The following is a 206,261-nucleotide window of genomic DNA, read 5'->3' on the forward strand; positions in this document are numbered from 1 at the left end:
CACTTCATCTCTTCAGCAACACCATCCTTAACGCCTTGACACTTACCAGCTTTGACTTGTCTCTAGTCATTTGGCCTTACCAGACAACAGTGTTAAAGTTTTACCAAGCAGTCAACAAAGTACTACTAAAACAATGTTTCCTCTCATGAGAGCACTGAAGCTGTCTTGACGAACTTGAAAGTGATAAAAATAGAAATTCCGTGCAGGGATCATTGTAGCAACTTCTGAAGCCATTGGAAGATTATAAGCTCGGCAGTGATCATTTCTTGGATGGCCCGGCATGGCCAGGCGTGTTAAAGCGTTCGACTCGTAATCCGAGGGTCGCGAGTTCGAATCTCGATTGCACCAAACATGCTCGCCCTTTCAGCCGTGGGGACGTTATAATGTGACGGTCAATCCCACTATTCGTTGGTAAAAGAGAAGCCCAAGAGTTGGCAGTGGATGGTGTTGACTAGCTGCCTTCCTTTTAGTCTTACACTGATAGTCCTCGAGTAGCTTTGCGCGAAATTCAAAAGAAACAGAAACAGCATTTCTTGGTCATACTATTTTGTTTGCATGTAAGATTACATACAAGTTCTGTGAGTATTTAGCTCAATGACTACTTTAAAGCTATGAATATAACTGTTGGAAGGTGTACCTCCTTCTGGAGGTCTTGTAAATTGATAGAATCAAGTTCAACTTGGTTCAGGCGGTTTGGCAGCTCATTGTTTGTGCCACAGAAGTATATATGAGTCAAACTTGGGCTTTGGTCTGGTGATGTATAGGAAGAGGAATCTAATTCTATAATGAAGCTAGCCTTGTATCTTAAGTAGGAGAAAAGCCATGACTTATGACTTCATTGCATCCAATAGAGGTCAAGGCAAGAGTATTGTTGTAGGTTTTTGCACCATGTAAGAAGTTTTAGCCTGAATATTTGATTTCAAAATATTTAATTAACTTTTATGATGGTTTTGGAATTACATTAAGTTTTACTAACTCTTCCTTGCAGCACTGACTTTAGCTCATCTTTCCACCTATATGCTTTGAAATATATCTCTTGAAAGATTTTTTTTCAGCAAAGTGCTTCTTCAGAATATGTTTCTCCCCTTCTATAACTGTGCAGCATTTGGCAAGGTTTCTTGTGTAAACTGATCATTTGTCTTTTTGTGCTTCAAGTCTTGTTTTTCGCTCATTTGATATTTCAGCATCCCTATTTTGCCTATGGTGGTCAGCCATGTTGACAAAATGTGAACTTCTTAAAGGTTCTTCGGAAGCATTTCATTGTTGCTGCTTAGATACTTTCATACTTAGATGCTACAACACCTGATGTGTATTGAGACATTTTCCTTAGCCTCTCCTGTCTTTGCTATTGCGATTTTGCAGTATTTTCATCTTCACATATTGAGACATATTTCTTGATCTGTCTTTCTCCTGTTTAAGATATTCTTGAGCCTGTCTTTCCTTTTACCTTCTGCTCACTCACTTTTTTCATCATCATCTCTATATTTTTTAGCCTTCCCACTTTGAATGGCTTTCTTTGTATTCTCTTCTTAAGTTCAGAACACATCCTAAGAAACAAAAATGTCTTTAAACAATCAAAAATACGCAAAAAGTCTTTAAGCATCAACATATTGATAATGTTGGAACCCATTTCTCTGGCATAATAAAAATCTCTCAGCTTGGGTTTTTTAAAAGTTGGTATTGAAGAAAACTAATATTCATGTGAGAAATGAAACTTCAAATAAGTTTAATGAGAGGGATGTCAGAGCTTATAAAAATAAAAATTCATGCTTCAGGATGAGCAAAATAATACTTAAAATGTGTAATGGTTTTTTTTTACAGGTGATTCCTATTGTAACTGCACAGAAATCATTCTTTACCTAAGTTTAGTATACAAGTATGACTTGTTTGGGGTCATATTGGAGTTTTAGGGTTTATGTTTTCGTTATAAGTTACACAAAATAATTTTTAAAGTTACAAAATATATCTTTTTGTATATCTTCGAGTAAAAAATGTTGAGGTAGATTTAAAATTACTATTTTTACTTAAATTGTGAAATTTGACACAAATTCCCTTAGTGTTTTTTCGACCTCAGAAAGCTGCCCACTAATCCTAATATAATTAAATATGTTAAGTTTAAGTAAAGGATGATAAACTTGTCAAGCAAAAGACAAAACATTCTGCAATAGAATATCTTGTGATCATGGCACTAACATTTTTTCCTTCCTAATTACACTTTGGTGTTTTCAGATAGTAACGGTTTTCCCAAGAGTAATAAACCTGCAAGATAATAGGAGATTCATCAATATATTTACTGTGAAATAATTCTATAACTGCGTTCGTGAAAAGTAAGAAAAGGCTGAAACTAATGTACAGTAATAAATAGTAATATTTAATAAAAAACACACATAATGTAAATATATGTTACTGAGGAGTTATGTTTGAAGTTGATCTGTAATGCTATAGATTGTAAAGTAGAATAACTGAGGTACTGTTCCAGATCGAATAATTCTCATGTTTATTACTTAATTCATTTCGATCAGGTTTATTCTGAACAAATAGCACTACTCAGGTAACTGATCATTCCTAATGAAATATACGGTTTGGGTTGATCTGAATTTTGCGAGATTACATGAGGCTTATCTGCGTTAGCTGTCCCTAATTTAACAATGTAAGACTTGAGGGAAGGCAGCTAGTCATCACCACCCATCGCCAGCTCTTGAGCTGCTCTTTTACCAAAAAATAGTGGGATTGACCGTCACATTATAACATCCTCACAGCTGAAATGACGAGCATGTGTGATACGACCAGGTTCGAACCCGTGACACTCAGATTACAACTCGAGTGCCTTAACCCACCTGGCCATGCCGGGGCTAAAAGATATGGGAGGTCAATCTCAAGAGATCTTCTGAATGCCAGTAAAAAAGATAACTAACTACAGATGACTTTCTAGTTATGTTTCCTTCATTTTAATGATCTGTAAAAACATGTAGTATGTTTCAAAAAATAAATGAATCGCTTTATTATCCTTATAAGACGTTGTTTGTCAACTTATTGCATCATGTGGAATCTGAAAATAACTTTAAAATGTTTAAAAGCTTGCTGACAGTACAGGGTGAAGTAGTCTTTCCAAAAAGAAGAAAATAAAAGACTTAGGTTAGTAAAATCACTTTCCCCTTCCTCTTATATTGTTTTATCTACATCTATAAAATTACTCAATGTTAATTTCCAGAGTCAAAGAAAACTTGCCTTAATGACAGAGAACGTGCAATCGGAAATAAGGTAATGGTTGAATGTTGCTTTGTTTGTTTATTGCTAAACATAAATCTATACAATGGATTGTTTATGTGCTTCCCTATCATAGGTGTTGTAACTTGTTTATAGTGTTATAAGTCCTTAGACTTAAAGCTCAGCCACCGTGTAACAATAGACGTTACTCAAAAATATCTTTAAGACTTAGTAGGTTTAAAAAATAATACAACTTATTAAGTACTGTTAAAAACATTAAATAACATATTTGTGTGTGGCACATATTTCGCATAATTTGTTTAATACCTAAGGTTGTCGATTCTATATAACGTGGTTGTTATGCAAAAAAATGTTTATTCTATGTGGAAGGCGCAGATAGCCAAGTTGCTTTGCGCCATAAAACACCAAACCAAACTTATGTGGAGTCCTGGTGGATCAATTCTCTGCGATAGATAGGGTGTAGGTAACCCATTAGGTACCTTTGCACAAAAACAACGACATGCATAACGAGATAAAAAAAATGCCGGTATATTCAGGACAATGAATCGATTTGGGGTGATGAGTTGATTCTGCACAATAAGACAATTATGTGTAACGAGCTAAAATTCTGGTTGATTTTGCGTAATGGACTGATTAAGCAAAATGAATGAGTTGATTCTGTACAATAAGTTAACAGTCATTTCACAATATCTTTCCAGTATTCGTTCCGTTCTTTCAGGGGCTCGGCATGGCCAGGTGGGTTAAGGCGTTCGACTCGTAATCTGAGGATCGCGGTTTCGAATCCCCGTCACACCAAACACGCTCACTCTTTCAGCCGTTGTGATGTTATAATGAGACATCCTAGAACTGAAAAAGAAGCAGTGTGTTATTGATCACCCACAGAGAATGGATATTTAGAAAGCTGCGATTAAGGGTACGTAATAGAACAATAGCAGTTGTACTTGGTGGCTAGCTGCAATGGCAAGTGAACAGCTGTGAAATCACTGAAAGAGGCGACATATATGTTACGATGGTTAGAGTTCAGTCATCCTTTTTCCGTTGTCCTACACGTAAAACATGTTGTACGTGTCAACAATGACACCAGTAAATAAATAGCATTTTTATTGTTATACTTTCTGTATGAATATATCTAATGATCTAAGGTTTATCTTCTTTGGAACATTGAATATTTTAATATCTTTATTTTTACATTTCTAGGCACTTGTACTTTCTGTGACGTGTTCATATTTTTGGCTTTTAACATTTTTAGGCCTGTTCACGTATGTGTGCTTCTTCTAAGTTGATGAAGCCTCAACTCATTTTATTTCTAAGTGGTCAAACGCTTCACGGAACTAAGAGTTAGGAAAACATGTTACACAAACTCCAATTTATGTATTTTAATTAATATTAAAACAATATAATATTTGTTTTCATTCACATATTCAACTCATCAAGATGGTAGTTCTGAGTAAAACTAGTTTTCAGAGTTTCTTATTATTATTAGAAACCTGTAATTAATTAAATAATGTTTGGGTGATTATATAGCTTAATGAAGTATGACAGCTATGAACATTGAGACGTGTAAAAACAATAAGTTCTATAGCACCTTTCTTCTTGAGATAGCCTGACATGGCCAGATGGTTAAGGCATTCGACTGGTAATCCGAAGGTCACGCGTTTGTATCCCTGTCACACCAAACATGCTCGCCCTTTTAGTTGTGGAGGCGTTACGATGTCACGGTCAATCCCAATATTCGTTGGTAAAAGAGTAACCCAAGAGTTGGCGGTGGTTGGTGATAACTAGCTGCCTTCCCTCCAGTCTTACACTGCTAAATTAGGGACGGCTAGCGCAGATAGTCCTCGTGTAGCTTTGCACGAAATTCAAAAATAAACAAACAAACAAACCTTTTTATCAGTGCATTGTGCAGAACATCTGGTATGCGGAATCAGGTCGTGTTCTGCAAACCATTCATTATTCGAGTCTTTATTAAAAATTCTAGATTTATAAGGGCTCTAAGAATAATAGTGAATTTGTATAAAGCGCAAAAAGTGCATTCTATATCACTTTGAAATACAGCCCCATATCAAGTATAAAAAATCGTCACTGTAAATTTTAGTTGTTACGTGCATATTAATTTATCGTAAGTAAAAGAATAGTTACATTTGTGGCCAGTGAAACTTATCCTAACAGAACACACAGTTTTCCTTAAATATTTGACTTTTTGGGTAAAATGAACCTTGCCAGACTAACTTCGACATATTATAATTACCTAATCTTTTTTCAAGTGATTTGACTGCAGCAATGCTGTTTTTTTACATCCAGGAGCGGCAAAGATACATAATTGGGCGCATCTTATTATAGCAGTTTCATGAGCATTTGAAATTTAACATACACAAATAATGAAATTACATTTTCAGTAAAGGATTATCCTATTATACTCTAAACTAATATAAGACTATTTATTACTATTTGAAAGCAAAGTAAAGTATATTTGGGTGAACAATTCTTGAACTTATACAATCCTCCCGTTGACACAGAAACTTATACTAAGCTTCATTTGCTGTATGAGTCATTTACTCCTCATTAACAAGGACAATTTGTTCTATTAATAGAAATGTGTGAATAGCGTGAAAACGATTAATAATTGCAACCAGTTAAATTTTCGTATGAATAGTCACAGTTTGGTAGATAGAGAACGTGACGTTTCCTCCTCTTAGTAGATTATTAGCTCTAACATTATGCAGAATTGACTCTTTGTTAACTTGTTATACATAATGAACCAATTATACAAAATAAACTAGTATTTGAACATATTATGCACAATCAAATGATGTAGTACCTCGTTAGATAGAGTCGACCTTTTACGCAGAATACATCCATATTTTAAATCAGTATGGAGACTATCTGTTTTGTATAATTGACTTATGTGGAAACAAATTTATTACGTCAGGATTCACTCACATGTACCAAATTTTGGTAATGATCACTATTTTAAGGAATAATATTTTAAAATCTCGAACAATTTCGTCTTTTGCATGTACGAATGAATAAAGAATATTTTAGCCTCAAGAAAGTAAAATATACTAGTTGTGAAAGTCGTAATCGAAGTTTTTTATTCAATGAATTTATTAATTTCATATACAGTGTGAATGTTCTGTACTAATTAATTACTGAGTCACCTAATTCACATCCCTATTACTGTTGTTTTAAAATGAATATACAGAAAATTTATATTATGATTATTACTCAATGTGGACATTTTTGTCTTTGTTAAAGCTTGTTTTGTTTTTGAATTTCGCGCAAAGCTACTCAAGGGCTATCTGTTCTAGTCGTCCCTAATTTAGCAGTAGTAGGACTAGAGGGAAAGCAGCAAGTCATCACCAACTCTTGGGCTATATTTTACCAACGAATAGTGGGATTGACCATCACATTATAACGTCCCCACCGCTGAAAGGGCGAGCATGTTTGGTGCGACGGGGATGCGAACCCGGGACTCTCATATTACAAGTCGCACGCCTGAACCCATCTGTCAATGCCGGGCCCTTTGTTAAAGCACTGAATTTGTTGCTTATTTACAATCTTCATCACTATAAGATAATTACTCGTCAACTAATGATTGACATGACCATCTTTCGAACTAAAAACGTTTTACTGGTACTAAAGGGAACGTATTCTCATTTGAATGTGTAATAATTTCTAGAAAGAAACATATATTTCTGGAGTATAATCCACACAAGTGTTTGTGAGAGTTATCACCAGTTTAGTTTGTGGAGCTACATAATTTACAAAACTAACATCCATTCTTCAAGGTGTTGATTATAACCAAGTAGACAAAAAATATTTTAGTTAATTCTTTAATAATTAAAAGAATTGTAAAACAGCCTAGTAATATTAAATTGAACGTAATAATGCATACTGAAGTTTTAAAAACAGAGCTCAGAGAATCTTATAATAATATCCGTATTATTTTATTATTATGTTTATTAATAAATTTTCTCTAATATCATTACCATTGAATCCTTCAAATAAAAAAAATATTTGGTTTGTAAAAACTCAGAAGCAATATTTACTTGATTTTATTGAATTAATGTTCTTTATTTGCTCTATATATATATGGATGTATCCCGGCCACTCAATAGCACAGCGGTATGTCACACCGCTAGAAACCGGGGTAGAGTACAGATAGCCGACTGTGTAGCTTTCTTCTTAATTTTAAACAAGCAATCATATGCTTCTATTTTTTCTTTGTAACTTGAATAAATGCGACCCTTGTATTATATTATTTTGTGGAAACTACAACAAATATTTATTGCTGTTACGCTATATCATACACACGTCTTTTCTCAGAACCTGAGATATATTATAAGATGGAAAAAAAAATAACGACAGCGGACGATTTAAATATTGCATAAAAATTTTGATACGCTTACATTTGAGAAGTTTTATAACAATTTCCTGCTTTTTATGCCCCATAGACTGAATTTTTTTCTCCATTTTAAATATATTTGTATTTATAATGTATGAAGTAAGATGTAAACAGCGATGATGAGTAGTTTGGTTCTCACCGCACAATTTCAATGCTCGCCGTGACCGATTGGTATAAAAATAATGTGCGTTATTTATCTAAAGAAAACCAACGTCAAACATGTTACATTCCATTCAAAAAATAACAATAGCTGTGCGTGCCTAACAATCTTCAAACGTCTGTTCCTTAATTCACTTTTAGTTTAGTGGGCTAATATTAATCAAGAATTTGGCATACATGACATGACTATACGTTTGTTTGTTTTCTTTCCTTAGTTTAAATTACGACAACCAACAATCTAGAACATTTAAATAAGACGGATGAAGAAAATATAGAACTAAAATATCCACGTTTTTCATCTTTAAAAATGTCTGGAAGCTATGTTTAAATACATCTTTGATCAGACACAGGTTTTCCGTCTGAATATTTATTATATGTAACTCTTGGAGATCATAAGGAAAATATGATAGGTTGAATTAACAGGAACTGAAGAATGAATTTGAAGATTTATTTATCACAAGGTATAAGTTCACGGTACGATCAGTTCATTTTGTTATCCTGTCTCAAAAACTGTATTATTATGTAATACATCGTACCCCACCAAATACACTTTACTTGAAACCATAGAGCTATACCCTTCGGGAAAACACGCACACGTAACAATCGGGAGGAGAACGTTGGATTCTATCGTCATACCGTTTGCAACCTTAATAAACAAATTTAATGTGTACTTTACCACATACTTTTACATGAAAAGTTATGTACAAATGTCTGTGTTGATTCAATTATTTGTTAGATATTTGCCATTGTAGTATCTACCTGTCTAACTATTTCGTAACTCGATCCACATAAACCTTACCTTTTTACTTTGAATTTTGTTACAGCAAAATGTTTTTTAGTCTAAACTCTTATTTATTCGTAACTAACCTTCACACTGAAACCAAGTTTTGAGAGCAAGTTAGTACTATCGGTCTCGAGTCACATTACCTTTGTTTTATTTTAAATGAAAGTCTAACATTTCTCGCTTCAGGAGACATTACTGCCATGTTCTATTGAAATATATACTTTTTCGTTAAAATGTAAACGGAAGGAACATATGTTGTATTTGGTTGTTATTTCATTTTTATAGCTTTTGCGTAATTCCAATGGGAATTAACTAATCTCAATACAAGTATCACTTGAGCTATTTTTTATGAAAACCCTTAAAATACTTACAGTATGTTGTAGTTTAAGACGTCATGACAGCTTGGTATCAAAGAATTAAGCCATGAGATATTTCAGCGTAGATGTCTGTCTATTTAGTTCCATGAATCATGGAATTTTCCTTCAAATGCTTCACACACGCACTAATATACAGATGAAAGTCTTGCTATATGATACCTGGAAGGATGTTATGAATTCATAATAGAAATGTTCAGGATGAAGAAAAGTAGGAAATAAATTAATAAGAATTTCCAAGTAAATGTAAATATATATATATATATATAATATGTCAATCTTATTGCATATACTATATCCAATTAAGATAAGGCCTATCGACCTATTGTGCAGGGTTAAATAAACGAAGTAAAATACCAAAATTCATTTTACTTGTAACTCTTTACATAATAATTGTAGTATGCTATGTTTATATAAGAAAGAATGAATTTGTCTTCTTATAAATCTGGTTTACCAGTAGATGTTACGTGATTCTTAGCTCGTATGCTTATAGAAACTTTATTTTCTGCAACATCTATATACCACAAAACGTTCCTTTGGCTCTTTCGTTTTCTGAGACATGAACAGCACAAGCAGTATACAACGAGATCGTATACTAACCATTTCATAGCATTTATTACTTTTATGTCCATTTTAAAAGCGGATGTTATTATTCAACTTTCGTGCCGTAACCAGAAGGCTTCTTGGTCTTGGCCCGATTTTATTCTGTAAGCAGCAAATAAAGTGTAGCTTCAGAGTGCACGTTGGCGTACTAACCATCATTAGCACCACTTAGTGGTGACACCCGGCAGACGCAAATCGCGAAAACAAAGGTGGCGGAAATGAAAGAAACAAACTAAGTTAATTGGACGAAAAGCAGCGATGGTATAGCTAAGCCTTTGGGCATGGCGGGGCGGCGTCTTTCATAAACCTTTGGAATTTTGACAATTTCGACCTCCGTCGTTGTTGCGTGCTTTTCGAATGTTGAAAGCTATTAGCTTTAGCATACATAGCAAGTACAAAAGTGGGATCAGGTGAAAATGTGAAAGATAAGGATGATTAGATTGTCTCGAGTGTGAATCATTACTCTTGTATAAGCTAGTGATTCGCCTTAAAATAACTTGATAAAAGACGAACAAAGACAGCATTTCTAATATGCTTAATGCCCAATTTTATCTATAGAAGACGTTTGGTATCGTCAATGAGCTTTTTTATTTTTATGTGGTGCTCAAAAGGAGGTTGAGACACATCGACATCAGTAAACTATTCAATGCAAGCAATTGAATATACAATTAGTCTCTAGAAGTTAAAATAACATTGAACTAGCTTTAACAGAATTTTTCTATCACATTGAACAAAAATAGTTATTATATGGATATTGCGATTAGTATTGTGATTTTTCAAAGTTCATTAGTCGTTAAGAAAATTTAAGTTTTAATTTTTTTTTAAATAGTTTAATTATGTCATTGATTATTTCAAGCAAATATTGATCCCATGCTTTAGCAGGTTGATCAAATACAAATGTCAAACTCTACTGTTTTAATACATTATATTGTGTATATAAAGATATATGAAACAATTTATTGGCTAATATTTTATAATCACTGTCTCTAAGCAGTGTGGTTCAGTACCTACGTTCTTTGATTTGGATTGGCTATCTCGTCTAAATCAACCATCTTATAAGTAATAGTAATGTGATACCAAGCTTAAACACAGAGAACAAAGAATCTAGTCACGCTGCCCTTGATCTATTACACGCAAAATATATCTCTCACCTTAGACTTATATTCTGTTTTGACACATGTAGAAAAAAATATGACATCAAACGTCTGCATAAACTACCAAATGTAAAACGCCTTCTTCCCTCATATGTATATGAAAACCAAGAGTGTTGGCGCGCCCTTCGGATGCGCCCCTTATTTGAGTCGAGTGAACCTTTTGTGGTCATGAGGAAAATACCACGTCGACCTGCAAGGCACTCGTGCGCGAAGACGGACTCATCAGAACCAATTAATTAGCGCCGCCGCTACAGCCGAGCCTTAGGGCTCCTGCAGAGAAACAGTACTCATACACATAGCTCGACCACCACCTTCTTGTTTCGCTTTAGAGAACAAAGTGAGATAAATAACACTGATAGTTGGTATTCAGCGGCCGTTAGATCCTTCCTCAACAATACTATATGCTCTTCTGAACTTAAACTAGACGATATAGCAAGAAAGGAATTTCGACTGATTGGATAGGTCTGATGCATTGCGTGCATACGTATTAAATTTTAAGTGCATTATGTATGGATGATGACATATCCTCGTATGCAGACATGCCAGTGCAGTATCCAAACTAAAGGCTTCCAGAAATGTTGCACTGAAACTGTAATAAACGTTTATGCTACTATTGCATAATATTATATTATAAATAAACATTTTCAAATTCTGTTTCAAAATGAAACACAGTCTGTCAATTTCAAAGTTAAATATAAACAGAATTTGTTTGTTTAATATTAAGCACAAAGCTAAACAATGGGCTGTATGTGCTTTGCCCACCAAGAGTATCAAAACCCGGTTTGTTTTGCGGTGTGAGACTGAAGTCTTACCGCTGAGCCTCTGGTGGATAATATAAATAGGAATGCACCATAAAATGTGAATATTTTTACCTAACACTTATTTCGTTTCTCCATTTGTTTAATTTTGTTTTTTAATTTTCCAAATGCTTTTACTACTAGACTTAGCAGTAAAAATTTACGATCATATCAAAAAATAACAAAGTTTTGTAGATATAATTTATATTCAGAGCGATACCTAACTGCAGTGCTTAGCTATTTACCTTAACGTTTTTAGAAAAAAAAAATATCCGTTATTGGTAAACAGTCACACAGAGACTACTTTTCTTTATTCATTGCTTTGTTTAATATTTTCGAGGGTCGATATCAAGAACGTTTTTCTTTTCCGTGGTTTATAGCAAACTAACTTATATTACAAGGTTTTGCCAATAGATGGCGAAAGCTTAGTTGTGCTTGATTGTGCTCCCAAAGATCTTCAGCAGATGGTTTAACTAAACCGTTAACGACTACATTTCTTGTATCAAATGACCAACTATAACAACGGTCTTCTACAAGATTATGTTTTTGTTTAAATTTATTTTGCATTTACCTAGAATGGTAACTCATTTCTAATCTCTTCTCTTCTCTTTTCTTTTAATGACTCTTGAATTACAACTAACTGAGTAATGGAAAGTGCTTGCCGCAGGTGTACCACGTGTATTCACAGAAATCCAGAGCTAGATCGTGACATCGGTGGACGGTGCTACGGCTGATTAATCAGCTCACGACTGTACCCATGGCAATGTCCATCGGCCGGCCTACAGATACCATCGGCCAGTCAGGGGTGGTGTGGCACGCACAGCTGGGGGCGCTGGTGTCCACGGAATGGTGATGAATGAAGCAGTTCTGGCCTTTCTGATGCATCTTGCTGGTCGATGTCGCCGTGTGGGCTGGCCCAGCTATCCTTTGTATCCGTGATTTTATCACGGGATAATTACACAGTACGGCAAACCATCGAAAACTGGAGGCAAGCATTCATCACGTCAGCGGGCAGGTAAGGGTGGGGGTGTGGCCCCGTGGCCAGGAGACTGGAGATAGACCTTCCCTTTCTGACCATTGGCCTTATCTAAGAACGATAACGTCTAGGACAACAAATTGTTTCACATGCGCGGTGAGATCAAGAAAAGTCTTGTTTTTCAGAGCCCATCGTTTTATGAACTGAATCCGTTGTCTGTTAACAGTTTTGATAAAAGACAAACATTTTCTTAGCTATTTAAACAAATTGAAAGAATATTTCAAAAGAATGAAAATAAAAAATAAAACCAAATTTAGCCTGCTCTTTTTTGCTTTTAACATATTTATGGGATGAACAGGTTAAGTTTCATTTACTAAATGATTTTATTCCGTCTTCAGTTTTATAACACAACTTAAAATATATTGAAATATAGCAGTAGCCTTTAAAATTATTATTTTTTAATTTTAGTATTGCAGTTCGTCAGCTTAGAAAATAAAAGCGTTTCATATATACACTATGTGAGGAAAAACAGAACAAAAAAGCATTCGTACAAAATTGTTAGAAAATTTAAGATACGTTAAGTAACAGTTACATACCCACGTGTGCGTATCTGATTTACATGTACGTATAACATTACTTTAAACATGCACTAAGACCTATAATCTTATCAAGATATCGTTTTACAAGCATGCACGTACAAAGTGCATACTATAAGCATTAGTACCAATAAATGGATCATCGATAAATTGTTAATGATTTATAAGCATTTTATGTACATTAACACATGCCCATTTCGAAACTTAGCACTCTGCATGCTGTACAAATCAAGAGGAAAACCGAAATGTCTAGATGTTTGATTAAATCACTTAGATGCATCTTAAACATTATATGACTACAGATACATAGCATTTCTTACTTTTTATCCACAGAACTAGACTTAGCAACTAATCTAAGCAGAAAATTTGTTTGAGCTCAGCAGAACTTTCAATGAACTCCGATACTATTCATATCAGATCAATAAAATTACGGAATTATTTTCGTGGGATGTTTGGAAGTATAAAAATAACATCCAATATTCCTGTGTAATACAGCTACAGCATTGGATAAGTTTTTATCAGAAGCTGAAAAAGTGATTTACATACCAGTATTTAAAATTGTTTGCGTTGTGTTTCATTTACAACAAACTTAACTAGGCACTAAGCATAGCGTTTCATCCATAAAACTGCCTGTGTGACTGGCAAGAACCACGTGAACGCGTCTATTTGTCGACTTTTTTTGTTTCAACGTGTTTCATGCATTTGTTTTACCAAACTCATTTTGTCAGTAATTAATATTCTTTAGATAAGAACATGCACTTCTCTTGGCTAAAATATTACGTAAAAACGTCCTATCTGAATGCCCTTATATAATTGTTTAGAGAAAATTATTGAACTACTGTTAATATTTTTTTTCGTTTTTTACTTTTTATTCTTTTGATGTCAGCTACAGAAAACGTTACATTTTTCAATTAAGAGTTGATACATATTAATAATGTTTCGAAAACTAAAATGTGGTATATACAATTTTAAGATCTTTATAATAGACTTTTACTTTAGAGTAGGTAAAAAATACCGCAGTAGAGATAATCGGTTATAATAATAACATCTTTTTTTTTTCAGGGACTTGATTCTAGATCCGAATATAATCATTCTAATATGAATGAAACACTTTCTATTGCAACAAATACTTAAAACTGTGTTTGAAAGTTTTATGAAATAAATTTAATACGGTCGCAGATTTTGAAAACTTATATGCTCATGACTTATCTTTCTTGAAAGATAAAACGTTTTATTACAATTTTTATTGCACATCGTTATGCTATTTTAAGATATTGTGATAAATCAGTCAAACTCTATAAAAGTTTATTTCCTGTTTGTTTAATTTTTACCGCACAAATGAATGTTCTCATGTAAACACATTAAGAATCTGTCAAAAAATATCGGGTGGAATCAACCTGGTTCACTTAAACTTCACAAGTCACATATTTCTGGTGACTTCATCACAGATAAAGAAGTAAATAACACTTTATCCGCGTATTTATATCAAAATGTAGAACGTAGTGGTAAGACAGTCAAGAAATAAAAAAGAAATAACATAGAGGCGGATATGATTACCGTGCTAGGCTGTGGATCAGAAGTTTAAAGTTTACGCTGCGATGAGCACCCTCTGCACTTTCAGTTGTGTTATAATAGTGATATTCAATCTCATTATTCATTTCAAAGATAGCAGTCGTTCAAAATTGGTAACAGTAACACCTGAACGTTAGAGATCTCTGACCAGTGTGCTTAAGGTGAAAATACCAATACTAGCTGAAGTTGAGGTTGTTCCCAACGTATTTAATGGCGACATGACAAACTTTGTGTATATTTTATCAAATTTATGTACTGTAGGTATATGTTGTAAATCATTATTTTATAGAAAATTTCTGTGTTTAATATATCTTATATGTATACTTATTTTAGATCGTATGGGGGATGTTGTAGCATCAAATTTTATCTTCTAACTGTTATGTCTACCATGCTTTCAATACATAACCTTCATTTTAAAATACGAACAAAAATGACTTACAATGGATACATTACACAAAGAATAAAAGAGCAAATAATTTTAATAGAAGAAAAATGAATAGCATTTCAAAGCTACTGTTTGCTTTTATATTGTCAGATTCAGTCGTCCTTAGTTTAGATAAATAAATCATTGATACAGACTATTGTGTCGATATAATCTCGTAGCCATTACAGTTTCAATAGATACCGACGAGTCAACCTGAATATGCAGTTTAGTAGGTCTATTGCCATGATAAGGAATGACTGATCGCATTTCGTAAGTTTGGCCATAGTAATCAGTACCTACGTGTTATGAAAGAAAACAAATCACTTGGCGCACTACAGTGATTTCCTCGGTCAAACCCAGAATTTCATTATACTTTCACGTTGACAGAGAGCGTAAGGCCCAAATTAATGTTTAGCGCTTCTTTAAAAAATATGAGCAAAAGTACTTTTAAGAATAAGTCAGTCCTCTCCTGAGGAACACATGCAGTAAGAACTATTTGGTCAGGAATGATTTCACTACTTGGTAGAAAAACTATATTTGTCACTTACTCATGGTCAATATTTAATACTGTTTTTGTATATTTTGGCAAGGAAGGTTACTAGAAAAAAACTAATACGAATATGAGGTAAGTGTAACTTTCAATACCTCTACAAATTTATTTCAAATGTTATAATAGGTCCTATATGGAATAATTTAGCTTTTTATGAATATGTATTTTGTTTGTATCACAACTTATTTGACTGACATTAAAAGACGAATAATTGAGTGTACATACGTAACATAAATCAATACACAATTAAGATATATAAACATAAAATTGTGAATCATTCATCTTAGAATTAAACCAAGCTACTAAAACTTCTCTATATTGAAAAGCGCGATGAAAATTCTTTGGTTTATGTCCTGTCAGTATAAAGAGAACTAAGAAGTGCATTATTCTTAAACTGGATTGAGGTAAAAGACAATTACTTGATCCTAAATATTCCTTAACCGATTTCCTTCTTCGACAAAATTAATGCGAATATTTTGTCTAATAACATATTCGTTTAGAATTGCATACCCCATCTCTCCAACAATGTATTTTGCTATTTGAACTACCCCTATCCACCTGAAAAAAACACAATATTGATATGGTTAAAACACATCGATGTTGAAATTGTTGAATTTCGATAATAATTGTTTTTCTCAGTGAGAATTGCGTGTTGATCCATTTTTGTTATCTTAAACATTGTAGTTTTTACACCACTTCTACTTTTTGATGTTAGATCCTAGATAGAAACATGGTTTTATCAAAGGAGTAGCGTTGAAGAATTTTAAGTATCATAACTGATAACAACCCGTCGTAAAATTTTAACTTGTATTGAAAATAGTAATAATGTCGAAAAATCTTATATTTTATAAACCTAATAATCTTTGGAAAATAATATAGTTTAACAACAGAAGTTGTGTACTCTATTCGATTAAATATAAATGAATATAAAAATGTGAATATGTAAAATTAGATTTAGCAAACGTTACTAAACGTTAAATTATATCTTTAGAGATACTTTTAAGTTACAGTGTGAATAATATGAGGAAATTTCTAAATAGATCTTAAGTATAAAAAATTAGTTTAGGGAAAGACAAATCTAATTATTTCGTCTGATAAAACTGATTCAGAAGTTTTTCCGTAACAAGCGTCTGTGTTTTGAGGTACTACAATAAAAGTTGCTTGGATCCCAAACCAATAAGTACTGAGCTAGGTTGTTATTTATTAAACTTGATGAATTCAAAGGCTTACACAAAAAGTTGAAAACAGCAAACTAGAAATCCATGCATGAGAAATTAATATGTAAGTCTTTAAGCGTCTTATAAAATACTTGTTTTATAGGCTCATATTTACAATAAATATAAAAATTTAAAATATGTATTACGTTTTTACGTAATTTTACTAAGAATTCAAGAATTGCAATGTATAGATATGAACACAAAAATGAACAGTTATATTTGTATCAAGTTTTACAAATAAAATTAGAGGGCTAATACGAGTATTTTCTACCTGTATACACACGACTTACGAGGGCTGTTCAAAAAATACGCGGACTGACGTCATAAAACAAAATGTACTTTATTTAGAAGTTACAGGTCTGGGACCCCTTCAAAGTACTCTTCTCCCCAACGCACACACTTATCCCAACGGTGTTTCCACTTGTTGAAACAGTCCTGGTACGCTTCTTTTGTAATGTCCTCCAGCTCCTTCGTCGCATTTGCCTTAATCTCGGGAATCGTCTCAAATCTTCTTCCTTTCAAGGGTCTTTTGAGTTTGGGGAACAAGAAAAAGTCGCAATGAGCAAGGTCAGGTGAGTAAGAAGGGTGGGGAAGAACAGTGATCGAGTGTTTGGCCAAAAACTCTCGAGTTCTGAGGGCTGAATTTCGCAGCAAGCGAAACAAGATCCAACTGATATCCCACACTCTTCAGCAAGCTCCCTGACAGTCAGACGTCGATTTGCCCGCACCAAGGTGTTGATTTTGTCGACGTGTGGGTCGTCAGTTGACGTGGAAGGACGTCCAGGACGCTCATCATCTTCAATGGACTGTCGACCATCCTTAAAACGTTCATGCCACTTGAAACATGCCGTACGCTTTATAGCAACATTACCGTAAGCCGTGTTAAGCATAGCAAAAGTTTCAGTCGCAGATTTTCCAAGTTTAACACAAAATTTCACAGCAAGTCGTTGCTCCTTCAGGTCATTCATTCTGAAATTCGCCAAACGAAAAAATCGCACTTCACTTAAAACCGCGTAGCTAATACACAAATGAAGATATCTGCAATCGGAAAATGGCATCGTAATCAGCTGATCTGTGCAAACCTAGCGACACCAAGTGGATTTCCCTGGAACCAACTGGAGCCGCGTAATTCAAACAGTCCGCGTATTTTTTGAACAGACCTCGTATGTATAAACCCTTCTATGTCTCATCGCTACCTCCTGTGTTATCTAATATATAAAAACAAATATTTTTTTTATTAAAGGGTAGTTAGGAAACGTAGAACATTTATGCTTTCAATTTGGAAGGCTTTTTTTTATATAAATACCTAAAACGGTTTGGAACATTTCTCTGATACACAGGTTTTGCTGAAAATCATAATAATGAGCGAATACGTAATTCCATTTTGTTCACTTGAAGAAGATGGTCGTTTACAGAATAAACAATACCAAAACTAAACACGAATTCTATCCTATTTTGTGTCTTATATATTAACGCTTTCCATATATAGTGTAAATATCAATTTTTACATTTAAAGTGTGGAGTAAAGGAAAGTATAATGTTTGAATATATCACTAAATCTTACGCGTTGAACTGAAAAAAGTAGAATCAAAATGAAATTAAGAGATGAGAGTGATATATGTTCACAGCATGTGTAATAATGCTCTTTTCTTCTTTCGATGTTGCAGACCATCTGATATGATCACGTGGCTGTCCAAGAATATCGCTGTATGTGAATTTCGTAGGAGTTTGTAATAGTTATTTTCTATAAGGGAGCTAAAGACAGACTGTACAACACTTGTTGGAATTTTATCTTTTTTTCAAAGCTGTTTCCGCAGGATGACTATAAAAAAAGAAACTGATTTCTCCGCAAGAGGTAAAAAATGACATGTTTATTACGGACATTTGTTTCGGTTTTACCCTGTAAGTGTTTTTCTTATAACAAAGCCACATCGGGCTATCTGCTGAGTTCACTGAGGGTAATGGAACCCCTGATTTTAGTGTTGTAAATCTGTAGACTTACCGCTGTATGAGAGGGGGACGTACCCTGTAAGTCTGAAACAACGTACATAATAAAATAAACTATATGTATCTAGTCTTAAAAGAAGTCATTTGGGAATGTATTTATAATCACTAGACAATGAGGAACCTCTGAAAAGAAAATAATATGTTAACTCAGCTCATTTAATTTAGAAGACACGTTATTTTCTTTGACTTTTATTCTTTAACGCTAGAAGTATAACTTATAAGCTTCGAACATTGGAAAGACTTTCTATAAATTTGTTTGTCTTTTATAATTTTTACGCAAAACTAACCAAGGATTATTAGCGCAAATAGAGCCTTCATTTTGAACTGATAGATAGAGGGAATGTAACTAGTTAATAGTACCCCTATGAACTCTTTAATTTTATCTTGGCTTATCGAGTAGTTAAATATGTCCGCCTCTCTTATACTCACGACATCAAAGTGCAAAGCGTGTTTTTTACAGCAGACGGACGCGAACTTGGAATCCTCATATTTTCGTCCGACGATGCTGTCAACTAAACTACACCACGCCCCCTTTAAATAGACTTATGAATCTTCTAGTGGTTATATATATTCCAATATTTTCCTGGAACAATATATGGTGTAGTGAAGAATTATTGATATATTATCACATATTGTTATATGTGACTACAACTTAGAAACGGTTAAATAAATCAGTTGTTGAATTTGTAAACTCTTTCATATTCCTAGTAAGTCGGCAATATTTTCTTTAAGAGAAACTCAGATTATAAAATTAAAATAAAAAGTGAAAGTGGAAAATAAACATCATAGTAAACTTTTGTACTAATCTTATTAATATGTTAACAGTTAATTAGTGGAGTTTGTTTAAGTATATCTGGCGTTCTTAACGTTTCTACAACCTAGAGTAATTACAAGAGTTGTGAATGAATAAATTATTATCCAAAATATGTTTATAATATATTATACATCATTTCAAATAAAATTATCTTACAGAAGTAACATATTGTTTGAATTAAGTTATGTATCGTGATTTTTAAAATTCATTTTAGAATGTTTGAGAATAGCGAAAATCTACTTTTAGGAACGCCATTTCATAGATTTAGTTCTGGGAAAATTACTTCAATGAGAGATTTGTTTTAACATATTTATTGGATCGATACATGATTGTTTATCTTATTAAAATTAAACGTTTGTCCTTGTATGATGGAATAATTTGATTTTTCTTTAACAAATCTAAGAAGTAAAACCAAAGCTAAAAATTTGCATAGAAAAACTTGTATCGGATATGAAAAACTTATGGGAATTGGTAAGTATAGCTGTTTCTGTGAATATGAGATAATACAGCTTCTCCCCCACCGCTTTTCTAAGATAGAAAATTTTAAGTTAAACATGACAGTATGGGTTCGAAAATTAGGTTATAGAATACGTCTCACGAATAGTTAAAATGTTCTTTCATAACTTTTCAGACTTCCGAAGAAAACGAGTGTTTTTAAAGAACCATGCAGTCTACCTCATTAACGGCCCATCGAGGTTCTACATGCACAGTCATTTCTACATTGTTACAGCACATAAGAGATTCTAACACTAGTTAAAACATTTCACACATACAAACTGTGAAAAAGTTTGTTTGTTTTTTGTAAATTAACACAAACTGTGTTCCATAAACACAACCTTGCGCGAATTATACAATAAATTATTGTTGTAGCTGTATAGAAATGTTTTGTTTTTCCAACAACAAAAATAACGTACGGTTTTACAGCTCTGAGTTTATTTAAATACACTGTTTTGTTGTGATGCCACATTTTTATGAAGGTTTCTTGTTGAAGCTACGCATAATTACACATTTTATTACAAATGTAGCATTTTGCAATTTATATTATCTAAAGTAATTCTGAAATATTTCGATGCAGTATTTCACTATTAATTTGTAATGAAATACCTTAATTTACTAACATTACTGAGTATATGTAGATTGTATTAATTCCAACACAAAGCTAGTGCATTATCCAACACATCCAATTTCTGTTTTGATACCTCATTAGGATTTTATTGGTCTTAATTAAAATTGTATTGTAGCTAATCATCAAACAACCACCATGGTGATCTAATTGAAACAAAATCAAGAGTTTCATTTTTTTTTTTAATTTAACCTAGTTCGGGTATTTTATCACAAAATGTGAGCAAGTCCCTTCATAACTTTGACTTGCAGTATAGGTAGTTCGTGTGCTATATTATTGAACATTTTAGTTAATTTATAATTTATTTTCCAAATTATTTTCACGTCCAATGTTCTGAAAATCACGGTCGAGGCTCGATTTATGAAATTTAATGTTTTCTCTACATGCTCACAGCTTAGTTTTTATTATACAACATGTTTTCTAAAACTATAGGAATGTGACGTAACATTTACTGATAATTACTATTGTTCAACGATCTTTGCTAGATATGCTCAGTGACAGACATTCAAAAGATTATATGAGCTGCAATAGAAAACTTAGCAAATATATGCCATAAAGTTATATATCTGCAGTAAACATCACACTTTACTTTTAAATATTGCAATATGATTTCCAATTAATTAATTATGTGGATAGTTTCTGTTTACAAATGAAGAATATTATCGCACCACCTAGTTCGAAGTTCAGAAGTACGTGTACACTAATGTGTTTTCAAATCACAATTGAGAATGTTTTTTGTCTACAGCACATCTTCTGCCAGTCTTTTCTTTTAGTGATTAATTAACTGAGACTGAAAGATACTGAAGTAATAGTTTTCAGTTAGAACCACTAAGAGTCGTGAGCACCTGACATCAAAGATTTAATAGCATTTATGGAATACTTGCTTTCAAAGAAAATGCTCAATAATCAGATTTCACACAGATTTTACATAGTTTGAAAAATGCATAATAACCTATTCTACCACTCGTAAGTTGCACGATTATACTGAGTAAACACCAGTTTAATTTATAACTTTCATAGATTAAAAAGAGTAAAAAATAAAGCAGTTCTTCCATCCTAAATTATGGTAGCAACTGAGTTCAATCCAACTAGTAATATCAAACAATTATTATTTGAAACGTTTTTCTTTATAGTAGAATGGTTAGTTGAATTCAATATCTACTATGTCTTGTTTTTTAGATAGAGGAAAGCAGTTTAATATACAATAGTTTTTTATATAATGCTATATTTAAATACAACTCAACTTCTGGAAGCTTAGCATTAGTATTATCAAATACCATTTCTGGAGCTAATTTATGTTGTATCAGAAACAATCCTTTAAACTTTTTTTTTCAATTTTAAACTTCTGCTATAATACATTACAGATTCAGTATCCGTGAAGTATTTATCTTCCATAAATAAGAGTATTTCAGACTAATATAATTAAAGTATAGCACACAGTAATAAAACAGAAAAAGTTAGGGTGAACATCATAAAAGCCAGTAGAGAGCGCCGTATTATTAAGTTTTTTTATTGGATATTTTCTCTATCTAGTGTAACAGATGTACTATTATGTATTTATTTTAATATCTATGTTTGTTTAAGTTTGATATATATTTAGAATCGCAAGTAAATTACATTGTTAATTGTGTATTGCGAAAATTCTGCCTATTCTTTAAATTTGTAAAAGATCCTCGAGTGTAAGAATGAACAATACGTTTTACATAACCACTAGCCTATATTTGAATATTGTTGCCAATTGAACATTCGATAACTTCACCCTGAAAGTTTATAAATCGATGAATAAAGAGACAGTTTAGTATTGTTGGTTTGCTACAGTTAGTATAATATAAACCTCGATAGCTATAACTATGATAAATGCTTATTAATCGGAAAACTATAGATATCTGATAAGGAATATTTATAAATTTCGAATATACAAAACCGTTTAACTTCAGTGAATTAACTTCAAACGTTACTATTTCTAAGAGGACACTAGGTATCTTCGTCAGGAAAAAGGTCAGGCTCTAAACAGCGTGAGGATAGCCAAAAATATATAACTACTAGCTAAACGAAGTGTAACAATATCAACTTAGAATTAATTCGCTCATCGTGAACCGTCGATGAACAGATAGTATTGTGTACAAGTTTGTAAAACATTTGTATATAAACCATTATTTGTAATAACCGTTATTATCAATTGCATTCTCGTTTGTATATTAAAATATATTTGTGTTAAGAAGGATAATTGTGCGTATCAATCTTGTTGAAAAAGTCATCAATATGATACACATCGACATTCAATTAACTTCTAAATTAAAATTTTCTGCTTTTGAAATCTTAATACGCAACATGCGTAACACTAGAAATGAATCTAAACCCTAATCATAAAACTTAATATTGGTTAAGAGAAGAGTTAATATATCATGACTATATCTAATCTTGCCACACGATGGCGCAACACAAAGAATTGATTAAACCTACTAGTATATATATACTTTATAAAACTACAGATGCAACAAAATTTGTATTACTAGTTGTTCGCTTTGTTTGCACAAGTGATATCACAAAAATGTCTATCGCGCTATTACGAAGATTAAGTTAGTTATGAGCCTAAGATAAGTGAAAACATGCATTTTCGTCATATAACACTCTTATGTAGTTCATCCTAATATGCAAGAAGCTTTCGTTCCTCCTTGAAATTCTGATGAAAATACATGCAACTAAACGTGTTTCATGTCGAGATACCTTAATTTACAGGCTTTAGATCAGCTTGAACCGGAGACAAGAGCATTTACTGTGTTATCTACGATCAAATCCAACATTTAATGGAATTTGATGTACATCGTTCTATTGTTATTCAATTTGGCAAAATCTAGAGTCGTCGAGAGAATTATTATTATTAAGTCAGTAACGGGGTACAATATACTGTAATAACAATGTTTCCTGTTGGTCGTTTTAACAAGCGTCATATCTTTTCAGATCTCAAAAAGATTAAACACAGAATGTGTTTTTTTTTCTTTTTTAACTGGTTAATGAATTTTGATTCAACTTTTATAAACGCTTAATCTGTGTGCAGAACTTTCACAATTTCATTAATTTCTGCCTGCTAAACGTTATTTCCAGTGTGCAAGTAGTAGGTAATATTTAAAAAATGTAGTGTTTTGTAACATGTTGATTTCATGGAAATTATCTTCATTTCAAAACAGTATGAGAACAATGTATAGATGAAAGTAAAACCCATAAAGCACTTGAAAAATCTTTTGGCACATCATTTGTGAAAATGATTCCTATAAAATAATAAATAATCTGAAAAAAAATCTAAAATTTTATTTAAATATGAATCTCGACCTTCTCTGAGAAAACTATTTCAAATGTTCGACATCCGTTTGCATAACAATTAAGCATTTTTCCTACATAATTTCCATTATAGAAAACAAAAGGCTTAACTTTTAATATCACGGTGTATGTTTAAGATAAGTTTTGCTATTGTGGTATTGTAACCTTCCAGTAAAAGACTATAATGGTCTTCAGAAAGGTGTATTTTAATGAAATATTTTAAGTTGTCATTTTCATTACACTTTTGTTGTACTATATTAAAAATATCAGACATGTTTCCCTCAATAAGACGTCCTAGAACTGAAAAAGAAGCAGTGTGTTATTGATCACCCACAGAGAATGGATATTTAGAAAGCTGCGATTAAGGACACGCAATAGAACAATAGCAATTGTACTTGGTGGCTAACTGCGATGGCAAGTGAACAGTTGTGGATTCACTGAAACAGGCGACATATATGTTACGACGGTTAGAGTTCAGTCATCCTTTTTCCGTTGTCTTACACGTAAAATATCTCGTACGTGTCAACAATGACACCAGTAAATAAATAGCATTTTCATTGTTATACTTTCTGTATGAATATATCTAATGATCTAAGGTTTATCTTTTTTGGAACATTGAATATTTTAATATCTTTATTTTTACATTTCTAGGCACTTGTACTTTCTGTGACGTGTTCATATTTTTGGCTTTTAACCTCTACACATTGATTACAACAAAAGAAATATCAAATGTTCCACATTTTTAGGCCTGTTCACGTATGTGTGCTTCTTCTAAGTTGATGAATCCTCAACTCATTTTATTTCTAAGTGGTCAAACGCTTTACGGAACTAAGAGTTAGGAAAACATGTTACACAAACTGCAATTTATGTATTTTAATTAATATTAAAACAATATAATATTTGTTTTCATTCACATATTCAACTCATCAAGATGGTAGTTCTGAGTAAAACTAGTTTTCAGAGTTTCTTATTATTATTAGAAACCTGTAATCAATTAAATAATGTTTGGGTGATTATATAGCTTAATGAAGTATGACAGCTATGAACATTGAGACGTGTAAAAACAATAAGTTCTATAGCACCTTTCTTCTTGAGATAGCCTGACATGGCCAGATGGTTAAGGCATTCGAATGGTAATCCGAAGGTCACGGGTTTGTATCCCTGTCACACCAAACATGCTCGCTCTTTTAGTCGTGGAGACGTTACAAAGTCACGCTCAATCCAAATATTCGTTGGTAAAAGAGTAACCCAACAGTTGGCGGTGGTTGGTGATAACTAGCTGCCTTCCCTCTAGTCTTACACTGCAAAATTACGGACGGCTAACGTAGATAGCCCTCGAGTAGCTTTGTGCGAAATTAAAAACAAAGAAACAATCTTCTTGACATTAGGTGTACATTCTCAGTGATAATAAACGTTATGTTCAAATACAATTATAGTCAAATCCAACGGACTGGAATTACAAATAAGTGTTATTAATCATTATGGATGAAGAATAAGCTCTTGAATGAAAAGAAGTTGCAGAATTAAATTGAAACAATGTAGGTTTCCTTTTAGATACTAAAATGTGTAAAACTGTATAATAAAAACAGACTATATGACTGAATTTAAATTTAGCCTAACTTTAAGTATCAGGTAAAGCTTAAAGCCGCAATAAAAATAGCAACAAAATATTACAATTAAGCTCTGATCTATCTGTAAAAATAGAAGACATTATAATAATCAGATATAACTATAGTTTGAGATACATACCAGAAAATGTATTGTATGAGATAGCTGGATTATTACACTGCTAATACACGAGCAAAGTCTAGTGCTGGTATTTACAGTCGTTACTTTAGCAATGCTTATATTAAAATATAAAAAAAAAATCGTATTTTTCCAATCTATGAATCGGTTAATTGTTTTCTTATTTTGCTGCAGTGTACCACAATCGAAGTCTGTAGAATAATATTTCCGCTTTAAAGTGTATTAGCTTTTGTTTCATAATTTATTTGCTTAATCAACATAAAACATTTATAGCTTTTTTTTCTTGTCGTTGCAAAAGTATTTAAATAAAGTTCTTGATGAAGGTTTTAGATGTTTATTCATTGTAGACTGTATACTGGCTTATGAATCACACGTTTCTAAGGTATAGCCCATTCACAAAGAAGTTTTATTACAAATATGAATAATCGACAAAAAAAAATACAGAAAAGAAAAAACACTTTATTATAACAAAATATTACATTTTAAGATCCAGAATTTCCCAATGATCTAATACAAAATTTGGTCTGATAGTTTGTGAGGCAAAAATATAAAAGGTTAATTTTAGTGCTTTTGGTTGTTCAAAAATAAACGTTGTTGAGTTAATCAGATAATAAATAAAAAAAATAGAATGTTATCCTTTTAAATTTTCGTACAAAACTTTGGGCATTAGAACTTCTCATTTAACCTAAAAATTGATAAAATAAAAATGTCTTTGCTTTTGTTTTTGTCTATATGTTTAGTCTTATGTGTTTTATTTCTCATGTTTGCCTTTTAACGATATTTTTGTACGTCAGTAATGGTAACGTTTGCTCGTTGCTCAATCGCTCCTCGCTGGTACAGCGGTAAGTGTACGGATTTACAATGCCAAAATCAGGGGTTGGATTCTCCTCGGTGGACTCCGCAGATAGCCTGATGTAGCTTTGCTATAAGAAAAAACAAAAACACAAACACGTTCAAGTGACTCAAAGATGGCGCTGTAATCCCATGCTTTTCTTTTTCTTTTTTAAAGATATTTGGGAAAGTCTTGTCAGAATTTTTTTTTTTTTTTGTTTCTGTTAACGACGTCCATAGAAAGATGTAGACTGAAGGTTCTTCTTGTAAAATGTTCGGCGCTAATAATAAATTCTGTATTGTAGAATATCCCGCTTTAAGATAAACTGTTTTTGTGAAAGCGAAACAGCCCACAGAAACAATGACAAATACTGAATTGTGATCGGTTATTTGAATCGATAAACCTAAGCTAGGATTTGCTTATATATAACTATAATTTTTCACGCACACACACACACAAAACAGCTTTCTTCTTTTAGCAGTATTTTTTTAACATCAAAGGTCAAACTTCTCCCACGCCGAGATAACTGGTGTTGAACTCTGGTTTCATTAGCACAAACAGATGAGAGTAGTGATGCATTTCTCCTGGGCAGAATGTCAGTCCATGGCAGTTTAACTTCCAACAACAGATGATATTTATTCTACAATAATATAACGGCCTCAAATAAACACGCATGTACAATCAAAGCTCAAAAACAAAAACAGTTTATTCACAAGAAATCATTTACAAATAACTTCGACACTTACCAAAACACGACTAATAAACAAATGCCTAGCCAGTACTTCATATCAATATTAATAAATACTTTATCATAAATATTAATAAATCAATATCTCAACAATATCTTTCAATAACAATATTGAGTGACAAACAACAATAACTATATCCTTCCATAACTATCTCGTGACTCTCTCTTTCTCTCAGTAAAACTCATGGCAGGGTATTTATTTACAGAGTAGATCAAGAGAGTACATCCTCTTGTGATAAATGTACATACTTTTCTGTTACATGAATAGTATGTGTAAGTTACCGTTATTGAAATGGTGTCAGTTTCATTATACACAAAAAAATACAAATGATTATCTAGAAGGTGAGTTAGTGTTTTAATGCAACCAAAAATTCATAGATAAAACACTAAACGATATAATGAAATAATAAATGAATGAATATATACGCAACCACAATTATAAAGAATTAGCATTTGCTATCTAACAGTAAGGTACACTGAAATAATTGAAGTAAAGATATTTTACAAGGACATAACAACGTGCACGAGCAACATTATTTTTAAAAATATTGGTCACAACTTGCATTATGTTTATAGGTAGTAAAGGCACTTATTAATTACCTAATAAAGCAATTCGCACTATTTTTTGAGCATCCTGAAAAAGTAATCTCTTCTATTACTAACAATGTAAATAAATTAGTTATTGTTCTATAAATTATCATTTATTGTAACTTAAACTAATTATTTTAGTATCTTTGAGAATAATATTTTCAACAAAAGTTTAAAAATGTTCGCCGATTTCTTATAGTTCTTAGGAATGAAACTTTTTATTAATTTACATTAGCTTTTAGTTATTCTAAGATATAACATTTTCTTAAAGTATACGCCTATTTGCTAGATATTCATAATATAAGAAATCACTTCATGACACTTTTTAACCAATACCCTTCCTATAAAATGACTTTTAAACTGATTCACAGGGATAATCTTCTAAAAATATTTTCACTCTTTTTTTTTCCCAGACTTCCCTAATATAGTGTACGCTTTTTTGTAGTTTTCAAGTTTTAGTAAATTACTTTTTAGTTTAAACATGTGATACATTGAATATAATACACATTTTCACCAATGTAATTTTTAGTTTAATGAAATTTCATCTTTTATCAATCAACCGTTTGCTTTTCATATTTTTCTTTATCGAAAATCAGACATTATAATAACTTGTTAGATATTATGAGCTTCGTTTAACTTTTTTTAAACACCTAAATATTCGAGAATTTTAGTTGACCCCAACACTTCCTTAACTAGTAGAAAACGAATTTAATAAAACATAAGCTAAAAAACGACAACATATGGATTTCACGAACGAGAAATCGGCGGATCATAAAAAGTATATTTGTACATCACACCTGCACCAAATGACTCTAAAGCCGTAAGTAACAGTTTTATTCTTCCCTAACATTCTTAACAAAGAATAAAGACTCAACGTTTTCTCTCATATTTGTAAGATAATACAAAAGGATATCTGCTAGTTTATTTTCCGGCTGGTTTGGTTGAGCTATGAGATAACAGTTGGCGTTTCATATATTAACTTTCTTGGAGTTAGATAAGCGGGAAAGCACAAGTAGGAAAATAAACTTTATTGTTCCTACCTCTTACATTCTCTGATTCGTATCACAAGCTTCAAAGCTACAGGTTAGATGGAGAATATACCAAGGATCACGTGATTAAATTTATCCTAGTTTGCATGTCCTGTGTAAAATAAATCGTTCCAAGAACTGACTTTGGACTGACATTAATTTTCTGAAAAAGTTTCTAATTTCTTGATATATTAGTGTATATAAGCAAGATCGTGTGTTTATATACGTATATACATACGTACGTAAAGAAATTTTTCACATCGTCCTTTTACGACAGGATTTATTATCCAATGATAGGCGACATCTGGTGGTGGGAGGAGCCGTACGTTTACCCCTGTGAGGAGTCTTTTTCAGCTCAGTTCGGTATTGGGAAAGGTGCTCCGCTCTTTCTGTGAGAAGCAGACGTGAACTAAACCGTGAGTGCATAGGCTGTTGCAGCGTTATATTTTTCCATATAGAACTCAGGCAAATAACGATCGTGCTGGAACTATATAAAATATCGTTATGATTATCTACTGTAGCTCTTTTTTAACCTGAACAATGTATTTTAACAGACTATTTTTTTGTTGTTTGAAGCGCATTATATAAAGTTGATAATAAATACACAATGTAAGGAATCTGTACGGACTTATAAAAATACTTATATTTGTTTAATTCAGTAAATCGTTCTGTATCCTTAACGTGGTCCGTGAAAGTAAACTTAAAATCTGCATCTGCTTTATAGTTTCTGGCTGTGTTTGAACAGGTTTCTGTCAACTGCAAAGTGCCCATACAGATATCGTAGGTCAAAATTGACCATTAGACTGGATTTGGAAGAAACCATGACCATGTTGGCCCACCCATGGCTTCAATTTCTTGGCACTTCTCAAGTGTTTCCGTTTCCTGTCACTAATGGTAAGAAATTAAATGGTTCCCATATCTCAAATTTGGCATATGGTTAGAACGTATATGTGTTGAATTTATGTGACACGGAAAGAAAAAAAATTGAACTTAAAAATTACACACACACACACTCGTATATATTATTAGTCATTATTTATTTCTAGAGATAGACAATCCAAAGAGTCACTACTTCTTAAACTGTCTCTTTTCTTTGTTACCAGTTTTATTATATAAAGGATAAACTGAAATTTAATTCTATATAATTAAATGTGACTAAAAAGATTTCACAATTTTTTTTATTTCTACAACTAAGAGTTATACCACACATGAAATTAAACCAATATTAAATATAAGCATAAATTGAAACACTACACAGTTTATTTTAATAGAATATGTACTTTTAGTCAAAATAATCAGTCATACGAGGGTTAACTATAGTATATGTTAAGTGTACTTATTTGCTTATATTCCACTTCAATAATTCTCTTTGCTATAAAAAAAAAAACTTTGAAAGTCCCTTTTATTGTTGTCTACAAAGAAATTCAGATTTTATATAAAAATACATTTTTATCCCACCCCCACCCCAGCCCTTTCTTTGACAAACCACCAGAAATGCTTTATAGACTGTTAAAATACTACATTTGTAAGTAGTCGGAAGGGTGCCCCCTGCTAGTACAGCGGTATATCTCCGGATTTACAAAGCTAAAATCAGGGGTTCAATTCCCCTCGGTGGGCTGAACAGATAACTCTTTGTGGCTTTGCTATACGAAAAACACACACAGTCGAAGTGTAATGTTTATCATTACGCAATTGCTACATAAAATTCTATAGCAATGATTATTCTTTCTCCAACTTAGAAAACTAAACAGCTGTGTTAAGTTAGTAAATAACCTTTGTGAATATTAAGACGATGACATATTTTTATTAAAATATATTTTACAAGAAGGTTGTTTTTATTTCTTATCTACAACTAAAACACATGTGTTTGTAAAAACAGACACTGAAAACAATCTCAATCTTACGAAACTTTTCATAATATCATTTTCTGATATACTAATCGTTAGAACATATAAAGTAAAAATATAGCTCCTCCGCTCTTCTCTGAACATCTTATAGCTTGAATTAATGGTTTCTGATGAACATATAATCATTACCATTTAATTGCACAGCAGTAAAATTTAATCTAATACAATTTAAATAGAACGAGATTGATATCATTGGTTTAATTCATTAAAACTGTTGTTCCTCTTCTACAAATTATTAACACGAAAACCCAATCAATTAATCAAACTTGTCTCATGATCTGGTAAATGAACTAAATTATAGAGGATGGTAGCTGGAAAATATATCAAATCTATTATTGAAAAGTCAGAAAATTATAATTGTTTTCTGGAATAGCCATCGACGATACTGCACATAAAATCTAACCTACATTATTTTAAACCAACGTCATAATTTCCTTATAGGTGTTGCTGCTATTGCTACTGTAGTTCGATGGTGGTCTCTCATTCTACATTGTGTTGATGTAATTTGTTCGAAATTTGTCAAAATGTATTCTTTTGTTGTAGGTCGATAGTGACCTGTCAAACTACATTCTGTTGTCGTAGGTCGATAATGACCTGTCAAACTACGTTCTGTTGTTGTAGGTCGATAATGACCTGTCAATCTATATTCTCTTATTGTATATCGATAATTACTTGTCAAATTGTTTTCTACTGTCGTATTTCGATAGTGACTTGTCAGACTATATTCGTTTGTTGTAGGTTGACAGTGATCTGTCAATCTACATTCGTATTTTGTAGTTTTATTGCTTGTATCTTTGTAAAGTAAGGTAATATTCAAATTATAAATAGTCTTTTCTACTCTCACTTTATCCCAAAATTATTTAAAACTATGATTACAAAAAGAAATGATTAAGTTGGGTAAATTATGAATGAGTTAGGGAAAATAAGTTAACACTTATTTACATTTGATAAAACAATACAAATTATTGCTAAATGACCAAAGCAAGCAAACGTATAAAAACGTAGTTAAATTACGTCTAAATGAAACACGTGCTCGATGTCTAGACCGGTTCGATTTAATAACATGCTTTCTGACATTCTAGTTCATAGAATCTTTTATTTAAAATTTTTGAGCTGTATTTGAATATTTAACAGCCACCAACTAAAAAATATATATTTCTAGCTCTGTCAGCTTTATAATTTTTACGGTAGAAAATATATCTTTCTTTGTAAACACAGCTTGTATTATATGAAGTTTAAACGTAATATTATGTTAGTTATCTACGTTTTATACTGAAAATATTTTTAAAAAACAACTTATAAACATACCAATCCAATAAATCTGACTTCACTCACAGCTGCAGCTCTGATTCGTTTCGCAAAATTTTATCAAATAATTGGACGTTATTTCGCTATTCTAAGCAGCACAAAGAAACAAACAATAAATTTTAAAACACAGGCTCTTCTAACTATATGTCTCGCTAGGAAACAATTAATTCATTTATTGCTGTTCCTGTTATGAGACATAAATTACTAAACATAAACAGATATTCACTCAGAATTTGTAGTTTGAAATATGAGATAAACTTTATTACGTGGCAATAATTAGGGTTAAGACAACTGTAATGTTAAACATAAAATGGTATTCACTCAGAGTTCGCGCTTTAAATAAAAGATAAGCTTTGTTACATTGTATTTTCCCAACAGTAATGAGGGTTGGAAAATATTTAATGTTAAGCATAACAAGATGTTATTTTAGAATTAGCTTCTCAAAATATTCAATTTTTAATGTGTTCATACAGTCACTTTTCTAACAATTCGTTTAGAAAACATTAGGAGATATTAACATAACAAGTTATCAATTAAGGAGTGTCCCCAGTATTACAGTGGTATACCTTTGGACTTACAATGCTAGAAACCGCCTTTCGATACTCATGATTGGCAGATTATAGATATTCAAACGTGTAGATTTATCATTAATTACAAACACACAAACGGTTTAACAGCTCATGTTGAAAACACTTAGTAAGTAACAAAATAATCGTACAGTATTTAATAATTTTCAACAAATCAAGGCTTTACTTGAATAATTTATATTTGTTAGTATACTTTTTGCCATATCATAATACTTACTCAACAGTTGATAGGCCCGGCATGGCCAAGCGTGTTAAGGCGTGCGACTCGTAATCTGAGGGTCGCGGGTTCGCATCCCGGTTGCGCCAAACATGCTCGCCCTTTCAGCCGTGGGGGCGTTATAATGTCACGGTCAATCCCACTATTCGTTGGTAAAAGAGTAGCCCAAGAGTTGGCGGGGGGTGGTGATGACTAGCTGCCTTTCCTCTAGTCTTAGACTGCTAAATTAGGGACGACTAACACAGATAGCCCTCGAGTAGTCTTGTGCGAAATTCCAAAACAAACAAACAAACAACAGTTGATAGTGTATAATGTTAAGTTAAAACGTGCCCATTCAATAGTTCGTAATTACTATGTTTACAAGACAGCGTCTATTCAAGAAAAATTATAACTGCATTTAGTAAAAATATGAACAACAGGGTGTTACTTTAGCAGTTTTGTTTCTGGTTCCTCGCTGGGATAACGGTAGGTCTAGAGATTTACACCACTAAAATCAGCCTTTGATTCCCCTCGGTAGACACGGCGGAAGATATCCTAGTGTGGCTTTTCTATAAGAAAACAAACACACGCTTTTTTGTGTGCATTCTGCCAATAAACAATTTATAAAGATATTATATTTCTGTAACTTTAATTTAGGTCACTTACTATAATTTTTTTATTTAATAGAAGCTTAATATACGTTACTTGCTAAAGGTTTAATCTACGTTCTAACTAAAAGTTTAAATTAGGTTAATTATTAGAGTTTAATATAATTTATTTACTTTAAGTTTAATACAGCTTAATTACTGTAAGTTTAATGTATTTTACTCATTATAAGTCTAGTTCTCGTTACTTATTGTGAGTTTAATACGAATATACTGTTATACATTTATTTTAATATTTGCGTTTGTTCCAGTTTGATGCATGTGACGTATATTGCTGGATGTGTATTGCGCAAGTGCCGTCTACTCTATTAATTTGTAGAATATTCTAAAAAATACGAATCAACAACATATGTTTCACGAAATCACTAGCGTATCTTCGAATATTGTTGAACGTACGAGAATCTCACCTAATGAGTGTAAAAGCTAGCTACCACAAAACGCAGATACAGTAATATAATATTGTTTGGTCGTTACAGTCAGTATACTAAAGCTTCGGGAGCTATAATAGTGATAAACGCTTATTAATCGGAAAACTATAGATATTGACCAAAAAGTTTATAGAATGCAAACACACCAAACCGTTTAACTTCTGTGAATCAACTTCGGTCGTTAGCCTTTATACAATGACATTAGATACTGTCGTGGATGAAAAACTTTCTTGCGCTTCAAGCTAGCTAGCCGTAAAGAGAAGTGTACCTGTTTTTCAACATAGAATTAATTCGCTGTCTGTGAACATCGAGAAAAGAGTCAGTTTCAAACAAGAAACACTCAGTACAGTTAGAAGTTTGTAAAACTATTGTATATAAACCAATATTTGTAATAACCGTTACTATGAATTGTATAGTTGTTTGTATGGTAAAATATATTTGTGTTAAGAAAGAAAATTGCATGTATTACTCTAGTTGGCAAATATCATACATTTGATACATATCGAAATTCAAACAACTTCTAAATTACAATTTCTGGCTATTTGAAATCGTAATACGTAAGGTACGTAACATAGTGAATCAGAACTCGTCGGAGATAAACTATAATGCTAAACATAAGTTACTTACTATAAGTTTAATAATTGGTTACTTATGTGAAAGATTATTGTTATACATTTAATTTAATACCTACGTTTCTTTCAGTTTAATTCATGTAACGTATGTTGTTATATGTGTATTAGGCAAATCTTGGTTTTGAGCCAACAGTAAAGCTAGAAAATTTCTTCAAATTTATCACGTTGTTTTGCTTCTGAAATGTTAGCTTGATAGAACAATTGCCTTGTTTGACAGCAGCGATGTAAATCTTCAGCCACTGGATATCTTTCGGGTCGATTTGAGTAACATTTCAACATGAAACCAAATGATGCTTGCGGTATTGCTAGAAATGAGTCTTAAAAATCTTCGTATTAGTCATTGAGCTAAAAATTATGAGGATGAATAAAGTAGCTCAGTTCTCAGTAAGAATCAAAACTGAATCAACTCTGTTGTATATTGAAGTTTTTGGAGAAAAAATAAAAATTTCTGGCTTATCTCAGGTTTTAATATGATTTCCAAGTTCGAAACAACTAGTTACGAGACGTCGGTAGGGGTCTGATACAATTATCAACTTTTTATCAGACTTATTTAGTAATGTTATTGTTCTTCTTTTTGTCGCATATATTTATTTATCGGGCTATATGCACTAAGTTCATTTCGTGGAATCTTAGCGTTTTATTGTATCTTAGCGAAATTTTAGCATTGTATGTCACTAATATTATCGCTGACTCAACAAGTAAAATACAGCAGTGTCGATAACTTTTCATTTCACGCAAAGCTACACGAGGGCTATCTGTGATAATCGTCCTTAATTTAGCAGTGTAAGACTAGTAGGAAGACAGATAGTCACCACCACTCACCGCCAACCCTTGCGCTATTCTTTTAATAACGAATAGTAGAACTGATCGCAACGTTATAGAGCCCTCGAGCCTGTTTAGTGGGACGGGAATTTGAACCTACCAACTTAAGATTGCGAATCAAGCGCCCTAGCTACATGACCATTTAAAAAAAAAAATAAGAAATAACTATTTACCAAGTAAGAGGTATAATTTTTATTTTTTAATATGTACTTATGGTGTACTGCAAAAGTATCAAATGTTTGCAATTATTTTAATAATATACGCCATTTATCAATAATAATAGGCAAGGAAGAATGGCATTGTAAAATAATGTAATAAAATTTCATTAGTGAAGAATGTTTTATTGACATTCAAACTAAATAGATATTATAGAATCACAGATTCCTAGACAGCATTCCTACCTCAGACGTTGTTCACCTCAAGAACCCAAACAACAGCAATAAATGTGATATTTCGTTCCTAACAATTACCTCATCAAGTCGATAATAACAATAACAAATGAGGAACAAGCTTAAAATACAGCATAAGATAACAACAGTACTAGGCAAAGTTTATCAAGGTAAAGCATACATAGCCAAAGGATGTTTATATTGTTAGCTGCTGCATAGTGGCTTACAGAATGGCTTCGAGTTTGTTTTATTTTTCAAGCACAGACTTTTAGCTCACAGCTCCATCATTTCTTGACCGATTCGAGATCTAACTACAGCTTTGGACTCAGGAGATTACACTCTTCAGCTTAATGTATTTCACCATGCTCAAGGTCTTATAGATTAATTTACTCGAATCCTGTCTAGAAAAATGTTAATTTGAGGTTAGGCTAGTAAATGTCCTAATAAGTAACAAAATCAAACTGGGTATACGCGCGGCCCATGTTTGGTATTGCAGACTCACAAAATATAGCTAATAAAAATAAAAGTATCATAGATTAATTTACTCTATCCATACTTCAGACAATTTCAAGTGCCGCGGCTGTTGAGGATTCCCTCTTGTTTTAGCTCTAAGCTAAGCAATAGACTATCTGTGCTTTGTCTACCGTGGGGAATCGAAAGCCGTATTGTAGCGTTGTAAGCCCACAAACTTACCGATGACCCGCGTTTCTCCCTCAAAATAATATACGGTTCAAATAACTTTGACGCCCTCATCATTTCAATTTGTTTCTAATTTTCTTGATGGCAGATAGCATATTTAATATACTTACAAAAACTGGCCCGGCATGGCCAAGCGTGTTAAGGCGTGCGACTCGTAATCTGAGGGTCGCGGGTTCGCATCCCGGTCGCGCCAAACATGCTCGCCCTCCCAGCCGTGGGGGCGTTATAATGTTCGATCAATCCCACTATTCGTTGGTAAAAGAGTAGCCCAAGAGTTGGCGGTGGGTGGTGATGACTAGCTGCTTTCCCTCTAGTCTTACACTGCTAAATTAGGGACGGCTAGCACAGATAGCCCTCGAGTAGCTTTGTACGAAATTCCAAACAAACTTACAAAAATGATAGCAAGCAATATAAAGTTAAACTAGTATTTTTTGAAAGAACATCGTGAAAGATAAACAAAACTAATCTGAGAACTGATTTCTCGTAACAATAATATTAAAAATAACCAGCTAATTAACTGGAAAGAAAATAAAATTCAAAAAATAATGCAACATGAGCAAACTTTAATATATCTTATAAAAAATAAAAGCATTCTCCAAACCTCTCAAGACTATAAAAGCTAATTAATTTTGAAATGTTATAAACATTATTTAAATAAATAGGTATTCAGTAACGTATTTACATTGTGGCAGTCAGAATTCAATTGTTATCGTGGTTAGTAAGCCATTATTTTTCAAACTTTTTTAATCACTAATGTTTAACATCATATGTTTTGGCCAATAATCTGACGTTGTCCCAAAAGGGTTTCTGAGAAAAACTGTTCTGTTGCGGTGGAGACGGGATTCAAAGATAGACCTATAGGATGGAAGGCAATTTTGCTATCAGCCTAGATCAGTAGATTTTTATAGGTGAAAGCCTTTAATTTTCAATAAAAGTTAATTGCTGGAGGAAGCTATTTAGATAAAATAAAACTTAGTGTCATGACACTTTTAAACAACTAAATAAACATTCCAACTAGAGAAGTAAAAGACTAGGTTTGCAACACCATTGAAGAAATGTGTAATTACCTAATGATAGAACAATTGTGTGATCTAAAAGAACAGATCCCGTTCAAATAAATTACTCTTAAATAAAAGTTTACTTCCGTTTACTCAAGTTATGATCTGTATCTCAAAACATAAATGTAACCAGTGAATATTTTTACTGCTACATGAAGCAGTGGCTTCTGAAAGATATCATCGATAACTATTAAACTTTCCTCAAATTTTACTAACTTCCAAGCTTTTCAGACTGACTCTGTACAATGCCCTATACTGATATTTGATTTAGTTCCAAGATTAGTAAATAATTATATGGACTATAACGTTTGGAATAGACACGCTTCTAATTCCTTTCTTTATTAGGCTACTGTAGAGATTTTTTTTATTTTTCGTTTTTCTTTTCCTTCAAAATGCTAATACTTTTTTTTCATAGTTTTGACTCGAATTGTATGTATATAATTTTGTTTTTGTTTTTATTTTCTATTGGCCAAATTCCTAAATATTTACGAACAACAGTCACTCAGGTGTTCTTTCCGGCAATTAGATAATTCAATACTTTTGGTCGTTCTTCAAACAACCCTTAAATCTTTTTTCTAAGAAATGTCTTAGGAATGCCAAATATGAAATAAGTTCTATCAACTTTTACAATTCTTTAGCAAACGATTAATATTCCTTAGCTTATACGTAATATTTTAAATTTATAAACTGTATTTTCAGTTTACACAAAACTACACAATAAGTTATCTGTTCTTTGTCTACCACAGATATCAAAACCTGGTTTCTAGCGTTGGAAGTCAGAGGATATATCAGTGTGGCACTGAGAGGCTTTTTAGTCTTTAACTTGTCTTTTTATAATGTAGATTGTGTCCATAGCTTAAATTATAGACAGTCTTCACAATTGTAGTTAATTCTGTTTCAGAGATAATTTTCCTATCTTTATGTAGCTTTTTTTATTTATAACCTGTCTTTTTTTAGCCTGTAATTAGCTCTTCTGGTTTAAGTATGAGTCTTCTCAGCCTATAGTTAGGCGTAAGATTCTTCTCGAGTGAGTTTGAAGTTTTTCAGCCTGTGATTAGACTCTTCTCGAGTGAGTTTTAATCTTCTCAGGATCTATTTAACTTCTTATTCTATGAATAAGTCCTCTCAGTACGTAGTTACCTTCTCATCATATGAGTTTGAATCTTTTCAGTGTACATTTAGCTTCTTCTTGTGTTAGTTGGTCTTCTTAGCCTGTTGTTAGACTCTTCCTGTATAATTTTATTTTGTCAGTTTTGTTAGCTTACAGCTTTTTCTTGAGGTTGTTAAACTCTTATCAGTCTGTAATTAGCCTTTTTAAAAATAAGTTCGAATATTTTCAGTACTAGATATTCTATTGTGGTTTTTTAACTTTTAAGCCTTTAGTTACATCTGTCATGGTTCAGAATCTTTTCACTCTTGTTGTCAATCTTGCTATCTTGAACAGAGTTTCAGTAGATTCAAAATAGTTTTCTTAATTTGTATATTTTCTTCTCAGTTAATATATAATTACCGATAACTTCTTGAGTCTCTTTTCAAAAGGAGCTAAGGTATTTTTCGACTGCTGTGGACTCTAGTGTTTGTTTGATGAATTTTACGCAAAGCTACACGATGGCTATCTGCGTTAGGTGTCTCTAGTTTAGCAATATAATACTTGGTATACTCTTTTACCAATGAATAGTGGAATTGACTGTTACTTATAACGCTCCATGGCTGAAAGAGTGAGCATGTTTGATATGACGGGATTCGAACCCGCGATCCTCAGATTACGAGTCAGGCGTTTTAACCACCTGAACATTTATTGTCAAAAATATATTTAAACGTTTAGAAATATTCAAACCAATTTTACGAATAAATGTCCTGTTTGTTTTAGGAACTCTTGAGAACTCATTTAAAATTTCGTAAAATAGGCTTCTTTAATTTGTACTGATTTGTGGTGAGAGAGACTTGGAGATCGACAGAAACTGTCGTAAGAACACATCAGAATCATTTTTTACTAATACATAATGTGTAAAGTAACCTCGTGACAAATTATGAATACTGTGTTCGTTATAAGTTTAGCTTCAATATCGAAGTCTGTCGTCTTGGTTGAAACCTTAATTGTAGTTGGGCAATCTAATACATTTTTTATCAGAATTTAAATCTATATGTGATAATAAATATGACGTCATTAGTATTTAGGTAGAAAAATAAATGTTTTGCTTCATATATAAGCGTTATAAGTGATTTCCAACCAAAAACAAACAAAAATAATTCAATAGCCAATATACTTAAAAAAAAAAAAAAATTTTATTCTAATTATACTTTCTAATACAATTTATTTATTTCATGCTTCTTACTTACTGTCTTTTCTATAAGTGTTAGTGACATTTCTCACCATTTCTTACTTCCTACTGACTTTACACAACCAGTTACTTCTATCTATTTAAAGCGACGCAAAAATTCATAATTTTCGAAATTAATCTTTTTTATGTTTTACATTATGTGCTTAAAAAGGAAAATATGAACATATAGTTCTTTCAGAATTATGAAAATTTTCAAAATATATCTGTTGAAAGTTTGCTGGGATATAGTGTTTTGGGGGGTAGGAATCTAGCATTGACTTTTTTAAAAATATATTTAATCCTAAATTATTTGTTCCACCAATATAGAATTCATCATAATCTAAACTTTCTAAAATACCTATTACTTTCTAAGAACTGCAATAAAATGAGTTATTAATGAAAATAAAATTTTCTTTAGTATTGTTCTTTGTTGTTTTGGTAATTTTCATGTAATCTAAATTATAGAGATAACAGTTCTCTCTATCGGAACTGAAAATGCCAGACTCTTTCTTTGGGTTCTTTCCAATAATCTATAACATTTTCTGGGATCTATTTTTGATAAATAATCTTATCTTTGAATACATCTTTCAATTTTGTATCTACTATTTGTTTCACTTGTATATCAACAAATCAAATATCAATGTATATGTTTTGGACAATGAGTTACAACAAAATATGTTATATTCTCTTTACCATTACTGATCTCTTTGTTTAAATGTTTCTTTATTAAAAAGCTATTCTTAACTATTTCAAAATCTTTTAATATAGCTTTTTTCCGGTTATTGACACCGGAAAAAATGTTATTTTTAATAACCAGTTAACTCTCGTTTCTTCAGGGAAACCAAACAATGTAATCTATCTGCAAGAATTATAGAAGCATCTAGTTTTCAAGATCGGGACAATTATTAAAACAAATTATATATTGATATGAATTTGTGTATATATAAAAATGTCAGTTACAATTTCCTTTTCTGGTGAGACACTTACCAACACATGTAAAAAGGATAATACTTTATTTCTTTTGAACATAAAATTAATTTTCTTGTTTATTGAATTTAAAATTCCAACAAACTTACAAACAACTTAAGTATCGTTCCCTGTTACAGAACAGTCGTCTAAAAAATGTTTTCTAAAAGGTTTTTGCTGAGTTAAAAATTATCTTGAAAATACTTAGGAAGCATATTACTTGAATATTTCTGTTGTAGATTCTTGGTAAAGTTATGTCCTGAGAAGTGACCTTTGAAATTACGAAATCGGTTGAAAAAATTAATAAAATGTGAAAAAATGAAACAGTCTGATATTCCAGTGTTTTGTTATAACTGCTGAGCCCGATGTGGCTTTGCTATAAGAAAAATACAAACACACACATTGATGTTTGTATAAGTTAAATTTACACTTATAAATGTAAAAAACTTATATTGTTAAATTTTTATTGCAAAATTCCCGGGTATTCACTAATATTGTAGAAAACTTTCGAATGTAAGAATCAACAATATTTATTTACCTACGTAAACACTAGCGCATCGTCTGTACTGTTGTGCAGGCTGAAATTTCTAGATACTCTTCTCACGCATATAAATGTAACCAACATGACGCGCCAAAAGACAATATAAACCATTGTTCTACCTCAGTTGGCGTGCTATAAACCTCGGACTCTGTAACTTTGATTAATACTGATTAATCGGAAACTTTATATATGTGACCAGAAACGTTTATAATTTTGTTTTAATTATAAGGCATTTAACTTTAGCGGTTTCCCACTAGACATCAATATTTTTACGAATACTTTATGTAGTTTCAGCAGTTTACCTCAGTGTGATGAACCAAGAACGCAGAGGTAGTTAGTTCTCTATTAAGTGAATTGGATTTACATCAACTCAAGAGATTAATTAGCTCATCGTGAACCCTCATAAGATATCATGTAAGTTCCAAACCAAATAGAAGATTCGGTATTGTTTGTAAGTTTCTAAAACTATTGTATATAAATCATTATTTGTAAATTGTAATATTGTTTGCATAATAAAATACATTTGTATTAGAAAAACTGTGTGTATCAATCTTGTTGGCAAATATAATAAACTTGATACATATCAGCATTTATTTAAATTTTAAATCTAAATTATTATTAAAATCATTGTCAAGTTGTTTCAAATTGTAATACACAACTAATAAACTGGGGAATCATGTCCAAGATATGAATCAGAGACAAAATTCGAAATAAATTCAAATCGTAATTCAATTTATATTTATCAGTGCCAACAAGATTTGATTACGTCTCATTACCAAGATTGTCTTGAATCATCTTCTCTCAAAGAACTAGAAAGATATCACAAAGAGAATTGCTAAAGTTTTAGAACTAGAGGTTAAGGAATACAAACAAGTCGAACTAGAACAAGCTCATATCGAAGCCGAAAAATAAAAAGAACAAGTTCGTATCGAAGCTGAAGAGGGAAGTAAATGCCTAGAAAGAAAAGATTTGCAATGAAGCTACAAATACTTAAGCTCAAAGAAATGGAACACAGACTCAACTCGGACCGACCAAGACAAAATTACAACTTTACACTTAATCAGTATATTAAAGTACCACCATTCAAAGAAAATGGAGTAAATAAATATTTCCAACATTTTGAGAAGGTCGCCCAAACCTTGATATAATCCATAGAAAAATAGTAATTATTATTACAGAGTGTTTTAACTGGTAAAGCACAAAAAAACATATTCCACTCTCTCTCTAAAAGACTGTACAGATTATGATAAGGTTAAAGCAGATATTTTCAAGGCATACAAGTTAGTAACCGAGGTTTATGGCCAAACGTTTCGAGGTTAATAATCTTTCAATTATCGAACATAAAAATGAAATTTCAAATAACACAAATCGGTTTCACAGGTAAATATTTAATCGGTATTCCCTTGGATTTCAGTACTGCTTCACATCAATGTGTCATGCTTTCAATGAGTTTATGCAGATATTCCTGTGTGATTGATTGCCTTCTTTCTTTGAATACTTCAAAAGTTCATCTTCCGTGTTTGGTTTGCAATCTTTCGCTAATCGCTTTAACTCAGGCCAGAACTTTTCAATCGAATTGATATCACCTGATTAATCTGGCCATTCCGAGAAACTTGTTTGTTTATTCTGTAGGCTAACTGAAATAATAAGATTTAAGAAACTACAGCAGGTGCACAACACTTTTTATAAGAAAATGTAGCTAAAATCATGAAAAGTTAAGATGTTTACAAAAACCAGTGTTAAACTTAGGATTTGCGATCATATTTGAAGAGATCTCGTCAAGTGCTTTCTAAAAACATATAGTTTTACATATATTTCTGTTATGTAATAAAATATATAACAAATTAACAACATTTACAACGGGGGCCACTTGTTTTGTCCACACCCTGTATATCATATAATTATTTTGTCTATTGATTCGAAATGCATAATAAAGTTTAAATATGAAAAAGTTGTTGGTGATTAAGAAAATGAAAGATAAGCAAAAGTTACTCTTTTCTTTTTTAAGTTATGCCAAAGGTAGGCAGAAAATCTCTTGTTTTTTTACAACGGATACGAAAAAAGTATTGTATTTTCAGATAATGGTAAAATTAGTAAGATAAATGAATAATACTAAAAATAAATACATAGATACAAAATATGTATAATTTTAATCTCATCGTGTTTAAATATAAATTAACCCTTATTTCTCAATGCATAATGATTTCGTTGGAAAATCCACTTTTATTGCACAGCCATGTCATTTGTGAGTTTACTTTTTTTTTCTCAAGTAGAGTGGATATATATGGGACTAATTTTCAAAACGTTCACTGAATCATTAGTTTATATGTTTAAGCAATATTTGACTCAAACTCCTCCTAGTGAAACCTTATTCTTCATGTTTTAACAACATAATTTATAACTGTGTGACTCATAAACCAAATGAACCCTAATTTTCAAAGAGGAACAAAGAGCTTGATTTTTCAGTTATAATAAAATAATGAAACTTAATATACCCTGAACAAACTATATTCTTATCTATAATCACATATCATGGGAAGCAGATCAGTTATATCTATCCTTAAAATGTTGATTTCGCATAAATATGCTTTGTGCTTGCAACCAAAGAACCTTTAAGGATATTCAACCTTACATTTAAGCTGGCAAGTGAACAGTAGTTATTCTACTCACACCTACAAACATTATTGACAAAATAAACAAATGATTCGTCTAAAATACCGCAGCAGAAATATCGTATGTGTATATCAACCGCATTTACCACACTTTAATTACAGTTACGACAGAAAGTGTTCGTACGCCTGCGTTGTGAGTAGTTTTTTCCTTATAACTTAAAAAGTATCACGATTAGGATAATGAAAGTAGGGTATATTATAAATATTATATTAACACACATCCACATAAATTTGTATGTAAATTGAATGACAAATAAACTGTTTATAAACAAATAACCAAACATAAAAAGGGCAGAAAGTGTTCGTGCGTCTACTTTAATGGTCAGTTGTGTAGCCTTTCAGATGAATTACATGGCACAATCTCTCCACATAGCCCTCCAAGATCGTTTGACAGTACTCGACTGGTATTTTCTTCCATTCTTCTTTACAGAAGGCCTCCAACTCTTGCAAGTTTTTCGGATGACGCTGATGAACCCTGGTCTTCAACTCATGCCAAACGTTTTCAATTGGGTTGAGATCGGGTGACTGCGATGGCCACTTCAGAACACTTATATGGTTCCTCTGCAACAGGATTACACATATTTCGATGTGTGCTTAGGGTCATTGTCGTGCTGGAGGATCCAACGACGCCAAAGCCGCAAGTTTCGAGCGTCATTCTTGATATAAGTGCCTAATATATCAACGTACTCTTCTTTTTTCATGATTCCGTTGACGCGGTGAAGGCTGCCTACAACAGAAAAGTTGAAGGAACCCCATAGCATGATCGAGCCACCTTCGTGTTTAACTGTAGGAACGATGTTCTTTGGAAGATTTCGTTTCCCCTTCTTACGGAAAATATTGCGAACATCATTGTGGTCGAAAAGCTCGATTTTAGTCTCGTCTGACCAAAGAATACTCTTCCAATAGGTAAAGGGTTTATCTACATGCTTTCTTGCATACCTCAATCGTGCTTCTAAATGAACAGGCTTTAAATATGAGTTATACGAGGACGTCATGCTTTGAACCAAGAAGAGCGTAACATGTTCGTATCTGTGGAGGTGCTTACGTCAACCCCAGTTTCCCTTACCAGTTTCTGTATGTCATTACATGTTAAACGAGGGTTCCTACTAACTTCTCTGAGAACCTTCCTCTTGGTTCTCTCTGGAATTTTGGTGGGGCGTCCGGAACGAGGGAGGTTAGCAGTTGATCCTGTAAGCTTAAACTTGACACTTATGCTTTGAACAGTAGATTTCGGCACATTAAGTTGTGTAGCAATACCGGAAGGAGACACACGAGACTTGTATTTTACAATAATTCGTTTTTTTAAATCACTGGACAGTTGTTTTCTGTTCGCCATGATGACCAAGCAGATAATGACGGAGACGGCGCTAACTTGCCGGAAGTAAAGTTTTTGCTGGCTAAATTCCAATAATTATGAACCCAGTATCTAGTTCTGGAATGGTATAGTGTAGTTTATTCGCCAAAGTAAACAAAATTTTTACGGGAATATCATTTTTTTCATACGTTCTGAACTATACGAACACTTTCTGCTCCTCCTATTTTTGGTTATTTGTTTATAAGCAGTTTATTTGTTGTTTAATTTACATAAAAATTTACGTAGATGTGTGTTAGTATAATATTTATAATATATTATACTTCTCGTGATACCTTTTAAGTTATGAGCCAAAAACCACTCATAGTCCTTTGTCTAAAGCCGATACCTTTTTATTTAAAAGTTGATGTTCTAAAACATTTCACTGCCATAGTACACTATAGAATATACGGTTCAGCAAAAAGTGAAAAAAATAAGCAGTCTCCGATTCTCTACCCACAAGTATAATTGAAATGAATTTTCAAACCAGCTATTGGAATCAAGCATCTATACAAATTTAAGTGGCATGGAATTTGTAAGATCAACCGTTAGATGTCTCTCTCCGTACGTACAAAAAACATTTATTCTTTGTTTTTGAATTTCGCGCAAAGCTATTGGAGGGCTATCGACGCTAACCGACCCTAATTTAGCAGTGTTCGACTAGACTGAAGGTAGTTATTTATCATCGCCCACCGCCAACTCTTGGGCTACCATTTTAACAACAAATAATAGGATTGCCCGTAACTTATAACGCCCCCACGGGTGAAAGGACAACCATGTTTGAGGTAACGAGGATTCGAACCCGCAACCCTCAGATTACGAGTCGAGCGCCTTGACCACCTGAACATTTATTTTCAAGATATCAAGCATTTTACAACTTGTATCAGCTATTTCTAACGCTGGTATTAACACAAACCAGTTCTGAGGTTATTCAATATAATTAACATTATATAATAGCACAATGAAAGAAAAAATTCTAAATCAATGAGGTTTGGCTGTTTGTTCTTGTTATAATTGAGGTGTAGTTGCCAGGATTTTTATATTTTAGCTTATAAAATTTGAAAAGGGATTAGAAAAGCAATTAATTATGTGAAAGATAAAATGTGTATTAATAAAAATCACGTTAATTTTAAAATGTGAAATGTAATAGTTTTTAAACATTCATAATCGATATTCATGTTTATAAGAAAGTACAATCAAATACAAATTTCAAGTGCTCAGAATATTTTACGCTGTCTAAAAATGTTATGAAATAACATTAAAATTACAATTTGTAAAGAGTTTCCTTCGAAATCAGACAATACAGTAGTAAAATGCAGAATAGCTCTTAAATGCAATTGTAGATCGCTGAACTGTCACATGAGGGCGCTGATGCATCCTTGTGCTACAACGTGTTATTAGATGAATCGCGTTTTAGCAGTCATGCCGGCTGTTTAGTAGAGGCTACAGTTGGGTTACACTAATTACAGAAAATACATTGTACGATACTACTATTAAGTGGAATACGCAGGGGCGTCATGAAAACCCTGTAATCAGAAGTGTTTAGAGTTAAGACCCTACTTTATTCTTACCTCTAACAGAGATTTCATGGCGATTTGAGTCACACGACCTTCTCATGACTGCTAAGTTATTTAAACATAGGGTTGTTTGTGTAAAAGGTTAACCTATAAGATTTACAGTAATGTTCACACACAAACATACAAACTCTTACGTGTTCCTACATATATATGCAAGCGATATCTTAGTAAAAAATATTTTGTTTTTTTATCTTCTCCTAACGAAGATGTGAATGGGAGTGTAGTATACATGATCAAGTAAATACGAAAGCTAGAATATACACTTTTTTAATACATGGCGTAAGGCTTTACTGTCCACTACTCTATTATGTCTTCATGCAGTGTTTAGTAGTCATTATTTGAACAATATCATAAAACAACGTGTACGTTGCTAAACTTTATTTATTTCTAAAAAAATATATTAAATAATTTAAACTTTTTAGTCGGTTATAGATGAAAAACTTTCGTAAAGCAGAAAAAAGAACGTTTTAAGTAAGTATATACCAAATGTCACTTATACCACTTGCTCAGTTCTCTTTGATTAATGTTTTACTTCTTCGAAACAACGACTGAGTTTTGTGAATCCTGAAATAAAAAAGAAGTTACAAAGTATTTTTATGTCGTTTGATGTCATCACATTTACTGTTATACTCATAAATAGCACTATTACCTTGATTTATACATGTAACCTCTTCCTCTTGCACATAAGCACACACTTAGATAATCTAACAGTTATCTATTGATTTTTAAATTTACATTAACCTCAAATGCTGCAAGTAATGCTACTTTACTTGTTCTTCACTTCTTATATTTACATATTATTATAATAACAGGTATAGCAGGGGTTAGATTTCCAGGATGAAAACAGTGTGATATCTTTTAGAATATTGCTCTTATTACCTATATTTTTCCATACATATTTATTTGGTTGATGTGAGAAGGATGATTTAAGTCGACACAAAATTAAATACCATTACAGTCTCATTTATGCAGAGTAATTTTAATAGTTTAATGCTGCTAATTTATTTATAAACTCGTACAATTAATACAATATTGTAAAACAAAGTTTTATTATTTGTCTTTTTTTTGAGGCCCCGGCATGGCCGGGTGGTGAGAGCCATCGACTCCTAAACTGAGGGCCGCACTGGCACACTAAAAATGCTTGCCCTCACCATTCGTTGGTGATGACTGGGTATCTTACATAGCTAAATTAGGGTCGATTAATGCAGATAACCTTCGTGTAGCATTGCGAAATATTCACAGCGGCCAAACTTTTGTTAAAAAATGGATAAAAGCAAGAAATGTACAAAATACAAGAGATATTATGTTACAAATTCAGTTATGAATTTCATCTCCATTATTTTCATGATAAAATTGCAGTATATGTTTGCTTCATATGTAATTAAACTTTTATTGCTATAGTCATTTTTCTTTAAAGGCTATTATAGCAATTTTGGAAAAAAAAATATTTCGGGTTATTTATTGGCTTTGGGAGTAAAAGCACCTTATTAAACTTACACATATACTAAACTAAATCTACAATAGTACTTTTCTACTTTTCATAACTAAGTTTTTCTTAATATTGGATGAAAAATCGAAAATAAGTTGTAAGAAAACAGTCTTCTATATACACGTATTTAAATTCAAAGTTATACATTAAATGGCCAGGTTGCTGGTTCGAATCCCCGTCACACCAAACATGCTTGCCTTTTAACCGTGGAGCGTTATAATGTTACAGTCAATCCCACTTATTCGTTGGTAAAAAGGTAGCCCAAGAGTTGGCGGTGGGTGGTAATGACTAATTGCCTTCCCTCTAGTGTTATACAACTAAATTAGGGACTGCTAGCGCAGATAACCCTCAAGTAGCTTTGTGCGAAATTCAAAACAAACAAATCTACATTAAACTATTATTCTAATAATAGCCTACAACAATTAATGTGGTAAAGATGAAATACTGTATAATTTTTCCATAACTTTCCCTCTCACACTACGTATTTAGCACTTTTAACTACAATCAAGTTATATACCACAAAATCTAAAGAATACCGAAATTATATTTAGGGGTGTAAGAAGCACGAGATATAAGCATGTTGAAAATTGGCGATATATAAACTTCATTCATTTTATAAAGTAAAACGAGCCCCGATGTCTCAGCGACAAGTTTGAAGGCTTACAACGCTTCAATCAGAGATCAATTCCCGCGGTAAACACAGCACAAAGTTAGTTCACTATACAGCTTTCTAACGACAAAAAAAAACAAAAAAAACACTTAAACTCCATTCTCCGTAAGACAACGGTAAGTTTTCAGTTACACCCCTAAAATAAAGGGGTTGGATTCCTCTCGGTGGACACAGCAAACAGCTCTTTGTGGCTTTGCTATGACAAAAAAAAAAAAGAACACACAAATAATGAAACACCAATATTTTTTCTACAAACAATTAAATAATGTGACGTTTTGAACTAAAGAAGAAATTCTTATCGAACAACAAATGCATTTAAAAAAGTATAACTTAAACGTTTAGTCTTAATAGTGGCTTTAGCAAACACATTGACTAAGGTTTCTGAGCTTTTGAATGTTTTCATACAAAAATCGTGAGCTCAAGCTTAAAATTTTCGAATGTCACAATTTCCGGTGTCACTAGCGAATATTGAGAAGGCCGATGATAGTTTAACCCCAATCACAAAAACATATATATCATAGTTAAAAAAAAAAGTAATTAATTTAGATATCTTAATTTATTTATCTTCGGATTCGAATCATCAGTCTATAATGGTTGTAAACACATTGGTAACTACCAAGCGTTGTCAAGCCAGATAAGCCCTAAATATTGTTCGAATTGTAAAACTCCGAAATAACCTCCAAATCAAGATAAGACGTCGCACTTTTTAACGAAGTCACTGTACATCGTTTAATAATACACACTTTCGTTTATATCCTTAAAAAAACACCGAGTAATGAGTGCCAACATAAGGCACGGGCTAACTGGCCGTTACTGTACGGCTCTCATCCAAAGATCCATTGAAATCATAGGAAGTGGATCTGTTATGATTATAACTACAATATCCATATAATATTTTTTTCTTGACCAAAATGCTATTGGTTTTATTCAAAAAAACATCATAGAAGCATTTTATTTCAATATGATAAGCTCTAAGTAAAGATTCACTCCAAAGGGAATTCCTAATAGACCATTACATATGAGTGACATTTACAACATAATATGACAAAAATGTAGTTGCTGCCATTGTTATGGGTTATTATATGACTGTAAGCAACTGGACAGTGTTGTGTTGTTCATAATCAAATTTATTGACCCACAAGACCCTTATTTTAATACAAATTGAATCTTACTGTAACTTCAAGAACCTGTGGTAGTGTCATTTATCTTGGATATTTATGTTCTACATTGAACAAAATTCTGGATGGATCCCAGCCAAAAAAAAAAAAAAAGGATAAATAGAACTTTGACGCTTTATTCAGTCATTAACGACAATACTGAAGAATCATGCTACCCGCCAGATTACATCAACCCGTTCAGTGGTCTAGGATAAAGTTGAGGTATTGTAACACTATAAAATAAGCTGAGATAGCTGTGCGGGACATAGTGCATATATTCCACTGTATAGTTTAGAAATTAACAACAAACAAATAACCACATGACGTATTAAACTTCAGAAACAAAATATATACTGAAAACATTGGGAGTACTCAGATTTACTCACTTAATTGCAATACAAGTATTATACCTGAAGAAGTAAATTCGTATTTTATATAATATTAATCAGTCAATAAATACAATTCATGTTTAGACATCTGTGTCTTATTAACATGAGTTATACTATATATACTTTGATGTTTGCTAACATCCCAATATCATCTCTGTACACGTACTCTTGAATTAAGGATAAAGCATTAACTTAATACTTAAGAGTGTGAAACAAAACCAAGCTTATATTACCTAAATGGACCCACATCAGTTTTTCTATGTTTGACTTTGCAATTAAATGTAAGATATAAAGAATTACTTTATGCAGTTAACTGGATAATAAATCCAATAGAAAACGCAAAATAGCAAGTGCATAGAATAAAAATATTTTGGTATTTCGAATGACTGCTTCACAAAGAAATTTCGATATTTTTATTCTTACTTTCAGACAAGAATGTTTATTTCACACAAAAAAGCTTATAAAATTTAATGAAAATGGCTAATTTTATGACTTTACAGTTAAATTTGGCCGAGTAGTTCAGTTGGCTTATTTGAAGTTTAAATATCATGATAAAAAGGTCTTTTCCCTTGGATTAAAATGGTCCTTGACTCGTGTATAAGTACTAACAACATGTTTTGATTTCAGAACAAATTTCTGTTACTGAGACAGCTAATGTCAAATATAATAGTTCAAGTAAAAGAGGGTCTCTAATTAAGTAATTATAACTTACTAGCTCAATCAATTTTTCATTGAACTCTAAAGTTATAAGTTTATTACGTTGTGTTTTTCTGAGGAATGGATCACGAAAACTACAAAACATTTTCATCAGTTACTGTTCCATTTCATAAACGACTCCATGAACATTCTCAATAACAAAAACTATTGGAATTCATTCTGTATGTTAAAACATACAGTATAGTATAGTCTTTAACAATATTGAACTGTGATTGAAAAAAACATGTAGCTTTATTCAACAACCAATGAACAGTATTAAACCTATAATAATATATTATGCTTTGACTAACAGGAATTTAGTAAACAATTGTGCAAAGCGAATACAAAAGCTTTTACCATACATTTTCCGGTTTTTTAATTCAGGTAAACTTTAATATTGTGTTGATGTTCACATGAAAGTCGTTATAGAGTAGCACATTGATCAGTTCGTTGTTGTTTTAAATTAAGCACAAAGCTACACAATGGGCTATTTGTGCTCTGCCCACCACGGCTACACGATGGGCTGTCTGTGCTCTGCCCACCACGGGTATCGAAACACGGTTTTTAGCGGTGTAAGTCCGCAGACATACCGCTGAGCCACTGGGGGGCTTGATCAGTTCAGTTCATTCAATAAGCTTGTAGAAGTCAAACCTTTGTACTTTTTTTACCCTTGACCTATCTTTGTACACTTTCATTTGAAAAAAAAAAACATGTACACTTCACTATTTACTAACAAAAAAGTGCAGAAGGAAAGTGTTTGAGATTATCTTATCATTTTTTCCATAAATCACGAAAATAATGTGTTTTCCACACGTGACTTGTAGTTTCTGATAGATCATGGAGAAAATAAGATCTCAGTTTTCAACTCAGTTGTATCACTAGCCACTTGATGAGATTAACAAGTATGCCTATGAAAACGTGCAATTACTCACACTAGGTAGAATGTTTTTCACGTTAATCTTTTTGAAATATTAAATTGTAAGTAAACAGTCTGATTCTTTAAAAAATACGAAAGACCGTTCTACCTAGTAGCCAACTTTTTATAATCTTTAAAGAGGTTTTTCCGTTTTTTACTTCGATAACAAACGTTTAAATGTATCTTCTGAAAGAGCCATTCACATGTCCCACAGCTGGTTAAGATCACAAGACGGCAATATCACAGGAACGACATACTGATGGAAGGCGTTTTCTTTAAAGAAATAACTGCCCCAAATCACCTTCTAAATCTTTACCTTGATCGAACGGTAAATAACGGCTGAGAAAACCAACACTTGTTTTGTACCTAGCGTGCACACAAAAGTCCTTCATAATGGTATTTTAGCAGTGAGTTGGCATACTTGCAAGTAGTGATTTTCCCCTTTGTACTTTCTACGAGCTTCTGTGCTTAAGACACCAGTGGATTATTTCATGAATCAAACAACACCATTTTATGTTATAAATGCTCAATAAGTACACATATTCACTGTCCTGTGGTCACTTTAGAATAATGAAATTATCAATTTGGTAAGAAATTCTTTCATTTTAGACTGTGTTTGTTGTTCTTTCTTTTTTTAATTAAAACGATTCTACATTCATAAAAAACAACAAAATTCAAAGAGCTGCAAAGACAAATAAAAACTTCGTTTTGGATCTGTAAATGGTTCAATGATTTCAGCGGAATATTATGAAGTGACTAGTCTATGTATGTATTTATAAAAATATCTCATATAATAAAATGTTAAAGAAAGACCAATAAAGAGAACATTACTATAATATTATTCAAGAATAGAATGCATGGTTATTTCTTAACCAACTTTATTTATACCACTTACATGTTTGTTGGTTCTTGAACTCTAAGCTACGGTTTCCTCTGAAGAGTAATATCAGTTAGTGTTTAACTTCTATAAAAGGTGAAGATTCTAGGCTTTCGATTTCATTTCTTTCCTCATCTCTAAAAACACTCCACAAACATATAAATCACTTGCCATCGTCCTATCAGCTCCCAATTTTCACTATACTAGGAAACCTTAGTTCGATAATGTATTGATACAATTAAGAATATTTCAACTGTTAGAAAAACATTTTACGTTATAGTTCCTGCACTGAGGCTTGAGTATGTTACATAGCAACGATTTTAAATAAGCAACTTAGTAACTTATATGGCATCTATAACCTATATAAAGCTCAGTGGAACGGAATGTATAAGAACTACATTTTAAAAATTTCACCTCAGTGATAAAGTAACGCCTTTCTGATGCAAAATATTTATACACTCAGATCATAAAGATGTATTCAGATCAATTATTTAGAATTATCAAAACGGGAATATCCCTTGTGATAATTGTTGTTTGTTTTTGAATTTTGCACAAAGCTACCCGAGAGCTATCTGTGCTAGCCGTCCCTAATTTAGCAGTGTAAGACTAGAGGGAACGCAGCTAGTCATCACCACTCACTGCCTACTCTTAGGCTACTCTTTTACCGACGAATAGTGGGATTGATCGTAACATTATAACGCCCCCACTGCTGAAAGGGACGGGGATGCGAACCCGCGACCCTCAGATTACGAGTCGCATGCCTTAACACGCTTGGCCATGCCGGGCCCCATTGTGATGAATGGCATTGGAAAATAAAAGTATACTGATAAACATGAAACACCAGAACAATTAAGGAAGCCGTGGTAAGCAAAGTGTAACGTGTCGTAACACGTGAGAATTCACGAACCCAAAATTCATTGGCAAAAGTCACCTATATGCCCCAGACAACAATGTGCAACATATCTTAATGCGGTTCTTTCTCTGAAAAGACAGCACAAGTTACTTATACACAAGGCACTTCCATAATATTTCCTTTCAACTATCACATATCTCAAGCAGATGAAGAATGAAACAAGTATTCATAGAAAACATACTGATCAAGTTTGTGCAATTCATCTTTCATATGGGCACTGGAAAATTATAGTCCTTGTACACTAGATGGACTTTGGAAAGAAATCAGCAAAGTGTGGTGTGCTTTGGACGTAAGAGCCTAACATCATAACTTTTTGCAATAGAACTACTATGTAGAAAAGGATATTTTTCAGATAAGCAAACGGTTGTCATATACAGCATGGTTAGAAATGGCGTTATGAACTTTAACGACGTGATAAGCCTCTAGAATTGCTTTAGTATAACGTAACTTACATCTGTATATGTGTCGATAGTAATCTGGATTCATTGGAATGATGCACCAATTCCTGTGGTTCGACCCCGTAATTTCTATTGTAATAAACTTCTCCAAATACATCGAGGTCAATCTCAGACCATACATCTAGATTAAGAAGAAGGAGCTCATAGGACATCCGTTGTGCATAAATACGGGCTTTAAGACCACATTTAAAACAGACCAAAGGCGTGAAAATCCTCAGTGATTCTAGTTTTTATTTCTCATAAAAGCAATCGTTAATTTCGAGTTGTGGCTGATTGCATATTAATCTTTCAGTAGCCTCTAATTTTGTTTATTGTGTTGTTTATGTTTCAAAAATATAAGCTTTGCAGTAGTTTAGGATCGGCATGTTCTCTTTCATAACCATGGTCCTCACGTTTCGAAAGAGGGAAATGCTCGGGGTTGGTTTGAGATGTTGTTTACGACTCATTGCTGACCAAAATTCTCCATGCAAATGCTTCGTTTCAGTGGAAGACATTGCTCAGCAATCTTGCTGAAAAGTTATCTTTTCTCCAAAAGAGTTCTGATATAATATTTTAGCCATAACCATAAGTCTAAATATCTAATAGTCGGGAATTCATCGTCAGCCAAATAAGCACGTGCCATTCGTCAGTCCCCTTACGCCGTAACTTCTATCTTCAATGATAAACTACTGCATCAGAAAATATAGCTAGTTCCAATGAAGAGCGATTAACCCTCTAAATTCTGTTACTATACCACTTACAAAAAAAGTATGTGCAATACATTTATAATATTCATTTAGATTTTGCAACTATTATAAAAATGTATATATATATATATGCATTATTGAAAATGATTATGAAAACGATAGGAATAAATTATATAAACGGTAAATATTACGGAAATGTCATCATTTTATCATGTGAAAATGAACTACTACAAGATACAATCATGAGTTGAGAGTCTACACTGTGATTTTTTGTTATCCAACCAAGTAAAAATATCCACACCAATATAAAATATATTTTAAAAAATACAAGCTGTCCTGCAACACTGAAATAGGCATGCCATTATAGTATAAACCTGTTTTCCCTGAGAAAGGATAGTTCATGAGAAAAGTTTCAGCAATACCACATGTTTCTGTAGAAGTACGCAAGATTATGAAGAGGGTCCATGCAACCGGCACTACGAATAACATAAGCGATCAAACTAGAAAACCGAAACTCTCCAAAGGTATCTTAGAACATGTTGTTTTTTTGCAAGAAGTATTATGGTAAAGATCTTTTCAACAATCTTCCTGTAATTATAGGTATGTATATTACTTGAAGAACAGTAAGATACACATTAGTTCAAAATGATCTCAATAGACATGTAGCTACTGGAAAAAAGATAGTCAAATCTAAAGATTAAAATGGACAATAAACAGTGGAATAGGCAAAGCTGGATACACGTGCTCTTTACATATGAATCTACGTTCGAAGTGTATGACAACAACCAACGAAAGTTTGTTCGACATCATTGAAAAGAACATTATCAGAATCGGTGTACAACACTTATAATGAAGGTTTTTGGTGATCAGTACGAGTTTAGAACTGATGCCAATACAACATTTACAACAACAGCCACGATATGGACATTTTTGGGATTTTAACGTGCTAAGTAAAAATTTAAAGGATGAAAAGGATACAAGATGACTTGGCTCATTGTGCAGAGTAATACATAACATTTGAAATATTCCTTAATTGTAGATTGGGAATCTGCATGTCAACATGAAAACACTTCTAATGTTCTATGTAATGCAAGTGTCTCACATACAAATATCATTGCATTGTACAATTTACTCTTTTATATTTTCTGTTGTAATGTTTAGTACCATCAATAAATTCACCATCTAGTGGGCATTATTTTTTGTATGTGTATCGCTTGTGGTCTTCTATAATTATGATAAATAACATACATATACTGCCGTCAAAATTGTTTTCATATTATTGTGGTTGAGTTATATGAGTAATGTGAAACTGTAATATAGAATATAGAGGTCGACGCCTTTATCCTAATCCAAATGAATAGAATGAGTAGACAATCTATGACGTTCGATCACATATATATATTAAAAGAAATTGTGTTACAGAAATTGTAATATCAATAATGAATAAATATCCTTAGAGTCACATGTCTCGAGAATGACTTGTCGCTGTCCGGTGAGTTTCGCAGTTGTTAGTTTTTTGATTGAATTAACACGTCCTATATACGGGTGGATAATACAATTCGTGTCATTTAATACAGACTAAAATAACAATTTCGAAAGCATTTAAAACCCAACAAGAAGCATAAATTGTATATACATAAATATATCTACAGTACATATATAAAAGCCAGTGTGTGTCACGACACGCTTGATTTCTTTCGACGTCTCAAAATAGGAAGAGTCATGAAAGCCAAAATACATTTATTCAGATTGAATAGTTCGATTACTGTATATCCATTACAATTTTGGTGACGGAGATGTAAGGGGACAGTAACAGGGAGTTGCCGTGAAAACTTATAAGTGTAGTGAGTGTTGGTATAATAAGCCTAAAGTAAAAATGTATTGTGGGATTAACTAGCTTAGGACCAAAGTTCATAAAATGTATTATGAAAGTAAAAACATTTAATTAAGTTTAAAACTGAATCGATAACTGTCTAACTATATAGTTTATTAATATACTTTTTAAGAGGGAAATCTGTAAACAGATTTGCTAATCGTTTTAAACAAAACCATTACAGCTATCCTGATTTTACTGATAGAAAATAGTACACTTTCAGTTCAACCATTTCCTCATGCCTTGAAACAAAATAATAAAATATATAATTCAATGATCATAGATATCAAAATACTGAAGTTTTATATCATAAAATAAATTAATTTTAAACTCATACGTCTTATAAAATAACTAAGTTGATATTAAAAATGCAATTACAACATAAAAATTACATTGCATTTTCATTTTGAAAACAGTTTGTCCGTTCATTAAACTTTTCAATTATACCATCCTCATTCATGTTAATCACTGCTTTTGTACAATAAATTATCAAAATAAAGCAGAGAATAACGTTTCGACCTTCTTAGGTCATCTTCAGGTTAACAAAAAAGAGTTTGCATCTGACAGTTACCGGGCACATGTCTTAGGGACGAGAGTGTAAACGGGTACGGGATTCTAGGGGGCATTGGAGTTAGATTTTAGGTCATATATCCAAGACCCTAACCCATTCCTAGCAACAAATTAGCATCCCTTATAGAATTCACTACCACCAAAACTAACCTTATGTTCAATGACCAAAATTACCTACAAATAAATGGCCTAAGTATGGGGAATCCTGTGTTACTAGTTCTAGCCAACATTTTTATGACACAGATAGAATCTCAAGTGATCAATTCAACCTTACACTTACTGGTACAAGTCAGTTGACGATATAATTGCTGGATTAACATCTATAGAACACACACTTAGTGTTTCAACTCTATACACCGTAACATTAAGTTCACCTGTGAACAGGAAAAACTAACCAAATAGCATTTCTCAGTCTCAAGATAATAAGAACCGACACACAGTTCAAAATAGAAATCCACAGAAAAATCACCCATACTGGACTATACATTCCCTGAGACCCAGCACATGAAAAAAACAAAATCTTAACATATTAAGAAACCAAATAAACACAGCCATAAAACTATGCTCACCAGATAAAATTAACGACAAAATAGACAAAATAAAACAACACTTTATCAACATAAACAAATTTCCTCCACAAACCTTTGAAAAAATTATATGCACACACCTAGATCAACAACGAACAAACAGTAATAAACCCCAAGATACAACAAACTACAAAACCTAACACCGCTGCATACCATATATTCCCGGCATCAACGAAGAAATAACAAATATTTGAAAAAACAAACGTATAACAAAACACAACATTCCCGTAAACACCAAATTTATCCAGAAACCAGGTACAAAACCATAGTCCATACTATGTAAAAACTACACTGAAAAACATAAATATCAACATAATTTATAAAATACAATGTAGCCACGACATCTATGTTGGAGAAACAAGCAGAAAAATGGAAACCAAATTCAAAGAAAAAAACACCTTCACACGTTTTTAAACACTGCAAATCAAATAAACACAACATAACCACAGAAAACGCCCAGATAATAAGTAGGAAAACAAATATAAACAAATGCAAAATCAAAGAAACCCTACTTATACAACAACTAAAACCAAAATTAAACAAATATAAAGGAACGCCTTTATACCTATAATAATTAATAACCTAACATCTAACTGCTATGCCCCCTACAATCCCGTACCCGTTCATACTCTGGTCCATAAGACATGTGCCCGTCAACAATCAGTTGTAAACTCTTTGTTAACCTGAAGATGACCTAAGAAGGTCGAAACGTTGTTCTCTGCTTTAATTTGGTAAAAGTTTTAATGCCCATACCAGCCGCCCTGAGATACATTTTTACTTCAAGTGAGTTTCTCGTCATCATAAATAACAAAATTCGCTATTAATATATCAGTAAACAAGCAATTTTTGTCATAAAATGTCATCCCACAATGCACCGCCTGATCTCTACAAATCAATGCACTTATCTCTTCTTAAAATTGAACTGTTATAAAGTTTAACAACATCTGTATCGCGGATTTGCGCAAAAACAACGAGTCGATAGTTAAGTGCTGTTATGGTATACAGTTTCAAGTTCGGTGGAATGTAAATGGTCTTTTTAGCAACTTAAATAATGACTGAAATTCAAGTCAGGAATATGAAAGAAAAAGAAGAGCAAGAAGTACTAAATCAATTGATTTTAGTGAAAAAAAAAATATTGATTCATAAAACTGTGCGCAACATGTGCCACTTTCGATACGTGAATGTTCTTTATTGTAAACTGTGAGTGTTTTTATAGAAACCGGTCACTTATGAAAATTTTAATAACAAGAAATTATCTAAATATTATAACTGTCTCAGTTAAAAGTTTACAAACAAATAAACCTACAGAAAAACATCGTATGAACTTTTCTCACTACGCTTTTTAATCACATTATTTTACGTTGTCAATGCAATCCATACTGTTGTGGTGTAAATTCAGAAGATCATTTTAGTTAATTCTTATTGAATCTCTTCTTATCGTACATTCACGTGAGCGGGCTCAAAATGTTATATATCAACATGAACTCTCACTCAAAGCTTGGACTTTTATTGGTCTTCGTGCAAATACAGAGTGGCATAAGCTTTGGAATAGTCTGTCACGTTAAAATGTGCAGCTGAGTCTGTTTCCATTTTCGCAGCTTCACCTTCGTTGTGTAAGTATATTCGTCTAAAGAGTATCGCCTTCGATTAAGGAGCGGCAGAGGAAGGATCGGGGAAGCCTTCAACAAACCCCAGAGGAAAATCGGATATCAATAATAAGCGTGCATGCACGTAGTCCTCCAATTATCCATGAAATACAAGTCGTCGGTCAATTCTGCCAGATACTCGTAGGTCATGTATAGCTTCAGTGATGCCACTTTTTATACTACTGAATTTCAAATTTTGCTTGTTAGCTTTTAGCTAATAAATGATGGCAGTAATAAGACTAAGAATTATGAGTTTTTATATGGGATGGTTTAAGTAATAACATACATTTGTTTCGATATATTCACTTTGTGAAGAGAATATAAACGCCGAAATTAGAATAGTATCTCTATTCGGATACTAATAACACTGCTTATTAAACAGTTATATAATAAGTTTCTTGCATTTTTAGTGAACTATGACAATGAATAATTATAAGTGGTACCTGTAAAAAAATGTTAATCTTTTACTCAGTTAAACATATTGAAACTTTTTATGTTTGATATAGGTATATTCAAGTGTTTTACAATAATAGATTCAGTAATTTTACGTACTTTCTAAATTTGTAAACTATTTATTGTTTAAAAGCAAACTATAGTTCGATACAATCACTGATTGTAGATAAATTTTGCCAAACAAAAATCTTTAAGCAAACAGAGGTTTGATCAAACTAGCATAAGGCGTAACCTCCTCATGCATAATTTACATCACGCTGATTTTCATAACAAAGATCTCACTCTGAGACACTTGTACGTTTCTGTTTATAGATCTCGTCTATTTAATAGAAAACTGCGATGTTCAGTGCACGAGGACATGTGGTTCTCGAGAAAAACCGTCGATGCGTCTCAGAAGCTGTTAAAAGTTATGTAAACAAAACCATTCTGTTGCAGTTTCTAGCAGTAAAATAAAGAATTGTTTTTATGGGAGAAATATTTAAAAAGGAACGTATGAACAGTATGTTACGCATTATTATTTATTTCGAACGAGTCTCCGTTATGTATATTAACATATTAACATTTAAATTTTGAAATTTCAATTTGAGCTTTGCAGTTAATAAAACGTTAATAGTATTAAAATTGTGTTATTTGCCAGCATGACTGATACACGCAATTTCCTTTCTTAACACAAAGATATTTTAATATAGAAGCATAAAAACAACACAACTTATAACAGCAGAGATTACTAATAGTTATGACAAATGATGGTTTATACACAACAAATTTACAAACTATACTGAGTCTTATATCCGGTCTAGAACAAAATATGTTATCGAAGATTTAGATCCACGACAAACAAATCAACTGATGCTGTTGCACCTTGCTAACAACTTTTTCTTGACTAGCTTCACACCAGTTAGAAGTTCAATTCTTATCAAATAAGATATTTAATGTCCTCGTAGAATTTACAACGTCTGAAATAATTAACTGAAATTGAACGGTTTGTAATGTTCGAAATCTATAACGTTCCTCGTCAAATTCTGTAGTTTTCCGATTAAATATAGACGTTAATCACAATTACATCCTCCTTGGCCTATAGAACGCTGACTGTAGCCGTCCAATAATATTCTTTTTTCAAGTCTCTCGGCCAGCCGCTTTGTATAAGAATCACGCGAGTTTGTAGATATTTCGACAGTATTCTCACGCGTTTTCGCCAAACAAATATTGTTGATTTTTACATTAAAAAATGTTCAACACATTTCGAGGGCAGGCGGGACTCGTGTACAATACAGTTAAAAATATACGTCATGGGCAAAAAAAGAAAACTATGCAGAAAAAAGTGAAGGCATCAAAATAAATGTACAACAGTAAATCTGTTGCACCTTCCTCCGTAGATAATTAAAAATTGACATTATACAATTTTTAACTAAAATATTACACACACACAGGTGTATATAAAACCAAAAACAAGCCGAAACAAAAATAAAAAACACTGCACTAATTAAAAGGATCCCGGGATGCAGGCTATAATTTGAGATATAGAAAACCTTAGGTTTTGGAAGTGACTGAGGAAGCAGGACCCATATTACGGTAGGGATACACTGTCTATCAATATTAACCTCCATTCACCAGTCTCACATAAAGAAATAAAATAAATTAAAACTAAAATAATATAAATCGAAACTAGAAATATAAGGGCGAAATGTGGGTGTTCAAGCCCACAACGTTCCATATCTATATCACCCTTCACTGCCTGCAGACAGTTGTGAGAAGGTGATTTTTCTCCAAAGTAATGAATAAGAATAAAAATAAGGTACTATCATTTGGGGATAAGTAAATTAAATGTTTTTTCGTTTTTTGAATTTCGCGCAAAGCTACTGGAGGGCTCTCTGTGCTAGCCGTCCCTAATTTAGCAGTGTAAGACTAGAGGGAAGGCAGCTAGTCCTCACCACCCACAGCCAACTCTTGGGCTACTCCTTTACCAACGAACAGTGGGATTATCCGTCAAATTATAATGCCCCCACGGCTGAAAGGGTGGGCATGTTTGGTGGGACCGGGATTCGAACCCGCGACCCTCGGATTACAAGTGGAACGCCTTAACACGCTTGGCCATGCCGGGCCTAGTAAATTAAATAAACCTTCCTCTTGGAGTTAGCATTCTAGCTCTCATTATGGTGGAAAGGCACTAACTGGTATCCCAGTAAACGAATTATACTAGTATGAAGAGTCCTAACCAATTATCTAAGCTAGTATAACTCCCAAGCACCACCCATTAAATCTACTGTAACTATTAATATTCATACTTTACACAAGTCTTTATATGTGGTAAGATGTTCACCCGCATAAAGAAGTGCCAAGTCTTTAAATGACCTTATTTACAACTAAAAATAGTTATCAGATATTTAGTAAAATTTCTTTAATTTTTATTTATTTAATACATTCTTATATTTATTACTAATATTTCAATAATTTTATTGAAGTTTCTTTATTAAATCCATTTAATATCCATTTTTATAAGGATTTCAATATTACTAATATTTTATCAGCAATATACGTGTACCGTGGTATCCTTTCAAATGTGCAACGTTCTTTATTTTTGTTTCTGCTTGTTTCTGGTTATAACAAACTAACATTAGTCAGAGGTTTAAATCTGCTGTTTTAAATGCAGTTCTTCCTTTTAGTTTTGCTTTATTTTACTTACATGTAACTTTTAGTATAAATATTCTATTTAAATATATGTATATACACTGATAACAATACAATACATCGCCATAGGATTATACAATTTCACAAATCGTGACGATACGAATCACAATACAAATAACCTTATAATAATAACATTACACAGCGCGTAAAAGTGCTTAAACACAAATGTTATCTTTTTGACTCAACAAAGCCATTAATTACACTACTTAAGTGTTTTTCGAAAGTCGGGATATGTTCTAAAAGAGTAAAAAATATTTTTTAATTAGGTTTTCTAGCCAATTGACATATATCACAAGTTTTATAAAAATGATAAATATCTTGCCTAATTTTGGGCTAAAATAAATATCTCATAATTTTGTTACTTGTCTTATAAACACATAACTTACCTCCAATGGAAAGCTAGTTGGTTACTTTCAATATTTTCGATTGATATGCTTTTAGCACAACGATTGAACAAACTACAGCCCCGTTCTTTGGCGCTGGTACATTTGGTGGTCTCCACTTTCTCATGAGCACAATATCTAGCGCTCTCTCTAGTTCATCTTTTGGGAGTGCATATATAAATAGTGATGAGATCTGTGGATCTTTTTTTTGCTTATGGATTAGTTTGTTTCTAGCAAATGGAACTTCACTAGGTGAGCTAGATCTATCATGTTCATTATTATCATTCACCAAAGACTTGTCAGTAGGACAATTATTCACAAGATCCATGTCGGACCCAAAATATGTCTGTGACAAATCTATAATGTTGTCCTCTGAACACGTGTCTATCATTTATTTTTTGTTTCATTTTTTAGCCTGAGTTCGAGTAACATCACACGAGGGAAACATGTATGGATTCACCTCAACAGCATCATCCTTAGATAAAACAATGATCAGCTCACTACCCATTTTGCGTTCGGCAACAACTTTTCCCCAGCCAAATCGTTTTCAAACAATAATTGTACACCCTTAACCGACAGAATAGGTCTTACTACAACCACAAATGGTCCCGAAACTAAGTCTGATTTGAAACATATGCTATGAAGAGGAACGTTAATAAAACCACCCTCAATACCCTAAACTATTACAGGCTCAACAGTGTTTTGTGCATCGTGCTACATTCGTATAATCACATGCATTTTTATATAAATATATTATACTTATTCGATATGCATACTGTATATATTAAAATACAGTTATGAAAATGTTATTGGTGAAGGCAATAACATTAAATGTACACATTTTTACACATTTCTCACATAATGACGAATTGGTTTTGATTTCCATATACCCTGTCACTTGTATAAGCCCAGATATGATTATATAAAAAGACTTATTGATTTAAAAAGGCACCATAATTGCCTATATCTTCAGGCAAAGGGTCACTGTAAATGACCAAACGATGTGGGAAATGAAGAATATGAAAGGGTGCGCAGAAACTTTTGTTGTTATTGATTATGTTCGCTGACCAAAGACTACATTTAATGATATTGCGACGATTAAAGTCACTAACCGGCCACTACCTGAAGTCGATAAAAGTCAAACTGACAATAGACAAGTTTTCAGTACATGATTATTTTTCTTCTATCTGTTGACTAATATTGAATTATGTTAGTAATTATGGGAACCTGCTATGAGGTGCCCAATAACTAAACTGCTTGAAACTTGAGTCCCTCATGATGGTTAAAACATAACCATTGCACTGTAACCTTGTATTCATAAACTGAGGATGGTTGGTAAGTATAAAAAACGTGTTTCTTCTATTTTTTTCTTTATTCGAATCTGTTGATTGACTATTAATGACAATACGGTTTTCACTAAGAAGGATTTTCTGTGATCTGGACTAAACTCGCCATCACTTAAACGGAAAACTAAACTAATCGCCTAGTTACAACAAACACTTACCTTTGAAAATCAACAATTACAGTAACGACGGTTATGTCTGAGAGACAAAAAAAAGTTTCAACTTTTTCAAGTCTTCATCATGTATATTACGAATACGAATTTATATTTGTAGTTAATTTGAATTAATCACTAAACTTAACATAAGTTGCAGTGTAAATATTTATTTGTTCATTTATTTATAAATTTATGTCAGCTAATTATTATAAAATAAATACAAAAAGTGCAACTGTTTTATTGTATTCTTCAGTTTTATTAGTACGAAAATACTACAATCTGAAATATGCATTTTAAGAACTACATATCTGTACTATAAAATAATATGAGAAGGAGAAAGTGGAGATTTTATGGTCTTTCAACAAATTTAAAACTCATAGAAACAGAATTATTATCTTGTTCATAGTTTTGGCCAACTGGTCATGTAGAAAGTGTCCTCCTGACACTGTTTCGCTATGTTTGTTTTTGCTGGAGTATTGTATTCTGGCGGTTATAAAAGTTCTTTTTGTTTTGTATTTTTCGTTTTACACCTTTATTAAATACTTTTTGATGTGAATACACCTTATACTTAAGTAACAAAATATAGTGAGAAAAATGATAAGCTGTCCTTTTCGTTGGTGTAACTCTTATCCAATGTCCGGGGTGTGTGTAACACACACCGTACTGCAGCAACTTTTACGTCCATCCTTTGCCATTGTTGTGGCACGCCCGAACAGAGGCAGCGAATTGTTGAAAGTGAAACTATTCTTCACATGCAAACTACCTCAGCTAATGAGCTACTTTACTCTGAGCCCCAACTACAGCGTATTTTTCTTGGCTGTCCTATAATAATGTACACAATAAGAGAAAATGGAAGGGCTATTGTCAGTTTGACTTTTGTCGACTTCAGGTAGTGATTGGTCAAGTGACTTTAATCGTTGCAATATCATTAAATGTAGTCTTTGGTCAGCAAACATCATCAATAACAACAAAAGTTGCTGCGCATCCTTTCATATTCTTCATTTCCCACATCATTTTGTCGTTTACAGTGACCCTTTGCCTAAAGATATGGGCAATTATGGTGCCTTTTTAAATCAGTAAGTCTTTTTATATAATCATATCTGGGCCTAGACAAGTGACAGGGTACATGAAAATCCAAACCAATTCGTCATTATGTGAGAAATGTGTAAAAACGTTTAACATGTGTTCACAACTTTCATTTTTTGTGCTATAATTTATCTGAGATAATACTTTGTCTTAAAATATTAGGTGAACAGTTTTTACGAGCAATATAGCGTTTTGAGAATAAAAATAAAACTCTCTATTTACTTTGGAGAATAACATGAAAGATAGTACGTTGAAAAACTTCTTATAATGTCCAGCATAACTACTGGCAACCTACCTTGTAATGTTATGCATATTACAATTCAGTACTCGAGAATTTGCCCTACTTTGAACAATGCCGCCATGTGAACAGCTCATATCTTCATCTGTGCATTACAGAATTATTAATAATGCATATGTATGGTAAAATGCTTTACCATTATGCAGCATAACATGCGGGTTCTCTGTAACATCGGCTGTGCACCACATTATGCTTGGTAGTATAAGTAGATATAGTCTTATACTATGCAGTACAGAATTATAAATAGTATACTGGACTGCATATTACAGTATATATGCATACAGCCTTGCTCTGTACAGTACAGCTTGGCAGGTGCTGTGTTATACACTGGACTGCCTAATACAGTTCCAGATGGTGGGTAATATATGATCTACATCCTTACACAAGGACTGGTATAATATGACATCCTGTTTTATAACATAGGCAGTATATTATAATAGATTAATGTGTATAGAGAGACTGCATTAAACCTTACAGGATGTAGTTGATATTGCGTTATACTGCGCAGTACAGCATGAAAGAAGGTTAGTGAAAGTTATCTTCTAACGTGCAATAACCTTTAAATAACTAGCTGTAATCTTCCTCCAGCAGAAGTTAGAAATACTTACTCTTTTAGATAGTTAAATACATCTTCGTCCAGTGGGACAAGTATAAACAACTTACCCTAGTAAATGTTTACGAATACCCTCCTGTAATCACTCAACAGTTTGGAAATCTATCTACCAAAACAATCATTTTATTTAACAATGTATTTGATTCTGGCGAGCGTTGAAATACTGTCTATAAAGTTGCTTATAAAAGCTTATGCATAGTAAAAAAAGGTTTTCACTTTTCCCCGCTACTGAAAATTAGTAGATTATATATTTACATAATATTTGAATCTTATTTTCTTTGTCGTTTTAACAAATGTGTGTGTTTGTTCCTATACACATATTATTGGTAATAATAAAGTAGTGTTCGGAAGAAAATATATACTCTACCTAGTATCATTTTCAGTTTGTGATGAGAACAAAAACCTTATGGTACGATTTTTATTGCTTTACGTACGTGACTTCATCGAAGTAAACGTTTCTCCCAGAGAAGCTGAAACTTATATCGAATAGATCTGTAACATGAGTCAGCCGTCGTCATTCTTATAGGTCAGGTCATGAGTTCTCTTACGCCTGGTTTTCACGTGCGTAATAAACTGCCATCTGCAAAACATTGGCGCCCTCTTTCTGCATTCGAGACTACTCTCTCATAAGTTATACATAGTATTTTTAGCCATTCATAGGTATATCCGAGCTTCAAACGTTGTGTTGTGAGCTACGCCACAATATTCTGTACCAGTAAACGGACTTGTATTATGTGTTGTTGCTTTTTATTTTGTTTTGTCCTGTTTAATGACAAATGTTGGTAACAGCATAAAATCTCTTAAAATGCAGTCAGTGAGCTTCTTTTCTTGTTGAAATTATTCTTCCGATTTCTAGATCTACTCAGTTAAGTAATTGGTCTTAGTAATATATGTTTTTGGCAATGATTTTGCAGTTTCTATCTTTAGCTTCAGCACATGTTTATTCTATACTTTTCATCCAACATAAACAGGACATTATATGTCTGTAGGTCATTATTAACTCAACATTAATTTCTTATACTTGGTTTATACTGGTACCTTTATTTATTAATTTCTTACTTTATGAAACCGTTATTTCAACCACATCTTCTACATAAATGGTCATGGTTTTACCTGTTTATCTTTAATACGCTTACATTTTTATATTCTGGAGAACTTATATATTCGTTTTTCATTCCAAAGTTGTGTTAAAAGGATATAGCCATAATTTATGCAATGTGTATTTTAAATAACCCCTTTTCAAATTATACACTTTTTCTTTATTTTATTCTAACCAGAATGGTCTTTTACCGTTGTTTTCCGAAAATTATACGCTAAAATAAACCGTAAGATAAAAGGAGAACGTAATATAATATATGCACAAAATAAATAGCGGACTGAGAACAAGCACATGCGCAGTGCCTAATATGCACAAACTGGTGTGATACAAACAGATCCTACCTATTACTAGATTTGCCTACGTGATACAAACATTGAAACTGCCAGCCTAATAAATGCCTAGCAGTAAAAATAGATAGTTAAGACTATCATGTAATTATTGCTTGAAGGTTACGTGTAATGTAAGGAAATAATGGATATATTCTCTCTTGTAAAAGTAAACACATAGAGTATCTGATGTTGAATGTGTTTACAGGGCAAAATGCATAGTTTCTTTATATGTAATGTTATTACATATGCTTAAAACATAGTCAGTTGTTAAATAACAGTCACATGATGAAAAGTGTTGTATGTATCTACAAATACATAACTAGTGGAACCCTTTTTCTTTGTTTAATGAGTACAAGGTATGCACAGTTTAGTCACTAGTCATTTTAATTGTATCTTCACAGCCAGAATTATGGTCGTAATGTCAGGCAATACCTTTTAATCAAAGCCACGAAATTCAATCTCACATAACACAACGATAAACACTTGTAATCATAATATTCCCTTATCACAAAAGAGTGGCTAGCTAACATAAGACATGCTGGGAAACTAAAATACTTGGATTATACGTGGAGATCATAAGTGAAAATAAGCAATTTTCATGAACACTGTTATTGCTTTTAATGATATCGAAGTTAAGTTGTTTCACAAAGCTTAAGATATTTAGGAAATACCACGAATGAAAATTAATTTCAGCCTACCGTGACTATACAGAACACGCTTGTTTTGTTTCTTTAAAGGTAAACTCAATATAACTTAGTTGACGTATGCGAAACAATATACAAGTTAATATATGTTGTTTTTGTTTGATTATTTTGGAATATTTCGCATACAGCTCCACAAGGGCTTTCTGCGCATAGCACTCCTCTCTACTTTTCAAGCGTTAGACTAAAATAAGTATAAGTAGCCAACAACACCCTACTCTTGTATGATCAAGTAGACTGAAATAGTGTGATTTCATCGTCCCTCTTTATAACGCACTTACGACCCCAAAGTACAGAACGCGATTTTGTAGCACTGACATGTACATCATTAACTCTTTAAGATAGCAGTCCCTGAAACTAAGAAATGGACCATGCGAAGCCGTGCGGTTAAAATGATCTGCAGGATACACTGGGTGTTGTTAACGAAGCAAACAGATTAGCAATTTCTAAATTTCTATAGATCAGACTGTGTTAATCCAAACTAACACATATTTTCAGTTAATATGCTCTAATCCAATACATCTTTACTTCACATACAAAGTTTCAAAATATCCAATTCTTATTGTATTTCTTCCCATTGTTTTTTCATGGCACTGAAAGTATAGAATTTGTATTAAATAAAGACACATACTTCACCTTAATGAATTTCTATAGATCTGGTACACTAATATATCTTCAAAACCTAAAATTAGGTGTCAAATTTAGTCTGAATATAAATCACATATGTAAAATTATTCAACTAAAACCACTCACTTTTGATCAAAGTTTTTGCGCATGGTTACGCAAAAAAGTCACATGAGCTATCGTCCTAAAATGTTTACTACAGTTTCACGTAAGAATAAAGATAAACCTCCTTTAGTTTTTTCTCATTCGGTTTAAAGACGACTGATTTAAAATAACAAAAGTATAGAGTTAAAGCACGTGTAATTAGGTAACTAATGGTTAGGCTAAACAAACTAGATTAGCAGTTTTTAGCTCAAGTTTTCAAAAGAATCATGCTGGTGGACGGTTATTACTGATCATTCATTGCAACCTTTTAAGAACAAGTTTGCTAATTTTTAAAAAGTTCTCCTAATCAACGAGCGTTTAGTGTCACATGGTATTATTTTAAGCAGTTAGAATAAATAATTATACTTGATATGGCTTTACTGCGTGTATGAAAGGGATGAGAAGGAACTGTTAATATAGTTTCTGTGGTGTTAATATAAAGGGAGTTATTATCATTATTTTAGAGAGTATTTTGTTGGCGTATATTGACAAAAACCCACAACATCAATAAAAAAATATCTTTTGTGCGAAAAAGGTGCGACCAAAATAAAAGTTAATGTGCTACTTCACACCAAAAATGTTTTCATAAGATTCCTCTTGAGGCTATTGGTTGTGCATTAAGTGTTCCAAATTTACTTATAGTCTGTTTTAGCTATATATATAGATGAAGTAAGACCACTCTAGTGACATCATTCAAACGTCATATAGTTTTTACGGTATAAAGATAAATTAGACACAATATAGATTTATTTTGTTCATGTTTATGTGGCTTACAGATGAATCTGATATTAACCCAGATAATATCAATTGGTTTTAGGAGAACCATGATGAAGTTAAGGGTTATAAACCAGAGCAAGCAAGTTGGGAAGTTAGACGTAAACACAAAAGCACATGTTGATAGTACTTGTCGACATACCTATATCAAACTAATCATGTACATCAGTTAAGCACTTACATTTTGAATTTTTTCTTTGTTGTTCGTTTATATATATATATATATATATATCAGTTAATAACAAGAACTGGCTTGATTTTTTTCTTTTAAATTTAACGTACACAGTGCTAAGCACAGTGATGTCGAGAAAACCCACTTGTAGAGAAATATATATATGCAAAAACGGCTCATTTTGTGAACCTGACGATGACCGAAGAAGGTCGAAACGTTGTTCGCTCTTCTATGTAAAATATTTTCTCAACCCAAACGAGCCGTTATTGCATATAAAGTTCAGTTATTGCTAAGCACAATTCCTATTAAGTCTGTACATTGGAAAAAAATAATCACACATTAAAGTATCGGGTGTAAAGAAAGTTGAATTGGTAATATGACTTCTTTAACCGATGTTCAATAATAATTTATGAGATGTGAACTTGCAGCAAATCAGAATTTTCCTGCTGTAAGTTTTGAAGTTGTAACATTAAGTTTATCGTTCTGTTATATCGGAAACGTGATGGTTTGATAAATAATTTAATTGGCTGAAATAACTATGATCAGAGTTAAATATTTCGAAATAAAGAAGTAATGCTATTTGATTGAATAAAATACTTAATACGTTAATTTTTATTTTCACATGACATATTTTGTAAGCTAATTCTAACTTATCAAAGTGTTGTTTTCAATCAAAAAGTTGGTAATCATGGTCTTCCATCTCGTTCAGTTTTCAGCCGATCTTTTCATTTGCACATATTATTTGATATTTAATCATCCAGCCACATTTGTCTTTATTATCTTTTATATTCTTTAACCCCAGACGACTAAAAATATTGTACTACAACTTCCCTTAATATTTGAGAGTATATCTATCTATCTGTCTATCTCTATTTATATGTATAGATATTCGTAGGAATATTGGCCTGCTAAAATGATATTTCTATATCTTATGTAGAACTCAGTCATTTGTGACTTTTAACTATAAATGTTATTCCCCAAAACTAACAACTCAATGTTTAAGGCCTTTTCTTGCGCTACTAAATACAACGTGACGAAAGATTTTTTCAAGCTTCTGTTGATTACACCATTAAAATCTTCATCTCAATACACAAAGTTTATGTTGCATGTTACTTTGGTATTACTTTAAACCTCAATTTTAGTGATGTTTTAATTATTTTGTATTGAAAATCTAATATACTCATAAATTTGAAGTATAAATTAAGCGTTTGATGAACAATGCTTTAGAGATGAAAGACAAACAAGGTTATTGAATATACGGAATTGCTATAAAATTTTACTCCGAATGTAACATAGTTTTAAGGTTATTTTTGTTTTTTATAATTCTAACCCAATATTAGACCCAACTGCCTTCCTGCAACTAGTTACACACATGTGATAGCAGTTTTTAACTTAGGTACATATACTTGCCCTTACTCTTTTTTTTTCCTTTCCTTTCATATTTTAGGTTTGCAAATAGAGGTGACAAGTAATATCCGTAGCGCTTGATGGGTTCTACCTTTACTTTATTCGCCTATCTCTTATGTGTAGTCCTCCGCTGGTACAGATAGCCTAATGTGGCTTTGCTATGAAAACACACACTTTTATGTGTAACATGTTTTATTTTTTCTTTCTTGCATTAATGAATGGCATAAAAACTAAGAGGATGACGTTCTTACGTTTTCTTTTCTCTAGACACGAAAATATACATAATTTTTTGTGAATTTGTATACACAAATGATATGAATATGTATAGTTCGCAAGCATTTTACTCTAAGTACATATATATATATATATATATATCTGTTACACAACATATATATAGATCTACACAGATAGGAATTTATTACAAAATGTTTAAAGTGAGTATTTATATACATGTACGCAAGAAACATTTTCAAATATCTCCAAGTAAGTAAGTATTCTCGCAAAGCAACACAATTGCTATCTGCACACAGCCATCCTTATTTTAAATTGATAGACTAAAGCATCAACAGCATTCACCGCCAACTCTTGGAATGTTTTAATCGAGTAACGGAATTTGGCCATAACTCTGACAACCAGAACTCCAGACAGTGAAGAGCTATTTTGGATCAACATAATTTTTTTCATAAAATATATTAAGCCACATCAATGAAATACGGAATATATTCAGAATAGTCTTTTTTTAATTTTATGCGTAGAAAAGACAAAATTTTGGTACGTATAAGTACAGTCATACATATAATATACATAAATGTTGCATTATTACACACGGTTATGCTATTCTTTTTAACTCAAAGGTACACAATGTTCTATACATTGTGGAAACTTTAGGTTTTAGCATTGTAAGTTCATAGCACAGATAGCCCTCGAGTAACTTTGTGCGAAATTCAAAAAACAAACAAACAAACAGCATTGTAAGTTCATAAATTTACTGCTGCCTCACTAGGGGTCACTACAATAAACAAATATCTTATATAATGTTAATAGATACACACATGAGATAAATCCAAAGCAAACTTTTCTACATGTTGTGAATGAAGTACTTCAAACCAGTCGAACATTGTATGCTAATACTGTTTACTAAAACATAAGTAACATGAAAAACGCAACCGATATGAAGCCACGGTCAAACCGAATGTGTGAAAACTATATTTTTCGCATTGTTTGGCTTTCATCGGTTATATGATTCCAGTGAAAACTGTTTGCTAATGGAAAAGGTATGTAAAAACATTTTTAATGCAAAAATAGTTTTACCTTTATATCACAGAGATGTGTTCAGATCAAGGTTTAACATTTCCAACTTATATTTAATAGCACTGGAAAAAAAAGGGATGCGTATCAACTCAAGGCAACAGAATCATTCCGACAGAAAACTTGCAACAAATCGAACTCTCTCTATGGAAAACAACGTGTGGAATTTTATAATAGGTAATAACCGAAAAAACCCAAAGGTCAGTTACAACAACCGTCCACCTGCCCCAGGCAACACTTCTCAACATAATCAAATATATTTGTTTGTAAACGTGATCAACAGGGTATGGGTTCACCATGATAAGACTTGAAGTCATACCTCTTGTTCAATCGTTACTTACCTTAAGCATATAGGGAACGAAACTGGTATTTACACTATTCCATACGAAGATATACCGGCCAAGACACAGGATGCTGCACCTATGGACTTTTGTGTCATTGGAATATTGAAGTTAGTGTTGGTAAAACTTAACCTTGTAAAGTAAATGGAGTATGGAGAACACTAATAAGATAGGACGCACTTTGGATATGATTGTCGTATTATGAAGCCTCTTTTCAATTTAGCTACGCTATTTTCAAAGGTGCACAGTCGACGTGACAACTTTGGCTGTGACGATGTGGTAAGGTTCCAAAATAGTTTAATACAATATATCTCAGAACGGGTCTGGTAGGGGTATTAACACTTTTATTGATAAGGAGCGAACAATGTTTCGACCTACCTAGGTCATCTTCAGGTTAAGAAAGAGTTTGCAAGTCTTAGAGACGAGAGCATAAACGGGTACGGGATTGTGCGGGGCGTTGCAGTTGGATGTTAGGTTATTAATTACTATAGGTATAAAGGTGTTCCTTTATATTGGTTTAATTTTAGTTTTAGTTGCTATATAAGTAGGGTTTCTTTGATTTTGCATTTGGTTATACTGTTTCCCTACTTAGTATATGTGTGTTTTCTATTGTATTAGGTATAAAATAGTTTAATATAATGCACTCAAGCTCCTGTATTTTGTACAAAATATTTCAAGCATTGCATTATAGTAACTAATCTTGTTTTATATATATATTCATATATATGTAATCATAAAATGTTCAAGCCATAAACCAAAACACATTAGCATGATTTTTTAATTAAAAAAAATTAAATAGGCTGCATATTTTTAAAAGGGTTCCTAGAGTACAAGCTACAACGTGGGGTTATAAAATGTATCCTAGGTTTCGGAGGTGACTGAGGAAGTGGGACCCACATTGTGGTGGAGATACATATATTACAATAATTTCGTTTCATTCAAATTCAACTTGATAGATTTTAATTTGAGATTATTGCCAATTCAAAGTAAATTATCAATATACCTAAATGTCTTATTAACTTTACCTTGGATATTTTTTTAAAATTATTTTATATGTAAACGTCTAAGGGTGCTTTCAAACTATCCTATAGAATAAAATTATAATACATTTTTTTTTATAAATGTGTAGACATTTTTCGATATTTTTATTAGAATTGCCTACATTTTTAGTGAGCCATGAAACTTAAATGGATTCGAAGTACAGTGTGTGCTTAACTCGACATTATATGGCTTAGTTAAAAATTACAGTGGTACCAGTTCACATATCTTACACGTTTTGAATATGATGTCAGTTTTAATTTCTTTTTTAAGTACATAAACACATTATTTTGTTAAAGAAATGCGAAGTTACAGGATTTTTTATCAACATAGTTAATAACGAATTCAATTGTATTAGATTGGCTTTTACTTACGATAGCTAAATGAGCTTCGTCTGTTAGTAGTGAGTGCGATACACGTTTCACTACCCATCTAAAAGTAAACTAACTAATTTCACATACTTTCATTTTTTTAATAAAGCACTTCAGTAAAATTAAATTTTGGTTATTTAAACATTAGTTTTATTCAATTTAAAGTGATAAAACTGCCATTTTTTCAATATCGTGTATACGTTTTGCATTTTCTGCTTCTTTTAAATTCAAGTTATTTTGGATGGTTAATCGAATTCTTCAAATATCTGTTATGAGTTTGTCTTCATAATCGGCTTTTAATAAATTAAAATACTGAATGTCTAGGAGAATATCTTAATAGAGTCCGAGAATAAGTATGATAAATTAATGATGAAACATTCAAATAAAGTTAAAAAATATATTCTAAGATCAAAATAAGAAATACCATTACATGCTAAATGATCACAATCACATTTTGATTTTTCTTGTTGATATTTAAGTGTTCTGGGGGTATATCTTATGAAATTATCAGTATACTAACTATTTTGGCTAACTGTTAAATTACCATAATTGCGCTTTGTCTTTTCTTACTGGTATTTACTTTCACTGAGCTTATGACATGTTAGGAGAATGGTTTATAATATTATCCTTTTTATTGGGCGCATCTTGCTAGTCGTTGGTCATGACCTGTAACTCACATGTATTGTTACAAAACTTGGGAACTGAATTCATATCTTGAAAATTACTGTCATTGTCTGTTGACTCAATATTATATTTTTGCCTGATAATAGTTTTGTAAAATTTTTCAACGTGTCTTAAACATTACCCAACCGCTTCTTCAGTTGAATGTAATTTGTACATATAAAACATAACAGTTTAATGGTATAAAAACTTTAAATTAATTGAAACTCGTTTGATCAAGCATTTAAACTGGTAGATGCCATTATCTCAAAAGGTTTTCTCATTGCTATCTCCCTCTAGATGACGCTAGAGTAATAATAGTGTTTAAAAGAAACATCCACTTATCTGAAAATATTCTGTGATACCTACTTTAGTTTTAAAATTAAATTACCTAAACAAAAAATTTTGTCGTTCATTTGATGACGGTGACCTAGTCAAACAGGAAAAGTAATCTTAGCTTTTTTAAAATAAGACACAAGAAGTTACAATTATGAGTTACAATTTACCTTCACAAGTTTCCTTATATTATTTTAATACTAAAGTCTGTAAGTGTGATTTCTTTTGATGAGGTAACAAACAATGTTATATCAGCCAAAAATCCTCTAGGGACTGTAAATGAAAAAATTAAAGTAACAGGCTCTTCTTGACCTTTGACAGTGTCAAACAAACATTATTGTTTAATCTGTTTGGAAAATTATTTATAGCTCTCTTTTCTCAAACAAGTACAAAAAAGTTATATTTTAATTGATGTAAACTTACAACATCTATATTTATTCATAAATTATTTAATTATAAATATGAATTTTATTAATTTTATTGCCTATACTGTTTCGAATAAAGGATAAAATCCGCAAATACCTTATGTATCTGTTGTGTAAGTTTAAAATTTTCATTTACAATAAACTTCTAGTCTCATTTTTAATTTTCGAGTAAAAGTATCTATGAAAACATTTCAAACAGAAAATAGAGTCTTTTAAACAGTCATTTCCTTTTATTAATAAAAATATATAAGGATGAATTTCCTAGAAGTAGTAGTAGTATCAGAAGGTTCAATTGGATAGGCGATTATTTTATTTCATACACAATTAAGAGTTGTAAATGATGAAAATGCCTTTGAATATTTCTGACTCAATTTCAGTACGAATTATGACTTAAAGATACACACGTTTTCAGTTTTTGTAATCTTGATTAAAAGTATATTAAACATACAGGATTTTTGTGTATCTATATAATTAGAAAAGTAACGCGTGTGCGTAGGAAGTTTTTAAACTTCATTCAACTACTCAAAAATGAAATTAGGAGGAGGGACGTGCGAACAACATCACCATATACATAAGGGAGAGGTGAGTATTATGCATTCTTGAGAGAACTGTATTTGAAGAATGACTCTGAATGTGTTAAGGTTTTATGCGTATATTTCTTAATTTGCTTATAGAAACTTAGATCACCAGCAGCTTCAACCTGGTGAGTTTTTATATTTACCCCCGTATTCAAATTTTCAAAACGTCATTAAATCTGGTGTTTCTTACTAGATAAGTCAAACGATTTGTAATTTTTTGTCAGATTATTCAGCTCACAGCGTCTTTTGTATTAGAGTTGTTTAGTGGATATAATGTGTTGTGGAATAGGTTGAACCTCATAGCCACTGAGACGTCCCACACGACCATCGGGCTCGTTCAAAACTCTACGTACCTAACGTCATAATAGACGGTCATTTAATTGTTTTAATTGCTTTAAATACCAAACACTACCTTTACTTTTTGTAAACTTCGTGCATCAAGTACAACATACACAACCAAAACATCTTTCGCATGTAAAGCACGAGTTTCATCCTAGTATGTAAACTAAAAGTACACATTATCTAACATCTTTATATCTATCTAAAAAAGAGTACCTGAACACGTATTTTTGTTAAAAGAAACTAAACTGTTCTACGTAAGTGCAATAATAAAAAAATTACTGCAGAGAATTAAACCTTTATTAGACAACAGATTCCAGAATTTGGTGAATTCGTAACATATTCGTATGCATACTGTTTAACGACATGTTATAATTCCTTATAGAAGTATTTCGTTTTCTTTCTAATTGATATTGAACAAAGATATATTGTTTAGTTACAGAACGGAAAACCCACCGATTTCGATGGCTATATATTTACCTGAGTATGTAATGTTGATACTGAAAGAAGATCAAGAGAACCTACGTATTCAAATAAGCTTCTTTGAAACTTACACGTGCATGTAATAAAGGATGATAGATTTTATGATCTGGGGTAATTAAACTGTTATTTATGTTTAAACTTCTAATCTGAGATTTCTGTTAAGTTAACAAAACTTAAAAATTTCTTTATATAATCACCTCTTTGAAATGCATTACCATGAAAATATACATACATACATACATACATACATACATACATACATACATACATATATATATATATATTATTCAAGCCAGGATTGTATAATATACCAATGGGAGTAAGAGAGCTGCACTTTTAAGTAATTCTTAAGCAAAGGGATGAGTTACAACCAATCTTGAAACTTGGATGATAAGTAGGATATCCTACAAATTGATTTATTTTGTGACTTTAGTTAATTTAAACTTATTACTTAGAACGGTAAATTTATATTTGTGATAAAGCTATTTATGTCGCCGTCCCTTCTTTTATACTACTAAACAGATCATTCTACCACTATCCATCCACATTCTAACTCTTATTCTTGTAACTGGCCTTGCATGACCAGGTGGTTAAAGCACTCGACTTGTAATCCGAGGGTCGCGGGTTCGAATCCCCGTCACACCAAATATGCTCGCCCTTTCAGGTGTTGAGGTGTTATAATGTTACGGCCAATCCCACTATTCGTTGGTAAAAGAGTAGCACAAGAGTTGGCGGTGGGTGATGATGACTAGCTACCTTTCCTCTAGTCTTACTCTGCTAACTTAGGGACGGCTAGCGCAGATAACCTTTGTATAGCTTCGTGCGAAATTCAAAAACAAACAAACAAACAATTCTTGTAACATATCCACGGATTAAAGTGTGAGCTTTACCATGGGACCAAATTGCGCCTTATGATACTAAATCACAAACCCAGTAGACCTCCACAAGCTATAAATTAACGATGCATTATAGGGCCAGAAAAGGTTTTAGTCATTCTGCTTTAAATAACCATGAATAAAATTTTAGGTAATATAGATGATCATTTGGATAGCAACAAAACATCGCAAGTGAAAAAAAACGCAATTTGAAGTTGTTAATGTATGAATCAGAATATTTATTGGGTGTTGTGTAATTTATTAGTAGGAGAAAAGTAAGTAATCGTGAGTCAAGATCCCCGTCTCCGAACATGTTCGCTGTTTTAGCTGTTCAATGGGAGGTTCCATCCCACTATTCCTTGGTAAACAAACAAGCTCAAGGGTTGGCGGTGGGTAATATTGACTAGCTGCCTTCCCTCTAACCTTTCACTGCTAAATCAAGTTCGACTACCTGGTGAGTGTTACAAGGTAAACCTGCTCGACAATCCCGATGATGCATCAGCATCTAAGGTGCCCATAACGGCTGGAAGAAATCTCGGAACTAAAACAAAATAGATGTAGGAATATTAATGCATAATACAGAAGACAAATTGGTCAAATATTGTAAGTAAAAGACTTATTAGATAACATAACTCACGTTTCGCGCTACTGTCCTTTTTCAATAGTGGTAACTATAATACGACCTACATTTTTATGATTAATATTTTATTAATTTGTCTTTAACGATTTTCATTACTGAAGCAGTTTCTGTCAACTGTTTAACAGGTCAACATTTCTTGCAACTGTTGCCTAATTTATAAATTACCTGAGAAAATCGGTGCTTTCATCAACACCTCTACTAAATGTCGTCTAGTTTATTTTTATAATATTAACAAAATGAGTCCGCACCTTTATCGGGTATCGATAGGTTAAACCTCTGGAGATTTAAAAAAAAAACAACTTAATACCATGACTAAGTAGCATTGCCAAAATACCTCACCAGTTTTAGCAGTAATCTTACTTTCTGAAACTAACTTGAACAAGAGATCAAATAGTCGTTTTTCTTACAAGAATTTTTACAAGTTGTAGTTATCACCACACAGATACATCTAAACACGCTTTAGATAAGCTTGAGCTGCTAATCAATGAAGAAATATTACATTTTATTTTATAAATTGATAACATAGGTACAAAGTTTACATCATAAATTGCCAATTCTATTTACTATTTAAATGCTTAAAAATAGACCATGAGCGATTAATGTAATTAGATGGACATGTCTTAATTATGCGAAACTGTATTTACGGAAAAACAATACTTTGACTGAAGAGACGTGCTCGTCAAACCTGTCATTGCGCTGTTTCCACTGTGCTTGTTCCTACGATGAAAGTTATTATTAAAGATTTTCACTTAGAATATAGTCTATGTTATTTCTTATCAAGATACATCAACTATTTCTTAAACAGGAGATGTTTGTATTGGAGTTTGGAGTGTTATAATTCTTATATCACTTTGATAACACACTAGCATATCTGGAAGTATTAAGACAAAAGTTAAACCGTAATATCTATGTCCTCTACCAGCTGCGTGCGGCTTTGGTTTCTAATGCTTATTAGGTAACACAATATGTTATTTGTTTGACAGATATGTTTGCTATCAATATCAATAATTCTGAGAACAAGCTAAACATCTCTTTCACGAGTAACAAAGCATCATATATATATATATATATATAATATAAGCTTATATCATTTTCCTTGGCAGCATTTTAAATTATATTTTTGCTCAGTTGGGACAGTATTTTGTCTGAAAAACAGGCATGCTTACACCTTAACTTTTTTTTAAAATTCCAAATACTTTTTCTGCATTCACTAAACTGGAAACTAGTGTAAACTTTCTCGGCATCTATCCATGGCCAATCGTCTAACGATGATGAAATGCATTCTTGGCAGCCATGTGACAATTGACAAGTTGCCCATGGATTATTTATTGTACGGTAGACGACTTCTAATTTAGAAGTTTTACACCGTGACAAGTGAACAATGCAGTTTCTTGATAATCCTTTACGATTCTGTGTTACATTCTTTATTATTTTTTAAAGCAACATGTAGTTTAAGTGTCTTTAGTTTCTTACCTGAAACTAAATATTTTGTAAGGGACACCATAGTATTCTTGTAGCATCAGATACTCACGATGTCTGTTTTGTCATGATGACGGGTTTATTGGAGTGTTGTGACACTTGACGCGTGTGCCACCAATGTGGCAAACCAGATCATATCCCATGATTCTGGCTAAATTGTCGTTATATCTTATTGTCTAGACACGATCACGTGATAAAAGATGTCGCTCGACCTGTTACTGTGAAGAAACACGAGATAACGACATCAAGGAACAGCCACCTTGCGCGTGCCCTCACCACATGAACGTCACCACAGGCGACGGTCACGGCACCAAAATCTCGTGCACCTCTCCGAGCCTCTGCGTGTCGGGAAGGCGGGGTCAGGTGTTTTATCAGCGGTTTCTGATTGGCTTGCTCTGGTCAGGTCATACAGGTGTTTTGTGACCATTTTCTCCGCCTCTGTCTTGACAACAAGACTTGTCACAAAAACAGACAGAACGCTTATAATCAAACGTAAGGCTAAATGAGCGTTGACCAGATTAATCTTTCTGTAACCTCAAACTTATACATGCATATAACGTAATAAATACAGCCATTCTGGAATCCGCACAATAGACAGTATGTTAATTCTAATACACCTACGTCATATGTTGGTAGCTAAGTTACGAGGAAAGGGGGAAATGAGTAACTCCAGACTGTATATAAAATCTGGTATTGTAGTTTTCTTTCCGAACGAGTGAGGGCGTTAGTGAAGAATGGCGGGGAAAGTGAGTTAGCGGGAAAGCCTGTTACTAAGGCGCAACAGACGGAATCTGCATGAGTAGTTGAAAATAACGTTAATCAAAGAACGTTGGCTCGAACTGTTTGGACCACGCTATTTCTGTTCCACGTATATGAGGGCTCTGACTCTGGCAATAGAGGGTTTGCAGTTTACGTTTCTTCCCTGAGGATGTTATCGTGGATAGCAGATCGTAATAAACACGTGGCGTTTTTAAACTTTGCTGTGTCCTAACCGAAACTACACCTACAACAAACAACCTTGTCGTGAATGTGTGGTGTCATTTGTCCTGGGAGTAGGAGGGTCAGAAGGAGGGGCTCTAGTCGAGCTGATGGACAGTTATGATAGATTTTGCTGTCCTGGCACGTGAAAAACCCAACTACGTTTGTCTTTTTACACTTCTAACAGAAGTGGACAAAGCAACACTGGCTCAACTTGGTTTAAGTGGATTCTTTCCTTCGCTTAGGAAACTCTGTATCCGGGACATCTGGCATTAGGTTCTCATCCCTGCCAGCGGTAGCGGCCAAAACGACAGCTTCTGTGGTGCCTACTCACGACGGCTGTGGATTGTGTGCAAGTGCGGTCCGCTCTTCAGCTGACGGCTGCTCTATGAACAACCGAGACCAGTTAGACATTGGAGAGATTCGACGGACATCTCTCGTTATGGATGTGGTAAGTGTTGTTTTGTTAGCCACACTGTCATTGAGTAGAGGCTATACATAGAAACAGGAGGAGTAAATGAGACTGTGTTCACAGTGTAATCAGGATATTTTATTGTGTTTTTATCGCATTGTCACTTGAAACCATCCACTTGACTAGCCTAATGCAAACACACGACTATAAACATTGGACATATTAGCAAAGTTTGTTGCATTAGTTTTCATTGTTATCACATCATTTTAGTGAACAGATTTCTTACGTAAGATACTAACATTTAGTCTTCTGTAGTATTTTATTTATAGACGTTGTTAAACCTAGCATAATTATAATTGCAAGCCAATTGTTTTAGTGCATTACACTTACGGGGCACATAATTATCCTTATTTAATGTTGTGGCGTCACTATGTAAATATTTCATATAACCTCAGACGTCTTATAGGGCCGAGTAGGTGTCAAAATGTTGCCCTCCTAGTTGCTTTAATCATGGACTTGATTACTTGAAGACCGCTTGTTATAGTAGCAACCCCCTAATACAAGTTCTTCAATCACCGTAAGGAAAATCTTTTAGATTAGGTAGGTTTACTTGCTTATGAAAGGAAAAGTGGAGGTTGTCTTCAATTCATAACTAGTGATTAATTATTTATTAACACCGAGTAATATAGCAAGAATTTTATTTGAAAACCCAACAAACAGTTTAAAGTCGTCAGTTACCCGCTAAGAAAATTCTTTTTCTCATCGTTGTAATAAAATTAATTCGAAATAAATTCATTTTTAATACAATAATACACAGTAATAAATTTTCCGCACAAGTAATTATTTATATTTATATTATTCAGTACTGAGTTTATTCTTAATTGTGTCTTTTATTATTTTTGGTTAAAACGTATTGTATTTTTCGTTATTGATTCATACAAATACAGTCAGGAGCAGGACACCAGTATCGACAGGGTATTTTTCAAGAAATCTGTTCGTCTAATGTGTAACATATATATAATAGTTTTGGATCTTTCATCTGATTTAATTTTGCCTTGTGATGTTGAAAGGAAGAATCACGCTTGTGATACCGATTTATGCACAGCTCAGTCTCCGTTCATCTCCTAGGCAAACAAGAACGTGTCTTTAATCGATTGCGTTTGGATGGCAATCGGAGTTATTTTATGTTCTCGTGGAGAGCCGATCGGCTCCAGCGGCTTCCCGAAGCTTTGGAAAGACCGACTTTACCGAGGAGCAGGTGGGAAATGAAAGACCTCTTGCAAACGCCAACAGACGACAGTTTTTGTTGGCCTCTTCACAGTACATTAGCTAACAAGACATTCCCTCCAGTTTCAATTTACCCTTTGTTAGTTGGGTTTGTTCAAGTTGCCTTTTTTAAAACCTTTAACCTAGGGCAATTTTTCATAATGTTCTAATGTATACCCCGTTAGGTCTATAAAAATGGTAGGAGAAAAAAATTTATTTTTACTAAAACCAGAAAATTCGCACTCTCGAGTAAATCCATGTAAATATAACAAGAAAAAAAAAACAGTTGTCGTGTGAGTCAGTTAAGATTTCAGGTGCATATTATAAAAAATTCCACGCGACACAACATTAAATATTTAGTCTCTTATGTGCACAATCTTTTTCTCAAACACTACATAAGAAAACATATAAGTAAGTTCAACAGAGAGACAGTTTAAGACAAACATAAGTACAGAATTTAATACGCCAGATCAATTCCAAATATACATTCGGTTTAAGCTAGTTTGCTGATTATGTATGTTAACATGTAATGTGTCTTGAGCAACGAATTTCGCCAATAAGTGCTCCTTTGTCGTAATGTAAACGCCAGAATAGCATAATAAAAGGGTAATAGATACATATGTATGAATAGTCACATATATATGTGTGTGTGTGTGTGTGTGTGTGAGTAAGAGCGCGCACATGTTCGTATATGCCTACATTCTAACAAACCTAATGGTGTGAGATACTGATACACGAAGTACACTCAAACGATATCCATTTACCGAAAGGGGCGTTAATTCTGAACTCACACCAAACCACGTGCTTTTGGTGGAATTAGTTACCCGAGTATTTGAAAAACTTAGAAAAATATTGAATATCTCAAAGCATATATGGTGATACTAAGCTACCTTTAAGAAGCATCATAGATTTACGCCCACAGACACGACTCACGTATATATATATATATATATATATAGTATTATAGTCGCTGAAAATAAGGAAGCTAATTTTTCAGAACCTTCCTGTGACGTTCAGTACTCATAGATCTGTCCATACCATTATCATAATGTCATTAAAAGAGAGATGGCATTAGTTTATGTAATGTTTTAGATTTTTTTATTATTTTAAAGTGTTAGGTTTAATTATTTTGAATTCTGAAGCATCAGTTTTGATATAGTTAAAATAACTGAAATTAGCGTAAAAACAATCAAGTAGAAAAAGATAATTACGCAATATGTACATCATTTCATTATTCGGGACTTCCACTGCCTGTAAAATAAGAGTAAACGATGCAATACCTGGAGAGGTTTAAACTGTAGCTATTTGTAACAGCTTAAACCTCTCCAGGTATTCCACCGTTATATAAAAAAAAATCAGTTGTTAAGACATATACATCTCATATATTAGGATACCTATAATTATAAGCATTTATTTAGTTATTACTTATATTGCATTCCATAATATTTGGTCCTCTAAGTTTGTATCAGAACTTCATATTGACACAAGTAAGCAAACTCATATAATTTCGTTTTACCTTATATTAAAAATGATATTGTGTGTTGAGTAATACGAATGAAAAAAATAAAAAGTACTGAATGAGCGTAATAAGATGAATTTTTCATAGACCATGAACTTCATGAATGAATGATACAGTACATCTATGCATGTAAATAAGTTTATAAAGTTCTAATTAATGAGTTCAGTGTTTTATTATAGTTACTATATCAGACCTCCTATCATACTTTCTATCATTTCCGTATTGATCAATACCGTTTTGTACAAAAATAAAACAAAAAAAATAATTCAAATTTTGTAAGTGATTATAACAAACTGAAATGATTCGCTCTCTTCGTCACTTGAAACCAGTGAACGAAAATGAAATAACAAAGATATGGAATAGAAAGACGAACTTTTACCAAGGCAAGTTAATTGTTGATGTTTTCTTGTACTTGTAAACCAAAGCAATAATATGCACAAACTAAAAGTAGAATATACGCTTCAAGATCATTGTAACGATAATATAGTAGTTTATTATATACTTTTGGAGTAGGGGAAAAACGTGATAATATTAGCAACATGTATTGTACAAAATGATTGAGAAATAAATAGCTACAATAGATTCATATTCAAAAAGTTAAAAGAAACAGACATTTCGTTGTTGTTGTTTGTATTTAAGCTACACAAAAGGCTACCTGTGCTTTACCTAGCACGGGTATCGAAACCTGTTTTATAGCGATGGAAGTCCGAAAGAATATCGCTGTGCCACGGGGGTGCTGGGTTGCTGGCGTTTTGTTGGTGCACTTTTTTACCATATAAAATAAAAAGTTGCAATCATAAATATACTGTATCAACGATTCATTACACGGAAATTACTTTATGGTCTCAACTTATACAGGAGATAGCCCGATGTGACTTTGCTATAAGAAAATACACACACACTCAACTTATAAGATGTCACTACTCTCTCCAACATCATTTAACCAAACCGGCTTAAATCGTTGTGAAAATAGAAACTTAAATATCATTTTGTCCGAATGACCTTATTTTTTTCGAAACTTTTGCTAATTTATTACTTTTACAAACTGAAGTGTTTTGCAAGTATATTTGTTCGTGTTTTATAACATGTATACAGAGTTTCAATCCACAGGTAAAAATACACAATATAGTCTTCATTTATATATTTACTACTCATATTGCATGCCATTAACAGCCATACATATATCAATTGTTAGTATACTGTACCATCGGGGTATTTTTTTTCCTGAAATAAATACAACTGACATAAGAAATACGTTTGTTTAACTTTAAGAATACAATGTGTATTTTCCCTATGGGTACAGACTTCTGGAGCATCGGGTATATAAATACCTAAATACATGAATATATTTATATATATATTCTACTTTTGTTATTTTGTTATTACTCAGTCGTTGTAGAGACAATCATAGCATATAACCTTGTGTTTTTGTTATTTTTAATCCACTTTTGTGGTTTATATATTTGCGTATATATAAAAATGTTGAAAATTTAAGTAACAGAGTGATCTAATCAGTTACCTTAGCTTTCAAGAATGTTCGCTGCTATCAGTGCATGATTATTTTTCTTCTATCTGTTGACTAATATTGAATTATGTTAGTAATTATGGGAACATGCTATGAGGTGCCCAATAACTAAACTGCTTGAAACTTGAGTCCCTCATGATGGTTAAAACATAACCATTGCACTGTAACCTTGTATTCATAAACTGAGGATGGTTGGTAAGTATAAAAAACGTGTTTCTTCTATTTTTTCTTTATTCGAATCTGTTGATTGACTATTAATGACAATACGGTTTTCACTAAGAAGGATTTTCTGTGATCTGGACTAAACTCGCCATCACTTAAACGGAAAACTAAACTAATCGCCTAGTTACAACAAACACTTACCTTTGAGAATCAACAATTACAGTAACGACGGTTATGTCTGAGAGACAAAAAAAAGTTTCAACTTTTTCAAGTCTTCATCATGTATATTACGAATACGAATTTATATTTGTAGTTAATTTGAATTAATCACTAAACTTAACATAAGTTGCAGTGTAAATATTTATTTGTTCATTTATTTATAAATTTATGTCAGCTAATTATTATAAAATAAATACAAAAAGTGCAACTGTTTTATTGTATTCTTCAGTTTTATTAGTACGAAAATACTACAATCTGAAATATGCATTTTAAGAACTACATATCTGTACTATAAAATAATATGAGAAGGAGAAAGTGGAGATTTTATGGTCTTTCAACAAATTTAAAACTCATAGAAACAGAATTATTATCTTGTTCATAGTTTTGGCCAACTGGTCATGTAGAAAGTGTCTTCCTGACACTGTTTCGCTTTGTTTGTTTTTGCTGGAGTATTGTATTCTGGCGGTTATAAAAGTTCTTTTTGTTTTGTATTTTTCGTTTTACACCTTTATTAAATACTTTTTGATGTGAATACACCTTATACTTAAGTAACAAAATATAGTGAGAAAAATGATAAGCTGTCCTTTTCGTTGGTGTAACTCTTATCCAATGTCCTGGGTGTGTGTAACACACACCGTACTGCAGCAACTTTTACGTCCATCCTTTGCCATTGTTGTGGCACGCCCGAACAGAGGCAGCGAATTGTTGAAAGTGAAACTATTTTTCACATGAAAACTACCCCAGCTAATGAGCTACTTTACTCTGAGTCCCAACTACAACGTCTTTTACTTGGCTGTTCTATAATAATGTACACAGTAAGAGAAAATGGAACGTGTTGTCAGTTTGACTTTTGTCGACTTCGGGTAGTGGCCACTCAAGTGACTTTAATCGTCGCAGGAGCACCTCAGCCATTCGATAACAAAATGAGTTTAGCGTCTTTAGATAACGTTAAGGGCTAGGGTGTGAAGTTAACTGTTTATGAAATGAAAAAAGAGAAACATTTTATATATATATAAAGAGAAACATAGTATATATATTGCAGCTAAACATGTAGTCAAACAAATTATAAAGAAAACACTACGCCTTATATATATATATATAAAGTACTTACTCTACGGATACAGATTTGTCTACTAAAACTCAAAAGAGTTTCCAGAGACTCAACCTTCTAATCCTTTCATTAACGTAAAAACGTAAAATAATTCACAGTCGATATGAAGTGCAGATTTTTATATATGAATTTCAATGACAATAAAAGAAAGTCACTTTCTATAATTACGGGGCCCGGCATGGCCAGGTGGGTTAATGCGTTCGACTGGTAATCTGAGGGATCGCGGGTTCGAAACCCTTTCGCACCAAACATGCTCGCTCTTTCAGCCGTGGGGACGTTATAATGTGTCGGTCAATCCCATTATTCGTTGGTAAAAGAGTAGCCCAAGAGTTGGCGGTGGGTGGTGATGACTAGCTGCCTTCCCTCTGGTCTTACACTACTAAATTAGGGACGGCTAGCGCAGATAGCCCTCGTGTAGGTTTGCGCGAAATTAAACAAAACAAACAAAGAAACAAATCCTATAATTACCTATTTTTCCGTTACTTTAAGGCTTCACTCTATATGAAACTTGACTACTGAAATATACAATATACCATTCACGCTGAAGCACAATTACCAACGATACTGTAAATGATATGGAAAGAAATAGTACTATTAATATTATACGAAAATACTTTACAGAGAAATAAAACAAAATGGCATGGTTAAACTTTTTCTGGTTCTTGTTTTCTTTCTTCAATAATAGGGTTTTAAACCTACTTCTGTTTTTCAAGTATTGAAATGAATCGATAAACTAATGTTACTTTTGTGAGGTTGTGTTTTTTTGAATTTCAATAATTAATATGACGTAGAAACCCAATAATTACAGAGGAAATACGGGAATTATATTAGCAAATTTATGAACAAGTTTACTTCTTAATTCCGAACCATTACAGCACATAGTATTTTCACTCCATACGTCCACCACTGCATAAGGAGACAACTAGGAATAATAAAGTGTCTCAGAACCAGAGTTTTGCAACTTGTTTCTTCTGAATTCAAATAAACAACTCTATACTATCAGTAGTTGTATTTGAATATCATCAAATCTCAAAAGGTTTGCTTAATTTCTTTTTTTTTTTCAATGTCAAAAATAATATTACTCTTATATAATTTTTATAAATAAATAATATATATATATGCTTGTTTTGCTTGTAAAGAGAATAGAAAAGGTTGATTTTTTATTATTTGTTGTCTTCCTTCTCTATAAATTACTTATAATATATGAGTATGTATTTAAACACTTTTTAGAAGAAATATGCTTATACTGTCATGGTATGTTTGATCTTCTTTTCCACTTTCACACCTTTTTTCTTCAGTGATAAGACAACGTTATATTTGGAAAAAAATCGTGATCTTTAATTCTAAAAGACAAAAATACATTGTAATAAAATTATACAAAACGAATAATGTAACTCATTTTCAGCACACTAGAATTAATCTATGTATTTCTCATATATATATATATTCCAGATGAATTGCACAATTTAGTTAGACTTAACACTTCACTTTTTCATCAACATTTTACTTTCTTTTCTTCCCTGTGTTCTCTATCATCTATACTTGCTATACCTTTCAACAATGGAATAAATACGAATAAACACTACAATAATTTACTAATATCGATCTAAAATATGAAGATCTCGTTGCATTTTTTTTCTGTACATTTTCTTTGTATTTGTTACTTCTATGATGCCATGTTAACAAGTGAAAAATGATAAGGTGTATAAATTATAAGTGTTCATTTGCATGATAATCATTACTGGTCCACGTAGAGAATAAATGTGATTAGCCTATTCACATGGTCACTGCGCCATATAATCATAAAACTATCCATACGAATAACTGTGTCCTTTCAAGAAATGTTACTAAAATATAAGAAGTCAAATTTCTTACAGTACTTCTTTAAATTGATAACTTTAGGTTGGGTAGCGTAGCACGTATACAAATAATTGAGTTTATAAATAATTTTCATTATCGTGGAACTGTTTGACTGTAAAGAAATAACAACGTTTTTATATTTTTCATACGTGTTCTAAAATTGGGCTGTGATTTTATTTTTGTTTTGTAGATGAAATAATTCTCACCAGAACAAAAAAAAAGAAAAGAATTTAAGTTACATAGATTTACAGCATAGTTTATCATTATTAGTGCTCATTAGAGGAAAAAACTCCCTCTAATGGCACAGAGGAATGTCTATGGACTTACAACTCTAGAAATCAGGTTTCCTTGTGCGTGGTGGGCAAAGCACAGATAGCCCATTGTGTAGTTTTGTGCTTAATTACAAAGAAACAAGAAGAAAACTAGTCACTTCAAAACCGTCTTCGAACCATCAGTATATAGACATACTTGATTCTCCTGTCTATAATATGTTCTCGGTGTTCTTTTTCCATGTATGAATTGAGCGAATGAGACAGGAAGCTAGAATTTCCAGTGTGGCGATTTTGATGATGATGATAAGCAAAATAAATAAGAAATGGTCCATGGATTAATTTTCAGAATAACTTTTGTTTTGTATGTGAATGGGTTAATTAATGGGGGAGGGGTAAAAAAGATGTTTGCGAAACAATTTTTATTTGAATGTTTTTCCATTACCAAAGATAAAGATAATTAATAATAATTATTTGCTTTGCTGTTAGGACAAATCGAACGAATAGCTTAGAAATAGTTTATAACAAAAAAGCATATTAATCCCTAGTTTGGGCTTAATTAGCTTGTATTCCAGATAAAGGCTAAAGTTAGGCCTAAATATAAATAAAGTACTACACGTAAGTTGTGATTGTGCTAACTCAATACTGCAAATACACAAAACGTAGAGTTTGTTATTTTGCAATTGTTGCTAACAGAATGATTGAGAAAGTTTGAGTGATCTATAAGAATACCAACTGACAAATTTAAAGTATTTATTGGTGAATTTCTGTAAAAATCAGGTACATTGTAACAGTACTATTTATATTTACGATTTTTGGGAGGATGCATTATACAGGAACTCCATTGAAGTTTATAAAAATATATGAGAAAGTTATGCATGCATATTTGATTATATAAAGCTCTATAGAAAGACAATGTTATAGAAAATCACTCTAGAAATGTTATAAGTCCTATTCTGCAGATCTAAGAATTTCTTTTTTTACAGAGTAAACGTTAGACGCTCTAAAACTCTCTAGGGTTCTATAAGGTATTTTTTTGCAATAAATATCTATACAATGTTCTATCTCAGATATTCGTGTTATTTTCTAGCTTATACATTGTATTTTTGTTAATATATGTATATATATGTGTGTGTGTGTTTAATAAGCCTGTACTCTATAAATAAAAATATTTTTATTTCTTTAATCCATTCTTAAAAGTAATTTTGTTGATAAACGAAATGTAAATATTATAAATCACACACAGAGGATTTTAATCTATCTATATATAAATATATATTAGTAATAATTTGTAATTTACACAGTAAAATTTTTATATTTCGTTTTTTTGCGTTATTCATTTGTCTCTCCATCTATTTATTTTCCTGTACATCTAGATATTCTTTAAATATTTCAGTTCTTCAATATTGTCCGATCAGAAATATATCATTAATCCATTAAGACATATATCTAGCTGTTTTATTTTCATACCTTATTTATCTGTGTATTGATTCTTCCATTATTCTTTGTATATCTCCGTATTAGTAAAGGATAAGGGTAGATACTAAGGAAATAAAAAAATATAAGAACAGGGTAGAAACGGCACAGGAAATTTCGTTTGTATTCTGTAATATAAGTTAAATTGCGTCATTGGTGGAGGCATATATGTATAGACTGTTGTATAGTCATCATTCATGCGTGCTAAAAAAAAGAAAAATCCTAAATAGTAAAATGAGCCAGTACTTTTTAAAACTATAGAAATGCTTTAAACCATACTATTATAAGTCCTTCATTCCATGTCTCTGTTTCTATGTGCGTATTCTTCGCTACATGGCTCGTAAGTAGTGATGACGTAGTTTACAAACCAAATTATGCTTCTGAAAGTGGTGTAACCACAATAAACTTGGTTTATACCTTTATAATAATAAATGAAAACTATAAAATTCTTCAAGGAACCAAATCTTTCTTAGTAAATGAGTAACTCTTAAATAGGTTATCAAATATTTTGTCAACTATTTATTTCACATTTTCTGTTGTCAAGCGGATAATGAATTATTGAAAATGTATATTTTACATCAACCCAATTAAATTACATAATTATAAGCATATTGCCATTTATTTAGGCAAAAACTTAGTTTTATCAATAACACATACAAGAATATATATGTACACGTGAAGTCGTGGATATGTATGTGACATCAAATTCTGAACTCTTTTTAAATAATTTTTTTATACAAAATTTCACATGATAGATTTTTTATTAGTAACAAGCTTAGAGGAAAATGTCAAAGAAATAAAAAGGCGATTGTTGCATTTATTGGAATATCACACTGTAGTGTCTTTCAACCCATATTTTAATGTTTTATATTGTTATAAAGGTTTTCCTCCTCTGATTTAAAAAAAAGTGTTTACTGCTCAGTAAAGTAATAGTGTATGTATTATGATTATAGAAGGATAAGTATTTATAAATTATGTATAGAGTACATCATGTAATTGAATAATTCTATAAATACTAATAATACAGCATTTTATTTGTTTTTACTAAGCACCTTTCTTTACACCTATAAAACAGACCTTTCTAGTTACCATATATCAGCATATCCTATCGTATATAACATTTTTGCGTTGTAACACTCTTAGCAAAGTTGTCTTATACCCAAATATTGTACTTAATCTGAGTTTGTTCTACAATTTACTATGTTTCTAGAGAAAGAATAACTCATTAACTACGTTTGTACATTCACTGTTGATAACAAATTTGTTTACAAAAGGAAAATCAGTTGCACAAGGTGAAAAAGACACTCCACATTACCTGACCTTCAGAAATCACTACCTTGTTACAAGTACTATCTACTATAATTGTTGCTCTGGCGATAGAAGATATATTTTATGTCATTTTGGCTTTAACCTATTTTCATTGAAATTTATTATTTAAACTTTTGCTGTCAACCCATTTTTGGCAGTTTGATGAGACTTTTAACCCATAAACTTGAGATAAAACATGTCCCCGACAAAATGGAATGAAGAACGCTCTGTATGTTCATCATTTTTGAAAGCACTGTTTTTCTTTAAACAACTTGGTTGATTCATTCTTGTTCCTAAAACTTCTAGACACAGCTGTTACAGGGGTAAAGGTATGTAATATTTTTACTTTTTTTAGCATAGCAGCTCCTCTTTCTTGATAACTCTAAGAAGGTAAAAATCAATCAAAATATTATTCATAGTATATACTTTACACATGCCTTTTATTTTCCTTGTGACATTTCAATAATAATAAAGATGACCTTATTGAATATTTTTTCACTTTATATTTATGTGTTCTATTTTATTAATATTCAACACACAAACATGCAAGTTGTCAAGTTATATTATACATTTGATGTTGTTTTTAATTTTTTCGATGAACCTAAAAAAAAAGCAAATATAGTATGCAAACTCTCTTTGTTAATCTGAAGATGACCTCAGAAGATCAAAAGGTTGTTCTCTACTTTATTTTAATAAACGTTTTAATACTTATGCTAGCCGTCTTAAAATACAAATATAGTATGATTTTCTCAAATTTTGTTTTTGTGTTAATAGCTTGTGCTAAAAACAGATTATAATAATTATTTAAATGTTAGTAGCAGAAGTAGTTATGAAATTTCGCTTTACGAATACGTTTTCTAATAAACTTGTGGTGGACTACTAATTTTCTTAATAAACATTACGTTTATTTTGAATAAGATAAATGTTGGACGAATTTTTCATTTTCAATTCATTGCATCTTCTGAAAGGCCTAGCTGGCTGTACCATAAAAGAAAGTTCCTTTTTATGATCAAACTCACTCTTCCCAATAAATACATTTTTGATTTTATCTTGTTTTCCAATGGATAGATGAAAGAATTCAGTCCCTACAGAGTTGTTAAAGTACACTAGGTAATCACAGATACAGTAATATAATATTCTGAATAAAACAAGTAGTCTGCGTACAAAAAAATTACATGTATACGTAATTGTAAGGATCATTTAAAAAAGTATCTATCTAAACTAACATTATAGAGTACAGGAAGGAAGTTAAATAACAACTAGCGTTCTAGCTCGTTCTTTACACTTCTGTCTCTTATTTCTTTAATAAAACGAAAACGATGCTTTGCTCTCATATAATTTCTGCCCATTCTGTTTTTAATGATTTTCTGTTTTGTTTTTCATTAATTTTTTTAAAAACAAAATATAAGAATTACCATTTAGAAATTTCTTCATGTAGCTCTTAGGAAAATATTCTTCACTTAACGTTGTTATCATTTTATTTTGGAAATATATTTTTACTGTTTTATAATTGAAAGAGGTATTTTTTACTATTAACTTTCGTAAATTTTATATGACAAAATAACCATTAATAATACATGAGCAAGTTGTAACTTAACATAAGACTAATATCTCTTCAACGTAAGCACACTCTCCTCTTCTGTTATTTTTAGTATAGTTTTAAAAAACGTTAATAATGATTAGTAATATTTACGTTTTGTTTTAACGTTTGCTTGTTAATTAAAGTCAGTTTAATTTTTGTGAAATATTTATCAAATTTAAGCACGTATTTGGTTCATAGACGTCAGAAGCAAAGTATAAAGGAAGGTACCAAAGTTTTATGTAAATGCAGCTTGACAGAAGTGTGCCTGCTCAAGGGAGGCAGAAGCTATGGGTTTTCAGAGGAGGGAATGATCCACAGGAATAATTTACTATTAGAACGGCAGCTTGAACCTAATTTGATACAGTTGGGTCAAAATATGAAAAAACATAAACGCAAGCTAAATTGATTTGTAATTAAACAGGTTAGAGACCAACTAGCCTTACCTGTTATTAGGTCTGGAGGTTATATCTCCAACCCTGTGTATTTGTTTGTCAGCCAGATTTCTCGAAAACGGCTAAGTCAGTTTGGACAAAAGTTGGTGTATTTGGACTATGGCCCAACATAGAAGTGATTAGTATGTTGGAGAGTCAACGTCACGAATTTCCAAAAAAAATCTTTAATGTCCTGAAGATGGTCCATCTCCGTTGATAACAACGGACAAACGGACACAGTTCCGAATTTTTAAGAGCCAAGTGTTATCAACACCACTACTGAGTGTTTCTCTAGTAAAATACCTGAATCCTTTTATCTTATCTTTCCTCTTTTCATTTCAAGGTACCACGTTTATTTTGAAATTTATGTTTTAGTATGTTTTTGACTAAAATATCAATTCAATTCAGAGAAGTCATTAACCTATTAAATTTTAGCCGTATTTAAGATGGATCCCCTACTACACTTTAACGAATTTAATTTCTAATTTGTTCATTTTAGCGCAATGTTACACAATACACTACGTGAAATTTATGCATAGCGACGATTCGAATGCATAAATTATAAGTTCATAGACTTACTGTTGACCTGTCATAGGACCCTTGTGTACTTAAATTCTTATCTGAAATCTTTCTTTCGTTCAACTTGTTATAACATACCTTAAGGTTTTAAGTCTGTATGTTCAAGTCTCAGAGTTAGCTACTCAACATAGGATTGGAGGTCGTCTTTGGTGACTAAATAATACATCAATACATCTTTATTATTGTTATTTTTATTATATTTGTCAGTATTATCACTCAAAATTAATAACCACCGCCACCGAAGGTGGATAAAAGTTGTTTTCACCCTTGTGTGTTTGCCAGCAAGATTTCTCGGAAACGACTGAATGCATTTAGACTATAGACGAAAGCTGGTATAAATTTAGAGTATGACCCAATACTGAAGGGATTACTTTTAAATGGTCAAGGTCAAAGTTCAAGGCCACGAAAATGTTTGAAAAATAAATCCAATTATTAAAAGATAGAAAGTTTGCTCTTTAACTTAGTCAACAATTATCTATTTTTTTTAAGAAATTTCGTGTACTTATTGTGTATTTCTCGTTATTCTACCAAAAATAGTCCGTGTCCTTTGATTACATGGACAAACGACACATTTTGTGTTGTTTGAGAGCTGAGTATGATGATCTTACCGCTGTGTGGGGGAGGTATGCTAGTGTCCGCTAGTTAATAATGAGTCTATTCGAAAGAAGTAAGTCAGATCAAAGTGCCCCCAATATATGCGTACATGTGTAACAAGATCTTAAAAATATATTGAGTTTATATTCCTGGGATGATCACAGCTTAGTGGTTAGCATACTAAACTTTGGATCCACGATTTTATGTTTCGCCCCTGTTACCATAAAATATAAAAAACAAAATCGAGTTGTGCACTTTATAACCGTGGGTGCGTTATAAGTTCAAATCTTACTATTCGATTAGCATTTCTCACAATTTAGTGGTAATTAGTCTTGAATAGCTGTTTATCTTCTAGTTTGAACATTATTTTACATAAGATTATTGTAACGCCCAAGAAAAGTAAAAAAAAAACTATATTTCTCATCGCTTTTGTATGTATGTGCATCGTATGTATTTTTTTAATTACTGTCATCTAATAATAAGATTCAATAATTGTTTTGTCTGATGTTGAAAGCGTTCTTTGAACACCACAGTAAATATTAGGATCAGTTTCATTACAGAACAGTAAACAAATCATACCTATTGAACCTTTCTAATTAGGATGCATGGAAACTATTAAGAAAAAATATGATCATAAAGATAGAGAGGTGAAAGAGTGGAAAGAAAGATTGTTAAAACATAAAGATAGAAAGGTGTTAAGACAATGTTTTTGTAAAAATGTTAAAGGATGTGACAGAAGATCAATGAATAAATTCACTCTTAAATTAAACACTGAATGTAAAATTTGAAACAGAAGTTATGAAACAATTGTTACATTGTCTTGTAAAATTAATTTAAACACTTAAATGTAATCTTTAGCAATATTATGGACTGAGCAAAGACATGTGGTTAGCATGCTGAACTATGAATCTGAAGGTACGTGGATCAAGAAGCGATTAATTGTGACGGTCACAACGGTTACAACCAAATTCCATTATTTGATTACAGTATCTAAAATAACTGACGATGGGTGCTGGTAACAAACTACTTTTGCATCCTAGCAATAATGCAAGTTGTCCCTTAGTATAATAGTAAAACGATTTTTAATTAATAATGCGACTTTTTGTTGGTAATACTTGTAAATGCTGAAGGTGAAATTTTCTGAAATGTCACCGTCTATTTCTTAAAACAATAACTTAATTAACAAATTACAGTTAACTCTGATAATTTACATGTATGCAATGTTAATTATTTTTTTGTTTTGAATTTCGCGCAATCCTACACGAGGGCTATCTGCGCTAGCCGTCCCTAATTTAGCAGTCTAAGACTAGATAGGAGGCAGCTAGCCATCACCACCCACTGCCAACTCTTGGGCTACTCTTTTACCAATGAATAGTGGGATTGACCGTCACTTATAACGCCCTACTACTGAAACGGCATAAGTTTCGTTTGATGGGGATTCGAATCCGCGACCCTAATATTACGAGTTGAGCGCCCTAATCACTTGGCCATGCTGGATTTGCACGCTTTATTAAATCAAAGTTTCATCGCTTTAACTGAATCTATTTCTACTTTTGAATTAACTTTAAAAATTGTTTTTTTTTTGTCTTTATAAAGACATTTTACTAAAATATATTGTTAAAGGATTTTATACGTGTATTTTATTCCGAATATTCAGTAATATTCGAAATTAAGATAATTCTAATTGTCATAACATAATTCTTGTTTAAATTTGAAATTACTTTGAAAGATTGAGTTGCTTGTGGAGTTTGATTGTTTCAGACATTAGCTTAATTGTAACTACAATAGCAATGGCGCGGGAATGTTTGTATTGTGAGATGGGTTGGTTTTAACAGTCTTCCTTCTATTACTAGCAGAGGGAAATTCATGGCTACTTTAACCTCCCGTAACCGAAATCTACCAGGCCAGAGCATTGTAATGGAAAATTACGAGTTTATAGCGTTTTTGACCAAGAGTTATGCAACAATCAAATATAGTTTAGTAGCTTGTATAATCGTTGATGAAACCCATCCGGTCTGAAGCGGTCATTGGCGAGTTGATCAGTTGAGATCTCAGTGGGAAACCTACTGAGTAAGAAGCCCAATCGTAGGCGACCTGCTGGTATACAGCGTTGTTGTACAGTATGGGCCTGAGTTTCAATCAAACAAACCTCTTGCTGCTGGCACGTGTACGTTCAACTATTGTTTATGGCCACTGGTGATGGGTCACACTTCCCCAGACGGAGGAATTTAGAAGAAACCCCGACGGCATGTGGTGTTGGACAGCTTGTTGAAGAGGTGGTACCTGAAAAACTGGACTTGAGGCCTTGTCGAGCACAGACAAGCCTTCGAAAGCTGCTGTCACGTGAACAAGTTGCGTTGCCTCCCGGCGGCTGCACAAAGTATGAAAGCCTGTTTACAGAGGACTGAGACAGCGGGACTGAGGCTGAGACTGAAAGACACGAAATTAACTGCGTTCAGTAAAGGCCGCCTCTTCAGATCGGCAATGAACAAAGGTGAAACCTCCCATTTCACCGCGTGCTGAGATAATAGAGCTCCTATGATCTCCGTTGTCCACGATGTATAATTTAACTTGCCAACAGCTTGGACTAACATCGATTTCAGTTCAAGTAAATAAGTCTACGTGGCTATTTTGCTGCTATCTTCTATCAACTCCGTAACTGATGCAGTTCTTTAAAAATAATACCAAATATATTAGTAAAAAAGAGGAGGGAAAAACGACTGTAGATCAGGGGAACTTTCATGTTTATTCTTTTGTGTGTCGCAAGTAATTACGATTATAGAGTTCGGAAAAGTATTCAACTTCTGTGTTTCTTACACAAACATGAATTTCTTCTGCATAACATAGGCTTAACATTCAAGACAGTTAGGAAGTTTCAATAAAAAACCTTGATTATTTTAATTACTGGTGTCACAGTGGAGAGCAGCTAGCTTAAAGGTGTTTCTGAATCTGATGTTTTACTGTCTCATATTCTTCGTTTTACTGACCACATGTACACACCTATGAGACTTCCTAAATCCTTTAACCTATACTTTTTTCCAGCGGATCAGCTAAACCTTGTCGATTTGTGATTAATGGTGAATAATAACGAGTCTTAGCTGAAGAAGTATGTTTTTGTTTCTGTTGGGTGACAACAAAACCTGTACTCCCCCTCGAAATTCTCCATTATTTTCGGCTCCCTTCACTAACAGTAATTTTGCTTCTTTTTTGTAACCTCCAACAACATGCTGTCACTCCTTGTCAAGACTGGCATGCAGGTTTACTTTTGAAAAGCGAGGAAACTACGTGAAGTTTGATTTGCATTGAAAAGACCGTGTTATAAGAGTTTGAAACTCAATTTACCTCATTATTGATACAGAGCATATAACTTTATGAGTGTCCTTGAATAGATTAGGTTATCATTTGTATGCTAATTGGATCATGTGATTTATGGAAGGTATTTTAGCTTAGTGGCAACCATTTCGACATGAAGACCAAAAATTATAATATTTCTTTATTAGAGGAAGGAAGGAAAATTTTCTTTTTGTTGGAGTCAGTCATATGCTAGTAAAAATTGTCCTGAAAATGGGTTGTGTATTGACTATACAATAAGTTTGTATTGGTGAAAAACACATGCCTATATATATACACAAAGAAAGAATGAATAAGCTTTCAAGTGTAATACAATTAGAGAAATAACTTTAATGACTAGTTACTTTCTATGAACTATCTCTATTTCTTAGGTAGCTTTTGATCTACAAGTACAAAGTTCATAAAATCAAAGAGAAAAGATACGTGGAAATTGAATCTTAAAATTCTGATTATAGAATTAAACATTAAAAAACCGTGAGACGACAAAAGTGTATAATGGGACATTTTTTGGCCTCAGGTTGCTTCATAGGTAAATAAAGTCATTTTACTACTGGAAGTAATATATCAATTGTAGAAATTTACTGTACTGAAAACCTTTAATTAGTTAATAGTTTACCCACCTTGGAAAATGAAAAGGCTGCAAAAAGCTTAATTTCAGATTAATTTAGTTGCTATTCGTATATTCTGGATACTATACATTTGGCAGTTGAGATCCTTGACGATTAACATGAGCAATCTGTTAAAAACGCTCCAATTGTAAGGGTATTATTAATCGACAGGATATAATAACATGTAGAAAATAAGATAACACCAAAAAATTTCAGTTACTAATCTGTTACTTACACCTTTATGTTTAAAAAAATTTCCGACATGTCATTAGATGTGATATTTCAATATATCTGGTATAATAAAAATTTAGTAAACAGATGAATTCGTTCCCCTCATATATGTATTTAGGATAAAAATACAATTTGTCTTAACACAAATAAATACTTTTACATGATAATTATATTTTACAGACTCGATTAATAAAGAAAGTGGCATGGCCGGTGGTTATGACACTCCACTCGCAATATGAGGGTCATTGGTTCGATTCCTGTCACACCAAACATGCTTGCCTTTTTAGTCATATTGGGTATTATAACATGACGGTCAATTCCACTATTCGTTGGTAAAATAGTAGTGTAGGAGTTATCGGTGGGTGGTGATGACTAGCTGCCTTCCCTCTAGTCTTACATTACTAAATGAGGTACCACTAGCGCAGATAGCTCTCGTGTAGTTTAAAGAAATTCAGAATTATGTGGAGATACAGAGCAGAAGTTCACGTACTTTGAATTGTGTAAGGATTATTTTAAAATGTGTTTATATGTATATATATAAATGGATAATACTTTTATATTTAGCAATATTCTTTTTAATGAATGTTGTACAATACAAAATCAAACGAGGGTATAACATAAAGCCCAATTAACTTAATACGAAAATCCCCAAACCTAAAAGAGTTCCTGGTAAGGAAATTACTATCGCTCATCAAAATTAATGTGTTAAAACTACGTACACAAGTATCCCTGTAGACATTGCATGTATACTATTTAACAGATATATCCTCAAATTGGGCAAAATCATCTGAAAAAAGTCATCTTGCCCTATCTTAAACTCAAAAATTATGTGCTACATCATTTAGAATTACATTGCGTATTTTTCGTTTCATATACTAACAAAAATTAAACTTTTTTTTAATTAGGGTATTAGTAATGACAATGGCTTGCTTGATTTCTGTAAATAATGGTTAGATAATGAAATTTCTTCAAGCCTGTTAAAACACCTGGTATTGATTTCTGAAAGTCCCTTCACTAAAATATTATTTTGTAACTTAGGAAGCTATGTTAGCTTGTTTTAAGAAAGAGGAATTCAAAAACGTGCAGTGTGCAAACAGTCATGTCTGTGCGTTTATATTTTCAGTTAATATTTTTTTGGTTTTAAGTAGTTCGGTTTCATTAAAGCCATACTATGTGAAGAAAGGAAAATTGATATGCTGATGCATTCAAGTTATTTCATGTTAGTTTATAATTGAAGTTATAGCTATACAAAACCTGTGGCAGTTTTGTAGGCCTAAAGTTTAAACTGAACAAAATTGCTTTACTTTTCGTTCAGATATGTGTGTATTGGTCTAGAATCTAGATGTATGACTCTTATACAAAGTAATGTTGTAACTATTCAACTACCATGCTAAACATTCATTTCAATGATCTATATTTATATGTATGTGCGGAGAACTTTTTTCTCAAAGCGAGTGTTTTTGTATTCGTAAAATACTTTATTTCAAGTTAGATGATTAGAAAATGATAGATTTAACAAAAGTTTACCTATCTGCATACATACATATATTTTAGTGAGATTAATTAAATACAATTAAATGAAGTTAAGTAAGTAAAAAAATCACGAGGGAGGATTGAGTCAGAAACAGCAAATCTCAACCTCCGATTAATTATATTATACCCATTATATATATATTTAAGCAATCTGTATTTTCTTCCATAATTCCCTTCCGAAAAACCAGTAACACACATATAAGTATATATAAAAATACACAAATAGAATTAAATAATTATTATCATCCATATATTCTAAATCATTAATGTAATCCAATTATTGTAAACTATTCACTACGAAGTTCAAAATAAGGGGATAAATTATGAGTAAACATAAATTCTTTGTTATTTTGGTATTGTCTTACGTTTCTGCCCGTTAATAAAATTGTTATTTGTAGTGCAATAAACCAGTGTCGTTGTTAAAAAAATCTTATGTCTTCATTTAAATCATTTGAGCCGTCATACCTGTACTAGTAATATCAATAGTAGCATAAAATTGAGGGTTTTGAACTATTAGTATAATATTTTGACGACATGAAAATGAACTTAATGCATACACATAAAGATACTTAGACGTATATAATAACTGCTCTTTCAAAGAAAATATTTCTGCTCTAAAAACTGTATTATAATGCATAATATTAGTTGTACAGTTTAATTGCTGTACTCTTCAACCTGAAATATTACATTATAAGTTATAAATGCTCAAAACGTAGCGCTAATTTTGCACATTTTTGTACAAATAAAAACTTATAATTTTTAAATATGGGTTTCAAACAGTTAGAAATCACTTTCATTTACAATGATTGGTTATTTCTTCTTCACAGAAGGCTTAAGTGCAGTCAGTATTCGTTTTGTTTACCTATCCTTCATTTATTTCAAATCTTAACAAAGGCTTGTGACATTACAAGCAGATTTTGAAATTTAATAAACAAAATTACCCATGAATATGCGTATATTGCAAATAACTAGCAAGAATAAAGCTGTAGAAGAGAAGCGTAAGTAGTAGGTCGCTCCTAGAGAACCGAAATATTGACTCAAATAAATATCACTCAAATAAGCTCATAGCCAGAAATAGGTCATAAGGTCATCCTTTCTCTCAGTTTGTCCATAACTATAAATATGTAAGAGTAAGATCAATATAATTATACTACAGTTTGTATTAAGAAAATAATAATATCTGTACATGTAGGATGGTTAATATAAATATATTTGTCATTAACGAGATTTGAAACAATATTTTAACTAATAAAAGAACTAAAAATCAGTGCATTAGTTTATATACATTTGTCTCTCATGAGCTAGTTTAAAAGAGCAAACGAAATTTGTTATAATGTATATATAATCTTTATGTAATACGTTTATAAATATAAATACCTATAAGTGAAAAATCGATTACATAAATATAATGGTTATAAAAAACATTACAATTATACATATATCAGGTATTTTCTATCATTTATCTCATATTTAAAAGCTCTAAGTATCAAACTAGATAATAAAACTGGAGTTTCAAATAATACAGAGATAGGTAGTTTCTTGTACGAAAACAATAATAAACAAAACTTACAAAAAATCTGTATTACAATGCATATGAAAGCAAAAATATACTGGCATATATTTCAAGTGAGTGCACAGTCTCTGCTTTAAGCTAAAAACTTTCAAGAAACAAGTTATACTAGTGAAATTTTGTAAAAGAAAAAGAAATGTCTTAAATTATCAGTAAAATGAAGTAGCAAGTAGTTATATAAGTTACTAGAAAATGTCCTAATATAGCTGAAATACTAATACTTGTGTGTAAAAGTTTCTTTCTTAATTAATATATATATATCAAAGAAATAATGGTTTAAATTCATTGCAATACTACATTAATGTAAAAGAATGTTGCTCCTTTTCAATACGTTACCCTAAAAACATCTGCGTACAAAAATTACATCAAAATACGTACAATGATTTATACTAATGTAATTAAATATAAAAACTGTCTATTTCCACCCATAACACACTCTACATAACGCAAACAAATATTGAACATAATAAGACATTTTAACACCAAGAATCATATCCATATATAAGTACGATTAAGTAAGAAAAGTTCCCATTACTTTTAAGAAACACGATCTCCAAAAATATTTGAATATGTAGAAATTACTTCATAACATTAATTATTACGTCTATATACATAAAAAAGTGGACTAACCTTTTCCTGCAGGAAAAATTAGACACAAAATTTACACCGTAACACAAATAAGTATGTCTTGACTCTTTTATTTAAATCTAAAAATTTGAGCATCATAACCAGGTAATCACACTTTGAATTATTTGTAAAGACTATACTACCAGTAATCATATATATGCAAAATGATATCTAAGAAATGACCATAACCACCCAGTAATAACATTCTTTAACTTATGTCGCTGCACTGAAAATCGCATCTTTGTTTATTCTTTTGTAAGTTTTAGAAATATGTCTCCTTGCATCATTATGGACCCCAATGATCTTTCTATCTATAGCTGTAACGCTATGTTGTTTTTTTCCTCTGAAATTAGGATAATAGATACAAACAAATATTTCTGTACCTTATTAATAATATTAATATTAACTTTAGGTTAAATGCAATATTTACTGAGTTTCATCGTGCTAACGTTATTTTTCCCAAGGCAGATTTCTATTCGTAAGATGCTACTGTGACTACCGGCTTTAAGTTATATCGAAAACATTTATTTCTGTCTCCACAGAATGAGATATGGAGCTAGACCTGTCACTGATTCCTAGCTTCTCTATAATTTAAGGAAGTTATGTTTTTAAGGTAACTAGCTAACGGTATGACCCTCCCCACGGGCTAGTGGACATCATCATCTCCCTGCGACTGTAAGACCAACTCCCGAGAATGGATCTATTACGAACCTTTGTCGGCTCAAAACGAACAACCGATCACTCTTCTACTAATAACTAGCTAAACTCTGGTTTCTATTGAAGAACAGTTGAATGTAGTGATTTTGGTGAAACTTTCAAAACAGATGCCGTCCTTGGAAGATCGTGGCTAGAAACATAACTACCCAGTTATTTTCATTTATTTTGTACAGCAGTCTGCAAACATACTAATGATTTTGGAAACTCATAAAGATAGAAACTTTGTTCTTTATTCCGTAAAATATATAAAATATGCATGGAAAATATCTCTCAGACGTGAATGTACCTTTTTGTCATAAAAAATACGTAAATGATGAGATTAGATGTCACCTACTTCACTGGTCATAATGTTTGTATGTTACAAAATATGCAGGCAGACAGGTAGCAGAGCTGTAAAGGCTGAAAAGATTTCGCCACCTATTAAAATATATTATACTAGTTAGATTTCATTAGCAACAAACCAGACAAACATATGATGTCGAGCATAACAGCTGACGCATGTTTTTATAACCTATAGTCACAAATCCACGCCACTTTGTCACAAAATACGAGATCAAATACGCTGTGTAAATCATGAATGTCGCGTACTGAAAAATAACGGGCCTCTTGAAACCGAGTTAATCAGCTTGTCAATGCAGATCAAACGCCTTTTTTTTTTTTTTACTTACCTTAATAATATTAGTTATGACATAGATGAGTGGAAAAACAACGGACAGGTTGGTGAGCAAACAAGTTTCAACGAAATATTAATTCAACATTTTTGCCAAAAGTAATGAAATTGTTGACTTTTTTATTTGTATGTCTTCAATACAAAGAGCTAAAAGTTCCGATCTGAGTATTGACGACAGTATTTTAAAATACAATGTAGTAAGACAAGAATCTCAAATTGTAAAAACATTCTTCTTATCGGACGTAGGTGTAAACTGGTTTTGTTGTGTTTTTTTGTCTGAATTTAATCTGGTTATTATCATCTCTATGTTGCCTATATATTTTATTGTTTTACGACATAAACAGAAGATTAATATAATAAAGAGAACTGATCCTTGAACTTCAGTATACCCTTAGGTATACGAACATGATTTCTCTGTGAGAAGGATAGAATTACCTCCCCGTCTGTAAGAAATAAAAATAAAACACCAAAGAACGCGTTTTCTTTACACTTCGCTAAAACAAAAAGGTATTGCTTAGAAACCGAAATATTCAATGCTAAACATCATGAGACACTGGAATCTTCATAATTGTAAGTAATATGGCAGACAAAAAGATTAATAATTTTAAGCATTATGACCAAACAAAATCTTCGCAACTCTAAACAATAGACAAACCATTCTTGCTGTTGTTGTTTTAGCGCAATGCTACACAATGGGCTGTCAATCTTCCACAAGTACTCGAACCTTGGATTTAAAAATTGTAACTCCACAGACTTACCGCTGCTCCACCGGGAAACTGTACAAATAGAAATCTTGTTGATTCTAAACGCAGTGATAAATCGACACCTTGACAATCTTAAACAATGTGTCAAACCAAAGCATTGATAGTCCTAAGCACCGTGGTTAATCGAAACCTTGACAATACTAAACAATGTCCATCCTAACTTCCTAGCGGTAAGTCTGAAAGTTTATCTAAGATCCCGTTATATGTGTGTTTTCTTATAGCAAAGCCACCACAGCGGGCTATCTGCTGAGCCCACCGAGAGGAATCGAGCCCCGTTATAGGAACAGCACGAATAGCCCATTGTGTAGCTTTGTGTTTAACAACGAACTTATTATCTAACAAACTAAACAGCAGACATCCTGTTGATTATAAACAGTGTAAAATCCCAAATATTCACAAATATACACACTGTGGCAAACTATCGTGCCTGTTTCAGTTATGTGTTTTGATGGCACCTATTACTAGCATCAGTTTTTCTTTTTATTTGTCGTGCCTATGTTTCAATTCTGTGTTTACGTGGCACCTATCACTAAATTAGTGTTTCTGTTTGTCGTGCAAATAGTTCAGTTATTCAGTGATGTCGAGAAAACCCACTTGTAGAGAAATATATATATGCAAAAACGGCTCATTTTGTGAACCTGACGATGACCGAAGAAGGTTGAAACGTTGTTCGCTCTTCTATGTAAAATATTTTCTCAACCCAAACGAGCCGTTATTGCATATATAGTTCAGTTATTGTTTTCAGAGAAGTATTTATTCTCATTGTCATTATTGCTTAATTAATTACACATATCTATCGTCCAGATGTTTCAATTATATATTTATTTGTTTTTCATTAATATTGTTGCTGAAATAGATATATGTATTCGCCATGCAAGTGTTTATGTCATGTGTGCATTACACGCTAATTAAAGTATGAATACCCATAGCCGTCTTTAGAATACAAAATACATGCGTGCATTAGTATAATACACTACATTGTTGAAGTGTTTCTGTATATTTATTGAGAAAACATTTCAAATGTATATGTTTACTTCGCGCGCGCGCGTTTGCGTGTCTGTATATACATATATGTGTGTATAAATCAATAGTTCTGTGGCTATTAAATACATTAACTGCAGACAAAACAATAATAATGACAATAATATAAATCAAACACCAGTAATACACGGTGTACCTTATGACGACAGCTTTTCGAAATGCTGTATATTTATATTAAAGTTACTCTCACTATTATTCAAGCCATCTCCAAATGTCAAAAGGTTTAGAAGCAAGAAGACATTATTAACGAGTATGTTATGGTGCGCTACCTGTTTTTAATTCCTTCAAGGAGCGGGAAAGCATAATCTTTAGTTTGGAATTATTCACACGTAATAAATAGTTGTTTGTGCAATAGATAACGTGGTTATCAGAACAATAGCTTATACAAGTAAATAAACATTATGCTGCCAGCAAAGCTCTCTTCCGAAGTACAGGTTTAAATGAGCGCCATGTTTACTACTACAGCTACACGATAGTTAGCGTGCCAAGAGGGCGTCAGGTAGAGGCCGAGATGGGCGTGGCCTATTCTTTCTCCTCTTATAGTGATTATGTCGATCTAAAAGCAAGCCAGTCTAGTACTGGTCAAACCAGCATGCGACGAGGGCTTAATTATATATATGTGAGACAGAGCAAAAAGTTCGCCTACTTTGTTTATTTGTGGAACAATGTCGTAATTTTGATCTAGGATATATGCGGTTATTAACGTGCAGAGGGAGTTCGATATTATACGACAAAAATCAATGGCTTATTTTCTATTCAACTGCAATTCCTTCCTTGATTTTGAGCAAATATTAGTTTCTTTTTTTGCCTACTTAACAAAACCGTTACAGTTTTATAAAATAATTTTGAAACGAACGAAAGTTACTTTCAAAGTCCAGTTTCTACTTACATAAACTGACAGATACATAAAAATGCCGTGATATTTGACATCACCTTATTTTTCTGTACTACACTATATAATCATTCCATTAACAAATGTTAAATAAATATTTTTTTGGAAACATGCATATTTTTCTTTTTCAAAACAACTTGTTTTATTCCTCTAGGTAAAATATTTTCGCGCATATTAAATGAAATGAACTTCACTGAATAAATAAACGAAGGTGTGTGTTTGTGTTTTTCTTATAGCAAAGCCATATCGGGCTATCTGCTCAGCCCACCGAGGGGAATCGAACCCCTGATTTAAGCGTTGTAAATCCGGAGTCATAGCGCTGTACTAGCGGGGGGCTAAACGAAGGTAAAAAAAATCAATAGTATCACAAAGGAACAAGGGGTTAGTTTAACTTTGAGGACTGATATTGATATTTTGTTCAAGCATGCAGGCATAAACTTACCCTAAAATATGCAAAGTAAGGGACTTTCGTTTGTTGGACAAATTACAGAAGTGCATAAAATCTACAAACACAAATTCATTGAATCAGCAATAATCAGACAGTCTTAATTTTTATTTACCAGGTTAATAAAACTCATTCACTGACTATCAAAATAATATTAGATAGTTTAATCATTTGCTCTTTCGTATAAATTTACTTTATAATAAGATTAATAACTAGTCAGTTAGAAAATAAAGCCACTTATACCCTGACTGGTTGGTAAATTATTAACAAGAGCAAGCAATGAAAATAACGTTTGTTTTGCAAAGTTAGTTCAAAATACGTGTTATACCATTCAGAAATCATGCAAATATTTAGTAATTTTCCAGTTTGATTAGAAGTTAATTAAAATTATTAAAACGTCTGTTTTTCTTTAAACTAAACCGCAGATGATGTTACTGAATTTCAAATTCAGTAATTTAGCATGGTTTAAAAGAGTTCACAGAAATATGAATTCTAATAGACTTACATATTGCTGAATAAAACCCTAAAATTACTACAACTTTACTCAAAATCAACATAAAATACATATTTTTCTTGTTGTTATTTGGTAATTTATTGATCTGTCTAATTGTTGTCGTTTTTTTCTATTTTGATATGCGGAAAATGTTTTACATGACAAAATATTTCTGTGATTAAAATCAGTAGTTAAATACGATTAAAACACAATATTTTGATGTCATTTTTTTTAACGAATGTGTGTATCAGAGCTACTATTCGGTTTAAATATAAGATATATGGGAGAGATAAATATGAACGTACAGCAAGTGAATGACTGACAGAAATATTTAATATTTCTAATATATATATATATGTGTGTGTGTGTATACGTAGCTTCATCCGACAAACTAAAACATTTATTTGAGTCAGAATAAAACTATACACTTCTACACTTTCATCAGATCTCATCTAATATTTTGTGTTTGTTTGAATTTTATATCTCTTCATTAGCAAGATAACCGTTTTCTTTAGCAGCAATAATACTTAAATATCACAATAAAGAGTGCTATTTTTTAAATATTAAGTTTCATGAAATGATATAAACTGATATACATTAATAGTCATACATTTACAAATGCTTAAAAGGTTAGAAATTACAATTGTACAAACAATATATGCATTTCATTTTCAATAAAGTTTGACTTTAAAATCATATATACTGACTATGAAGACACTGGAATTGATTAGTTCTAAACTGAACGGCAACTTATCGGCGGCACGTAGGCTAAACGGTCAGGCCAAAGACCCTTAACATTCAAGTACAGTCATCTCTACTTTTGAATCACTGACCAAAGGGAAGATAGCAACACCTGCTGCTACAATGGCTTTGTCTTGCTCTTTAAACTGAATAATGGCATCCACTATCACTTTATGAAGCGCCACAGCTTAAAGTGTGCAGCGTTATCAGCGGCATCACGTTTCGAATCTTGAACCCTTCGATCTAAAGAATGTGATTAATGAAGAAAAAATATCATATATTAACCGTAAAGTTAACCATGAAGTCCAAGTCTCTATTGGCTTTTCAGACATATTGCTTAAGGATCCATGACTTTATTGATTACAGAAACAGTAATAGCATTTGTGTTATGCAGAATAAAAGTAAACAAAAGTATCTTCAATAATACAAACAAACCCACTAATTATCTCTGAAATTTCGTACATATTTTCTTAGAAAGTAAGTGATTTTAATGTTTTTATTTGGTTGCTTCTTCACACCGAATGTTGTAATAGGCAAAAACAGAAAATCACTTAACCTGATTTAATATAGAGTACACAAATAAGTTGAGAATTAAAAACAGTTTGTCCTAATAAACTAAATTTTATTAAGCATACGTTAAGAATTATAAGTTTAATTCAACAGAGTTGGGACATAATACTGGATGTTCCAAAACTGGCACAGAAAGCGTTCAATATGATTTCCGCCATTCTCAGTCAGTATATAACGCCTATCTCTAAAACAATCTGCTACAAATGTCATTTGCTCCAGACATGTTTAACTGATTCTAGCAAAATCCTGCACATCAACACGTTTTAGTAAAATTACGAATTTCATAGTGTTGAAAGTGAGAAAGGGTATAGAAACAAGAAAAATGTTAGTTTTCTAAAATACGGTTTTGAGTAAACTGTAACATGTCCAAATTTTCGGGAATGAAACTTATGATTCACATTTCACCTCTGGTGAAATGTTAATCTCTTAGGACAAGCAGCTTATAAGATATAATCATTTTATATTTGGTGTTATTTTTATAGAAACCCAATGTAAACGTTAATCCTGTAATTACCTAAGGGTTTCAAGCCTCTTCCTCTTTTTAAGCACTTTTTTCAGACTATTGTATAGTTATTTACTTATTAATCCATTACTTTGTTAGTTATGTGAGGGCCTTTAATAATATGTGTCACAAAAAATAAAAAAAATACCATCAATACTTTACTAATTACTGCTGCAGTTTCTTGTGTGTATTAAACTTAAGAATTGAGTGATTTAACCTAATTGTTTCGTTAAGCTCTCTAGAATGGTTGTTAAAACACTAAAACATACAGTTACTCAATATAATACATTATGTGGAACCCCATTATGCAAATTTTAATGGTACCTTTAGAAATCGGAAATTTAAATATTAATAATAAAATTTACTCTTCGGTTTAGTTATTAATAAATGTGGGTGAGACAAATATGAACGTATAGTATATGAGGGATTGAAATAAATATTTAATATTTCTAGTGTATATTAGTGCATGTGTGTATTTAACTTTTCGTCAAACTGTTGGGAGGAATTTAAGAGTTTCACAGGTTACGGAAAATTTGAAATTCGATAGGAGTGTTTTGAAATAAATGAAATGATTAGAAATTATTAAAATAAATACGATCACAAACTCCATAAAAATAATGTTCTCAACATTTCAACTTATGCCTTTAGCAAGGGTTAGGTGTCTACTGTTGAATCAGTTCAAACATTCACTCTGAATGTAACACAATACAACAATACAAATATATATATATATATATAATGATACAATGTCACATACAACAACAAAACGTTATTCTCTTGAGAAATAAGCAAATAAACATAACGTAAAATAAATACGTATACACATGTAGTACACCTACATTTAATTTTTTTTCTTCAACATCTGAATTTAAGTAAACAATTCAAAAGTTTATCAAACAATATCGGATTCACATATACTATGTGACAAAACCACTACAATATCTACTAGCGTTTCGAAGTGAAATTTAGAAATTCCTACTAAATCCTGAAAAAATAAGTTGTAAATTTCCTTAAGATTTGAAAAATAAAAATGCAGATCATAGCTTGTTTGTATGCTTCGAGTTTAAATATTAAGAAAAAATGTATATAATTATATACATAATAAGCATAAATATATTAATATTATAAAACATACGTGTGTACTTTCATGATTGTTTAATTATGAGCCTTGCAATAGGTGTGTGCTCTTTGTTAGGATGGTTCATATGTGTTGAACGTTTCACACGAACGCCTGTCTTATTAAGGCAAATTTAAGGTAAACATTTGGACTGAGAGTTCCATAATTAGTATCTCTTTATTTATTCCCTTTTTCTATCTATTTATGTATAGAAATATATGTAAATATACGCAAATAGTAACTAAAAAACCGAAAAATATCTATTTTACATAATAAATTGAATTACTTTAATTTTCTCGTCAAACAGTTTATGCACTTAAAAAACTACAGGTATATATATATATAAGCAAGTAACTTGTTATGAGCTTTGATTGGTTCTTTACTTGGTTAAGAGAGAAAAATCGTGAACTTGTGATTTAAAAATTCAGAGTGAATTAACCCTTAAAAATTAAATAAAATCATATAAAAACCAACTACATTAATTAAAAATCGTGTTCTAGCATAAATATTGTCCATGGACTATTTATATGTTCATAATTAATAACTGAACTAAAAGTTTTACTTTCTTGTTTGAACACCGAAATTGTTGTGTATAAATCCATATATACATATACATGCGTGCACAAACAAGCTTGTCATTTTTAATACGTGTATGGACGAGTTGAATGAAGGAAAATTTAGAAGTTCCCTTCTGTAAGAAGCATTGTTCGTCATCACACTTCGTGAACTGCCTTTTTTTATAAATCGCAGGTTTGAGAAAAAGGATTTAAAAACACATCAGATAAAGTCATGAACATATGTCAACAAAAACTCTTGCAGTGATATCCTCTTTTTCTGTAAAATGATTGAGAATTAATACACACACACACTCAAATACATGAAGTACATGAATTGTCCATAGCTGATAAATATCGGCACTATAACTATAAAGCAATAATACATTTAACACAAAACAAAGCCAATATTATAACAAGATTATAACCTTAATAATCATAAATGCATATATTCACAATTCAAGAAACTCAAACCAGTAACATAATGTATGGAGATAATTTAATGATAAACTTATATAATTATCTTCTAAAGACAGTTTAGAGCAGTGGTGCACAAACTTTTTGAGTCAAGAGCCACAAACAGACTTCTCGTAACCGTTGAGGGCCACAAAAAAGTGAAGATTAAAATCGTCCCACAGTTGTTTCACACAAGATGGACATCACATTTAAGAACACGCAAATAACGATTACATCAAAGAGTTTGCACATTATTCTAAGAAATGTTATGATACGTCAACTGTCACAAAGTCAGTGCGATGGATGGTGCTGCATGTCATCTACGAGCTTAGAAATGTCCGGCTTGATATTTGACGTTGAAAAACGCAAGACTGCTTCCAGATGATCATCAGTCAGCTGATTGTGAGTGTTGTTTCTGTTCAGTTTCATATGCCAGAAAGCCTATTTGCAGCAGTACGTACTGCCAAACATGCTGGTGTGGACAAGTGCGTTCTCTTTCAGATTAGCAAATGTAACAGGCAACGTTTTGTAGAAGTGAACCAAACCGTTTTTTCTGCAAATAGCACGCAGTTCATCAGATGCCTGGAAATAAGTAAGTTCGAGCTGATATTCTGCTGACAAGTCATCCACTGCCACACTGAACGGATCAACAAAAAGTTTCATCAACAATCTGCATTGGTCAAAGTCAAGAAACCGTGAGTTGAAGGATTGAATAAGGGTATCTAGCTTCCCAACATAAACTTGTGTGTCAATGTCCTGATTCGTCTGTAGCTGTGACTGAAAAGTTGGAAAGTGCACGAAGTTGCCTGATGCTGCTTGCTGCAGGAACAACTGCAACTTTAACTTGAAAGCTGAGACGTGATTTGCAAGCTGACAGACAAGCTGATTTTTGCCTTGCAACTTGAAATTCAGATCATTCAAGTGTTGTGTCGTGTCGACCAGAAAGGTCAAATCAGCTTGCCATGCTGGATTAGTCATGGAAATCACTTCTGTGTCTATGTTCTTACTTCTGAGGAATTCTATCACCTCATCAATCAACTCCCAGAATCTTCTGAGCATCTTCCCTCGACTCAGCCAGCGTACTTCACAGTGATAAACAAGGTCACCATAGTCTGAATCAATTTCTTTAAGAAGACTTCGAAACTGACGGTGATTGAGCCCTCGTGATTTGATGAAATTAATGGCTTTCGTCACTAATGCCATCAGTGCCTGAAAACCAAGTTTTTTACTGCACAGGTTCTGTTGGTGAATAATACAGTGCAACTTCACCAATTGTCTGCTGTTCTGCTTTCCTCGATGCTTCATCAACAGTGCTACCAGCCAGCTACTTTCTCCGGTCATGGCTGGTGCTCCATCAGTAGCCACACTTACCTGTTTCGTGATATCCAATGAAACACTACTACACAGTCGTACTGTCTCCTCGAACAGAGCAGACCCAGTTGTCTGACCCTTCATGGAACCCATGCCGATTAGTTCCTCTGTGATATCAAACGATGACGACATACCACGAACAAACAATAGTAGCTGTGCTGTTGAACTGATGTCAGTCGACTCGTTTGCTGCCAAAGAGAAGTAGGCAAAGTTGGCTGCTTTATTTGTAAGCTGCCTTGTCACGTCTGCTTAGAGGTGTGAAATTCTTCGTTGAACTGTCGTACGATTCAAAGCCACCGTCTGTAGCTTGCGAACTGCTTCCGGACACAACTTTTCCGATGCAGTAATCATACATTGCTTAATAAAATCACCATCAGTTAACGATTGGCCAGATTTTGCTGTCATCAACGAAATATCGTAACTGACCTCACATGCTGCACCTAAATCTGCTGACTGCTTTGAGAAAACGTTTTGCTGGTGATTCAGCGACCACCGCAGAGATTCAATTTGAGCTGTTCGTTCATCACCGACAACGTTGTGGAAATTTTTATGCTTTGACTCATAATGACACTTTATATTGGATACCTTCGCCACTGCTACTGTCGAATGACACAGCAGACAATTCACGTTTTTCTGTTGTTGAACAAAACAGTATTGCGCAGTCCAATCATCATGAAACTGCCGGTTTTCGTCGCCAACTTTTCTTTTACGATCAGCTGTCATTTTTGTTACAAAATAATATCAAAATAGGGCTCGTATGTAAATCTCGAAGAACAATTGGAACGCGTGAGATTTCGTAATTACGGAAATATTACGTCATTGCGCCAATGATTAAATGCCTATGCATTAACGAGGTTTGCGTATTAAATTTTCTTTATTGCTCGACACAAGTATGGTACCATCCAGTATCTAATCTAATGCATATTCTTCTATAGCGCTTAACCTTCATGCAGGCGCGAACTGTCTATGTTTGACATTCCCGTTGGACATCGCGGGCCACTCGGGGACTCGTAGCGGGCCGGATTTGGCCAGTGGGCCTGACTTTGTGCACCACTGGTTTAGAGGTTTTATAAAAGTAAAAATAAATAAGTAAAATTCAAATTTTCCGTTTACTCTGATTGTGTAAAAACTAGTAAGTGGAAAGATGTTGGTTGTCTGTAAATCGATTACATTGTTTTAGATAATTATAAGTTCCCAAAGATTTAAAACAATTAATCCGTTGTTAGCGTATTTACACTGTTCCGAAAGGTTAATGCCTATTTTTATTTTATTTATTCGTTTTATGCAAAAGGCACCTAAGGATATTAAACATAATACTGAAAGATGGAATAATTAGAAACAAGTTTGTTACTGGAGATAAGTTTCGACCTTGAAAGTTAACAGACCTGCTCATTACAAGGTGTACTATATATTTTTTAAGTAATCAACTAAAACTTAACGCAAACTCTTACGTTTTATCTGTTTTATTTTGTGTTTCATAATTCTCTTACTAATTTCACCTTTCAAACTTAGAATATGAAGTGCTCAGCTTAAAGTATATTTAAATTCGCAATGACTCATAACAGTCTGAGGTATACTTCTACAAGAGTCTCCTCCCCTTCCACACACAGTCTTGCAGGTTAAGAAGTGTTATTTTCATGCATGGTATTGTGCAAGGTACCATGTTTTATAAATATATGAATTATTATCAAGATACCTTTCAGCAGTATTACGTTTTGCATATATTCGCCAATTCCGAAGTTGGCCTCTTGACCTGTAATTTGTTATTTGAATTACTTTTTTTCGAAACTTGTTCATCATGCTTCACTTCTATAAAGTTTTGGAAATGACTAGATAATTCGGTGGATTTTATTTCCTGTAGTTTTTCTCTGGTATGGTAAAAAAATATCTATAGTACTTCCGAAAGAGGGGAATTTAATATCTTTTTGTATCTATACTGAAGTTATATAAAGGTTTTTGGTGGCACACTCTCAACCACATTAAAGTTTGGATCGTTATCTCACACTTTAGATACTTCTAGCTAGTCTAAGTTCATTTGTTACCTATTTTATTCAATCTCCAGTAGCTTCTTGCCTATTATCTCCTGAAATATTATAGGTAAGGTACATTTCTAAAATATTTTTTTAAATTAAAACCATAGATTCATCATCATTATATGTATGAACACAGTTAAGATAGTATAATATTAAATTTGCATTATGTTTATACTTTTCCATTTTCAAATCATCTTTATTTCTTTTTCTGTTTAAGTTGAACCAGTCATTTAAAATTTAGTATTTTTGTTGGTTTATCTCAATTTGCAAGAGCAACAGACCTCTTGCTGAAAGTATAATTTTAGCATACTTCAAACATATGAGCAGTACAGTGTGAAAATAGGTTGTTTATATAATGCACATGAGCAATATGGTGTGAAGATAGGCTGTTTACGTAGTCGTAAATGTTATTTACATTTTATACCGTTTACTTTTGTCATTAATCTGTAAAATGAGCTCTTGTTAACATTATGCTTTTCAAGCTCAATGATATAAAGAATCAGACAATCACGAAATGTTCATTAAGAATATCACAAGAGCTAGCAATGATAATTCTCTAAATTTCTTCCGTTATTGTTCTCTAAATTTATGAGACAAATGTTTGCTTTGTCACGTCACGCAATTTATCGCTGATCTATTCATGTTTCACTTTCGGTATTTGAATTTTAGTAATATCATAGCTTCACGATACACGTGGAAACATGTTTATGTATCTGTCAGAAAAAGAACAAACAAACTATAACTGACTTAACTTGATATCCTTTTCGTGATTATCGGAACATCTTTTTCTTTTATTTTTTTATTAGAAAATATGTAGTTCAGGTATTAACACAGTAATACAGACTAGTCTAAAGCTACAAGATAATATATAGTATATTTCTTTCTGACGTCGTAACTTTCGTTGTGATATATTCACTGATTTGCTAGAGAGGACCTTTTAAGCCTTATTTTGTATATCAAGGTCGAAATATCAATGTTAACCTCAGATACGAAAATTCATTTAATTTAAATAAACTTCTTGAGATTCTATAAAAAAAAAGATAGGTATCGCATGTACTTTACAACAGATGGTCAGTTTCAGCTATTCAACCCGTTAGTCAATATCATACTTCATGATTTCTTATAGTTTAAACCTTTTGTTATTTTAAAAAAAGTCAGGTACACAGTATTTTGTTTGACAGTGACAATTCATAAAACTTAAAATACTACATATTGAGGTAAAAAATTAACATTTGTTTTTTCACCATATTTTCCCAATTTATTTTAAGAAATTGGATAAAAGAACTCGCAAGTTTCTAGAAGAAATTTGTTGAAATACTTTTAAAGTCAACTGTGATCATCTATAATATATATTAGCCTCATACATTTTCCTTCCTCCTATTACCTTAGATTTTTGATGATATAATGCTTACGTTGTTACAAATGGCCCGGCATGGCCAAGCGCGTAAGGCGTGCGACTCGTAATCCGAGGGTCGCGGGTTCGCGCCCGCGTCGCGCCAAACATGCTCGCCCTCCCAGCCGTGGGGGCGTTATAATGTGACGGTCAATCCCACTATTCGTTGGTAAAAGAGTAGCCCAAGAGTTGGCGGGGGGTGGTGATGACTAGCTGCCTTCCCTCTAGTCTTACACTGCTAAATTAGGGACGGCTAGCACAGATAGCCCTCGAGTAGCTTTGTGCGAAGTTCCGAAAACAAACAAACAAACAAACAAACGTTGTTACAGTACTCATTTGTTTGAAATACGTTTTCACACCATTCTTAACTTTGCTAACGCTCCTAAATAACATTTAAAAAGTGGATACGGTCTCTCGATACAAGCACTATTCACAACAAAGGTTACATTCAGTCTTGTAGGATGTGTTAAGTTAATCTCATCTGGACTAACTTGAAAATGTTTCTATAACTGAATAATTTCATCAGGTTACCAACAATCATCTCATTATTTCACCCAGCGCAGTATAAATAACCTGTCCCAGTAACGCGACAGCACGACGTTAATGTCGCATCAACATTTGTGTAGTAGTAGAATGATGAATTTACAAAATATGTTATTACTGTGATGTCAGCACTGAAACTTTCAGATACTGAACTCTGTATATGTAACCTGATATTAAAGATCATATATGAATGAAATGATCTTTCCTCCTTTAATAACATTCAGATATAAAGAATTAATTTTATAATTGCATAAATATAATTAATTTGAACTGTTACATGCTTTTGTCGGAAATTTGAAAAATACATTTTATTTGTTTATAGAATTAACGTAAGGACATTGCGCATTAGATGTAATATTATTGTACGACCACAACAACTTTCATGAAAATCTTCATTTTAACAGTAAACCACTTTTGGCCAGAAGCGTATTTAATGTCCATTCTCTTGCCATTTCTCCTTGATGACCAGGAACATACAGACGGAACATTTGATCAATATACTCTTCCCTCTGTTTATAATTAGATAATCTTGCATCTAAGTTGCTCTCCTGATATGGATCGATAAAACTGAAGTTTCAAATATACGGTTTCCGTTACCGTGTATAATTATTGCACGTGTTGTTACATCAGAATAATGTTTTGTTCGAATGAATATATGAACATCTGTGAAAAGAATTACTATTACCTTGATAAATCTCAAACTATTTATCGCGTATTATATACATTAGAACCAAATGTTATTTCAAAGACACGTAGTATTAGTATTCGATTCAAATGCTCATTGCTATCGTCTTTAAAGTTACAGTCAAACAGTTGTATTCCGAAGTACCAAGGGCTTTGGAACTTTATTCGAAGTATTAAAGTATTAGCACTTTGGCCTTAATTTTGATTCAAGGTAAACGTTTAGTATTAGATTCCAGTTTATAATTGTATATGGAGTATTCGTGAAAATAGGTAAATATATGTAGAAGGAAGTTAATTATAGCTATTTTACATTTGATTTGATTATATTTATTTTAAAAATAAATTATCTCATGTGTGTCTATACATTTTACCTTTTGTTGTAAATTAGTTATAGTTCAGTTTGCTAGGGAAATTGAAAATTCTCTCTCTAGATTTAGCCAAGAGAGTTTATAAGCTCGAAAACTAAAATAGCACATTAATTCCACTCAATCAATTAAAAAAAAAGTCATTATAAACTTTATGTATTTACGCTCAAAATCGTTTACTCAAAACATTTGATTAGCTTTTACTTTTGGAACGTACATAATTAAATAACCTTTATACTTAGCTTTTCGAAATTCTCAAATCTTTTGACCTGTCTCGTTCATGCAACACAACCGTTCGTATGAGTTCAACAAGTAAAAAGTGCATTGATTTTGCTATAGAAACTTAAAAAAATGAGAACCATTATTAAAAAGTCTTTAATGGTCTCTGAATGATATTCTTTATTAATCTGTAATTTTAATGAAAACCTTATTACTTCTTAAATATTACTGCAACATATTTGAGTACTCATTATCATTTTGACCCTTTCATATGTTTTAGACCAGTTTAAAATAAGAAACTCTTGTTTCAATTGAGGTAATTGAATTAACTAGCCAATAAATTGTTAACAACATCGATGGTAAGTTAGTACTTAGCACTGAAAATGAACATTAATTATTGTTTTACCTAATAAAAAGAAAATCGAAACATTGCGTATATTTCTCAAAATTTGTTTCGAAATATTCGGCTCAAACTAAGGACAATGGTCTGCAAATAAATTATTCGTACAAGATTATAGTGTCATTCAAAGAACATCAATATCGGATCAGTTCATATCATTTCCAGCAAACCTGTAAAATACAGGATATGCTTGGAGCTGGAATCGGTAAAGAAGTTTTACAAGGTGGTTACAAGAAAGTGGTTTAAATAGAAAGACTCGACCTTCAGAACAACCTAATATTTCATGTGTCTAAGAATTAGGAAACTCAAAGTAGTTTATGGAAAGAGCTTGCTGATAATGTTAGTATTAATAGCAAAGGTTTTTCAGGACTATGAGATAAATAAGATTTTAGTTCTCTTCTGTTTTTACCAATAAAAGATATCAGCAATATCCCCGTTTCTTATTATATTTCTAAGGGAAATACTGGATTTATCTGAATCGTGTAGATATTAATCTATTATTGATAAATAGAAAGATTAAGAAACTAAAAATAGAGAAAGTATCAGATACTATGAATCTGAAGAAAGTCAAGATTTAAGTCTCTTTCTTTCATTTTTATAGTTCAGTAGACATGACTCTGGTCAAGTGCCTGAGGAATAAGAAGTTGTTGCTATCACTCTGATTTAGTAAGGGGGCTATAAGAGTTGCCCTGGAAATTATAGACAAGTTAGTCTTAGGTCTGTTGTATGAAAGCAAGTCAACATGTATTCACCAAATGAAACTCTCGATTTAACAATCTGTTGTCTAGAATGTTGTGGATTTGAAACACTTAGGTGTTCACATAGGTTTTGATTATGTGCCGCTAATATTTAATTTAGAAAATCACATCAGTACACATTGTAAAAAGATTACTTTATTGAACTGTATGGTAGTTGGGTAGAAGAAAGCAAAAGCTTTTATAAATTAAAGTATATTCAAACCTGATTCTTGTTACTATAGTAATAGTAGAGTAATTTAGAAGCCAATTTTTGAGACTTTACTTTACCTTATAAACATTGATAGAGGCAAAATTAATCAAGTTTACTCAAGACATTAAGCTCTAGAGCATCTCTTGTACTGAGATTATTAGCTATCACAAAACGACTTTATTTCTTTAATTTAAAAATTATTTTCCAAATAACTTTTAAACCTTTCTGGGCCAGTGTGAAGGGAAGGGTCATTGACATCCCTAGATTTTGTTATGTTCTTCTAACATTGGATACTTAAACAAATTACTTAATTTTTATTAAAGTATTTACGAAATATCTACATTCGGTTTTCAAAATAATATACTTTGATTTGCCTTTTTGATCATTTATCATGTAGCCCACATTTTCAAAATTTTATTGAGAGACAAAAAATATTCCCTTTCATCTTAGAATTGAGATTTATTTTACTACTGATCAGAAACTTCCACATTATGTTTATAGTGAGATTCAGTTTGATTGATAATTATAAGCATATTTCTTTAAATACTTTATTTTTTCATTAGAGTAATTACCACTTTCAGATACAAGTCGTAAAAACACACCGAAAACTAATAAAGATTTATCGCTGACCTATGATTTGATCGTCACAATGACGTAATGTTAAGCAAGGTAATAAAAACTCTGCTTACAACATTTTTGGTCTAGATCAAGTTATATCCAATAAATATAGTTTATTTTCAATAATTAATATTAACTTCTGATCGAAACAAACTACCAACTGTGAGTAAATAATGATAATTAATCAGATAATGAGTATAGCTAATCAACTATACGTTCTCATTTATAAATATTAAAACATATGTTGTTTCATTAGTTGGATACTCTCATTGTTAACGATTTTTTCGGCCCTAAAAGTATCTACATTGTTTGAATACTATAAACATAAAAATATTCAATAAACAATGATATGTGTCACGTTTGAGACATTAGAATATTGTGCTGTCACCTACCGTACTTTCTAAACCTAATCAGATATACTTAATGCCTTATCATAAAAGAAAATTCCCGTAGCTTTCAAAGAAATATATTCTAAAACGAAAATACCTTCTTGAAGGAAAACGTCATCTAGAAACTTTTTAAAAATCACATACTTTTGATTTTTACTAAGTCTTTTCTTTAACTTCAGAATCTACAGAAGTTAGGTCTTGTCACTTTCCAACAAAACCATAGGTTAATTCTCACGTCACCTTTTCACTATAAGTTGACGTAAATACTTTATAACTTGCTCTATATAATTATGTTTAAATTTTGCATGTAAGTATTTTCAAAACAAAGCTTCTCTAGTAGTTATTCACATCAGATACTGCAAGCTCATAAAATGGTGAAAACAGGGAGTGTACTAATACAAGAGAAGAAAGAAATATCACGGGAAAAACAAAACCTTCAGAATTATATTTTAGGTGATGACAGTTTGTTAGCTAACATAAGTATGAACATTTCTTCATTTTTTTTTTTGCTAATTATATTAAACAAATATTACAAAATAACAAATCATCGGTTCTAAACTATGCGTAAGTAAAACAAGTGTTGAAATGAAATTTGAATTAATATTTTGAAATTTAATGTGCTGATGTGAACTCGATACCTGAAAGGTACTCACCAGTCGGGACAGGAGTAATTATAGTAAGTGCAAGGTAATACACTCAGGTTATCATAACCTGTACTTAATCATTCCAAGTCAGAGAGGAGATTATCCTTATATTACATACATACATAGACAAACACATATTTAATATCGGACAATAACTGGTTCTACAATGCATTTGTCTCAGTAATACCAGTAACAACATCTAAAGATTGTTATTTTAATTAATTCAGTTTCTGATGCTACGTTTTGCTTCGAAGAAAATCTGAGTAAAGACTTTTTAACATTTGTTCTGTAACATGGCTTTATTTCATCAGAGTAAATAGAGCAAAATATTGCATTGACGCATGTGTTGATGTTTCGTTATTACAGGATGACCATGGCTAAATTTTAGTTCCCGATGTCTCAGTGAATCAGAAACAAGTATTTTATCCTGCTTGATGTTGTGATGAGCTCCTAAAGACAGGTTATCATTCGTCTGAAAAAAGCAGGCGCATGCAACTTCTTTCTTTCTTAATGAGTCTTGTGCTGCTTTCCATTTTATTTTGAGAATAAGTTTTATCGCTTATTATCTATAAATCTTATTATTAATAGAACATTATAGAAGCTACATAGCACATTTCATAGCAAACTGTTAAACATAATTTTAATTAAATTTACCTCGTCGGTATTTTGTATAATGGTTCCATTACAATAATTTCAGAGCAATCACAAGTAGGTTCGGAAGAACACAACTAAAGAAGATATTTATTGCTTGAATAAGCTGAACTTCGAGTTTGAACTCATGCTGCACAAAATAATTAAAGGATAATTTTAATTTGTAACACTATTGCAATTGCCAGACGAAACTTACGTTATAAAATTTATAGCAATCGTTCCTCTGATCTACATTTCTTCAAACCAAACATCCGATTAATCCATAGTGTGCTCTGAATTGCAAGTTATTTGTTATACGGTATGTAGTTTACATATGATCTTAGACAATCAGTTTGAAACAAATTTCAGAGTTTTAAAGTGTTACAGATTGTTCATTAAGGCTGGCTATACCTTTCATGTTTCGCTTATGAGGAAAACTATTGGAGGAATGGAGACTGATCAACCACAGCAGGCAATTACAAATATTTCAGTGTCATTAACAAAGTATATAATTGCTTTTAAAACAGTGATATAGCTACTTGTTTGTACAGTCGGATAACGCAGATCATCATCCACAATACAAGCAATGACTACTATCTGTTGATTATAGCATGCTATGATAGGAGGATCATTGCCCCAAAACTTAATCAGATCTATGCAACCATACCTGTATACTACGTAAACGTACAGATTATTACAAATAGACTTCTTTAGGCTGACCTGTATGGCATTAAAGGTCCATGCATTCTATTCACAGCAAAGTACAAAATATCGCATTGCATGTCCAGAAGATCTGTGTCATATTTAAACAGTATTGTTATTACAGATGAAAGGATATTTAACCTGCATTCAGATGACATGTGGTATTCAGACAGAAAATTTGAATCTAGATCAAAACTTGTGATGGATATTTTAATGGTGAAAGTATGAGTACGGTCGGACAGAAATAAATACCAGTGGAAATATCAACTTCTATGCCCTATGGAATGATGAAAATAATGTCAGAAATTATAAGAACAATACACAATGATATCTTGTGAGCTGACGTATGTTGTCGCAATAAATTTTTATTTAGGAGTTAGACTGAAATATCAGATGTCTGTTTTGCATAAAAATACTAAGATGTGATTGACTTTATTTTGTAATAGCGAGCGTGCTTTATCGTAGCTATTGTTTAATGATTGTGTTCAGTACATACAGTAGTTTTCAATACCAGATTTTGTCTATTTAACACACCACTGTGTTGAATTTATTATGCACAGTAAGTGTATTATTACATAAGACATATCATAAATAACGGTATTATTTTTAATCTAACTCAATGTATAGCATGTCTTCCAACTGGCATGATGACAGACTTAACTTGACATGGCACTGATTCAATCACTATCTCAACAGTTGATTGATGAACATTAAACAGTCATGTGGGACATTCCAAAGTGTGTTGACACTTAATTTCTGTTGTTTTTCTTTTGCCTTTTTAAATCTGTGAAAAAAGTTTAATGACTAAAGAATAATTTTCATAATTTAGAACAATATTTTTCTCATGCTTATTTAACGAAACACTTGCCAAAATGTTTAATGTATGCTTCAGATTATTGTCCTTAAAAAGTGATTATATTTAAAGTAGTAAAAGCAACCATACAATGTTAAATAGCTCAAAAGTAAAAATGTTTTATTAAAAATAGGGCACAGCCTAAAATGACATGTTACGATAATGTTTTTTTAGGATATTTTTAGGGCTGTATCTTGTTTTTAATAAAATTTGTTTAGTGTGCAATTATCTATCATTATATGTTTATGTTTAACATTTTACCTATTCACAAGTGCCTTTTAATCTATTTACCTAAAAGTAAAGATTTTGACGTTTAATCTTTGTTCACATGGAATAGCAAGGTGAAAAATTATGGAGTTAACTTTAAGTAAGTCGTCAAACCCATAGCTACTGAAACAGTCTTACACTTGGAAAGAACTGCCATCTTGTTTAATAAAAGAATGTACACAATTTGCTATTTTGCTATCCTTTTATCTGAATGTTCGAAGAAATTACCTTCTAAGACTTAACAATAAGTTGAAGTTTTGATTCATCTGTAAAAAAAATCACATTCTTTCAGTTTTCATTACCAAATTGTTTGTATATTAGGGAGCATTTGGATCATTTGGTTTTTCCCTTTCTTAAAAGGGATAGACACTACAAGTCTACCATGTAGTTCAAGACTTTTGTGTCCCTGCTTTACTTTAGTTTTTCTAATTCTTGAGTCACTTTGAGTATTTATCTGCTTTTGAACTTGTGACTCATGTGTTTGTCTGTCATACTGGGACGTTAGTCTAATATTGTGTTCTTCGTTTGAACCTGCCATTTTCTTTTTCTCCTTCTTCAATTTGACTTAAAGCTCTTTTATCATCTTATATTTGCTATCAACTTTGCATTGCTACTTTATAAATTTACTTTTGGGAAGCATCATCTCAGTGGATATGCTCATTTTTTAAGTAAAAACAAAGCTAGAAGTGGTTTAAAGATTAGCGTATTCTAGCGTGAATCCGATGGTTCTTTGTTCATTCCCCACCGAAAAACACTTTTAGATCAAGTATATGCTATAAGGATGAAGTCAAGTCCCATATTTGGTCAGACAAGGGTAACGCAAAAATTATTAGTGGTTACAGTTGACTAATTGCTTTCCCTTTTGTTTATAAGGCTCAAGTCTATGAAGACTATGCATAGGAAACTTTGTATGAAAATTAAAAAAACAAACACAAAAATTTAAAGCACTGACGTGACAACATACACCTTCAATAATCATTTTTTTCCATTTTATTTCCATATTTGACAACTCTTTTATTGTAATGTATATAGTTATCTTATTTACACATCTTACATGACTATTTATCTATATGTATCCTTAAATTTTTTAAGAGGTTATTCTGAGTGTAAATGGTTTTAAAACTATCTCAGTCTTTCATACAAGAATTCGGAGTACTTTCGAGCAGCATCTTAAGTGATATAATGTTTAGCGTTAAAATCAATGGTATTATTGCACAACTTCCTCCAACAGTTGCAAACACCCTCTATCTCAATTACTTTTAGTTTTACAGTTGGTTATTGATAGCCCCCAATAAACTATGTCAGTGTACTACTTCAACTTATTCTCGACTTTTGTAATTTGAACTTATTTGTATGCATTTGAACTGCCAATATGGATTATATCTCGATCCTGGGTTCCATCAGGATGGTATACATATTCCTGTGGTAACTTAACTAACTTTATTAGGGCTCTCATTTGATAATAAACTGACTTTTATTTTCACATAAATCAGTGTAAACTTAAGTGTGCAAGTGCACTTAATATCCTTTCTTCGTTCTTTTGCTCTTAATGAACAGATAATTATCTTATGTTCAAGGCCTATCAAGCTGAGCTGGATATGGGTCTTTTGTCCATCTATGCATTGGTTAAAAGCTTCGCATTAAATATTAAAGGTATTTCTGAAAAATTCTAACCCATGTTTGAAACATTCAAAGTTTTGATTATTGTCATGGCTTCCAACCTTCAAATGTATCTTCCTGCATTAATGTAATCTGCTTTTGTAAAGAGAATGTCTAGTATCCCAACTTGTGGCCTTCATATTCAGGTAAAGTTGAATGGGAATGGGATAGATCTGATATTAAATGACATTGCTGAATATGGTTTGAACCTGATTTTTTATAATTTACATATCTGATCCTACTTTAAGTCGTCTGAAGAAGTTAAATATTTTTAACAGGAAACACCAATCTCCTTTTAATGGACTCTTTTTAAACATTTTCTTCATTCCTATTTCTATAACTTGTACGGAATCAGATGACTCTGTGGGCTCAGACATGATTTGTTATAACTGTGTTATTGTTCATAGAATCTCTTTTATAGATTCGGCGTTTATTGCTGAGTTGTACGCAACTTCTCTTTCTATATATTCCTTAGAAACTAAGTGGTTCACTATCAGTGACATCTATATCGTCTTGCTGGAATTGCTTCACGCTATTTCTTATCTAATTCTATTGAATATTAAGAAACAACCTGCTCAATTTTCACTATTAACCATCTCTATCCACTTTTTTTTTCTGGATTTCTAGCCAGAATCCAAGGAAACGAACTTCCAAATCAGTTACCACTGATGATGTCAATACTTTGCCTATTCGTTATATAGATTATCAACAAGGCAAAGCTACTTGTCGGTTGGCAGATGAGTTGGGTAAACAACTTATGAAATAGTTTTTCCAGTGCAGGAATCATCTACATTATGGGATTAACGTTACACTCGTGTAACTCATTTCCCGTATGGTACTCTAATGTGTCGCTGAATGCCATATTTTAAACACATTTTATACTTTGATATCCAATTAATATTAGACACTGTCATTGGTAGTCATGGTGCTGTCCACATTGACCAAGTTTTTAGTTTTGTTATTGGCCATAGGTGTCTTTTTAAATCCTGTTTTACATTTAAACTATTGTTAACAAAAATGTTATTTTGTATATTTATTTTTGTTTGGTATATATTTAACTATTTTAATTAATTTTATTTGATGTTTCTTTATAAAAATAACAGTTATTTGTTCGGTTCAGTATCCTTGATGCTTTGCGCCATAAAAAAAACAACACATACAACCATTGGCAAAATATAAATATTTTTGAAAATAAAGAAGCGAAAAAATACCTTCTGATGAAAAAACTAAAACTACATCGTTTTCACATGCGATCACTGTGTTTCTTCTCTATTTTCCGCTCCACCCCTAGCCGAACGTACTCACCCTTTCAGCCAAGGGAGCTATCTAGCTATATAAAAGTGGCGCTTTAATATCACTATTCGGTTATAGTAGTGCAAGAGCTGGGGGTGAATAATGACGACTAGCTGCCATTTCAGGATTAGTGACGAGTAACCACCAGTGAGTAGCTTTTTGCTAACACTCAACAAACAAGCAAACAAAGAATCTTGCACTACGTTGTGTTTTTGCATCCTCGCTCGCATTATTTTATTTCAGCAATTGCGTACTTTTTAATAAAGCCACATGAGAATGTTATATTTTGTGCCTACTGCGTGGAATTGAACCCAAGATTTTAACATCGTAAGCTCGTAAACTTACCACTATTACCTACCTGTAATAATATTTTGTAATATCACCCCTAATATTTGTTTACGTTTTACCATATATACGCAAGGATCTGTGTCGTGTAGAAATATTTATTTCAAACACCTTTTCAGTATTTTAAATCATCTTACTGGTTGCTGATTCACCTCCCCCAGTTGCACAGTGGTATGTCTGCGAACTCACACCACTAGAAACCGGGTTTCAAAACCCGTGGTGAGGAGAACACATGTAGTCCATTGTCTAACTTTGTGCTTAATTCCAAAAACAAACGGCTGCTGATTTTATTCGGGTGGTATTGAAGAATGGTGAATAGCTTAGTACCTGTACGTACTATAGAATAAGTAATACTGAACTAGCACTTCTGACCTTCTATACGGTTGAGTTTTTACAACATTGTGAGGATATAGGCTAAAGACCTCTATTCTTTCACACCTGCAAACTTCGCAGGAGAAATAAGACAGCATGTAATTATACGTCGCTTTCGGAAATGTGAATCATCGCATCTGTCATGGCTGTAAGGATACAGCCAGCAGGTGGTTACAAAATATATTCAATAAAAAGAGTACGGCAATTATATGGAAAATTTTATGCGAAATAAACTGAATTTTTTTTGGAATTTTAGGTAAAAATTCAATTCTATAATATTATCAGTTTTAGATAATACCCATACTAGTAAAGTTTCTGTTGTAATTATATTTAGTCAAAACAGTTGAATATTTTTAAAAGTATAGTTAAGTATAAAACATAACAAACAAATAGGAATAAAAAAAATCTCAGGTAAATTTAACTCAGATATTTACTGTAACATAGAACAGTTACTGTGAAGATAAAAATGTAGGGCTGATAAAGTGTATAACATACATACAGCATGATACTATTATTAAAATAGACCTGATAACTAAAGTTTAAAGTTGAGAAAAGGCCATAAGCAATATAATTATATACTTTCATTTCGAATATGAAATTGCTTTTAATGTTTGTAGGTTTGGTGCTTGATCAGATTTTACCTCACACAACCCAAACTAAGACAAGCTGATTGCTGTTTTCAGGTATCGTCTAGGCAGCTAAGTATAGGAAAACACGTAAATCTACCATTGTAAATAATTTAAATACAGCATACTTTTTGTTTGTGCATGTGAAAAAAACTAAATCCTATAACGATCCAAACACTTTCTTCTTAATAAAACTCAGATTTTTAGATAAACGCTTCTCAAATGATATTTATCTGACATATCACTTAATAACTGCAAAATGTGATAAAACACTAAATTAAAGAAACTCGTATGCTACAGTGAAACATTATTTCATTTGGTGTCTTATATATACGAGACTTGGTTTTCAGAAACGCATCCACACAGTAACCATGGCGTGCGATTGTTATTGCTTTGTGGTTCGGTACACATGCCTTAAACTTGCGTATTTTTTCTGCCCGGCATAACTAGGTGGTTTAAGGCGTTCAACTCGTAATCTGAGGGTTGCGGGTTCGAATCCCCGTCGCACCAAACATGCTCGCCCTTTCAGCTGTGGGAACGTTATAACGTTACGGTCAATCCCACTATTTGTTGGTAAAAAAGTAGTCTAGCCGCCAGATAGTCTTCGTGTAGCTTTGCACGAAAATTCAAAAAACAAACTTCCGCATTTTTTATAACAATTATCTACCAGAGAAATATGTATTCAAACAAACTTCTGCGTCTCTGCACGTTTGACAAATTTACGGAAAAGAAAATTTCTTGAATATAATTCTAGAATCTGAATATTTTGAAGTATATGTTTGAAACTTGAGTACAATTTCCATTATTAACAAAAAGTCATCAATCTCAAACCCGATTCTAAGTAGAAGCAGACCAAGATCACATTTTCCCTATTATAAGAATGAAGCAATTACGTTTTTCAAATGAAGTTATCACGTTGTTATGTTCTATACTTATGTTATCACGTTGTTATGTTCTATACTTATGTTATCACGTTGTTATGTTCTATACTTATGTTATCACGTTGTTATGTTCTATATATAATTACTATGCACCGTCCAATGCAATAACTGAACCTGACGTATTTTCAAAGTCATGAGAACAAAATTATAGAGCGCTTTAAAAGCACACACAAAAAAACTATAAGAATAAATGTTGTTTGTCCTTTTGTAAATTTACGTAATAAAATTATATATTTTAATTCGTGTTCAGGGGTGGGTTTAAGACACAAATTTGCCATAATGGAAACTGAGGTTATTCTTTAAACATGGATTTTCAGTATTATGAGCTCCCCAAAAAAAAAAAGAGTTATTTTCGCTTGTTGTGTAACTTACTTCAAAATTAATCTATTTTTTATTTCCTATGGTTTTAGATTACAACTAAAATTTAGTATTTTTATGTTGTATAAGATATTCCTTAATAGTAGTTATAGATGTACCGTAGCAAAGAATCGTTGTTTCATAAATCGTGCACAATATTCCATAATGAAGCTTTAATGCTAACATAAGCAGGAAAAAGTTTTAATTCCTTTGGTTAAAGAAACGATTCGTAATCATTGTAATGGCTACTGTACGTGTAAAAATTATGCTTCCAGCTGTACGAAGACTAGAGTTAATAAAATAATGTATTATACTTTACTTGAGTTATCTGAATATTTTAATGCAGTAACAAATTGACTCGCATGCGAGCCATGGTACCATAGGCGACATATTTTTTATCTATGTATTTGACTCCTGCATCATGGATAGGAATATAGCTGGATAATTGAGGAAGAATATTCCATTGCAAGATAGTTACACAAAGTAGAGTACAAAGGCATATCGTGTCTATGAAGAGAGCCTTCAATGTTCTCTAGGGAAGCAGAACTTTTACAAGAACGACTCTAAAATCATATCATAATCGAATTCCACACAACACTAACAATAAGGAAAGTGAAAGCTGTGGTTACAAAAAAATAATCCTCTGACTCGAGAAAGCCATTGTAATGAAGTTTAGCATATACGGTATCGAGTTATCATAAACAGCAACATAAGCGAACACCTGAGCTTTATCAAAGCTCATAAGCTAAAATACACCAAGCTTACAGCTACATCTCCAAATCAACGTTTATTTGCGCGAGAAAGATGACCGAAGAAACTTAAATCGCTGGTAGTTGTACCACATATCTATCAAGTTCCTCATTACAACTTCGGCCTGCTTAAACGCTTACCTATAGTGAAGGATCTACAGAAAGTCTGTCAATATGCGCAAAACTTGTTACAATTAAACTTACTGGTATCGGAAAGCAATATATCACAATGGACTCCAGGTTTAATACAATATATGATGAAGGAAGTATATCTAATGATATCACGGGATCTGGAGCATCGTTTTTATGAAGTGCGATTAACTTCTTTATTACAACGAATGCTGGAGGTGGTAAACTTTAGACAACCTTTAATAGTCAGAGTGGTAATTGTAGTATATATAAACACCTTTTACATAGATATCGACTATAATATGCATAAATTAAGATTATCACACTTCTGAATTTTTTGTTTCTAAAAGTAGCTCGGTTGTTAGTGTGCCAGATTATTCACCTGCAGACACAACTTTTATGTCCCGTAACTGATTAAAAGAAATCTCATTCTGCACTTTGGGACAGTAATAAGTCCTCGAGTTTACAACACTAAATTTAAGGATTCGATTCCTCTCGGTGGACATTGTAAATAGCTCGATGTGGTTTTGCTATAAGAAACACATAAGTTTTATAAGAGCAAAGATCAAATCTGACTAGTTGAGCAAATAATATTTACAATTTCATTTTCAACCACCGGACAAAAAAGTTCAAAACTTTCGTCAGTAGTAGAGAGAAATGTGCGCTTATTCATGTAAAAACATTAATCTGCAAGCCCATCAAACGTGCGAGTGACGCATCAAAAACAGCAACAACAACAAAAATTGAACTTGACACGTAAGTTAAATGTGCAAATTTCAAGTTATTTTAATCTTTAAAATGTAAATAAAATATATCTAAAATTGACCACGGTTAATATACTTTGCTACACTTATGCTTTCTACTCACTGAGCTCATGTGGACTTGGTGTGAATTACAATTGGTACGTATTGATTATGTGATAAATGTCAAATGTTACTTTGCTAGTAAACTGTTTCAGTTTAATGTTAAAGATCGCTAGCAAAGATAGCCCTTCATTTGTTGTACCTATGAATCACAAGACAAACAAAAAATTTGTGTAAAATATTTTATGAGTATTTCGCTATTGAACTATTCTAACCTTTTCTAACTATTCTAATTGTTATTGACAATTCCTTTGTTTTTCTTTCAATAGTTTTAAAATTTGGAAAGTTGAAAACTTAAGTTGTGTTTGTTTATAATTTGACATTCTCAGATTTATTAAAGTGCAAAAACAACATGGCATAGTATAGTTATAATCTGCTCTATATTAAAATAAAATAAGCTATTACATCAAGTACTTTTAATAAACTTGAAAATCTCTTAATAATAGCACTGACGTTCTTTCTATAAGATTTAATATGTAGATTTTTAAATCCAGAAGCTTCGACGTCACATGAAACAGCTGTTGATACTAGCACATTTGGGTGACGTGTAGCTTGTGATTAATGGAAAAAATTGTGAAACCTTTGTAACTTTTTCTTAGAGTTTTTAGAAAACTTTTCTCATTTAATAAGAATAATGTTGTTCATTTTTATCATATAATTTTAAGAGTAAAAGATGGTTTTTAATAAATATGTAACAAAGCTATAGCTTAGTTAGTTTGTTTTTGAATTTCACACAAAGCTACTCGAGGGCTATCTGTGCTAGCCGTCCCTAATTTAGCAGTGTAAGACTAGAGGGAAGGCAGCTAGTCATCACCACCCACCACTAACTCTTGGGCTACTCTTTTACCAACGAATAGGGGGATTGATCGTCACATTATAACGCCCCCACGGCCAAAAGGGCGAGCATGTTTGGCGGGGATGCGAACCCGCGACCCTCAAATTACGAGTCGCACGCCTTAACACGCTTGGCCATGCCGGGCCACTATAGTTTAGACATTTATATCTGTGTTAGAATATTGGATTGATAACATTAGTGAGAGCTTTTGAAACGTACTGAACAACAATTTTGATATCGTTTTTTGAAGTAAAATACAAACTTTTACCAATTTTTTTGCGGATATAACTAATTATCATGTTACAAAAACTTGAACTTGCGGGAAAAAATATTAAAGGGCTGATCGTCTAAGATCTAAATCTAAATATTCATTTCCAATAAACAAATAATTTATTGGAAACAGGTGATTCAGTTTCAGAATATCTGCATTTGGTAAAAATTTAATTCACGAATTAGGTATTGATAAAAGGAATACTTTCATCTCAACCTTAAAAATTGTTTAAACATATAAGATATATATATATATATATACAGGCATAAAAAGATACCCTAAAATTAATATCATTTAAAATTTTAAAACTAAACCTGGATACGAAGCTATTTATAAAATATGTATGAATGTATGTGATCTGAAAGTTATGATTATAATTGTCGCTCATCGACATCAATTTTACCTTCTGTGTTGCCTTGCTCCTTCCTATGTATATTGAAATTATTTTATTTAATAAGTTTCGGTTATTAATTGCTGTAACTGTTTCAGGCAATACGCTGCACAATTCCTGGCTGCTCATGTGATTGTTTTACTCCAAGCACGAGTCATCAGAGAGTGTGCAATAGTTGTTCTCATGGTTGGGTATCACATGGTAAGAATGATATTCTTTTATATAGAAAAAAAATTGTTTTACAACTGTATAATTAGGTTTAGCTATCATTATCATTCATAGCATATTGCTCCCTGATATGTTATTACTTGATATAGTGAGAACAAGGATGTGTTTACAAAAAAAAAACTCTACTTTAAGTAGATTAGTTACACAGAAACTATTAAGAATTATCAAATATGAAAGTTTCCCGCTAGTACAACAGTATGTCTATTGATTTACAACGTTAAAATCAGGGAGTTCTATTCCTTCGGTGGACTCAGCAGATAACCCGATGTGGCTTTGTTATTAGAAAACACATACGCCCAAATATGAAGAAAATACAGTTTGTTAGTTATTTTATTTTGAAATAAAATAAAATAAATGCTACCCTTCTCGTTTCATTTCCAACCACCGGACAAGAAAGCTCGAAACTTTCATCATTAGTAGAGAGTAATGTGCATTTATCCATGTAGAAACATTAATCTCCAAATCCATCAAACATGTGAGTGATGCATCAAAAACAACAACAACAACAAAATTTGAGCTTGACACGTAAGTTAAATGTGCAAATTTCAAGTTACTTTAAGTCTTAAAATGTAAATAAATATATCTAAAATTGACCACGGTTAACATAATTTGCTACACTTATACTTTCTACGCACTGAGCTCAATATATAAATTTTCGCTTACATCTTCAGCATAATATAAATAAAATTGGTGTAGTACAAAGTACTTTTATGTTTTAAAGTATTTTACATGACACATACCAAAACAGAATAAATACAGACCAAGTTAGTGTAAGAATTTTTTATTGTTTTAAATAAATTAACTTTAATTTAGTAATCTAGAGATAAGGTTGTGACCACAGCCAAGTTAGAAAGAGGGAGTAACACTATCGTAACTATATTAACAGGTCTGCACTTTTGGTCACACGTAGAGTATCGTCACAGCTGTTCAAATTGTTAAATGCCATCATCCTTATGGTTCTGAATACATCTGAGTATCTTTCACCACATTGAAAGTAATACCTTGATATATATGTTTTAGATTAAAATAAATAAATAGTCAAAAGTGGTACGATTATTTAAGAAAAGTTATTAGAATAACAGCTGTAATAAAACTACTGTTACTTTATACAAGGGTATAGACTTTTAGACGAATGTGAGTTCTTCCTAATGCTTTAATTCCACTATTCTTATCTTTCTAAGCATACCTATACATTCTTAGTCGCCCCCAGTGGCTCAGCGGTATGTCTGCGGACTTACAACGCTAAAAACCGGGTTTCAATACCCGTGGTGGGCGGAGCCCAGATAGCCCATTGAGTAGCTTTGTGCTTAATTCAAAACAACAATATAACAACATTCTTAATCGCATTAAAAGAGCCAACTTCTCATATATTTTAGATTACGAAAATTGAACGTCAGCAAATGGTACAGTTATTGTTCTTGTTTTTTCCTTTGTTTATAAGCTAAATACAAAAATTACCAAAAATGATTTCATGCCGATAATGCAACAGGCTCGACATGTATAATATATAACAATTTGAATAAATGGTCTAATGGCATAATTGTGATCTGAATTAAAACAGAGAACGCTTTAACTTTTAGAATTGGATAGAAGAGCTAAAGTCAAAGGGTGCCTGGTCGACAAAATTTCAAAATTTGGCTTCCTTTTCATATTGCAGTTGCTGCTTGTTCCATTTGAAATAAAAAAGAGAATTCGTTATTCCTCAGATTCATATTACATCCTCACGAGGCTTAATCTTTTATATAACGTAGTTCTTTATATATATATATATGTATTTCAGCTTTATATGGTTCAAGCCATTATTTTACATTGGCTATTTTTGTACATATAAATTTTTGATCACACCTTAATATAAGTAAGTTTGTAGTGTGAATCTGCTATACTACTTTTATACTTATAAATAAGTGTCATTTATATATCTTACATACATTATTACGTTTTAAAATACGCTACTTAGAACATTATGGTTGCAACATAATTTAATCAATAGTTTGAGCCTTGTCCACTTGTTAAACATTATTCTACATTTAAACCTTTGAGAAAAAAACATCAATATATATCACGTAGAGTATTAATATACGTAAACAAGTTTCATGTTTATGAGCGGAAACGTTATATCGGTAATTGCAGCAATTAACAAACCTCAGTGAGAGATATATATTTAGATCGTATATATTTCAAATATAAAACACTGACTATCGTAAGGTAAGCCATATTAAACAATATATATGACTGGCTAGGTCATTTACCGCTTTGAAAAACATTGACATATTTATTTTTGTTTTTCAAGAAATATTTTATGATGTTTTAATCAGTGAATTTGCATTCTTTTTTTTATTCCATTACGTTGTCCTTTATTATGATTTTGTCCTAGTAGCCAAACGTTTCTATGTCTTCTAAGAGTGCCTTCTAACAGTAGCTTAATTAGCCATTGCTAATCAAACTTCTTGTTGTCTAGTTAGTTAATTCGAGTTGAATTTTCACAAGTTATCCTTTAATCAGATTGACCAAAGTTACTGCATGTTTAAAACTATAGTACATAACCTTATTAGCCTTTCAAATACCTTACAATTAATGTTTTGCCTCCCATAGAACGAGTTCCCCGTTAGTACAGTGGTAAGTCTACGGATTTGCAACGCTACAATCAGGGGTTCGATTCCCCGCGGTGGGCTCAGCAGATAGCCCGATGTGGCTTTGCTATAAGAATACACACCCATAGAACGGTAAGCCATATTCTTGGCTAACGTCAGATGAATCGTTTAACAATACAATCTGTCTGTTTCTCACAAATGTTTTGTTCAAACAAAAGTCCGAAATAAAATCAACAAAACATATTCGCAGTATAAATTGTTCCTTTTTTTTATCTTTGGAACAATGTCTTTCCATGGTTTAGCATTAGTCATTAAGGGCTAATATAATTATCAATAGGAGTTCGATACTCATGGTGAACACAGCACAGATAGCCTACTTGTAAAGACAATGTATTAAACACCATGAAGGACCTTATACCCAGCAATGGTAAGAAAAGCTTTTAAATTGTCAAAAAGAATCAAGCAAATACTTCATTTTTCTTTGCCACATCTCAGTATAAGCTTTCATTTTCGATGACATTGAGGTCATGATAATAATAATAATAATGTATATTTTTTACTACGAAAATGTATTATTAATTTACAAACTAGGTATAGATATGTGTGTAGAAATATGTTTAGAATGAAAAATCCTCTGATGTACATAAAAACATGTGTTTTATAATTAATCTAAAATTTAAAACGCTCAATTATTCTGTTATTTGCATAGATAATTCCTTTAGTACTAAAATTCATTCTGTTATTTTCTTAGATTTTTTTTACGAAGATTCTGGCCTGTTACACGAATATTGTAATAACTTGAAGAAATGAATAAGTACTACATGAAATATAATGTGCATAAATGGAACAGAAAAAACTGAAGATAGACTTTAATCCCCAAACGCTCGAACGTATTTTTAGTTATTTCGTGTTTTTAAGATTGTAAATGCAAACATTTTTTTAATGATTGCATGATGTTTATTTCTGAGGTAGGCTTGAGGTTTTTTAGCTCAAAACGAGCCGTATGTATATCTACTATTTGAAATAGGCAGTTCAAATAACGTAGTGAGCTATCTCTACCATCCAGAAAATATGTGTGTCCCTAGACAACAAGTGTGTTTTCTTACAGCAAAGCCACAGCGGGCTATCTACTGAGCCCACCGAAGGGAATCGAACCCCTGATTTTGCGTTGTAAATCCGAAGACATACCGCTAGACAACAATCTCCCAAGTCGTTTGCCTTTTCTTCGATTTACATTCAGTGTTGGAAGCCATCTCGTATGCAAAAAAGTAAAGCTAAGAAAAGTGGGGAATTCCGAAACTAATTTACCCTTAATGAAACGATTCATCGAAGAATGAGTTCAAAAAAAAAATTCTATGGTGAATTCTGTTATATTTAGATTTGTATTAAAAACCTCTCCTTTCACCTAGTAGATAGGAAAAAAATACAAAGCGTAAAATATTTAGTTAAAACCTTACAATATTTTGAAACTGTCATTTTTTCAGTGAGACTCAAACACCCACAGTACAATCTTTATTTAGCTTTAAATAAAGTATTGTAAGTTTGTTTGAAATTAAACACAAAGCTACATATTGGGCTTTCTGTGTTCTGCCCACCACGGGTATTTAAACCCGGTTTCTAGCGGTGTGAGTTCTCAAATATATCGCTGTGTCACTACGGGGGGGATTTTGTTCGTACTCAGGTTTTGATGATCTTTGCAAACATAAATTTATATATATATATATATATATATATGGTATATTATTAGAATGACCTATAGAACATTACAAAATAAACATTGCTAAATTTCAAATTACAATTATAAATATAGAACAAGAGTAAACTGATATAAAATACCATGTAATGAAACAACTCTACAAGGACTAGTGGAATATAACAGCAATTTCAGAGTTAAAAATTTAAAATAATGGTTATAAACTGGTGTTCGTAGACAAACTGAGTAATATTCATTGAATGGTAGCTTATTCATATAGGATTAATATTATCATTAACTTAACTTTTAACTTATGTATGTAAGTGATTATTTGCGATAATAGCGCAATAACATTACAAGATGTTACATTTTGGGGTTATGTTCAGAAAGTTGTTAAGTTCAGATATATATTACTATAAAACTATTTTTAAGACAGACTTCTAATACTAATTTCGTCTTCCTGCGTTTCATATGTTGTTTATTCATATTATTTTTAATATACGTAGAAATAATAGTCGTATTCATTAAGAAATAGTCAAAAATAAGTTGATTGAGCTTCGTGGAAACTTCTTTATTTTTTATTAATAAGTACATACAATATACAACAAAGAGAAGAATAAAAATATGTATAAATGTGCATCATAATTTCGAAACAAAGAGAAATAATGAATTGGAATGTCAACTAAGAGTATGCGAGTAGTGATCCAAGAGGAGGAGGAACATACAACTGATGGAGACTTTAGAACCTTTGACCCACGTAATTGGTGAATTGTTTGTTTGTTTGAAGTTAAGCACAAAGCTATACAATGTTCTGACCACCACGGGCATTGAAACCCAGTTTACAGAGTTGTAAGTTCCCAGACATGTCGCTTTGCCACTGGGGGGGGGGGAAGAACTGGTAATGCATGGAGAAAACAGTTATATACAGTTTTAAATGAAATATACTGATACTATAGGTATTCGTAACATAATGTTCTAGCATAGGTAAGAATAGTGGTGGAAAGATATAACCTCCCGAAGAAAGGACTTCATATTTCAAAATGAGAGGATCTCGATAGAAATTGTACATTAAGAGTCTAAATCCTTAGAACAGATAAGTTATATATTATCATAATATGTAACCCACTAAGTTTAGCTATACCATAAAACTCACATCATGTCCTCAGTACTACATACAGATTTCGTAGTGTAACTGAACTTACAAATATTATTATTTGTACATGCAAAACCTCCAGTCAAACTTCCTTCGTAGTGGCGTTACACTGTCCAGTAGTTGGGAATTTTCTGGGAATCAAATACATAGGTGCTTAATACGTCGCCTGTGGCATCAAGGCACTCATCTATAGCGACATGGCATTTGTATGTACAAACTATTTATACGTGATTATTCTCTTGTCTATCGACAAAGTCAATGTAAATAAATTATAAAAGTGCTCTCTTGTAATTATATAACTTAATTACTTCTTCATTCGTTTACTCATTCCTTCTTGGATTCCTTTTTTTTTTTTAAATCCATGTTAATATCTATGAAATTATATTATTGGTATATTCAGTTTAATAAAGGAAGCTACCGATGATTCTCGTTTTACCATCTCTTGTTGTTGTCTTTTGTAAATGAATGAAGCAACTTTTTAACGATCACCTCTTAGTATTGCAAAATAAGAATCTTAAGATTTTGTGTTGTTATTTTTTAAACAGATGTATATGTAACATACGTAAAACAATATATCATTTGATCTTTCAAGGCTCTACTTACACACCCACCCTTGACTAAAGTAAAATCTTAAACCCACTCTTTAATTCTTCGAAATAATCACCATATTGGACTTTTAAACTCTTATAAAATTAAAGACTCAGCTAATATTGATAGTAAATTATGATGACGAGAAAGTAAGATTTTAAACGTGAGGCCTTTTTTTTTTTATACACTGTATAACACAAAAAATGAGACCGAAATTGAATAAAAATATCAAAAGGAGAATAGTAACTACCCTTCTTGCATGTTATTATGCGAACTTTGTGTGCCGTGACAACAATAGGTGCATCATACTTTTGAACATTTCCACTATTATTCACAGAATATATTCACCATACAATCATTTAGCTTATTCCTTTTTATCGCGGAGTTAAAATTCATATTCATATCTGTAGACGATCTCAATCTAATATATATCTTAATGTATATTGACGTGGAATGAAATGGTAAACCAAGACACTCAAATTAAACACCTAAAACACATAGGCATTTAGTTTAGCTATAACTGACAAACTAGTAATATCTATTAAACTAGAAATAGAAAATCCTCGCTGTCTGTTTAATAGTTCAGTAAAAATATATACATACATATATATTCGGTAAGAAAATAAGTTTTAAAACTAAAATACTATTTACATCATATATATAATTTAGTGGTTCCATACGAGCATCGTAATGTTTTGTTATAATCCACCGCAATAAACTGAAATGAGAAACGATCATGGTGGACTACCATATGTAAACCTTCAAGAACCACAAGGTTCCAACAGGAGACATGCAGTAAGGCCTCAGACTCTGCAGGCTGGGTGCCTGATTTACATGTTGATTAAAAGTGCCCCACATCGGGCTCAAGGTATATAGCGGGCTTTTGTTTTGTAACGACCCCTGTAGCGTGACGAGTAGGGGAAAAAAATTGAGTAAGGCACGTTGATTTTTGATAGCTGTAACATGTCGCAGGTGTTGGAAAGACCCGACTGTCTGTCTAATACAGTAAAAACACGTAACAAGAAAATAATACAAAATGTCTACTGTAAAACAGTATGCCTCACCTAATTCAAGCGAAAGGAACATGATAATTTTGTTTTATGCTGAGCATTATTATTACACTCGAAAGCTTATATTAAACTATAAAGGTAATTTTGAGTGGCTATTTGTTTATAGATAAAATTTGTTGGTCAATGGGCTGAAGAAATATGTTGACATCTCAGTTATATTGCAGCTTAAAAAAATAATGATAAATACGAAACCTTATATGGAAGTTGTCTTTTTTCGTATATGTATGGTTTATACTTGTTTTGTGGAGAAATCAGTCTTATTTTTTATATGTTTCGTAAAGTAATTTTTTAAAGAGATTAAATAACATACAGTGGTTTCAGTTTAAAGTTTGATGATAAGTTGGCAGTTATTTTTTATGTTTTTGTTTTCATATTCAGTTAGAGATAAACTTCTTGAAATTTTAAAAATGATTAGAACAAATATGGAGTTCACCGAGACTGTTCTTATTCTGGTGAACTTCTTCCTTCTTTCCTGACCCTTTGTCTATCGGTGGGGTTACTTAGTCAGTTGATAACAGTATTCTTGAACATACCCTGCACACACTACCATGACCGCGGCAATCCACTGGTAGAATAATCTTACTATAATAAATTACATTATTTGTTCCTAAGTCTCTTCAAGAAACCATCAGATAACTGTGTTTTTCAGTCAATGTGTCCAGTTAGTTGTTAGTAAGCTAGAGAAGACAAAGCTGTTGCGGTAAAGATGTGATGTTTATAAGCCGACAAAGATTCACACACTTAATTGGATAAGTACCTCAGGATGGGGTTTTAACGTTTTAGATAAGGTTGAATTTGGTGTTGGTTGAAAAAATTATAGTTATCGTTATTGTGGCTGATAACACTAGTGTCTAAGTGTGGAGTGTCGTGCTTTGCTTTCCCTTAGTCATCTTGTATCTATCACTGTATATCTACAGGCACTGCGTGAATTGTTGACCTCGTATTCTTCTGTCAGCCTTAGCTGTGACATGGTATTGACTCTGTTCCATTAAACAGAACTGTCCGTTATTGTAAAGTTGGATAACTTTGAACAACTAACTTATCTCTCTCTCTCTATATATATATATATACTGATCAAACCTTCCATGGTGGTTATAAAACCGTAAGATGTTTGACATAAACCATTCATCACGAAAAGAAAACTATAAAAAGAAAACAAAGTGCAGAAATGAAACCCAACTCTTTATATGAGGGTGGTCGCGTGGCTCTGGTCGTTAAAACTTACGCTTCTTCTTATCTCTCACAATGATCTCGGGAAAGGCAGAAATTTAATCTGAGAAGATGCCAGGGTTAGAATAACTATAGTACTATTCATTACACTGACTTGGCTATTCAGTGGGGTAGTTTAAATGATATATATTTTATTGATTATTACTTGTATCTATCATTAAATAAATTAATATTATAACATGTTTAAAAATCCATTGTCACATAAATTATATTTTTCGATTCCTTGTTTAATTTGAATCCTTTTAGAAAGTAACGCCAATTTAAATCTAATTGCAATTTGCAGACCTTCATGTTGTACTGTTTGACTTATTTTCAAGGAAAAGGAAATTCAAGCCTAGCTGTACCTAGAACCATAATGACACGTGTTTTGTATCCTTATGAGGTTTATATCTTAAAAATCTCCAATTATTTTCATCATATTATAATTACACCAGCGCAAAATACATTTTGTAACTAAGAACCAAACAAGATCGCGACAGCTCAACTAGCTTTAGTGTACTAGAAGTAGCCCTAAAATTAAGAAATCGCCAAAATACAAGTTATCTGGGTGTACGATTGAAAGTTTCTAGAGGAGATTAAAAACTATGAAAGTAACTTCAGTTAATAAATTTTCGTTTATTTTCTAGTAGTACATTGTCGAATTTGTTCATGACATAATATTAAATTAAAATTGCAAACAAATAGACAGGAATGCAAAAATAGCAATTTGCCAACCGTTTCAGTTTTTTTTTATTTATGCTTATTGAGTTCATCTTTTCCCACAGATGTTTAAAACCACAAATATCGCTTTTACTCTTGTTAATAACTCCCCCTTAAAAAGGCTACGTTTTGTATGCTGTATTCAATAAATACTTGCATTCCAGAATTAGCTACTCTGTTCTGTAAAGAGCATTGAGAATTATCCGATAATCCCCTATGAAATGATCCTATAGTTTGATATATATTATGTTTAGTACTTTACATTGTCTTATGATTTATTTATTGCTTTTACACCTAACGGGTTTTCGTGATAAAAACTGAGAGACTGGATCCCTCTATAGGAGAATGTAGCTACACTTCTTTTGCGAAAAGAATGACATCTGTGTTTTCGCTCCTAATTCTTGTAGAATATCAACAATAGCTACATCATATGGTTGTATCCACGTGCGAATGACTTCAGTATCTTCATAATTTTGGTAATATAATGAGTAATCGCTCTATCAATATCTTGCCCGCCAGCAAAATTACTGATACAATGTACCCGTCAGTGGATACAAACACCATTGATTTAAGAATTAATTGCTGTTTGTACATACTTTAGCTTTGTCCCTGGAATGATTTCTTGTTACTCTTTTAATAATATAGATAGGTGTTATCTAAAACTAGGATGGAAAAATAATTTTTCTCTTCTACAGGAAGCTTAACTTCATGCAAGAACATGATTTGCTAATTAATGTGGTTAGGGCGCTCGGCTCCTAATATACTCACTCTTTCAGCCATGGGGGCATTATAATGTTACGGTCAATCCCACTATTTGTTGGTAAAAGAGTAGCTCAAAGTTGGCAGTGGGTGGTGATAACTAGCTGCCTTCTCTCTAGTCTTATGCTGCTAAATTAGGGACGGCTATCGAAGATAGCCCTCGTGTAGCTTTGCGCGAAATTAAAAAAAAACAACAGATAAACAGACTAGCTCAGGTAGCCCTCGAATACTTATGCGCAAAATTCAAAAACAAACAAACCGTGCAAGAGGATAGATATAATTATATGCCAATTTTTAGTGAATAGCTTTTTCGAATCTAACACATGTAGGGAAAAAAATCATCACTAAAGTCGAAAAACTATAATTTTAAACCAATAATTGTAATCAGAATTTTATTGGATACTTGGAAACAGAGTTAAACGAGAAGAGTCCTGAGACAGGTTGCACAGACCTTATACAACTGTTCCTCAAAGATAAAATCTTGTAAAGCGGGCCATCAAGCTAAGACAATTCAAATTAAAGTATTCACCGTACATTAGTTTGTTAGGCCTATTAAAATCTATCCCCCCTGATGTTCTTCAGTAGGTCAAGAGATCCATTCTGTTACAGATAAAAAAATATTGTATCTTTGTTTCCACCATTGCTGGTCATATATAAACTGATTTTTTTATCTAGGTGGCTGTTACAGTATCAGACGTCAGCAGCGATTGCAATATCATACACAATAAACACATTGGTTTATGCTTCAAGTGGTGCAACAGTCAACTAATTGCATTTTGGAAACATAACATATATTGCATGACTTTTAACCTTGGATGCTTGGGACTTGTACTATGAATGAGCAGTGAAGAGTAAAGAGTCATAACTTGAATCACTTCTAAAAGTTTCATTGCTATCTAGAGGGAGTTCATCAACTTTAGAACGTTTGGAATACTAGTAATTGTACGACTTTTATAAACCAATGAGTATACTCGTATAATGCTATAAACGTAGTTGTAACTTTCCTTAGCTACAAAATTGTCTCAGTTTTTTAATAATGCATTTTGTAATGCAAGTTGCGATATCACTGACTAATACAGAAAAGAGTACATAAGGTTAATGTAGATTCATTCAGTGGTTGCCTCTTACATATACTCTTCAAAAAAAGAAACGCAAAAGACAAAATATGAGACAAATTGTTAACAAGTTTATTCCGGGTAGTTCTGTATGACATGTGTGAAACTTTGCACATTCACTGCTGAACATCCAAAGTCTGCAAAGGCGAAGTCCACGCTCACTAGTTGAAGTTTAACGTCACTCAACATCAATAACGAGTATGTCCCCCGTGAGCATCAATAACTGCTTGGCATCTCCTGCCCATGGAAGCGATGAGATGACGAATCACATCCTGTGGAATGGCTGTCCACTCAGCCTGCAAAGCTGCTGCAAGCTGAGGTAGAGTCTGCGGTTCAGGTTGTCGCTGTCGCAGACGTCGGTCCAACTCGTCCCAAAGATGTTTGATGGAGTTTAAATCTGGTGATCTGGAGGGCCAGGGAAGAACGTTGATGTTATGGTGTCTCAAGAAGACAGTGGTGAGTCGGGCTGTGTGAGGACGGGCGTTGTCATGTTGAAAAACGTCGTTGACGTTCATCATGATGGGTTGCACATGGTGCCTAAGAATCTCGTCGACGGTTGCGTACGGTCTGATCGGAAATCCTACGCAGCCCTGGTATGGTTGAGGCAGTAGACGTCGCAGTGGTGGTCCTATCCCGAAGGTGACGTAACCGGATGTAGCGATCTTGTGCGGGCGTGGTCACACGAGGTCTGCCAGATCGTGGACGGTCACGAGTTGATCCATGTTGTTGGTGACGATTCCATAGCCTTGTGATGGTGCTTGGGTGGACATTCACAGCTCTGGCAATACCTGATCGAGATTCGCCTGCTTCCAATCGACCAATGGCGTTGTTGCGTTGTGCTTCAGTCAGTCTTGGCGTAACTGTATTGCGTGTCGGTGGCTTAACACTGAGCTATGGAAACCGAGAACCCGTCACTTTTATAGGGATTTTGCACATGTTGCACTTGCAGAACATGCAGATCTCTCAAACAAATTTATTGGACACGCAAGCGTTTTGGCGAAAAATCCGATGTTTTTCTCCGTTTTCAAAGTGCACAACTTTTATTGTCATTTTGGGTTGACAATCAGTGTCTTAACACATGTAATATCACATACTCTGAGTTTGTAACGTTATTATATATATTTCTTTTTAAAATAAAAAAAAAAATATTCCTTTTGCGTTTCTTGTTTTGAAGAGTATATTATACATTTACATTACAAAATACAAGTTTTAAATACCTCAAAATTGATGTGACATATTTTTACACTAAGAGTAACTATTTTGGCGAAGTAGCTTTTTTTTTTTAATTTCACACAAAGCTACTCGAGGGCTATCTGTGCTAGCCATCCGTAATTTAGCAGTGTAAGACTAGAGGGAAGGCAGCTAGTCATCACCACCCACCGCCAACTCTTGGGCTACTTTGCGGACTTACAGTACTATAAACCGGTTTTCATACTCGTGGTGAGTAGAGAAAAGTTAGCCTATTGTGTAGGTTTGTGCTTAATTAGAAACAAACCACCAGCACCATCTTTAATTAAATCATACTTTTGTTTCACAATACTTGCTATGTATCGTAGCGAAAAAAAATACATTTTTTCATTATGAGATATGATAAGTATTAAATTATTCGCCTCCTGCTAATACATCGGTATGTCTCCGGATTTAGAACGCTAAAATTAGGGGTTTGATTCCCCTCGGTGGGCTAAGCAGATAGCCCTATGTGGCTTTGCTATAAGAAAATAAACAAACTTAAATTATTCCTAAATAGGGAAAAATACACTATAGTGAGCAAAACTGCAGAATGCGCCTGTATATGATTTGATACTCATGGAAAAAATGAAGCAAAATAATAGAAAACTTAATTTTTTTTTATAAATACTTCATATGGAAGTTCTATTACAGGAAAAAAATTATTATACAGTAAATATTTATTTTTTGGCTGCCACCTATAAGCAAAATTTGTATTTTATTAGAACTTCGTGCTTTGGATTTTAAGCATTCTTTTCATTGAAAAAATAACGTTAGCGCCCTTTATATGTACGTATTGAAATTTTATTGTCGTTTTCCATTTCCTCATTATTTTGACGCTAGTATTTTATGTGAGCTGTTTACCCATTTCGCGAAACGTATAAGAAATTATTTTGTTTGTTTGTTTTTGAATTTCTCACAAAGCTACTCGAGGGCTATCTGTGTTAGCACAGCTGAAACGCCCCCACGGCTGAAAGGGCGAGCATGTTTGGCGCGACGGGGATGCGAACCCACGACCCTCAGATTACGAATCGCACGCCTTAACACGCTTGGCCATGCCGGGCCATAAGAAATGTGGTTAACATGGTACTGCAGCAGGGAGCAAACTTATCTGTCAAATTGTTTACGTATCAGTTTTATAGAAATTGAAAACAAGAGCTAAAGGTAATATGATGTGGAGAATATATACTGTGACGGTATTTTATGAATTAACATACAGTTGAATAACGCTGGTTGGTTGGGTTTGATGTAAATAAGACATGTTGATTAATTAGCGCTAACATGATATCTAACAACTTAAGTTATCTGAAACGATGGATAGTCACCGATACTGCTGGATCCCAAAAGAAAACTAACAATATAATATTATTCAAACATTAGGGTTTTCTGTTGTCGTGAGCTGTAATTTTACAAATACTCGAAAAGAAGTTAGTGAAGAATATCTTCTACAGTATTTACCTTTTAATATATTAGCACAGTGTGAGCTTTGGCTTATGTAGAACTCATCTAATAAGAATAACATATTACCAAAAAAAGAAGGACCCTCAGTGAATGAGTTACTGCTAGATTATTTTGTTTCAATTGATATGGCATGCCTTTATTGTAATTATTGCTGCATTGGGGATGTTTTCTGAAATTTGACTACACGAGAAAAAATTGCACAAAGTTGTCAGCACGTAACACTCTGGAGGCCTGCACCAATTATGATTTCACCCTTGATGTGTGACGGGTCCACCCATCTTTCTTTATCTGGTTCAACACTAAGACGGTCGAGTTGTACCGAATTTAAGAAGAAAAGGGCCACAGATTGCTCTGACTTAGAAGAGTCACCTTTTGATTTTCCTGTACTTGACTTCTACCCAGGCCGCCAAATTAATCACCGCATTAATAGCCATGTCGGAAGGTTCAACGACGTTGACGAATGTATATTCTCCTGTGCGCTTTTTATTCTTCAATAAACAAATGGCTAGAGTTTAAGAATTACGAGATTACTATATAGCATTTGAGTGTGTGAAGAACAGAATTATTTGTTTAAGACAATATACCAGTCATTCCTTAACAACTAGAAACCGAACAAACTTTACCCTTTATTTAGTTTGTTATTTGTAAATAAGATATTAGCAAAAGACTTGCTCAGTGCTAACTGAACTTCGGTCGTTATTTGCTAAATTTTGGTTTGAATGACATGACTGTTCAACTATTTCATTGATAATGGGTCTCAAACACAAGACATGTACAAAAAGAACTGTCTTTAATATATTATTTTAATAATATGGACATTCCATGAATTTCTGACTTTATTGTATTTACAGATATTACTGTAACAAATCTTATTATTTAGTTGCTTCTTCATGTTGACTTATAGATGGGTACTTTCTGTAACTTGCTGTTTTGGTACGTTCTACAATTCACTGTTCTAAATGCTTTCAAGCTTTCTATTCTAACCAGTCAGAGGTATGTTTTTGCAAGATCATGTTTCAGGTGTTTGATGTCAGTTTCAAAAATTGGCACTGCATTCCAGTTGTCAAACGGTCAGTTTTACAGCTGTATGTCTTTATGAAAGACACATAACTTAAAAAGAAAAAAAGAAAATGATAGGAAAAGATCTGATATAAACTTGTAGTTTTAATGCTGACGAATTATTTATTTAGCACTTGTATTAAAAGCCTCAACTACATATCAACAATAACAAAACACACTTTACGTTCTTATATATAACATGTATCCTTTTCTCGGTGTGTCCAGGTTAAGAAACAATGTTGATTAATTTAAATTTGGTTATTAGTTAAGTTAATATGCTGCATTAAACGTTTTAAACTTGAAAATATGAAATTTCCGTAGGTTATGTAAAATGCAGTTCTCCAGATATATTTCAATATCATGGGCACAAGCTCAAAGTTTCTCCTTTTGAGAACATGTTAAAACGTATTACATAAACAAAAGTATCCTAATTCTTAGCTATAAGTTTACCGACTTACATTGCTAAAATCCGCAGTTCAGTTTTTCCATGGTGGACAAAGATCATATAGCCTGTTGTGTAGCTTGGCGCTAAAACGCAAACAAAAGAGGTTTCACGAAGGAGAAAAGTATAAGATGAAAAACGAAGGCTTAAAAGTAGTACTAACGATTTTAGGACAGTGACTTTTGTAAATATTTTCTAAATAGTCGAATTGTCTTTATTTTTTGGAAAGACTGATAATTTATAGTTAGTATAGATCGAATACCTAGAAGGATGTGGAATTAATTTGGAAAAGGCATTCTCTTATCATCTTTAGCACTTCTCACACTTATGTTTTTTCAAACTATTTTAAAACGTGTTCAATTACCTAAATTGTTGTATCGGGTGTGATATTGTGGTAATCGTGTTGTTTGAGAGTCGGAAAATTCAAGATTCGAGCACACTATATGCCATTGACAACATTTCCACGTTTAGGCAGTAAGAGCTGCTAACTGGTTTTCCTTCCTTTGACGAGCACTTATAAGTTACAGGTGATTATCTATACCCAAATCTTTGGTTATCTTATCTGATATGGTGACTATGAAAATCCATGCTATAAACACACTGCTATTGTAAAGCCCACAAACAACAATAAAAAGTGAAGCTACGTGGAAATATTATTGCACGTTGTCAAATGGAAACAAGTGGAATTACTTTTCAAGAATGTTTACATAACTTAAACACTGGGCATTGATGCCTGGAATTACTTTTAAACAATGATTACATAACTTACCATCACCAGTCTTTGTCATTATCATTAACTCATAGTAAAATGACGATGAACAAGGACTGATAATGAAAATAAAATATTTTTTTTAGTCTCATTGTGAACATTTTCGGTTTTTATTAATTTCATTATTGTTATATAGCGCTGTTACGATCGCTTATTTACGGTTAATGTATTTTATAGTATTATAATTATTTATTTATAAACATACACTTAAAATGGAATTATTTTACTATTGTAAACTAAAATGTTTCTCTCAGGTATTAATTATTCCTAACGAAATCAGCAGAATATACCTAAATGTACAATTTATTATATATTTATAAGCTAGTTATATTTCTATTAATATTTACTCAACCATTTATCTTAGTTTATTGAACACTTTCAGGCCCAGTTTTGCACTTGTTTTTACTGACGAACGACCAGGCACATTTTCAAATAGCATTTATTCGTACAAAAGACCTGATATTATACAAACATTTATCTTATAATTTTTCAATACACTTTTATCCGTCATGTTTTTGTAGCTCTTTTTATGTTCATTGTTATCATGTTATGATAAGCATGCGTTGTTTAGCTCAATGGTGGACTTATATATTGTTTACTTATAATGGCACTAGACATGTAATAACTTAGATTATATGAAACTCATAGGCAGAGAAAAATTGTCATTTAAATACAGATCTAAAACGATGTATCCTACAACCTAAACAAAGTTATGACATTTTGTAATAACTAAGTTGAACATGGAAAATAGAATTCTTAACATACTTCACAGGTTACATGGAATATGACATTAATTTATCAACGTTATGAGGCGTTTATTAACTTTAAACATGTAAATGATTTTTGATAACATATTACATTTTCTGTGTGAGATTTTAAGTTCCTAAAATAACTGTGATACCATAAGTGAAATGTTGATAATTAGAGTGACATCTAAATCAAGTAAATCAGTTTTTCTGTCATTTTTTGTTGTTAAGCTCCAACTACAAAGAAATGGAGAATAATTATTCCTTTAATTCTCAAAACCTGAGTTATCTGCAAAATTTTGGCATCTTACTATGTACAGAAATTTCATATCACTTTCATATTTGCGCCGTTAGATACTATTTACATCTCATCTTAAGCTCAAAATCTGAAGTTTTATAGCATTTCTATTCATCTAATTTTATGGACTATGATAGTAAAAGTTTTAACTGTGTGAAGTTTTTGATGTATCTCTTGATAAATGAAAACAGTGAGAAACTCGTTTATATCTCTTTAATACAATGCCAATTGGACATTACTGTAATTTATTAACATATCAACACGTACGTCACACTGAGATAACTGAAGCACTAGTCGTATAATAAAGTTTTTATACAATAATAATTCATTATCTTTGATAACACACTCTTTTAATTATTGAAACATTTCAATACGAATGTATGGAAACTGATATTTAAATACTGACATACTCACGTATAATGAAACTGAAATAAGTACAAACAGTTTGTTTTAGAATTTCGTGCAAAGCTACTCGAGGGCTATCTGCGCTAGCCGTCCCTAATTTAGCACTGTAAGACTAGAAGGAAGGCAGCTAGTCATCACCACCCACCGCCAGCTCTTGGGCTACTCTTTTACCAACGAATAGTGGTATTGACCGTCACATTATAACGACCCCACGGCTGAAAAGGCGAGCATCTTTGGTGAGACGGGGATGCGAACCCGCGACCCTCAGATTACGAGTCGCACGTCTTAACCCATCTAGCCATGCAGGGCCAGCACAAATGGAAAAAGCATTTTAGCGCCTGTTGATATATACACCTACTAAAATTCGTCGTTACGTTTACTGACTCCGTTCATTAAAGAGACGTTTTGAACTTTAAATATGCTTAATATAGTACTTTTTAAACATCGACATTGTTTTTTCAAAACATTTAGATGTAAAAATGGTATTTCTCGAAAATATTTATTCAGAACTCAAAAAGTTTCGGAATTTTAAAACTTAAATACTTGTAAAACTCAAAAATGTAAGATCGATCCGTTCAAAATCCATTACACTTGACCCAGGGATTTAAAACATCTACAAAATCCTTTAAAATATATATTTTTAAATAATTTTACTAAATACTTAAAAATCAACTCATTTATGTATTAGGAGCTAATATAAGTACGAATTACAGAAAACAAAATGATTAAAATAAAAATATATGAATTAAAATACGAAACCGAATTATCAGATGAGGTCAGTTAGAAATTAAACACATGAGGTAATTATAGAAAACTGTTTAGTCAATGAACATCATCGCTAGGTAAGCCTACAAGGGCTGAAACTAATAAACTACATTGGTCTGAAACTCATACACTTGGTCTGTCAAGGCCTTAGCAAAGGTGTGCACCATACGTAGGTAGAGAAAGAACAGATATGCAGCTTTTACACCGCCTGGAGCTTGTTGCAGCTATTATGCAAAGAAAAAAAACTGTCAAAAGGCTGGTAGCTTTTATATTAAAAAAAAAGAATGGTTATTATTTGTTATTGAAGGATGTATTCAAGAGGCCTGCCACCAAATACTTTGGTGCCTGGATAAAGGATTTTGAATGTTTCTATAGTAATTGTTACATGTGTATATTACCATAGCTTAGTTGCTCAATAATTGACATTGGAAACTACAACTTATCCGAAAGTATATCATGGAACACATTAAGTGATATTTTTGTAGAAGTTATAATCACTCGAGTCAAATCTTCTTGCCAATAATTTCATGTCTGCCTCCGTCTACCCAAGTCTACAGTCATCTACTTTGTCATTAGATAGAAAATAGTAATAAGAATATTAACATTTGAAGGTAGAGGAGTTTCGCTAGCAATTTTCTGTTTAAAAATACTGTTTTGGAACTATAGGATAATAAGAAGGACGTAAACTCCAATTCTCTTAATTATAACAAAGCATTTTATTTCTTCGAGTAAAATTTCTACAAGTTAGATAAGCCTACTTTCAAAATTGACGTTTCACAAACTTGCTAATTTCTCGCATTATATGCAACATACAGCGTATCTCTTCTTACTTCTTCAAAAACAAAAACTTAATAAAAAAAACATTAACACTAAGCTAAGTGTTCATGTCTAACTTTAGAACATACCTACAAACAATACAATCATTGAAAATATAAAACATAGTGAAAGAATCGTGTTACTTAAATTTGATTTTTACAAATTACTAACTTCATGTCCCCCATTGGCTCAGCGGTATGTCTGCGGTCTTACAACGCTAGAAACCGGGTTTCGATACCCGATGTGGGTATAGCACAGATAGTCCATTGTGTAGCTTTGTGTTTAATTCAAACAACAACAACTAACTTCTGCTAATTAAGTATAACAGCATAGCAATAAAAAGGATTCAACAATGTAATACATTAAAATATTTGACCCCCAGTGTCTCAGCGGTATGTCTGCGGACTTACAACGCTAAAAACCGGGTTTCGATACCCGTGGTGGGCAGAGAAGAGATAGCCTCTTGTGTAGTTTTGTGCTGAATTCAAAACAACAACAACATTAAAATATTTATTTGTATATTCATTTATAAACGACTAAATTATTTTTCTCCTTTTGCTCTTACCAGTGTATTACAAAAGAGGACGTCTGTTGTTGTAGGGACCTATTTGTGCGTACAATTTTTCATTGAAAGTGGCTAGCCACTAAAAAACCTGAAAGAACAAAGATAAAGCTCTTACCAATTTATAATTGTAAAGCACTTTGTGTGTCAGCTGTAACCATAACAAAGTCATACCTGGTAAACCAAAACTGTACCTAAATTTTAGAAAAACGTCATTCAGCTTCTTTGTTAAATATCAAAGACTTGCTAGATTGTCACTAAACATTAATAAATAGATATAGAAAACAAGCATAACTTTAGGGCATAACTCTGTCAACCACGTGCTGTTGCATTTTGGTTTCTTGCTTATAACGTTATCACTTTTCTATTCTTACACAGTTAAGTTATGTAGGAAAGCCAGATGAACCTATTTGCATGCAGTGATGACAGCACGTTCGTCATTGAAGTCATTTACATAGAGTCGCTAACTAAAGTATAGTGATGATGCTGAGCCATGATGAATCACTATGATGTATAAGACTCGTTTTCATTGTCCCTCAACATATTATCGAATGCGGTATTATGATAATAAGAAAGGGATACAAGATGGCTTAACATTTTCTGTTGTTTCTTATCAAAGGCCTAAACTTTCAAACACATGTTTTATTGCTGTTTTCAAAAGTAATTAGCAAGTTCATTTTACTGGTATTCTTGGTATTTTGATATATATGTATGTGAAGAGATAAATGTTCCGAGAATTTGAATAGAAAGTAACCACACCAAATGTGTTTGTTTCCTTGGAATATTGAATATTATCAACATTTGTTATTTTACATAATCATTGTCACAAACAGTAAAAGAAACGTAAATAATTTAAAAATATTATATGCTATTATTCGACCTTTTCATCTCAGAATGCTCTTTATCTCCGAGTTTATCAAAGCTTACTTGTACACTGAAGTTGCAATCATAGACAAACATATTAAATACATATTAACTTCTTTCTCGTGACCTACCACCAAGGCGTATAAAATATACGAATATTAATTTAAGTGTTAGTTAATAATTATCTACTTAGTGTATGATTAATATATCTGATATACTAGTTATCTGTGATAGGAATATGATTAGATAATAGATAATATATGATGTTAATAATTTAAAATGGCAAAACTTGTCAAAGTAAAAAACTGTAAAAAACTTTAGATTTTCATCAAATAAAATACAAATCTGATAAATTTTATTATACATTTAAAATATTTATTTATTTTAGTGTTAAATATGAAGTTGCTTTTCTGTGCTGATGTTGGTATAAAACACTGAGACTTTTACATGTGATTAAAAATCTGATCGACTTCCCTAACGACTAAGAGAAGAGCATTTGAAAATCAATAAACTTTTAGTTTCCTGCAAATCTTTCAGCAGACGCTTTCATCATAAGACTTTAGAAATACCTTTGTTGAATTAACAACATCTGAAAGTGTACAAGAATAGAACAAGCTGTATTACAGAAAGTACAGAAAATGTCACTTCAACAACCAGCTGATTTAGGAAGTGGTAATTACTTGTGGCATACCTCGTTTTGGCGATATTGGGTTGGCAAAGAGTGAAGAGGCTAAGAAGCTTTATGCAAATATTCGCCGTTTAGTTGGGAAGGCTGTGAACTAATGGGTGGGTAATGCATACTGATGCTCTCATTTGACTCAAGCCAAGCTGTACTTAAGTGATTTCTCTCCTGCTCACAGATGGCGAATTTTTAGACACATATGGATTTTCATCTGAATTCAGACTTTAAAGTCTAAAGGTGTGGATAACGGGTTGTTATGTTGGCTGATGATGTTATTTTTTTCCCTTTTCAACATACGTTGTATGTGGGTAAGTATACAAAAAATTCCCATATATAATAATAATAGCATTCAGAACAAAATAATAAATAGTTAGAAAACAAAAAGTAAAGTTTGATTTCATTACTTTAAGTTGGTTTACACTTATTGTTTCTTTAATATATTTACCGTATTTGAAATATATTTTTTCCATCCAGTCTTGAATCATTATTTGCAATAGCTAGTTGTATTGCTATTATAACTAAAAAGATATGCTACGACTCGGCTGTGGATAAACAATCACTAAATTACTATATGAACACCATAAACCAAAAATTATCCTGTAAGTCAGCCATGAATTATAGATATCAACAATCAACCATATTGATACCGCAAACCAGAACAATATCGTACAAAACAGTACAAGTCACAATAGCAACAATACCAATACCTTAACCAAGAAAGTACACTGCAGTTTGGCTGTCAATTAAAAGTCATAATAATTACTTATGCTGATGTCATAAACAAACTGTTAGAGCATAACAGAAGTCACAGAGTAGCCTTACTGATATAAAATGCGAAAGTATATTATATCTACTTTATGTCATCTCTACTTGTTATTGAATAATTTAAAATATAGTAACCAACTTAATAATCAACCATATCGACATACATTAGAAAAAAATATCTTACAACTCAGCCATGAACACAATATTAAGCTATACTACCACCAAAAGTCAAAGAATATCTCAATATTAGAAGTGAAAATAATTAACCACGTTCATATATTACTCATACTAAAGCACTCGTCAACAAAATTAGCAGAAAGTATAGAGAAACAAAGTATTCTTCTGACCTATAATTGAATCACCCTTTAACATAACCCAGAGAAAAGACAGAGTAACCAACACGATATACTTCTAATCAAACTACCCTGTTAGAATCTACAATAAAAGTAAAGCAACAATATCATACTAGAATAAGTGTCGCAGAGAAAGCCTCTAGTTTTATGAAAAATTCATTTTTAAGAAGGTGAAATATATTTTCAAAATGACCCATTTTCATAATTCTCTCAAACCAAGAATATCTGAAAGCTACATTGATTTCATGCTAAACAATAAATAATCGTATAAAAAATTAACATAAAAGAATAACTTTCGAACGTGAAGACCAATGCGTATGAGTAATATAAGTAAAACGCCGAGACAGAACATAATATGTAAATGTAAGATACTACTCACAAATCGAATTACTCTTAATATTATAAATATAATAAACATTACTGTATCGAAAGTCAATATACAGGTGCACAATTTTGCGAGATCTTCAGTACCGTTTTATATATATTTTATAAACGTATTACTTATAACATTTTATAAACAATATTACAAAATATAATATTAAAAAATCAAGAATTATATAAAAGGTTTGTTTGTTTGTTTTTGAATTTCGCGCAAAAGGCTATTCGAGGGTTATCTGCGCTAGCCGTCCCTAATTTAGCAGTGTAAGACTAGAGGGGAGGCAACTATTCATCACCACCTACCGCCAACTCTTGGACTACTCTTTAACCAACGAATAGTGGGATTGACCGTCACATTATAATGCCCCCACGGTTAAAAGGGCGAGCATGTTTGATGTGACGGGGATTCAAACCCGCGACTCTTAAATTACGAGTGTATTCATTTGTAAGATGAAAATTACCGTAAAGGAGTTTCCTTTATGAAGCTTATTGTAGTATAAAGTTTTGAATACTCAGTTGCTTGTACAAAGTATCTCCCCTTCTACACTTAATTTGCATAGTATACAGTGTTTACTAATGTCAGCGGAAGTGGGTAAGATGGGGCTGGGATAGTTCCTACGGTGACCATTTCATGAATTAATGTGTTCAATTGAGGACGACGTTTTTTCTTGTTTTTTTTATCCACTAGGTATTTCATCAGTTAGGAAAGTACGATGTCAAGAGGCTTAGCCAGTACACAATCCAGTTATGTTGCAGGTACTACAGGAGGGCAGGTGGGCGCCCAAATTTGCGAGTGCGGAAGCAGGCAAACGTAAGCATGTTTAATCACCCATTTTGATAAATACCACTCGGGTGTGACCGAGCATCCCAAATTATAGCGGTTGATGTTCGTTACAGAAAACTGACTTATTTGTCTTGCATAACAATGAGCTAACTTTCTTAGAGTTAACGTCTTTGCACAAGAAATATGACACTAAATTCCGTTGATATACCTTTTCTAGATCCTCTCCGGGTTCCTGCCATTTCCGAAATAATGATAGAGCCCGAGTAAGGGTAATTATTAATTATAGCTGAACCATCATCCTGCTCAAGACAGCTAGTTTCACGGACTGGTGATTTTTTGTTTGTTTGTTTTTTTGAATTTCGCACAAAGCTACTCGAGGGCTATCTGTGCTAGCCGTCCCTAATTTAGCAGTGTAAGACTAGAGGGAAGGCAGCTAGTCATCACCGCCCACCGCCAACTCTTGGGCTACTCTTTTACCAACGAATAGTGGGATTGACCGTAACATTATAACGCCCCCACGGCTGAAAGGGCGAGCATGTTTGGCGCGACCGGGATGCGAGCCCGCGACCCTCAGATTACGAGGCTAGCGCTGATAGCCCTCGTAGAGCTTTGAGCGAAATTCCAAAACAAACAAACCCTTTGGGTGAATGTGTTAACATTTTTGAAACAAAAAAAAAAACAACAAAAATTTCAGTTTTGTAAATACTAGACAACTATTCTAAATTCATCTTGCTCTATCATGCATTTATGAGTTACAAAGTTACAGCGTATACGTTTACAACTATGGTGTTACAGCTATACTTCCAAAAAGTTGGCATAAATTGCTATTTTCACTTTTCAAGTTGACATGAAATTTATCCTACTTTTAATATCAAATGTAACAGGATAAATTTACATGCCTTGCCTTATACAAACACTATCGATCCTGTAAAGCATTTGGGGCCTTACTTTACATGTATATATTTACACATCTATAAATAGCATTATATTAATAGATCTTTTCCAAATAACTCAGTTTTAATTAATTTACATACTTTGGTTCAATGTATTATTTTTATAGAATATTTCGAAGAAACTCACGACTGTGACTCTTTTTTTTTTTTAATTTAAAATACTCTTTGCCGAACGATATATTCTTCTATTGTACACTACTCTTTCAGTATACTCGAGAAGAAAGATACTACCAAGACAAGGACACTAGTAAACAAAAGCATAAGCACAGCAGCGACGAGTTATAAACTGTAATCCAAACGATTTGTTTAATAACGACTACAGGTCATTACGCATTCATGTTTATAATTTCAGTTTAGCATCTACAGTTACCGCTACAGTGCTGGAAAAAACAACAACACTAAAACATATGGGCTTATATACTTCAGTAGATACACTGTTGATGTGGGTTTAATATGGGATTATATACTTCAGTGGATACACTGTTAATATGGGTGTAATATGAGCTTATTTACCTCAGTAAATACGTTGTTGATATGGATTAAATACTAGTTATAAGCTTAAGTGTATACATTGTTTATAAAATTATATATTCAAACATCTAACACCGCCATCTACATTCCGACACTCAGTTACACAACCCCTTCCAAACATGTAGTCAGCTTCCGGTCAGTTACCTCTTTGTGAACCTGACGATGACCGAAGAAGGTAGAAACGTTGTTTGCTCTTCTGCGTAAAATATTTTATCAACCCAAACGAGCCGTTTTTGCATATATATTTCTCTACAAGTGAGTTTTCTTGACATCACTGAATATGAGATTATATTCTTCAGTAAATACACTGTTGTTGTAGGTTCCATATAAACTTATATAGCTCAGTAGATACTCTGATAATGTGCGATTACATACTTCAATAGATATGCTGTTGATGTGGGTTTAATTTGAGATTGTATATTTCAGTAAACACTTTTTTGCAGTGGGTTTAATATGAGATTATATACTTCAATAGATTCACTGTTGAGAGGGGTTTAATATAACATTAGGCACTTCAGTAGATACACTGGTCATGTGGGTTTAATAGGAGAATTGTGTACATTAGTATATAAATATATTGTTGAAGTACATTTAATATGAGATTATATACTTCAGTACACTGTTGATGTAGGTTAAATATGAGCTAATATACTTCAGTATATATACCTTTGTTGTGGGTTTAATATGATATTATATTTCTCAGTAAATATACTGTTGATGTGTGTTTAATATGAGATTATATTCTTTTGTAAATACACTGACGATGAGGTTTTAATATGAGATTATATACTAAACCAGATAAACTGTTGATGTGGATTTAATATGAGCTTATATTCTTCAGTAGATAATCTGTGGATTGTGGTTTACTATAAGATATATTCTTCAGTAGATACTTTGTTCATGTTTTAATATGAGATTGTATACTTTAGTACACTGTTCACGTGAGTTTATTTTGAGCTTATTCACTTCAGAAGTTACTCTGTTGATGTTGGTTTAATATAATAATATATACTTCATATAATCTCATATTAAACTATAAAATCTCATATTAAAACTACATCAACAGTGTATACACTGAAGTATATAACTAATATTTAAACCATATCAACAACGTATTTACTGAGGTAAATAAGCTCATATTACACCCATATTAACAGTGTATCTACTGAAGTATATAATCTCATATGATGTTAATTTGGGTTCACTATAAGATTATATACTTCAATAAATACACAGTCAATCTGGGTTTAATATGAGATTGTATACTTCAGTACACTGATGATGTGGGTTTAATATGAGCTTATATTCTTCAGTAGGTACACTGTGGACGTGGGTTTAATATAAGATTATATACTTTAGTAGCAACCATGCTGATGTGTGTTTAACATGACATTATATACTTTAAGAGATACACCGTTGATTGAGGTTCAGTATGAACTTACATACTTCAGTAGATACACTGTTGATGTGGGTTTAATACGATCTTATATACTTCATTATATATGTTGTTGATGAGGTTTTAATATAAGTATGTATACTTCCGTTGATACACTGTTCATATGGGTTTAATGTGAGATTATATACTTCAGTAGATGCCCTGTTGATGTGGGTTTAATATAAGATTATGTACTTTTGTAAATTATCTGTTGATGTGAGTTTAATATGATGGTAGTGGCTTCATTTGATAAACTATTGATGTGAGTTTAATATGGGATTACATATTTCAGCAGATACACTGTTTTTGTGGGTTTATTATATGACTCTCTGATGATGTCGGTTTAATATGAATTTATATACTTCACTATTAATGTGAGTTTAGTGTAAAATTATTTATTTCAGAAGATACATTGTTGACGTTGGTTTAATATGAACTTTAATATATACCTCAGTAGATACACTGTTGATGTGGGATTAATATAAGGATATATACTTCAGTAGATATACTGTTGATATGGATTAAATATGAGATTATATAATTGAATATACTGTTGATGTGGGTTTAATATGAGCTTATATACTTCATTATTTATGCTGCCGAAGTGTGTGAAATATGATATTATATACTTGAGTAGATATGCTGACATGTGGGATTAATATGAGCTTATATACTTCATTAGATACACTGTTGATATGTGTATAATATAAGAATCTATACTTCAGTAGATACACACTTGATATGGGTTGTGGGTTTAATATGAGATTATAACTTTGGTAGCTTCACTGCTGATGTGGGTGTAATATGACATTATATACTTCAGTAGATACACTGTTCATGTGGATTTAATATGAGTTTATATACTTCATTAGATACCCTATTGAAGTGGGCTTAATATAAGTATATATACTTCCGTGGATACACTTTTGATGTGGGATTAATACGAGCTTATATTCTTCAGTATATACGTTGTTGATGTGCGTTAAATAAAATTATGTATTACGGAAGATAATCTGTTTATGAAGGTTTAATATGAGGTTATATACTTCAGTAGATACTTTGTTGATGTGAGCTTTATATAATATTATATACTTCATAAGATACAGTGTTGGTGTGGGTTTAATATGAGATTACGTACTTTGGTAGATAATCTATTGATATGGGTTTAATATGAGGCTACTTACTTCAGAAGATGCGCTGTTGACGTGGGTTTATTATGAGATTATATACTTCAGTAGATGTGTTGATGTGGTTTCAGTGTGATATTATATACGTCAGTAGATAAACTGTTGATGCATGTTTAATATGAACTTGTACACTACAGTTGATACACTGTTGATATGGGTTTAATATAAGAGTATATTCTTTTGTAGATACACTGTTGGTGATTGTGTAATATGGGATTATATACTTCAGTACATACATTGTTAATGTATGTTTAATATCAGAATATATACTTCAGTACACTGTTTATGTGGGTTTAATATGAACGTATACACTTCAGAAGATACACTATTTATGTTGGTTTAATGTAAGAATATATACTCTAGACGATACACTGTTAATGTGGGTTTAATATGAGATTATGTGTCTGATTAGATACTCTGATGATGATGGTGTATATACATTGCTAATGTGTGTTTACTATGAGATTATATACTTCAGTACATTTTTTATGTGGGTGCAATACGAGCTTATATACTTCAGTAGACACACTGTTGATGTGGATTTCATATGATATTATATTCTTCAATAGATACAATGTTGATGTAGGTTCAATATTGGCTGATATGTCTCAGTAGATACATTGCTGATGTGGGTTTAATATGAGATTACATACTTCAGTAAATACTCATTTGATGTTTTTTTTTTTAATATGAGATTATATACTTCCTTACACTGAAGATATAGGTTTAATATGAGCTTACATTTATCAGTAGATACACTGTTGATGGGATTTAATATTAGATTATATACTTTGGTAGCTACACTGCTGATGGGGGTGTAATATCGCATTATATACTTCAGTAGATATACTGTTCACGGGGGTGTAATATGGCATTATATACTTCAGTAGATATACTGTTCATGTGGGTTTAATATGGTATTTTATACTTCATTAGATACCCTATTGATGTGAGTTTAATATAAGTATCTATACGCCTGTAAATACACTTTTGATGTGGGTTAAATATGAGATTATGTATTTCGGAAGATAATCTGTTTATGAAGGTTTATTATGATGTTATATACTTCTGTAGATACACTGTTGATGTGGGTTTACTATGAGCTTATATACTTCATTAGATACACTGTTGATGTTGGTTTAATATGAGCTGATATACTTTAGTAGATCAGTTATTTACTAATTTAACATTCGAAATAATTACACTAACTTTCCGTGTCAGTGATAGTATGAATTTGTACTTATGTTAACAGATGAGTAAAAATTCTTTGTTGTTTCTAGAAGTTAAATTTATTACTGTTTTAGTTTTATCCAACGACAACATAAATGAGAATCAAATTTGTAATCTAATTAGATGAATAATTCATATAATTGATTCATTTCCTAATATTGAAGAATGGGCAAATGAATATCACGCCACCCTTTCTTACCCGAAGACTCAGGATCTAATTCATGCTACTGCCATCTCAGACATAACCATTCTCAGAACTTCCCTAAAGCAGCCAATCAGCGTGGCATAAAATACTCTTTAGTACTGAATAAGTAGCAATTCTTTAATACTTATACTTAGGTGATCGTATACGCTATAAACCATGCCCTGAAAATGCCTTAATTTTTATAATACGAAACAAAATTCAAAATAGGAATGAACAATTTAAAATCAACATAGATTGAGCAAAATCATTAAGAAGTTCTGCAAACATTAGCTGAAAGCCAATAACTTTCTCTATTGCAATCCAGAATTAAACTTAGCAAAGTAATCAGAATATTCCAAATATGAATCCGAGGGTTCTGGTTCGAAACCCCTTACTGCAAAATCTCGATCACTTCTGTGATACTGTAGGTGCTCTAGAGGTGTAACTATTTGTTCCGAGAAGAGTGGGCGGTGAGTGCTGTTGGCTTCACTAATCTTTCACTTCAAAACTAGGCATGTGTAGATTATCTCGAAAGTGATTAAACAAACAAAGAAAATAAATTAAACGGTTAGTACAAATGAAGTTATTGCACACACAAATAAATAATTGGTTAATTTTAAAATTATTATTTTTATGACCAGAAAACAGCCTATGGTATATAAAAAAAGAAACAATCCTTTGCATAGCTTCCATAAAATTTCAGATTACTGAACTCTATGAAGTGGTTTACTAAAGTCTATGAAGTGGTTTACTGAAGTCTATGAAGTGGTTTACTTAACTCTATAAAGTGGTTTACTAAAGTTTATCAAGTGGTTTACTAAAGTTTATCAAGTGGTTTACTTAGGTTTATCAAGTGGTTTACTTCCAAAATCTTCGTTTGAGTATCAATAGCTGTTTGTTACTTCAGCCAAAATCTTGTTGAAAGAAAACACTTTTAATTGGACAACAATATCATTTTGTGGCGACCTGTTTCGGGATATCTTGTTTCAGAGATGATTATGACTAATATTTCTGAAATTTTAGGATCTAGTTCTTTTTTAAGTCCTTAAAACGTGTAGTGCATGCGTAGTCTTAAGATGCAACTAATTTAAAACGCTTTTAATCTCATGATTTTCTATTCGTCTGCTGTGTCGCTACATTGAGCAGTAAAAGATATAAAACTTTACAGTCCGACTGTTCTAAAAGCCAAAGTACAGACTTCCACAATATAATGAACCCCATTGTCGCGAGCTACTGTGACGAATGTTGAAATGACAGCTTGTCCAAATAAACGAGAGCGGGTAACAGCACGTATACCCAAGATTAGAGAACCCTTCTGCCGAAACCGTGGAAGTCATGTGATAGACAGTGCTGTAGTCTCTAAATCATTACTTATTGACTTTAGTTTTTTCTTAATCTGTAAGGCAACTGGTCTGGATTCATTTAAGATATAATTTTCAAGTAATATCTGGTTATATGATTGAAAAAATTAGTAGCAGGGAAAAACAATTTCAGTAAGTAAAAATGCAATTAAAAGGCCAGTTATATTGATGTACCCAATGAAACGATTCAGATTTTTACCGAAACATTTTTTTTAAATAGTTGCATGCTAACTTAGAATATTTAAGTCCTTTTTTGTTAATATTCTCACACGCGTGATTTGAGCATTCATTAATGATATTCTTTAAATAATTTTGAATTAAACAAAATTTCTGTCTCTCTTCACTTTATCTTAACTTTAGTCTTAGTATTTGTATCTCTTGGGTTAATATTAAAGCGAGTCTTAGCACCTGTGTACTTCAAATCAATTTTAATCTTGTAGTGAATAGTAGAGAAACGGGAAAAAATGTAAACATCTTTAATGAACATTTCGCAATTACATATATTCCATTTTTAGTAAATCTATAAAAATGGCGAACTGGAAAATCTGTAGAACAATTACTAATATATTTTTTTTTTTGTCCTTCAGTATTTGTTGTGCATAAGGAAGGGATTTACACATTTTGATAAAAGTTAAGAAAAACTACCTTAACACTCCAGATGAATATAAAAACACAATAAATAGTGTTGGAAAAATTATAAAACATTCAATTAAAAGACAGAGAGAGAGAGCTATTTAAATAAAACAATAAGGAACGAGTTTGAATTTCTATTGAAGCTTGGATTTTTTTAATAATATGTATAAAACCCATAAAATTTGTCATTTTCATAGATTTGCTGAAGGTATAATATGTGCTATTCCGAAACGTTAGGTGAAGCATCTATAATCAACTATTCCTTATTAGACTTCGTTTTCATCCAGATGTATCAAGTGTTTACCTCTGTCTTAGCTCTTACCTTTTCGAATGAAGCGTTGAGCGTTAAAGATGATAAGAGAAACGATTGGTAGCAGTTTTTTTTATTAATATACGATGTTTGTTTTTGATAGTTTCACAGTTTAACCAACTCATAAGTTAAACAAGGAAATCATAACCACAATATATTTCATCATTTGGTTTTTTAGTTTTCTTTTTCTTTCAATTATTCTGTTGTGTTTTAATCGTCGTTAGTCACTTTAAAACTATCCCTCTTTTTCTACTTTAGTTGTTACATACCTTATTTAACACTTGTCTTGTAAATTAATTAAAAATGACTGTATATATATATATATATATATATACAGTTATAATTCTCCTTTGATCTACGTTCGTGTTTCATGTTAGGTTGGTTTTGTTTGTTTGTTTTTGAATTTCGCACAAAGCTACTCGAGGGCTATCTATGCTAGCCGTCCCTAATTTAGCAGTGTAAGACTAGAGGGAAGGCAGCTAGTCATCACCACCCACCGCCAACATTAAGTCCTTAATGTTGAAAGGGCGAGCATGTTTGGCGCGACCGGGATGCGAACCCGCGACCCTCAGATTACGAGTCACACGCCTTAACACGCTTGGCCATGCCGGGCCTTTATATTAGGTCCCTTTCTCTTATGAAAATGTTAACCTTAGTCTTACTCTATCTGTTTTGATTTTGAAGTATCATTTCTAAATTCTATTGGAAATTGGTATTAACTTTCGATCAGAGCAACTTACCTAGTCATAGAGGGAAAAACCAATCCAGTAATGAGTATAACTAATAAAATATAGTTTTTCTTTCCTGCTTATAAATATTTGAATGTACTGTTTCATCACTTGATAAAGATATTTTCGGTCGTCTATTGATATATATATATTTGGCGTTGATTATAAATATATTTTTTCTACATATTATTAGTTAGATTTCCAATTTATACATACATCTTACGTTAAACATACTCAAATTTCAATCCTTTTTTTTTTAAAAAGGGGATAAAAGATTATCACCTGTATTTTTGGACTGATGTTTATCAGATTACGTTGATTTATTTTTTCGAATCTGTGTTTATTTATTCTACAAATTAGTTTTATATAGATTTGACATTTTACATTCAGCGGTACGTTATAAATCATTATTCGATTAAAAAAAAACATTTTCTTCCAGGGATGGCAGTTGTACAATTTCCAGTTGTATATCTTACTTCTAATGGTTCTTCACAAGTGTACACTTCCCATTATTTGGGCCAAAGTTATTCTGTTTCTTGGTATCTCCTTGACTATACTAGCATCCTTAGTTCACAAATCATATAAATAGTTATTAATCTTTTGAGTTTAGTCCTCTTTATGTTCTTTATTGTACACTATTTTATCCTAAACCTTTCCAGTTTCTGTGACATTAAAAATAGTTGATGTATATTTATTTGTGTTTATATAGAATTACAGAAACAGTAGTTAACATTAATTCTGTATGTGCATACAATAGCTATATATGTATATATATGCATTATAATACTCTCTATTAAAAAAGCACTTTTCTAAAAGTTATACAAAATGTAAAACCTAAAACGGAACTTACCTCTTATTGTAAACCAGCTAGAGCTACAAGCAACATTATTGTTAAAAATAACCTGAAATAAAACATCAGATGTTTAATGCTACCACCACTTTGAATACCTCTGTTATATAGGATACGTATATTTGTTTTTATTTGCGTGCTTATACGACTTTATTTTAGATCTGTGACATTTGACAACAGATTTTATAGCTATGCATAAAAAACGGTTGATGAGTATTTTTATCATTTTATGTCCGTGTGTCATATTTTAATTAACTCCATCACTCATAATACCAGTCATTTTACCAACACTCGTCTCACTTTGTCTCCTTCTCTCTTACCTCATCCAGTTCTTTGCGATTTTCAATCAGCTTGCCCAATGCCAAATATTTTTTTCAAGTTAATCAACACTCTACAGTACCACGCTATTCTGGTTTCCGGTTAATCCTATTAAAATGGATGACGGATAAACACAACCTAACGATAAGTGTTTAAGATTGCAAGATTGATAATGATTAGCAGCGTGTTTTTATTTAATAAAAAAACTTTCTGTTGCTTTGTGACTTAATTAATTGTCTTTAAAAAATAATCAATCACTTAAATTAAGTATTATTACAAAGGGAGTTCTCTTGTTTTAAATTTTAAAGAGACTTTTAACAATTTTTATTACCGCATGGTAGTCATGGTAGTTTCAAGTACGAATATATACTTTAAATATATATATGTGTGTGTGTGGTTTCACAATACTATCCACCCAGAAGTTAAACAAATATATTCATACCTATTGTATCTTTTGCAGATTCAAAAACTCATTATCTTCATGTGTATCAAATTAAATTTATATTTTATGGTGTTTTTTTTGTAACTATTTACTCCCTGAGAAATAGTGAATGATTTTACTGACAACATTTTACATATGTTTCAATAGATCTTATAATTTTAATTGATTTACAACTTTTTATGTAAGAAAAAAGCACACAGAGCAAACTATTTGTTACTCGTGCAGCAGTCTCCTTTCAAGGTGATATTTAAATTCAGTTAAACGTCGAAGGTGCAACCGAAAAACTTTAAGAACTGTTGGTTAGTAATTATTTTTTTTTATTTTAGACTTTTTAATTCAACCTTTAATTGTAATTTCACCAGACCTCCTTTTACATCAGGTACATAAGCAATATGGTTTTGTAACAAATCCAAACAGTAAATCTATGTTTGTCTATATGTTAAGGTACTGTTTATTATGGTAATTATAGATAGATTACAGTATAAATTAAAATTTGTTTCATAGATAAACATTTGCTCAATTAAATCCATGTTTGTCTAGACACTAAGGTATTGTTCATTATGATAATTGTAGATAGATTACAGTATAAATTAAAATTTGTTTTATAGATAAACATTTGCTCAATTAAATCCATGTTTGTCTGGACACTAAGGTATTGTTAATTATGATAATTGTAGATAGATTACAGTATAAATTAAAATTTGTTTTATAGATAAACATTTGCTCAATTAAATCCATGTTTGTCTGGACACTAAGGTATTGTTCATTATGATAATTGTAGATAGATTACAGTATAAATTAAAATTTGTTTTATAGAGATACATTTGCTCAATTAAATCCATGTTTGTCTGGACACTAAGGTATTGTTAATTATGATAATTGTAGATAGATTACAGTATAAATTAAAATTTGTTTTATAGATAAACGTTTGCTCAATTAAATCCATGTTTGTCTGGACACTAAGGTATTGTTCATTATGATAATTGTAGATAGATTACAGTATAAATTAAAACTTGTTTTATAGAGATACATTTGCTCAACGTGTGATGCAAATACTCATATTTTCTTATGATTATCTCTTGTTGCCTGAGTATAATTCTACCTGTTGTTGCTCTGTTGAAGCCTCCGAACTAACTAAAGCCAATTGAAATATTATCTATTATATCACAAATCAAATATATATCATTATGGACTTTTAGTAGTTTGAACTTATTGAAATGTTTGCATCTTAATCGAGTTTCTGTTGAGTCTTTCAACGAAACGAAAATGCTGTTAAATGATTACACGGTTGTCTATGTCTTTGTTTATAGTTGTTAAAACAGTCCTTCACAATGTTGTGCGTGACAAGTTATTAATGTCAATGTTTTTATGTTAGTACACATTCATCATTAATCTAACAAGACTGTAGTTAGATATCGATAATGCGTAGTCGATAGTAAGAGGCTAAAGTTCGACTTAATTTAAAATTTTCAATACCAAGTGAGAAGGTTTTCTTTGCCCTTTGATGATTAAAAATTGAAAACTTTTTAAAGAAGCTATCTATCTGGTAATTGAAGATTGGAACTCAAAACTGGTAATGATTATGCAGACCGTGAAAAAATACAAACCTACATATAAAAATGGGTTTGGAAATTTTAAATAATAATATACTACTAATCATAAATCGAAATTACACTGCGAGAATCTTGGATATATGTATTTTAGTACAAAAGCAAGTGTACTTTCAAGTTCCACTGATAACATAGAGAACGTTTTATATATAATTACTTATCTGTTTGGTATAATTGATGCTAGTTATGTAGGGACAATGTTCTGTTGTTTGAAAGGTCATGAGAAATAGTTTATACTACGTTAAAAGATATAATTCTTTTTTCTGCATATATTTCAAATGTCATTGATAAAATTTATAGATATTATCCACAAATATTAAACAATTACTTTTTTCTGTTAAAACAACTGTCATTTCGAAAGTCGAATACGAAAATTTTGTTATTCAATTTTTGAATAATTTTAAGGTGAAAAAGGCTATTTGTATTTGAAAAAGGATGACCTGAATAGAGAGCATATATGTATGATATAGAATTATAGATAATTAAAGTTTATAAATATTTTTAGGTATAAAACTCATTAACGTCAAAAAGTAATTACTAATTTTCATTTAAAATAGTTATGTTAAATTTAAAACATTTCACACATAAAGAACGATCAATTTAAATTAGTCATGAAAATATTCCATGGTGTTTTTTCTTTCTTTCTACCTCGTGAAAGTGATTTTAATTAGAACATGAATGTATTAAAACTTAATTTGTAACTAAAGTATAGTTGCTTTGGTAACCTAAAAACATTTCATGATAACAAATATCGATGTTGAGAAAAATTTTTGCAAACTATTCTTGTTGTATTTTTAACATTATCTCATTATCTTCAGAAATATGGATATATGGTGTTTGCAAAGTTTTTCCAATAATTGATCAGTATCAGCTCAACTATAAAAACTCGCTCATACTGACACGCTTTTACACATATGTACTTCAGATAAATGAGAGGTATAGAGAATGCTTGAAACGAGAACATCTTTTTCTCCTCTATAACAGTAAGTCAGTAGTTTAATATACTTATGATGAATATATTAAACTATGTGTTATCACAGGATGTCTCATTACTAACAAAATTTAAAGATAAATAGTTAAGTTAAATTTTTTCTGCTTTATTTATTCTTAGGTTTACAGTTTTCTAAAAGGATTTTAGCACAAAGCTAGAAAATGAAATTTCTTCGCTGTGCCTACCGAGGGTATCGGACCTCAATTTTTATTGCTGAAAGCCATCAAGCTTACTACCGGGCCACTGGTGTGGGGAAGGAAATTTCTAAAAGAACAAAGAAACCTCAAAATAAATACTTATCTTTATTTAGAACGTTGAAAAAACGATGTATGAAACATCAGCGAGTGAAATTAAACAAAAAATAGGCACATAAGTAAATAATACAATATTTCTTGAAATAGGTCATCTTTGTGTCATAATACACTTCCTAGAAGATCTTAGTTCTTCTTTTATTTTATTGTAAGTGACGAAATATAGTGTGCAATAGTGAGACTGACAGTCACATTATAATGCCCTTATGGCTGAAAGAATGAATATGCTTGGTGTGACGGTGATTCGAACCCGCAACCCTCAAATTACGAGTCGAGCACCACAACCATCTGGCCATGTTGTGTCCCAATCTGTATACAGACGTTTATGCATATCAGCTAAGTTTGGCTTCATTGCAACTTTTCATTTACTTTAGTCTGCAATAATTTAGCTTTGGTTAGTTCACAGACTGCTATAAATACCTTTTAACTACCTTTTATCTTTAGTATCAGTTTTATTTTTCACATTTAGTCTCGTTATATCTTCTTATCTTTATTCGCACCATTCAGTATTTCTCAGTTTTGTAAGACACTTCAACTGATTTGTGAGAAATGTGTTATTCTAATTCTTTTGACGAATATAATTTCCGGTTTGGTAGTTGTTGTGTTTTTTTTAATTACAATATTTTTGGTTTCTGGTGAATCTGATTCAAAAATTCACCTTAGCTTAACACATGTCAAAATGTCCTACTTATTCACTCAAGTTTTTAATTGTTTATTTAAATCCTAATTTAGAAACATTAGTTCTACTTATTGTTTCAAACTTTTGGTTTTCTGATACTTATTTCTGTTTCTTTTTAAAGTATTTAAATATTACACATTAAAAGTGATTTTTTTCATTGGTCTCGACTCCATTTTTTAGTTTATTTGACTCTTACCATCTATGTTATTGATTTTACAAACATAGTAAATCCTCTTGATAAATATTTTGTTTTTGAGAGGGGGAATTTGCGAAAAACGTCCTATTCAAGTTCTAGGAATAACAAGTTTCGGTTCAGAAAAACAAAAACCTGCGCTCTCTAGACGATTGCCGCCACTCAGGTGAGTTTTTGGGCTCATCAAAGACAATGTTTGACAGCCTTCTGATAAATTATGATCAGGTCATGCTGTCACGGCCACTGTCAAAACACTGTAGACAAGGCCACAAATGCTTCTTCTTACAGACACAAAGCCACAATTGTGCGTGTTAATTGTGATTATATATCTTAAGGCTTGTATTCGACTGAAGAAGTTTGCGTATATTTCTTTACCTGTACCATTCCATACGGTATCTTGTACTTGTAGACAAGCATTGTTGGTGCACGGCAGAATCTAGTGAGTGCCTGCCTATATATCTGTAATTTATTTTGTCAGAAAACACGACCACGACTTCCTAAACACATGTTCGTGTATTTCTTTATTTGTACTGTGTTACAGCTTCATGAAGTATAAGTCCTAACCGTACATTTGTTATATTACACTCAATATTTTTTTTGTTTTGTTTTACACTTATCTTACAAAGAAACGGCAACTTTGTATAGCTTAGTTCTAAGAAAGAACTTATGAATGAACAAAGAAAAGTGTATAACAGTATGTCAATCACATTATGTATATCCAGTGTGACGAGGGTCACTACCAGAATCATCGAGGCTACAATAAACATTGTAGTGGTTGACACACTATTTATGTTATCAATGCATGGTGCGAACTAGATTAAGTTGGCGAAGTGTAATTTTTATCTTTTCTTTTAGTTAAGTCCCTAATTTAATATTTAATTTAGTATTAGGGTAATGATAGATAACCTATTATTATTATTTACTTATTATATTACCAATTATTTGTTTTCACTTTTCTTTTTAATTACATTTATTCATCATTAAGAAGAAATGGTGAACCAGCGAGATAGTCTTAAGATTAAGTTCTTCTTAAGAAGTTAAGCTCTTCTGTACAAAAATATAAAAAAAATCAATCCTGATTTTTGTTTATATCGTTTACCAACATTCTTTTTTTCACGTATTCACATTTACTCTTGCTTTGTTTTTGCTAAATATTTCAGTAGATCCTTATAGAGTCAAATATGATCCAGTGGTTAGCGTACCCAAGATTTCGTAGTTCATGATCCACACCTTAAGGATGTGGGTGCATTAACAGAGTGACTGTAAAATCCCGTTACTCTATAAAAGTAGGCCACGAGTTGACGGCGGATGATGTTAACTAGCTATCTTCTTTCTAGTCCATCACTTCAAAATTATGGACGGCTTACGCACAAGCTTTCGAGCAGTTTTATTTAACAAAGAAGAACATGTCCTGTCGTGCGAATTATAGTGAACAAAAATTTAAATTAAGTCAAATAATCATTGGCTATTCATTTTAATACCAAAGTAATAAAAATACAAAATTATTTATAGTTTTAAAACAAACCTTAAGTATTAGGTTATGGTATTCTAATTTAGAAATTCAGTTGATAAACTATACATTAAATATTATAGCTTGTTGGCACTGTAGAAGTATGTGCTGAAGAATATATAGAAACACATCTACAACGCTCAATTTAATAGACATTTCGTGCTTCAGATTAATATTCTAATCTTCAAAAATTTTATTCTAGGCCGATGCCATTATCCAACAATTTTTCTTCCATAAAAGCTCCTACATATCATAGATTTTTTTTTCATTTCTCCACCTTTAAGTACCAATAGGTTAAACAAAATTCCATTGAAATTTTAAGTATCATTTTCAAGACTGCATAAATACGACACCGCCTTAGCAAATAGGTCTCGTATCAAGACTCGTATCTCGCTTCATCAAGGCCGTCAGTGGCAGAAAATGTCTTTCTAAATCAAAGGGTGCAGTAAACAACCTTCTCACGATCGCCTGAATGCCTTCCAATAGTCACGATCTTGCTCGAAGCTGATTATTTCATTCTTTAACAGATGTGCACAAACTTTTCGAGTTGTCACTTCTGATGCTATGATAAATCGATACAGATCCTTTATTTTTTCATCATTGGATAAACACATTATCACTAATTTATTGGCCTTTGAAGTTACAAGATAAATTTATCGATCGCTAACACCTACTCAGTTTGTAAGACTTGTCATGTCCATTGTTTCAGTCCCAGTCCGTACATCAACAAACACGTAATCCTAACCGTTATATCTAAATATAATCAATGTCAGCTTACTGACAAACATCATATTGCAGGTAAAGTCACACAGTGAAAGCACGTAACAGGTTGAAATCTCATGACTTCAAAATGCGAAATTTTCAATCGCCGTTACTTCAAATTAAAAATGATTCATTTTGTACAGTGCAACAAGCTTGGAGACAATGCTTTTCAACTACTAACGCAGATATTTATCGGCTTGATGAAGGTCTTTGTTAGAAAACGGTTTTAATCTTCATGAAAGGTTTTTAACTCTATCCAAGTCAATCAATACTCACCAGTTCGAATCTATTTAAATTAACAAATACATATATGTTCTTTATGTTACATTTTGTTGTGGCTTTTTACCTACCTTTGTGATTTTTTTCTTTAAATACAATACAGTAAAGCTATGTATGATGAACATTTTAAGATTATTCTTGCTTGTTAAAACCTCACAAGGTTTGTGAAATCTGTAATTATACACAGGTGAGTTTGGTAATAACAGTATTGCGACAATACACAAGTAGGTAGTATGTTTGAGGCAAGAAAATATTATTGTTGTTTTCACCTATTAGTTCTACTTCCAATTTTGTTAAGTTTCATAAATATCATGATGAACAGTTAAAAAAAAATGTATCCGGCTGCACTTTTAGTTTCAGTTAATTTTCAGATACTCTGTTATGTATTCCAATTTATGTAATGGGTATTCGTGTGGTGAGATTTATTCATAATTTGATTATATTTTATTTTTGTTTACTCTTTATGTGACTAAATGTTAAAATAAATGAAATTTGTTTGATTGGACCAATCGTTAAAATGAAACTTGTTTTGTATCTCCATCAAAAACTTGATACTAGATGTACAAAAATTTTTTATTGGACCAGTAATGGTGTATTGATATATAGATGAAACTTGTCAACCAGCAAGATGGTACTAAGATAGATAAAACTGTTTCAGTGGACCAGTAATGACTCGAGCATTTAATGTTATTAACAAACGTTTTCACAAATGTACCATACACTTGAAATGTTAGGAATGACAACACACAAAACGTAACTGTGCTTTAAGTGTATATAAACAGCGTTCTTGTTAACGTCTCATTTTCTATTTCCGTTTTGTTGTGTATCTTTCCTTAAATTTTCTTTTTTTCTCCACATCCCCAGGTTTTATATCTAATTTCTATTTCACAGTTTTATATCATTTGCTTTTGTTTGTTTTCTCTATTTAGTTTTACAGTTATCATTCCCGTTCTTGCTTTTTGTGATCCTTTTTTTTTTTTCAATCAATTTTTATCTCTTTTCCTTTATGTACTTCTTTCTTATCATATTGTTTCGTGATATTTAAACATAAGTGAAACATCAGATCTAAAATATTTTTCCTTTTGACAAATATGAACAGTTCGCAATAGGAAAAAAAACATAATATACGTTTCTTGTTAATGCTTCTTGTTTATAAATTTAGATATAATTACAGTATAATCACAAGTATACTTTTGAAAACTCTTATTGAGAATCATACTCTTGTGTTGGTGGAGTAGGTTTTTCTTTTCGCGAAGTTTTATAAACAGCTAATAAAATAATTTCACGAATGTCACAGGGACGCAATTTTAAAACACCACTATTTTGTAGCCTTAGATAAGCTTGGTTTTCGACATCTTTACAACTGCCACCAGATGGAGCTTGTTCAGCCTTGTATTGTGTTCGACGTAGCATCGTTGATACTGTATGGAACTCAAGCAATTCCAATCCGACTCAAAATCCTGCTAGACCGGTTGTTTAGTGTTTTACAGCATGATGAAGTATTAAACGTGCTTCAGGGCTTTGGTTGGAGTTATGAAGACTACGTTCGAGGCTACATACTTCAGGTATATGTTTTTCTAATTATCTCTCTTCATGACATTATGTCTCTTGTAACTCCTCTCTTAGACTATAGAAGTTTTGCTTGACTCAGACAGATTAAAAAGTAGTGTGTTTTTTATATCCCATAAACGTCTATGTTGTTATTTATTGGTTTTGTTATTATTTTCAAATAAAAATGAACCGCATAATTATTTCCTGACAGGCATACAATAAACACAAATATTCGAAATCCCAAGTTGTTTAGACTATATGCACAACTCCGAGAACTAATTCAAAAAGCGGTTTTAAAACTTTCTATATATAAAGCCTGTAACAGGTTCTTAGAACATTATTTTTTTATTTTAAATGTGACTCACATTCATGAATATTTGTTCAAAGTAAACTATACATATACTTTTAACTTACTATAGAAGGCCTGTAACCTAAATTACTAAGAAGTATACAAATATCTTGTTTTATTTTCCCCCGGAACAGTTGATAACACCACTAACGAATAGCTCGTGTCATATTTTCATTTCTTCACAAGAAGTGTGAGTGTACTAAAAACGATATATCCATTAACCATTTCAAATTAGTTTGTTATTATAAGACATAATAAACTTTTGTAATTTACAAAAAATCAGCAACCTTAAAAAAATATGCTGATTTTCTATGCTCTACTTACCCTGAAAACGGTCACGAAAAGTTAAATTCAATTAAGTTTTCTGATCCACGATTTTGTCAACAAAGGATGAAGCAAAATTACTTTAAAGGGTCTTTTTCACTGTTCCACATGATCACAAGGTAGCTTGCCATCCTAGACTGTTTTATACTGGAAATGAGATTTTATGCCCATTTCACAGGTGGGTGCTCCTCCTTCCCCCCCCCAATTTCTCCATCCCAACCTTCTCTTTCCACTCTAGTAGGCATGCAAGTTTTAGCACAACAGCTGCTCATGCGCTTGCCACAGACAAGAAAAAGTGGTAACAGAGTTAAAAGAAATAAAAAAACCAAATTATTAGGAAGTAAATTTTCTTGTCAGACAAGATACAAAGAGTGTGATTAATAACAAATGTAGAGGCTGAAAGTGAAAAGCGACAGAGCTAAGCCTTGTTCTGTTTTCACTAATTCCTCCGTTTTTGATTGTCATGCTGTAAGTTAAAGCAGAGTTCTAAATTGATCTGCTGAGTTTCAGTTTTTTGTAGAAACAAGTTTTGTTTGTATGTTGAATTGTGTGTATTGTAAATATGTTTCTTTTTCAAAGTTACTTATACGCACTGATCAGTTTGTTTGTTATATATAATTGATGAGTTCAAAAAATAAATGCTAGCTTACTTGTTTTAATTGCATTTGCTTAAGAAAGTGAATTTCCGTAACAATAATTTTTATCTAAATCGTAAAATCCTATCTACCAATCGCCAACAATATACTTGCTCATATTTGACAGAGCTTGATCTCAATTTTGTAAACAAACAAAAAAATAGTCAATCGTAGAGGCAGGCAGTTCAGATAAATACGTGTGAATAATCATGATGAGGAAAATATCTTTCTTATTTGAATTTATTTATATGCGCATGAAAACTAAAAATTCAGATGAGTCTCATCTTGATATAAAGTTCTGATTGAGTTTATAAAAAGTATGAATTTGTTAAATAGCATTTTCTAAAAAGTTTGTCACAGTCAAACTGCAATTGAATCCAATATTCTATACTTAAACGATCATAGTCAGAACATATGCTTTCAGTAGACAGTAGGTAGTGAGAGCCTGAAGTATGTAATTATTGTCCTGTGTAAACTGAAATCATTAGAAATGTACATATACATCGTGTTGGTTAGCGACAGGCAAGATATTTGACATGTTATTAGAAGATGACCTTCTACTTCTGGCTAAGCTACTATGAAAAACGTTTCTTACACAGAACGCTGTTGGCAGCCTTATCTGTGTTTATATACTTTTCACTAGCTCGGTGTAAACATTTCTGTTTGATTTAACCCGATTTTTCTAGGACAGACACTTTTGGTAAGTGAAGATAACCTTTATTTATGCTATCGTAAATTCCAATGTCTTACACATGGTTAGAAATACCAAAATCACAAAAATCTAGTGTTTTGATAATAATGCTTATTCATAAAAATTGCATGTTGTAAATGTGAAGTAAAATATCACGATTGTATTATTTATTGAAATCTGCAGACTAAAAACAATATTAAAAATTGTCTGGAGTCTGTTCAAAGAAATGCACCAGAAACAATCTGGTGCAAATGTTAACTATACCTGAATAGATAAGACTTATTCTCCAATCTTTTCATATACATTAGTGAGTATTATTGAGTACATGTGTTTGATCTATATAACCCAAGGATTTTTGTGCAACTCATGTTTCAAAACAAACTCTACAGTCTGAAACAATTAAAATATTGTCACTGTATATAATATATACATATATATATATATACATTAACAATTCATTTGGCTCATAAACCCATATGTATCGAAACCCGAATTCTGGCGTTATAAGTACACAGTCTGAGATGCAGTGGCCCAAGTGACTTGACTGTAAATTTATGAAACGTTTTAGCAAAATAAAATTTGTTTAATCCCAGATGGATGAAACTTTTGGTTTAATGGTGACGTAATATTAGATGGATGAAACTTATTGTCTTAGTGTACTGGTAGTGGATTAATACTAGATGGATGAAACTTGTTTGTTTTTACTGGAAGTGGTTTAACACTAGGTGCATCAACTTTGCTTTATGATCTAATAGTGACTTAGCTCACTGTATGTATTTAATGCACAAAATATATAGTTGTTTGTGCATATACTTCACTCAGCTAGTCTCTTCATTGAGTTATGAATTCGATAAGTATTTTCACTTGTGAAATAAACTAGAGTACTTGATTGTTTCGAGTTTGGATCATATTCACAGTGAAACCTAAAGTATATATCATGCAGATTTATGCCAGCTTTAAACATAAAATGAATGAAATTTAATGTATTAATATTCTTTATTGTTGAATTGAAGTTTTAAGAAGTCTTACTAGTAATTATCGTTCATTTTATTACAACTTATTTAAATTTTCTCACATTTGATATTATGCGTATCTCAGGGAACATGTAAAATGACATTCAGAATTCTTTGACAGATTGGTGCTGAGATATATGAATTTATTAATTCCTGCTTTAGGTTCTTCAACTTAAAATCTAAACAATAATAATGTGTTAAATATTTTATTATACCTTAAAGAGTAGCAATGTAGATGTATCTTCCATAACAACAACCCCATTTATTGGGCTACTTTAAATAACTCTTTCAAATTTATAACTATTAGGTATCAAGACTATACCTTAGGCACTATTTACATTCTATTTCGGATATTTGTGTAAAGCTACGCAATGACTATACGCATTAGTCGTCCCTAATTTAGGACGGATAGACTAAAGAAAAGACGAATAATCAGAAGCACCAATTGCCAACCTTGGGTTATTTTAATGAAATGGTGAGGTTTGATTGTCATTTCACATTCACAAATTTAAAGTTAGGAGCGCGATTTTGTGACAATATGTCGCGAACCATTACTAAATTCTACTCACTTGAAGAGGAATGACAAAATTTATTTCAACATGCAGGCTATGTAATAAAATTGTATTTTAATGACGAGATCCCCTCAATATAAATGAATTCAACCTGGCCAGGGAGTGACCAATTGGTAACATGTAAAGTTGAGGATCGAAGTGTTTGACATTCGACATATGATCTCACGGAATACGTTGCACAATTTAAGTTGTGGGTGCATTACAGAAGTAAAAGTCACTCCCATTATTCGGTTCAAACAGCTGGACGAAGTCCTTGTGGTAGCGAATGTTATTAACTAGCTGCATTACCTCCTTCTGATCAACATATCTAAACTATGGACGGCTATAACGGAATCCGTGATCTCTGTGACGAAAACATATAGTCCACATCCGGTTATAATTAAATCCTTGGTCTCTGTGGCCTAAACGCTTAGTCCACGTCCGACTATAACTGAATCCTTGTTCTAACCTAAAGGCATAGTCCACGACCGAGTTCAGGTATGAAATTCCACTTTCCAGTATTCACTTTTTTTACTCAGCCATAATACCATGGAGTAGTGCAGCCGTGTTAAAGCCTCGGCATAAGGACAACTGTAGAAAAACTTAGTAAGAAATGACTATAAAATAAGCGTATTTTAGTGAATGAATTAATGGGTAAGAACTGAGGAAGGTCAAATGAGAGCAGTCGTTAGGAGCTGAGACAGTTATTTAACATTTAGAAAGTGTTTAAAAGATCTAAGATAATTGTTTTACTGTAAATCTTGCAGCTTTATGCCAAAAACATGAATACATTCTGAAGTGGATATTGTATATCTTGTCTTATAGCAAGTATTCGTTAAATGTTAAATACCTTACTTTAAAAAGAACTAAAACAAATCATTCGTAAGATTTAATAAATTATAATGCACTGAATACAGCAGAAACTTCAAGGAATTATGTTAAAATATTCGAAACCTTTAAGCTCATTCTGACTTCCCTTTATAAATTATTCTGATATATCTTCCAAAGACTGAAATTTAATCAAAAATATACCTGTTTTCTAGGACATATGACTTCATACGATTAAAGTTCATAGTACATAAAAAGTTCAGTCTGAACCAGTCGTTTAAATTTAGGAAATTGTTTAAAGTTTTTATTTGCTTTTTTTATTTCCCGGAAAGTATTTTGATTAAAACTGAATTATTTTCAGAACAAAAGCAATCTTAAGATGTATTCACATACATATTGTCTTTTTGTCTCTATTTGCAAATGTTTACTTTGGTACTAAAAGCTATTTCTGTATTTCACACGTCTGTCTTTTAAGAAACATTATTGTCTTTTCTGAAATAGTTTTAAGTCTTCAACAAACTAGAAAATACAGCAGGATACTTTTGTTTATTATTGTAACAAGTTATATTTGCATGTGTGTGAAAGAATAGGCTTGTATGTGGAATGTGTATTAGAAATATAAGATTCATTATTACTACATTGAAAGCTGTTATTTTCTTTAAAAGAAAGGAGAAAATCAATATTTTTTACCGTGAGGAGAAATAGAGAGGTATTCGAATTTTCTGAATTGTTGAAGCGTTTTTGTGAACCAAGAATGTTAAGGTATGCCTAACAGCCAAAAGGAATTAATAGGTAAAAAATTAGTTTCTTTCATCAGAAACTACAAGAAACATTATCTTAACTTTTTGTTGCCTGTACACAAAACCATGTATGAAACAAAATATTTTAAGTGTTGCAGAATTTTAAGTTTGTGGTGTTACGATACATAGAAAAGCTGGAAAGCATAGGCAACAAACACAAAGCATTAAAAAATTAAAATATGATTTATAACAAGGTAATTAAAACTATTGAAAGAGATAAGTGAGAGCTACTTTTATTTAAATTGTGAATTAGCTCCAATGTGGCGTTCGTTTTCTTCGAAGCTTAATACAAACAGCTACAAAATGATGATGTTTAAGGCTTGCATGAGCAAATTGATATTCCGCGAAAGGACTAGCGTTGGCGAGAGAATACATCACGAGAGTAGAGAGGTAGACAAACAGTCTAAACATCCGGGTCTTTATTTTAATGTCCGTGCGAAACTAAACAGCGCTCGAGGAGTTTCTAAAAGTATAGCAATCGCTACATTTAGTAATTGAAGGGTTAGAGCTATGGGCGGTTGGATACGGACGTCACGCGGTAGGTGCTGTTAACGACAGATATCCAAAATTTCAGTAACTGGAATGAATATTGTGTTTAGGAAAGAAAGGTACAAAAACTGCTCACTCCAAGGAGAACGAGACAGGATGTTTAACCAATTTAAATACTTGGCAGCCAGCAGTCAGGTGAAGTGACAAAGGGTTTGTTTGTATTAGAGATGGTTCTGTTTATGTCAGCGTGGTGACATGTCATCGCTTCTAGAAGGACAAAAACAGAGTTTATTTATGTAAGAGTTATGTAGATATTTGCCAGACCCGAATCAGGCAGAGAGCGCTGCTGAACTTTTCTGTTTTAATTTCTTCTCACGTTTCGCCCCCTTCAGCCCTTCTACTGTGACGTCACAGATAGTCAAGTGCTAGTCGATTCAGAAAGGGTTAAGTGTCTTCCAAGGAGGTCTTTCTTCTCTTAGCTAGCAAGCGACACACTCTCGACCCCATCACAAAAATCCTCCACTGAAGAACTGTCAGCACATTACAGAATAGCTTCTAAAATCTGTCTGCTTTAATACTGAAGATAAATCCTTCACGTCTTGAGGGCTCACCCGTGGCAGCAAAAGGGTTTGACTGATTTCTATAAAGTCTTCTTATGTACATTAATTACCAGTAAAAACTCTCCAATTTTCACTGTATAACAGTGCGGTAAAATGATTGTGTCATGTTAATAACGGATTGAATGGCTTGATTTTATTTAGAAGAAATAAAATCATATCACTCAACCAACTAGTAAAATTGACTAATAAAATCACGACGGCTACTCGAAACAAAAAAAATCAAGCTGAGAGCTTTGAGCTTTGTTTAATGTCCTGATACTATGTAATATATAATGCAATGACCTTGACCAGCTTCATGAAAACATAAACATGTCATTTAATTGAAACTGTTTCCAATTAAAGTATCATAAAAGAAGTTGAAAACAATCATAATTTGATGCGTGCAAATACTTTTCAAAATTGCTACAACTTTGTCAATACAAACACAGTATTGTGTTCTCTATATAGCACAAATGAAACAATAAACAACAACTAAACTTCTGATAGAACGTTTACGGAAAAACCCTCCGTTTCTTCTAATTTATGATGAAGTACTCTAGGTAGATAGATACCTCCAAATATCATTAATTTAGCACCAGTTTTCTTATCTGAACTCTCACAATCTATACGGTGTGATGTTGGAAATCGAGTTTACTTATCTTCCTTTAACGTTTAATATAAATTCAAACCAAAAACAATAGAAAAAATACAAAGAAGATGAACTGAACCGAAGCTCAAATTCTTAATATCTTGACTACAGTAAATGGACGTTTTATTCTCTGCAAAATAAGCATTTCTCATCCCAAGATATTCTACTTATCAGCCATATTAGCATTCAAGCTGTTTTATCCGTAAAATAAAATGCTCAAACATTTTTATAGGATGATGCTTAAATTATAGAATAAGAAAAGGTATTTTGTATTATTCACTTGCATTTCTACTATAAGTTCAGCTTTAATAAAATTTTAGAATCACTTATTTCTATAAAGCATGTTGATCATCAAAACATTGTTGCTGTATGACTCCGATTCCGAGATATAACTAACCTTTCACACTGTTAACCTGTAGATTCAACTTGTTAACCATGGCATTATTGCTGCCTAATACGAAGGTACAGTTAGCCTTTTCCTGTAGTTTAGAACACTTTCATTATGCTTAATATCTAGTTTAAAACATATTAATGCTCACAGGTTTTCCATAATGCTTCACATGTACTTTAAAACGCATTAATATTTGCCGGTCTTCTATAATGCTTAACTTATAGTTTCAAAAATATTAATGTTTAATAGTTCTTTTCAAGTAATAAAATGTTACAACATTTTTCATTTATGTTCCGTAGTATAGTTAGTCATGTTTCTATCATTCTTATACACGGAGTAACAAAAGGTACACTAAAGTATCTATAATTTTTAACCATGGCATAACTAAAGGTTATAATAATGTTTTTAACATACTTAACTATGGGTAACGTTTCTTTCATTCTTATCAATGACATAACTAAAGTTTACAGTAACGTTTCTATCACCTTTAAACTTCGCGTAACGAAAGCTTCCAACGGTGTTTCTCTTATTTTATTATTAACAAAAGGTTAAAATCATGTTTTATCATCATCTTTAATCACACCGTAATGAAATGTTACTGCAATGTTTATATCTTTGTTAACCATAACATAATGAAAATTTATATCAATATTTCTCTTATCCTTAACAATGACATAACCAAAGGTTACAGTAATGTTTCTATCATCATTAGTTATGGCATAGCGAAAGTTTACAGTAATGTTACTAACATATTTAACCATGATGTAACGAAAGTTTGCAATACTGTTTTTATTATATATGTAAAAACGGCTGGTATGATTGAGAAAATTATATGTAGAGGAGCGAACAACGTTTCGACCTTCACTATATAGAATTTTCTCAACCCACACCAGCGGATTTTACATATATATTTTTCTCTACAAGTGGGTTTTCTCATCGTCACGGAATGTTTTTATTAACCTTGACCATGGCATAACGAAAGTTACGACATTGTTCCTTTTATCATTTAACAAGACGTAACGGAAGGTTACAATAATTTTTTTCTATAATTCTCATCCTGAACGATAATATTACAGCATTATTTATGCAATCATTAGTCTGTTGTACCAAGCTACAACAATATCTCCTATAAAATTAAAAAAAAACAGTCCCAAACACTATGGGTTATTTCATCTTCATCTATAGCAAAAAAAAAAAACACACAAAAAAAACAGTGACACAGCGGGATCTCTAGAAAATGGGTTTTGATACCTGTGGTTGGAAGAGCACAGATAGCCCATTGTGTAGCTTTGTGCTTAATGTCAAACAAACAAGCAAGTTATAACAAAAAAAAAGGTGAAATCGAAATATGAGACAAAATTCATTCATTGTCTATTAATAACACCTAAACTATAACGCTGTCGTTCTATTTCTATAATGCTCAACTTGTAGTATAAACTCCCAGTAATAATACTGTAAACTTTAGCCCGTTGTAAAATTTGTAACAACTTTTATAATTCTTTTAATTTGGAATAAAGTTATAGCAAGAATTGTATTATCCATACCCTGATTATAACAGTCTTTCTATAATCAATATTCTAAAAAAGAAAGTTACGACAATGTTTCCATACATTTTTAGACTTCTTTGTGACGTCACAGCACCATTTCTGTAATCCTTAGTTTATTGTATAATATCTTGATAATTCTTGTTAGCGTATATCAATAACATTTCTGTGAATCTTAACCTGTTATATAATGTCACAGTAATAATTCTGTAATATTCAGTCTGTTGTATAACGTAACAGTAATATTTCTGTAATATTTAATCTCTTGTAAACGTCACAGTAATATTTAGCCTGTTTTATAAAGTCACAGTAATATTACTGTAATATTTAGCCTGTTTTATAACGTCGCAGTAATATTTCTGTAATATTTAGCCTCTTGTATAACGTCACAGTAATATTTCTGTTAAATTTAACCTCTTGTATAACGTGACAGTAATATTTCTGTAGTATTTAGCCTGTTATATTTTTTGTTTGTTTGTTTGTTTTTTGAATTTCGCACAAAGCTACTCGAGGGCTATCTGTGTTAGCCGTCCCTAATTTAGCAGTGTAAGACTAGGGAAGGCAGCTAGTCATCACCACCCATTGCCAACATTAAGTCCTTAATGTTGAAAGGGCGAGCATGTTTGGCGCAACGGGGATGCGAACCCGCGACCCTCAGATTACGAGTCGCACGCCTTAACACGCTTGGCCATGCCGGGCCAGCCTGTTATATAACGTCACTGTAATATTTAGCTTGTTATATAACGTCACTGTAATATTTAGCTTGTTATATAACGTTGCAGTAATATTTCTGTAATATTTAGCCTGTTTTATAACGTCGCAGTAATATTTCTGTAATATTTAGCCTGTTTTATAACGTCGCAGTAATATTTCTGTAATATTTAGCCTGTTTTATAACGTCGCAGTAATATTTCTGTAATATTTAGCCTGTTTTATAACGTCGCAGTAATATTTCTGTAATATTTAGCCTGTTTTATAAAGTCACAGTAATATTTCTGTAATATTTAGCCTCTTGTAAAAAGTTACATTAATATTTCTATGATCTTCACCATGTTTAACTTGCAGTAGCTTTTCATATAATCTGCAATTTACAGAAAGAATAATCTCAAAGTACAGATTCATCGAGACTTTGGAAACAGAATATTATTATAATAGTAAGTCTGGAGAGATATGTTAATTTTTTTGAACTCGCAGTACTATTAATACTGCGAGCATATTAATACTAGAACAATACTTAAAACGAAACTATATTCTTTTGCGGTAAGACGATGAAATCAAATTCAATTACAATTTATAGATGTATGATAAGAAAAGTAAAAGCTAAACATATTGAAGTCAGATCATGCCTAATAAGCTGAACTGATGAAGATATATATTAAACTTTACAGAGGTTAAGTATGGTACACAATGTTACAAGATCTTTTTTAAGATAAAAATTGTAAATTAAACTTATAGGTATATTGAAAAAAATATAAATAAATATTCAGTTTACAAATAAGTTACACTATCAGTTTATCTTTTACAGCGTATTATTTACTTTTATAAATAAATTCAGGATTTTTGAAGAACCGTCATTTCAATTTGTACAATTTATGATACACCGTATGTTCTCTTCATTTTTACGCTTCTAACTAGCATATGGTTAAAAAAATTAATTTGCACAATGACATATTACTATTGTGCGGTTGTAACAAAGAACCTTATTGTCAATGCATTAAGTATATAAATCCAAAATAGCCGTAGAAATTTCTTCAGGTTGTTTTTATGTTTTTCTTCCCACCTAATGATTTGGAAGCTTACATCAATAAAAATTGGGTTTAGATACCGACGGTAGGCGCGGCACAGACGGCTCCATGTGTATCTCTGTGCTTAACAACAGAAGAAAAAGAAATATCTCCACCCCTGTTAGAAAATCCATCACACACACACACACATACATAAAGGCTTTAGAGACCTATGTACACTTGTTCAACACATATTTTATAATTAACTCATTCCATATCTGTAACAACACAAGCAGGATTCACTTCAAAAGTTAAGATTTATAGTACTGATTTATCTCTAACAAATAAGATCTCTTTTTTTTTTTTTAAAGTAAGCTAATTTTGTTTCTAAGTAGCTTGGCTGTAGCTAAACTCGATTGCATGCAATTAAAATATATGCTAAATGTAGTGATATATATGTAAGATATTATCAGTTTATGAATAAGTTTGACGTTACTTCGTCACAATTTGCTTGATATTTTATAGATTTTAACGGTATTTCAACAATTTTATTCATGTACAAAACATACTATGTATCATAGTATTAAACTAATACGTATTTCTTTCTTCAGGATGCTGCTGGTAATGTCCTGGAAAAGTGGATACTTTCTACTCGAGAGGAGGAGCCTCTAATTCTACAGCAATTTCTCCGGTTTGGAGAAACTAAGACCATTGCCCACCGCCTTCTTCTGCAAGTAGATAATGATAAGCCTGACCAAATAGTAAGTCTTCCTAAAACGGACTCAGACATTCGTAAATTCATTGAACGGACTAACATGGTGACTGGAGCAGCTATCATAAAACAAGAAAGCTCGTTCACGAGCTCTTCTGCTGTGTCCACTTCGCTGCCAGTTGTTCGAACATCCCGTTGTCGACAGCTGTCAAGTGTGAGTTCCACTCACTCTCTGTCTCCATTTACAGAGTCTCCTATCAATTGCACAAGCCCTTTATCCATTTCCCCTTTGAACAAGCTCCAAAATATGCAACCTTATGATTATCGGAGAGACAAAATTAGTCCAGAACTTCTTGTGAGTTATGATATTCCAGGTTTATCCCATACAACCTCTCTATCTTCTCCAACTACTTCTGTTCCGTCTGCCAGTACGGTTCTTACTAATCACAATATCACTACTACCATTAACTCTGATCTCAGTGCAACTGATGGGGGCTCTGAGGATGACAGCAAAACTGCAATCAACCTCAGTCAGAAAGGAACTTATCATTTTGATTCAAGTTATATGGCTAAGAAATACAAACACTTACGAAAGTCTGCAAATCCTATGAAGAGGCGATGGAATCCGTTAGTTTTAAGTAACCTGAGCACTAATCCATCTACAGGCAAGAAGCGTGTCCAGTGCCACGTATGCATGAAAACTTTCTGTGACAAAGGTGCTCTTAAAATACATTTTAGTGCTGTTCATCTGAGAGAAATGCATAAATGCACAGTAGAAGGATGTAGTATGATGTTCAGCTCAAGGCGAAGCCGTAACCGTCATAGTGCAAACCCTAATCCTAAGCTTCACACTCCGACTTTTAGAAGAAAGTTTAATCCCCATGATGGGCGATCGGCCAATCCTTACCCTAACTTTTCATCAAGTGCCTTCATTAGTTTGAATAACAACGTACTGTCTACCTCCAATACACAAGACATAGACGGTGATGCTACGAGATTACTAGATTCATCAAAACTGTCGTCTTGTGCTACCATTTCAAAAGAAATCTTGATGTCATCACTGTCTCAGATCTCAGTCTCTAAACTAGGCGAAGAGACAGGAATTCTACCTCTTAATAAAAATCACCGCCCAGAAGAGAATGAAAAAAATTCAGTACACAGCAATGAAGGTTTAAATCTATCAGTCAAAGAAAATTCCTCATTTGTAAATACAGGTGTTCACAAAAGAAAAAGTCTTAAACCGACCAGGTGTGCAGTTACAAGTGATGACGATATGCAGTACGTATCAACAGAGGAGACCTCTATCGAAACATTTATGGACCAAGGTGAGGAGAACGAGGATAATGACCTTCTTGAGTCTAAATCAGAAGATGGTTATTCAGATACAGCTGATGACTTTAAAGATGAAGAACTTTACAAAGATAAAATAATAAAAAAAGACACAACACCAGGCAACTTTGTGCAAGAAGTAGTATCCTCCTCACCAATAAAAATTACACCACAAGATAATATAAATGATGTAGCTGTTACTACTGTGGAAGAACCAAAAGACTCTGAGTTAAACAGAATGGACATTGAAATAAATGAAAATCCCCTTCGCCATCTAGAGAGCTTGTCTATGAGCCCTTTTATCAATATAGCAACAACTTCAACACGGAGTCTGGCTAACAAATCCTTATCAACGTCCGGAGGAATATCATTTCATGCACCTGGTTTGGGTCTAGCAACACCTATGATGCCAGAGAAAATTTGTAGCCCAAACAATACAAGTCTTCAGATTCCTCCAGCTTCCTCTATAAACACTACTGTAGGATCTCAAGGACAAGCTTTTATTGATCAAGATTCAAGCCCTGACAGAGAACAACACTTTTCGCTTTTAACAGGATACCGAGACACAGGGAGCTTGGACATCCCTGTTGATAAAGAAAATCCAAGGCGGTGTATTGCTTGTGGTAAGATATTCCAGAATCATTTTGGTGTGAAAACACACTATCAAAATGTCCATCTTAAACTCATGCATAAATGTACAGTGGAAGGCTGTAATGCTGCCTTCCCATCCAAGCGAAGTAGAGATAGACACAGTGCTAACTTAAACCTTCATAGAAAGCTTCTATCAACTAGCTCAGATAAAGTCTCTTCATTCTTGGAAAAAAACAGCATATATCCTTACCATGCTAGCGTGCTGAGGGATGACTTCTTCTCTCGAATGTACGACCCTCAGGCTCTGCCTTTGAACTTTGCTGACATCTATCCTGGAAGGATTCCAACATGCGGGCCAGAAAATTTAATAACTAATCCGGCATTTGCGAACCATCTCAGATCAGTAGGTTCCTTGAGTCACGCATTACCTTTTCATCCAGCATTCATGCCTCCTACTAATTCTCTCTCCGAAGGAATTACTGGGATTTTAGGTATAAATGGTCGAAATACATCACCTAGTCCTCTAGTGACATCACCAGATCAGCAAACAAAACCTAAATCACCAAAATCAAATCATCAACATAACTCTTCGTCTATTACTCTAGATGAGGAACTTCTTCCTGATGCAGAAGGGCAATACATTTGTGAATTTTGCCAGAGAAATTTTCAAGATAATATTTCAATGAAAGAACATTATGAGAACAATCACGTGGAGAAACTTTTTTTGTGTACAGTAGACAACTGTGGCAAAGCGTTCCTCTCAACGAAAGCACGAAATTGTCACACTCACGAAGATAGTGTTCTTAATGTAATTCGGACGGTCTCTACGATACCAGTTTCTTAATGTCAATCATGTTTGTACCTTGTGCCAATTTGATGTCAAAGTAAGTAAATAAAAAGATTAAAGTAAATGTGAAGAAGAAACAACGGCGCGATCTTTGTTTATAAGAAGCAACTGTGTACTTAAGCCTAACTGTTAAAAATTACCTACATAGAAACTATTGAAACATAAAATCTGTTCTTATCAGGACTTTGTTGCTCATATATGCTGCCTGAAAACGATTTTTTTCCATACCATTAATCATATAAGCAATCATACCATCGAAGATTTAAAATGTACTATTGATCATGTTTTGTATGTATGTAGCTGGTTAAGTCTTTTTAGCGCTTTAAGTGGTACTGTAAATAACAAAAACGAAGCTTATAGTCGTTCTGTAAATTGTACAGCTCACTTCTTTCATCGGAAACCATGGCTAGAAATGTAAAAATCTAATATATCAACTTCATTGAGATCATATTTTTCTTTTTGCTACTTTATATCTTGTGTGTGATCAACACAATTTCAAAGTATTAAAGCAAAAACAACATTGATAGTTAAATGCAAAAATATTATTCTTCATTTTCTTTTGCGCTATAGTTAAGTAGGTGGGGCTTATGTTAAAAAACAGAAGTATGTATTTTCCCTTAAGATTATTCATTCCGCATTGAAGATTGCTCGCAGTTTTCTGCTAATATTATTTAACACCTTCTGTAGCTGTTACCATACGGGTATACTGAACATGGGACAATATTAGCCAGCTGATATGAGTTAATTAAACCTATATCTACATTTGATTCAGATTAATCATGTGGCAATGCTTTTACACAAATGGTTGGTGCAAACTTTATGTAATGAACGTGAAATCAAACATGTAAATGCTTTCTTTTAAATAAAACAATTCTAAGAAAATTAAAATACAATTATAAGCTTACTATTTTGATGCTAAATCTTGATATTTGCTTCTCTTGATACATTTTAAAAGAGTTGTAGAATAATTCAGAAATTATTAAGTCTATTGCAAGTCTTTTTTTTTAATATATTTATTTTTCAAATACTTTTCAACATATTCCACATTGTCTACTTAGGCATTTAACAACACACACTTTCAAGCAATATTTGTTACAGGGTTTAAGGAAGGTAGATTTATCTGATACGATAAATTTTATGTAATTACATACCTTTTTTTTTCATCATGGTTTCTTCAATAAAGCTAAGAAGCTACTTTTCACTCCAGTGACATTTCTCTCTAGGTTGTAGTTTTAATAAAAAATACAAATACCTATAAACAGCTAAGAAGGAACTGTGGTTGTATGCTTGTTTCTCCTTATAGGAAATTATTCCTAGTTAATTGTGTATTGAAGATTATTTTACAAAAAAGTTATGTGGCATCAATTTAATTTTTCTCAAACTGTAAACTTCACGAATTATTAGAATTATTTCCATGATTGTTCTACGTTCTAAAACACGATGAAACCAAGTGCAAAAACAATTTGTCGATAAATCAAAAGTAATAAAAGTGAATGAGAACATATAATTATGTTTCTACGACTACGAATTCTACTAAGAAATTCTTACTGTACTACTTTATGAAATAATTAGAGTTATTTTTAAAATATAACTAGTTACGTTAGCAAACGTTATAATTGAAATACCGCAAGAAACAGTCATCTCAGTCATGTAGCTTCAGTTGCTTATTAAAATCTCAGGTTTCAAAGATGTATGTCTTGTTTTTGTATCTATCTTTAGCAGTACATCTCGGTATTAATACACATCACATCAGTTTTTGTCCAAAAACTCCTTTATTACTAAATTAGATATTATTTAACATTTAACATATTTATACAGCAAATTTATGAAAAAGCACTTTATTGTGTTAATTACACTCAGTATTGTACAAGTTATGGTATATGGTATAGTTGAATTAAAGCAATGAAAGAGAATTAGTCGAATAATCAGCGCTCTAACGGGAAATAACAGAGAACAGCATTTCAAGTCCAATAAATGTAATTTATACTGCATATTGAAAGAAATGAAAATTTTGTATAAAGTTCAATTTCGTCTTATATAATTCAACAACATTTAATGTAGCGAGTTTATGCAAGTTTCGAATGAATGAAGAACTAACAAACCTACCTATTTCAGACTGGAAATATAGCTCTGAAGCTTCTCAAGCACAAAATTTCGGGCTAAAAAAATCTTCGAAAGAAACGGCCTTAAACTCCAAATATATATAGTTTGTTTTTTTAACCAACGTTTTACGTTTGCAGCTTTTTCGGGATTTATATATTAACTCTGATAAAAACGGCAAAACAAAATATTGGTTAAAATTCTAAAAAATATATATTTAACATAACTATTTGAAGGTCGTTTTTTTCTACATTTTTTATCAAAATTCCTCTATCATTAGCCACAAATTTTTAAAAACAACAAGAAAATCAAAACAAAACTATGTATATGTGTGTGATTATGTTTTTAACTTTAAACCTAATAATAATATGACCAACAGTTGCTTAAAAAGTAAATTACTAACTTTCGAAAAATTACCTATTGAACTCAACGTGAAAAATGTTTATGTTATTATAACACTAAAATTCTGGATTCGATTTCTAACAGTTGACATCTAACAACGGATAGTTGAATATGGCTTTGCTCTAAAACAAACAAAACAATTATAAAGACTTTTTATTAACTGAAGATACAAGCGTTGTAAAGTTAGCATGCATTTTTTTAATACTTTTTCGTTATTTCGTGGAAACAACATTATTAAGAAAAAGTTTAGAAAAATTCTCCAAGCTTCAAGAAGAGTAATTACGGTAAGTTTATAATTAGTATTTATCATAAAAATTAATTAATAAATAGGTTTAGGTTAACCACGATAAAAAACGTAATTGTAGTTGTTGCGACATCTAGTGAGAAATAGCTAAAAATTAAAATCACAAGATTCTCGGTTATTTTAAAATAATGTAGAACATCTTTGTTCAACTACTTTTCAGAAGCTTTTATATGTAATTTAAAAATATAAAATTAAATATTGAATGTAATATCACATTAACTAAGAATAACAATATTTCGTTATAGCCAGCGATCTCATATGAATAATATAAAACTCATGTTTTTATTTCAAGACATTTGTAAGTATTTTTTAAACACAATCAGATAATATTTCCTTTGAAAGTTAGGTAATAATAATGGTATTATAGGTTTTTTTCTCATCATTTAAAATAAGTACTAAATACTATGTAACTATATTCGTTCTTACTTCAAATGAACATGAAAAATAAGCACAAGTGTTAGGATTAACTGCAACAGCCACCAGCGACACAGAGGTGCTTGTCTAGGCTTACAGCGCTAGAAACCGGGTTTTGATACCCGTGGAAGGCAGAACATATCAAGCCCATTATGTAACTTTGTGCTTAGCTACAAACAAATAAAACAGCTGTCACGAAGTGTGTAAAAAGAATAACGTCTAATGAGCACAGTTATATTAAAATTATGATCACTTACATGATGAGTAAAAAACTATAAAACATCTATATTTGTATTTATTTAACAAGTTTTAATATAAGAGACTGCGATTTTTACTAAGGAATTCCATTTAACAAATATCAAGTGATTCTCAAATTAATGTGGTTTTGCTCTAAAACAAGCAAACAAAACCTTTATACAATCATTGTATAGAAGTAATGATCGACCATCTCAGTCATCTAGCTTCAGTCGTTTATTAAAATTTCAGGTTTCAAAGATGTATGTTTTGTTTTTGTATCCATTTTTACCAGTACATCTGTATTAATACACATCACTTGGTTATCAGTCTGTCTAATGAAATAGTGGGATTTACCATCTTTATTACAGTCTACTCGCAGATACAAGATACGAAACCTGTTTTTCCAACAACAGGGGCCCAACATGGCCAGGTGGCTAAGGCACTCGACTCGTAATCCGAGTATCGCGCGTTCGATTCTCCGTCACACCAAACATCCTCGCCCTTTCAGCCGTGGGGGGCGTTATAATGTTACGATCAATCCCACTATTCGTTGGTAAAAGAGTCGCCCAAGAATTGGCGGTGGGTGGTGATGACAAGCTGCCTTTCCTTTAGTCTTACCCTGCTAAATTAGGGACGGCTAGCGCAGTTACCCCTCGAATAGCTTTGTGCGAAATTCAAAACAAACCATACCAACAACAGACCGAAACTACACATTCTTGGATTCACCATCCAGAAACGCTAAAGGATGGGTCAGGCCCAAAATTTATGTGTTAAAACGACTACTGAAATGTGACTAAGCTTCCTTAAACAGAATTTGGTACAACATTTACTAATATTTGTAAAGGCTACATATGACTGATATATTTGTGTTTATTTGGAATTAATCGTACAGTAATTCGGGCCCGGCATGGCCAAGCTTGTTAAGGCGTGGGACTCGTAATCTGAGGATCGCGGGTTCGCATCCCCGTCGCGCCAAACATGCTCGCCCTTTCAGCCGTAGGGGCGTTATAATGTGACGGTTAATCCCACTATTCGTTGGTAAAAGAGTAGCCCACGAGATGGCGGTGGATGGTGATGACTAGCTGCCTTCCCTGTAGTCTTACACTGCTAAATTAGGGACGACTAGCACAGATAACCCTCGAGTAGCTTTGTGCGAAAAAAACAAACAAAACAAATACAGTAATTCAAATTTCAAATATTTATTCTTTTGTAAATGTTTTAACATATGTATTTTCCAATTAATGTGTAATATATGAGTTATCTAAAATTATTTTTCCAACATTTTTAAAGTACAGTGGTTTAGTTAGAGTTTATTATATAACGATTACTTTTCTTAAAACATTCTGTCGGTATTACAAATGTCAATTTTATTTAACTACACTGATGTTCAAATGGTATGATAATATAAAAAACAACATGTGGACCAGTCATTAGTTTTTCATAGCTTGTGAGTACTGAATTAATAAATGAATGCTAAGTAGTTACGTATGAAATGTTAGTAATAATTACAAGAATGAGTTAATTTCGATATTTTGCTGATGATTAGTTACATATATTTTTACCCGAAAACGATGGTTTTTAAATTTCTGCAGTTGATCTAAACTTACATATATATTTGGGACGCAAGTCATAGATAGTAGACGCGTCTGTCGAACTGATTTAAATATATGAAATTTGAAACAATTATATATATATATGTTTAAAGTAAAAGCTCCAAATATATAATATCATTAAGTAATAATTGGAAATATTCTACATGTGTACGTAATGAATCTAAGGTTAGTTCTTGTAAAGACTGCGGTAAACAAGTTGGCATATGTAGAGCCGGCTCATTGTTAGTTAGGAAGGGTTTTCAACTTTCGGCAGCCGTTTCTTCCTTCTGTTTAAGGTAAATAAATGTTACAGAATTTGATAAATTGCAATATTCTATCAGTGAGCTACGATTAAATGAAAAAGTGGTTAATAGAATAACCTTTATATATTATTTTAAAAATATGAAAGTGTGTGTGTGTGCAAGTAAAAGTTGTTTATTTACTTCCTTGAGCAGTTTTGAGCATAATTACGCAAAGAACTGTCTGAGCATATTGGTCACTGATCAGTAGCTCTCAATGCCTATATTGGGCTACAAATATGTAACCAAATAGAGGAATTTGGACATCACTATTGTAGCCTTCTTCCAGCCTCAAAATGCGGAACTTGTTTTTTTGTAGAAACGGACTGAAATCACGCATTCTCGGATTCATCATCCAGAAATGCTAACGGTTGTGTCAGGCCCAAAACTTATTTGCAAAAACTACCTAATTTAAGAATAACTACAGAAATATGATAAAGCCATCTCACACAGAACTTGGTAGAACACCCACTAATACTTATAAAGGCTACATATGACTGATAAACTATTCTTATTTTCAACACCAGGCAATGACAAAGAAAAAAAACTGAAACGAGTATTGTTCTGTACAACTTATGTTTGTATTTTCTGTTAAGAGAATAAATTCACATGTTCATTAAATCAGCCAAATTTAGCAGACAACATTACCGCCACCTTTCAAAATATTTTGAGTTTAACTAACGTTTGTTGTTACTGTAAAATTGCTCCTTTGTTTAACAGTACGACACTTTGTTCTCAGAAGTACTAAACAGCTATTTGAGAGACGTCTGTGGTTATGGCGTAGATGCCTCTAATGTGGAGCTGCTGAGAAGATGAAAGACAACGAGAAGGAAGCACCTACTGTTTGAAGCAGCTATACTCTTAACTGAATAGCTGTATTTACAGTTACCTTGATAATACAGTTGAAACCGTGAAGCGTGCTAAATAACACTACGTCTCGAACTCGAGACCCTTGAATTAGAATCTGACATGCTAAACATTAAGTTACGCTTGGGCCACTGAAAAATTATAATGTCACATGACATGCTGCGCAGATAGCCTAGTAGCTTTGCACCATAAAACACAAAACCAACCAACCCATCTATCTTTTTGTACATGGATATATATATATATATTATATTTACTTAATTGATAGGCAATTTAACTATGTAAAACCCATTCATATGACATTTACAGCAACAATTTGCACGTACATTGTTTAACCCAATTCAAATACCTAATGAATAAATCGGAACAGTGAAAATACACACACATGTATGCATATATATCACGCGAGAATTCGTGGCGAAAGCAGATGTTTGCATAAAGTCTGATCAAAATTATTTTCAATGTCATAATCATGCCGTTAATTTAACAGTCAAGTATCTGACAGAGGTCACTAAGAACGAAAATAAAACCAAAAGAGCATACTCTTCATCTCAGATAAGTTTTACTAATTGAATCTGTTAACTTGACTTCTCTTTGGGCTTTCCGTACTGAACCTCTTCAATCAATATTTGTATACAATAATTTTAGTCAATAAACTTAATACCAAATTCATTATTGATCTTAAAAATGGAGTGCTTATACAATGACATTTCAACAACAGAGTGTGGAAAATGGATTTATTAAATAATTGACACTTGTCTTTTGTAAAGAATTGTAGAAATCTGATAAGTTCCACTTTGCTTTACTGTAATTATGTGCTGATTGAAATGTAGAGAACGTGACTGTGGTATACTGCGTTGTTTGAAACTATAATTTAAAGGCGTTCGAACTGCGGAGGCAGAGCTTTAAGTTTTTAATGCCAAAAAAGCACGTTTTAAAAATAAACCTTAATAATTCAAACTAAAAGTAAAACACATATCCAAATAATAAATTTTAGAATGTTCTATATTATAGATAGATAAGGTGTCTCTTACATTTTCTATTTTTGCCTCAATGGGTTCAAAGATTCAACAGGTTGTTTGTTTTTTCAAATAGCTCTCCTGAAAAAGACATTAAAAACTTTACTTAAACTAATGCTAAGGTTTCAGACTTGCTAAGCTTACACACACACTTTAACTAAACTTTGTTTCAAGAGGTTTTCTTTTTTGCTTTTCACCTTGAAATACTCATGGTATAAACACATTCTCGACTGCAATAAAGCTGGTGTTTTTTGACACAGATGCCGTGTTGAGAAAGAAGCTACCTATTCACTATGTATACAATAAAAGACTAGGGACACAATCACAGTTGTGGGTTAAAAATTAGTTCTACTGAAAGTATATCTGGTCACTTGAAGGTGAGTAGTAAGTAATTAATTATGACTTTTTTCGAAATGAAAGACTGAAAAAATTGGTTGCATTTGTTTTAAAGTTAGCTGTTATAAAGGTTTCTCAGAATAAGTGTGAAAAGAATAAGACATTTTATGGTTGTAGAGTACTCATTAAATTGGTTGATAAATGAATTAAGGATTAAGAACATCTGAACATTTAATATCAGAAAACTTAATGTCATGTTAACCTCTCGATCAAAAGTGAAGGATGGGAAAATAAAGTTCGAAATTTTTTGAATAGTTTGCTTTTTTTAAATTTAACACCACGGGTATCGAAACCTGGTTTGTAGCGATATAAGTCCGTGGAAATTGAATAGACAAAAAAATGAAAACTGATCAAATTACTTGAGAAAAAAATAAACATTTTAGGTAAGTTATACATAAATATGTTATATATATAGTGATGGAGGGAGGGAAAGAAATTTCTCAAATTTGATTATTATAAAATAAAATTAGTAACGTTTTAGAAAACTTACCAAACTTTCAGTGCAAATGTGATCATTTTTGCAAAGTGTATCATTTAAAACTAGTGACTTAAAGACGAGAATTTTAATTTTAACTTCGTATTGTTAACGCGCACAGCTCACATTTCATATATAGTTTCATATAATCAATCTAAAAAATAATTTTCATTCGCTTTTTGAGAAGTCAAATGTAAACTTTGTCTTTTTCATAAAAAGCTATTCTACATGAAAAGGTGATTAGAGTATTAAAGAATGAGTTGTTTGTAATTATAAATAGAAATCAGACGATGGTCTCTCTACGTTTACAAAGAAGTCTTTGTTAATTTACGAAGATAAGAAGCGGTACATTGGTGCGGTATAATGAGATATACGAGCGCGTCTATACGACAAAAACTTTTTTAATCCAGTCAACAGAAACCTGTTTCTTGGTCCCCTGGAGGTGGTTTGACCTTCTCTGGCTCCCTCTGGTCCCGGAGGCTATCTGTCGGCCGGAGGACACCTCTTTGGCCGCTAGGACTGCACGGCAGGAATCGGGATGTGATAATCATTAGAATTCACGGCAAGCTTGTCACACAGCTATAAACATACAGAAACGGTGCTGTAAATCTTGACTTTGGTCTCGTTAACGAAGAGTGTCCACCAGGGGAGGCCGATCGGTCTAAGGCCAGGTGAAGTGGAGATTAATTCAGTAAAGAAGCTCCAAATTTGTCCAAGAGTTGTTTTTTCAACGCTGCATGATTTAGCATTTCATACAAACAGATTTTAGAGACAAGTTCGAGTAATAAAGATAGCAAGTGTATATCGAACATATTCATCCAGTATCTTTCCCAAATAATATTTTTCCACTTTACATATACGAAAATTACAATATGGACGTTCAATATTTTCGCTGCTGGTACTGCGATTTAGTGCCTCGTTATATTGGTCTAAGTCAAAACATGATTGTTGTTTTGACCTACGAATATCCAATAATCTCTAAACTAGTACGCATAGCAATCCATCAGAAAGTTGACCTAGACATACGGATAAATAAGAACATAAGCAAAACAAAATATAACTGTTTAACTTTAGAACAGGAGTGGGCAACTCCATGGCCACTGGCCACGTGTGGCCAGTGAATAGCACAATTGTAGCCAGCTCGAGTTTAGAAATCAACTTTTTCCATTATTTAGTTTTTATTGCAAACTTGGTAATCAGCAACTGCACTGCCTCGCGTCATCGCTAATATCGCGCACTTCATCACTGCCATAAACTCCGCCCATTTTGTAACGTCACTCTGGTTTAGATGTTTGTTATCGAGTGTGCGTTGTTTTGCATGCGCTTGCAAACATATTTTTATTGTGCAGCTTTCAAGTGCTTAAATATATTTTGTTTTTAATTCCATAATATGGATAAGGTGATAATTCGAAAACGAAAGAATTCAAATGATGATAAACGCTCAGAAAATAAAGACACTTTAATTTATTCTGGCATTACTGCCGAAAAGAGGCCCTGCATGGCCAAGCGTGCGACTCGTAATCCCCATCGCGCCAAACATGCTCGCCCTTTCAGCCGTGGGGGCGTTATAATGTACAGTCAATCCCACTATTCGTTGGTAAAAGAGTAGCCCAGGAGTTGGCGGTGGGTGGTGATGACTAGCTGCCTTCCCTCTAGTCTTACACTGCTAAATTAGGGACGGCTAGCACAGATAGTCCTCGAGTAGCTTTGTGCGAAATTCAAAAAACAACACAAAACAACACTGCCGAAAAGAGAATGATGCGTGATTGGAAAAACGTGAAACTGGAATTTAATGAAAAGTGAGTTGAAATTTGCAGTGATTGAAGCAAATAATAAGCCAGTGTGTCTTTTGTGTAACAAAGTTTTTAGGAATAATAAAGTATACAACCTTAAGCAACACTTTAACAATTTTCATAAAGAATTTGTGTAAAATTTCCAGTTGATAGCAAAAATCGTATGAATGAAATTAACAGTCTGAAAGCACAACTTTATGAACAAAAGGAAAACCTAAAAATATTTTATCATCGATAGAACTAGTTACTTTAGCTAGCTGTAAAGTAGCTTGGATTGTAGCTTAAAAAAGAAATCTTCTAACGCTGATCTAGCAAAAGAAATATTGATTGTGGTAACTGAAACTCTTTTAGAGAATTATGATTCAAAAATAAAAAATGACATTCTTTAAAAGGTAAATAATTTGCAATTAAGTCGAAGAACAATTGTCTGCAGAATGCTAGAGTTATCGAAAAACATATAAAATAATTGCTTGAACAACTAAAAGACTGTTTGTATTTTTCTTTAGCACCAGATGAGTCAACAGATGTTAGTGACGCTGCACAGTTGATATTTCGGGTTCAATATGTAACTTCAGATCTTCAAGTGAGGGAAGAAATGCTTGGCCTTTGTGGATTACGAGATCGAACATGTGGAGAAACATGTCTTGAAATGTCAAGAAAATTCTGTCGATTTTAAAAAAACTGGTTTTTGTCAAAACAAACAGTGCTCCCGCCATGACTGGGGCGAAATTAAGATTTGTTTCTCTTTTGAAGCAGCATTTATTTGAAAATAATGTGAAGTCCACGCTGCCATCTTTCCATTGCATTTTGCATCAGGAAAATTTATGTGCTCATGTTTCTAAAAGTGATGAATTGAAAACTTTGGTGGACGTTGTTGTAAAAATTGTGAATTATATTAGAAGTGGAAGCTCTCTCATCCATTGATAGTTTATTGAGTCTTTGAAGAAAAGCAGTTACTGTACTTCTGAAGATCTTACTATTTTGGAAAAAATGATTAAGTAAAGGAAATGTCTTGGAACGATTTAGTTCCTTATTTCCTCAAATAAGAGAGTATCTTGTTGAAAAAGTAAAATTGAAAATTTTCCTGAAATTGAAACTTTGTCAAGGCAGTGTGGTTTGTACTTTCTGTGCGACATAATGGCTCACTTGAATAATTTGAATACGAAGCTTCAAGGAAGAGGTACAATAATAAGCGAGCAATCACAGTGTATTCATGAATTTCATTTAAAGCTAAACCTCTTTGTGGAACAGTTACAAAAGAATAATTTGATACATTTTGCAAAGTTGAATATTTTTCTAGAAAATAATAAGGGATATGATTTCTCTGATGCTAAAGATGATCTCTATGCAAACTGGATCAAAAATTTATCTCAACAATTTGAATCACATTACTCCGAATTTAAAAATTTGAATTTTTGCATGATCCATTTCAATTTGACTTAGGAAATCACATCTTTGTTTGTCTTTGGATAAGTGTGGATTTGAAGACGAGATGTTAAACTACAAAGTGTAGAACACATAAAAGGTAAACAAAATGTTCTTTCAGAGAGATGTGGCTCACTATTCTGGTAAATGAGTCTTCCAAATTTAAAGATAGCAATTTCAAAATTATTTTCCGTGTTTCGATCCACATGGGCAAGTGAGTCAACAATTTCTACGCTAGATTTTCTCAAGTCTAGATACAGATCTCGGCTTACAGCCATAAATTTAGAGGCAGAGCTAAGATGCCCATTGAGCATAGATATTAAGCCAAATTTCACGAAATTTGTTGATGAAAACTCCCATCAATTTTCACATTGAAGGTTAGTTGAAATGCAATTATTTTGATTAAACTAACATCTTTTAGATTTTTTTAATAGTGTGGCCAACGTTTTGGCCACTATGAAAAATAAATTACCCATCCCTGTAATACAATACAAACCTTTCCTTCTAAAACTGTATCAAAGTAAAAAACTATGAATTGTTGAAATCGCTTGGTTTTACATCGCGTCATATCTCAGAGTTATGAATTAAAAATATGCCTACAGAGAAAACTATCTCTATTAATTACACTTTAAATGGTAAAATTTATTTAATTGAACGTGAGAAAAGTATGTTTACACAAACTTGTCAAACATTATTACGTCATTCATTACATAGTTCACCTTTCTTTCTTCATCTCATAACAAAATGGATGTGTTTGTTTGTTGATTTAAAATTAAACACAAAGCTTCACAACGGACTATCGGTGATCTGCCAACTACAGATATCTAAACCCAGTTTCTTGCGATGTGAGTCTACAGACATCCTGTCTTGTTACTGGGAGGTAATTGAATGGACCATTTAAATCCTTTAGAAAACACATCAAATCTAATACATGTAACGCAGCAACACAACTTCGTTTAAATGGATACGATACTTTACATAAATGTAATTGTTATTCATCCCTAGATATAAAAATGCGTATTTTCAGATTTAATGTTACAAACTTTTTTTAAGTTAATTTCTCTAAGTGCGGTGTAATTAGTAAAAACAAAGCTTCATGTAAAGACAAGAACGGAAAGAAGACAAATAAAATAAACAAATGAAATTGCAAAACAAAATAAACAAAGTATTAATTATGGTCGGATGGTTAGTGTGCCAAGATAGTAGGTCCAACCGAGGATTCACGGTTTGTGACCCATTGCCTCAAAAACGTCCTTCGTAGATAGCCTTTGTGTAGCTTTGCACAAAATTCTAAAATAAACAAAAATGCAAAAAAAAATCATTTCTCGTATATGATATCTTAATATCAAATTAAAAAAAAACATTTATGAAATCAGATCATCTGTGAGGAAAATGAAGCAACATTATTTGACTGGGGGAGAACTGCAAAACTGATGCGTATATGATGTACTGGAAAATAATTTTCAGGAAAATATTTATAAGAAGTCCGCCGACAACCAAGAATTTGAAAAATTTAAATGACAAAAATTAATAGAAAATGCAAGTGGTAAAACAAGAAAATATTTCTTAGACTCTTCAGATCATGTGTCACAAAGTCTATAATCACTAGCTATTATTATGTAAAATGAAGTGATAAAAAATTGATGTGAAGCATATCATGAAAATCAAGGTATTACATGTAAAAAAATAAATTGCAAAAATACACTTACTGGTATCGACCATATGTATAGACAAGAGAGGGCACGAAGTGAAAGATACCTTCACTAATATGAGGAGACAAAAAGATTTAAAATTAAGCTCTGAAAAACTCATCACCTAGGGTAAGCACAGGGTCCATAACAGTGGAGCCACGGAGTTTATAGAAAAGTATTTTATCCTTACAGAAATTGATGTGGAAGAAGTGTAGATAGGGACGAATAAGAAAACATTTCTAGAAACAATATGTAAATAACTAACATGCTATGGTTATGCAAATTTATAAACTGAAATAACTACACATATATTTTTTTATAAATATTTATATTCTTAAGCTGTTATTGGACAAATCAGTGTCTACAAAATACAAAACATTGAGTATATTATATTAAAACGATTATTAATACGCATATCAGCGTAATGGAAAACCACTGCATATGTACAATGGTGGAATGGAATATATAAAAAAACTAACTTTTGATTTTGTTTGACGTGATTTTGTGAATCCACTGAATATTGATCGTTTTTAGAAAGAGAATGTAGCATCCCTTTCAGATGCAAAATAAAACTGCTCTCTCTAGCAAGTCCACATATGCTCAATCAAGTTTAGGTCCGGTGGTTTAGCAGACCAGTCCGGTACCTCTGTTCCTTCGTTTTATGAAAATTGTTGTACGGTCCATATGATGTGAGGATGGGCGTATCCTACTGACACACAAAGTCATCTCCCACAGCACCATCAAAAGGACGAACAAAAAGTAAAAGACCTCATTACCTAATGTCTTGCTGTCAGAGATCCTCAACACAGAAATATGTATGCTCTTTCATGCAAATGCCACCCTAGACCATAAGTGAGTCGTCCTACCCCAAAGGCATTAAGGTGAAGAATATTATAGACCGAATATCACTCTCCATCATGGCCCCAGACCTTCACGTGTCAAACACTTGAAAATACGTTGGATCTGTTCTCATATGAGACCATGCTGAAGAGTACTGGTGACATTTTTCTGGGAAAATGCCCACCGGGCTTGTCAGTGGCTTGAGTTTAATAGAGAGCCTCTAACTAGCATCCTACGCTTGAGCCTATCCTGACCTTTAAACATAATCCACACACTCCAGTCAAGGCTTGTTTCTAAGGCTCCTATGCTGCTGGCACAGTTTATCTGACTAACTTCCGCAGATATTGGTCGTCTGTTGCAAGTAGTTATCCCCATACTCCTGCGCTCAAAAGATGATTCCTAAGTAAGGGAACGTCAGACAATAAATAAGATGATGTCACTAGGTCTCCAAGACAGGTGGACATAACAACGGAACGTCAGAGACTATTATTTAATAGTTTCATGAAGCATAACCTAAGGGCTCCGGCACCATGCAATGATGTCACCAGAAATGATGTGTTGTTCGACCGCTATGAACAGGCAAAACCGAAGTCACAGTTCCATGAGCTAAATTTAATACAGTTAGTAAAAAACACTAATTCATTAGTTCTGTATTTAATTACACTTCTTGACCGTTTATTTGTAAATCGTCGAGAAAAATTATAATTAATATTAAAGATAAATGTTTCAATTCTGTATAATCATATATTTTCTACATAAATTTAACATTCATTATAATTTGGATACAGTTTTTATATGTCACTGTTGTTGTTTTGAATTAAGCACAAAGCCATACAATGGGGTATCTGTGCTCTGCCCACCACGGGGAATTGAAACCCGGATTTTAGCATTGTAAGTCCCCAGACATACCCCTGAGCCACTGGGGGGGGGGCATATGTCACTGAATTTTAATGTCAGTAAATACAGTTCTTATAAAACTCACTTCACATTATAGACTAATATACATTCTCAGACTCAACTATCACACACACTGAAACATTTGTTAACAAAACTTCAAAATACACTAAGAAGCTATACACGAAAACTTCTTAATTTATAAATTACTGACTTATATATGCCTAGCTTAGTCTTTTATGATAAATTACTTCTCATGAATATCAGTTTCTAAGAAATCTCCATTTATATTTGATATACAAAACTCATATTTCATCTTAATCCGATGTAATATCATTAATATATGTAAATAAATTAATATACTTAATAAGAATACTGAAACATTTATTAATAAAAATCAAGATATACTAATACGCTATTTACGAAAACATCTTAATTTATAAAATACTGACTTACCTCCCAATCTAATAATACCTGTAATATGTACTTGTTGTATTATTTTATTAGTCAAATAGAATAAATCATTCTAAATGAATCATATAGGGCATTATCTAAGTTAATCAAAGTTTCTTTATTTTAGAACGTATGCAAGACATATCATGCAATTAAAATACGTAACTAAATTAACTATCCTTCATCGTTCTGAGCATTAGATCTTGACCTTCCCGAACAGCTTATAACTGACCTGTTTCACTATATGCTAGCTGCAACATATGTATATAAAGATGTGTAAAATATCCCATATACCCAAACATTGAGGAGTATTTTCAAAATATACAAACATATGATCACAATCTTTTTAAAAATCATTCTGATGAGTATTCTGTTTATATTGTTTAAAGATGTTTGTTTTATTTAATCATTTAAGTATTCCCTAACAGAAACCTTCTAAGAAGTAGGTGATGCCAAAGAGTAAAACATTCTAACCAATGCTTGGATATTTGTTCATTAGTCACCTGTTGGAGAACGACTGCTCCTTGAGAAAACTTCAGTTCCTTATCTTTATACTTTATGTGATATCTGATGACACTTTGAGACTTGTACGACGAAAAGGACTGATAACACCATGTAACACAAATTTTGTTCCTGGATATTATGTGTTATTTCTTAATTGCTTATGTTATAAAAGTAGAGAAAATTACCACTATTCCCTTCAATCTTTGCTTTTGTGACCTGGATACTGAAATGTAGAAATTAACCTATTTTCTATATAAAAACGGACAAATTTGCACATTTTCATTTACATAAGGTCTGAATAAAACAACATACGATTCAAGATTTACATGTATTTATACTAAAGTTATACAAAAATGAACAAAAATGTTTAGAAGTGAGAAGTTTTTCGAGATTTGCGACTGTAATGTAAATCACTTTCACGTATCAGACCCCAAATATAGTCTTCTATCACGTTTTCGTTATATGCTCCCAGTTAACAAAAGCAAAGTTTGAAGAGAAAAGTAGATCTTTTCCATTTACTTTAGGCATAAGCAATTGGGAAATAACACTTTCTGCCCAGGAACAAGAAAAAGTAAAAAAAAATTGTTACGTTGTGTAATCTGTTAAATACTTTGTTACCCCTTTCTGCCATTGATACAACAAATAC

General features: G+C 32.3%; 1 protein-coding gene across 3 annotated transcripts; it reads left to right on the forward strand.

Annotated features, from left to right (window-relative positions):
• The first annotated feature begins 29,443 nt into the window (after window positions 1-29,443).
• Window positions 29,444-191,599, forward strand: LOC143258478 (zinc finger protein basonuclin-2-like). 3 transcript variants are annotated; one of them, XM_076517519.1, is made up of 5 exons: window positions 29,444-29,937; window positions 82,455-82,660; window positions 134,393-134,495; window positions 175,623-175,858; window positions 187,043-191,599. In XM_076517519.1, exons 1-5 carry the CDS (start codon window positions 29,865-29,867, stop codon window positions 189,905-189,907), a joined length of 3,483 nt encoding a protein of 1,160 aa, XP_076373634.1. In that variant the 5' UTR covers window positions 29,444-29,864; the 3' UTR covers window positions 189,908-191,599. The 3 variants fall into 3 exon arrangements, with proteins under 3 accessions (XP_076373634.1, XP_076373636.1, XP_076373635.1); XM_076517520.1 differs by lacking the exons at window positions 29,444-29,937; window positions 82,455-82,660 and adding an exon at window positions 157,701-157,823 and having other exon boundaries at window positions 134,401-134,495; XM_076517521.1 differs by lacking the exons at window positions 29,444-29,937; window positions 134,393-134,495 and having other exon boundaries at window positions 81,930-82,660.
• The last annotated feature ends 14,662 nt before the right edge of the window (window positions 191,600-206,261 follow it).

This window comes from Tachypleus tridentatus, chromosome 8 (assembly GCF_004210375.1).
Source record: "Tachypleus tridentatus isolate NWPU-2018 chromosome 8, ASM421037v1, whole genome shotgun sequence".
NCBI classification, from domain to species: Eukaryota; Metazoa; Arthropoda; class Merostomata; order Xiphosura; family Limulidae; genus Tachypleus; species Tachypleus tridentatus.

What these genes read in the sequence shown, in the direction of transcription:
- LOC143258478 (XM_076517519.1), top strand. Translation starts at nt 29,865, where the DNA reads ATGACCATGTTGGCCCACCCATGGCTTCAATTTCTTGGCACTTCTCAA. An exon ending in CATCTCTCGTTATGGATGTG is followed by an intron (nt 82,661 to 134,392) that starts GTAAGTGTTGTT and finishes TAACTGTTTCAG; the next exon opens with GCAATACGCTGCACAATTCC. An exon ending in TTCGAGGCTACATACTTCAG is followed by an intron (nt 175,859 to 187,042) that starts GTATATGTTTTT and finishes TTCTTTCTTCAG; the next exon opens with GATGCTGCTGGTAATGTCCT.